Source organism: Elephas maximus, chromosome 8, assembly GCF_024166365.1.
Source record: "Elephas maximus indicus isolate mEleMax1 chromosome 8, mEleMax1 primary haplotype, whole genome shotgun sequence".
Classification (NCBI taxonomy): domain Eukaryota; kingdom Metazoa; phylum Chordata; class Mammalia; order Proboscidea; family Elephantidae; genus Elephas; species Elephas maximus.
The window spans coordinates 50,279,466-50,519,776 of NC_064826.1; the positions used below are offsets into that span (position 1 = coordinate 50,279,466).

Consider the following 240,311-nt stretch of genomic DNA (forward strand, 5'->3'; position numbering starts at 1 on the left):
AGGATCCATCTCTATAAATTGAGCTTTCATCGCCTATGAGAAAGTCAATCCATCAACATTAATTGAGGGCCCACTTGGTGTAGACCCTGAATTCTGTTCAATTTAAGCAGTGCATTAACTCTTCGGGGCCATTAAGTAACAGCTGCCGTGCTGGAAGGACTTTTATTGATTTGGCACCAAGGGAATAAAAAGCAATGTTCTTTGAAACAGTGGGTAATTTGGTTCTTCCTAAAAAGTACTAGTAAATACCTCTAAATATGTTCTATACCTTTTAAATACCCCATTAAAGATCATGTAGTTCTTGAAGATCTGCAGGCTTGAGGACAGAGATTTTGTTGTAATTTTTTAAAATTATTTTTATGAAGCATAAAATAGTAGGAATTCAATCAATATTTTCCTTATAAACAGAGTTGTTTACCTGTGGCAGCAGGCGAATCTTTCAATGTGCATTTTGGGATTTGTGAATCTATTCAACCAGGAAATTGTAGAATACAGAGTCAGCCCATCAGTCTGTATGTGCTGTTCTTGTGGGATCATGTGTGAAGTTTGAACAGGTGGGTTTTTGCATATTCATATAGCAGGAAAATAGTCTTCCAGGTTAACTACATATTCCTGCTTTGTTTACTTTTTCACATAAAAATATTAGGCTGCAGATACATAAGCACAGTCAAAACTTTCTGGGTTTCATCTCTCCAAAGCTATGCTATGATGGTATAAGGATGCCAAAGGTGAGTATGCAAGGATTTGTGCAAATTGTGTGGTATTGCTTTTACAATGCAAAGGGCCTGTCACAAAGAAATGAGCCTTCCACTGCCTAGTATAGTTATACTCACCCATGAACACAGTCAACCCTGAAAGCAACATGAAAGAGAACACTGTTAAAATAAATCTCGGTTTGGCTATTGCTTTCGTATAGAAATCAAATATACATAGTACACGGATTAGTCAAGTTTCTTGTGTGTTCCATAGCAACAATGGACCAATAGGACACTGAATATAATTTACATTCAAGCAAATACACCCTATAGCTTTGGGGTAGGAACATACCCTGGCTTTGAAAGGGTATGCATTTTACTAAGAGTTGCTAAGTGGGTTACTGACCAGAACAGACCAATGCTATAGGGGGTAGAAGTATACAGTGTCTGCGTTGTGTACAAATTATAAACTTCCACTGGTCTGTGTAACCCAGAATGTTAAGTCCTCAACTTTATAAGATTTTGTAATTGTTTTTCTTTAGTGACTAAAGTCTTCTTGACATGAAATTCATAATGTATCTGTGCGTAGGGGAGGGAGATAGGGGAAAGCTAGGGAGAAGAGAAAGGCTCCTTAGTTCTCTCCCCTGGGTGCCTCGGGCACAGCATCTCTAATGAGCTGGGGTTGTTAATACTGCTATTAGTCCATGTTGCTTCACTTAGGACTATAGCTTTCTGGACTTAAGAAAATAATGAAAATCAAAATAGTAAATTCTGCTAGAGTAGGGACAATACCTTACTATTTTGAGTGTCCTCCACTGTATTTGACACACTGCTAGTCGTAGGAAATAAGTCAGTAAATGCTTTCTTTCTGGTAAATTCATAGAGACCTGCAACACTTTTCTTTCTTGTGCTCTGCTGAGGTGGACAGTATGCTTAGGCTTTCTTTCCAAGGTTCATTGTCATGGCAATCTATTTCAGCACAATGGAAATTTTAGAGTGGATTGAACAAGCAATGAAAAGCCCAGTTTTCTGTGAAATAATGTCAATACATACAATTGCAACTGTTCAACATTTACACTCCTTTTCTCAGTCTTAAAAATCATACCAGCACATTACCTTTCTGTTGTTGAACTTTGCTCCACAGTGAGGGAAAACTGATGGAAGATGACAAGGAAATGAATTTAGAAGCTTTTTTTTGAGAGAAAAATATGGCCATGATTTTTGTTAGTTCTGTAAAACAAGAATCATAAAGCTTTGCAATCAACACCAACATCATGTTAGAGTTCTATATACTGGCCTGCTAAGAGAGACAGAATGCCCCGTGCACACACACGCAGAAACATGTGTGCACATGCCCACACGCATACACAGGAAGTAAGAGAGATTGTGTTAGAGCACTGTGGTCTTTTAGAACAACTCAACTGAGAATGACTTTTTAAGAACTTTTTTTTTTTTTTTTTTTAATGCATCACAGCATTTGACAGAATGGGATTTTGGGGGGGGCGGTGGGGGGTGGAGATTGGCCTGTGCAAGAAAGAAAATGAATTTGGAGTCAAATATAGGGAGTAAGCCCTCACCTCTGAAAGTCACTGAACAAGCCTGAAGGATGTGAATAAGGTTTCCTCTTGCTATTTTTGGCCTGGGTTTCTGTGAAATCTGCAGAAGGGGTCATTACCCTTCAAAAGGTTGGACTAATCACTATCTTAAACATGTATAATTCAATAACATATAGCTTGAGGTGATGCTATTATTTGCCACCTGCTTTAACTACAGAGTTTTTGACCTACTTTTTTGGAAATGTCCTTTTTGCCAGCATTATGTGGACTTCTGCAGTCATAGAGCTGAATTTCCCCGGGGATGTTACACGTGGCTGGCTTCAGTGAATGACTTCGGTATGGTGGAAGTTATCAACACAGACTGCTATCAGCATTATTCTTTATTTTGTTTGCATATCTTATAGGAGGTGTTGACTTTGGGCATTGGGTCCCTGGGTAGTTTAAGTCCTGGCCACCTTAGCAATGACCTTTATCCTTGTATATTCCCAAGAAATTTGAGGCAAGTCATCCCTTCTTTGCTAATCGTACTCAAATTTGCACTTCTGGGAGGCCTGAGTGTGGTATTTCCTCCAGAGAGTTCATACCTTTTGGGGCTCTTTTTTTTAAGAGCAGTCTTTTGATCTTGAGGGAGTGGAAAAACTTGCTGTTTCAAGTTAGTACATTCAGATGGTGCAATAGGTTTACATTGCCAGCATTTAGCAACTTTTTTTTTTTTTTTTTTATACCTTAAGAGCTGGTACAAATACGTATTTTTATTCATTGGTGTTGATTTCTACCTTTAGTGACTCTGCATACTCTTCTTTATGGATTAGGGTATACCAATGTATAATGATTATTTGAAATAAAAAAATGTGTTAAAATCCTAATGGACAGATTAAGAGTCACAACGTTTCCCCAGATGGCATCTTCCTGTCCCAAATTTTCAGTTTCTTTTGACATTTTTAAAATACCTTTAAAACTATATTTCCATTGGTAAATCCCTTAAACTTTTTCCTTAATAACTTCAGTCCAGATTGTTGCAACAGCCTCTTACTTAGGTTTCCTTATACTAGGCTCTACCTTGTCCCAGTTCTACCTGTATAATTATGCCATGCTAAACTCTCCCAAACACAAATTTCATCACTATGCCCTACTTCCTGGAAAAACAAATAGCTCCGTGTTTGTTACTGCCTCCTATCCAGATATCCCTGATACCATGCATTTAGTAATCTAGTTGGTACTACGCAACTATCCAGATATCCCTGACACCATGCATTTAGTAATCTAGTTGGTACTACGCAACTATCCAGATATATATTCCACTACTTTTCCTAACACACTGGGCTTATTTTCCTAATCAGGCATCATTGCTTAGCTTTCATTCATGCTTATTTTTCTCATTAGGAACGTCTTGTTTCCCCCTAGCTGACTTTTCCTGCAGTTCTCATTCTTTAAGAAGGAGCCTAAACCTTGTTTCCTATTTTGCTTCACATCTGCTATTACCCATTGAGTGATTCTTTACTTTCCAAAATCCTGCGAGGAATTTGTTGCTACTCAGTTTGTCCTGCCTTATCAACTAGACAAGAACTTTGCAGTGACCATGTCCTATAGTTCTTTTCTGCTTGTAGGCTCTAAACTGAGATTATATAGAGGAAAATATTGTTTATTGAAATAATTGGTGCATAGTGGTGATTAATAGATCTATGGATTTTGACAGTTCTTTTGCTCTACCTTGGAATTGCATTTTTCTCCTTCCCAAATTATTGCAGGTGTGAAATATTAACTGTAGAATTGCAGGAATTCATTTATTCAATAGTTGGTCTATTAGGTATCATACGTAGAAGACTCAGCAGTAAACAAAATAGTCAAAAACACCTGCCCTCATAGATTTTAATTCTAGTGAGTGTGTAGGGTCTAACAATCAATAAGATAAAAATCTAAAACACATAGAATTATAGATGTAACAAGTACTAAGGGGGGAAAAACAAGGGAGGTAAGGAGTTTGGGGGCGGGCTGTGGATGGAAGATTAGCATTTATATAACACGTCCTTGGAAGACCTTCACTGAAAAGGTAATTTTTAAAAAAATCAATTTACCTGGAAACTGACTTTGATATGGAAAACTGCATACAGGAAGATTATTGGAAAGTGCTTTTTGGAACAATCTGTGCAAGGAAGTGAGGGAAGCAATATCAGGCAGAGGGAGAGGTTGGATTGCCATGCAGTTTCAACAGAGAACTCAGCCAATTCTATGGGTAGCTCTGGAGCTGAGAACGACCCTTCAGATTTACACTGAAATGAGCCAAGTATACTGGACCTTTGTATCCCACCGCCCCTGGGGAGGGGGGCATATTTGGATGAGGATGATCACTTTGGCTGAGGATTATTTCTGGACAGGGACTCTTGACCTTAAATGGGTCATCTGGATAGTGCGCCACAGCTTTCACTGCAGTCCACCCCTTGTACCACTTAGATACACTCGCTCGATTTAGTACACATCTGAGATATCTCAGGGTTGGGTTACTCTTTTTCCTGCAGCAACTTAGAAGAATAAGCATAATGGAACAAACAACAGCCCCTGACAGTACTGGTCTGAAGACTGCAGCTGCTACTCATCATCATCCTACTTGACTACCCATTCTAGATTTCCCTCAACCTGGACTAGCACCTGCAGTTATCAGCTGTCAAGGGTTTCCTATGATGGAGGGAATTGCTGGGATATGGGACTTTCAATTATGAAATAGGGACAGCTCTGGGCAAACTGTCCCAGTTTTCCTTGCACTAAGGAGTTGCTCAGAGTGTGGGATTCAGTGCTAAAGCTCGAAAAGTCCTGAGAAAACTGGGAAGAGTTGGTCACCAAACTAATACTTCTGCTTGTGTAGGCGACTTATCTGTTGTTGTGACCCAGACTGTTACCAGTGAATTTCATAAACCTCTGGTCATCACACCCTTCTCGGGCTGTAACTGCCTTCCAGACCCAAACCAAACCAAACCCACAGCTGACAAGTCAATTCTGACTCACAGCAACCCAATAGGACAGAGCAGAACTGCCCCATGGGGTTTCCAAGGCTGTAAATCTTTTTGGAAGCAGACTGCCACAACTTTCTTCCTCGGAGTGGCTGGTGGGTTTGAACACTGAACTTTTGGTTAGCAGCTGAGCACTTTACTACACCACCAGGGCTCCTTTCCTTCTGGACAGGGATGAAAAAGCTATCTTCACTGAATCAGTGGCCACATGCCATATACTGTGATACTGTATTAATTTGCTCTATCAAAGATACCGCAATGGACAGAGCAACTGCACCTGGGGCTATTACTTAGCTCAGTTTGCACTCAGTATACTGCCATCTGCCAGGATCCATCTGGTTTGTAGGGCTGTTGTTGTTGTTAGGTGCCATCTAGTCCATTCTGACTCACAGCGATCCTATGTATAACAGAACAAAACACCACCTGGTTCTGCACCATCCTCACAATAGTTGTTATGATTGAGCCCATTGTTACAGCCACTGTGTCAATCCATCTCATTGAGGATCTTCCTCTTTTTCACTGACCCTCTACTTTATCAAGCATGATGTCCTTCTCCAAGCACTGATCCCTCCTGATAACATGCCCAAAGTATGTGAGATATAGTCTTGCCATCCTTGCATCTAGGGAACATTCTGGCTGTGCTTCTTCCGAGACAGTTTTGCTTGCTCTTTTAGCAGTCCATGGTATGTTCAATATTCTTTGCCAACACTATTATTCAAAGGTGTCAATTCTTCTTCAGCCTTCCTTATTCATTGTTCGGCTTTTGCATGCATATGAGGTAATTGAAAACACCATGGCTTGAGTCAGGCCACCTTTAGTCTTCAAGGTGACATCTTTGCTTTTTAACACTTTAAAGAAGTCTTTTGCATCACATTTGCCCAATGCAGTGCGTGTTTGATTTCTGGACCACTGCTTCTGTGGGTGTTGATTGTGGATCCAAGTAAAGTGAAATCCTTGACAACTTCAGTCTTTTCTCTGTTTATCATGATGTTGCTTATTGGTCCAGTTGTAAGGATTTTTGTTTCTTTATGTTGAGGTGTAATCCATACTGAAGGCTGTAGTGTTTGATCTTCATCAGTAAATGCTTCAAGTCCTCTTCACTTTCAGCAAGCAAGATTATGTCATCTGCATATGGCAGGCTGTTAATGAGTCTTCCTCCAATCCTGATGCTAGTCTCTTAAATTAAATAGAATATGATAGGGTAGACTCTCCCTAAATTCTCTCTATATTTAATCATGAAAACAATTTCTACTGTTCTCCCTAGAATGTAATATTGGCTTTGGTTTGTTTTGTTGGATGGGGACTGGCAGTAGTAGAACTTTTATTACTTGTATTTCCTATTTTTCTTGCTCTAAGAACACTGTGTTCTGTTAGCCAGGCTCTCCTGGCTGTCCCTCTGACCTTGCCTCTCATTATATTACATTTACCTTACTTCTCATAATTAGTTGCTGGCACCTGGCCTCTATCATTTTAAGATTTTATCCTGGTTGCTTTAAGGAAGCCTACGTCTATATTTCCTACGGTCATCCCTGGCCTATGAACAACAGTGCACTCCCTTTAGTGCATTTTCCATTGTTTTAGTAAAGGGAAAACTATTTGGACACTTCAAGAAATCTGATGGGGTTTCCCACCTTATGTATTCTTCATTCTAGCTTGCCCACTTCTCTGAGACTTTTGGGCTCTTCTGCCACTTGCTATGGACCAGCCTTTTTCCAAGCTTCCAAAAGCCATTCTAGAAAATATGTTAACACCATCTCCCAGGACACAAGAAAGTGCTTCCACCTCTCCTTTATCCAACTTTATGTCATACCCCTTGTTATGGATTGAATTGTCTCACTCCAAAATGTGTGTCAACTTGGCTAGGCCAGGATTCCCAGTATTGTGTGATTGTCCACTATTTTGTCATCTGATGTGATTTTCCTATGTGTTGTAAACGCTGCCACTTTGATGTTAATAAGGCACAAATTAGAGACAGTTATGTTAATGAGGCAGGACAGAATCTACAAGATTAGGTTGTATTTTAAGTCAGTCTCTTTTGAGATATAAAAGAAGTGAACAGAGAGGGAGACCTCATACCACCAAGAAACTAGTACCAGGAGCAGAATGTGTCCTTTGACTTGGGGTCACTAGGCTGAGAAACTCCTAGACCTAGGATGATTGATGACAAGACCTTCTCCCACAGCCAACAGAAAGTCTTCCTCAAAGCAGGAACTCTTAATTAGGACTTCTAGCCTCCTAGACTGTGAGAGAATAAAATCTTCTTTGTTAAAGCCATTCACTTGTGGTATTTCTCTTATAGCAACACGAGATAACTAAGACATCCCCCTCGATCCAGCACCCTCAGAATTAAATCATATATGCATACTCCCCTGGATCCTGCAAATACGTGTTGGCTAGATTCTCCAGTACTTTCAATTTATAATCTCTTTCTTCCCATAATAGATCTAGAACTTCACTGGCCAGGGTTGAATGCTACCTTGTAAAATAAAGGCCTCTGCATTATTTTCATGCATGGGAGTGGGGAGTACTAGCCTTTAAAATGCAATAATGCACCATTTTTGCCTAGAGGGCTCAATGAAGTTTAAGAATTCAAGACTTTCAGATGTTTGAACCCAGACATCACTATTCCAAGTTTCAGGGTCCTACTCCTTTCCAATGAAGGAGGGCTTTGACCTGGGCGTAGTAGACTTGTAAAGGTTGAAAATTCAACTTTCTCCGGAATGCTCTTGTTATTGTTTTGTGTGGTTGAGTTGATTCCAACTCACGATGGCCCTATATAACAGAGTAGAATTGCCCCATAGTGTTTCCTAGGCTGTAATCTTTACAGGAGTAGATCACCAGGTCTTTTCTCCTGCAGAGCAGCTGTGTGTTCCAACCCCTGACCTTTCAGTTAGCAGCCAAGAGCTTAACCATTGCACCACCAGGGCTCCTTATCTCTGGAACTCTGCTATCCTTATAATTAAAGTCCTGGGCCTAATTCAATTTTTCTATCCCCATCTGCACTGCAGGTGATGAAAGTCTCTTTTTATACAGTCAGGAAAGCCCTTTGGCTTTTATACTTTGCCTTAAATTTGTGGTTAATCACCTTCCACCTTTCATTGTCTTTTTCCAGTGCATCAATAGCCCCCCTCCGCAATCATGTCCTCCCACTCCCACCCCCAGCAACAGGCATCAATTTTGGAAGGGAACCTGCATTTCCAGAATACAGAAAGTGCAGGAAAAGTAGTAGAAGAGGAAAGCAGAGCGTAATAGTGAGTGGTGATGAGTCCAGATTGTTGACAGTCTCGTAGGTTAGATCAAGGTTTTTTGCTTTTCCTCGCTCAAGATTGAAAGGCAATTGCAAGGTTTTGAGTACTAGAATAAACTGCTGTGACCAACATGTTAACAGGGTTATTCTGGATAATTTGTTGAAAATAGGCTGAGGAGATGCAGAAGTAAGAGAATAAATTTGGAAAGTTTTGCAATAATCCAGGTGAGAAGCAACATGGATTGAGCTAGTATATAGCCATGGTGACAAGTGGTTGAATTTTGGGTACATTTTACAGGTAGAGCTGGCAGGGATTATTGAGTAGTCTGATGTGGGGTTTGAGAGAAAGAGAGGAGCCTGAGTAATTGTAAAAGTAGAGTTGAGATGGGAAAGATTATGGATGGAGTAGATTTGGAGGAGAAAGAACAGAAGTGCAATGTTGAATATTTTACATTTGAAATATTTATTAGACATTAAAATTAAGTGTTCATGCAGGCCGTTGCATATATGAGAATAGAGTTCATAATGCTGGCTAGATTCTAATTTGGGAATCATTGGCAGATGAGGGCTTTCAGGAGTAAAATGTAGAAGAGGTAATCAAGGGAATATGAGAGAAAAAAGAAGAGTCCAAGTACTATATCCAAGATCATTCAAAGGAGCCTGAGAAGTTGCTGCTAATATGGCAGTAGAAAAATCAGGAGAATATATTGTTCTGGGAGCCAGATGAAGAAACAGTTTTAAAAGAAGGAAGTGATTCACCTTTTCAAACACTGCTGATTGATCCAATAAAAAATATACCGAGAATTAATCATTGGACTCAGCCAGGCCTACATTTGCAGGGCCAGGGTATTATACTATATTTCAAAATATTTAAATTATAAATCAAGTTAACGAACTTTTAATAGAATACGCTCTTTTCTGTTACTTAAAAAGAAAAAAAAAAGTAACTTTCCGATACTATGAAAGAAAAGACTAGGTTCAAATTTAGAACTTTGATCCTTTAGAGTTTCACACTGAAATAAATGCAAGGGTTTTTGACCCCTTCGCTTCCCACTATCAACCCTGTCTTTTGCCATGAGGGAATGCTTACGCATGCAAGCTCTACTGAAGCTCTGTTAAAACCCCCTACAAACAGCAGCTTTTTGGCAATCTCTTTGGACAAGGGATAAGTACTTCAGCAGTGTGACCTTCTCTGGAGAGATCAGACCCAGGAAGAGGCCCTTGAAGAATCTGAAGTAGATTCAAGTGATTTGAGATAGAAATTAAGGGGTTCTGGTTACCTCCTGAAAGAGAGGCATGTGTGCACATGCCCTTGGCCTCATGAACTTCACCTCGTGAATTTGCCAGTAAAGAGTCAGAGGATGGATTTCTAAGTTGTGGAGCCCAGAAAAGGGCCTCAGCCTGAGTCTAGAGGTGATACAGCATTTGGAAATTTTAATTTAATCTATGACCTTGATAACAATGGTGTCAGGGCAGTGTGGAGGGTGTAGAACTGGGAGGAGAGGAATCGGAGACTGCAAGTGGGCAATGCTTTCAAGGAGAGAACTGGTATGGTAACTAGTAGGGGAAGTTGATCAAAGAGGATGGTTTTATGTATACTGATGACAAAGATACCATAGAGAGAGAAAAAATGGTAAAACTCGATAACGTGTGATAAAGAGGGGACTATTGCTGAAGGGATATAGTGCTTAACTAGATGGCTTTTTTTTTTAGTAGAAGACTGGATTGTTCATCTACAGTAAGAGGAGAGAAGAAAAAGTAAATGGGCTTAGAAGCAGGTAGCTGTTAGTTGTCATGGTGGAAAAGTTTAAATGTCTCTTCTGATTGCATATATCTTCTCAGTGAAGTAAGAAAGTAAGAACAGCAACTAAGTGAAAATAGGAGGTCTCAGGATAGAAGAGAAAGAATGAAATAGTTATGCTTGAACAAACTAGGGAATATAGTATGATTGTCGGGCAGCAAGAAAGACCCACTTGAGATTAATAATCATGCATTTAACATGAAGCCAGTTAGCAGAACTTGGTCACTCTCACCAAGCACATTCCACTGGAAGGAGCTGACACAGGAAGGAGGAAAGGCTAGATTTAATGAGGGTTATGGACTTCCGCTAATGGAGGCATGGATCTACTGAGGAGTGGTCTCACTCTGAAAGTACGGGCTCTTTCTTAAAGAGGAAAAGTCTTATAGGATGTCCACAATTATCAATTCACATTTATTGTTTACCAAACATATTAAAAGTACTACGAAACAGTCTGAATTCTGTTTCTTAACTACTTCTTTATCAACTGCTACCTAAATAACCCCTTATATCAGGTATCTAACCTCACACACCCAACTCTACTGAAAATTTCCCAGAAGTTGTCTGTATTCTCTGAATCACCAAATCCTTTGCTTTTTCCTTAATAAGCATCCTTCTTGAATTATTTTCAAATTTAGGGATTGCTAACCATGACTCCTCTGAAGGCTGTCTTTCCCATGGGCTTTCATGCTATGGCTGTTATCCTCTTTCTCATACCTTTTCTTCTGTCTTTGCTAAGTTCTTTTCCTGTTACTCTTTAAAGGCAGATTCTTCCAAGTTTCTCTCTTTAAATCCTACCCTCCTTCCCAGGCAACCTTATTTCCTCTTTAGGGAATCAGCTATCATGAGAAGAAGCTGTAAATGTTTATTTACCTTCACCTAGACTTTGCTCCCCCTACGTGTCTGAAGGAAGAAGTCCAAGCTTCTCTGAAGGCAATAGGTGAAAAACAAGGCTCCAGGAATTGATGGAATATCAATTGAGATGTTTCAACAAATAGGTGCACCACTGGAGGTACTCATTCATCTATACCAAGAAACATGGAAAACAGCTTCCTGGCCAACTGACAGGAGGAGATCCGTATTTATGTCTATTCCCAAGAAAGGTGATCCAACTGAATGTGGAAATTATAGAACAATATCATTAATATCACACGCAAGCAAAATTTTGCTGAAGATCATTCAAAAATGGCTGCAGCAGTATATTGACAGGGAACTGCCAGAAATTCAGGCCGGTTTCAGAAGAGGACATGGAACCAGGGATTTTCATTGCTGATATCAGATGGATCCTGGCTGAAAGCAAAGAATACCAGAAGTGTGTTTACCTGTACTTTATTGACTATGCAAAGGCATTCGACTGTGTGGATCGTAACAAATTATGGATAACATTGTGAAGAATGGGAATTCCAAAACACTTAATTGTGCTCATGAGGAACCTTTACGTAGATCAAGAGGCAGTTGTTCAGACAGAACAAGGGGATACTGATTGGTTTAAAGTCAGGAAAGGTGTGCGTCAGGGTTCTATTCTTTTGCCATACCCCTGTATGCCAAGCAAATAATCTGAGAAGCTGGCCTATATGAAGAAGAACGGGGCATCAGGATTGGAGGAAGACTCATTAACAACCTGTGTTTTGCGGATGACACAACCTTGCTTGCTGAAAGTGAAGAAGACTTGAAGCACTTACTGGTGAAGATCAAAGACCTTCAGTATGAATTGCACCTCAACATAAAGAAAACAGAAATCCTCACAACTGGACCAGTGAGCAACATCATGATAAATGGAGAAAAGATTGAAATTGTCAAGGATTTCATTTTACTTGGATACACAATCAACAGCCATGGAAGTAGCAGTCAAGAAATCAAAAGACACATCGCATTGGATAAATCTGCTGCAAAGGACCTCTTTAAAGTGTTGAAGAGCAAAGAAGTCACCTTGAAGACTAAGGTGCTCCTGACCCAAGCCATGGTATTTTCAGTTGCATCATGTGCATGTGAAAGCTGGACAATGAATAAGGAAGACAGAAGAAGAATTGACGCCTTTTAATTGTGGTGTTGGCGAAGAATATTGAATATACCATGGACTGCAAGAAGAACAAACAAATCTGTCTTAGAAGAAGTACAGCCAGAATGCTCCTTAGAAGCAAGGATGGCGAGACTGCGTCTTACATACTTTGCACATGTTGTCAGGAGGGATCAGTCCCTGGAGAAGGACATAATGCTTGGCAGAGTACAGGGTCAGCGGAACAGAGGAAGACCCTTAAAGAGGTGGATTGACACAGTGGCTGCAACAATGAGCTCAAGCATAACAACGATTGTAAGGATGGCTCAGGACCAGGCAGTGTTTTGTTCTGTTGTGCATAGGGTTGCTATGAGTTGGAACCGACTCAACAACAACAAGAATACTTTGCTCTTTATAATGACATGTGCAAAGATCCGGAGTTAGAAAACCAAAAGGGAAGAACATGCTCAGCATTTCTCAAGCTGAAAGAACTGAAGGAAAAATTCAATTCTCGAGTTGCAATTTTGAAGGGTTCTACAGGGAAAATATTAATGCAGGAAGCATCAAAAGAAAATGAATGCAATACACAGAATCACTGTACCAAAAAGAATTGATCACCATTCATCCATTTCAGGACATAGCATATGATCAGGGAACCTATGGTACTGAAGGAAGAGGTCCATGCTGCACTGAAGGCATTGTTGAAAAACAAGGCTCCAGGAATTGACAGAATATCAATTGAGATGTTTCAACAAACAGATGCAGCGCTCGAAGTGCTCACTGGCCTATGCCAAGAAATTTGGAAAACAACTACCAACTAGAAGAGATCCATATTTATACATATTCCAAAGGAAGGTGATCCAACTGAATGTGGAAATTATTGAACAATATCATTAATATCACATGCAAATAGAATTTTGCTGAAGATCATTCAGAAGCAGTTGCAGCAGTGCATCAACAAGGAACTGCGAGAAATTCATGCTGGATTTAGAAGAGGACATGGAAGGAGTAATATCATTCCTGATGTCAGATGGATCCTGGCTGAAAGCAGAGAATACCAGAAAGATGTTTACCTGTGTTTTATTGACTATACAAAGGCATTCAACTGTGTGGATCATGACAAATTATGCATAAAATTTCAAAGAATGGAAATTCTAGAACATTAATTGTGCTCATGAGGAACCTATACATAGATCAAGAGGCAGTTGTTTGAACAGAACAAGGGGACACTGGGTTGTTTAAAGTCAGGATAGGTGTGTGTTAGGCTTGTATCCTTTCACCATACTTATTCAATCTGTATGCTGAGCAAATAATATGAGAAGCTAGACCACAGAAGAAGAATGGGGCATCAGGATTGGAGGAAGACTCATTAACAACCTGCCATATGCAGATGACACTATCTTTCTTGGAGAATGTGAAGAAGACTTTAAGCACTTACTGATGAAAATCAAAGACTTTACAGCCTTCAGTATGGATTACACCTCAACATAAAGAGAACAAAAATCCTCACAACTGGGCCAATCAGCAACATCATGATAAGCAGGGAAAAGATTGAAGTTGTCAAGGATTTCATTTTACTTGGATTCACAATCAACACCTATGGAAACAGCAGTCAAGAAATCAAAAGATACACTGCATTGAACAAATCTGCCACAAAAGACCTCTTTAAAGTGTTAAAAAGCAAAGATGTCACCTTGAAGACTAAGGTGCACCTGACCCAATGCCTCACAGGCATGTGAAAGCTGGACAATGAATAAGGAAGGCCAAAGAAGAATTGACACCTTTGAATCATGGTGTTGGTGAAGAATATTGAATATACCGTAGACTGCCAAAAGAACGAAGAATATTAGTCTTGGAAGAAGTATAGCCAGAATGCTCCTTAGAAGCGAGGATGGGGAGACTTTGTCTTACATACTTTGGACATGTTATCAGGAAGGATCAGTCCCTGGAGAAGGACATCACGCTTACTGAAATAGAGTGTCGCGAAAAAGACGAAGACCCTCAATGAGATGAATTGACACAGTGGCTTCAACAATGGGCTCAAGCATAACAATGATTGTGAGAATGCCGTAGGACCAAGCAGTGTTTAGTTCTGTTGTACACAGAGTCGCTATGAGTCAGAACCAACTCACTGGCCCCTGACAACAACAACAACAGAGCACTGGCGGTACAGTGGTTTAAGTGTTTGGCTGCTAACGAAAAGGTTGGCAGTTCAAATCCACCAGCTGCTCCTTGGAAACCCTATGGTACAGTTCGACCCTGTTCTAAAGGGTCACTATTAGTCTGAATCAACTTGATGGCAATGGATTTGGTTTTTGTGTTTTTTAGACTTTGCTCCATTTTTGGTCAGTCCTATAGCATTTCAAAATTAAATGTACAAACCTGAACTCTTCATTTTTTTTATATGAACCCTCTGCTTTCTCTTCTGCAAAGCATAATTCTCCTCATTCCTTTGACCTCAAGTCTGAGTTATTTCTGATTCTTCCTTTTTCCCTGGATTTAATACAACACAAATTACTGTAGGTTCTACATTAAAAATGCCTTTCATATCCTTTTCAACCTTTCTGTTTATGTTGCCACCTAAGCTGTAGTCACAAATGGCAATGGTAAATTTCCACTTATGTGCACCTATGTGAACAAAATAAAGTTTATAATTGGATGTTTAAGAATATTTAGATATCTGAGCTCCTGCTATTAATTTTTTCTGTCTTTTTTATTTATGATTGCTTGCTCTAAAAGAGCGATGATTTACTTTTGTCCAATGTCCAGTAGTGTTCCAGAATAAATCTCCATGAAAGGAAGTTTTCTTTTTAGATACATGAATTAATGAGACTGTAAAACTTTCTCACAGCATACTTTAGTGACAGTTTCTGAATTGTTTGCAAGTTAATAGTTTTCCGGTTTTATGTTTTCGATTAATTCTAATCAAATTCCAAGACCATTATTTTTATTTATTTTTTTCATTTGGATTTTAGAAATTATTTCAGTTCCTTGGGAGAATTGTTGTTTTCCTAACTAATGTGCTAATATTCTTTAGCTTATTTCTCACAAATGCAGAGAATATCTTACTTTCAGATTGTGGTACTTTGTTACGTGATATATACCACCTCCTACTATTGCCCAATTTTATTCTAGCTTATGTGACCAGTTTTCTCCATCATTAGGCAACTTTCTCAAGATAGGACCAATGCTGCTCATGAGCAGAATAGATAGACTGATTAATGTATGACACACTTTGAAACATGTCATATTTCCCTGCAAACTAATTTGAGTGCCTTACTTACCTTCCCACATTATCCACACTTTTTAATAGTTTCTATTTTGTATTTAATAGTTCTATTTAATAGTTGCTGTTTTGTACTATTAAGTCATCTTTCATCATTCCCTTGCGGTACTATCTCTATTGCGCCTTAGTAAAATTTCTATCTCGTATACTTTTTGGTAAGTAAATGTTTTAATTTAATATAGTGTGAGAGTTGTATGTAAAATTGGTAGGTCTAGATTTAGTTCAAAGTGGTCATTATGAATGAGGTCTTCTAGGTGTAAGCCAGATGCTTTCTGTTAAGCTACACTTTGAGTTACCCAAAGCCCTGATGGTGCAGTGGTTAAGAGCTACAGCTGCTAACCAAAATGTTGGCAGTTCGAATCCCCCAGCAACTCCTTGCAAACCCTATGGAGCAGTTCTACTCTGTCCTATGGAGTAACTATGAGTTGGAATTGATTCGACAGCAACAGATTTTTTTGATTTTGAACCTTTATAAAGCTAACTCGTTAAACAAATTAGTTTATCTTTTTAATGTTATAGTCCTGTATTCATATTTTATTTCTCAGTTTAAAAAAAGTCCAATTGTTGAATTATTTTAGACATATCAGTAAAGAAGAAAGGTGAGAGAGGCTGTAGTCACAGGCCAGAAGCTATTACCAAAAACCAAACCAAACCCATTGTGGACCAGTCAACTCGGACTCAGGGACCCTATAGAACAGAGTAGAACAGCCCCCTAGGGTTTCCAAGGAGCAACTGGTGGATTCAAACTGCCAACCTTTTGGTTAGCAACTGGGCTTTTAAACACTGTGCCACCAGGGCTCCCAGAGCTATTAACCCATAAAAACCCATTGCCATTGAGTCAATTCTGATTCATAGCGACCCTATAGGACAGAGTAGAATTGCCCCATAGGGTTTCCAAGAAGTGCCTGGTGGATTCAAACTGCTGACCTTTTGGTTAGCAGCTGTAGCACTTAATGACTATGCCACCAGGGTTTCCAGAAGCTATTAGTACAGTCCAAATCATTCCATTCCCTCCTTGTTCTATAAGCATTAATAATCAAGGGGAGATAAAATAGGACCAAGGAAAGCAATCCTTTTTTTTTTTTTTTTTTCCCCATGTCTTAGGAATGCATCTTCTCTCATATGAAGTAGGGAAGATACACACACACACTTTATTTTTATGCAAATAACATGCACCTGTATATAAACACACTGAATTTTATGCAAATAATGTGCACCTTCTATGTTTGTTTGTCAACCACTCCCTCCCTCTGCAAGGTATTTTCATAAGTGCCTCTATGCCAGTTATTTTTACATGTTGCTATAAAAAAATTAACATAGTGCACTTAAAAAAATACCTTGTGGGAGAAGGAAGCAGTTAGCAAACAAATGGAGAAAGCACATGTTATTTGAGTAAAAACGCAGTTTTGACTCATAGCAGCCCTATGTACAACACATCGAAACACTGGTCCTGCACCATCCTCACAATCATTGTTATAACTTGAGCCCATTGTTGCAGCCAGTGTGTTGGTCCATCTCACTGAGGGTCTTCCTCTTTTTTGCTGACCCTGTACCAAGCATGGTGTCCTTCTCCAGGAACTGGTCCCTTGATAACTTCTCCAAAGTATATGACATGAAGTTTCACCATACTTGCTTCTAAGGAGCATTCTGGGTGTACTTCTTGCAAGACAGATTTGTTAGTTCTTTTGGCAGTCTATTGTATATTCAATATTCTTCACCAACACCATAATTCGAAGGTGTCAATTCTTCTTCGGTCTTCCTTATTCATTGTCCAGCCTTCACACACATATGCGGCAACTGAAAATGCCATGGCTTGGGTCAGACACACCTTAGTCCTCAAATTGACATTTTGCTTATGAACACTTTAAAGAGGTCTTTTCCAGCAGATTTGCCCAGTTCAACACATTGATTTCCTGACCTCTGCTCCTACGGGCATCAATTGTGGATCCAAGTAAAATGAAATCCTTGACAATTTCAGTCTTTTCTCCGCGTATCATGATGTTGCTTATTGGTCCAGTTGTGGAGATTTTTGTTTTCTTTATATTGAGGTGTAATCCACACTGAAGGCTCTGGTCTTTGGTCTTCATCACTCAGTAAGTGCTTCAAGTCTTCTTCACTTTAAGCAAGCAAGGTTGTGTCATCTGCATAACGCAGGTTGTTAATGGGTCTTTCTCCAATTCTGATGCCCTGTTCTTCTTCCTATAGTCTAGCTTCTCTCACTATTTGCTCAGCATACAGATTGAATAGGCATGATGAAAGGATACAACCCTGACACACACCTTTCCTGACCTTAAATGACACAGTGTCCTCTTGTTTTGTTCGCACAACTGCCTCTTGTCTATGCACAGGTTCCTCATGAGGACAATTAAGTGTTCCGGAATTCCCCTTCTTTGCAATTTTATGTATAATTTGTCATGATCCACACAGTTATAAGCATTTGCATAGTCCATGTTGTTATTGCTTGCCGTGGAGTCTATTCCGACTCATAATGACCCTATACAACAGAGTAGAACTGCCCCATAGGATTTCCCAGGCTGTAATTTTTACAGGAGCAAATCATCAGGTCTTTTCTCCCATGGAGCCTCTGGTGGATTCGAACCACCAACCTTTTGGTTAGTAGCCAAGTGCCTCCAGGGCTCCATATATGTGTTCTTAATACTCATTTCATTCACTTATTTCAAAATCTTCCTATATGTCATCTCTCTAAATCGAAAGGGAAATGTAGTGGAAGCCACCTAATTCTAATTATTGCCACATTGGTTGAATAAGATTATGTCTCTTGAATAGAGCTGAAAAACTTCCTGAGTGGAGTGATTCTAATTAAAAAAAAAAAAAAAAATGTATTACCTGGCATATCAAGGCCCTCAATAAATTTTACAAGAGAAATTAATGAATAAATTAGGAAACCTGTAAAGATTCAACTACTGAAGAGATTTCTTAGAAAAAAAAAAAAAGAGCCTAGAAAATCTTTTTTTAAGTAGGTTTAAAACATATTTAAAATTAGTTTCCCAACCCTGGTGGTATAGTGGTTAAGAGCTACATCTGCTAACCAAAAGGTTGGCAGTTCAAATCCACCAGGCACTCCTTGGAAACTCTATGGGACAGGTCTACTCTATCCTATAGGTTCGCTATGAATTGGAATCGACTCAAGAACAATGGGTTTGGTTTGGTTTTTGGTATATGGTTCAAAATTTTCAGGTGAATTCACAAGATTATTGTGAGTAATAAAGTAATTTAGGTCACATATTCCTCTGTGTAAAGATATGTAAATGAGCTGCCATTAAAACATCGATGATGCATTTTCCAAGGTCCTTTAAACAAGCAACCATGATATATCACCTGTTAAGGACATACAGCCTGCCGACCAATTTCACCATGCAAACGTATCCTTATCAATCCAAGTAGGCAATGATTGGCACACCAAATATCTCATTTGAGGATATTAATTTAACTGTTTAGGGGAAGCTCTTGTGGGTGAAGATTAATTTGGTGGCCAACTGTTTGAAGAGACTTTATAATAGCCTCAGAGTCTCATGACTAGTTGCCTCTCCACTGAATACACATTGGATCTACTTTTTTTTAAAGTGTGGCTATAGTTCAGTTCCTTGTTTAATATGATTTTTTTTCTAGTATTATGTGGCCTGAACTCATTAGCTGTGGTAACATTAAACATTGAAGAAATTATCTTTGTAAATAAATGCAAAGAATATTTATGAACATACTCTTCAAGCTTTCTTCAAAAGAATTAAAAACACGCACCATGAAGACTAGTATCATACCTATACAAGAGAAATATAAAGGAATTGTGAAAGAGAATGTTAAGTTAAATTTTTAGAATTCTGATTTAGGAAATCAAAGGATTTCAAAAAGCTTAGGCTAATTCATCTTCAATTGGCTATTCAGTCATTATGTAAATTTTTATACGCAGATGTATATTAGAATGTTTCTATTTTTTATCTGTCACTTGTATGTTTTGCTCTTTAAAATACCAACTTTGAAAGCTTTGCAAAGAAATTCTAAGTTGTCATGTTTATCCTATAGACTATGCCTTGAAGTAATAAATATTCTTTCATTTTACTATCATATTAGGCAATTAAAGTGCAGAGGAGGACAGTTCACTGGCACCTGACTGATAAGAATCTCTGAAATAGTTTTTTCCTTTCTTGACTACATTTGCAATTTGCCTATGGCCTAATTTCTTTAAGGCTTTCTACTACCCATTGACTCATCCTGATAACCAGCCAAAAGGAATTTCAGGAGTGACCCAAAGTGAAAAGGCATATTTGGCTTTTTCTGCATTCCTGGGAAACCCTGAGTACAAAGTTATTCTTGATTTCTTTTAGCTAAAGTTCTTGCCTAGAAAAATTCGTGGAGTGGAAACACAGGAGGTTTGAATTTTGTCTTTTTTTAACCCATTGTGTGTTCCTCAGGCTCTAATCCCTGTTAGAATTTTCTCTTCCATAAACCCCAGTGGTGTAGTGGTTAAGTGCTATAGCTGCTATCCAAAAATTCAGCAGTTCAAATCCACCAGGTGTTCCTTTGAAACTCTATGGGGCAATTCTACTCTATCTTATAGGGTTGCTAAGAGTCAGAATCGACTCTAGGGCAGCAGGTTTTTTTTTTTTTTTTGGTTGCTCTCTTTTATTCCTATGGCCACCTCTTCTGACCAGAACAAGCTGCGGAACTAGGTGAACTTAACTGGAAGGGCCTTCTGAGCAGGGAACATGTTTTATCGTTTTATCTTTGTCTCCTCTAGAGGCCCCGAGGCATGGAAGGCCCTTAAAATATTTATTAACTTTCCAACTACCTTACTAACTTAGTGACCACATGGATGAAAGAATAAATGAATAAATAAGCATATTTATTTTTCCAGATACTTGCATGCCTTACCCACCTTGTATTCTTTCAAGTTAGTTTAAGAGGACATTCACTATAATTAGCCATTTGTTTGCTCTTCATTGTATTTTGAATTTTTTGAAATAATTCTTAACATTTTGGCTTAATGTACTTATACTTGTCATTTTAAACCTTAAATTTAAGATTAAAAAAATAAATTAAATGAGTGTGCCCTTATAAATGGAAGTCCATGGGTGTTGCAAATGGTTAAAGTGCTTGTCTGCTAATTAAAATGTTGGAGGTCGCATCTGCTTAGAGGAGCCCTGGAAGAAAGGCCTCGTGATCTACTTCTGAAAAGTCAGCCATTGAAAGCCCTGTGGGGCACAGTTCTATTTTGACACACGTGGAGTCACCAGGAGTTGGAATTTACTGGAGGGGAACTAGTTACTGGTTGTCCTTATCAATATTTGGCACTAACATAGTTTTCTGTTTCTTTCTTTCATTTTTTTTTTTTTCCCTCTCCTCTCTCTTGTGTTTTGAAAATACTAAGCCTAAAGAACACACAATTTGTTCAGGCCAAGAAAGTATTTTTAGAGTGAAAAGAGTCTTCTTTCTTGTGATTCTTCATACTTACCTTAAGGTTGTCAATAAGTAACATCCAGAACCTGTCACCCTTAAGGATAATTAAGCAATGTTCTCTTTTTTCCTGCTGTCTAGAGAAACTAACCAATTCTATACCTTCTGTGGATAATAAGATATAAAAGAAGAAAAATATGTCTGTTAGAGGTGCAAATAAAAAGAAAATGAAAAGAAAATGGAATTCATTTTTTAGTAGTTAAGCTAAACTGTTTGGTTGTAAGAAGACTTCAGGGGGTATTTTTGGTTTAAGTGTTAAAAATTATCTCAGGACAATATTTTTAGGTGTAAAAAAAAAAAAAATTTTTTTTTCATCTAGCCCCCTTGGCTCCAGAAAATCTGGAGACCATGAGAATTTGAAATTTGGTTCTTCATTTTTCCCCTTTTGATCAGGATTTTTCTGTAGCATCTTTGATCAAAATGTTCAGTGATGGAAGCTGGGCAAAATGTCTGCCTTGAGCCTTATGCTCTTTTAAGAGCTATCTGTGTGGGATCAGAGTGACAACAGCAGCTGGAAAAATTAGATGAGAACCTTAAGAGACAGTGATTGTATGCTAACGGGGGAGCAACAACTTAGAAAATGAGGGTGAGAATGGTTGCACAACTTAAAGAACGTAGTCAATGTCACTGAATCGTACATGTGGAAATGGTTGGATTGGTGTATGTTTTGCCATGTATATGCTCATTAACAACAAAATTTAAAAAAAAGAACGTGGAACTCTTACTGAAGAGAATGAACAAAATGTTACTGAGGAGTTTTGTGAAGTATAATATTAATAAATTATTGGTATTAAAAATCTGAAAAAGCATGGAAGTTTATGAAAAATGCAGAAAACACAAGCATGGAATTTTTTGGGTAGGTGGTATTTAGAGATTACAGAATAAAAAGATTTTATGCCATAGATAATAGGCATGGATTTTTTTTTTTTTTTCTCAAAGTAAATCAGGTAGTTCAGGGCCAAGGAAAAATTAGAATCTAGTTTTTCCCTCTCTACTTAAGCCTTCTTGTAGAGTGACTTTTTAAAAAACAGTTTATTTGTTTAATATAACCTCTCTGAGGGCAAGGATTTTGTCTTCATCATTGTGTTATCTCTAGATACTAGGTGATAGCTAACCATCTTGGGCATTTAACTAATATTTGCGGGATACATGAATATGTGTTGAATATATTGATTCATGAAGACCTTATTTATGAAGAGTTTGTGACAAGCCCCTGTCTTGGTCAGGGATCCCTAGAGAATTATAACTAATAAGATAGTAAGACATATCTGTATCTTATCTATATATCTATAACTATCTATATATATGCACATGCACCCATACTTCATCAGAATGTTCCTTGCAAGTGAGTATGGCGAAACTTCATCTCACATACTTTGGACTTGTTATCAAGAGAGACTAGTCCCTGGAGAAGGACATCATGTTTGGTAGAGTAGAGGATCAGTGAAAAAGAGGAAGACCCTCAACAAAATGGATTGATACACTGGCTGCAACAATGGTCTCAAACATGGCAATGATTGTGAGGATGGCACCAAACCAGGCAGTGTTTCGTTCTGTTGTGCATAAGGTCACTATGAGTCAGAACTGACTGGATGGCACCTAACTGCAACAAGCACAGCACCTAGATATGTATATGAAGAGAGAGAGAGAGATCGATTTCAAGGAATTATTTCATGAGATTGTAGGGGCTGACAAGTCCAAAATTCATGTATCAGGTGAATGTTGAAAATTCTGGCAGTTTCATGTCCAAAAGCCGTAGGTCAGGTGACAAGCTGGAAATTCCTGTTGTGTCTAATTTGCTGTAGTGTAAAACTGTTGTCACAGTGGTTAAAGTAATGGACTGCTAACTGAAAGATCGAGGTTCGAAACCACCAGTGGCTCTGTGGGAAAAGATGTGGTAGTCTGCTTCTGTAGAAAGCTCAATTTTATCTTAATCGGTAGTTGTGTCTTTTTTTTTTTTCTATTAGTATTTTTTTTCTTTTTAAATTTAATTGTTTATTGTTGTTGAAAATATACACAGCAAAACATTTACCAATTATTACATTCTTCAAGTTGTGCAACCATTCTCACCCTCCTTTTCTAAATTGTTCCTCCCGCATTAAAATAAACTCACTGCTCTCTAAGTGTCCTGTCTAATCATTGAGTTGTGTTGTCATATAGACATATAAAAAAAAAAAGTTGCTGTTGTCATATAGATAGATAGCTATTTAAAAAAAACGTGATGCTCAAGGCAAAAAAAAAAAAAGCAGACATTCTTTATTAATTAAACTAACCTATTGTTTGGAGTCAACGGTAATAGGTTATTGTTTGGTTTAAAGAACAGTTAAAGGATATTTTTGGTTTAAGGTTTAAAGATTGTCTCAGGGCAATAGTTTTGGGGGTTCATCTAGCCTAAATGGCCCCAGAAAGTCAGGATTTTATGAGAATTTGAAATTCTGTTCCAAATTTTCCCCTTTTTGATCAAGATTCCTCTATAGACTCTTTGATCAAAACATTTAGCAATTCTTCTGATCTCATGTCAAAGGAGGCATTTGCTCATAGAGGCAATTAGACATGCATTCTATTTCCTCCTATTTCTGACACTCCTTCTTCCTCTGTTGTTCTAGGTGAGTTGAAACCAATTGTTGTACCTTGGATAGCTGCTTGCAAGCTTTTTCTTTATTTCCTTTCCTTTCCTTTCCTTTCCTTTCCTTTCCTTTCCTTTCCTTTCCTTTCCTTTCCTTTCCTTTCCTTTCCTTTCCTTTCCTTTCCTTTCCTTTCCTTTCCTTTCCTTTCCTTTCCTTTCCTTTCCTTTCCTTTCCTTTCCTTTCCTTTCCTTTCCTTTCCTTTCCTTTCCTTTCCTTTCCTTTCCTTTCCTTTCCTTTCCTTTCCTTTCCTTTCCTTTCCTTTCCTTTCCTTTCCTTTCCTTTCCTTTCCTTTCCTTTCCTTTCCTTTCCTTTCCTTTCCTTTCCTTTCCTTTCCCTTTTCTTTTTCCTTCCTTCCTTCCTTCCTTCCTTCCTTCCTTCCTTCCTTCCTTCCTTCCTTCCTTCCTTCCTTCCTTCCTTCCTTCCTTCCTTCCTTCCTTCCTTCCTTCCTTCCTTCCTTCCTTCCTTCCTTCCTTCCTTCCTTCCTTCCTTCCTTCCTTCCTTCCTTTTTCCTTTTTTTTTTTAATTGTGCTTTAGGTAAAAGTTTACAGAGCAAATTAGTTTCTCATTAAATGGTTGATGCACAAATTGTTTTGTGACATTGGTTGCCAGCTCTGCAATGTGTCAACATTCTCCCCTTCTCCACCCCAGGTCTCTGCTACCATTTGTCCAGTTTTCTCTCCCTTTCTGTCCTATTGTCCTTGCTTTTGGGCCAGTGGGCCCATTTAGTTTTGTATACATGATTGAACTACAAAGCGTGTTCCTCACTTGTGTTGTTTCCCGCATAGACCTGTCTAAACTTTGGCCAAAGTGTGATCCTCGAGAGTGACTTCAGTACTTAGTTCAAAAGGTGTCTAGGGGCCATACTCTTGGAGTTTCTCTAGTCTCTGTCTGACCAGCAAACCTGGCCTTTTTTTTTTTGGAATTTAAATTTTGTTCCACATTTTTTTCCCATGCTGTCCAGCACTCTTTGTTGTGATACCTGTCAGAGCAGTTGTTGGTGGTAGCCGGGGACCATCTAGTTGTTCTGGGCTCTGTCTGGTGGAGGTTGTAGCAGTTGTGGTCATTAGTCCTTTGGACTAATCTTTCCCCTGTGTCTTTGATTTTCTTTATTCTACTTTGCTCCAGCTGGGATGGGACCAGTAAATACATCTTAGATGGCTGCCCAAAAGCTTTTAAGACCCCAGAGACTACTGACCACAGTTGGATGTAGAATATTTTCTTTATAAACTATGTTATGCCAGTTGAGTTAGATGTGCTCCTAGACTATGGTTCCCAGCCATCAGGCCAGTAACTTGGTCCCTAAGGGAGTGTGGATGTGTCTGTGAAAATTCCATGGTGCCTGCAAGCTTTTAAGACCCCAGGCACTACGCAATGAACTAGGAAGTAGGACAGAAGCACTAAAAAAGATTTTAGGCCAATTAACAGATGTCCCATGAAACCATGACCCTAACCCTCCAATCAAGAAACCAAATCCCACAAGGTGTTTGGCTGTGGATAAGCAGCCTCAGCAGCTGCTCTCTCTATTTTTTAATAAAAATATATATCATATATTTGCCAATTCAACTTTTTAGAGGTGTACAACTTATTGACATCAATTTTATTAATCAGCTGTGCAACCATTACCCTCGATGTGAATTTTTCATCACCATAAACAGAAGCTCAGTGCTCCATAAGCAATAACTCACCTTCTCCCCTTCTTTCCTGCCCTGGTAATAACTAAGAAACTTTGGTCTCTATATATTTGCCTGTTCTTGTCTTTTTATATAAGTGAGGCCGTACAATATTTATTCTTTTATGACTGACTTATTTCGTTCAACATAATGTCTTCAAGTTCCATCCATGTTGTAGCATGTATCAGGACTTCATTTTTCTTTCTGGCTGAGCAGTATTCCATTATATATATGTAACATATTTTGTTTACCCATTCATTTGTTGATGGGCATTTAGGTTGTTTCTACCTTTTCTGTTTTGAATAGTGCTGCAATGAACATTGGTATACATATGTCTGTTTGCATAACTGCTTTCAAGTCCCTTGGGCTTATGCCTATCAATGGGATTGCTGGGTCATATGGTACTTCTATTTTTAGTTTTTTGAGGAACCCCCACACTGTTTTCCACAATGGCTGTACCATTTTGCATTACCATCAGCAATGGATAAAGGTTTCAATTTCCCCACTACCTCTCCAACATTTGTTGTTCTCTGTTTGTTATTTCATTTTTTTGTATCTTAGCCATCCTAGTGGGAGTGAAAATGTATCCCATTTTGGCTTTGGTTTGCATCTGTCTGCGACTAAGAACAATGAGCATCTTTTCATGTGTTTGTTGCCCATTTGAATATCCTTTTTGGCGAAGTGTCTGTTCATTTCCTTTGCCCATTTTTTGACTGTGTTATGTCTTTCTGTTGTTAAGTTGTATATGTATTTTAGAAATTAGACCTTATTAATTCTATTATTCTCGATGATTTTTTCCCACTCTGTAGGTTGTCTTTTTATTGTTTTCATAAAGTCCTTTAATGAACATAAGTATTTAATTTTTATGAGGTCCCAATTATCTATTTTGTAAACCCTGGTGGTGTAGTGGTTAGAGCTATGGCTGCTAACTAAAAGGTTGGCAGTTCGAATCTACCAGGTGCTCCTTGGAAACTCTATGGGGCAGTTCTACTCTGTCCGATAGGGTTGCTATGAGTTGGAATAGACTTGATGGCGACGGGTTTGGTTTGTCTGCTTTTTTGAATTATCTATTTTAATTTCTATGAAGTTCTAATCACCTATTCTGCTTATGAATTTGTCGATGTGCTTGATAATCTATCATTGAAAAATATTAGGTTTCATAGCTTCGCTGCTATATTTTTTCCCAAGAACTTTATGCTTTTAGATTTAATGTATAGGTCCTTGGTCCATTTTGAATCAGTTTTTATATATGGTATAAGATAGGGATCTCACTTCATTGTTCTGCACATAGAAATCTAATTTTTCCAGCACTATTTGTTGAAGAGACTGTCCCTTCCCCATTGAATGGACTTACCACCCTTGTTGAAAATTAGTTGACCATACTAAAACAAATCAAACCCATTGCTGTTGAGTGGATTCTGACTCATAGCATCCCTATAGATGTATGGATTTTCAATTCTATTCCATAGGTCTATGTGTCTATCAGAAACTCTGATGGCATAGTGGTTAAGAGTTATGGCTACTGTCCGAAAAGTTAGCAGTTCAAATCCACCAGGCGCTCCTTGGTAACTCTATGGGGCAGTTCTACCCTGTCCTATAGGGTCCCTGTGAGTTGGAATCGGCTCGACAGCAACGAGTTATGTGTCTGTCATTAAGCCAGTATCAGGCTGTTTTGATCACTGTAACTGTGTAATATGTTTTGAAGTTGAGAAGTATGACACCTCCTACTTTCTTGCTCTTCCTCAAAATCACTTTGATATTCGAGGACTCCTGCTCTTCCATGTAAAGTAGATGAGTAGTCTTCCCATTTTTGTAAAAATTGTTGTTGGAATTTTGATCAAGATTGTGTTGTGTCTTTTGTTTGCTTATTTTTTTTAATATAAGTAGTTTACTGTAATGGTAAGAAGCCCTGGTGGCACAATGGTTAAGTGCTCGTCTGCTAACTGAAAGGTCAGCGGTTCCAACCCACCAGCCACTCCGTGGGAGAAAGATCTGCTGATCTGCTCCAATAAAGATTACAGCCTAGGATACCCTATGGGGCAGCTCTACTCTGTCCTGCAGGGTTGCTATGACAGGACAACAGCTGTAATGGTTTAAAATGAGTGTTCTTCCCTTTCATGGTTATTCCTATCAATTCTCTATAATTCTCATGGTATTTGTGCTCAGTGTAAAAGGGAGTTGGCCTTTGGAAGCATTCCAAACCTTTGACCTGCAATTTACAACATTTAATTGCTGTTACAGAAAGAAAATAACAAAAGAACATTTTTGAATATCCCCAGAGATTTTCTCCATTAACATCTAATTTTAGATTTTTTCAGTTCCTGCTTTTCTTGGTCCTTGGGAGTTGTCCCTTCACATGAAGATTTCAAATTTTACAAGAAAGCAATGAGAACATATGGGACCAAAGTTCTGTTTTTCATATTCTGCATTTTAACCTTTACCTTTAAAATTTAATCAGCAAGAGAGGAAATAAACATTTTTTGTCTCCATTGTACAATGGGAGTGATATCCTCTTCCATTTCCCCAATGTTCCAGATGGCTGTCCAAACTGCAAATTTTAAATCAGGTTGGCTTCTAAGAGCAACTTAGCAAGTATTTTTACCCAGTGGAGGACAAAGGTTTCTAAGATGGACCCCAAGGGCCAAATACTACCCCAAGACTATTCATGCATCACAAATTAGGAGTTAAATTGCTTGTGTCAAAGAACTTTTTGGCACTTCACCTGAGATATAACCCCGAGGGAAAAATAAGTATGTGAGGAGGATTTAAGTTGCATGGAACATTATGTAACTGTCAAAGGCTGGGATTTGTGCTTCAGAATATCTTCTAAACAGTTAACAAGATATGAAGTGAGAAAGGGAAATAGAATTATTAAAGCCCACGTCCTCTCCGAGCTGTTTCTTTTGCTCTCTGAAAACAAAGAGAAAGAAGAACTTGTGAAAATCTTGAGGTGTTTACACATTTTGTTTGCTTAAAAAAGAATTATTAAATATCAGTTGCTCCATCCTGATTATATATGAAATGGAAGTGGCTAGATATATGTTACTCTCTATAATGTTCACACTTCATGATTCTACAATTAATGACGTCGAAACAAAACAAAAACACCTCTTATTCTTAAAATTTAGGTGGAAAATATTCCCAATCTAAGGGAAGTTTTTCCTTTTGATGATTCTACTATTTATCAATAACTGAATTGCATTTTCTACAAATTTATGTCAATTCCTAGTTTAATGAAAGTCTTAAGGCAGAAGTAATTATGGTTTTCCTTAATAATTTGTGGTATTTTCTATCTCTTCAAATGTTTTTGTCACTGACTGTACTCTCTTTTCAGATATTTTCAGCAATTAAATCATGCTACATTTAAGAAACAGTGTCTTTTTTTCTCTCACAATATGAAATACATGAACCACATTTTAAATAACAATGTGTCTTGTTTATCAAGTTCTACTTGTGTGTGAGAATCTGTGATAAGAATTTTGCACACATGATCTCCAACTTAAGAATTTTTTCATGTATAAAAGGGAGTAATAATGGCACTCTTTTAGGCTGTTGTATGGAATAAATGATTGGTAAAAGCACTTAGAACAGTACTGGCCATATAGTAATATCTGTATACGTTATTCATAAAGTTTTCACTAGCTAATGCTTTTCAGAAGTAAACTGCTCGGTCCTTCTTCCTAGTCTGTCTTAGTCTGGAAGCTCAGCTGAAACCTGTCTTCCATGGGTGACCCTGCTGGTATCTGAATACTGTTGGCATAGCTTCCAGCATCACAGCAACACACAAGCCCCCACAGTACGACAAACTGACAGGGAAAATATTAAATGACACAGGAAGCATCAAAAGAAGATGGAAGGAATACACAGAGCCATTACACCCAAAACAATTAGTCGATATTCAACCATTTCAAGAGGTGGCATATGATCAGGAACCGATGGTACTGAAGGAAGAAGTCCAAGCTGCTCTGAAGGCATTGGTGAAAAACAAGGCTCCAGGAATTGATGAAATATCAATTGAGATGTTTCAACAAATAGATGCACTGCTGGAGGTGCTCACTCGTGTATGCCAAGAAACATGGAAAACAGCTTCCTGGCCAACTGACTGGAAGAGATCCATATTTATGCCTATTCCCAAGAAGGGTGATCTAACTGAATGTGGAAATTATAGAACAATATCATTAATATCACACACAAGCAAAATTTTGCTGAAGATCATTCAAAAATGGCTGCAGCAGTATATCGACAGGGAACTGCCAGAAATTCAGGCCGGTTTCAGAAGAGAACGTGGAACCAGGGATTTTCATTGCTGATGTCAGATGGATCCTGGCTGAAAGCAGAGAATACCAGAAGGATGTTTACCTGTGTTTTATTGACTATGCAAAGGCATTCGACTGTGTGGATTATAACAAACTATGGGTAACACTGTGAAGAATGGGAATTCCGGAACACTTAATTGTGCTCATGAGGAACCTTTATATGGATCAAGAGGGAGTTATTCAGGCATAGCAAGGGGATATTGATTGGTTTAAAGTCAGGAAAGGTGTGCATCAGGGTTGTATTCTTTCACCATACCTATTTAATCTGTATGCTGAACAAATAACCCGAAAAGCTGGCCTATATGAAGAAGAACAGGGCATCAGGATTGGAGGAAGACTCATTAACAACCTGCGTTATGCAGATGACACAACCTTGCTTGCAGAAAGTGAAGAGGACTTGAAGCACTTACTAATGAAGATCAAAGACCACAGCCTTCAATATGGATTACGCCTCAACATAGAGAAAACAAAAATCCTTACAGCTGGACCAATGAGCAACATCATGATAAATGGAGAAAAGGTTGAAGTTGTTAATGATTTCGTTTTATTTGGATCCACAATCAACAGCCATGGAAGCAGCAGTCAAGAAATCAAAAGACGCATTGCATTGGGCAAATCAGCTGCAAAGGACCTCTTCAAAGTGTTGAAGAGCAAAGATGTCACCCTGAAGACTAAGGTGTGCCTGACCCAAGCCATGGTATTTTCAATCGCACTACATGCATGTGAAAGCTGGACAATGAATAAGGAAGACTGAAGAAGAGTTGACGCCTTTGAATTGTGGTGTTGGCGAAGAATATTGAATATACCGTGGACTGCCAAAAGAATGAACAAATCTGTCTTGGAAGAAGTGTGGCCAGAATGCTACTTAGAGGCAAGGATGGCGAGACTGCGTCTTACATACTTTGGACATGTTGTCAGGAGGGATTGGTCCCTGGAGAAGGAAGTCATGCTTAGCAGAGTACACGGTCCATGGAAAAGAGGAAGACCCTCTTGTTTTCAAGATTCATCCATGTTGTAGCATGTATCAAGACTTCATTTCTCTTTACGGCTGAGTAATATTCTATTGTATAGATATACCACAATTCGTTTATCCATTCACCTGTTGATGACACTTAACTTGTGTTCACCTGTTGGCTATTGAGAACAGTGCTGCAATGAACATTGGTATACACAGTGGCTGCAACAATGAGCTCAAGCATAACAACGATTGTAAGGATGGCGCAGGACTGGGCAGTGTTTCGTTCTGTTGTGCACAGGGTCGCTATGAGTCAGAACTGACTCGACGGCACCTAACAACAGCAACAAGTATATGTTCAGTATTACTAAAATAGTATTTAATACATTACCTAATGAAGTAGGTGATTTTTAACATTTGAAAGTTGATAAATTGAAGCTTAGGAATTTAAGTAACTTTCCCAAATTTTACAAACGTGGTAAGTATGTAAACCAACACAAAACCTGTTGCCATCAACCCGATTCTGACTCATGATGACCCCATGTGTTACAAAGTAGAATTGCTCCTTGGTGTTTTCTTGGCTGTAATCTTTGTGGAAGCAGAGCCCCAGGCCTTTCTTCCGTGGTGCCACTCGGTGGGTTCAACCCACCAACCTTTAGGTTAGTAGTTGAGTGCAAACTGTGCCATCCTATTGTCCCAGGATACCACTCCTCCCAGGCTGTCTTGCCAGTGTGTACAACATAAATGTGATGGAGGCACTGCACCTTAACACGTATGCTCAGTTATGTGGATGCTTCTCATGCTTATAGGAGAAGCACTTACCTGAACTATGCTCTAAAATCTTTCATTCCCTTCTGTATTTACTGGTCGTTACTCCTGTCATGCTTGGTAGAGGGTCAATGAAAAAGAGGAAGATGCTCAATCAGATAATTAACACAGTGTCTATATCAATGGGCTCAAACATAACAATGATTGTGAGGAGGGTGCAAAACTGGATAACATTTCATTCTGTTGTACACTGGGTTGCTATGAGTTGGAAGTGACCTGATGGCACCTAACAACAACATCAACACTTCTGTTTTTAAGTCCTATTTCTGTTTTTGGTTTGTTGCTTTTTGGCTTTTCTTCCCTATTCTTCCTATTCCACCTTTCTTTTCTGAGGTAGAAGAAAGAAGGTTACTCTGGTTTAAAATAAATTCATCCAATTTCTCACTGTGCAACCAGAAAGTTTTTCTTCTACAGCTTCTCTGTAGTCAGTAGGCATGGCATAATTAGTCCAAAAGCCTTTCTTAATTTTAGTTTGCAATCTTTAAGGATAGTTAAGAGGGGCTCCACAGGAGAAAGACCTGGCGATCTGCTCCTGTAAAAATTACAGCCTGGAAAACCCTATGGGGCAGCTGTACTCTGTCATACGGGGTCACTATAAGTCAAAAATCAGCTCGGTGGCACCTAACAACTACAATAACAACAAGGAATACATCAAGCGACCCTTAAAAGTTTAAGTTAGACTTGTACACCAATGTTCATTGCAGCACTGTTCAAAATAGCCAACAGGTGAACACAACTTAAGTGTCATCAACATATGAATGGATAAACAAAATGTGGTGTATCTATGTAATAGAATATTACTCAACCATAAAGAGAAATGAAGTCTTGATACATGCTACAACGTGGATGAATATTGAAAACATTATGTTGTATGAAATAAGTCAGTCACAAAATGACAAATATAAAATCCCACTTACATGAAACAGGCACATGTATAGAGACGAAAATTCATTAGTGGTTATCACTGGTGAGGCGGGGGAGAAGGGAAAGTCTTTGATGAGAGGTCACTGTAGTAGAATACCTTGGAAAAGGATAGTGGTAATAGTTGCATGACATGGTGAATGTGACCGGTGTCACTGAATTGTACATGTAAAAATTTTTGAATTGGCAAATGTTTTGTTATATATATATTTACCACAATAAAACAATTTTTAAAAGTTGAAGCTAGGCTCGCTTAAGCTACTGTGTAAATTTAGGTTGAAGACGTAAAACACAAAAGCATTCTTAGCGAGTATGGAACTCAGAATCAAGAAACACACGAGTGTTGTGAGGAGGAAGGCTCATCCTTCCACAAAAAGGCTGATAGGAAAGTAGTTCATTTCAATTCTTGATGCTTCATATGAACTTTGAAAAAGTAAAATCAGACAGAAAGAAGCTTTTTTTTTTTTTTAAAGGCAAGAATTCACAAATCGTGGAGAAGTTTTTGAGAAAACTTCCTTTTAGTATTAATTTTCATCTTTCATAGCAGAGATAAACCTGCCTTCTTCGTCAAGAGATCATTCTAGACCTTTAACAGCTTGTAAACATGTAATTACTGGAAGAAACATCTAGGGGAAAAGTTATCCTGCTACTTCCTGCCTTTCAGTCAGGAATATAGGCAGACCTTCTGTCACTATTTCTGTTACTATTTCTGTTTCCTCAGCCTTAGCCTTTACCCTACTGGCCCAGAGATAACCTTTCCCGAGAATAAATCAAACAATTTTCTTATGCAAAGACTAAATTTTTGTGGAAATAGGGGCTACCTACATTGACATTTCTCAAGATACTACTCTAAAATGATTACTTTCTATAGTTTCATTCTTTACATATTCTAAGTAATCTATCAGGACATACTTTTATAATGTTTAAGGTATCTGTAAATTAATACATTTCCATAATATGGTAAGGTTTCTGCTTTTCTTATTTTATTTATTTATTTCCCTACCCTGAGCCACAATCCTTGAATGAATTAATCAGGTTAGTTTGACCTGGCATGGATAGCTTGAGAATGTTTTAAAGAGCCGGAATTATTTACTTACGGTGACTGAACACTTCGTGTGAAATAAGAATGTTATAAAATTAACTTAGGAATAATTTTTATGTGTACTAAAAAACCATAAAGAAGGTTTGAACTCAACTTTCATGTTCTTATTTTTCAATTATTACTTTTATTTATGGGACCCAAAATATTCTTATATACTTAGTAATTCACCTGAATATTTTTTCTATGCATTCCTGTCTCTTCTGTTCAGCCAATTCCCACATGCCTAATAAACATTTTTTATTTTGCTCAATTTACCAAATTTTATGACCTTCAGTTCTCCTTTCATGACTCCAAGTCCTATGACCTGCACATGTTTGAGCATGTGATATGTGTGGCCAGGGAGGCTGGGGATAAATGAGTGTTGATTCCACTTGGCTGAAATCTCAGATTTAAGTGTCAATAGATATTTTTTGGTTGTAAGAAATAATCTGGTAGGAGATGATGCTAACTTCCAAAATTTCTCCAGTTCTCTAGAAAAGTGTCAATTATGAGAGATTTTTATTTTCATATTCAAATTTTCCACTGGTTTTTTATGTTGGAAATTATTTTGTTAATGGTGTTTTATTTTTAGTTTTATTGTCTATTTCTGTTTTACTTTTCTTCACTAATTTTTTATAAGCCAGTTTCATTCACAGATAGCATGTTCTAAATAAGTACCTCTGTTTTTTAAATTCTGTTAAATATGCAACACAAGTTATTAAGGCTTATTATCTAAGGGCCTTTTTGAGTTGTTAGTACTGGAGGCATAGATGAGTGAGGTATGTACTTGACCCACATAGAGTTTATAATTTAGTAAGCAGAAATTATTACATGTACACTGATGGCTACCAATAAAAAACTAAGGGTGAGTCTAGGAGCCCGTTGGTGCAAAGATTAAGTGCTCAGCTGTTAACCAAAAGGTTGGTAGTTCGAATCCATCCAGAGACTCTATGGGAAGAAGACTTGGCATTCTGCTCCTATAAAGAATCCTAGAAAACCTTCTGGGTAGTTCTGCTCTGTCAAGTGCGGTTCTTATGAGTTGTAATCAACTCCATGAAGCCTAACAACAACAATAACAACAACAGAGACTACCATGTATCTGACATAGAACTTCTCTTCAGGATATTCAAAAAATACCTATAAAACAGCAACAAAAAATTAAGGGGTGGTATGAGAGAGCCATATCCTACCTTCTATGTGAAAAAAAAGAATAAGGAGAAATAAATATTTCCAATTTGAGGAGTTGCTTTGACCTTTGAGGAACAAATTGGATTCTTTTTTAAATGTCAAATTTTTAACATTTTATTGTTAAAATTTCAGAAAATCAGAAAGAGCAGTACAAGGAACATCCATACCTACCGCTTATATTCATTATTATTAACATTTTGTCATATTTGCTTCAAATAAGTTAGATTTCAATGTTGGAAAATTTGGAATGACATTCCAGTAAAAAGAAACATTATAAACAAAGGCATTGGTATGAGGACATGCAGGTGTTGTTTAGGAACAAGAAATTTAGGAGGGTAGTAGATAAAGGGGAACCAAGGTTATAGCTAGTATCTGGATCATATGAACACGAAGCTCAGGAATGTGTATACATAAAGGGATGATGGGCACAGAAGAAATCTATAACCTATTTTGTGTGTTTTTTTTTTTTTTTTTTTACTATGCTTACACGTTCTCATCTATGCGATTGTATATAAAATGTTCTGAACTTTTCTGTAGGCAATAGAGTTCTTTATCATCGGAGTTGCTCTTCGGAGAGAATTTCTTGCATGTTGGGCAGAGTGACTTTTGGGTAAGAAAGGATTAGAGCATGGAGACCAGTTTAGGGGGCTAGTACAGTAGCTACATGAGTGCTAGTGAAATAAAGGTATGCATGCAGAACAAGAAAGTGTGAGTACTTTTTATGTTAACTTTCAAGAATGTGGCAACAGATTTGGTATGGATCCTGAGGAGAAAGAAGAGGCAATATGAGAAGGGAATAAGCTAATATTTACTAAATGCTGAGTGCCAAGAACTATGTTAAATACATTATTTTGTGTGAAATTTTTTAGCATCCAAAGTCAAATACCATTACTTTTCTATGTTAAAAATAAGGAAACTAAGGCAGAAAGGGGTTAGAGAACTTATCAATACAAAGAACTTGCAAGCAGAAGAACTACATGGCAAGTCAGTCCTGTTTGATTCCATAATCTCTAATCATTCTACATTACTTCCCTAAAAAGGAGATTTTGAGTCTTAGTGAAGGAAAAAATTATGATGCTATTAATAGTGACAAAAGGAAAAGCTGGCCATGGAGAATGATAATAAGTTTGGACATTATATCAAAAACTCTGGTTGCCGTTCAGTATCCATTTTTCTCTTTTTCCATAGTAAATTATCTTGCAGTTTTAAACTATCTAGACAAAAAAAGTTTAAACAAAAAAAGTGTGTTTTCTTGCTTCCTTTGCAAATATTGTTGACACATTAAAGTTTCAGACAATGGGAAATAGATAAAATTTTAAGTGCAGTTTCCAGAGCGTGTCCTTAAACAAAAAAAGGCGTGTTTTTCTTCCGCACCCCTCCCTGATCGCTGGAAGGCAGAGTTCATGAGCAAAGCTTCAACAGCAATACTAGCCCATGAAAGCCATATCAGAGACAATCGCATAGAAGTAGTTTGAATTCCTGCCACTGTGAAATGAGAGAGAGAATGAACTTGTTCAAATCACAATTATATTGGAATTTCTGCCACATGAAGCATCATCTCATCCTAGCGGATGTAAACATACTGATTTTGATTTCTCCTATGTTGCTTCTTCAGTCTTTCTTCCTATTGTCCAATTGTATCATTATGCAAAATTTGAAATTAGAATTATTTATATCTCCATTTCTTTTACTGGTTGGGAGTCATAGATTTGACTTTCAGACAAGTCTTTATTCTTTGAAACTGTCAGCAAGTTTCATAGTTCTTTCTCTGTACCTCCCTCAAGTTTTCTCTTGTTCTGGAGCCTACTCAAAACTGGCAGTTTTCTGAGTCATTTTATCAATTAGCTGGGGAAGTATTCTCAAGCGTAGTATACTGCTTCCAAAATCTAAATATGCTCACCAACTCTTGTGTCTCTTTTTTTAGAGGTAGCAGGTGCAAGATGCAATAACTCATTCTTTACCTTAAGTGGGTTGACCCGAAAATCAGCACGCCATCTGACTCCTAAAACCTCCTCTGATGTAACCAAACCCTGAATCTTTGAAGGTTTTTCTTTAACTCTCTAATTCAAATGTGTATAACTAAGCCATCCAAAGTACTTGCCCTTCCTGCTCACCAGGTCCAATGAGCATAATGTAATATTCCTTATAAATACTGAACAGAATGGCCTTGTGTGGAATATGAAGATATCGAGCAACTTGTGTACTATATTTGACAGTGACAGAGAACAAGCAATTTAATTTAATATAGCCTTGGACTATGACTGTGAATGCTTACTGGTATCCTTTCCACATAAAGCAAACTGATTTTGATCCTCTTTATGGATGGGGATCTGGTATATTCACCAGATCGAAAGATACATATTAAGTGTCAAGTGTTATAAGTAGCCCTCCTGGTGCTGTGATTAGGCGCTCTGCTGCCAACTGAAAGGTCTGTGGTTCAAAGCCACCAGCCACTCCGTGGGAGAAAGATGTGACAGTCTGCTTCCATAAAGATTTACAGCCTTGGAAACCCTATGGGGCAGTTCTACTCTGTCCTACAGGGTTGCTAGGAGTAGGAACTGACTCCACGGCAGAGGGTTTTTGGCTTTTTTGGTCAAGTGTTTTGTTGATGTCTTCAAATAAAATAGCACATCCAACATAGCCACTACAATTGGGGCTACTGGTTATGTTTATTGGAGCCTATCATCATCCATGGAAACCCTGGTGGCGTAGTGGTTAAGTGCTATGGCTGCTAACCCAAGGGTCAGCAGTTTGAATCCACCAGGCACTCCTTGGAAGCTCTATGGGGCAGTTCTACTCTGCCCTATAGAGTCGCTATGAGTCGGAATTGACTCGACGGCACTGGGTTTGGTTTTTTTTTTGGTATCATCATCCATAAAGGTTTTGTTGAAGCCATGCAGATGAATTGAATATCATGGAAACCACTATGCTTGTACCCTTAAATCTTGGAGCACTAATCTCTGAAACTCTACCTGTGATGTGGTTTTGTTTTGTTTCTGAAATTACCATAATGGGGAGTGTCAAGGGTTTTCACTTGATTCCTTTTATAGTACCATAGCGGCTATCACTCCAGAGAGGAGGGAACAAACGTAAGGGTTTTGGCATCTGCAAAGTACCATCCCAATTAGGCACTTGGGGATTAAGGAAATGACCCTGAAATGAATTTTTTGGAGTTGGGACCGGAAATCCTTTTATTGTCAGGCCCCCATTAGCTCACACTGTAACTGGGAAGACGTTTGCTTTTTTTGTGCGCTAATATTGGTGTCAGATTAGATCTTAGGGCACTGAAAAAGTCTGAGTATTCTCCTTTCCCCTGTGTACAGTTATTTTGGTAAATAGTTTCAAGTCCTTCAGGGAAATGTTGGTGGAATACTACATTGTAGGTACTTGCTATGCTATTGGAGAATCTTCTCCACATACAATCATTTCTGTGACACCTGTCAGTAAGTCTAGCCCCCACACTCAAGGGAAGGAGAATTAAGTTCCATGTCTTCAAGTGAGGACATATTTAAAACCATCACAACATCTGATAGTACAGATATTGCATTCTTTAATGTGTATTCCTTTTATTCTCTTTGTTGCTTTATTTTTCTTAGAATTAATGGGAACAACAAAAAACAAAGTGAATTCCTCAACTCAATTTATCCTTATCCTTTTTTGGCTTGCTATTACTTTTTTTTTTTTTGTAATGTTTAGGATAGCTTATTTCCAGCTGAATCACCAGATTATTTAAGATGGAAAAGAATCTATCCTAAACATAGATATTCTATTAGTTAGGTCAGTGTTTTTTATTTTGGCTGTGGAGGATATAATATTTTGTTGTTGTTTTTGTTTTGTGCCAGTTTATCTGCCCTTCACAAGAAGGATCATTAATTACTGGTTCTGGTTTTAAAATGGACTTCTTTCTGAATTCTGTTCTCAGAATCTAAGTGTGTTGGGGAAAAGTGAAAAATCTTACTGAGGATTTGGATTTTATTGACTCTGTGATTTTTATGTCATGGCTGTTTCGGCCTGGTAAGATGTATCTCAATCACTCAGTATCATTCAGCAGTATTAGTATCCTGGGGATTTTTATTTTATTTTACTTTTAAGTAGTATTTGCAAATATTTAAAAAATAAGATAATAGAGAACATCTCAAAAGAAAAGGTACAATCCATTTCCCATCTCTGCCTACCACCAGTCCTATCTCTATGAAACACCCTCTTTATCTTAGGCTGGGTTCTCTAGAGAAGTAAAGCCAGTAAAGTGTACAAATACGTATATCCAAAAATCCAAATCCAAATCCTCTGCCATCAAGTCAGTCCTGACTCATGGCATCGCTATAGGGCAGAGTAGAACTGCTCCAAAGGATTTCCAAGGAGCAGCTGGTGGATTCGAACTGCCGACCTTTTGATTAGCAGCCTGAGTTCTTAACCACTTCACTGCCAGGGCTCCCATAAATGTATATACATATATATATATAGAGAGAGATTTACATCAAAGAAATGGCTCACGTGGTTATAGAGGCTGGGATGTCCCAAGCCCATGGGTCAGGATAGAGCCACCTCCTTATTCACGTGACTGCAGGGGCTGGTGAACCCAAGATTGGCAGGTCAGAGAACAGGGCTCTTGCTCACAGGCTGCAAAGATCAATGAATCCCAAGATTGGCAGGCAAGACCGCAGGTAAGTTGCTAGCTCAAGTCCCAAGAACCAGAAGTCAGACGAACAGGAGCCAGCACAGGATCCAACGTGAGCAAAAAGCCCAGGAGCCTTGCAGAATGCCCACTTATATTCGATGCAGGCCATAGGCCCAAGGAAACTCCCTTTCAACTGATTGGTTACTCACAGAAGATCCTATCATGGAGGTGATCACATCTTATGACTGTCAAACCACTGAGAATCATGGTCCAGCCAAGTAAACACACAAGTTTAACCATCATACTCTTTTAACTATTTCCAGTTTTTTCCTCATTGTAGTTATTGCCACATTTATACATACGTTTAGCATAATATAGTGGCTAAATGTATGGAGTCTAGAACAAGATTATTGGGCCAAACCCTGGCTTCACCACTTATTAGCTGGGTGACCTTGGGTTTCACCTTCTGTGCTTCAGTTTCCTCATCTATAAAGTAGAGATGAAAGTACAACTTTATAAATTGTAATGCATAAAAGTACCTTAGAATAGTGTTCACATGCACAACATGTAGAACAAGTATTAGTTATTATTAATACCTCCAAATTTCTAAATAATAGATGTACCCTGGTAGCATAGTGGTTAAGTGTTACAGTTGCTGACCAAAGGGTTGGCAGTTCAGATCTACCAGGTGCTCCTTGGAAACTGTGTGAGGCAGTTCTACCCTGTCCTGTAGGGTCGCTATGATTCAGACTCGACTTGACAGCAACGAGTTTTTTTTTTTTTTTTTTTTTGGGTTTATAGCTGTACCATCACTTTTTTGAATCATCAACTTTAAATATTCTCTATTGATAAGATAAAGATTTAACTCACTTTGACAAGGTTGCCTGCCTGTTCCATAGCAACTATTGTTGTGCATATTTTAGGTCATGATTTCCTTGTTTCTATTTCTATTTCTTTATCCAGTAATTTTCTATCCACTTACTCTTTTCCAGAAATGTGTTGAAATCTCCTGCACACAGATGTGTACTAAGTATTTTACTATTATTTGAGTGGAGTCTTGGATGTAATAAGATACATAATATGAGCTTAGTTTATCATATTGAAATATTAGCCAGAATTTGAATTTTAAAACAATATACATATATTCTTAGTAAATCTAGAGTGAGATAAAAGAAGGGCAAATGATATGCATTTTTATGTGACTAAGGAAGATACAGGAAACCCTGGTGGTGTAGTGGTTAAGAGCTACAGCTGCTAATCAAAAGGCCTGCAGTTTCAATCCACCAGGTGTTCCTTGGAAACTGTATGGGACAGTTCTACTTTTAGGGAAGATACAGTAACCTAAGCAAAATTACACATAATAGGCACTTAGTGAATATTTTTACAGTAGACCCCCCCTTATCCATGAATTCACTTTCCACAGTTTCAGTTATCCGTGGTCAACCGTGGTCCACTGTGCTTGAGTTCAAATAACCCTTAATTTACTTAATAATGGCCCCAAAGCTCAAGAGTAGTGATCCTGGCAATTCAGATATGCCAAAGAGAAGCCGTAAAGTGCTTCTATTTTATTATTAGTTATTGTTACTCATCTCTTACTGCATCAAATTTATAAATTAAACTTTATCATAGGATGTATGTATAGGAAAAATATAGTATGTATGTATAGGGTTTGGTATTATCTGCAGTTTCAAGCATCCACTAGGGGGTCTTGGAACATATCCTCATCAGATAAGTGGGGGCTACTCTACATTGAATTCTAATTGTTTAATTGCTTTTAATCCCCAATAGTCTATAAGAAATTACAGACAGGGACCATGCCTACCCTATGAATGTTTTCTCCTCAGTGCTCACTAGAGTGCTTGGCAAAAATAACTCTGTGCTAAAGAAAAAGACTGAAGGATTAAAAGTTCTGAATTCTATGATAATCCTATTTGGAAACTACTTCTTATGACATTTATGCTACACATTTTATAAACTATAATAAATCATTGACTTATGGCACTTCTGGGCTGAATGCTCTTTGAATAATTTTAAAACTATGATCAATTTTATTTATTCAAAATGTAGTCAAATTTTATTTATGGTAGTCAAATTTGTAAGTATTCGTGTGTGTGCGTTTTACTCATTACGCCTAAGCACCTTGAATCTATCAATGTCCTGCTATAAATTATTTACACTGTGTTAGAAATTAGGAGACCCCCTATTCTGCTATTCTCTAACCTTATGAACTCGGCCACTTACTGAATCCCAGTGTATTTCATCTTCTTCATCTCTAAACTGAAAGGAATGATGTCGATGATCTCCAAAATTCAGTGTCCTTGTCATTCCATATGTCATTACATTGTGAAAATATTAAGAATATTGGCTTTCCATAAACGAGCCAATGAGTAAATATCAATCACATAGTCATTCTTGAGCATTATTTGCAGATGGGTAGCTCCTGAATAACTGTTTCAGGAACACTTTTTTGATGTGTGGGCAATACTCAAGTAGTAGAACGTCCTTCCATGAGCTATGTTCATTAGCCCTTGTGTTGTCTGTATGAAAAACGCAAGCAGAGGCTCTTCAGCTTAGGCAAGGTTACTGACTGTTTTGACTTTACTTGCCTGCTGGGTTGTGATGATTTATTAAGAGAGATGCATTTCTTTGGATTAAGAAAATAGTCTTAGGAAAATTCTAAAAACTACAATTGTTTCTTTATAGTATTGTTTACTAATACTTGTAGACTAAAAAGAAAATCTACTTGTTCTTTAGATAAACAAATCATATATTAAGTGATGATCACCCCTCAATTATATTCTCTTACTTATGATATGTGTCTTAGCTCTTTATTTCATCTATGTTTCTACTTTCCTAAATACCACTTTCAGCTAGCTAATCATAGTTCTTTCTCTTGGACTACTCTAACTCCTTCAAATCTCATTTAATTTGGAACCCAAATTGCAAAAGCATGGCTACACGAATATGGTTAAAAGTGGCCATAAAGGATTTTCTTTACAAGACATTAATTGTCTGCTCATTAACATTTCAATATCATCCTATTTTTTTTTAGAAATAACAAAATATTGGTGACATACATTCAGTCCGAGCTTTACTGGGAGCTTATTAGTAGGCAGAAATAGATGTGATAGGCTACATGTTATGATTAGAGGGATGCACTTTGCCTTCAAACAAATAAAACAAGAAAAAAATAAAAGAACAACTAACACCCATGATGCCATAAGAGATCGCTATCTATCTTGAAAACGTTTTTGTTTTACAGAGACATCTATTAAGTCGAAACTATCTCCAGATTACATCAAGTAAGAAGCAGTAGCAGTATATCAGGACGAGTGAGTACTCAGCGGTTTTTTGAAAGTTTGGAGGAGAAATCAGGCATTATACTGAAGGTTGATATCAAGGAGATCAGGCTGGGTGAAGAGCACAGCTGTAGAAAAGCCTGGAAAAATTGTGAGTCAGAATTACAGCGTACTAGAGTTTATTGGGCTATTATTCAATCTCCATTATCGTGCAGGTTCTCTTCCTCTGTGCCAAGATCATGGATTAATTCTGTTGGCTTTGTCTGCACGAAAGCCCCAGAATACTTGTTTCCTGTTTTCCCTAATTATCACTAAAATTTCCAATGGCTAAGTTTGCACGATGCTGAGTTCATGGACGTTTTAGCTTTTGTATTACGCTTTAGGTTAAACAAAACAAAACAAAACAAAAAAACCCTTGTGGAAGCTAGGAGGCCGGATGCTTCCCCAGGCTCAGCCCACAGCCACTGAGCTCCAGCCTTTTCACCTGGGGTATTGCTATGAGGCTAGAGGCAAGTCTTCATTTTTATCTTTTGGAATCCTGCCCCTCTACCCATTCCAAAGTCATCCCCCCTTTCCATGATACAAAGCATAAGCTCTTCAAAAAATTTGAACACTCACAAAAAGTCCCAAAGTGGAATTACTTTCAAGTGACTTTGATTTTCTACCCTACAAAAATCTTTGAGGTAACAGCATTCAAATGGCCTAGCAACATGCTTAAGAATAAGGGAGGGAAAAATAAAGAGACATCATAAATACATAACACAATAACTTATCCAGTCATTTTCCCCTACTAGTATTTTTTAGTAAACATTTCTGTTCCCTTGATTCTCACCCTTAAAATACTCCATCCTTTCCCTCCAAAATACTCGACTCTTTTCCCATTTTTCTTCAAGTCACTACCGTAACTTCTTCAGTGAGCTTTAGGTTTTACGAAAGGCAACAGAAGCAGATGGCATTGAGCAGCTTTTGTTTTGCCCCATAAAAATAAACATTTGTGACAAGAAAATACAAAGGGCCTCAGTACCAACTTGGAAGAGGGATGGGAAGAGACACAGAGCAAACAAATACAAATAAATAACTCAGCAAAATATTATGCCATAGAATTTGGAACTTCGTATAGTCAAGAAAAGGGAAGAATGTCTTATTCCCTGCCCCGATGGGAGGCCAGGCCAGGCACGGTCCCAGCTTCTCGGGTCTGTGAGGACAGTGCAGAGTTATAAGAGTGTCTCTTACACCACCACACCTGGTGCCAGAGGGCAAATATCAGAGAATTAGAAAAGATGATTTCCAAAGCCAAATGATTATGGTGTGTCTGAGTCTAAAGATTAAAGCTGGTGCTCTAAAGATGAGAATTTGGAGTTGAGGATCCAAGTCAAACAAAGAGCAGACTATTGGCAGCATGACATAGTGGCGTGGAGCAGGGAAATTCCAGAGATGTAGATCACTGGTCAAGGCTGGATTACGTACTTTCAGATTTGGGCAATAATCCTCCTTCCTTCCTTTTTTTCCCTCTCTCTCCCTCTCTCTGTTGCTTCCTCCCTCCTTTACTCCTCCCTTCTTCTTTTTCAGATAATAGCCCAAGAAGAAGAGAAGTAGAGAGTGCATTTGTGTCTTGATTTCATAGAGCTCAGAAAAGCAAGTGAGTCCATTGGTCAGAATGTAGGACCCCAGCCAGCACGAAGTATGTCTTGCAGTTGTTCTTAAATATAGGGTAGGTCCTCTGCTTCTGATAAGTTTCATGCTTCTGTGAAACCCCACAAACAGAATGGGTTGAATATGCTGATGAAGTGGGGAATCACAATGGGTCTACTCAGGTCTGATGACATAATTCTAAAGTGAAATAGAAGGTGTAAGACATCTAGCTGTTAACAGAGTTTTGAGTTCCTAGTTGGGGCATATCAAAGTGTGTAGGAGATCTGACAAGTGGGTATCAGTCCCTAGGCTTGCTCTATTGTGTATGGGTCTGGCCCTCACCACCAACTGGCCACAAGAAGCACTCACTGGGCTTTGAATGGCATTTGCTGGATTAAATCAAATAATCTAAATGAGGTGGTCAGTATAAACACCTTCATGTCTGGCACAAATAGATAATCAATATTCTTATACTAGGCACAAGCATGTATTAGGGGCAACCCCATGCACAAGTTCAGACCATTGTGATCCATACTTTTTGTTATTTATTTATTTTTTTATTGTGCTTTAAGTGAAAGTGTACAACTCAAGTTAGTTTCTCATACAAAAATTTATACACACATTGTTATGTGACCCTAGTTGCTCTCCCTACAATGTGACAGGATACTCGTTTTTACCCCGGATTTCCTGTGTTATTCAATCGGCTCCTGTCCCTTTCTGCCTTCTCATCTCACCTTTGGACAGGAGCTGTCCCTTTAATCTCATGTATCTACTTGAGCTAAAAAGCACACTCTTCACAAGTATCATTTTATGTCTTATAGTGCAGTCTAATCTTTGTCTGAAGAGTTGGCTTTGGGAATGGTTTTAGTTTTGGGCTAACAGAGAGTCTGGGGCTATGTCTTAATTTTATTTTATTTGATGGAAATATACATAGCAAAGGATACACATTCATTGGCTGAGTTTTCAGAAACAGATCACCAGGCCCTTCTCCCTGGCCTGTCTGTCTGGAAGCTCCACTGAAACATGTTCTAGCAACACTCAAGCCTCTGCTGACAGACAGGTGTGGCTGCACTTGAGCTACATTAGCTGGGAATGGAACCTGGGTCTCCTCTATGGAAGGGGAAAATTCTACCACTGAATACCACTAGTCATCACAAGTCACAGGCCGACTCAAAGGCAGCTAACAAACAACTACTTATATTAGGGGATTGCACAGCAGCTGCTCAAGACCCAATTAGGAGAAAATGAGTTCAGTGACCTTAGTTCATTCAAAAGGATTTTTGTGGTAAATAGTATAATCTCCACAAGGATTGATGAAGACAAAATTTTGAGTAACCCAGATGTCAGAGGACCATGGTGAGAGCACATCAGCAGCAAGGCCTACTTTATAGCCAGGGAGCTGCCAGATCTAGAACATGCGACAACCCCAATGACCTGGGGGTGTGAACCTAGTCCAGTGTCCTGGAAGGGGCTGAGTTCTGGTGAGGTAAGCGGCCCCACCTACCAATGCTAGGGAACATTGCATCTGAGAACCAAGGGGACAAACATTGTCATATACAGTTACCCCAAAGAGATTGGAGTATTTACAGTGTTGAGATGACAATTTAAAAATAGATTTGTCCTACACTAAACATGTCTGGATTCCAAAAGAAATGTGATTTTACTTCTAATCAGAAAAATCTGGCAGTAAAGAGAAATGCACACACACATTCACACAAAGCAACAGTTATATTACAGACAATAAACTTCTTAAAACATTTTGTGTCCCTATCGAAATAGGAACTTCATAACATTACTCTTCAAACATAGAACCATCATGCTTCAACACCCATATTCACAGCATCAACAAAGAAAGCTGCTTGTATCTTTCTTTTTGTAGTAATTGGAACTTGGAGTTTTTATATAAAGGCTCACCATAATTCCAAGAGTGGTCTCATCCTGTGTCATTACATTCAGGTCAGCTCTTTCTTGGAATTTGTTATTTTTACTAAATTTATGGTATTCATACATGTATCACCTATCTGTTTTTACAATATTTTTTGTTGACATTTTTGAAGGGGTGCGTTTTGTCTTTTTTGCTCTTTCCTCTCTAATGTGAGGATTTTGGGGAAGGAATGACTCACCATTCAGAATAGCTTTCTACAGAGTATGATTTACAGTGAGAATTTTGAAGAAGACAACTGTATTAGTAAATAGGAGAGAGAAGACTGTTTCCAAAAATATGGAAAAATACTACTGATCCTGAAGCCAAAAGAAAGACCACACAGGGAAAAAGAGAAGGTGAAAACACAGGGTCACACAAGAAGAATGACTGAGATGGGGTTTATAGAACAAGGAACATGAAGTAGGGAAGGTAAATTTAAGTTGCTTTGAAGAATACATGCATTTCATTGATTCTTCTGCTATTTTCTTTATAGTGTTAAATATTCTGTAATTCTGTTGTTGTTGTTAGGTGCTGTCGAGTCAGTTCTGACTCGTAGCGACCCTATGCACAACAGAACGAAACACTGCCCAGTCCTGGCCATCCTTACAATCGTTGTTATGCTTGAGCCCATTGTTGCAGCCACTGTGTCAATCCACCTCATTGAGGGTCTTCCTCTTTTCCGTTGGCCCTGTACTATGCCAAGCATGATGTCCTTCTCCAGGGACTGAACCCTCCTGACAACACGTCCAAAGTATGTAAGACGCAGTCTCGCCATCCTTGCTTCCAAGGAGCATTCTGGTTGTAATTCTTCCAAGACAGCTTTATTTGTTCTTCTGGCAGTCCATGGTACATTCAATATTCTTCACCAACACGACAATTCAAAGGCATCAATTCTTCTTCTGTTGCCGGGGGCCAGCCTCAGCAGTGAACAGGGTTACCAGAGGAGGGGTAGAGTTCGGCGAAAAAAGAATGAGCGGTAGAGTGTCTTATATTTTCATTCTGCAGAAAAAAAAGGCTCTGCTCTTTATTTTTTACATGGTCTTTTATATCATAAGCTTACAAAAGCATAACATCGCATGATCAATAAAGGGGCAGTACAAGATATAATCATAAACATTATTTCCCAGAGACAGAACAGGGTTACCAGAGGAGGGGTAGAGTTCGGCGAAAAAAGAATGAGCGGTAGAGTGTCTTATATTTTCATTCTGCAGAAAAAAAAGGCTCTGCTCTTTATTTTTTACATGGTCTTTTATATCATAAGCTTACAAAAGCATAACATCGCATGATCAATAAAGGGGCAGTACAAGATATAATCATAAACATTATTTCCCAGAGACATAATTTTCCAAGTGACACATAGTACAGTTCCGCATACATACACAAGTACAATGAGTTTTTTGTTTAATTGAAGAGAATATTTTGTTGATATATTTTTACACAAAATAATAATTGACTTCATATTGCTTTACACTTATGCTTAATCTTGCAATACCTTCCACAGTTTTTATAACAATTAATCTTTTTGCAAAATCATTGTTACATAGGCTTTGTCCATCTTGTCCAGGGTGGTCAAGTTCCTGAAGCCCAGCCACTTTGGGTTACGTCATATTGTCCACGATTATGCCAAGGACAATTAGCCCAATCTCTATACCCAAAGACCAGTCAAGCGCAGCAGTGAGCGGGGTGGACGAGAAAGTTGACCTGTAATTGGCTGAGAGATTGGCTGAGAGAACTCACTGCCTTTTGTTTTTCCACTTTTATGGGGTCATGTGTGGGTGGTGGTTTAATCACAAAAAAGGGCCTTGGTAAATACCAGGATTTCACCATCCTATTCTTGTTTTCCATAGTCGAGCTATTTGTTTTTCCCCTAAGACAACTTCATGTTGATCCCCAAGTAACACACGGGCTGTCCCTACCCGAGATTTCACCAGGGGATTATGAGTAGGACGCCCCCCGTCCAAAGGTCCCTAAATCTATAATGGAATTTTATGCTTATACATTCTGCTATATATAGGCTGAAAATGAAATAGAAACATAACACAGATGACAGAGATATTCCTGACTTTTCAGGAATTCTTCGATGTTTATGCTGGGGGCAGTGGGTGCAGAGAGGCTGCCCTTGCAGCCTGGCTCTTCCTGACTTTTCAGGAATTCTTCAATGTTTATGCTGGGGGCAGTGGGTGCAGAGAGGCTGCCCTTGCAGCCTGGCTCCTCCTGACTTTTCAGGGATTCTTCGATGTTTATGCTGGGGGCAGTGGGTGCAGAGGGGCCGCCCTTGCAGTCTGGCTCCCAGCATTCTGTCTTCCTTATTCATTGTCCAGCTTTCACGTGCATATAATGCTATTGAAAATACCATGGCTTGGGTCAGGCACACCTTAGCCTTCAAGGTGACATCTTTCCTCTTCAACACTTTAAAGAGGTCCTTTGCAGCAGATTTGCCCAATGCAATGCATCATTCGATTTCTTGACTGCTGCTTCCATGGGTGTTGATTGTGGATCCAAGTCAAATGAAATCCTTGACAACTTCAATCTTTTCTCTGTTTATCATGATGTTGCTCACTGGCCCAGTTGTGAGGATTTTTGTTTTTTCTATGTTGAGGTGCAATCCATACTGAAGGCTGTGGTCTGTCAGTTTGTCATACTGTGGGGGCTTGTGTGTTACTGTGATGCTGGAAGCTATGCCACCAATATTCAGATACCAGCAGGGTCACCCATGGAGGACAGGTTTCAACTGAGTTTCCAGACTAAGACAGACTAGGAAGAAGGACCCGGCAGTCTACTCTGGAAAAGTATTAGCCAGTGAAAACCTTATGAATAGCAGTGGAACATTGTCTGATATAGTGCTGGAAGATGAGCCCCCCAAGTTGGAAGGCACTCAAAAGATGACTGGGGAAGAGCTGCCTCCTCAAAGTAGAGTCGACCTTAATGATGTGGATGGACTAAAGCTTTTGGGACCTTTGTTTGCTGATGTGGCATGAGTCAAAATGAGAAGAAAGAGCTGTAAACATCCATTAATAATCAGAACCTGAAATGTACAAAGTATGAATCTTGGAGAATTAGAAATCATCAAAAATGAAATGGAACGCATAAACATCAATATCCTAGGCATTAGTGAACTGAAATGGACTAGTATTGGCCATTTTGAATCAGACAATTATATAGTCTCCTATGCTGGGAATGACAACTTGAAGAGGAATGGTGTTGCATTCATCGTCAAAAAAAACATTTCAAGATCTATCCTGAAGTACAATGCTGTCAGTGATAGGATAATATCCATACGCCTACAAGGAAAACCAGTTAATATGACCGTTATTCAAATATACGCACCAACCACTAGGGCCAAAGATGAAGAAATAGAAAATTTTTATCAGCTGCTGCAGTCTCAAATTGATTGAACATGCAATTGCGATGCATTGATAATTACTGGTGATTTTAATGTGAAAGTTGGAAACAAAGAAGGAGGATTGGTAGTTGGAAAATATGGCCTTGGTGATAGAAACAATACTGGAGATCGAATGATAGAATTTTGCAAGACCAATGACTTCTTCATTGCACATACCTTCTTTCACCAACATAAATGGTGACTATACACATGGACCTCTCCAGATGAAACACACAGAATTCAAATTGACTACATCTGTGGAAAGAGATGATGGAAAAGCTCAATATCATCAGTCAGAGCAAGGCCAGGGGCCGACTGTGGAACAGACCATCAATTGCTCATATGCAAGTACAAGCTGAAACTGAAGAAAATCAGAGCAAGTCCACGAGAGCCAAAATATGACCTTGAGTATATCCCACCTGAATTTAGAGACCATCTGAAGAATAGATTTGATGCATTGAACACTGGTGACCGAAGACTGGACAAGTTGTGGAATGACATCAAGGACATCATCCATGAAGAAAGCAAGAGGTCATTGAAAAGACAGGAAAGAAAGAAAAGACCAAGATGCATGTCAGAGGAGACTCTGAAACTTGCTCTCAAACGTCAAGCAGCTAAAGCAAAAGGAAGAATTGATGAAGTAAAAGAGCTGAACGGGAGATTTCAAAGGGCATCTCAAGAAGACAAAGTGAAGTATTATAATGACATGTGCAAAGGGCTGGAAGTGGAAAACCAAAAGGGAAGAACACCCTCAGTATTTCTCAAGCTTCAAGAACTGAAGAAAAAATTCAAGCCTCGAGTTGCAATAGTGAAGGATTCCATGGGGAAAATATTAAATGACACAGGAAGCATCAAAAGAAGATGGAAGGAATACACAGAGTCATTAGACCCAAAACAATTAGTCAACGCTCAACCATTTCAAGAGGTAGCATATGATCAGGAACCAATGGTACTGAAGGAAGAAGTCCAAGCTGCTCTGAAGGCATTGGTGAAAAACAAGGCTCCAGGAATTGATGGAATATCAATTGAGATGTTTCAACAAACAGATGCAGCCCTGGAGGTGCTCACTCATCTCTGCCAAGAAATATGGAAGACAGCTTCCTGGCCAACTGGCTGGAAGAGATTGAAATTTATACCTATTCCCAAGAAAGGTAATCCAACCAAATGTGGAAATTATAGAATAATATCATTAATATCACACAGAAGCAAAATTTTGCTGAAGATCATTCAAAAACGGCTGCAGCAGAGTATCAATGGGGAACTGCCAGAAATTCAGGCCGGTTTCAGAAGAGGACGTGGAACCAGGGATATCGTTGCCGATGTCAGATGGATCCTGGCTGAAAGCAGAGAATACCAGAAGGGGGTTTACCTGTGTTTTATTGACTATGCAAAGGCATTCGACTGTGTGGATCATAACAAATTATGGACAACATTGTGAAGAATGGGAATTCCAGAACACTTAATTGTGCTCGTGAGGAACCCTTACATAGATCAAGAGGCAGTTGTTCGGACAGAAGAAGGGGATGCTGACTGGTTTAAAGTCAGGAAAGGTGTGCGTCAGGGTTGTATTCTTTCACCATACCTATTCAATCTGTACACTGAGCAAATAATCCAAGAAGCTGGACTATATGAAGAATGGGGCATCAGGATTAGAGGAAGACTCATTAACAACCTGTGTTATGCAGATGACACAACCTTGCTTGCTGAAAGTGAAGAGGACTTGAAGCACTTACTAATGAAGATCAAAGACCACGACCTTCAATAATTCTGTTAAGTATGTTTTATGACTACTTGCGACCAGGAGTCGGAATCGACTCGACGGCACTGGGTTTGGTTTTGGTTTTTGACTAAGTTTTCTTAATGGATCAAGCTCTTAGAGACCCTTCTGTTTTCCAAGGAGTCATTTATATGTTTAACAATCCTAATATAGAACAAATAAACCATTATTTGGCATAATTTATTGTACATAATGACCATCAATAAATACTTGCTGTATGAAGAGAATTGAGCTAAATGTTAATTTGAAAAAACAGTATGTTTGCTATTTTGCCACTCTCTACTTCTACTGGGTTTTTCTACAAGGAATTCTTTGGTGTGCAAAGGAGTCTTTAATTTTCTGAATTTCAGCTCTAGCTATCCTTTTGGATTCAGCTCAAGTATTACTTTCTAGTAGAAGTCTACCTGAGTTCCCTAAAACAGGGTTATCACAGTCCTTAATGCTCCCCGTGCTTATTTCTTTCCCTGTGCTTACCATGTCGTTTTGTGTTAATGCTCATCTTTCTCTACTCCAGTCTTCCTTACCAGGCTGCATATTTCTTAAGAGCCAGGAATATGTATTATAATTGTTGCATCCTGCATGCCTGGAACATAAAATGTGCTGAATACATGTTTCTAGAATAAACACATAACTGGAGATGCTGTCTATTGTGCCAAATTATTGTGCCACATGGCTATATATGTTGTCACATCTCCGTGAGAGAGCAGATGTATCTGTGGGAGTTAAAATGCTCCACAAACATGAGGTCGTTGCTTCCCAATTTTAACGTAGTCATCTATGAGCACCCTAATGTTTCTATTAGACAGCTTTTGTAGAGAATACGTTTATGTGATGCAACTGTCCAGGGAGATAATTTGTAAGAATTTGAAATTCTTGGAGTATAATTTTTTTTTGAGAATTTACAGTCCTATTGACTTATTGACTTAGTTAACTACCTTTAAATCTTCAGTTTAAAAGCTTATGCAATGTAATGGAGGTGACAACTTAATACAACATGATCTAAAGGACTTTGAAAGAGCCTCATTGAATAGTAATGTTAAAGTTATTAAGATGGCTTTGCTAAACAAAATAAACCTAGAGGTAAAAATAAAATTATTTTCCATTTCTTCTCAAATAAATAGCAGAACATTCCAGCCATCTGTGAAAAATATCTGATTTCTTAAAACAATTAAATTCCATTAAAATGGAAGGCATTCTGAATGTTTGGCCATTGGATAAAAACAAAAAACCAAACCCATTGCAGTTGAGTTGATTCTGACTCATAGTGACCCTATAGTACAGAGTAGAACTGTCCCATAGGATTTCCAAGGAGCACCTGGTGGATTCGAATGGCTGACCTTTTTGTTAGCAGCTGTAGCTCTTAACCACTGCATCACCAGGTTTTCTGACCACTGGATAAAAAAAAAAAAAATTGGATAGTAGGGGCTAAAATAATTTAAATTATGAGTGATATGTGAAACTCAAATGATGACTGGTTCCCTTGGTTAATGGAAATTAGAATCAAATTTAAACAACACAAAATTAATTTTATCCCCTGCAAATCAAAGGCACAAAACTTGAGATATGCTATTAAAAACTGTGAGGCAAATATATGATTTTATGCTACTACTCCTGCCCTCCCCCGCCCCCCGCCCCGGCCCTGCACTTGTTCTTCATTCAGGAAAACCATTCACCATGGAGTCAGTTTTGACTCATGGCAACCCCATGTGTATCAAAGTAGAACTGTGCTCCCCAGGACTTTCAAAGGGTGATTTCTCAGAAGTAGACTGCCAGGATTTTCTTCTGAGGTGCCTCTGGGTGGATTCAGAACTCCAGTGTTTTGGTTACCATTTGAGAGCGTTAACCATTTGCAGCAACCAGGGCCTATAGCTTACTCATACAGACATAAAATAGTTTACTGAATTTGGCCCTGGAGAGGATCAGGTTCAAATTGGTAATATTCTTAAGTGTTGCCTATATTAAATACTAAATAAGTGATGTAAGTGTATCTTTTCAAAAGAGGAAACAGATGGAAATAATACAAAAGCAAGGAATTTCTCAAGAGGCAGAGACTAGGGTATCAAAATAAATCATCTGCTTGCTTCACATTTTTGACTCAGAAGGAGCCCTGAGAGCTTTACTCTTCCAGAGGGTTATTCTGTGTGTTCACAGCAATATTGTGCTCCTGCTTGGTGCCAGGCATTGGGCTCTGCCACATTAAACAACAAAACTGCAAGAATGGCCTGGTAAATATTTTTATTCCCATTTAACAGACGAGAAGACAGGCCCAGAGAGTTTGTCTGAGTTACTTTCTTGAGATTCCTGGCCATGGTCATGGCAGAACTTCATCGAGAATCCAGGTTTCCTCATTGCTCTTTGTGGACCATAACTACAGTAAGGACTTTAGGCATATAATAATAATAAAACATTGTCATATTCTCTTGTTTCCTTACCCATTTTTCTTCCTTTATACTTATTGCAATATTGTCCTCCCCCATTTTTCTCTGTCTTTTCCTCTATTTCCCAAGCCACTTTTCACACTTTGGCCTTGATATTGTATGTGTTGCTCCATCATTTCAAATAGACTCTGTCAGAGATTTGCATCATAATCTCCGCCCTAAGCATGTAGGCCAAAGTGCAAGGAATGCAGGAGACATGCCAGCACATTGCGTAAGTGGCTCAAATTGCGCAATCAGATACTGTGGCACAGGACAGAGTGAGTGGAGGGAGCCAAAGAAATAAAGCAGAGTAAACGGGAAACAGAGCAAACCACAGAGCTGCTACCCCAATGCGCTAGAAGCAGAATAGGCTGCTTGGTTCGCCTGCAATCATACTGTTACAGGGTTTACTAGTAGAAAGAGGTTTGAATACAAGTCTGAATCTAATTATGTGAAAAGATATTAGGCCACTTGATCCATGATCAAAGGCAAGAAATCACTTTTTTTTTTTTTTTGCAATATAGAGCATGTACCCTGCACTAAGATCTCCCTTAGAAGAGCCTGGGTACACAAAGCTGCAGCGGGGACCTGATTAACTCGCTGATATTGTTCGCACCTCCCTTTTCTCTGAAATTTGTTGCAGGTTTTGTTCCAAAAGATCACAGGAGAATTGGGAAAAGCCTCTGAAATATCCTTTCAGGTGAGCTCCTGAAAGGATTTTTTTGTTTTCAAAATTTGAAAGGAAAAGGGTTTCACTTCTATTGGATTTTTCACTTTATATTGTTTTTTTTTTTTTCTATTTTAGGCAGCATTGTTCTCTGTTCACCCTCCAAAACATTTTTCAGTTTTCTTTGCATATTTGGCAAAAAAAGTGAGTGATCAGTACACTAATTTTTTTTTTTTTTTTTAATACAGGAATGGTTAAAAAAATGATTGCAAAGGGTGTTTGGGAAGGCACTAACGACTCTACTTGTACATTGGAATAGGGCTTCAATATTATGACATTTTTTCAGATCACCTTGTTCAACTCCTCCCACCAGAGACCTTACCATGCCCACTTTTCTGTGTGCGAGATTTTCTAAATAGCTTTAGTTTTATAAAAACTAAAAGTGGGTACCTATGAAATATCTGATTGTTGGAGAATTTAGGATATGAGCTCATTCTGTTTATTTACAGCTCGATTTCTCTAGGGAGGAAATACATTCCCTTTTCATTCACAGAGTTTCCCAGGTGGAAGACAATTGTTCTTAAGTCATTCTGCTTGCTCTTTCAATCAAGTTCTTAGGCTTGAAAACTGGTTTTCCTTCAATGCTGTATAAAAACCTATAAATCTCAGAATTGGCAGACATTTCTGGAGAAAGGAGGAAAAAAAAGGGCAAAGACCCTGAAGGCAATAACTTGACGTGCTATTTCTTGTAAGTCCTTAAGAAATCTTCAATTGTGTGCCCACCTCCCTTCATACTGAAAGAATATTCATTAAATTGAATTAATACTCATCAAGTAGCTAAAAAATAATAGAAAAAGTATTGTTTGTGAGACAATGTCTGTTCTATTTATTATATTTATGTAAGTAAATATACATTTATATTCTTATTTCTTATACTCTTTCAGAAGCTAAGAATATAACTATATTTCTTGCAGGTAACCTAAAGTGATATTTCCTTTAAAATATACTAAACCATACCTTTCTTGTCATATTTTATTTTTTAAAAATAAAATTTATTTTTTTCTTCTGTACAAGGATATGCATTCTTTGTATAAAATTAAGGAAAAACTTAAAAATGAAAAACTTATATATGTAATTTATTCCACTATCTAAAGATGACCACTGTACAGATTTTGTATCTTTCCTTCCAGTGAAAATGGTATTTCTTATTGCTTAAGTGAACCACCTAATGAAGATTAGCTATTGCATAATTACAATGAAATTAAATGTGTAAGTAACATTGGAACGGGATCAATTATTATAGTGCATTTTGACCACCATTCCTAGATATTATAAAGGCAAATATGTACAGAGCATAGTAAAAACCATTGAATCTAATTTCAGGCCCTTTCTGGATCTCAATTTCAAATGTAAGTAGCGATAAGTCCAAGGCCATGTTTGTTGTTAGGTGCCTTCAAATCAGTTCTGACTCATAGCGACCCTATGCACAACAGAATGGAACACTGCCAGGTCCTGTGCAATCCCTACAATCGTTGCTATGCTTGAGCCCATTGTTGCAGCCACTGTGTCAATCCATCTCATTGAGGGTCTTCCTCTTTTCCACTGACCCTGTACTCTGCCAAGCATTATGTCCTTCTCCAGGGACTGAACCCTCCTGACAACATATCCAAAGTATGTAAGACACAGTCTCGCCATCCTTGCTTCTAAGAAGCATTCTGGTTGTACTTCTTCCAAGACAGATTTGTTCCTTCTTTTGACAGTCCATTGCATATTCAATATTCTTCGCCAACACCACAATTCATAGGCATCAATTCTTCTGTCTTCCTTATTCATTGTCCAGCTTTCACATGCATATGATGCTATTGAAAATACCATGGCTTGGGTCAGGCGCATCTGAGTCTTCAAGGTGACATTTTTGCTTTTCAACACTTTAAGGAGGTCCTTTGCAGCAGATTTGCCCAACGCAATGTGTCTTTTAATTTCTTGACTGCTGCTTCCATGGGTGTTGATTGTGGGTGCAAGTAAAATGAAATCCTTGACAGCTTGAATCTTTTCTCCCTTTATCATGATGTTGCTTATTGGCCCACTTATGAGGATTTTTGTTTTCTTTATGTTGAGATGCAATCCATACTGAAGACTGTGGTCTTTGATCTTCATCAGAAAGTGCTTCAAGTTCTCTTCACTTTCAGCAAGCAATGTTGAGCCATCGGTGTAACGCAGGTTGTTCTTCTTCATACAGTTCAGCTTCTCAGATTATTTGCTCAGCATACAGATTGCATAGGTATGGTGAAAGGATACAACCCTGATGCACACCTTTCCTGACTTTAAACCACTCAATATCCCCTTGTTCTGTCCGAACAACTGCCTCTTGATCTATGTACAGGTTTCTCATGAGCACAATTAGGAGTTCTGGAATTCCCCATTCTTCGAAATGTTATCCATAATTTGTTATGATCCACACAGTCGAATGCCTTTGCACAGTCAATAAAACACAGGTAAACATCCTTCTGGTATTCTCTGCTTTCAGCCGGGATCCATCTGACATCAGCAATGATATCCCTGGTTCCACGTCCTCTTCTGAATTCACCCTGAATCCCTGGCAGTTCCCCGTCGATATACTGTTGCAGCCACTTTTGAATGATCTTCAGCATAATTTTGCTTGCATGTAATATTATGATATTGTTCGACAATTTCTGCATTTGATGGGATTACCTTTCTTAGGAATAGGCATAATATGATCTTCCAGTAGATTGGCCAGGCAGTTGTCTTTCAAATTTCTTGGCATAGACAACAACTGAGCATTTCTAGCACTGCATCTGTTTGTTGAAACATCTCAATTAATATTCCATCAATTCCTGAAGACTTGTTTTTTGCCAGTACCTTCAGTGCAGCTTGGACTTCTTACTTCAGTACCATTGGTTCCTGATCATATGCTACCTCTTGAAATGGTTGAATGTTGACTAATTCTTTTTGGTATAATGACTTTGTGTATTCCTTTCATCTTCTTTTGATGCTTCCTGTGTCGTTTTAATATTTTCCCCAAAGAATCCTTCACTATTGCAACTCGAGGCTTGAATTTTTTCTTCAGTTCTTGAAGCTTGAGAAATGCTGAATGTGTTCTTCCTTTTTGGTTTCCTATCTCCTGCTCTTTGCACATGTCATTATAATACTTTACTTTGTCTTCTTGAGCTGCCCTTTGAAATCTTCGGTTCTTTTACTTCATCAATTCTTCCTTTTGCTTTAGCTGCTTGATGTTAGACAGCAAGTTTCAGAGTCTCCTCTGACATCCATCTTGGTCTTTTCTTTCTTTCCTGTCTTTTCAATGACCTCTTGCTTTCTTCATGTATGACATCCTTGATGTCATTCCACAACTTGCCTGGTCTTCAGTCATTAACATTCAACACGTCAAATCTATTCTTGAGACAGTCTCTAAATTCAGGTGGGGTATACTCAAGGTCGTATTTTGGCTCTCGTAGACTTGCTCTGATTTTCTTCAGTTTCAGCTTGAACTTACATATGAGCAATTGATATTCTGTTCCACAGTCAGACCCTGGCCTTGTTTTGACTGATGATATCGAGCTTTTCCATCATCTCTTTCCACAGCTGTAGTAGATTTGATTCCTGTGTGTTCCATCTGGCGAGGTCCATGTGTATAAAAAAAAAAAAAATAGTTGCCGTTTATGTTGGTGAAAAAAGATGTTTGCAATGAAGAAGTCATTGGTCTTTCAAAATTCTATCATTCGATCTCTGGCATTATTTCTATGACCGAGGCAATATTTTCCTACCAATCCTTCTTCTTTGTTTCCAGCTTTCACATTCCAATCACCAGTAATTATCAATGCATCTTGATTGAATGTTCAATCAATTTGAGACTGCAGCAGCTGATAAAAATCTTCTATTTTTTCATCTTTGGCCTTAGTTGTCGGTGGGTAAATTTGAATAATAGTCATATTAACTGATCTTCCTTGTAGGCATATGGATATTATCCTATCACTGACAGTGTTGTACTTCAGGATAGATCTTAAAATGTTCTTTTTGACGATGAATCCAACACCATTCCTCTTCAAGTTGTGATTCCTGGCATAGTAGACTATATGATTGTCTGATTCAAAATGGCCAAACCAGTCCATTTCAGCTTGTTAATGCCTAGGATATCAATGTTTATGTATTCCATTTCATTTTTTGATGATTTCCAGTTTTTCTGGATTCATACTTTGCACATTCCAGGTTCTGATTATTAATGGATGTTTGCAGCTGTTTCTTCTCATTTTGAGTCATGCCACATCAGCAAATGAAGGTCCTGAAAGCTTTACTCCATCCACATCATTAAGGTCGGCTCTGCTTTGAGGAATCAGCTCTTCCCCAGTCATCTTTCGAGTGCCTTCCAACCTGGGGGGCTCATCTTCTGGCACTATATTAGACAATGTTCCACTGTTCTGCGTATGTTTTCACTGGCTGATTCTTTTCAGGAGTAGACTACTGGGTCCTTCTTCCTCGTCTGTCTTAGTCTGGAAGCTCAGCTGAAACCTGTCCTCCATGGGTGACCCTGGTGGTATCTGAATACTGGTGGCATAGCTTCCAGCATCACAGCAACACGCAGGCCTCCACAGTATGACAAACTGACAGACACATGGGGGATGTCATGTTTAGAATCCGTATAACCGACAGTCTGAATTTCAAGAGCCCACAGTTCTGACATCTCTTATGCATAACTGAGAAAATGTGGTGTGAGTCTTAAAAAGGCTAGCTGAGGCAGTTGAATGTTGAGAAGTCATTTGGGAAAATACAGACTGAAGTATGATCCATCAGACATTCATTTCACACTCAGAGTAATAGTTGTAAAGATAAAAAAATTAGCAGTAACAATAACAAAAACTAGCTAAAAGGATACGGAAGAGTGTTATGCTCATAATCAGACTAAATTTGGACACTTGGCAACTAGCTTTTCTAGGAGTATGAGTAAAGAATAATGCCTGGCTGATAAATAGGATGGCTTCCTCATCCACTGGATTATCTGCCTTATAGTGTTCTTTATATGAGAGACTTAATGAGGCTTAAATGAGATGGTTAATATGTTAGTTCACTGATTGCTTACTAACTTAGGTGTGGTGGGAGTGATAATATTAGCAGTGTTCAAAAGTAGATATAAACTGCACAATGAGGGTATGTAAGCCCTATATTAGGCTTCAGAGATGTAAGCTCAGTGTAGCACAAAGGTGAGGAGACTAGTGCAGTCAGCCACTCATAGCTGTGGAACCCTGAGCAAGTCATTTAACTTTTCTCATCTGCCATATGTGTGGCTTAAGGTAGCTCTATTAATTTGAATTCACTCTGAATTAATCACTTTATGTGCCAGTCAGCCTGCTTTTTTTTTTTTTTTACAGTCACAAGTCATCAGAAGAATTTTTCTCAACAGTCAGCCTTACTGTATGTAGAGAACTCAAACCCAAGACGTCACAAAAAGTGGCTTGACATCGAAGAGAATGCTGAGTTCTAAGGAGAAAGATAGTCTAGCTCGATTTTAAAGTCATTTCTAAAAATGAGGCAGAAATTATTTGTTGAATCAATATGACGTCTGTAAGAACTGGTGGTACAATGGTTAAACACTCAGCTTCTAACTAAAAGGTCAGTGGTTCAAACCTACCAGCTGCTCCATAAAAGAAAAAACCTGGTGATCTGCTCCTATAAAGATTACAGCCTAGGAAATCCTATGGGGCAGTTCTACTCTGTAACGTAAGGTTACTATGAGTCAAAATTGACTGTACAGCACAATAACAATGACATGACCTCTGTATTGATCTTTATCTTAGTCCAATAGGGTAAGCCAAAACATTTGGAGAATTACCACAGGGAGTCCTTGTACATGAGGGAGACTCGTTCTTCATGGCTCTGATAGAGAGTCAGGATTCAATAAAACTATTGATTAGTGATTGATTATTCCATCAAAATATTGATTAATCCATGTATTCAAAAATGATATTGAGCACCCACTATGTACCAGACACACAGAATGGTATCTGCTAAGCCACATCTCTTCCCTCCAGTGGCTTGTAATCTAGTGGATATTTACTTTGTGGTTATGTATTAATAATACAAGATAACATTTGGTAATTCCAGATGAGTGGTACTGTCAGTAAGTTCTTCAGGAATTCATGAGAAGAGATTATCTCTAAATGGAGGGGTTCCTCAAGTCTCCATGCTCCCTAACAATCAGTTTTCTAGTTTTCATGTTAATGTTCAATAAATGCAAGTTACACCTCAAGGAGAATCAGCTGTTGTTTGTGTTAGGATTCCTTTGGCTCAGTTCTTGCCATAAGTAACTTATTAATTATTTCCATTTTATAACATGGCTGGGAACATAAAAAAAGGAGGGGGGACTCTAGCAATGTTGTTTTCTGAACATATTTTCTTCATGCCTTTTAATAACATACATATGTATTTTTTAAATATTATTCAGTTTTAGGTGAAAGTTTATAGCACAAATTAGTTTCTCACTCAAAAATTTATGCACAAATTGTTTTGTGACATTAGTTGCAATCCTGGCAATGTGTCAGCACTCTTCCCCCTTTCTCTTTCCACCCAAGGTTCCCTGTGTCCATTCATCTAGTTTTCCTGTCCCTTCCTGCCTTCTTGTCTGCTTTGGGCCAGGTGTTGCCCATTTGGTTTCGTATGTTTGAATGAACTAGGAGGCATGTTCCTCATGTGTGTTATTGTTTGTTTTATAGGTCTATCTAGTCTTTGGCTGAAAGGTTGACTTCGGGAGTGGCTTCAGTTCTGAGTTAGCAGGTTGTCTGGGGGCCATAGTCTTGAGAGTACCTCCAATCTCTGTCAGACCAGTAAGTCTGGTCTTTTTTTGTAAATTTGAGTTTTGTTCTACATTTTTCTCCCATTCTGTCTGGAACACTTTATTGTGATCCCTATCAGAGCGATTGGTGATGGTAGACAGGCACCACCTAGTTCTGGGCTCAGGCTGGTGGAAGCTGTGGTTCATTAGTCCTTTGAGGTAATATTTTCCTTGAGTTTTGATTTTCTTCATTCTCCTTTGCTTTGCACAGGACGGGACAAATAGATGTATTTTAGATGGCCGCTCACAAAATTTTAAGACCCCAGACACTACTCACCAAAGAGGGTTGTAGAACATTTTCTTTATCAACTATTTTTATGCCAGTTGATCTAGATGTCCTCTAAGACTTTGGTCCCCATCCCTCAGCCCCAGAAACTTGGTCCCTCAAGGCGTTTGGATGTGTCTGTGAAGCTTCTGTGACTTTGCCTTGGTCAAGGTGTGCTGACTTTCCCTATTTGTGTGTTCTCTTTCCCTTCACTAATGTTAACACTTGTCTTCTATCTAGTTAGTGATTTCACCTCCTCACCCCTCCCCTCCCTTGTAACTATCAAAGATTTTTTTTTTTCCTGTGTGTAAACCTTTTCTTTGATTTTTATGATAGTGGTCTCATACAATATTTATCCTTTTATGATTGGCTTGTTTCACTCAGCGTAATGCCCTCCATATTATGAGATGTTTCACAGATCCATCATTGTTCTTTATCTTTGCATAGTATTCCATTGTGAGTATGTATCATAATTTGTTTATGATTCATCTGTTGATGGGCACTTAGGTTTACTATTGTGAATAATGCTGCAATAAACATGGGTGTGTGTACGTCTATTCACGTGACAGCTCTTATTTCTCTAGGATATATTCCTAGGAGTGGGATTGCGGGATTGTATGGTATTTCTATTTCTAGACTTTGAAGAAGGCGGCATGTCATTTTCCATAGTGGTTACACCATTTTACATTCCCACTGGCAGTACATAAGAGTTCCAATCTTCCTGCAATCTCTCCACCATTTGTTATTTTCTGTTTTTTTGGTCAGAGTTAGTAATGTCATGGTGAGATGTTATCTCATTGTAGTTTTGATTTGCATTCCTCAAATGGCTAATGATCACAGCATTTCCTCAGGTGTCTGTTAGCCATCTAAATGTCTTCCTTGTCCCTGACAACACAGGAGAAAAGTGGGGTGCAGAACTGAAATTCTAGTGAAAAGACCACACTTAATGGTCTGACTGAGACTGGAGCAACCCCAGAAGACATGCTTCCAGACTCTTTGTTAACCCAGAACTAAGACCATTCCTGAAGACAACTCTTCAAACAAAGAATAGACTGGATTATAAGACATAAAATGCTAACTGTGAAGAGTGTGTTTCTTAGTTCAAGTAGATAAATGATACTAAATGAACAGCTAGTGTCTGGAGGTGGGATGAGAAGGCAGAAAGGGAAAGGAGCTGGTTGAATGGACATGGGAAACCAGTGGTAGAAAGGAGGAATGTGTGGTCACATTATAGGGATAGCATGTAGGGTCACATAACAATGTGTGTATAAATGTTTGTACGAGAAACCAACTTGAGCTGTAAAGCTTCACCTAAAGCACAATTAAAAAAAAAAAAAAAAAGTCTTCTTTGGTGAAGTGTCTGTTTATATCCTGTGCCCATTTTTGAGTGGATTATTTGTCTTTATTAAGGTGTTTAAGTATCCTATAGATTTTAGAGATTAGATCCTTGTCAGATATGTTGTAGCCAAAAATTTTTTTCCAGTCTATAGGTTCTCTTTTTACTCTTTTGGTGAAATCTTTTGATGAGCAAAAGTGTTCAGTTTTTAGGAACTCCCAATTACCTAGTTTATCTTCTGGTGTTTGTGCATTGTTAGTTATGGTTTGTATTCTGTTTTTGCCATATTTTAGGGCCCCAGCCTTGTCCCTATTTTTTCTTCCATGGTCTTTATTGTTTTAGGTTTTATGTTTAGGCCTTTGGTCCATCTTGAGTTAGTTTTTGTATATGATGTGAGGTATGGGTCTTGTTTCTTTCTTTCTTTTTTTTTTTTTTACAGATGGTCATTCAGTTTTGCCATCACCATTTGTTAAAAAGACTGTCTTTTCCCCTTTTAATGGACTTCGGCCCTTTGTCAAAGGTCAGCAGACCATAGGTAGATGGATTTATGTCTGGGTTCTTGATTCGGTTCCATTGGTCTATGTGTCTACTATACTGATACCAGGCTGTTTTCACTACCATGGCTGAATAGTAGGGTCTGAGATCAGGTAGTATGAGGCCTCCTACTTTATTCTTTTCCTTTGATAATGTTTTGCTTATTCAGGCCCTAAAAACATATTTTTGAAGACATGCCAAAAAACTATTAGAGGTTTCAGTGACATGACTGTAAAGATGACAAAACTTTCTCAAAAAGAAAAATTCTAAGACTTATAAGAAGAATAAAAACATAGCAATCCCACTGATAAACTAAATCAACTAAAGGTTTATCTAGGAACCAGAGTTTAGGTGAACGAAAGGGGAAGTTGCTTAGATAATGTGTTTTGATTCAGTCTATTGCACTGCAGTTGTATAAATAAAGTCAAAATTTTACTAAGCCACCAAAATATTTAGCCTAACTGCCTGTTACTGAGGAAAACCATGAAAGAAAAGTACATGTGGCATGTTCTTTGTCAAGTAGCTCTTCAAAGGACTGCAAAAGAAAGCTCGTAAACTAATAAATTATCAATGGAAAGTTAAGTCACTGAAGCACTTCTCATTTAACACTAAAACAATTTAAATGCACACACTGAGACCAGTTACATTATGTAGGGATGTAAATGACTCTTTTCTGATTATTACGCACCCTATCTAAATGCATCTTTTAGATTCTAGAGAATGCTTAGAGATGCTCTTAGTGTTGCTCAGTGATTTCAGACAAATGAGATAACTATGGAGACTGTCTTCACTTATTTTCAAGTGTTTACAGGTCAGATTACTGCACAAGTTAAATAACTACAGATTTTTTTCCTATAAGTTGGAAGTGAAATTCTCAGCCTGACCACAAGGTGTGAAGGGATCTGGTCATCATTTTTAGTTGTTTAGTATGAAAATGGTTTTGAAGATGTGGGGAAGGGAAGCTGGGTTTTGATAGGAAGAAAAAGAGTGTCATGGATTGAATTGTGTCCCCCCAAAATATGTGTCAACTTGGTTAGGCCATGATTCCCAGTACTGTGTGGTTGTCCTCCATTTTATGGCTTTCCTAAGAGTTATGAATCATAATCTCTGCCTGTGGCTAAAGAGGATTAGGGTTGGATGTAACACCCTTGCTCAGGTCACATCCCTGATCCAATGTAAGGGGAGTTTCCCTGGTGTGTGGCCTGCACCACCTTTTATCTTACAAGAGATAAAAGGAAAGGGAAGCAAGCAGAGAGTTGGGGACCTCATACCACCAAGAAAGCAGTAACAGGAGCAGAGCGTGCCCCTTGGACCTGGGGTTCCTATGCAGAGAAACTCCCAGTCCTGGGGAAGATTGATGACAAGGACATTCCTCCAGATCCCACAGAGAGAGAAAGCCTTCCCTGGAGCTGATGCCCTGAATTTGGACTTCTAGCCTACTAAACTGTGAGAAAATAAATTTCTCTTTATTAAAGCCGTCTACTTGTGGTATTTCTGTTATAGTAGCACTAGGTGACTAAGACAAGAAGGATAAAGAGTCATTGGCCACATACACCTTTGATTTTAGGGCCTCCTTGATGCTTAGTAGGTCCCTAGGTGGTGCAAATGGTTTGCACTCAACTCCTAACCTAAAAGTTGGTGGTTCGAAACCACCCAGAGATGCCACAGAAGAAAGGCCTGGTGACCTGCTTCCATAAAGATTACAGCCAAGAAAACCCTATGGGGATGTTCTACTCCTGTAACACATGTGGTCACCATGAGTTGGAATACACTCAATGACAAAGGTTTGTGTGTGTGTGTGTGTGTTGTGTGTTTTGCTGCTCATTGTTGTGAGGAAAGGAGATTTGCTCTTGTCACTGAGTAAGCTAAATTAGTTCCTTCATGTCTCTCAGAGCTGACGTGGCTCAAAAGTACGAAGTGGTGACTTTTGTCCTCAGAGCATCACTAGCCTTCCCTTTAATCATTACTTGTTACGTCAGTGGCACACTTACCTCTCAGTTGCCTTCGCTGGTAGCCAAAAACACTTTTCTGTTTTCAACTCTTACAAACAGTTTGTCTAACCTGTTTTATGAAAGAATTCAATGTGCTGAGCAAGGGTAAACTCCCTCACACTGGGTTGTGACTAAGCTGTCACTCCAAGGATATTTATATTGCAATGTTACAAAGCCCCTATTTGACATTAAGGCAATTCTTACTTGAGGTATCATCAAGAAAAGTAGAGGTGACTTTTTTTTTTGACTCCGTGGTTTGTATTATCTCTTTCATCCCACAGCTTTCTTAGCACTATGCATAGCATAATATAGCTAAATAAATTCAATCATCAGTCTCTTTTGGGTGTGGGAATTGGTATGCATGCAAAATGAACAAAAAATTTAGTGAGTTTTTTTTTTCTCCTAGTGACTACTGATCTTGGTCTTTGTGATTCTAATTTAATCTCTGATTTAACTCGATGGCAGTGGATGGTTTAACTTCTAGTATTGTTATCCTTTTTTTTTTTTTAATGTGTCCTCCATGGTTCCCTTTATATTCATCAAGAACTTTTGGGCTGGATATGTAAAAGTGATTTGGACAAGATGGACAAAGCGATTTGGACAAAATGTTGATAACCCTAATGCTGGGAGATGGTCAGATAAGGTCTCATTATACCATCATTTCTACTTTTGAAAATTTCCATATTACAAAGACAAAGATAACCATAATAAAAGTCATTTGCAGTTATTATTCTTGTAAGCAAGATGAGTACGAAGTTGACTTTTAAGCTTACAGGAAGAGAAAAGTCTATAGGAAGTCTCAGCAAATATAAACTGTGCTTCCTTGGTTCTATGAAAGAGAATTACCCATTACAAAACTCAAGTATTTGTTGCTTTAACACTTTTGCATGCAACTAAGTCATTATATGAAAGATAGTTTCTAAGTTCCGTAGAATGGTTGGTGTCATGTAAATTTTGATGAAGGCTTAGATCTTGAAATCTTAACTGCTAAATTTACCCTTTTCTACATTGTGGTCATGGTTGTTAACTAAATTTCAAATTCCAGGAGTCAGTGTGGTTTTTTTTTTTAGCATATCACTAATGCTAGGGACCAGATGTTTCCTTTAGACTAGGATAGAGCTTCTTTATTGTTTCCCTTTTTACTCTTTATATTTACCATTACCTTCCTTGTGATTGTATGAGGGACATTACAGTGTACAGACCTTGAGCTGAAATCCTGGATTAATGTCTCAGGGACAAGGGAGGAAGACCTAGCAAAAATTGTGGAAAGGAAAAAAAATAAAGAAGTGGGAACAAACACAATGTATGAATCTTCCAGATGAGGTTAAGGGGGAAAAAAAAAATATACATATATATATATATATATATGTACACACACATATACATATACACACACACACGGAAACCCTAGTGGCATAGTGGTTAAGTGCTATGGCTGCTAACCAAAAGGTCTGCAGTTCAAATCTACCAGGTACTCCTTGGAAACTCTATGGGGCAGTTCTACTCTGTCCTATAGAGTCTCTATGAGTCAGAATTGACAACAATGGGTTTTATACATGTATACATACATGCATACACACACACACACACAGAGGCAGTATTCTCTGACTTGCTTTACTCTGATCATAATATAGACAAAAAAAATGTTCTATAGGGAAAGAGTTCCAATTTGCATGGTAAGTATGGTTTACTTTAATATCCTTATAAACTTTTAAGAATTGTCTTTTAGAATATGGTCCAGGGAATGTAAAATGTACAACCACTGTGGAAAATGATACAGTGCTTCCTTTAAAAATCTAGAAATAGAAATACTATAAAATCCCACAAACCCATTCCTAGGAGTATATCCTAGGGAAATAAGAGCCGTCACATGAATAGACACATGCACATCTAGGTTCATTTGCAACATTATTCACAATAGCAAAAAAGATGGAAACAATGTAAGTGCTCATCAACAGATGAATGGATTAACAAACTGTGGTACGTACACACAATGGAATACTACTCCATGATAAAGAACAATGATGAATCTGAAAAATACCTCACAACATGGATTAATTTGGAGGACATTATGCTCAGCGAAATAAGTCAACCACAAAAGGACAAATATTGTATGAGATTACTATTATAAAGAAACAAGAAAAAGTTTACACACAGAAAAAAAAAAGTATACTTTGATGGTTACCAGGGATGGAAGTGGGAGAGAGGGAAAGTTACCAAATAGTTAAAAGACATGTGATAATATTGGTAAAGAGAAAGGCAATACACAGTATGGGGGAAGTCAGCAAAGCATGACAAAAGCACGGGAGGACACTGGGAGGAACATAAGAACAAAGGGCAATAACGGTAATTACGATAGTATAGACAATCCTGCAACAGTAGTATTACCAAAAAAAAAAAATGTTGAGTCAATTCTGACTCATAGTGACCCTATAGGACAGAGTAGAACTGCCCCACAGAGCTCCCAAGGAGCGTCTGGCGAATTCAAACTGTCGATCCTTTGGTTAGCAGCCGTAGCACTTAACCACTACACCACCAGGGTTTCCAACAATAGTATTAACAAACACTAATTTACAAATGGATACATAGGTAGATAGGTATGCTAAGAGGTGTAGGAGAGTGTAAGGGAACATGCTCATCTGCAGATATAGGTTGGTGGTGGATATTTTTATATACATAACTATAGTTGCTGCTTACATATTAGTACAGACAATAGAGCACACAAGTGTCACAGTCAGGGCAAATTTTTAGACCAGACACGTCGAGGGACGAAGTTCCTAGGCTCAAAGTTGAACTACAGTAGACTCGGAGAACATGTACATTAGTTGGCACAACATAGCTCATAAAGACAAAGTTTTCCAATTTACTTTGGTGAGTAGAATCTAGGGCATTAAAAGTTTGTGAGTGGCCATCTAAGATGCAACTATTGGTCTCTTCCATTTGGAGCAAAGGAGAGTGAAGAGTATCAAAGACTCGAGGGAGCAATTAGTCCAAAGTTCTAATGGACCACATGAACCACGTCCTACATGACCCCTAGACCAGGACTACATGGTACCTAGCTACCACTACAAACCACTCTGACTGGGATAAAAACAGAGGGTCCTGGACAGAGCAGGAGAAAAATTGTAGAACCAAAAATCAAATTTACAAAAAGACCAGACTTACTAATCTGACAGAGCCTGGAGGAACCTCTGAGACTATGATCCTAAGACATCTTTCTGAACTAGAACAGAAGCCATTCCCAGAGACCACCTTTCAGCCAAACCATAGACAGGCCCATAAAAATAAATAAATAATGACACCTGAGAGGAAAGTGCTGCTTAGAGTAATCAATTATACAAGATCAAAAGAGCAACATTTGCCCAAAGCAAAGATGAGAAGGCAGGAAGGGGTAGACAATCAGGATGAAAGGTAACGGGGAACCTAGGAAGAAAATGGGAAGAGTGCTGATGCATTGTGGGGAATGAAACCAATGTCATGGAATACTTTATGTACAAACTATCGAGTGGGAAACTAATATGTTCTGTAAACTTTCACCTAATGCACAATAAAAAATTTTTTTTAAAGAATTGTTTAAGTATTTTCTTGGTTTAATGTTCTCATTTTATAATTAAATTTTCTCTTATGTATAATTTTTTAAATAAGAAAAAACAAACTTGTTGCCATGGAGTCAATTCCAACTCATAGCAACCTCATAAGACAGGGTAGAATTGTCCCATAGGATTTCCAAGGAGCAGATGTTGGATTCAAACCACTGATCTTTTGTTTAGCATCTAAGCTTTTAACCACTGAGCTGCCAGGGCTCCAGGTACTATGAAAATGAAGCTAACCAGGTCTTATTAATTTGCCATCTTTCTGCTGCATTTTACAAATGAAAAAATTAAAGTTTAGATAATTTAATTGGTCTCCCTATGATCACATACCTTATAAGTGAGAGAATCAGCACTTAACCTAAATCTCCAGATTCCAAATTGTCTTATTTTCAAGTGCCCCCGTTTACATAAAAAGAACATTTTCCCTTGACAATAAAAGAAATGTAGATTTTGTTTTTTACGTATTCTGATATCTTCCTTTTTTTTTTTTTTTTTTAGTTTTTCGAAAGTCTTCTACACAAAATTTACATAAATCTCAATCAGGGCGCCATTTAATTTTCAAACATATTGAATTGCTGGGAGTTCTGTATTTCATCTAAAATTCATTGCAAGTAGTTATATAATGTTTTTGTCTGAAAAACTAAACTATTTCTCAGAGTCTCATAGTTTTATAACTAGCACATTTCCAAAGGAAAAAATAAGACATCTTTTTTTTTTCCCCCAAAGCCAATGCTGTATTTTAGGGATAAAGGCTAATATTTTGAAGTATCACCAAAACTACGATTTTATTCAAGTGACTATATCTATATACATACAATATATAAATAAATTCTTACAATACCTTTAAACACTCAGTGGGATCTTTTAAAATGCATTTTTAATAGATGTTAAATGAATGCGAGAGGATTAAGTAGAATTTCCAAACCCAGAAGTATTACACACAAGCAGGCCACCTCAGGTACCATCTGAGTGGCCAAGGGAAAAGATTGATTTTTCCAACCTTTGAGACCTCAGTGAAAGTTTCCTCTTCAGGAAATTAAGAAACTCCAATTTCAGAAGAATGAGCCTTAGTGAAGATCACAAGGTAAAGCAGAGATCCAAAATCCAGGTAGAGAACCCATAAACACGTAGCCCAATGATGACACTGGTGGCTAAAATCAGAGAAGTGCTCCAAGCTAGGTGAGAGAGTCAGGAATGTCATGAGCACAGATTAGAAATGACCAAGTGGATTTGAGTTTCACAGGCTGTCTGAGTTGAGCAGCACACTTCAGAGGCCAGCGGATGCAGGCCAATTTCTTACATACTCTTAATAAAAATCTGTGCCAGTAATTAGATAAAATGACCTAGAAAAGAAAGTTCTGTTTCCTTCTGTTTGGTTTTTTTTCATCAGCAATAATAACCTATGCTCTCAATGTGATACCCCCCCACCCCCACCCCACACACATCCCAGGCTATTTGAACTGGAATTAAAAGCAAAGAAATTATAAGATTGTATGTTCAATGATTTCTTGGAATCTGCCTGCTCGCAGGCTTCTGGCACCTCCACCAAGCATATCACATAACATTTACATCTTTGCAGTCTTCCTTCACTAAAAAATGCATAGTAGGCCCCCAACCAAAGTATTGCCTCTGCTTTGGCAGCTTTTGAAATATTTGAGGGAACATAAAATACTTGAGGAAAAAAATGTCCTCAAGTGCCACAATCAAGTGTCTCAGAATAAAACTTTACCCAAGGATACATTGCAGGGACCCAGGGTTAAAACCATACCCATGACTCACATCAAAGGTACTGTTGAATGAGCAGTCCTAGAAGTGAAAACATTAACAAAACTGGTGGGACCTGTAAAAAGAATGTTTTCCACAATTCCATGCCTAGGGTGGAACCATCAGTTTTCAGACTTTTGAACTTTGATCAAATGATGACCTAGCTAATCAACTAAGCATTGGTCTTTATATTTTATCTGACTCTCTTGGGCTACTTACATATAGTAAATCTACAAACTTTCCTTAAAATTTTTCATGTATAGTCACTGTACTTTCAAATAGGATTTCAGGTAGCCTATATTGAGTCAGAAATATCACTCTTTCACATATCCCATTTTAAGCACCGTCAGGAATAATAGACAACAATGTCCTTTGAAAACTGCATATAATTTAGTCAACCTTCTTATTTGTGCCTGGAAGAGCAAAACAAAAGAAAACACATAACTTCTGGGAAAAAATAAGGAAACTAAAAATATCAGTAAAATCCCCAAGACAAATTCTGGAGCTTTTAGAATGCTTAAAAGTGACTTCTGTAAATGTACAAGATGTTAAAAAAATTATGAATCAATTAAAGAAGATAACTAACCTAAATTAAAACCAAGTTTATAGACTAATTTTGGTTAGAAAAACTCTACTCACAGGTAAAAATTCTGACATGAAATAAAGAATGAAAAGTTACTGTTGATTTCATTTATCCTGGGAGACATCACATCACTGAAAGAAAAAACAAAGGTTCTTATCACTGAACTTAGCTCACATCTTTCAGGAGACTATGACTATAGCATCTAAATTAGAAAACAAATAAAACAAATATGACCAGCAGACTTTTTTTTGAAAAAACTATAGTGATGAGTTATGAAGTTATTAAATAATTATTTGAAGTATATCTCACATACAAATGTAAAAACATCTTGCTACATAACTATATAGTACTGTTATATAATATTATTTATATTATATATTTATAATATTTTATTATTGAGTCTATGGCTTTATATTTTGGCTTTATGCCCAAAATGTTTCAATTTTGAGAGACTCAAAATCTCAACTGTACTCTAGTATTTATGACTGATTTCTGGCTATATGTTGAGTCACAAGTTGACCATCACCATGACAACAGATTATGATCTGAACACAGTAATGAGGTACGTGGACTTGACATGCCTATCCCTTATCTTCCTCTAGTTATAAATTATTATAACCAATATAAAAATGTTCACTAAAGTTAAAGCATTCCTTATAGGAATACAGATGATCCCCAGAGAATGGTGTAGCAAAGAATATTCAATTTATAAACTTAGAGTTCCAAGGTAAAGTACAGAAATCTGGTAATTTAATGCTAATTTTTGGCTAAGAAAGTCAATGATCATGTGTTGATATTGTCTTCTGTCTCTGGAACATTCAGGAATTACAGCCTTTGTTTATTGATTGTAGATTGTTTTGTCCTGCTTTTTTGTCTTTTTTGGCTATGTTTCTGGGTAGGTGGGCTGGGCATGTTTTGTTGCTTTCTCACCACTGTGCATGATAATTCTCACCACCTTGTTCAGGTGGACAGAGCCGATCACTCAGCTATGGTACAGCGGGGTGGGTCCAGTGGAGGTGGCAAGGCAGAGATAGGTAGTTTACAGCATGAACTGGAAAGCTTCAGAGGCCATATAGAGGGAAGAAGTGTTGGGGGTGGAGAAGTGTGTATCCCTGGTTACTGGGTGCTCTGTCTACCTGTTGGGAGCTCCTTAACGCATTAAAAATAAAAGGACAGGAAGCCTCCAGAAAACAACCAAAATAAAACACCAGATAACCTTCCAGTAGAAAAAAAAGCACTGGAACTAACTGATGGGGAATTCAAAACTCTATTATTCAGGTTTCTTCAAGAGATGAAGGAAAATGGAGAGAAAAATAAGGAAAAAATAGACAAAATCATGGAAAGCACAGACAAAGCAATATAAGAATTCAGAAAAATAATACAGGAAAAAATGTCAAAATAAATAAACAACTAGAAATCATATAAAATAGCAATTAGAAATTCAAAAGACAAACAAGATTTCAGAAAAGGACAGTGCAATAGAAGGTTTTAGGAGCAAATTTGAAACAATGGAAGATAGGATCAGCTAAATTGAAGACAAATCCATGGATACCACTTTGAGGAGCTCCCAACAGGAAACAAAGCACCTGGTAACCATGATTTTCCACCCCTCACCCTTCTTCCCTCTACGTGACCTCCACTTCTTTCCAAAACTCAGAGAAAATAAAATGAAGAAATTCTGAGAACGATGTGGGATACAATCAAAAGCAAAAATTTGTGTATTAAGAGTTCCAGAATGTGGAGGAAACAGAAAGTACAGAGAGGATCATTGAAGATTTGCTGACAGAAAACTTCCCTAGTATCATGAAAGATGAAGAGCCAACCATCCAAGGAGTTCAGCGATCCCCCTATAGGATAGATTCCAAAAGAAAAACACCAAGACATATCATAATCACATTCAATAAAACTAAGACAAAGAGAGTCCTGAGAGCAGCTTGAGAAAACTGAAAAGTCACATACAAAGGGAAAACAATAAGACTAAACTCTGATTACTTGGCAGAAACAATGCAGGCAAGAAGGCAATGGGATGACATATATAAAACCCTGTAAGAAAAAAAGAACTGCCAACCAAAAATAATGCATCCTGTAAAACTCTCACTCAAATATGATGGTGAAATTAGGACATTTCCAGATAAACAGAAATTGAGGGAATGTGTAAAAACCAAACCAAACTTCCAATAATTATTAAAGGGAATCCTTACATTAGAGAATCAACACCAGACACCAGCCTGAATCTAGGACACAAGACAGCATCAGCCAGATACCAACTTAGGTAATGAACTCTTGATGATAAAACAAAACTAAAAGATTTACAACAGGGAATCAGAGAGGCCTATCTATAAATGATAACAACGTCAGAGCAATAAAGAGGGAATAAATGGTGTGGGTATAGAACTTTCAAACGGGGAGTAAGTCAAGGAGGTATCAAGTAATAAAAGACTGGTTTAAACTTAGGAAGATAGGAGTAAATTTCAAGGTAACCACTATGAAAGTTAACAAACCTCTTAAAACAAAGAAGAAAAACATGAAGTCTCAGTAAACAGAAAATGTACAAAAATGAAAGAAACAAAAATTCACAAACAGAAGTTATTCAGCACAGAAGAGTAAGAGGAACACAGAAAACATCAGCATCACACACACACAAAAAAAAACACTAAAAAATGACAGCAATAAAGTCACACCTCTCAATAATCACACTGAACATAAATGGCTTAAATGCACCCATATAGAGACAGAGAATGACAGAATTGATAAAAAAAAATTGGATCCATCAATATGCTGCCTATAAGAACACACCTTAGAAACAAAGACATAAAGATATTCAAAATCAAAGGACAGAAAAAATATATCAAGCAAACAGCAACCAAAAAATAGCAGAAGTGGCAATACTAATCTCAGATAATAGAATTTAATGCAAAATCCACCATAAAAGACAAGGAAGGACACTATATAATGGTTAAAGGGACAATCCACCATGACATAATCATAATAAATATCTACATACCCGATGACAGGGCTCCAAAATAAATAAACAAACTCTAACAGCACTGAAAAGAGAAATTGACAGTTCCACAATAATCGTAGGAGACTTCAACATACCACACTTGGTAAAGAACAGACATCTAGAAAGAAACTCAAAAAAGATACAGAAGATCTAAAGGCCACAATTAACCAAGTTGACCTCACAGACGTATATAGAACACTCCACCCAACAGATGCAAAGTACACATTCTTTTCCAATGCACATGGAAGGTTCTACAGAATACACCACATCTTAGGCCACAGAGCAACCCTCAAAAAAATCCAAAACATTGAGATAATACAAAGCACCTTCTCTGATCACGCCATAAAAGTAGAAATTAATAACAGGAAGAGCAAAAAAAAAAAAAAAAAAATCAAATATATGGAAACTGAATGACACCTTGCTTAAAAACCACTGGGCAATAAAATAAATCAAAGATGGAATAAAAAAAATCCTAGAATCAAAAAAAAAAAAAAAAGAATCAAACAAGAATGAAAACACATCATACCAAAACCTTTGGGACAGAGAGGTCAATTTACAGCAATAGCAATAGATGCACACATCAAAAAAGAATAACAATAGATGCACACATCAAAAAAGAAGAAAGGGACAAAATCAAAATATTAGCTATACAACTCAAACAGAAAGAAAACAGTAAAAGAATCCACAGCCACCAGAAGAAAGGAAATATTAAAGATCAGAGCATAAATGAATGAAATAGAGAATAGAAAAAAAATAGAATCAACAAAACCAAATGTTGGTTCTTTGAACAGATCAACAAAATCAACAAACCGCTGGCCAAATTGACAAAAGAAAAACAGGAGAGGACAAAAACAACCCAAATAAGAAATGAAGTGAGAGACATTACAACAGACCCAACTGAAAAAAAAAAGATCATAACAGTGTACTATGAAAAACTCTACTCCAACAAATTTGAAAACTTAGAGAAAATGGACAAATTTCTAGAAGAATACTACCTACCTACACTAACACAAACTGAGGTTGAAAATCTGAATAGACCCATAACAAGAGAAGAGATTAAAAAGGTAATTTAAAAAATTCCCTACAAAAAAGTCCTGGCCATATAGCTTCACCGGAGAATTCTATCAAACATTCAGAGAAGAGCCTGTGCTTATAGTACTCAAAGTATTTCAGAACATAGAAAAGGAAGGGATACTTCCAAATTCATTCTATGAAGCCACCATAACCCTGATACCAAAACCAGGCAGAGACACCACAAAAAAAGAAAATTACAGGCCAATATCTCTCATGAATATAGATGCAAAAATTCTCAACAAAATTCTAGCCAATAAAATTCAGCATTATATAAAAAATAATAATAATACACCACGACCACATGGGATTAATATTAGGTATGCAAGGATGGTTCAACGTTAGCAAATCAATCCACATATTCCACCACATAAATAAAAGAATCACATGATCATCTCAATCGATGCAGAAAAGGCATTTGATAAAGCCCAACACCCATTTCTGATAAAAATTCTCAATAAAATAGGTATAGAAGGGACATTCCTCAACATAATAAAGGGCATCTATTTTATAGAAAACCAACAGCCAACATCATTCTTAATGGACAGAGGCTGAAAACATTCCCCCTGAGAACCGGAAGAAGTCAAGGATACCCTTTATCACCACTCCTATCTAACATTGTGCTGGAAGTCCTAGCTAGAGCAATAAAAAACAAAAAGAAATGAAGGGCACCCAAAATGGTAAGGAAGAAGTAAAACTATTTCTATTTGTGAATGATATGATACTGTACGTAGAGAACCCAAAGGACTCCACTGGAACTAATAGAGGGATTTAACAGAGTAGCAGCATACAAGATAAACATACAAAATTCAGTTGGATTCCTGTACATCAATAAAGAAAACTATGAAAAGGAAATAAGGAAAGAAATACCATTTATAATGTCCCTAAAAAATAAAATACTTAGGAATAAATCTAAGCAGGGATGTAAAAGACCTATACAAAGAAAACTACAAAACACTACTGCAAGAAACCACACGAGGCATACATAAATCGGAAAACATACTGTGCTCATGGATAGGTAGACTGAACACTGTGAAAATGTCAATTCTACCCAAAGCAGTCTACACATACAATGCAATCCCTATTTAAATATCAACAGGATTATTTAAAGAAATGGAAAAACTAATCATTAATTTTATACGAAAAGGAAAGAGGCCCCAGATATGTAAAGCACTATTGGAGAAGAATAAAGGCTGAGGCTACCTGACCTCAGAGCCTACTATACAGCTACGGTAGTCAAAACAGCCTGGTACTGGTACAGGACAGACACATTTACCAATGGAATGAAATTGAGAACCTAGATGTAAATCCATCCACCTCTGGTCACCTGATCTTCAACAAAGGCCCAAAGTCCATTAACGGGAAAAGACAGTCTTTTTAACAAATGGTGATGGCAAAACTGGATGTCTACCTGTAAAAAAATGAGGCAGGAACCATACCTCACACCATACGCAAAACTTATTCAAAATGGATCAAAGACCCAAATATAAAACCAAAAACTATAAAGAGCATGGAGGAAAAAATAGGGTCAATGCTAGAGGTCCTGATACATGGCATAAATAGGATACAAACCGTAACTAACAATACACGAACACCAGAAGATAAGCTAGATAACTAGAAACTTCTAAAAATTAAAGACTTCACCAAATGAGTAAAAAGAGAACTTATAGACTGGGAAAAGCTTTTGGCTATGACAAATCTGACAAATATCTAATCTCTAAAATCTATAGGAATATCCAACACCCCTACAACAAAAAAGACAAATAATCCAATTAAAAAATGGGCAAAAGATATGAACAGATACTTCACCAAAGAAGACATTCAGGCAGCTAACAGATACATGAGGAAATGCTCGCGATCACTAGCCATTAGAGAAATGCAAATCAAAACCACAATGAGATACCATCTCACCTGACATTACTGGCACGAATCAAAAAAACAGAAAATAACAAATGATGGAGAGCCTGTGGGAAGCTTGGAATTCTTATATACTCCTGGTGGAAATTTAAAATGGTACAATGATTTTGGAAAATGATATGGTGCTTCCTTAAAGAATTGGTTGACATTCAGCCATTTCAGGGGGTAGCATATGATCAAGAACTGATGGTACTAAAGGAAAACGTCCAAGCTGTACTGAAGGCATTGGCAAAAAACAAGGCTCCGTGAATTGACAAAATACCAATTGAGATATTTAAACAAATGGCTACAGCACTAGAAGCACTTAGTCATCTATGCCAGGAAATTTGGAAGACAGCTACCTGGTCAACCGACTGGAAGAGATCAATATTTGTACCCATTCCAAAGAAAGGAGATACAACAGATTGCAGAAATTATTTAACAAGATCATTAATATTACACACAAGTAAAATTTTGCTGAAGATCATTAAAAAGCAGTTGCATCAGTACATCTACAGGGAACTGCTAGAAATTCAAGCTGGATTCAGAAGAGGACAAGAATGAGGGCTATCATTGCTGTTGTCAGATGGATCATGGCTGAAAACAGATAATACCAGAAAGACGTTTACATGTGTTTTATTAACTATGCAAAGGCATTAGACTGTGTGGATCACAACAAATTATGAATAATGTTGCCAAGAATAGGAATTCCAGAACGACTTAATTGTGTTCATGGTAAATCTATACTTTGGCCAAGAGGGAGTTGTGCAAATAGAATGAGGGGATACTGCATGGTTTAAAGTTAGCAAGACATGCATGAGAGCTGTATCCTTGCATTGAGCGAATTTCCATGCAAAAGATGTCTTTAAAGTATTAAAAAGTATAGTGTCCCATTAAGGACTAAGTTGCGCCTGACCCAAGCCATGGGTTTTCAGTCACCTCATAGGCATGTGAAACCTGGACAATGAATAAGGAAGACCGAAGAATTGATGTCTTTGAATTATGGTGTTGTTGAAGAATATTGAATATACTACGGACTGCCAGAAGAACCAACAAATCTGTCTTGGAAGAAGTATAGCCAAAATGCTCATTAGAAGCAAGGATGGCGAGACTTTGTCTCACAAAGTTTGGACATGTTATCAGGAGGGACCAGTCCCTGGAGAAAGACACCATGCTTGGTAGAGTAGAGGGTCAGCAATAAAGAAGAAGTCCCTCAATGAGATGGGCTGACACAGTAGCTGCACAATGGACTCAAACATAGCAACAATTTTGAGGATGTACTTAGGGTTGCTATTATTCGGAATCAACAACAGACAACAGATAAGTGGTAACTTTGGTGAAAGGTAAGACAGTATACAATACTGTGCAAATCAGGACAACTTGACCAAAGCCAGGTCATGGAAGCTTCATAGACACATCCAAACTCCCTGAGGGCCCGAATTACTGGGTGAGGGCTAGAGACCCCGGTCTTGGGGCACATCTAGCTCCATTGACATAGCATAGTTTATAAAGAAAATGTTTTACATCCTACTTCAATGAGTAGCGTCTGGGGTCTTAAATGCTTATGAATAGCCATCTAAGATACTCCACTGATCTCACCCTGTCTAGAGCAAGGGAAAATGAAGTAAATCAGAGACACAAGGGAAAGATAATTCCAAAGGACTAATGGACTGCAACTACTACAACCTCCACTAGACTGAGTCCAACACAACTAGATGATGCCCAGCTACCACTACCGACTCCTCTGACAGGGATCACAATAAAGGATTCCAGACAGAGCTGGAGAAAAACATAGAACACAATTCTAACTCACAATAAAAGACCAGACTTACTGGTCTGACAGAGACTGGAGAAACCCCAAGAGTGTGGCCCCCAGACACTCTTTTAACTCAGTACTGAAATCACTCCTGAAGTTCACCCTTCAGCCAAAGATTAGACAGGCTCATAAAACAAAAAGAGACTAAATAAGCACATCAGCCCAGAGGCAAGGTTGAGAAAGCAGGAGAGGACAGGAAAGCTAGGAACAGGGAAACCAAGGTTGAGAAGGGGAGAATGTTGACATGTTGTGGTGCTGGTAACCAATGTCACAAAACAATGCGTATATTGATTGTTTAATGAGAAACTAATTTGCTCTGTAAACCTCCATCTAAAGTATAAATAAATACACTTCAATTAAAAAAAAAAAAAACTTCAGCAATGGTAGCCAGGCACCATCCAGTTGGTCCTGTCCCATAGCAAACGAGGCAGCTGTTCATGGAGGCAATTAGCCACACATTCCATATCCTCCTCCTATTCCTAACTGTCCTTCTTCTGTTGTTCCAGACAAATAGAGACCAACTGTTGTGCCTTGGATGGCTGCTTGAAAGCTTTTAAAAGCCCAGACACTATGCATCAAACTAGGTAAACAAAGGCACTAAACATGTTATTAGGGCAATTACTGGGATGTCGCATGAGACCATGACCCTAAACCTCCAGACCAAGAAACCAAATCCCATGAGGTGTTTGGTTGTACGTAAGCAGTCTAAGCAGCTAGTTTTTGTTTTGTCATTGTTGTAAATATATCTATCACACAACTTTTGCTAGTTCAACTTTTTGCAGGTATACAACTTATTGACAGTGATTACAATAACCAAGGGTAGGGTTGCACAGCTAATGTTTTTTCTCACAACTGTGAAAAATTTATAATTTTCATGTAAAACAGGGAAAGTTGAAAATGATGAAAAGGAAAATTCTGAGGCAAGATAAGTTAAATGTAAAGAGAATAAATTGTACAACCTCTTTTGTAAATCCTTAATATCTCCCCAATCCCTATGTAATGGGCACCTTAACCAAGCATCAACTTACTAAAAAACTATTTTATAAATTATTAAAGATATTGAGAAACCTGAGGATATTGAAAACCTCTATGTAGGTATCTCACCAGGCCTTTCTTCTGTGGTGCCTCTGGGTGGAGTCCAACCTCCCATCTTTTCATTAACTGAGCTCATTAACCATTGGCACCAACCAAGGGTTATCTCTCTTTCTTTCTGTATATATATATGAAAATTTGCACCAACACTGTCTTTAGCATATTTGAAAATTGCGTTAAGTTGATTAGAAATCCAATAAAGCAGAGCTGTCTCTAGCAATCCTAAACAATGATAAAAAGAGCAAGTATTGTAGTGTGAGCATATTTAATCTAATTTTTTCTATTTATTGGGTATGAAAAGCAAATCATACCCTAATAGTGTCATTTATGGAAGCATATTTTCATAAAGCTGCCTAGACATCTTTTCTTACCTCATAATTAAGAAATTAAATACTAGAATTACAAAAAATAATGTGTATACATTTTAACAGTGTGAAATGTGCAAATTTAAATATCAATTAATAAAATAAGTTTTTGTATTATTTAATGAGAGAAAAGGTAGTTTAAGTTCCAGCTTACTTTTCACTATGTATTTTGTACTGAAACACACTACTATATATTAATCACTTTAATAATAAAAAGATAATAAAATTATGCTTTTTATTATAAAATTATTTGAGGTTAAAACTTCCTTGTTAGTAGGAAAATTCAAATTTCCTTCTCTAATATGGTTATTATTAAAGAATACACAATTTTTAACAGTGCACTACTCTATTTTTTTAACTATCCAGTTTTTTATCATATGAATAATAGCTTTTAAACCCTGGAAGATTTATATATAACTACAAAAATGGGCCATAGTTCAGAAAATATTTGGCAATGTTAGCTGATTTAATATAATAATTTAAAATTGAATTTAATAAATTAATATTTTACATTCACTTAGAAATTTGGTGTATAAATTAATAAACGGGTGAGTAAATACATGAATTAGAAGGAAGAGGGGATAGCCAGATTTGGGGGGAAAGGAATTTATTGTAAGAAGCCCTGGTGTCCCAGTAGTCACTTGGCTGCTAACCAAAAGGTTGGCAGTTTCAACCCACTGTGGGAGAAAGATGTGGCAGTCTGCTTCTATAAAGACTTACATCCTGGAAACCCTATGAGGCAGTTCTACTCTGTTCTATAGGGCTACTATGACTCAGAATGGACTTGACAGCAAATAGGTTTGGGTTTTTGGTTTAATTGACTGTAAACCAGACAGACAGGGTAGGAATCCTGACATTGTTGCTAATTAGCTGTAGAATCTTAAGACATTTAGCCACATAAGCCTTAGTCTTAGAGCACAGGATAACTATAAAAATAATATCTCTTATATACTTACCTATGCAGTAGTCCCTGTGCAAAGGTTTTATCTTTCTCATATGTTCTACTTTAAATAGTCTGTATGTGGTACACATGTGGCTTCAGCCTGCTTTGGGGAGGGAAAAACAAAATCTGGAAGTCTGTACTTCTTCCAAATTTGCTCTGTGTAATCTTCATTTATCCAAATTCAATTGTACTTTTCTCCACTGTAGTTAGACATGATTTTCATCCACTACCTTCCCAGGTGAGATGGGAGACTAAAGATTTAATCTTCCATTGCTTCTATTTATTTCGCAATACATTCTACCATATTAAAAAAGAAGAAAAAATCTTTATAAAATGTAATCTAATAAACTATCAATAAATATGTATTAGTCTGACTAATGGAGAAAGTTATATAATCATTACCACAAGCTCAGATCTTCTTCATTTTCTCATTTCTAAATCCCAAAGTCACTGGCATCTTCCAGTTTCTTGTATCGTACTTGGCCAGGCCCACCTATGGATTGGCTAAGAGGTTACAGAGTTTGCACTTCATTGCGTGCTTTTCCGCTACAGACGCTCCCTGGTTGTACACGTCCGACTTAGGTACAGCCTGTAGTTAGGAACCAAGTTCCTTAAAGCCTATTATATTAAAAATTCGAGGTACACACAGTGGTTCGTAATAACAAACGCCAATACTTTGCAACATGCCTCAAAACTGTTATTTTTATTACTGTATTATTATGTTAAAGACATTTTAGTGTATCTGGAAGTGTTTCTTCAATTTTTTTTTTGTGCATAGAAAAGTACACTGTATACTATATACTAAGACAAACATTTGACTCACTGATGTTAGGTATAAAATTTATCTAACTGTTCTGACTTAAAATGCGAATTTGACTTAAAGACACATTTAGGAACGGAACTCGTTCGTAATCTGAGGACTGCCTGTATTTCCCAAAAACTTGTCTGAGAATGCTATTCTGAAAAGAGGAAATGTGCTGGAAGTGCATTTAGATACTGACCATTAGACAATAAAACATATATATAGTGACACTGGAATTTTAGAATCAGAAGTTCCATTAGAATAAGAACACATATCTTAAGGTAGATTTCCTGCCAAGGAGAAGAGATTTGCATTGCATGATTTCTGTTATAGAAGTCTCTGATAAGCATCTATCTATTTCATATATAAGGATAACTCCCAAATACATTGGTTTCTGTAATTAGTAACAAGTAAATTTTCTAATATTCATGGCTAGCATTATTTATATTTCTGTTTCTAAATTTAAATCAAATAATCAGCTTAAGATGGATAAAACAAGCACAATAATTTTTCAATCTCGAGAATGATAGACATTGAAATTTAAATAACACTCTTCTTCTGTTTAGAGTGTCCCAAGTCTGGCCACTTAGAGTAGTGTGACAGTGAAGTAAACTACTTAACTTCAAGTGTCCTTTTTAATCTGCACAATAGGAACTATTTGTACTACCTCCGACAGTTTTAAAAAACAATGACACGAGATAATACAAACACTGTATTAGTTTATAGAAAATGCTATTTTTAATGTTAGGGTAGAATTAAAAGTAAAGAATAGGCTTGGGAATTAACTCTGCAGAGGTGCATAATTAAGTCAGGAGAGTACTATACATTGTCAAAGAAGAGATGTTAGGAAGAAAAGAGAAAAAGGGGAGGGCCAGACCTTGGTAGATGTCTACTTTTAGAATGCAGGCGAAGCAAGTGGAACCCAAAAAGTGGACAGGGAAAGGGCCACCAAGAAGATGGTGTCCGATCTATATATGGAAAAATATACAGAAACAGAGTAATCATATCTGAAATATGATCTAAAAGTTGGACGTCTCAGTTCTAGAGCTTTGCTACTAAACTCTTTGACTGACTTCACAACTGCTGTAATTAATCTTCCCACGTTCCTCTTGAACAAAAGAGGTTGGAGCTATGGTTCACTAGACACTGCTTTGCACATACCCTCACCAAGAAAGTTCATAAGAATTGTCTGATTATTAGCTGATTATTATCTGGTAACATCACAATGAAACTTATAAACATAAAGTACTAAATCATGGAAGTAATAATTACAGCAAACCAAGGCTACGTGTCTGATTTAAAAACCAGTGGGACATTGCTTGGCTGCTACTGTAATTGGCTACCAGCCTGTTGTTTTGTTGTGCTGGAAGAAGGACTTTATGTCCTGTGGATATTATTTGCTCTTGGTCCAGGGGGACCCAAGTTTCCATTAGATTACAAGCTCTATACACATAGCCAGATGTGTGTAAGACTCTTGCACAATTTCTGTAAGTTATGCTTAACTTTTTTTCCTTTTAGTATTGGGTTGTTTCAGTTTCCTTTGGTCCTTGCTCTGTGAGAATCAAGTATTTCCCTGTACTCCCAGTCTCTAAGGTGTCACTTGGTGTGTTGTGACTCTCCCTGCGTTGTGAAAACTTTCTACAATGCCTCGAATTACACAGATATGTTGTTATTGCAGTATAAATTTATTCTCTCAGGTTGACATTGGGTTCACTTTCATTCAGTCACTAAGTCATGTATTTATTCATTCTCTCATTCAAGAGAGAGCCCTGGTGGTCCAGTGTTTAAGAGCACGGCTGCTAACCAAAAGGTTGGCAGTTCGAAACCACCAGCAGCTCCTTGGAAACCCTATAGGGCAGTTCTACTCTGTCCTATAGAGTCAATATGAGTCCGAATTGACTCGATGGCAACATTTTTTGTTTTCATTCAAGAAATTTTTTTTTTTTTTTTTTGTGCATCGGCTATGTGCCAGTCACTGAGTTATGTGAGGAATGAGTGTTCACTTGAAGGTGCAGAATGATTTCCAGCCTGGACTCATGTTCAAACCTAAATCAATTATTTTTCTTCCCATTTCTTCATACAGAACCACTGCCACCAACACCTGCTGATTTTACCTTCTAAATATTTCCTTCACTCATGTTTTGCTATTTACTTCTCCTGCATGTATTTTAGTCTAAATCACCATCAAAGATAGCAATAGTTGCTTTCCTGGTTTCCTACATTCATTTTTTACCTTTCTTTAATCCATTAATCACATTGCATTCACTTTGTTTTCTAGGTGAAATTCGGATTGAATCGTGTATCTGTCCTGATTAAGACACTTCAATGGCTTCCCATTGTTCCTAGGTTAAATTCCTCCAAATCCCTATGACATCTGGCCCCACCTCAGTTGTCCAGCATCATCTGTTATTCCTCTTTCCTCTCCTCTGTCTTCCAGCTATTTTGGGCTTCTGCTTTCAGTTACTTGAACCTACCATGCTCTTTTCTGCTCATACAGGGTCCTTGCAATTGCAGACCCCTTATTTCTTTGCCTGTTAAAACCTACTCATATTTAGATATTAGTTCAAATCTATTTATCTACCTACTTATCATTTTTTTAATCAAAGAAGCCTCTGTGACCTCTCAGCTTATCACAGTATAACTTTCCTTCACACTTTATCCCAGTTTATGATACTTTACATCTTAAATAATGCTTTTTTCACTTCGCTAAACATTAAGTTACTTGATAACACAAGCTCAAGCTCTTTTATTTACCTTTTTTCCTAAGAACTAGCACAATGCCATACACATATCTTTCTATTGAATGAATAAATGATTAAATGATTACTCATTCATTTTAAAGTGGAAAAAATACCATTTTAGGCCTATAATATTCCTTACAAATCTTTTACAACTTATGAAGAGGATGTTGGCGGGAAGAAAGGAATAAAGATATGAAATTTAGTGACAATTTTAGGCTTGAAAGACTTAGGAGCACTACTTCATTCAATTATTTTTAATAACCCAGTCCAGTGCCATCGAGTCAATTCCAACTCATAGCAACCCTATAGGACAGAGTAGAACTGCCTCATAGAGTTTCCAAGGAGCACCTGGCAGATTCGAACTGCCGACCTTTTGGTTAGCAGCCGTAGCACTTAACCGCTATGCCACCAGGGTTTCCATTATTTTTAATAGTATAGATTTTCATCAATTCTCATTATTTTTGAATAGCAAATACATTGCAAGTACTCTACCGTACAGTTAGTTCTGAAAGGAAACGGTAATAGAAGCTTCACCGTAGCTGATGATTAGGATAGGGGACATTCCACACTTGTACAGATTTGAGGACAGTAAGTTAAACAGGGAAGATTAATATTAATTGTTGCAACACTTCTAATGGTTAAGAATGTCTTTGAGTGAAATTTTTTCTTCCATGCTTACATGGGAAACGACAGATTAAAAAAATAATAAACAAAAAAATTTCTTGTGAGAAGACTGTACTAATGAAATGAGCTATAAGTTAGCCAAAAATGCCTTTCAGTTCCTGAACGCACACTTTAAGCAAGCTGATAATTATCCAAGGGTGTTTTCTAGAAGTGTTTTTTTCTAAAAACAAGATAGCAAGGTCAATGTGTTTATTTGGTGACTATTACTCATTGTTTTCAAGTGTATGGAGAGGTCTATGCCAATTTTTTTCTGGAAGGCCACAAAATGTTCTTTCCCTGCTATGTGACAGAGTCACGGGTTCAAGAACAACTTGCTGTTAACTCTTACAAAGTGGACAGAAATATACAAATAAAGAGCAAGTTTTTAATTCAAAATTTGGATTTCTTTGAAAGAATTTCTAAAACATTTTATTATTAATTTAAAAATCCTAAACCTGTTTATATAGTTGATGAAGCACACTTGCTGGTACTGGTTAAAGGGAGAAGAATGATATCTGGAAGAGGGATAGCAGCCAGAAGGCATCAGAGAAACTGGATGTATGAGATGTCAGGGAGAAGAGAGGAGTTCCTGGATGGAGCAACCTGTAAAGCACTTGACTACTAACTGAAAGTTTGCCTTTTTTGAACCTACCCAGAAGCAACTCCAAAGAAAGGCATGGCGATCTGCTTCTGGAAGGTCACAGCCTTAAAAACCTTATGGAGTGCAGTTCTACCTGGAACACATAGAGTCTCCATCAGTTGGAACTCAATTGTTTTGTTTCGTGTTGTTTTGGTTTTAGGGAGGAGAGAAAAATACTGCTACTGTATTGATGTTTTACATATGTACAGATGAATTTAATTCCTTGTTTAGAAAAAGATTTTCCATAAAATGGGAAATTCCACAATAAAGTCTTCCGAGGAACATTCTATCAACAGCTGGCAACAGCTGCTATTAGCAGCAGGGTTGTTGGTTCAACATTAATGGCTAAAGTTATGCCACTCATGTGCAGCAAAGGTCAGCAAGGTTTTGGTTTTGCCTAGTTTAAAACTTTAAGTTTATAAACGTTTGAGAGTTAACCAATTTTAAAAAAAAGACTTAGGCATATCAAATTGTATTCTGTGACGAAATGTTTAAATCTGAAGAGAGTTGGTAAAGGAAATTTCCTGTGATTCCCTGGATGAAGGGGGTCAGTTGTCCTGTCCTAGTTAGTTAGCCCTTGAGCTGTAGCCTTTTAGTTGAATCTATCACTAACCTCCTCTTGCCCCTCTCCCTCAACACACGTCACACAAGCTGATTCTCAGCAGCGAGTAAACAATTTAATGATAATGCATATATTCACTGAAAGGAAATTCGAGACTTCTTATTCATATTTGTAAGACAAAATTCATAGTATGATGTGATGGCACTTTAAAATGTCTGAGGCATTCTATATTGTTCATTGTGGTTCATAGGATGTATTTGTATTTGTGCTTACTGAATGTTTAAAATTTGTCTTATTTACATTGCTTTGATAAAACATTTGGTTTAACAAGTTCCTAACAAGTGATAGAAACACTTTTTATATACCTGGAGCACTTTTTTTTTAATCCCCCCCATAATGGAAAAGGCCACATTCTTTGATATTTAGGACTATGTGGTGCTCTTTTTCATGCAATGACCTCCCTGGTAATGTCCACCTGACCTGACCACCTGATGCCTTGTCACCTGAACATCCTTCCCCTAGGTCACTTTGCAGGCCTGCATATGCCAGACACGGTGTTATGGCTGAGAAAAGGTGGACATCACTACTAGACTTCCAGGTATTGGCAGGTCAAACTGCTTGTACAAACTGGCAAGGAGAAGTTGAAAAGTGTCAATACAAGAGATGAAAAACACTTCTGGCTAGAGTTGTGGCTGATAGCTCTTCTATCTTCTTCTTGTGTTAGTGACATAATGCTTCTGGGGATTTTCTGGTATCATAGCAATACTCCCTAGGGATGATGTCTGTACGTTCCCTAACTTTGTTTTAAAAAAACAAAAGCCTTGGAATTGCTCATAGGATGACTAATCTGATACAGATAAAGGGTGGATGGAAACTCCTTTTTCTCCTGTAAGTATATTGTGGAATGGGGGCAAAAAAACATGGCTTCAAGTCAAAATTGTGTGGGTCTGACTCTCAAATGAGCCACTCGTTAGCCACCTGTCCATTGTCCATACTTACCCTTTTGAGCTTCAGTTTTCCATAAAGTGGGACCTAAAAAGATTGTTTAAATTGATTTGAAAGGCTATTTTGGGATTAGGAAAATGAAATGGGATTATGATATCTAGCATAGTGTCAGGCACAGGGACAGTGCTGCATATATAGGCTCTATTATTAAAATAAGAAGCCCTTGTGGTGCAGTGGTTAAAGCACTTGGCTGCTAACCAAAAGGTTAGTAGTTCCAGCTCAGCCTAGGAAACCCTATGGGGCAGTTCTACTCTGTCCTATAGGGTCACCACAAGTCAGAATCAGCTCAGTGGCAATGGGGTGGGATTATTAAAATATTAAGAAAATACGAGCTTTGGATATTTGACAAAACAGCCAATCTTTTTTTCTGGGATGGTGATAACTGCTGTTTACAGGTCTCTTTCACATCAGAAGTGGTAACTCCAAAGCCCATGATTTTTCTTTAATACCATATTGTAAGAGATACTTTTAACTAAAAACATTTTATCTCCTAAAAGCTCAGGAAAGCAGTATCTCTTTTCTAGTTTCTCTGTTCTCTTTAAGATAGAATTAACCCATTGCTGTCGAGTCAATTCCGACTCATAGCAACCCTATGGGACAGAGTAGAATTGCCCCATAGGGTTTCCAAGGAGCACCTGGTGGATGTGAACTGCCGACCTTCAGGTTAGCAACTGTAGCTCAACCACTACACCATCAAGACAGAAAGTCTTAATAAATGAATCCTACAGAGCGATTCATTGTTAGAAATCTTGCCCTTTTATCTTCCCAGGAATAACTTCAATTACAAGGTCTACTCATACTGATGGTAGAGCCTTATTCATATGTTTACCAGTAGTACTAGGCAATAGTTAATCTAAATCAACTATATTGTATAACTATACCAAAAGTGGAAACACTAACTTTAAACCCCAGCACCCTGGCTATGCATGGCACTTTCTGCCCCGTTCATTGAGGTAGACAAAAAATATACCCAAATCACTGCTGAAAACATACAGAAAAAAATACTAAGAAATTTTACCAGATATTCATATTTCAAAGACTCACCTGCAAAATTACTGAAACAAAAAACCTGTTTGTTGACTTTAATTAAAGTTCACTATTCAATATTTGCAGTACTTTTACTTAATCATGAAAGGGAAGCTTGATTCTGTCTCTAATACTATCATAGCAAATGTTAATCATAGAGAGAAGCACACTGAAGATCAAATTACATAGGTACGCCGTCAGTATCTGACTATATAATTCCCAAGTTTCGTAAGCACAGAAGCTATTTGTTAAGGAGCATTACAGGTTTTAGAAGGAAATGGATTAAGAGTTTTTATTTTCCCCAACTGAGGCACAAAACGAGTGAGATTTTTCAAGTTAACTTTCATTTTCTCCTGGCTCAGGTGTCAGAGATCTATATTTATCTTGAGTTAGGCATGTGTCTGAAGTGCTGGAACGCTTAGGATGTCAATGACTTTCAGATGTCAGGCTAAACTTGAAGATAGGCAGTCGAGACCCTGTGCCTCATTTCTGAGTTCTCAGCTGCTGTGCTGTGGAAATCATGTGTTTACTTCTGTGTCTCCTCCTGTAACAGTCTCTCTGAAGCCAGTGTTGAGATCTTACTTCTGGCCAAGCAGGCTCCTCTAGAAGCTGGTGAGCAGAATTCTTTTTTTGTTTAGGGGTGTGGCTATAAACGTCTTTGTAGCTGATATATGATCATCTAATAATTAATAATTATCATTATTTTTGAACTTTCTAAGAAGATAAATACTACCAGGCATAATAATTTAGTCTAACAGGTTTGTAAGCTTTCAACCAGATCGATGAAGAAAATAGACTTTTAACATTTCAGTTTTACATTTTCAGAAGTTTCTGAATTCATCCTATGAAATTTCCATTTGCACACTTTCATATCTTGTATTTAGAAAATATCAGGAAATGTCAACCTCTCTTAATTTAATTTCTGAAAGTATAATTTTAGTTAAAATCTTTATTCCTTCAGATTCTGTAAGTCATTCTTGCAGCTCTTAACCTAGATGAATTTCTTCATTTAAATTTCTGTTTATCTTATTATATAGGCTCTTTTGAATGTTACTTTTTTGAAAAAGATACTCTTAAATTTGGCCAAGTAGATTTTCTCTTCCAAGCTGGAAAAGCCTTTTTTTTTTTTTTAAAGAAGACTAAAAAGTTGAATGACCTTCATTCATGGGACTCAGAAAACATGTTTTGGCTTGTTGTCAAGACTGACAAATATATTTAAGGACTAATCTAAAAGAGCCAGTCCTGTCTTATTAGCTTGACTCCTAGAAACAAAGAAGAAAACAAAAATATTTCCGTACATAAGACTTATTAATCATTAGTGATCATAGAAATCATATTGGCTGTGGATATCAGATAGCTATTATTTTGAGGAAGGAGGATTTTGTTATACAGCAGAATTTTTGCTGCATGGTGCTTCATAGTATAGCTATGTAAGACCAAGAAAACTGCAAAGAATGATAGAGTTGTGACTTATACAGAATGTCAGTGTAATAGCATACTTATTTAGAGAGAAAATTAAATGCTGATACAAACAGGCAGTTCCCTTCGACTCTCACTGATGTCCTCCCAAGCCTAGGAATGAATTGGATAGGCATCTTTACCTTTAAAAGAAGGACACTTCTGTGTATTCTTTGGAAAATACTTGATTTGAGCCATGTTGTATTCTGGGGAAAGGATTCTGGGCTGATGCATATAAAAGTGTTAATTTCTTGTACACTGCCTGTGAGAAAACTCGGAACTCAGGTCAGATCGGGATCAGATGAAGAGAAATAGGCAACTTATTCCTGTCTCTTGGAATGACTGAGTTACTTTTATAAACATTTAATAGCTTTGTATTACTTTGTGAACTCTGCTATAGGTATACCTGACTAAATAATAAAAGTGGGATTTGTGGAGCAATATATGAGACTCCTGTAATCCTAACAAGGGGAAAGGAGAAATATTTTCAAATGATGTACAACACAAGCACTATGTGGAATCAGATCCTTCTGTAAAGGACAATGTCAACTTTGTAATTAATTGTTCTGAGAGTTTAAGAAAGCAAACACCTGGGGATAATAAAATAATTTTCACCTGGGAAAAAAAGATAAGCTCTTGAATTCAGAAGAATCATTGCGAGGCCAAAAAAAAGGAAAAAGAAAAATCTTTAAAGTGCTGATAAATCAGTGATAAACACTGTTTAAGACTGCAGAGTGGGCAATTAAATGGAAGAAAATGTTTTTCTTAGAGAAAGAAATACATAATATGGCTGATTTGACTATGGCCAATTTGATATTTGGCATAAATTTCTGGTACCTGATTAAAATTACTACTTGAGGAATTTAATCCGATATTCTTAGTATTTGTAAGTTCAGCTTCACAGTTAAATTATTGGGAAAAATCCCCAAAATTTTAAATTAAAAAGAAAGACCAGAAAATGATGGAAAGCAGAAATGTTTGTATTAACTGTCAATGAGTTTTTTTAAAGATCACATGGTGCTTATTGGAAGAAAATTGAAAATTGTGTCACCACTTTACTGAAACCTTAAAGGAGTGACCTGGGATGAGGAGCAGGGATGCTATAGACAAGGAGGAGCAATGAGCTGGTCGTAGTGGCTATATTTCTACATCAGATGATGGGAATCCTAAGTAAAGCCCAATCCAAAGTGATTCCCTCAATCACAAACGAGGACCTGTCCATCAGAAACAATAGAGTCTAAAACTAGTATAAGTCCACAAGGAATACAAAAAGGATATAGTTTGGTAAATAATTGCTTTCACTGTTTTGTGTGTGATATGTCAAAGTACAGAAACTGGTGAAACTGCTGGAAATTTTTTTTTTTTCCTTTACAAAAGAAAATCCGCATGTCATTGATTCCACAATGAGCTTTCTAGCATTTGTTTGTGAAGGACGGTAGGGTGAATTCTGTTTTATGTCTTCTGCCAAATTAAGTCAAGTGAAGAATAAGTAACACTTTTAGGTGGGTGATGGGTGGTACACTGCTAAATAGTTTAACAAGTTTTGAAATACATCCAGAGACCTTTATCACGCAAACACTATCATCTGGAGAAGAAAAATGACAGAAAATTGGCAACTATTTCGGAGGGAATGCAGGAGACAGCCTGGCTACGTTCACAAAGGACTCAGAGTGTGCTCCAGTGGAAAAACATTGTTCACCCTTCAGTGCTCACGAAGTTTAAAAGTGAAATAAGGAGAGGTTTTTAAAAATTGTTATTATTGGTTTCATCTCTTAATTGTTATTGCTTCTCATTAAGCTTCCCAATGTAAATCTGCCATTTCTCTACTTTTTACTTTCAAGAGATCGGAAAGATTATGAGTAGTCTTGTCATAGTTGTAAAAATTAAGATGACTTTTGCCTAAGTGAAATTCATTTGGTGGCTCATTTTTGTTCTATCTTGGAACTTCATTATTACTCTATATGAAATGCAGCAGATGCTACTATAACGTGTCCTTCTTATGTCTCATTCTGGGGTGTTTCAGAAATGAAGGAATAAAATTTGTCCATGAGAGTGATTCCATTGCATGGAATACTTTTTTAGAGCAAACACATATTTAGTAAGCAAGCTGCATCTTTTCAACAAGTGTTCTTAAGACCAATTCTGAAATACCAAAACCTATTTTGGTTAAATGCATGATGGTGTTGTTATCTTTCAGATTCATTTACTTACTGACACATTTATTTGAAAAATAGTTATTGAGCACCTACTGTGTGTCAGACACAGTCGTAGGCTCTAGTGAACGCTATCAGAAGCACTGCTGTGCTGGACGTTTATAAGAATCCAGGATCTTTGTACAGCTCTTTAGTTGTGTCCTTGCTGGACATGATCTGGTATATTTTGTTCTCGATTTTGTTTATATGGTATGAAACCTTTTTACGGAAGTAAAAAAAAAGTCATTTATTTAATAAATGATAAAAACGTAGGCTGTATTTTGTGGGCATTTTCCCCAGCACTATACACGGACAACAACAATGACACAGACACCTTAAGGAACCAACTGTCAGTCTCCTGAAAAAAAAAATTTGCCAAACAAGGTGACAGTTGTAGTTACAGGAGTAGAAGGAAGGTACTGGACAAAATTACTTCCTTTGCCTATTCTTAGCTTCTTTTCTTTCCTTTTCAAATGCATGATTTCCTCTTAAAATGCTGAGCAACTGACACGCAACATGTGGAAACCCCTCAAAAATGAAAACAAACAAACAAAAAACGCCTAACAGTGCTCACTGTAAGCCTTAGGTCTGATAACTTCCTAAATTTATTTCTTGCTGAACTAGTTTGTCTAAATGTAAAACAACCACTAGTCAAAATTTTTGCCTGGTCCCTTGGTGGGGTGGGGGCCATTTCTAGTTTCCATGAGCCCTGTCATGTTAAGAGCTGCTTAGACAAAATTTCCGTCTAAGCAGTCACGTGGACAGGCAATTACTTCGCAGTAGGTTGGAAGCTGTAATAAGGGAAGCTGTAATAAACTCCATGAAGGCAGGGGTCATTTAAAACTTCCCATCTTGGTGTCAGCTGTGCCATAATGCCTGGTACATCTTAAGCACTCAGTACCAAAATCCAATCCCACTGCTGTGGAGTAGATTCTGACTCATAGCATCCCTGTAGGACAGAGTAGAACTGCACCATAGAGTTTCCAAGGAGCGCCTGGTGGATTCGAACTGCCGACCTCTTGGTTAACAGCTGTAGCACTTAACCACTACGCCACCAGGGTTTCTAAGTACTCAGTAGATACATTTTATTCATTTATTTGAAAATATTATGTCTAAATCATTGCTGATCTAAAATGCCCTCCTTTTACCAAGGATGTGACTAAAAGTTTAAGAGATTTTAAGCATTTAAACCATTTAAAAAATCTGTTTTTTTCTGTCTCTTATGCTTTGCACTTTTTATTTAAAATATCCAAATTTGCATAAATCATTACCGTATGCAACACATTGATCTATGAATTTTGGAAGGTAAATTGACAGGTAGGTTTTTGAAATGTTACCACTGCCAGCACTGCTGCCACTCTTCCCAGCAGGTCAGGGATTTTTGCCACATACGACAAATCTTCTTGCCCTAAATTTAATTCAGATATTTAATAGAGAGAAAATAGTTGGTAATTCACATGACACTAAGTATGTAGACCCATGGAAATAGCACTTGAATTTCTCAGACACATCAGGCAATAAAGCCCACTCATTTTACCCACCACCACTGGTATCTTGGTCCTTTACCCAAACTGGCATAAAAAACTTAGATATTCTTGCTTCTGTGTTGAGTCTCTCAGCAGGTGGCTTCACTGCACGTAGTGAGTTTTGGATAAAGCTAGGGAAAAAAAAAAAGCAACTCTCAGCTCAGTCAGTTCTACTCTGCTTTCAATGGTCATCTTTGAGATTTGCTAACCTTGTATCCAGGTGTGAGTTGTGCTTTCTCACTTTAGGGGAAGCTACGACACACACATAGTAGCTGTCTTTTATCTGCTTAGTCACATGTATCACCATACTCCTCTCTTGGGGTTCGATGTGGTGGGAGGCTGGGGTAGTGCTGCACTCATCATCCTTTTTTCTTTCTCCATGCCTTGGTCAGAGTTCCTTTGTGACTTCACTGAAACCTCCGAAAATTTCTTACCCTTCATTCTTCCAAACGTTTTTATATTGTATCACTTTACTGCAGTTCAGTTACCAAGTTCAACAAAACTCTCTGTTTTACCAGAGGAAGTTGGGAAGGCAAGTTTAGGTAAGGGAAAAAGCAAATCATCATATTAAAAGACAAGCTGGAAGCTTAATATAAGGATTCCCATTATTTTCTCTACCCCATTAATATTCCTCTTGAGTATTCAAGATGCCGCATTGTTTTCTTTCTGAGATCTCCCATACAGAGCTTCTGTACATAGTAACAGCTAGAGCATTTCTGAAGCTGAAATTCTGTAGAATAAATAAAAGAAATGGAAACAACCTGAATGGTCTTTTGTGAAAAAGAAAAGTACTTAACAGTTATTTACCATGGCAAAGTGACAGTTATGGAGCTTGGCTTTTTTTCTTTTTTTCTGGGGCTTAGCTGAGCTGGACGTGTACTTTCAGCTGCTTTCCCGATGTTTATTTTTGCCCACCGCAAAAACGGCAAACATTAGAAGTGGGAATGGTTCCTAGCACACACTTCAACCAAGACCTGCTATGTTTTACACAGGAGGACTCTGAGATTCATAGAAGCCAAGTGAAGCTTGATATCCCTGCCTAGCTATTAGATTGCCATACCCCAGGTTTCGGTTTTTGCAGTTTTTCTAGACTCCCCCCGACCCCCCAATTCCTGAATGATCTTATCCATTGTCATGGCTTCACCGATAATCTATATGTTAAAGAGGGCCAAATCTATACCTCCCTTGCTATTCAGACCCATTTATCTGTGTGTCTACGTGTTAAGTTCATTGTGTGGATGTTCCACGTGTATCTTGCATTGGAAGTATCTAAGCTCTTTCTCACCTAACAACCTTGTCACTGTCCTCTGACTCATTGCGTAAATTTTTATTGCAAACAACCCCAAGGTGGGTGAGTGTCTTACTATACTTTGAATCTTAGTGTTCAGTAAAATGTAGGCACATAATGTGTCCTCTATTTTAAATAAACGAATGAGTGAAATTATAACATTTGTTTATCACCTACTAGATGCCTGATGCCTGCATAGTACCCTGATAATAATTATGCTAAGTGCCTAGTATTTAATGAGATGCATTATAAATTAACAGTAATGCACACACTCTATAGTCACTCTATAGGTTTGGATCTTCACACCATCATTTCCCAGCTCTGTGACCTTGGGCAAATTAATAAACTTCTGTGTCTCTGTTTCCTTGTCTGTAAAATAGAGATAATAAAAGTACTGACCTCATAGAGTAGTGCAAAATAAGCCAGTTAATATGTGAAATACTTAGACAAGTGCCTTGAACATGGTAAGTGCTATGGAAGGGTTAACTATCAGTATTTAATTTGCACAATAATTTTACAGTAGGTAGTGTTATCTCCATTTTATAAGTGAGTAACCAGATTGAGATTAAGAAACTAGTCCAGGATCTGGAGCTACCTAGTGACAATGCCCATATTATGCCCAGCTCTAACTAACACCCTGACATGCACACATATCCCAAATCTAGTCCTCTTATTTCCTCTTCAAGTTAATAATACTTTTTTCATCTTGTTGCTCAAGCCTGAAACATGAGACTCATCCTTGATTCCCCCCTCCCCAATCAAGCTAATTACTCACCAATACCTAGATATACATGCGACCTTCTAAACATCTCCCCATCTCCATTAAATATTTCTGAACTACTTCCCTACTTCTCCTTCCCAACAGCCACTGCCTTAATTCAGGCCATATAATTTCCTGTCTAGGTTATTTCAGCAGGCTTTATTTGGCCTTTCTTATAATCTATTGTCAACATTAATGTCAGATCCTTCTTTCAAAACCCCAATTTTATCATGAACTCCATGAACTCCTTCCCTAAAATCCTGGAGTATTTTTCTACTGCATTTATAATAAAGTCCTGAGAGAATGAATTCCTAGGTATTTAAGGTGCACATCTCAGCCTGGTATATTATGTTATATTAGGACTTCATGATATCACTGGTGCATACCCTCCCAGTGTTTTGTGTTGTTCTTCTAAAACTCATACCTAAATCTCAAAGCCCAACCTAAATAACTATACTTCTCCAGTTTTATGTTTTCTTATGCATCTGTATTTTAGGGGAGTACTTTGATCTGCTAAATGGTTTCCCACTCACTTTACCTGGATCTATATTCTACAAACTTCAAATAAGGTATCACTTCCTCCACCACCCTTCTCCCACCCACTATTCACTCTCAACTGGTTGTAGGTATCACAATGTGTTATAATTGTTGTGTTTACTCATCTGCCTTCTTAGCCATGCTGTGAACAACTAGAAGGGAGGAATCTGATTTTCTCTGTACTTTTCTGGCACCTAGTGCAGTGTCTGGAGCATAGTAGATACTTGTCTGTATGAATGAAACAATGAATGAATGAAGTGACTTACCTAAGGTCACTCCACAACTCAGTGACTGAGCCAAGTCTGGAATCCAGATCATTCAACACCTTTGTCCCCTATCATCATCTTCTCTGCTTTTTAGTCCATTTACTGTCACCAATGTTTTTGTCTTAGAAATTAGTATTCTTTTCATGTACTGAGTAAAACGAGAAAAAGCTTTAATCTGAATTCTTCGGATTTTTAAAACCTGTATTAACTCACTAATGATATTAAGTAAATTTAGTCGAAAATAAGTAGGCACAAGCTGGAGAACTTGAGTTTTAAGCCGAGCAAGTTTGAATTCAGCAACTGTGTATGCCTAAATAGTTTTATTCGTATACTTTGCAAGAAGTTTATAAATATTTTTATGCCTGTAAAATGCAGTAAAAATATTAAACATTCTAAAGGCAGTCTTTAACATGTCCCTGTTTAGATAAATCACTTAGGGCACAATCTAGTCAGAGGTATTTCTGCATGTTCAGACTAGATTAACACATTTGAAAAATTTATCTGCCAAGCTAAAAATAATAAGAGGTATAACAATTATTATGCCGTGACTGTCAGTATTTTGCTAAATGTCATAAGAATTATTTCATTTTACCTTCTGGGCAATCCTGAGGTAAACACTGTTATCTTGATTAGTAGATGAGGAAACGAATGTTTAGAGAAACTAATTACTCAAGGTCACACAACTACTAAGTGGCAAAGCCAAAACTAATACTCTGGCTGTCTAACTCATGGTCATTTCATATAAAATCTAAGCTACCTTGATTTTTTAAAGCTTATTATTTTATTAAACAAAGCAAGCATCAGTCTGTGAGAAAGCAGACTGACTGGTTTGTGAATTCCACACACGCTCTATGAGAAAATATAAAAATTATAAATGATAAGGTCATTAAAGAGGGATAACTAAATTTTAAATAACTGAACAAAAGGGAATATAAAGTGGCCTTTAATTTAGCAGCTACTGGGTGCCTAAGTAATTTTATGCTATAAAACTTCAGAATGCCTTAAATGTATGTTATCCCAAACCCCATTGCTGTCAAGTGGATTCCTACTCATAGTGACCTTATAGGACAGAATAGAACTGTCCACTGGGTTTCCAAGGAGACATTGGTGGATTGGAATTGCCCACCTTTTGGTTGGCAGCTGAGCTCTTAACCATTGTACTACCAGGGCTCCATAACCAAACCCATTGTATGTATCATAGTTTGCATAATTAATTGTGCTTTCTCTCTGTCTATGTATGTATACATGCATATACATACACATACACACATACATATAAATATATTTAGATTATTTTCATAATATTGTTATAAAACTATCACTAACATATATACACATGTATACACATGTTTATACATGCATATTTAAACATGTACACATATACACCTGTATATACATATATATACATTCAAGTACAAATGTGTGTGTACGTATCCTTACTCTAAAGATTTAGGAGAAGTGTAAGCTGGACTTGGCAAAGGCAAAGGTGAAACAGATTACACAGGGCTTTGCCAAATGTTATACAGACATTGGCTAATAGTTTCCATGAAATGGGGAACAAAGGAAGGTTTTAAGCAAAGAGAGGGCATAATTTGTTTTATGTTTTAAAAAGATGACTCTAGATGCTCTTTTGATTATGTATTATAGGGAGGCAAAGATGGAAGCAGGGAAACCTGTTAGGAAGTTATTATAATAATATAGGTGAGGGGTGACAGTAGATCAGATCAAGGAGGGAGAATTGGTTGGATTCAGGATATACTTGAAATTAAACCTACCAGAAATACTTTATGTATTAGATATGAGGTAAAGAAATGTGTCGAGGATTGGTCCCAGGATTTGTACATTGGGAGGTTGGAGTTGCCATTGATTGAGCTGGCCAAAACTAGAGATAGAACAGGTTTTGAGGAAAAGAAGAGGGTATCAGTTGTGAATGTATTTGGTTATAAATTCTATTAGGTACTCTATAAAAGGAGAAGAGAAAAAGTAGAGAGGACTGGAAAGATAGCAGAAAAAGAGATGGGAGAAGAGAGAATTATAAAATACATAGCCATTTAAATAAAGAACTGTCATACACGAATGTAAAACAGAAAATAAAATGATTTATGAATTCCTCATAAGACAAAACTTTACAAAAATAGGAATCTCCAGAAATATTTGTCTTTCCCTTCAAGGAGGTAAGAAAAATGAATGGGAATGTATTTTCTACTTTCCTGAAGGGACAGCTGCTTACTTTGGTACTAGTGTGTAAGTTCATTAGCTTGTGAACTAATAATGTATATATTTTTGCATTTATCTACTTTCTAATTTTACAATGACAGCAAGAATCTGTCATCCTTTACTATTGTTAACTCTACCTGAGTTCTTTAGCTTTAATGCTTTCCTCTATTCTTGTTGCAAAAAACAAACAAAGCTGTTGCCATGAGTCGATTCTGACTCATAGTGACCCTATAGGATAGAGTAGAACTGCCACAGAGAGTTTCCAAGGAACGCCTCGTGGATTTGAACTGCTGACGTTTTGGTTAACAGATGTAGATCTTAACCACTATGCCACCAGGGTGTCCATTCTTGTTCCATTATCTGTAATTCTCTTTCCTTTTAATTATTTTTTTATCAAACATTCATTTCTACAGTGGGCCACCTTGCTAGTCAATGAACATCCCAAACTCATTTGTTTGTAGTAAGGATGCGGTAGGGACCTTAGACATATATGCTGCTCAATGAATCTTTCCTTAACTGGGAGGATGGTCATAATCTTTTTCCTTCTTATCAGAAGTAAAGGTTTTGTGTAGAGAAGCTCAGTGATGACTAAGGAAAATTTCAGTGTGCTGGGTCATCAATTAGGGCAAATACTTCTCCATCTTCTTTTGCATGGCTCCTTGCTCGTCATGAACGAACAGTATATAGATCTTCTAGGTGACTCCAAGATTCCTGATCAAGTTAATTAGAATTTTTATTATTAAATGTTATTTTGAAATTTTTCTTTTCACTATGAAAATGATTAAAGGGGGCTAAGTGATTTTCTTTAATTTCCATGTATAAGTTTTATCTATGCCTTAAGTTTCGGATACCAAGTATTCTGTATATTTTACAGTAATGTATTACTTCCAAAACAGCTGAACATTTTGGGGGAAAAAAAAAAAAAAAAACCCTGAGTATGAGGTTCACTACATATAGGACCTCAGTTTTGCTTAACCAGTTTTGTTATTTATTCCTATCTGAGAGGTTTGGATAGAAAGAGCTTGTGTTGTTGTTCAACGCCGTCCATTCGATTTCTACTCATATTGACCTCATCTGACATTGTAGAACTGCCCCACAGAGTTTTCTAGGCTGTAATCTTTACGGAAGCAGAAAACCAGGTTTTTATTCTGTGGAGCCTCTGGGTAGGTGGGTTCCAACAACCAACGTTTCTGTTAACAGCCTGACACTTAACCCTTGTACCACAGGGATCCTAGAAAGAGCGTAGGGGATGGAATTGAAGGGATCTATATTCAGATATTGATCGTGTGGCCTCAGATAGCTTATTCGAATCCTCAGTGCTTCAGTTTTTAATTACCACTACTTCACAAATAAGTATTTACATCTACCCCCACAGTGTTATATGAGAATTTAATAAGCTAATACACTTAAGGCACCTGGTACTATGCCTGGTATTAAAAAGATACACTGAAAGTGGAGGTGGCAGGGATGAGTAAAATGAAAAGCTATCCCAAGTCTTTCTTCTTTTCTTTTCACATCTTTCATCTTGCCAGCCTCTCTATGCAGATGGCTTTGCCTCCTCCTCCTGCACTGATGGTATAAAAAACATATGACATGAAGGTTCACATTCATACCTCCTAAAATTTATTTTTCACAGTAGCCAGAATGAACTTTTTAAAATGTGCAGTATGTTATGGCGGTTCTCTGTTTATTTTCAGTGGCTTTCCTTTGTTCTTCATAATAAAATCCAAATCCTTAGCCATGGCATGCAAAGCATGATCTGGGTCCTGTGTAACTTCCAGTCTCATTATTCCTGCTCGCCCTTGCTCATCTTGCTCTAGCCTGGTGAGCTGGCCTCCTTTCTGCTCTTCAGTCAAGCCGAGCTTTTCCCCACCACAGAAAGCTTACCATTACTCTTCCTTTGGGGGAGCTGTCTTTTGCCATCTTTTCAGTTTTGTATCAAATGTTACTTCCATAAAAAGGGCCTTTTTTAGTCCACTCTTCCAAACATGGCACTTGCTTCATACACACATGCACACACACACACACACACACACACACACACACACACACAGAGTATTATTCTTCACTGCATCATCATCACTCATCAAACTCTGTAAATTATATGTATATGTTTTAACTTGTTTATTTTCTAATTCCATTGGAATTAAAATCCTTTGAGGGCAGAGGGACAAGAGTTTCTTATGCCTTCTCCCCAGGTGCCTGACACTTAGCCATATACTCAGCAAAGGGTAGGTGTGGATTTAAATTTGTTATTTTTCCACACTACAGAATTTCTCTTCTGTTATCTGGAGACCAGCCTAGGAGATACACGTGTCACTACTACTTCCTCTCACTAAAAGCTTCACGTGTTTGTTTTCCTTAATATTAAATTTTTTATTCTAAATTGAATTATGGTCCTGGTAACAGTATTTTGCAACCACAAATTGAGATATGTCTTCTGACAAGGATGTAAGTGTACACACGCATAGAAACAATGAAATAGAAATTGGTACTGTCCTAGACATTTTACCATAATGTCATGGAAATCTAAGTTGTGCTGTTAGTTATTTACAACTGCTTCCTCCTCAAAGCAACAACAACAATAGTAATAACAACAGCAAACACTTGTATAGTATTTACTATATGCCAGGAAACCCTGGTGGCATAGTGGTTTAGAGCTATGGCTGCTAACCAAAAGGTTGGGAGTTCAAATCTACCAGGCATTCCTTGGAACACTATGGGGCAGTTCTGCTCTGTCCTAAAGGGTCATTATGAGTTGGAATCGACTCGACGCCAATGAATTTTTTTTTTTTTTATGCCAAGCACTGTTTTAAATATTTCTGTGTATTTTCTCATTTCATCCTCCTACATGAGGCAGGTACCATTTTATCCCTCATATTCCACATAGGGAGACTGAGACACAGAAAGGTTATATAACTGGTCAAAGGTTTTATGGCTGGGAAGAATCAGTGCTGGGTTGCAAACTCAGGCAGTCTGACTTTCTAGTCTGTTTTCTTATGATTATGTTATCTCTAGTGGGCCTTGATTATCTTCAGGCTTTATACAGTACTTTGTCCATTACCAAAACCAAACCATACCCATTGTTGTTGAATCCACTCCAACTCATAGCGACTGTACAGGACAGAGTAGAGCTGCCCCATAGGGATTCCAGGGAGTGGCTGGTGGATTCAAACTGCTCACCTTTTGGTTAGCAGCTGAGCTCTTAATAACTGCACCACCAGGGTTCCTTGTCCATCCTAGGCCCTTGATAAATGCATTTTTGTTTTGTCCTGTTTTTGCTTAAAGAGCAAGATGATAAATGATAAATGGTTGTGTTGTGGACATACATTTATATCTCAAAGCTATACTTTCCCATTGAAAATATTCAAAAGAATTAGATTTTATTCCAGGCAATGAGCAAGTTGTGTGGTAGTCCTTATCTCATCTCACATAGCAAAGCTGTGTTTTTTTAATTACCCATTTATTGACCAAGGACAATTTTTTTTTTTTTTTGTATAATGTCCTTAAATCGTCTTATTTGTTAATTTATTGTGCTTTAGATGTAAGTTTACAGAGCAAATTAGTTTCTCATTAAATAATTAATACACATTTTTTTTGTGACATTTGTTGCCAACCCCGTGACATGTCAACATTCTCACCTTCTCAACTCTGGTTCCCCATTTCCATTCATCCAGCTTTCTTGACTCCTCCTGCCTTCTCGTCCTTGCCCCTGGGCTGGTGTGCCCATTTGGTCTCATTTTGTTTTATGGGCTTGTCTAATCTTTGGCTGAAGGGTGAAACTCAGAAGTGACTTCAGTACTGAGTTAACAAGGGTGTCCAGGGGCCATACTCTTGGGGTTTCTCCAGTTACTGTCAGACCAGTAAGTCTGGTCTTTTTCAAAAGGCAAAATATTTAGTATCTGAAAATTATTGGCAGAATCCGTCATCTTTCCCATCTTTTAATTTTGGCATATAAGTTTGTGTTGTGGACATACATTTATGGCACATGATACTCATCACATAGTTTTTAAAAATCAAATAGGCAAAGATAGTTAACTAGCCATGAAGGATTCTTATTTTGTTTGTGTTACTGACATTTAGCTACAAACTACAACTAATTTGTTGCTAACTGGAATACACTCAAGGGTTCATACACGATACTTTACATGAAGGTTGATTCCCTCAGGGTGGAGATATAAGGAAAGCACTTTATTCAAACTTCTAGTAATCTTCAGATTATGTTATTGTTGTTAGATGCCATCGAGTCAGTTCTGACTCATAGTGACCCTACATTTAACAGAATGAGATACTGCTCAGTCCTGTGCCATCCTCACAATCTTTGCAAGATTACTGTTAGAAAATATGCTTTTCTCAAAGATGCTTATTGAGAGCTTACCTTATCAAGTGATGAAAAAGCAAAAGTAATCTCTTTATAAGAGTACACATGAACATATCCAGCATTCTTCAAAAATGAAATACCATCCTGTTGCCATGGAGTCGATTCTGACCTCAATACCATAGACAAATTAACTTTAGATGGTTCATTAACCTAAATGTAAAAGCTAAAACCCTAAAACTTTTTAGAGGAAAACAGGCATATCTTCATGACTTGGAGGTAGGCAAACTTTTCTTATGCTATGGAAAACAATAACCAGAAAAGAAAATAAAAAAAAGATGAACTAGAATTTATCAGAATTAAAATCTCCTGCTCCTCACATTGAGACACCATTTAAGGAAATGAATCCAAGTCATAGCCTGGGAGAAAATATTTGGTGGTACCTGGACTAGAGGAACTGACCTGGCTATGGAACTGTGACTCTTGAAAGAAAGGGAGAGTGTTGACCAAGAGGCTAAACTACACTGTCTAAACTAAGACTGGATCCAGGACAGTATGCTGGAACTGGCTCTGTATGAGCTCTCCAGGGCCCAAAAGTCATCTCTTCCCAAATCTGTTCAATAACTACATTGGGAGCTTGGAATTCATCACACTGGGTGTATTTACACCACGAACAATGGACATCATCAAACCAAGGACTTTAAAATGAAACTTTTAAATATATTGGTTTGAAAGCTACTAGGCTTAAGGGACAAGAATCTATCTATCAAATGCTAAGGAAAAAATAAGTATGTGTGTGTATGCGTGCATGTGTGTTGGGGGTGGGTGGTGAGTAAGTAGAACTAGCGAAAGTTAAGTAGATGTAGCACAAATACATGAGAAAGACGTCTTGAACTAAATGACTCTAATTTTTCTAAATATCTGTACCAATTCCCTAGATTTCTCTCTGCCTTTAACCTCCACCAGATCTAATATTACACAGAAGTGAGAAAGCAAAGGCATGTTTGTTGTGTAATTTCAAAGGTAAAATAATCCTGCCCTCTCACTTCCAATATATTACTCCTTAGTGACTTATAATTTCACAGGGTTTTACTCCTTTAGCTTAATATAGTTAACTCTGATTCAGTAGTTCTACTTTAACTATTCAGTTATTTGAAACATCATGAGAATTATGTTATCTGAAAGTTTCTTGAATCCTTTTTGATGTAGGACAGGTTTTAAGAGTGTAAATACCAAGGATATATGAGGGGGCAAACCAGAACAAGGGAAAGAGAAACATTGGCTATTGAAAAGAATAGCCACAATTCTGACCTGAGTTGGCCCTATATGCTGACCCCACAGTTGTGCTCTGAGCTGGCCCTACATCTCTCACTTCATCCATAGACAAATATGCAGGTTTTGATTAATTTAATCTCTTCTTTAGATTTTGAATTCATGACATTTTCTTTCTTGTAACACTATGTCTCCAGCCTCTCTTTTCTCCAGTCCTTAAATAATAAACATCATCTTCCTCAATGTCCAGGTAAGCAAAATCTATGTGCTTAGAAAGTCTATAACCTATATTTTGCTAGATAGCTTCCTGATTAGTAGAGAAAGTGATGCCATTAAAATAGCTTTAGACAAAAACATTAAAGTCAGAAAATTCTTGAAACTTACAGCACGCTAGGGGAAATGTCACAAAAATTTGGATCCTGAGCGAGAAGCTAAAATTGCATTGATCATTACCAGCATCACATCAGGTTTTTGTTTTGTTGATTCTCACATTTGATCTAAATAAAAATTCAAGAGTAAGAATGCATAAGGAGTTTATTTTATTTTACCTTTGCAAGGGCTGAAAATCAATGAAACATTTTTCAATGTTACTGGAGGGAATAAAATGGGGCAATGAAGTCATGTTATAAATAAATGAAAAACAGAACTAGTGATTGAAACAATGATAGGAAAATAACTTCAAAATTTAATCTGAAAATTTCAAGAATGAAGAAGAGTTTGATAGAAGACATGATCCAGTGTTAGAATCAGAAAAAATGAAAAGGCTGGAGCAACAATTTGCATATTTTCATAGTGACCTGCTGATAAAGGGAGCCAGATCAGAACTGGGTTCAGGTTGCAGGTGTGACTGACCATCAGGTGCTTGCTATGTAGGCAAAGGGTTGAGGGCAAGATAAGATCAGGGAAGGACAAGCACTATGAAGGGTGAGCCAAGCTCAGTCTGATCTAGTTTTAAATCCTCCCTTCTCCTGGAAAACAAGGACTGGCAAGTGAGTACTGGAAACTGGAGAGTGAGAAGTATTATCTCACGGCCACCCAGCTCAATTTTAACAGCTGTTTAAATCAGGTTAGGCTTAGCACAGTAGTTCTCAAAAGTTAGTATGCATGAGAATAACCAAAAATGCTTAGCTCAGTACTCACAATGCCTGCTTTTAGGAAAGGCTCTGTTGTTACATTGTTGTAATCATCATCACCATCACCCTTATTGTTTCCTAACCTGTATTTATACCCTGTACTTCACACTTTGCTGATTATCTATGACTTTAATCTCTTCTAAATACACACTTTCTTCAGATCCCTTCTAAGGAGTTATTTAAAAATCATCCACTAATACCCTGGTAGATAACTTACTGGGAGAGTCATTAGTTCTTTAATTATGCTATTGTTGTGTCTTCTTTTGAGGAGATAAGATTGGTATAAATATCTTCAATCTAGTGTCTGAGACTTCTTCCCCTTAATAAAGTTTTAGAGATACAGTCTTGAAATTCTCCACTCACTTCCTTTAAAACAGAATTATAATAAAGCTCTTGGGGTGTTTCAAGGCCCTTAACAAGATGAAGTACCGTCTCCTAAGCCATGCAGTGCTCCTCACCTGGGCCTGATATTTTTTCTCCATACTTGACACAGCTTGTCTAACCTCAAAGTCTTTGTCCAATGTCATTTTGCATACCAGTGATAACCTCCCCCATTCTTTGTCACTATAGCATCTTCTAATTTTCCTTCTTTGAAGTTCTCATTAGTCTTCAAAAATAATAAAGTTCTGCCTTACCCAAAATTGTTCCTTAGACACATCCAAACTCCCTGAAAGACCAAATTACTGGAATGAGGACTATGGGGACCATGGTCTTGGGGAACATCTAGGTCAATTGGCATAACATAGTTTATAAAGAAAATATTCTACATTCTACTTTGGTGAGTAATACCTGGGGTCTTAAAAGCTCGTGAGCAGCCATCTAAGATATTCCACTGGTCTCACCCCATCTGAGCAAGGGAGAATGAAGAAAATCAAAGATAAAAGGGAAAGAAGAGTCCAAAGGACTAATGGGCCACAACTACCACAGTCTCTACCAGACTGAGTCCAGCACAACTAGATGGTGCCTGGCTACCAGCAGTGACTGCTCTGACAGGGATCACAATAGATGGTCCAGACAGAGCTGGAGAAAAATATACAACGAAATTCTAATTCACACACACACAAAAAAAGACCAGACTTACTGGTCTGACAGAAACTGGAGAAATCTCAAAAGTATGGCCCCAAGACACCCTTATAGCTCAGTAATGAAGTCACTCTTGAGGTTCACCCTTCAGCCAAAGATTAGACAGACCCATAAAACAAAATGAGATAAAATGGGCATACCAGCCCAGGGGCAAGGACGAGATGGCAGAAGGGTAAGCAAAAGCTGGTAATGGGGAACCCAAGTTCGAAAAGGGGAGAGTGTAGACATGTCATGGGGATGGCAGCCAATGTCACAAAACAATATGTGTATTAATTATTTAATGAAAAACTAGTTTTCTATGTAAACTTTCATCTAAAGTACAATTAAAAAAAAACATGAAAAAAAAATGAGGGAGTTCGTTTGACCCAATATATCAGAGCCTCTTGATAACACCGGCATTAGAAGCCATGTTTTTTAAAGGTGCCTTTTTACTGTCTATATCCTTTAGCCAAATACCACCAGGAACACATCTGCAGTTGGACAAGTTGGGTCATTATTCATTGAGGACAGGGAGAAGTGTACCACAATATAACAATGGATGACTCAGTAAGAGGGTATTAGAACATATAGAATTTGGACTTTGGTTGGGTGATTTTGGGGAAGCATGGCTGCTTTCTGAAATGGATGTTGTCAAGGAGCAGTAATTTTCTGACACATATATCTTACTGGCACTGGGTATATCTTACTAAATAGGCGGGAAGAATAGACTGAGGCTAAAGCTATAATTGGTAAAGAAGCATCAGTTACTCATATCAGCTAGGAAAGGGTGTGGTATCTGTGGCTTGGACAATGTTCATAATTTGTATGTGTTTAGGCATGATTACAGAATTGTCTTATTTCTTTCTTGATCCATCATGATTACAGAGTGGCCTTATTTACACTTAATGTTCTGTGAAATTGTTTATGTTCAATAGCATAACACCAAGGCTTACGTCAAGACCTAACTGATGGTGCCAGGCCAGTTCCTGAATGTCCCGGGCTGCTTTTCTAGTTAAGTTCCTTTGTAATTCCCCCCCAGTCCCTATGGTTATGCTCAAAACATTAGAAACATTTAGTACAAAATTTTATTCCTGTTAGGTTAGCAATTTGATGATCAGTAAGAACCACGAGAAGAGATCAATCTGGGTATAACTTATACAAATTGTTTAGGGAATTGATTAGTTTTTTGTATTTACGCCATAAAAAATAATCTGTTAAGTAAATGAAACAACATATTCCATTGACAGATATGAAATAAAATGGACTAAATTTTTAATTTTAATCCACAAAAGTTTCTCATGAAGAAATTAAGGGGTCTTTCAATTTACTACATGGAGAAATTGCTAGGTAATCAGAGATTATAGAATCTCGGAGTTAGGAATTATCTTAAATCAATGTATTTCTGAAAATATGCATTTATTTTGTTTTTGTAATTGTGATTTAGGTGAAAGTTTACAGAGCAAATTAGTTTCTCATTGAACAGTTAATACACATATTGTTTTGTGATGTTGGTTGTTAACTTTGCTACATGTCAGCATTCTCCCCTTCTCCATCCCATATTTCCTGTTTCCACTCATGCAGTTTTCCTGTCCTGTCCTGCCTTCTCATCTTTGCTTCTGGGCTGGTGAACCCGTTAGTTTCATAGACATGATTAAACTACAAAGCACGTCCCTCACATGTGTTATTGTTGGTCCTATAAACCCATTGCCATAGAGTTGATTTCGATTCATAGCAACCCTATAGGACACAGTAGAACTGCCCCATTGGGTTTCCAAGGAGCAGCTGGTGAATTCAAACTGCCAAACTTTTGGCTAGCAGCCAAGCTCTTAAACACTACACAACCAGGGCTCCTGTTGGCCCTACACCAAAAAAAAAAAAAAAAAAAGCCTGTTGCCGTTGAGTCGATTCCAACTCATAGTGACCCTACAGGACAGAGTAGAACTGCTCCAGAGAGTTTCCAAGGAGCGCCTAGTAGATTTGAACTGCCCACCTTTTGGTTAGCAGCTGTACCACTTAACCACTATACCACTAGGGTTTCTATTGACCCTATAGGCCTGCCTAATCCTTGGCTGAAGGGTGAACCTCAGGAGTGACTTCAGTACTGAGTTAAGAGAAAGTCCGGGGGCCATGTTTTTCGGTTTTCTGTAGTCTCTGTCAGATCAGCAAGCCTAGTCTTTTTGTGAATTTAAATTTTGTTCTACATTTTTCTCCCACTCTGTCCTATGCATCTAATTTGAGCTATATAAGTTTGATTAAATATATATATATATGCTGCATTCTCTGTTTCGATAGTCTAGATACCTTCTAAAATAAAAGAATAATCTTACTTTGTCTCTTATACAACAATAGATTTTCGTTATCATAAGCTTTGTGTAAAGCAAAGAACATCTAGTAAGTGATTCGAGTTTATAATTGAATAATATTCAAAACGCTTCAGTAATGTATAGATTCAAAATGAGTGGAAGCATAGACAAATGTCTCATGCTGGTAATTTACTTTGTAACTTGTTATAAGCCTAAGAGGAAGTGTTGGGGGGGATGAGATAAGGTTATAAATAGAGAAACTTGATTCTGTAAGTCACATGTGGAAAACATATCTTTCCTTTATGGTAGTATATTAAAACCCAAACCTGTATTTAAAACATTTGTAATGTTGCTGAGCATGCCACTTTCTTCAATATATGCTTTGTATATATAAATTCATGGTTTCAGTCTCATATATAATAATAAATTCAAGGTTTCAGTCTAATATATAAGATTACACTTTGGCAGCCTTGGACACATTTCTAGTTGGTCTTAAAATATAACAAAGGCAATACAAAAGAAATAGTGATTCGTTTCCCACCTCCACTCTCTTTATCATAACATCTTGTTAGTAAAGAGACTCTATTTTGATTGAACTTTGCAGAGTTTCCTCTTCAGCTACCCTTGAAGATATGATCTACACAAAGAAAGACGCTCATTTTTCAATTTTCTTTTTTCCTTAAGGCTTATCCTTTGGCAGGATCCTGTTTTATCTTCCCTATTTTCAAGTGAAACATATAACTCTGCTTTATGTGAGCCAGAAATAAGAATGTACTGAACGGGAAACTGAAATTGGCCAGTAAAATTCCAGTTAGACATTTTAACTTTTAATCAAAAGCCAAAAAACCAAACCCATTGCTGTCAAGTCAATTCCGATTCTTAGTGACCCTGTAAACCCAAACCAAACCCATTGACATCGAGTCAGTTCTGACTCATAGCAGCCCTATAGGACAAGGTAAAACTGCTTCCCATGGGATTTCTAAGGAGTGGTCCGGTAGATTCAAACTGCCAATGTTTTGGGTAAGAGGCTTAAATATTTTCAAAGTTTAGACAGCCCTGTCATGGGGCTAGGTGACGTGTAGCACTTTTGATCCCTTAGGCTGAATGGTTCAAAGTTAAATTAAAGCAGGGCCCTGAAAACTGAAGTGGGTCCTCCTTAACAGTAAAAATTATGACAGTTATAGATAGATAGGCAGATATCCATTACTTACCTGGGAAATAAGGATATTACTTTTGAAGTATTTTCCTCTCTCTTTTATGCAGGGTCAAATTTGCATACAGTTAATATGCTTTGGTATCTGAATGTTTAATATTACCGTCTGGAGGTTACTACAGATAAACATTTATTACTGGCTTTTATGATAAAAAAAAAAATTTTTTTTTTTTTTTAATGATAGTCAGAAGAGTATTTTGTGTGCCCACGTTAGCAGCAGGTGCCTAATTGAAGTGAAAATGAATCAATTTTTTTACCTAAAATATTCTGTCACCCAGTAATTGTGTTTATGCAAGCTCTTTACACATCATAAATATTAAAATCATGATGTGAATTATGCCCAAATAAACAGTGCAGCATTCTCTCTGTTGCTAACATCGAGTCCTTGTTTCTCCTGAGCGTAACAGTGTTGAGGCAAACAATGTAGTTGTTTTTAATCGCAGAAAGCTACCCAGATTATTTCTTGTAGAGTCTCCTCTGTTTCCCACTGGGTTTAGACTTTGGTTCTCTTCCTCTCTTTATCATATATTTCTTTACATGGTCACAATACATTTATATTTCATATGCCCACCAGCCAACAAGTTAAAATACAAGTACGTTCACCAAAAAAGCAGGTTCACATAATCATTTTATTCCTCGATTCATCCTGACGAGGCCCTTCTCTCACTGAATCCAGTTCTTGACTCTAGTCTATGTAAATCAAATTATTGATCTCTCCTACCTATTGGCCTGTGGCCTTTTCCTGCAGGGTACCCTGCATCTTGGCTTTTGTTCCTCATTCCTACTCCTGTTATCTTCCCTCACACCACCGCTATGACACTGAGGTACTGCCCTGACTACACTACTTTAGGAGCCAAACCTGGGAGCCACACCTCACCTCAGGACACCGGCCTGTAAAGTGAACTGGGGAAATGGGAAATCAGGAGGTGAAATGCTTCCTGACAGGGGTTAAAGTCTGTGGGTGCCCTTGTTATTAAGTCTGCTTCTTGTTAGCTTTGTATTTGCCACTTCTACCTTTATTGTTTTATCTCGCTTTTTACCAAGATTGATCCTGATGTTTTTATCCAGTTTTCGTTACTTCTCCTCTTTCTATCCCAGCTGTTGTGCTCCATGGTGCCTTCAAAAAAGCTTAGGGAATGTATTTCTGCCACCCATGACACTTAGGGCTTGCTCTTCAATTTTATAGCCCTTTTTCACACAGATGCCACCATAAATGGCAATCACATTCCACACTAAAATGGGTTCAATTTGTTTTCATTAGACTGAATACAAGTTTTGGTTTTGTGTCTTATCTTTTCCCAGCATTATTATCATAGTTCTCTAGCTGATCTTCTCAACCTGATTTAGCTTTTCTATTGTGACCTTTGAAGAGTGCAAAGCCTTTTCCTGTCACTCCCCGTCCTCACAATTATTTAATGGTTATCAGTTGGAATGGACTCAATGGCAATGGGTTTTTTTTGTTTGTTTTAATTCTGCTTACATAATAAAGATTAAACTTCTTAGAATGCCATGCAAGGGTTTTCAAAGTCTGACATCCACCCATTTTCTTCACTTTTTACCTCTTTTCTAAGAACAATTTTTGTAGTTTTCCAAACATACCATTCCTTTCCTGCCTCTGAATTTATACATGCTGTTTTTTTTGTTCTTCTGCTTGTACTGTGTGATTAGAAAATAGCTATTCATTCATTGAAGTCCTTCAATTATTTTACAATCGGTCTCTTCTCCACAAAATCACAGTCCACTGAAAGCGTATATCATTCATCTTTGCATCCCAGTACCAAGCATAAACTTGGAGTACAGTCTATGATCAGTAAGTATTTGAGAGAATAAATGAGTTCCTTAACTCCTGGGAATCATCTTTTTGTGTACTGTTTGTCAACTTTATAATTTTTCCCCAAAAAAGTTTAGGGAGGAAACTTCATAAAAACTTTTGGAGTTTACCCAGGTAGTAGTTCTCAAGTATAAAAATTATAGGTTATATGATATGAGATAGCTTTGAGTTCAAGGGCTGGCTCTGCTACATATTTGTTTTGTGACTTTGAATAAATTATTTCACCTCCCAGTCTCTCAGTATCTCTCTTTGTAAAATGGCTACAAAATCATCATAAGGTCAAGATTTTAAAAGCCAAATTATGTATGAAAAATGTAGGACTCTGTTTTCTCATCTGAAAAAGAGATCATTTAGATTGAATAATCTTTAATATTCCTTTCGGATTTCAGAATCGGCAGATATGAACTTAGCCCATGTTCTCTTGCTGTCTGTGGCTTTGAGTTAATAAGTTCTAACATCATGTCTCAGCTTCTTAGTTTAATCGTTTATAAAATGAAGGTGTTACATCAGATCATCTGTAAAGAACCTCCCAGGTGCTAAGATTATTTGATTATGTATGATGTGAATCTATGAATTTGTCTTTATTTCTTTTTTTGCTGTATATACTACTACACTAAAGTCTCCCAAGCACGTTATTCAATTTCTTGAGAAATGACTTTTCACAAGGAAGATTCTCTAGATTTATAGGGTATGTCTTGGTCATCTAGCACTGCTATAACAGAAATACCACAAGTGGATGGCCTTAACAAAGAGAAATTTATTTTCTCACAGTCTAGTAGGCTAGAAGTCTACATTCAGGGTAACAGCTCCAAGGAAAGGCTTTCTCTCTCTGTTGGCTCTGGAGAAAGGCCCTTGTCATCAATCTTCCCCTGGACTAGGACCTTCTCCAAGTAGGAACCCTGCCTTCAAAGGACATGCTGTGTTCCTGGCACTGCTTTTGGGGTAGTATGAGGTCTCCACTCTCTGCTTGCTTTCCTTTTATCTCTTGTAAAATAAAAGATTTTGCAGGTCACACTCCAAAGAAGCTCTCTTTTAAGTTGGATCAGGGATGTGACCTTAGTAAGGATGTTACAATCCCACCCTAATCCTCTTTAGCATAAAATTACAATCATGAAATGGAGGAGAACCACGCAATACTGGGAACCATTGCCTAACCCAGTTGACACATATTTTGGGGGGACACAATTTAATCCATGACAGGGTATATGACTGGAAACCCTGGTGGTGTAGTGGTTAAGTGCTATGGCCGCTAATGAAAAGGTTGCCAGGAACTAGAGAGCAACAGGCTATGATATCTTGGTCCATTCCAAACATTTTTTGTGTGTTGGTTTTTTGATGTACAGTATTATATAACAACTGTTTGTAAAGACTTCAATAAAATTTTTACTTTTTCATAAATTCCAACTAATTTATTTTACATTAAGAACATTTTATATTATTCTAAAAGCATGTGAATATTACTGAAAGCAATGATGGTTGAAGGGCTATTAAAAGTACAGAATAAGAGATAAAATCTCGGAGATTACAAATAATCCTCTAGTTTACTGTAGTATTAATGTTGCCTGGTTGAAGCCCCAGGTTCTACTCAGCGCAACTTAGCCATTAAATGAGAGACTGAGGTGGGAGATCAGAAAAGTGTTTTTATTTCATTGTGCAAGAAAAGGAACAGTCGGGGCTGCTGCCTCCAAGGCTGCTCAGCGAGGGTGAGAGGGAAGGTTACTTTTATGGGGTTTCCAGGCAGGAAGTTCATAGAAGTTGCATCAGCAACATTCTTAATCATACTACACAGGCGTAATGGGGTTTACATATAACTTCGTGCATTGCAAGTTCAGAAAATGGTGGTTAAACTCTACCCAGAGGTAGGGAAGTTACTATGTTTGAGGTACTCAACTAAAAGGTTATCCAGAATGTCAACATGGCACCTAAAAGGGTTTCTGCCAATTTTCTCTAGCTTTTGGCAGCAGTTAAGGAAAAGGGAGCCAGGATGTTAATGTAAAGCTACAGGGCTTGTCAAGCAATATGCTTGAGGAAATAGAATTTTCCACAGCCTGGGATCCTCTGTCTTATTAATGTGAAAGTAATAAAGTCATAAGAGAAAAATTGACTCCAAGGCAACATTCAATCTTGTCCATTGTTAATTTTAGAAACATGAGATTAGGAATGCCACAGCCATTCAGGACATTGTTTCCCCTTTCTGATTCTAGAACCTAGCTGCGTTTTGTAAAGATTACAAAAGAATTGGCCATAACAAGAGACACTGATTCCTGCTCTTGGGTATATTACATTTACTCTATTTAAATTTATTTATATATTTACCCTATTCTGAGAGCGATAATTCTCATATTCTTTTTCTCTCCCAATTTTAGTTTCTAAGTGATTCTCTTTGAAGCCATTACACTTTTTAGAGTGCTTGGTTTAGTCATTCTTACTCTTCTCTTTTTGTGATTATTTTGAAAAAAAATTATTTTCTAGTGTATGGAAAGAATTTGCACTGGATTTTGCTATTAGAGAAAGTTAGGTAGTGGAAATGGAATTCTTACTGGCACTATAAAGCAAAATGAGAAAAAATACTCGTGAACGAGGGTATAGCATAATTTCATTATATCTAGATATTGAGACATGTATATTTCTTCTATAAACTTATTACAAAGAGAGCGGTGTTTGTACATGACTGTTCCCCAAATAGTATGTGTTAGTTATTTAGAGAACTCATTAATCAGGAAGGTAATCTGCTACTATTTGGAAATTAATCATTATTCTAAATATATATTTTAGGTATCTATTAATATTTTAAAATTTAAAAAATGAGTTTACCCCTCAATAGTATTTTACAACGTATCTTCAATTTTCTCATTTAGGGGACCTTTTTTTTCTTTATTAAATATGAAGGTGATTAAATGAGAAAATTAAACTTTTTTTTTCCTACAAACTGTCTGACCTACCCTCTAGGTTCCTGGTCACCAAGAGTCCCAGATTCTTATATTCCTAATAGAGAAGAATCCAGTGTCTTGCATCTTCATCCCAAGTTCACAGACCCTAGTAAAGGATGTAATTGGTCCAATTTGCTTCAGATGTTCATTCTTGGACTCATGAAATGTGACCCACAAGGAAAGTTTTATATCTATTGGCAAGAGCCCAGCCCAACACCAGTTACTATGCCCAGGAAGGTCAAAGCCACAACTAAAGGAATTAACCTCATAAAGATAGGGATATTCTTTCCTTAGAAATAGGATCTCAAAAAAAAAAGTGAGAAAGAGAGAGAGAAAAAACTGATTTATAGGGACATATTTGTACATGTGTTAAATCTATAAAGTGGTCTCCATCCTTTCAGTAAAAAAAAAAAAAAAAATGTTGTACCCTGAGACACGTTTCTAGGGAAATACTTAAGAAAACAAAGAAGCATGGAAGAAACACTAAAGTGAAGAGTCACAAGATAGGAAAAAGTAAAGGACTGGTAAACAGTTATAGAATGCAACTCAATTAAAATCTAATTGTGATTTTAAAAATGTGTTAGATTATCAAATGAATATTTGTTAATGAAAAAAGTCAAACAATATTTCAAAGCTAAAAGAAAAAAAAAGACAACTATCCTATTTTCTCCATCCTCTCTGTCTCAGGAGAAAACACTTTGGACTATTTCTAGATAATGTACTTTCAGTGCTATTCCTTGATTTTTAAAAAATTTTGTTTTGTTTTCTAACTAGTTTTTTATTTCCTTTTGTGGAAGAGAAGAATTTAACTCTGATAGTACTACACTTGATAACACACCCTCCCACCAGCTCCACGTGCATACTTCTCTTCTTCCTATCTGATCAGTATGGTTACTTTTTGACACTATTGACTGTGTACATTATTATTATACATTTTCTTTACAGCAAAGCTAAAACATATAATGATTGCTTTCTTTCCGGTATAATTTGTTTTTTTTCCTGATGATAATAATTGCCTCCTTACGTCTCCTGCCCTCCTGGTCCAATTATGACTGGTTTTTCTCTAGAACTGAGACTTCTGCCAGCCTCTTACTAGACGTTCTGTCTTTCCATGTCCAATCATCTGTTTTTCTCAATCCTCTGTCTTCTTATTTCTGGGTTTACTGCCTTCTTTTGGTGGAGTTTTTACTCTGGATGCTCCATGAAAAAGGGTTGAAGGGATGTAAGATTTGGGTCCTTGCATATATTAAAAAGTCTCTGGATTCCTGGTGGCACAGTGGCTAAGAGCTAGTTGCCTGTGCTCATTCTTGAAACTTTGGCTACACATAGACTAGCAGTTGGAAATAATTTTCCCTCAGACTTTTGAAATGATGGCTCAACTGACGTTTAATTCCTGATATTGCTAGCGGTCTTTCCGATCTGTATGTGACCTCACTCCCAACCCTACTAGGGCTTTCATGGTCTTTTCTGTTTTCTTGATACCCTGCAATAGTATACTCAGGTAGGCTATGGCACGTGGCCCTTTTAATCCATCGTGCTGGGGTTCAGTGACTTCTTGCTCTCTGGAGACTCCTGTCCGTCAATTTCAAAAATATTCTTGCATTCTGTCCTTACTTCCTACCTTTGTGTTTGTATTTTTTTTTTCTAGAGAAATGCTATTGTACTGATGTTGAATGTGCTCTACTACTCTCGTATTGCTCTAAATGCTCCTCTCCCACTCTAATACTCCTACTCTAATGTTCTAAATGCCCTACAAACTGTATTATTTCTGCAATTTTCTTAAATTTTCCATACTATTGACTTTTTTAATGTAGCAAATATATAGACATATGTGTAACAAAATATTTGCTATTTCAACATTTTTGACATGTACAATTCAGTGATATTAATTACATCCATCATGTTGTACAACCATTATCACTATCCATTTCCAGATTTTTCTATTACCTTTAACAGAAGTCCACTGTCCTTAAGCAGTGACTCTCTCTCCTACCCCGATGATAACTAATAAACTTTGGTCTCTATATGTTTACCTACTCTAGATATTTCATATAAGTAAAATCATACAATATATGTCCTTTTGTGACTGACTTATTTCACTCAGCATAATGTTTTAAAGGTTTGACCATGTTGTAGCACTTATTAGGACTTCATTTCTCTTTATGGCAGAGTAATATTCCACTGTACGTACATAAAATTAGTGAAGCTTGGAAAGAAACATGACCATAAAAACATTACATCTAGGTGATGCATCTGGGGTAGATTTTAAAATTAGTTATCTGGGATTACCAAAGACTTTTAAAGTAAAAGAAATAAAGGAGACTAAGGAAATTAGTAATTTTGAAACCAACTTCTATGACATAATGCTATAGGCTATCCGTATTTTTGTAATATTTTTGGTGAAAAATAGAACAAAGACACTTTAAAATATTTTTCTTCTTCTTTCAAGTGGAAATAAAATTTCCCTTTATTTACTTTTTTTTATATAAAACATATTGAGTTCCATCTTATTGTGAATTATTTATACAACCTTAGATTCCTTGTTTCTTTAGGCCTGAATATAAATATTTGTTTTTCTAACCTCCTAATTAGCAATAAGGTGGTATGCTTTTATCCATAGTAAGAGACATACAAATATGCTAAGATTTTTTTAATTTACATTACTCAAAAAAAAAGAAATCTGTAACTTCCATAAATAATTTACTTTTGATAGTTTTAATCTGAATACTTTTATATTTAAAAATTTTTAATTTATTCATGTATAGAAATATGTATATGTAAACTTTAGTATATATGCCTTTAAGAGGCATTATTTTCAAACTAAATTTGGTATTTTTTTTACACCATTCGAGATGTTTGCCCTCATTTTCTACTTTTAATGGGCTTTTCTTTATCCATAAAGACCTGACAAATAACAAAACAAAGATCTTGTAAATGCATCCAGTATGTTTTTCTTTTCTTTTCAGCACTAAATACATTTTTTGTGCTTTGAAATAGAATTTTCTAGTTTCTGTTTTGCTTCTTTTCACAAGCTAGAACTTTTGGTAGTTTAAGACGTATTTCTAAGGTGAAAACTATCTTCAGTAACAGTGACTAAATATAGTAGGTGCTCAATTAATTTGAGATGAACTTTCTCTAACCTTATTTATTTTGAAGTAATGAGATAACTTTTATATTTATATATATATATATATATATATACCAAAATACAAATAAACAAACCCATTACACTTGAGTTGATTCCAACTCATAACGACCATATAGGACAGAGCAGAACTTCCCCCCCATAGAGTTTCCAGGGAGTGGCTAGTGGAAGTGCAATGCTGACCTTTTGCTAAGCAGCCTTAATGTTTAACCACTGTGCCGTGAGGGCTCCATATATAATATATACATCTGTGTATTTCATATTGCTTAAAGTCACTGGGTTTTTGTAGAAATTGCTGAATCTTTCTACAGATGGTGGAATGTCTTCCGCCTCCACCCCTTCCTCTGTGTTTGTCAACATCTAGTAATTGGTCTTGACTCATCCTTGAAAACAAAGCTGGAGTATCATTCCCTCTTTACATTTCCTTCTAAAAATTCCCTTTTCGTGGGTCCCCACATTTCGTTATAGCACCTGTTGTACTATTTGGGAGTCCCTGAGTGGTGCAAATGGTTAACCTGCTTGACTGCTAACCAAAAGTTTGGAGGTTCGAGTCCATCCAGTGGTGCCCTGCAAGAAAAGCCTAACAATCTACATCTGAAAAATCAGTCATTAAAAAACCTATGGAGCAAATTACTACTCTGAAATGCCTGGGGTTGCCATGAGTCTAAATCGACTTGACGACAACTGGTTTGTACTATTTTATAACATTTCTTCTATGTCTGTCTAATCTTCATTCCATGAAGTCATTGTTAGGCGCCGTCGAGTTGGTTATGACTCCTAATGAACCTGTGTACAACAGAACAAAACACTCTCTAGTCATGTGCCATCCTCGCAAGTGTTACTATATTTGAGCCCGTTTTTGCTGCAACTACGTCAGTCCATCTTGTTGAGGGTCTTCCTCTTTTCCACTGACACTCTACTTTACCAAGCATGACGTCCTTCTCCAGGGACTGGTCCCTTCTGAGAACATGTTCAAAGTACATAAAACAACGTCCCACCATCCTGGCTTCTAAGGAGTATTCTGGCTGTGCTTCTTCCAAAACAGATTTTTTTCATTCTTCTGGCAGTCCATGGTATATTCATATTCTTCACCAACAACGTAATTCAAAGGCATCAATTCTTCTTCAGTCTTCCTTATTCATTTTCCTGCTTTCACATGCATGTGAGGCGATAGAAAAAAAATACCATGGCTTAGGTCAGACACACCTTCATCCTCAAGGTGACAATTTTGCTTTTTAACTCTTTAAAAGAGATCTTTTGCAGCAGATTTGCCCAGTGCAATGCATTGTTTGATTTCTTGACGGCTGCTTCTGTGGATGTTGGTTGTGGATCTAAGTAAAATGAAATCCTCGATAACTTCAATCTTTTCTCCATTTATCATGATATTGCTTATTGGTCCAGTCGTGAGGAGTTTTTTTTTTTTTTTTTTTACTTTATGTTGAGGTGTGATTCATACTTAAGGCTTTGATCTTCATCAGTAAGTGCTTCAACTCCTCTTCACTTTCAGCAAGCGAGGTTATGTCATCTTCATATCGTAGGTTGTTAATGAGTCTTCTTCCAATCCTGATACCCCATTCTTCTTCATATAGTCCAGCTTCTCAGATTATTTGCTTAGCATACAGATTGAATAAATATGGTGAAATGATACAACCTTGACACACAACTTTCCTAACTTTAAACTGTGCACTATTCCCTCATTCGGTTTGAATGACTGCCTTTAGGTCTACTTACAAGTTCCTCATAAACACAATTAAGTGTTCTGGAATTCCCATTATTCTCAATGTTATCCCTAATTTGTTATGATCCACACGGTTGAATGCCTTTGGATAGTCAGTAAAACACAGGTAAGTATCTTTCTGGTATCATCTGCTTTCACGCAAGATCCATCTCACGTCAGCAATGATATCCCCCCTTCCATACCCTCTTTTGAATCCAGCTTGAATTTCTTGCAGTCCCTGTCTATGTACTGCTGCAACCGATTTTTGAATTAACTTCAGCAAAATTTTACTTGCTTTTTTTATGATAGTAGTGATATTGTTGGATGATTTCTGCATTCCAGTGGACCACCTTTCTTTGGGATAGGCACGTATATGGATCTCTTCCAGTTGATTGGCCAGATAGCTGTCTTCCAAATTTCTTAGCATAGATGAATGAGCATCTCCAAAGTTGCATCCTTTTCTTGAAATATCTCAATTGGAATTCCATTAATTCCTGGAGCCTTGTTTTTTGCCGATGCCTTCAGGGCAGCTTGCACTTATTCCTTTAGTACTGTTGGTTCTTGATGGTATACTGCCTCCTGAAATCATTGAACCTTGACCAATTCTTTTTGGTAGTGATTCTGTGTATTCTTTCCATCTTCTTTTGATGCTTCCTGCGTTGTTCAGTATTTTCCCTGTAGATTTCTTCAGTGTTGCAACTCGAGCCTTGAATTTTTTCTTCAGCTCTTTCAGCTTGAGAAATGCCAAGTTTTGTCCCTCCCTTTTGGTTTCTAACTCCAGGTCTTTGCACATTTCATTATAATACTTTACTTTGTCTTCTTGAGCCACCCTTTGAAATCTTCTGTTCAGCTTTTTTACTTTATCATTTCTTCTGTTCATTTTAGCTACTCTACACTCAAAAACAAGCTTCAGAGTCTTTTCTGACATCCATTTTGATCTTTTCTTTGTTTCCTGTCTTTTTAATGACCTTTTATTTCTTCATGTATGATGTCCTTTATGTCTTCCCACAACTCCTCTTGTTTTCAGTCACTAGCGTCCAATTGGTCAAATCTATTCTTGAGACGGTCTCTAAATTCAGTTGTTGTTGTGGATTTAATTGTGTCTCAAAAAAATGTGTGTCAAATTGGCTAGGCCATGATTCCCACTATTGTGTGGTTGTCCACCATTTTGTGATCTGATGTGATTTTCCTATCTGTTGTAAATACTTCCTCTATGATGTTAAAGAGGCAGAATTAGGGGTAGTTGTGTTAATGAGGCAGAACTTAATGTACAATATTAGGTTGTGTTTTAAGCCATTGTCTTTTGAGATATAAAAGAGAGAAGCAAGCAGAGAGACACGGGGACCTCATACCACCAAAAAACAAGAGCCAGGAGAATAGCATGTTCTTTGGACTCGGGGTCCCAGTGGGGAGAAGCTCCTAGACCAGGGTAAGATTTATGACAAGGACTTTCCCCCAGAGCTGACAGAAAGGGAAAGCCTTCTCCTAGAGCTGGCACCCTGAATTTGGACTTTTAGCTTTCTGAAATGTGAAAGAATAAATTTCTCTTTGTTAAAGCCATCCACTTGTGGTATTTCTGTTAAAGCAGCACTAGGTAACTAAAGCAGATGGGATATGCTAAAGGTTGTATCTTGTCTCTTATGGATTTGTTTGGATTTCTTCAGCTTCAACTTGAACTTGCATTGGAGCAATTGACAATCTATTCCACAGTTGGCCTCCGGCCTTATTCTGACTCATGATATTGAGCTTCTCAAATGTCTCTTTGCATAGATGTAGTCAAGTTGATTCCTGTCTATTCTGGCACATTCCACATGTATAGTTACCATTCATGTTGTTGAAAAATGTATTTCCAATGTACAGGTTGTTGGTCTTGCAAAATTCTATCATGCAATCTTCCATGTCATTTCTCTCATCAAGACTGTATTTTCCAACTACTAATCCTACTTCTTTTTTTCCAGCTTTCACATTCCAATCACCAGTAATTATCAATGCACTTTCATTGCATGTTCGATCAATTTCAGATGGCAGAAGTTGGTAAAAATCTTCAATTTCTTCATCTTTGGCCTTAGTTATGGGTGTATAAATTTGAATAATAGTCATATTAACTGATTTTTATTTTAGGCTTATGGGTATTGTCTTATCATTGACAGTGTTGTACTTCAGGATAGATCTTAAAATGTGATGTGATACTGTTCCTCTTCAACTTGCCATAATATATTGTATGATTCTCCAATTCAGAATGGCCAATACCATTCCATTTCTGCTCACTAATGCCTAGGATATCGATCTTCAAGCATTCTGTTTCACTTTTGACAACTTCCACTTTTCCTGGGTTTATACTTTGTACGTTCTATATTCTAATTACTGATGGATGTTTGCAGCTGCTTATTCTCATTTTTGAGTCATGCCGTATCAGCAAACGAACATCCTGAAAGCTTTATTCCATCTATGTCATTGAGGTCACGCCTACTTTGAGGAGGCAGCTCTTCTCTAGTAGTATTTTGAATGCCTTCCAACCTAAGGGGCTCATTTTCCAGCACTAACAAACACCATGTTCTGCTGCTATTTATAAGGTTTTCAGTGGCCTTTTTGTTTTTAGAAGTAATTTGCCAAGTCCTTCTTCCTAGTCTGTCTTAATCTGGAAGCCCTGTAGAAACCTGTCATGGGTGACCCTGCTGGTATTTGAAATACCAGTGGCACAGCTTCCAGAATTACAGCAACATGCAAGCCACCGCAGTACAATGAACTGACAGATACATCTGCTGAGAGTTTTATATTGCCAAAAGGTAAGAATTTAGATATGACAAAAGAAAACTTATATTTAACTTGTATTTTTATGCTTTCTTCCTGGTCTTTGATACTATTTATCACCTGGATTCATAAACTCAGGGTCATCTATCTCATAGTAATTCTGAGCATATTTGATTTTATCTAATTTTCCTAAGTTTTCCCTTTACCAGGTTTTGTCATCTATAAAAAAAAGTGGCTAACAATACCCAATTTACAGCGATTTTTGAAGAATTAAATAATGACACATGTTATCATTTAGAAGACCTGTGGTAATACATGAACAAATATTTTGTCCCTCCTCTATCCTTTCCTAGAATTTTCAAGTTGACCTGCATGAGGGTAGAGAAATATGATATACTAATTAAAATAGAATTTTATTTAAAGTAAAATTTAAGAAAACCAAATTGCACTGGAACAGGAATATTTGTTTAAAAATTAACTTCACAGGAGTAACAGAGTACAGTGTATGGGAATTAAAAAGAGGTAAATTATTCCAGTTATTCAGAGGCTTAATACTAAGTTGACTAGCATTGCTGAAAAAGAAAGGAGAATAATGATGCACCCCTAAAATTAAAGTAATACTTTATAAAATATCAGGGCAAAACCTGGGAGAAAAGAGAGGTGAAAATATGGAAAATAGAAACATAAGGACAAAAATTAAGCAATTATTAGTTGAAGATTTTTAAATAACCATTAGAATGACTTAGAGCAAGGGAATCTAACTCCCAGAGTCCCTGAAACATCATTAAATGATCAGAGCTAGATGAGTCCTAAGATTCTCACGTCTTCTGCAATGTGAAGGTCATGACAGAGGAAAAAAATGTGTCATACACAGAAGTGGGTGAAAGGTCTTTGAATGAAGAATCACAGCTATTTATATCTGAATAAATGTGGATGTCCTATGAGTAAGAACTCTTTGTTGTCTTTGACAACAAATTCTCTGTATGTAGAATTTTCTTCTATGTGAGCTACATCTCTAGAATGTGAGCTCCTGGAATGTAAGTGTTCTAAACAATAGAAACCAATTGGACAAACATTATTATTGGGTTCTTTTGGTAAATATTGTTAAGCATCAATAAACAACAGTAGAGGACAGCTACAGATCCCTCCCTGGAAGAGTATAGCAAAAGCCCTCTCAGACTGGTTTCTGACTGAAGCAATTGCATAACAAGCAGGAATCCATCTGTACCATGTGCTTCATGAAGTCCCCAGTCTCAGCTCTTTTAGGCATCCCAACTGTTCTTGCAGGGAAGGTTAATCAGATGCACACACTCAACATTCTATGGATTCAGCTAACCTAACCATTCAGTCGTAGTCGGACAACTAAGAATGCTCTGAAATCAAATGTTAGAAAATGGATCATTTCTGAACTGCACTTTATGTAACTGAGCTTCCTGGATCTTTATACCCTTTTAGGTAAGATTATAAAATTAGCCCATAATATTTCTAGCCAATTCAATTAATTTCACCAGCGACAGCCCCATTATTTGCAAATCTCCAGTGTTTAGGCAATAAAGATAACTAGATTATGGACTTCAATTAAATGTTAAGTAACCAGCTCTAGAATAAATATTCTCAACTAAGGTAGATGCCCACTTGTAGGAGAAAGATTTAAATTGCCTACCAAGGAGCCAAGGTGGCAGATAGACAGACGCTTCTGGTGAGACCTCTTTACAACAAAGACCCGAAAAAACAAGTGAAACGAGTATATTTATGACAAGCTAGGAGCCCTGAGCATCAAAGGCAAGCTTAGAAAATGAACAGAGGGTCAGGGGGAGGAAGAGACAGTTCAGAAGTGGAGAGGAGTTACCGGACCTGAATTGCAGGGAGCCCTCAGGTACCATTTCTGGAGCAGTGGTGGGGGAAGAAGCCCAGCCACACAGGCTACTCACACCTCCAGAACCTGAGAAGAAGAGCACTCTCGGCAAAAGCTATGCACTTGTGTATATTTTACCATGCCCCCCGGATCCCCAAGCTGGCTTCAGTGGCTGAATTCTCTGGGCCTGAGATAGGCACTGTTGAGGGTCTACAGCCATCCTCCCAGCCTTGGAGAAGGAAAAAATTTGCAAATGGGGAGGAAGATAATTTTCCAGTTCCACTAACTGGGGGAGCTCAGGACAGAAACAGCTCCTGTCCAGGCATAAACGGTCTGTGGACTTTGAGCACCTTTCCCCTCTACATGGACCTGTGTGGACCTATTTCAGGAGAATAGGCCCTAGTTGGCAGACTCCAACCATTTCAGCTGTGCGGTGGAGAGGTGTGTGTTTGATGTTTGACATTGCTTCCCCTATTAAACAGGGTCCTCACCTACCCGCATCAGGCACCTAAGGACTGGTAGCTCCACTCAGGTCACCCAGCCACCCGCGACAAGGGTCCAAGGATAACTGGTACCTCCCAGTCCTTACAGCCAAAAACATTGGGTCCCCATGGTCCATCTGCAGAACCCACCCACCTGCATGCTCAAGAGAACAGGGACGTGCTTTCCTCAGAGACACTCGGGGCTCAGTTCTCAACCCCCTGCCTTGTTCAGAGCATGACCACCTGCTGCAATCAGATACCGGTGCATACGCCAATCATCCCTGCCCATCTAAGACTATAGGACAGAGCCTGTACCACATACTTGATGATCAGCTACCTGGAAACCTGAGCTGAATTCATACAAGAAAAGTGAATGGACTCCTAGACTGATATACCTGATAACAGCTCTAGCCATCTGGGGACAGGACATCAGAGCTCCAAAGGTGAAAATAATCACCTAGCTGACTCAAGCAACCCATTTGGGTATATCAAAACAAAACAAGGCAAGAATCTATGACACAGTAAGCTAGCATAAACTAATACAATAACTTATAGATAGCTCGGAGGCAACAGTCAATAACAAGTCACATAAAGAAAAAATCACGATCACCTCAACAAGCTCTCAAAAAAAAAAAAAAAAAAAACCCAGGGATCTTCTAGATGAAAGTGCCTTCCTGGAATTACCAGAGGCAGAATACAAAAGATTAATATACAGAACCCTTCAAGACATCAGGAAGGAAATGAGGCAATATGCAGAACAAGCCAAGGAACACAAAGATAAAGCAACTGAACAAATTAGAAAGATTATTCAGGAACATAATGAAAAATTTAATAACCTTGAAAAATCCATAGACAGTAATCAGAAATTGAGAAGATTAACAATAAAATTACAGAATTAGACAACTCAATAGAAAGTCAGAGGAGCGAAATTGAGCAAGTAGAAGCCAGAATTTCTGAACTTGAAGTTAAATCATTCGGAACTAACATATTTGAAGAAAAATCAGATAAAAGAATTTTAAAAAATGAAGAAAAATTAAGAATCATGTGGGACTCTATCAAGAGAAATAACCTACGAGTGACTTGAGTACCAGAACAGGGAGAGATAACAGAAAATACAGAGAGAATTGTTGAAGATTTGCTGGCAGAAAACTGCCCTGATATTGTGAAAGATGAGAAGATATCTATCCAAGATGCTCATCAAACTCCACATAAGGTAGATGTTAAAAAAAGTCACCAAGGTATATTATAATCAAACTTGCCAAAACCAAAGATAAAGGGAGAATTTTAAGAGCAGCTAGGGATAAAAGAAAAGTCACCTGCAAAGGAGAGCCAATAAGAATAAGGCCAGACTTCTTGGCAGAAACCATGCAGGCAAGAAGGCAATGGGATGACTTATTTAAAAAGATGAAGGAAAAAAAAATTGCCAGCCAAGAATCATATATCCAGCAAAACCATCTCTTAAATATGAAGGTGAAATTAGGACATTTCCAGATAAGCAGAAGTTTAGGAACTTTATAAAAATCAAACCAAAACTATAAGAAATACTAAAGGGAGTTTTTTGGTTAGAAAATCAATAATATTGGGTATCAACCCAAGACTAGAACATTGGACAGTACAGCCAGAAGTCAACCCAGACAGGGAGATCAAAAAATAAATCAAGATAAAAAAAATCCTCAAAATAGGGTAACAGAGATGTTATATGTAAAAGAAGACAACATTAAAACGATAAAGAGGGACTAAGAAATGTAGTCATAGATCATCCATACGGAGAGGAAGATAAGGTGATACAAAGAAATAAAAGTTAGGTGTAAATTTATCAAAATAGGGGTAAATAATAAGGTAACCACAAAGGAGACAAACTATCCTACACATCAAAATAAAAGAAAAGAAAAAAATAGGGACTCAGCAGAAACAAAATCAACAACAATGAATATGAGGAAAGGATAATATATAATCTACTCAGCACATAAAATTAAGTGGGAAAAAGAAACTTTCAACAACACACAAAAAAAGACATCAAAATGATACTGCTAAATTCGTACCTATCCATAATTACGCTGAATGTAAATGGACTAAATGCACCAATAAAGAGACAGAGAGTGGCAGAATGGATTAAAAAACATGATCTGTCTATATGCTGCCTACAAGAGACACACTTTAGACTTAGAGACACAAACAAAACTAAAACTCAAAGGATGGAAAAATATATCAAGCAAATAGCAATAAAAAAAAAAGCAGGAGTGGCAATACTAATTTCTGACAAAATAGACTTTAAAGTTAAATCCATCATAAAGGATAAGGAAGGATACTATATAATGATTAAAGGGACAATATACCAAGAAGATATAATCATATTAAATATTTATGCATCCCATGATAGGGCTGCAAGATACATAAAACAAACTCTAACAGCATTGAAAAGTGAGATAGACAGCTCCACAATAATAGTAGACTTCAACACACCACTTTTGGTGAAGGCAGGACATCCAGAAAGAAGCTCAATAAAGACACAAAAGATCTAAATGCCACCATCCACCAACTTGACCTCATAGACGTATAGAGAACACTCGACCCAACAGCAGCCAAGGATACTTTCTTTTCCAACACATATGGAACATTCTCTAGAATAGATCACATATTAGGTCATAAAGGAAGCCTTAGCAGAATCCAAAACATTGAAATATTACAAAGCATCTTCTCTGACCATAAGGCCATAAAAGTGGAGATCAATAACAGAAAAAGCAGGGAAAAGAAATCAAACACTTGGAAACTGAACAAAACCCTGCTCAAAAAAGATTGGGTTATAGAAGACATTAAGGAGGGAATAAAAAAATTCAGAGAATCCAATGAGAATGAAAACACTGCCTATTGGAACCTTAGGGACACAGCAAAAGCAGTGCTCAGAGGTCAATTTATATCAATAAATGCACACAACCAAAAAGAAGAAAGGGCTAAAATCAAAGAATTATCCAGACAACTTGAACAAATAGAGAGCAACAGAAGAAACCCTCAGGCACCAAAAGAAAACAATCAAAATTAGAGCTGAACTAACTGAAAGAGAAAACAGAAAAACAATTGAAAGAATAAGACCAAAAGCTGGTTTTTTGAAAAAATCAACAAAATTGATAAACCACTGGCTAAACTGAAAAAAGAAAAACAGGAGAGGAAGCAAATAACCCGAATAAGAAATGAGATGGGCGATATTATAGCAGACCCAACTGAAATTAAAAGAATCAAAGCAGATTACTATGAAAAATTGTACTCTAACGAATTTGAAAACCTAGAAGAAATGGATGAAGCCCTAGAAGCACACTACCTACCTAAACTAACACAAACAGAGGTAGAACAACTAAATAGACCCATAACAAAAGAAGAGATTGAAAAGGTAATCAAAAGACTCCCAACAAAAAAAAGCCCTGGTCCGAACGGCTTCACTGCAGAGTTCTACCAAACTTTCAGAGAAGAGTTGACATTACTACTAAAGGTATTTCAGAGCAAAGAAAAGGACGGAATACTACCAAACTCATTCTATGAAGTCACCATATCCCTGATGCCAAAACCAGTTAAAGACACCACAAAAAAAGAAACTTACAGACATATATCCCTCATGAACTTAGATGCAAAAGCCCTCAACAAAATTTTAGCCAATAGAATTCAACAACATATCAAAAAAATAATTCACCATGACCAAGTAGGATTCATACCAGCTATGCAGGGATGGTTTAACATTAGAAAAACAATTACTGTAATCCATCACATAAATGAAACAAAAGACAAGAATCACATGATTTTATCAATTAAGCAGAACAGGCATTTGACAAAGTTCAACACCCATTCATGATAAAAACTCTTAGCAAAATATGAATAGAAGGAAAACTCCTCAACATAATAAAGGGTGTTTATACAAAGCCAACTGCCAACATCATTCTAAATGGAGAGGGCCTGAAAGCTTTCCCCTTGAGATCAGGAACAAGACAAGGATGCCTTTTATCACCGCTCTTATTCAACATTGTGCTGGAGGTCCTAGCCAGAGCAACTAGGCTAGATAAAGAAATAAAGCACATCCAGATTGGCAAGGGAGAAGTAAAATTATCTCTATTTGTAGATGACATGATCTTATACACAGAAAACCCTTAGAAATCCTCAAGAAAACTAGCGAAACAAGGTAAACATACAAAAATCAGTTGGATTCCTCTACACCAACAAAAAGAACATGGAAGAGGAAATCACCAAATCAATACCATTTACAGTAGCCCCCAAGATGGTAAAACACTCAGGAATAAATCTTACCAGAGATGTAAAAGACTTATACAAAGAAAATTACAGTACACTTCTGCAGGAAACCAAAAGAGATCTACATAAGTGGAAAAACGTACCTTGCTCATGGATAGGAAGACTTAACATTATAAAAATGTCTATTCTACCAAAAGTGATCTATACATTTAAAGCAATTCCAATCCAAATTTCAACGACATTCTTTAATGAGATGGAGAAACAAATCACTAACTTCATATGGAAGGGAAAGAGGCCCCGGATAAGTATAGCATTACTGAAAAAGAAGAACAAAGTTAGAAGCCTTACTCTACCTGTTTTTAGAAACTATTATACCGCCACAGTAGTCAAAACAGCCTGGTGCTGGCACAACAACAGATACATAGACCAATGGAAGAGAATTGAGAATCAAGACATAAATCCATCCACATATGAGCAGTTGATATTTGACAAAGGCCCCAAAACAGTTAAATGGGGAAAAGAGTCTTTTTAACAAATGGTGCTGGCATAACTGGATATCCAACTGCAAAAAAAATGAAACAAGACCCATACCTCACTCCGGGTACAAAAATGAGCTCAAAATGGATCAAAGACCTAAATATAAAATCTAAAACGATAAAGATCATGGAAGAAAAAATAGGGACAAAGTTAGGAGCCCTAATACATGGCATAAACAGTATACAAAACATACTAACAATGTAGAAGAAAAACTAGATAACTGGGAAAAACTGGGAGCTCCTAAAAATCAAACTCCTATGATCATCCAAAGACTTCAACAAAAGAGTAAAAAGATTACCTACAAATTGGGAAAAAGTTTTTAGCTATGACTTTTCCAATCAGCACCTGATCTCTAAAATCTACATGATACTGTAAAAGCTCAATTACAAAGAGACAAATAACCCAATAAAAAATGGGCAAAAGATATGAACAGACACTTCACTAAAAACATTCAGGTAGCCAAGAGATACATGAGGAAATGCTCATGATCATTAGCGATTAGAGAAATGCAAATTAAAACTACAATGAGATTTCATTTCACTCCAACAAGGCTGGCATTAATCCAAAAAACACAAAACAATAAATGTTGGAGAGGCTGTGGAGAGATTGGAACACTTATACACTCACTGCTGGTGGGAATGTAAAATGGTAGAACCGCTTTTGAAATCGATTTGGCACTTCCTTAAAAAGCTAGAAATAGAACTACCATACAATCCAGCAATCCCACACCTTGGAATATATCCTAGAGAAATAAGAGCCTTTACACGAACAGATATATGTACACCCATGTTCACTGCAGCACTGTTTACAACAGCAAAAAGATGGAAGCACCCAAGGTGCCCATCAATGGATGAATGGATCAATAAATTATGGTATAGTCACACAATGGAATACTACGCATCGATAAAGAACAGTGATGAATCTGACAAACATTTCATAACATGGAGAAATCTGGAAGGCATTATGCTGAGTGAAATCAGTCAGTTGCAAAAGGACAAATATTGTACAAGACCACTAATATAAGAACTCAAGAAATAGTTTAAACAGAGAAGAAGATATTCTTTGATGGTTACGAGAGGGGGGAGGGAGGAAGGGTGGGAGAGGGGTATTCACTAATTAGATAGTAGATAAGAACTACTTTAGGTGAGGGGAAAGATAAGACATAACACAGGCAAGGTCAGTGCAACTGGACTACACCAAAAGCAAAGAAGTTTCCCGAATAAACTGAATGCTTCAAAGGCCAGTGTAGCAAGAATAGGGGTTTGGGGACCATGGTTTCAGGGGACATCTAAGTCAATTGGCATAATAAAATCTATTAAGAAAACATTCTGCATCCCACCTTGGAGAGAGATGTCTCGGGTCTTAAACGCTAGCAAGCAGCCATTTAAGATGCATTAGTTGGTCTCAGCCCACCTCGATCAAAGGGTAACGAAGAACACCAAGGACAGAAGGTAATTTACAAACCCAAGAGACAGAAATGGCCACATGAACCAGAGGCTACATCAGCCTGAGACCAGAAGAACTAGATGGTGCCCGGCTATAACCGATGACTGCCCTGACAGGGAACACAACAGAGAATGAGGGAGCAAGAGAGCAGTGGGATGCAGACCCCAAATTCTCCTGAAAAGACCAGACTTAATGGTCTGACTGAGACTAGAAGGACCCTGGTGGCCATGGCTCCCAGACCTTCTGCTGGCCCAGGACAGGAACCATTCTTAAAGCCAACTCTTCAGACATGGATTGGAGTGGACAATGGGATGGAGAGGGAAGCTGGTGAGGAGTGAGTTTCTTGGATCTGGTGGACACTTGAGACTATATTGGCATCTCCTCCCTGGAAGGGAGATGAGAGGGTAGAGGGGGTTAGAAGTTGGTGAAATGGACACGAATAGAGAGAATGGAGGGAGAGAGTGGGCTGTCTCATTACGGGGAGAGCAATTGGGAGTATGTAGCAAGGAGTATATACGGTTTTGTGTGAGATACTGACTTGATTTGTAACTTTCACTTAAAGCACAATAAAAATTAAAAAGAAAAAAAAAAATAAAGTGCCTACCAGCCACAGCCAAATTATAATTTATGTCAGTTTTGAAGTACATTACGGATAATCTCACAATAGGAATATTTTCTTCCTCCTCGTGGCCAAGTTCTGGGCACATAGTAGCTAAATACCCATTGAATACCTGTATATATGAAAATGCACGTCAGCAACATTAATCCCCAGAGAATTGTTTCCTTAGAAGATTTGAGGACAAAAAAACCATTTTTCCCCTTACTGATCATATACTGTAATAATTACTGTAATAATAATACATTAATGGCTCATACTTTTCAGGGTATTTAATTATTTTGATTTGGTTCTTATGAGTTGGCTACATATTAGTATATATATATAAAAAAAAAATAGTTGCCATCAAGTTGATTCTGACTCAATAGTGACCCACCAAATATTGCTATCTTAGTTCTTTCATGTGGCAAAGGGATGTCTTACTACTATAAACCTGAACTTGTTAGTTTTTGCAAGGTCCTGTCCAATGTTGCACCATCTCTAGTTTTCTACAAACCAGAAATATTCATTGATACTTTGTTTCTTTTCCCAAAGACCATGTTGTTATGAGGTTCCTAGGAGGACTATAAAGTCCTCTAACAAAGACACAGGATGGAAAGAGTCAAGGGAATTTCTATGAGAGAGTAAGTTGGAATATCCCTGGAGAGGGAGCTGCTTCTGTGTTCTTTTAAACGTCACAGAGTAATTGTTTTTTTTTTTTTTTTAAAGGAAAGAACCAGGGGGAAAGCAGCTCATTTTCAAGCTGGAGAAGTTGGCAAATACTAGTTTCAGTGTTTACTTTGGTTTAGGAATCCTACTGACTCACTTAAGTGTTAGTCGAAATTCCACAGCCATTCTTGGATACTTGGAGGTGGGACTGACAGAGGTACAGCAGTGATTTGACCGAGCACTTGGGACAAACACAACCAGAGGCATCATTGTTAATTCCATGGTCTTCCAACCAGCATTTGGAAAGTTCATTAACATTCGTGGCCTTGTACTCTTTCTTCGGACTTCTAACTGGTAATTATGTTTTTTGAGCGCTGCGAAGTTACCTAGCTTAGTGATGGTGGACTCTAGACTGACACCTGCAATACTCGAATCTCTTAACTTGGTTTGATTTTTGCTTTCTTCTCATTTGGTTTAAGTGGTATATGCATTTCTCTTATCCCTCAGGAAATTGGGTATATGGAATATTGTAGGAATTCAATCCCAAATCACCCAGTCCCAGGTGTTTAGATAAGCAGTTGCATCTAAAAGAAAGTGGAGGGAGTTTGTCACTTGTAGTAACTTTACTATGATCTTGTCAGTAATAATTACAGTACTAAGTGTGATAAGAGAGTATTAAAAAAAACTTAAAATTGCTTCCAAACACTCCAAAATTCACATGCTTATATACATGTAACAAAGAAGGAATATCTTAATAGAGCAACATACTAAAAGGACTAATTTATGAGCAGCTATATTTTATTCTTTAAAAATATATATGTTGCAGGGAGAATATTAAATGGTAGATGGTCACTTTTTATATAAACATGCAATTATAATGAGTATCATTATGAAAGATTTGAACTTTGTTATATTAAGAATGTAAGGCAGCATATTGATATTTGGACGGGTTGTCTTCCCTCTCTTGGAGAAATAGGAAAGAATCTATCTTCCCCTACTTCTGATGGTCAAAAGTCATAATTAGAGGCCACAAACAGTCTCTGCTGCTGGCATTCCTGGTGTGACTGTACTCAACAGGTGGCTGCTATGACTTGTTTGAGACATGATTTGCAACTTTATTTTACCCTCAGGTTAGAGACTTGTACTGAATACCTAGTTGCTGAAATCTGTTGAAGTGACAGCCAACTGGATGTAAGAAATAAAAAAAATAAATAAATTAATCATTAAACTAAAACCGCCTTTTGACTTACAAATCATTCCCAAAATGTTTTTCACAGTGAAAGTGAATTAGAATGATGGTGGGAGGTAGAGAAAACCAAGCAATTTTAGAAAACTTAAGCTAAATAAAATTTTACAGATCTCAAGCACAGTTGTTTTGTTGGTCACACGTACCCATTTCAGTTAATAGCATTTTATCTCTGCTTTCATTATACTACAGTGTTTTGTGGGAACGATCCACATTTGTATACCATAACTTCATTTCATTGTGATTACTTTAAACAGTTGCAAACTGAGCCTCATGGATTAAATGAGAATGCCAAGGCAACAGGCATTATGTGAAGATGGGAAACTGAACGTACTTAACAGAGACAGGGATTAGGCATGCTAATACAAGTTCATTATAGGCATGATTCATTATCTTGTTTATGTCTCAGACCAATGCAATTCTTTTTGGGCAGTTAATATGATCACTTCAGCATTTTGAGACAAGCCATAATTATTTCCAGACAAAATCCCAAGTAATTACTGATCTACAATTACTTAAGTTACCTAAATACACATACTAAATACTGACCACTTTCTGTACCTAATTTCATCCACTTGGCATTTTGAGTACTGAAATAATTTCCCAGTACAAGTGTTATTAATTAATAAATTAAAGGGATATCAATACAGAGGATATTTTATTTATAAGGATCACTGCTCTATTGGGTAATTAGCAGATCCTAGATTGAATTTAGAATCACAAGTTTATATGTTTCGACTCGATGGCAAGTGGTCTTTTTTGGGTCCTTGAAGATGATGAAAGATCAGTGGATTCCTAAGTATCTGCAGTCTATGGAGTCTCAGGTTGCTTAGAAACTCAGTGACTATGGGCTTGCTATGGCAACCAAATTTATCAGTGAATGCAGAACTAACTTAGCTGGCAGTGTGCCATCTCTCCATATTTTGCTGGTAAGAATATTCAGATTGGCTCTTCTATCATACTGATATTTTTATTATTTACATTTGAGCTAAATAGCATTATAATTTACCAAATTCTGAAAATTATAAATTATACTTTATAGTAAATGGCAATTACATGAGAATTAAGCTTAATTCTCTCTATATTTTTAGTTATTTCAGATTTATCATGCCTACTAGTTATTATCTCATTGGCTAAGTGTTATGTATGTGTGTATTTATATTTATGTAGTTATATACATTTTTATATATATATGATTTGCAATAAATTAAAAGCTTGAGAAAACAATACTAGTTCATTATATTATTTATATGCTAATAAAAAGGTTTTTCAAATTTGATTTTTAATAATCTTTCTACCCAATTAATCTATAAATCTATATATAAGTATACACAGTCCATTTTAATATTTTTATTTTATATTAATAACTCCTGATTTTCAGATCATATCAGTATAAGAGGTGTGTTGCAATGTTATTTTTCTTTAAAATCTTAGGACTTAAGTAATATGCCATGCAATCTGATGCATAAATGTATTAGAAATTTAATTCCTTTGTAAGGCACTTTTTTTTTTTTTTTGACAAAACTAGAAAAAACATTAGGGAACCTGCTCTTGTACGTAGGTTGAATATTTACTCCCTGCAGTACGTTTTCAACTGTTTTGCCCTTTATGAATTTAGGCATGTTTTCAGATTTTAATAACATTCTGTATTTTTACATATACCTGCTACATATAGACTGAAGTCTTCTATGTACTACTTCATAGGTGTGTTATTTTATTTATCTCCCTATTGATTCTAACGTTTGTATGTTTATCGCAAACGATAGCAGGGGTAGAGCCAGCAGTGTCTCCTGAGACAAGGCTGCTACAAGGTTCTATTTATTGCCTTTTCTCCTGGGTTTTGGCATTTATGCAGTTTGTTTTGATATTTAAGAGTTCATCTGTTAAGAGCTCTCTTGAGGATAAAAGAATCAGTCTGGCTCAGGTTTTCACGAGATAATGATATATTAGGTGATATTTTAAATTTTTCTTTGTATTTTATTGATTGCCACAGAATTCTGTAAGTGACCCATGTTCTTGAATCCTCAGTTTTATCAGTTCAGCTGGGGAATGCCCTTGTCAATGATAATGTGGCTCATCTCCCAAACGGAAACAAGTGCAAAGACAAAATTTAAGGCGTTTTTCTTGAATTAACTGCCATCTGAATAGAGAAGCCAATTCCCAGGGTTTTATTGTTTAAAACTCCAGTGATTAGGCCACACTGGCCCCCTCAGCAGAAGTGCATTTCATAGTTAAACTAAAGGCCCACTGATTTTTAACAAAATAAATGAGCAGTCCAGGACAAATCAACTGAATAAACCAAAGGAATCAAACTATTAGCAAGGTATCACAGACATCTTAGTCTCTGAGAAGACGTTGGCTTGACATGTAAGTTCAGGTGGTAGAGACTTAGGTCGGGAGACTTGGAGAAAATGTTTTAAAGGCAAAAACATCAATAACAACCACCTACTCATAATGATTTACATGTAATGTTTATCATGCTTTTTGTACAGTTGGGTAATTCCAATAAATTTTAGAAAACTTCATTTTAACCAATGTGTCTATTCCAGGCAAGAGGCATGTAAACAAACCCGGCAGGTAACCCTTGTTGTATAGGAATATGACTCTCATCCTTGTATTCCAGTTAATCAAAAATATTTGCAGAATGAAAGAATTAAAGCCCCCAATGCTGAGTGATCAGATTATTTATCTGTTTCATACATTCAGATCTTTGCCTAAGACAGACTACATCTGTTCTTTTTTCCGTTACATGCATGGCATCTATGAAACATAAAAAACGCAGGTCTGGAAGATTAACAGCACTTTTAAGCCTTGGCATCAGGTAACCTGGAAGTGCATAAGTACCTCCTCTCTTACCAAAGCATTTAATATACTCATGTCTGTTTTTAATCTATAATGTAATAACTATAGTATATTCCTCATATAGTCAATGAATATTTGAGCACCTGTTATAGGTCAGAGACTATTTTAAACCCTAGAATGTAATAATAAACACTACCAACATGGTTCCTAGTGATTACATTATAGAGAGTTTCATTGTGATTTATGAATACACAAATAAATAATGAATTGAACTTTTTTGGACCACTTTCTATAGATAGAACCCTGAAGTGTTCTAGAGATCTATACATGAATAAAATATAGTCACATGGTATTTTATATGTGCTGTATATTATAGTAATATCTATCTATATATCTGCAAGTATTGCATATAGTATAGAAAACCATATTGCAGGAATATTTCTCTCCTTTTTTTTTTTTTGGTAGCAATCTACTGGTTAAGCCATGTGTATTGACCACACTTAAAGAGCTAGAACGTTGGTTAGGTGATATATGTGTTTAAAGTATGTGTGATCTAAATAAGTCCATGTTTTACATAGAATCTCAGGGTATTAGTTTGGATGCTTTCAACTCAAATTAGGTAAATCAACACGAGGATTTGTTAGCTCACATAATTGAAAACTCCAGAGTTAGTCCTCTTCAGGCACACTTGGATCAAAGCACTGACTCTTCTTAGCTCTCCCTGCTCTTTTTTATTTAGGGTTGACTTTGTTCCAGGGTGTTTTTCCTCAAGATGTTAAGATGGTCCCCAGCAGTATGGCTGCATGTTTCCTTGTTCTCATACACAAGGGATTAGGATGGAGGAGAGAGGATAGAAGAAAGAGTATCGATTCCCACCAGTGTTGAACAGTTCCAAATCTACATAGCTAATACCATGTATCATTTCGAAAGGATTTTAGAAAGAAAGATAAAAATAAGATGTCAAATAGTCAACTAAAAGTGAACCAGAGATGATAAATGCAGGGTAACTGAGGAAGGAAAGAAGAAAAAATAAAAAGAGAAGCTTGTGAAAGAGAAGTGTATATTCAAATAGTATTAGAAAAACAGTATTTTGGGACATGTTTCTTTCTGACATGGAAAATATTCAATGATGTGAAATTTTCAATCATCTTGCAATGAAGCAGTTTCCAATTTTTATGAACTTATTTTACCTTAAAGGTGAAAATTCCCCTCTCTCTAGTTCTCTTCCTCCAACCTACTGTGATTACCCAATTTTCCCTGAGGAGCTGAAGAAAATGAGAGGAAAAACAAGCCTAGCAATTATCTTGGATCATGTCCAGAAAATGTTGTTAGGCCTTGGAATACACAGAGGTTGCTGCTCCAAGCCTTGTACATGCAGCTTGGGAAAACAATGATATTGTCAGCATATTCATTCTGAACGGGAAAGTCCTGTGTTGCTAACAAAGGAGCATTACAGAGTGTATTGAAACATACCCAGACAACGTATGCATCTCAATTCGCCTTTGTATCTTTACCCACGAACTGAAGGCTTTGTGGAATAGGAGAGTTTGTTTACCTAAATACCACAGAGATGTGAGACCTGGACTCCAAAAGCAAAGAAAGCTAAGCTGTGTCCTCCTAGTCTCGGAGGATCTTTATACTAATTGAGTAGTGTGAAAGTAGCAGGACTAGTAGAGTCGTTTGAGAATGACCTTCCATAGCAATTCAGTTTCCGTAACCTACTATTGATTACTTAAATCACAACCCCAAAACAAGAGAGAAGAGTGACATTCAGGAGCCTGAAAGGAAATGGCCACAATAAACATGTTCTGAGCACTTGGTCGCTTGTTGGAGAACGATGAGGATGATAGAAACTTGCAGAAAGTCTAGGTTGACGCTAACTAAACCTACCTAGTACAGAGAGAAGGCTGAAAAATTCCTTTCTACTTAACCACACTATGAATTACTTTAGTAAATCCATCATCATTACCCCATAGTGTGAAGAAGCCTTTAATACTGCTGCCAAATTTTCAAGGGTTAAATGAAGTTTAATAGGTAAGTCAAGTTTCTCTATCATTTAAAAGCTAAATGTGGTGATTCCAAGTGGAAGGCTTTACCCTATCCTCAACAAGTTTATAATTTCTTTCATTCCAGCAGATAAACAGCTATCAAAAAAAACACACATGCTGTGCAGTTGTGGGTTTTGTTATTTTAGAAATATTCTGAGTTTGTGAGATGTTTGTCTTATTCTTTATAGAATGGTAGCCTCCCTATTTTTATTCTGTCTTGATTCTAATGTTTATGATTTCTAGACTATATTCATGTAAACAAAGTGATTTAAGTAATTTAAGTGTTTTCTAGGACAAAAAGTGACTTCCAGAAGCTTTATTAGATTTTGTATTTTATAAGTATATATATATATATAATATTTTATAAATACAAAATAAGGCATATTTTATACTTATGTATATAAGGTGTTTTTTGGTTTGTTTTTAAAATAGTATTATATGAGGCTTTGTTCAAACTAAAAATACATTTGGGGTAAAATATTTCCACTTTGAATCCTATGGATTCTTGAAAATCTTAAGAATATATTTCAAGTTCTGCCAAGGGGTTCATTTGAGAAGTGGCACTCCAAACTACACTTGTTGGTCTCTTGGAAGAAAGAATGTGATCCTTCCCCTCATGTCCATTGCAAACCAAACTGGAAGATGGTCTTTTGATTTCATTACGGGATTTGATAGACTGATTTATATTCCTTTAAGACTTCTATCAAAAGCTGCTTTGTCACTCCAAATACCGGATGTGTGCCAAATGGTTCTTCAAAGCATCAGGGCAGAAGGATAAAACTTCTTCATTCGAACAGTACACGACGGAAAAGGAAAGCCATTAGAGATGTATTATTTCCTATGTGGTGACTATAGAAATTTTTGTTCTAAAGCATGCTTATTAGGACCATTCTTTTTCAGTTTTAAAAGAAAATCTAATTAGGCATTCTTCCACGGTCCCGGAACTGTATGCTTGTGTATGTGTATAGATGTATATCTATTTAAATATTCCAGGAAGCTGTTGGCCAAGTTTTGTGTATTCTTAAACTTAAGGTAACAGATGGTCAGATGGCATAGATGTCAATATAATTATGTTTTTTTAAAAGAGACTTGTCAGTGTGGTTTAGTATATTTCTTTATTTATTAAATGGAACAAAATCACTTTAATTCTCGTCCATCAGAATTCTTTACATAAGTCATTCTGTTTTTATATATTCATCATAATCTTCAACTATTTCATTGAGGCTTAAACAGAATAATTAAAAAAAAAAAAAAAAAAACCTGATAAGCATTTTAAAACATTTTGATCAAGCCAAGAGCCAGTGTAAATGTAAATTTATTTCCTTAACCCATCTTAAAACTCTTTTATTTCCTTCATTTTTAAGATCTTCCACATCACAGGCTATCTGAAGTCCAAGGCTATTACAACATTTCTCAACTCTAAAAGTTATTGTAGCCTCAATTACACTGAATGTTCTTTATTTCTCTCCTGGGAAATTTCAAATTGCTTGAATACTTTCTTTTTTCTCAACCCTTTTTTTAAATTTGGAAGTCATAAAATAATACTTGTTTTTATTATTGATTTTTTTTTCCTGCTATTTTACCATACCATGCTTTAAGACCTAGTTACTCTTTTACCTGAATATTTCAGTTTTTTTCCCCTACTTTATCAACAAAACTTACTCTAACAACTATGGTTAGTATAACATTTCCTTGGATTTCTTTACATCATTTAAATGTTGGCATTTTTTTCTCTCAGAGACTCAAGTTAGCTTTGCAAACTGTCCAAGCAATGATTAGTTCTGCCAGCATTTTGAGATGGCCTTGAAATTTACATATTGACTTGGCCCTGCCCACATGAGAACTACCCATATATACAGAAGTACTCTCTCCTTAGTCTCTCTTTTACACAGAGCTCCTAGCATGGCTTCTGTTAAACAGATAGGTAAGATTATTTTATATTTTTAATGTAGTATATTTGCTTTCATCTTGTCTTTTGATTCAAATACCCTGAGATTCTAAACTTCAGATTCTGCATTTTGTCTTTAATAATGCCCTCGAAATTTTCAAGATGATATTAGAATTCTCCATTTTCATCTCTCAGTCCTTCATTGGCATTAGATTACATTTTTGTGTCTTGTGCATTTAATATTCTTGTTTTCATAGTATATTACTTCAGAGCACTTAATTGTGCTCATGTGGAACCTGTACATAAATCAAATTTATATGTTTATATATGTGTGTGTATGTTTATATATGTGTGTGTATATATATATGCATACATAAAATCACTTATATACACATATATATGATTCCCAGTGCCATCGAGTCAATGTACATATATATCCATATATATTTGTGTCTGTACACCACATCCATGATTACTTATCCCCTAAAGATTAAAGCAAATTTTGCCATATAGTTTCACATTGATAACTAATATTTTCAGATAATTTACAGGTCTTTACAATGGATTTTTATCTGTTTTACTTATTCTCCAAATAATTGGTAAATGCCATTTGCAGAATATGTGCACTGTTCAATCCTTAAAAAAAAAAAAAAAAAAAATTTTTTTTTTTTTTCAATCCTTGTCTATCATGTTTAGACATCCTTTTCTTCTCAATGAAATACCAGGTTCTTTAAAAAATGTTATTAAGTTTATACAAACTTTCTGAAAATAATATGTAAAATTAAGTATTGATCTAGAACTTATCTATCATTTTTGTCAAAAAGAATTTTGGTTTACTGTACAGGCTCTAGAGTCAGTTTGTCTGGGTTTTATTCCTTGTTCTGCAACGTATTAGCTTTGTAACCTCAGGTAGATCTCTAAAGAGTATGGTAAGGTGGTATGACTGGTCCGTAGGTAATATACATAAAATACTTACTCTGTCACTTAGCAGACATTAAGTTCCTAGTATGTGTTAACTCCACTATTGTATCATCATCATCTTCATAATTTATAAGTCTTTACTTACCCACACAATCTGGAATGGAGATGTGTTTTATATTGCAAACACATCTTTTTTTTTTTTTGGGCTGAACTGTAAAAAACTCAATCATTTCAAATAAAAAAATAAATCTTATCTAATATCTTAAACTATCAATACTTTATATCTGCAAATGGCTTTAAACCTTTAAGTTTAAATCTGCCATCTGATTTGACCCTCATCTGGGGGGTATAGGTCTGCTCTGTCTCATTACCCTCTTTGACATTCCAGTTCACAAACCCTATCCTTAATAAAGCTGTGATCAGAACACCAGCCAGGTGAAACTGTCTAGCAGGCCCATAGTGGCTTTTACATATGTTGCAATATTTGTACTGAACATGTTGTACTCTTCCTCTTTTGCATAGTAAGCATTAAATTTCATTAATCAACTTATCATCTGAAAATACTATTCCAAAGGATTGAAAAAAAAAAAAAACCATATACAAAAAACCCATAGAAATATTAAAATAAAGCTTGTGTATTATTTTTCATATTCTTGAAGTGGAGAAAGCCTTTAAAAGCAATGATACAATTTCTTAAAAGGAAATGCTTTGAAAGTTATAATCATATAAAAACTGAAAAATTGTGTAATTGAACAATACAATAAATATAAAGTAAAAAACATGATAAATTTTAAAATTGGGAAACAAATGTCAGAAGACTGATTATTTTCTTAACCAGCTAATAAACAAACCTAGGTTTGGATTAGGGGGAAAAAGATGAACAAGGATATGATCACAAATCTATAGAAAAGACAAATTGTTAATAAATTTAATAAAAGGTTAAGCTTCACTCATAATTAAATATTTACAAATAAAAGCAATGCACTTGCTAAAAACAGTAAAGCCCAGTATGAGTGACGGGCACTCACACTCTTGTAAACATTGTTTACAAACATTCAGGAACAGAAGTTTGGCAAAACTGTCCCTACAAAATGAATGAATAAAAACACTTTTCACCCACTTCCTGCTGTTTACTGGTATTCTAGCACAGGTAAATAAAGCTGTGTGTATAAGAATGTTTAGCATTGTTTTTTAAGAGAAAAGAACTAGAAACAATAAAAACACCCACTAAATAGAGAACTGGTTATTTGAAAGATAAGACATCATTCACTATGCACTATTTTATAATATTGAAGCATTTCAAGACCTATTCTGAAATACAATGGTGTCAGTGATAGAAAAATATCCCTACACCTACAAGGAAGACCAGTTAATATGACTATTATTCAAATTTATGCATGAACCACTAGTGCCAAAGATGAAGAAATTGAAGATTTTTACCTACTTCTGCAGTCTGAAATTTATTAAATATGCAATCAAGATGCATTGATAATTACTGATGATTGGAATGTGAAAGTTGGAAATGAAGAAGGATCGCTAGTTGGAAAATATGGCCTTAGTAATAGAAATGACAAGGAAGAAAACATGAAAGAATTTTGCAAGACCAATGACCTATTCATTGGAAATACTTTTTTCAACAACATAAAATGGTGTCTATATAGGTGAACATTGCTGAATAGAATACACAGGAATCAAATCAACTACAATTGTGGAAAGAGACAATGGGGAAGCTTAGTATCATCAGTCAGATCAAAGCCAGGGGCCAACTGCAGAACAAACCATCAACTGCTCAACAATTGCTCATATGCAAGTTCAAACTGAGGAGTCCTGGTAGTGCAGTAGTTAAAGCTCTCGGCTGCTAACCAAAAGGTTAGCAGTTCTAACCCACCGGTAGCTCCTAGCTCCACAGAAGAAAGATGTGGCAGTCGGCTTCTGTAAAGTTTTCCAGCCTAGGAAACCCTATGGGCAGTTCTACCCTGTACTGTAGGGTCACTGTGAGTCTGAATCAACTTGAAGGCAGTAGGGGTAAAAGTTCACGTTGAAGCTGAAGAAAATTAAAACAAGTCCATGAAAGCCAGAGTATGACCTTCAGTATATTCCACCTGAATTTAGAGACCATCTCAAGAATAGATTAGACTCATTGAATATGTATGACCAAAGACCAGACAAGTTGTGGGATGACATTAAGGACATCATGCATGAAAAAAGCAAAAGGTCATTAAAAAGACAGAAAAAAAAAAGGATGAGAATGGATGTCAGAAGAGACCCTGAAACTTGTTATTCAATGTAGAGTAGCTAAAGTGAAAGGAAGAAATGATGATGTAAAAGGGCTGAACAGAAGATTTCAAAGGGTGACTTGAGAAGACAGAGTAAATATTACTATGACATGTGCAAAGACCTGGAGTTAGAAAACCAAAAGGGAAGAACATGCTCAGCATTTCTCAAGCTGAAAGAACTGAAGAAAAAAATCAAGCCTCAGGTTGCAATACTGAAGGATTCTACAGGGAAAATATTAAACGACGCAGGAAGCATCAAAAGATGAAAGAAGGAATACACAGAGTATCTGCATCAAAAAGAATTGGTGGACATTCAGTGATTTCAGGAGGTAGCATATGATTAAGAACTGATGGTACTGAAGGAAGAAGCTCAAGCTGCACTGAAGGTACTAGCGAAAAACAAGGCTCTAGGAATTAATGGATACCAGTTTGGATATTTCAATAGATGGTTGCTACTTTGGAAGCATTTACTTGTCTACACCAAGAAATTTGGAAGACAGATACCTGGCCAGCCAACTGGAAGAGATCCATATATGTGCCTACTCCAAAGAAAGTTGATCCAATAAAATGCAGACTTTATTAATGAATATCATTAATATCACATGCAAGTAAAATTTTGCTGCTGATAATTCAAAAAACGATCACAGCAGTAGATCAACAGAGAACTGCCAGAAATTCAAGCTGGATTCGGAAGAGAAAGTGGAGTGAAGGATTTCATTGCTGATGTCAGACGGATCATGGCTGAAAGCAGAGAATATCAGAAAGATGTTTACCTGTGTTTTATTGACTATGCAAAGGTATTTGACTGTGTGGATCATAACAAATTATGGATAACATTGATAAGAATGGTAATTCCAGAGTATTTAATTGTGCTCATGTGGAACTTGTACATAGATCAAGAGGCAGTTGTTCGAACAGAGCAGGGGGGATACTGCACGTTTTAAAACCAGGAAAGTTGTGTCAGTGTTGTATCCTTTCTCACTACCTATTCAGCCTGTATGCTGAGCAAATAATCTGAGAAGCTTGACTATAAGAAGAAGATTGGAGGAAGACTCATTAACTACCTGTGATATGCATATGATACAACCTTCCTTGCTGAAAGTGAAGAGGACTTGAAGCACTGCTGATGAAGATCAAAGACTACTGTCTTCAGTATGGGTTACACCTTGACATAACGAAAACAAAATGGTCACAACTGGACCAATAAGCAACATCACAATAAACAGAGAAATATTGGAGTTGTCAAGGTTTTTATTTTACTTGGATCCACAATCAACACTCATAGAAGCAGCAGTCAAGAAATCAAACCACATATTGCATTTGGCAAATCTGCTGCAAAATACCTCTTTAAAGTGTAAAAAAACAGACATCACCTTGAGGACTAAGGTGCACCTGAACCAAGCCATGGTATTTTCAATTGCCTCATATGCATGTGAAAGCTGGACAGTGAATAAGGAAGGCTGAAGAAGAACTGACACCTTTGAATTATGGTGTAGATGAAAAATATTGACTATACCATGAACTGCCAAAGAACGAACAAATCTGTCTTGCAAGAAGTACAGCCAGAATGCTCCTTAGAAGTGAGGATGGCAAAAGTCCATCTCATGTACTTGGACATGTTATCAGGAGGGACCAGTCCCTGGAGAAGGACATTATTCTTGGTAAAGAAAGGGTCAGTTAAAAAAAGGAAGACCTTCAACAAGATGAATTGACACAGCAACTGCAATGATGGGCTCGAAGACAGCAACAATCGTGAGTATGGCACAGTACCAGACAGTGCTTCCTTCCGTTGTGCACAGGGTCGTTATGAGTCGGAACCAACTTGGCAGCACCTAACAACAGAGTTTGCAATAATGGAAAACAGATTAGCTGTGTCCATGGTAAGGAAATATCTATGTAAAAGACAATATGAAAAGAGGCAAGTTTTAAGAAGTATGATTTGCTGTGTATTATCCCATATGCATAAATTTTATAAAATTACTTGAAGGGTATGTATAAATACCTCACACTGGTTACATGTGAAGAATAGAATTGGAGTTGAAAGAGACTTCTTATTTTATACCTTTCTATACTGTTTAATATTTTTTATTTTTCTGTATTACTTTAATAAATTTGTTTATACTGTTTAATATTTCTTTGCTGTATTACTTTAATAAATTTCCTAAAGATTTGCTTAATAGCCAATAATAATCATACAATTATTTATTAAACAAATACTATAAAAAATTTTTTTTTTTTTTCCCCCAGGCACTGTGCTAAATCCTTCGTATTATCACTCCTACTCCTTCCAACAATTCTGTGAAGGAGATATTATTCCCACTGTGGGTTAGAGGCATTAAACCATTAGCAAGAAGTCACACACTTGAGGAAGCGATGAATTCTAGATTCAAACCCTGGTTCATTCACTGTAATAGCAGATGGTCTGAACACTCTTCAGACCATTGCATATTTGTGTTATGAACAAGCAGCATAGTCATCTGATTTCCATTCATTCATACTACTTTCAAAATGTTATTATGGTTAAAATTATCTTTGTTTATTTCCATTCATTCGACCAATTACCAACTCTGAGATAAACATTTCTCTCCTTATGGACTCTCCATTCTAGTGGGTGCAGAGACAGTATCAAAACATAAGGCAAGTGTAGACTATGCCCCTTGGTGAAAAATGATCTACAGCAAGCAAAGCAGAAAAGGGGCAGAGGCTTGCAGAAGAGGTCCCACTGGGAATGGGAACATTGTTTGAGTGCCTAGTAATTATCAGAACATCAGCTAGGAGCTCTGCACAACTCACCTCATTTAGTCTTTATTAAAACAATTGCAGTGGAGTCCATTCCAACTCATAGTGACCCCATGTGTGTCAGAGTAGGACTGTGCTCCATAGCGTTTTCAATGCAGATTTTTTGGAAGTAGATTGCCTGGCCTTTCTTCCAAGGCACCTCTGGGTGAACTTGAACCTCCATCCAATCTCTTGGTTAGTATTGGAGCGCATTAGCCATTTGTACCACTCAGGGATTCCTAGTCCTCATTAAAAAAAAAAAAAAAAATTTACCACCCTCTTATTTCTTTTGTTTTGTTTTTCTCATTTTTTGATTAAGAAACTAAGTGAGTCATTTAACCAGCATGGAGATTCAAACTCATGTCTGTCTGATTCAAAACCCTAAAAAAAAAACTCCAAAGAATTATGTCTAAGCTGATATTAGTATATTGAAAAATTCTGTCATTCTAAGAAATTTATTTAGTGTGATAGTGGATTTATGTAAGGGAAAGTGTACCCTCACATAAAACAACCCTTCAAAATATGGTGGGTAGACACCTTTTGAAATTGAAAACCTTGATTTCTTTACTCTGAAATGAATATAGCATCTTGTTGCTTTATTGTTTAAGCTGTGTACTTTACCAAAAAGCCAAATACAGGATTGAAGATTTTACTTAGCTTTGCGCTTTTTGGGTCTTGTGTACTAAGCTACTCAGGAACTGTTGTCCATGGGATTGCACACTTAACAGCTGCCTCTGGGAGTGTAACTTTGATTCCTTGGACTGCTCCTGGGAGTGTGTGACATTTTGCTCTCCAGAGAGAGTCAGAGGATTTGGATGGCAATAGGCTACTGATTAAAATATGATCCAAGTAAGTTCAGGGTCAACTTAAGCATCTATTTTGCATGTATTTTTCTCCAAAATATATTTCTCTATTAGTGTTAATATTCTCATTATAATTTAACTGTCCTTTCTATATGTTTAAAATATTAACTTTAAAATAGATCCTATCTGAAGTCTTGTGTTGGCAAGCTATTCCTGAATTGCCATATTTGATTGTGTATGAGTGTGTGTGTGTATTAAGTTTGAGGAGAAAATATTTATATCAAAGCAGCATAAATATGGTAAAAAAAAAAGATATTCCTAATCAAAATATGAATTAAATGAGCCTTTATATTCTCTCTTAAATGATGCAGCAAAAATAAGAGGTCATAGTTACAAGGAAATGGCTTTTTACCTGAAATCCCTGGAAGTCATTCTTTCAAAATGAAAAGTATAAATCATAATGAGATTTGCACAAGGCTATTTCTATTTTATATTAATGAAGTGGTCTGCAATTTGAAATAAAAACATTCCAATAAATATACCTAAAGTATTTTATGACTTATCATTAATTTTAAAATACATATGTCAGCAAAAATACCCTAGAAAAAGAAAGCAATGCTTGAGAAAAGAGTACTGGAGGTTCCTTTCCGGTTCAACGGCACTGCTTACGAATGACAGGATTCATTGTCTTCCCCGCATGTTCAGGAGAGACAGCACAAGCAATCCCAATGATAAGGACTGGTTTAAATACGATCTAATGAACTAAATATAATTCTGCCCATTATTGTTAAAAAAAGTTGCTTTATTTCAAGGTTGAGTTGAAAGCATGTATCCAGCTGGCCTGTCTGAGAGAAGACAGTTAAACCATCTAAAGATTTTGCCTCTGTGGGTCTGAGAATATTTTTGTGAGAATGGCGTCTTAACATTGAGGGCCTTTCTTTCCAAAAGGCACAAAGTCTCCTATTTTGTATTATTATAGAAATATTGATTTTTAAGTGACTTAGTTTTTTTTTTTTTTTTTTTAAGTATATACTTTCTTTACAGTAAATGGCCTTCTTAAGTAGTAACTATTTAAACGTCATTTATGTTGAAGAAGTTTAAGCGTTTTGGTTTTTTGGTATAGGGATTTTTCTGTGCTCATACAACTTTTGTACAACTAACAAAATGATAGTTAAGAACTTCCTGTTAGAACAATAGGCTACTTCCTTTTTTAAGGTCTGTTTGTCATCCTTGTTGATTGACAGGGTCTCCAACTGTTTTAAAAATTGTCTTTAAGCACGTCACATTAATCCTATATAGAAAAGTGCATTTCGTTTACTTTGAGATGAGTTTTGTAAGCTAAAACATAATAGGGAAGTGAGAATATGACTATTTTCCCCCAACTTACCCTTTTCCCCTTAGGCCCAGTTCCGCATCTGGAATAATGATTGTGAGTAAAAAAGAATATATTAGTGGCAGCTCAGTAAGTCAGTGCCTTTGACTCTCTGGCTTCTGATTCACTTGGATGGGGAAATAACCTCCGTCACCCACCCCGCCCCCGAAAAAAAAGTGCAGCTGAGAACTTCAGATATAGGTAATGGGTCCTTACCAGACCAAAAAATAGACTTTTAGGAGCTTTACTAGTAGTCTGTGTGGGTTTCTTCTCTTTCTTCTTCTTTTTCCTTCTTCCTTTGGCAACAAACTACATACTGGGATTTGACGTTATTTTTTTAAAAGCATGTTTAAACTCTCACACACTTTATGTAATTGAGGGTTGCAGTGTAGGATTTTTCTGCAAGATACCACTTGATCCTACTAAGAATTTTCTGCTTAAATGTTGGAGCACTTGACTGAAAAATCCTTCTTGTCCTTTTTAAAGGTAAGTCCTATGATTTTTTTTAATATAAAAAAAGACCAAGGGATTTTTCATCTCCCAAATGGTGACAGATGACACTACTATAGAAGTACTCTGAGAAATTATACAAAAACTAAACTATTAACTGTTTTCTTAAGTCAGTAAGCTTTATTTAAAAATCAGATTTATGGCGTTTTCCAAGTTATCAGTCTTCCTATATAAAATATTAAAATCTTGTCCAATGGCCAATGACATTTCAATTCTTGATGTTTAAAATCTTATGTTTATTTTTAAACATTTATTGGTTAATGTTTAAAAGAATTTACAATCCAATTTAGATCTTGTAAAACTTTCATTGTATACTTAGGCTATTTATGATTTTTAATTTACAGTATAAATGAAGATCATTATAAACGAAGATCAATATAGTAAGATTTAGTTTTCATAGATGACCTGCCAGACTTGTGTTGGCATGTTTTCTAGTATGCAATTGCTAACCACTTATTACTGTACAGAATCATTAGCTTATTTAATTTTAATCTGAACTGCATAATTTTTGGTGAGACTGACTTTGCCTACATGGTCAGTGCAATGTATATTTTGGAAATGTTTTTCTTCTTTTTTTTTTTTAAACTCAACAAAAATATTATAACTGCTACTGGGAATGGTTCAACAAACATAAAAACTTGTTGCCTTCGAGTAGATTCCAACTCATAGTTACCCAGTAGGACAGGGTAGAACTGCCCCACAGGGTTTCCAAAGAGCAGCTGGTAGATTCAAACTGCCGACCCCTTGGTTAGTAGCTGAGTTCTTAACCACTACATCACTGGGAATGGTAGATTATATTAATTCTAAATAATAATCCTGGATCTAATTAATTAGTGTAAACTAGTATAAAATTTGGTATCAGAATAAAAATAAAACAAAATTAATGTTTTGGGATATTTAAGAAGCTTATTAATGATTTGGGGGTGTTTAAGGTTATTACAAATATGAGTAATTCTTTTCTTAAATGATGCTACTGAGTTTAAATAAAGGATAAATAGTTCTGGAGAAATTAACTGAAAGGCTCAATTAAATTTTAGTAGGTGAATTTGTAAATAATGTAAATGGCATAAATTATCTAAATTTCAAACTGTGTCTAGAATTATCAAGTAACATAAGATTGTTTATAAAGATTTTTAACACACTTTTCAATCCTTTCTATGTGGTTCTAGGTCGGTAGTATCTTTTGAATCAAAAAGAAAACATTGGTTTAAATATTGGTTCATACGGTAACCAAAATGAAATATTTAAAAAATTTTTTTATGTACACAGATCAGTAGGCCATTGGACTATGTGAGCAGAAAATGTATAGAATTTTTTTCATTCACTGGAAGAGTTATTTTGCCAAAACAATAAATCAAATACACAACTATCATAACAGGATAGCTCATAAAGAATATCATAATTACATTTGGGAGATACTTGGACAGAGTGTACTCAAATTCCTGGAATTTACCTCAGAAGGTATAGTTGTCACCCTTATTTTTAGTGGAAGTTCTTGACCTTGCATTTTTGTTTGTTATTTTTCTCTTTGAGGAACTCACTATGTAACAGTTTTCTGGTTAATTCTGAAATGTTTTAGTTCATTGTCCCGATATATGGCTAAAACTTTCAAGGAACATTGTTCTATGCTAATAGCTGCATTTCTGTTTGCCTGATATTCTAAGGTTCTAGAAAATCTCTTCAGATTTTTTTGTATTCTAAATGTTCTGCAAATAATTATCCTTATTTACGTAAAATGTGCACATTTACTGCATTTTTTGAAATAACACTTTATTTAACTACTGTGAAATACCATTTTACTGTTATGTTATGGTTTGATTTTCATAGCAAGATTTTATAATTTACCCTTTCCTTCTTGGCCCCAGTTCAGCATCTGGAATAATGATTGTGAGTAAAACAGAATATATTAGGAGCAGGTCAATAAGTAAATTCCCTTTGTCTCTCTAGCCCCTGACTAACTTGGATGGGAAAATAACTTAAAAAAGAAAAGTACTGGTGCAGTATTTCAGATATAGGTAATAGGTCCTTAGCAGACCATAGTTAAATTTTATTTAACACTCATAACCTTATTTTATGTGTAATGTACTCATGTCAGAGAAAACTATAAGAAGATGGAGAATTGAACCTAGATTACCTTGACTTTAAAGCCCAGACCTTAACCACTGCAAAACTTACATATCTTTCTGTTTATAATAGAATTCTGGGTGGAAAAAAAAAATTGTAACATTCTTGTCTAAGATTCATTGATAATCCTATTTAACCAATATGACTCTAAGAGAATCATTTCAAAATTATAGTAATCCTCGATTCATAAACCTCCAGAAGATAAGCTTATTTCTAGAAGGATTTATGGTATAAGAGCTGGAAATGCACATACAAGTAAATCAAAGGATTGTGGTAACTTCAATAAGATAAGATGTTGGAGATCTCCCAGTTCAATGTTTTTGAAACTTCTCTGCATAGACTTTGGATTCTGTTGGGATAACTCACAGCTCAAGTGAGGTGTGACTAAAAGGCGGAAGGGGCAATTTTTGTCCCTTTCTTTTACCAGCATAGCTTTCCTTTAAATAGTCTTTAGATATTGGGATTGTGTGTAAAATTTCATTTGAAAGGAGAATTCCATCCCTAAAGAGGCGTCTATGATGCAGGAGTCTAATGACCTTCTGTTTCCCGATGATGAAATAATCAGATTTAAATGATTGATTTGTACCCATTTAGCCTAGCATGGATTCAGATCCACATCTTTTTAATGCCTAGGTCACCATGACTTTGTGAACACACATGGATATGGTGTAGGGTGAGAGTATGAAGAGAAATTTAATTTAAAATTTGAAAGCTAACATCTATCACTCATTTTCAACCAGTTGTTGACGGCGCCACAAATTGGGTTGTTGGGCAGATGCAGTATTTCTTAGGTGAGGAACGCTTTTGTGTTCCCACCCTGAATATGACTATTTGTTCACAGTATAGAAAACACCAGAGTGATAGCCTGTATTTAGCAGTTATAGTGGCTGTTTAAGAAAAGTATGTCGCAATAACATTTTAAGGTGCTTTACAGTTACATTTTGCAAAAGAATGACAGTGTGTGGAATGGAAAATAGAGGCCTATAACCTCGCTTTCTTTCCTGAGGGCAAGCAGAAGGAAAGCTTATGGATAAAATAGAAATTTTAGATATCTGGTTATTAGTTAGAAAATATCAGCCAAGTCATGACACTTGTTTATGGTACAAGTACCCTGGAAATCTGAAACTATTTCAAGTTTCATAGTTCACATCCCAGGAAATTTTACCTCTGGGCCATGCCTTTTCTGGGTGGAGTTTCCCTGGGAACACACCTTTATCCACACATGAGAATAATTATAGGTTCTCTGGGAATTCGCTCTGATGTCCTGGCCTATTGGGCAGGCTTCTTATAGCTCAGCCTACCTTAAAAAAAAAAACCTTAGGCTTGGTTAAAAGAAAAAAACAAACAAAAAAACACCTCAATCTCTCAGTTTCTGCCAGATTCCCAACATATTGGAACGGTATAATGCTCAAAGGGTCATACTAGAATCACCCTGTGGATTTGACAGCAAAGGAAGAGAAAAAGTTCTATTCTTCCTCCTCCTTTCAAAGACAGCCCAAGGGAATAGAAGCCACTCACAAATTCTACTGAAGAAGTAAGATTTATAATCTATAAAGTGGATAGAAAACAGCTACCTATATGATCAAGAAAGTTATGTGATTAGTGCCACTTTTAAACATGTTTTTTATTTTCCCTTCCTTTTTTGTACAAGTCTCAATAATTGGTTTTCTTTCCTGTACCTGTGATTGCTCTTTGCCTTCTAAGTTTAAGTACTTTAAACAGGCAGTAAATTATTACACATATCAATGTCTTAGCAATTTCTTATAAAGGACAAATAACAATTTGTAAAGAATAAAATTTTTCACAAAGTTAGCAAGGAAAATATATTACCTATTTTAATATGTAAGGATCTGTGTTATATAGGAAATCCAATACATAAATTTTGCATGCTCTAAGAAGCTAAATTAAAGGGAAGGGTAGAGACCAACTATACTTGGTGGCAACATGGTGGAAGAGTTGTTGAGTAGAATGTGCTGTGTAACCTGAACTTTTCTCTAAGGCACTCTGTGAATGTCTCACACAATGTGTTTGGCCCCCCTTTACCTCAGTATGAAGCTAATTATAATTTTGTAGTATGTAACATAAGGATAAATTATGATTATAATAGCAATACTTAATTACTCATAGTGACAAAGCGTTGAAAGATAATAAATGAACCTAAGTAATACCCATAATCCGGCCTCATCTTAGCAAAATATATTAGAATTTTACATCAAGATAATAAAAGTAAATCAACCAGTTGTAAATTTAAACAAGGAGACAAGCTCGATATCTATTTCAAAAAATATCAGACCATGGATGGAGTAATATTAGATTAGTACTTGTAACTTTGCTTATATATAAAATGTAGACCAATATTAGACTAGTAACTTTCCAATCATATGCTTCAATGGAATAAATTACTCAACACTTGTACTTTCTGATGAATTTGACTTTGATTCAACAGCAGTAGGATGTGTACACTATCTTACTTCAGTATTAAGTTCAAAGCAGAGACTAGGGAGTACCCAGGGCTCTTCATTGCTCAACAGCTCTGGGAACAGAGTCCACAGATGTCATTATAATGTGCTTTCAGGTTAGAGAGGGGGGCATTGGAGAATATGTGCTACTTCCATGGTTCTCCAGTGCACATTCACAGGACTGTCTGCCTCTTTCCTGTAGTGTAGAGCTGCTTAAATAAATGACACAAATTCTGGAAAAGGTCAGATAAATTCACCACTAGGTTGTGACAGGTAGAGCCCTGGCTGCCCAGTGCTTAAGTGCTATGGCAGCTAACCAAAAGGTCAGCAGTTCGAATCTACCAGCTGCTCCGTGGAAGTGAATGGGGAAGTTCTACTCTGTCCTACGAGGTCGCTATGAGTTGGAATCAACAACTGGTTTGGTTTTGGTTTAGGTTGTAACATAGAATCTGGAAAGAGGCCAATATATACACATATAGCTATTTTTAAAGCAATAGAGTTATCATTTTTATATCATTTTATGTCTTATCTGTCTGTTAGAGTGGCAGATGACATTAATATTGACTTTTTATTGAGGATTATATAGAATATAAAATTAACTTTCCAAAAGAGATCAGAATTAATCTTTGAGTTGTATTTTTCTTTTCATGGATTCATGGAAAGACTGAAATTTGACATTGGGTACAAGCTGCCTCATTTTTTAAAGGGCTCACCAAATCATAGGTTTCTGAAAGAGATTCTCCACGAGCATCCTAATAGTGGAAAAGAAGAATGCCAGGAAGTAGTGGGGAAGCTGTTGTTAGGTGCCATCGAGTTAGTTCCAACACATAGTGACCTTGTGCACAACAGAACAAAACACTGCCCAGTCCTGCTCTAGTCCTCACAATCATTGCTGTATTTGAGCCCATTGCTGCATCCACTGTGTCAATCTATCTCATTGTGGATCTTCCTTTTTTTTTGGTGACCCTGTATTTACCAAGCATTATGTTCTTCTCCAGGAACTAGTCCCTCCTGATAGCAGGTCCAAAGTAAGTGGGACAAAGTCTCACTACCCTTGCTTCTAAAGAACATTTTGGCTGTACTTCTTCCAAGATAGATTTGTTCGTTCTTCTGGCAGTCCATGGTATATTCAAATTTTTTTGCCAACACCGTAATTGAAAGGCATCAATTCTTCTGTCTTCCTTACTCATTGTCCAGCTTTGGCATGCATATGAGGTGATTGAAAATACCATGGCTTGGGTCAGGTGCACCTTAGTCCTCAAAGTGACATCTTTGGTTTTTAACAGTTTAAAGAGATCTTTTGCAGCAGATTTGCCCAATGCAATACCAAAAAAAAAAAAAAAAAACCCATAGCCGTTGAGTCGACTTCAACTGATAGAGACCCTATAGGACAGAGTAGAACTGCCCTGTAGGGCTTCCAAGGAACACCTGGTGGATTTGAACTGCCGGCCTTTTGGTTAACAGTCGTAGCTCTTAACTACTACACCACTAGGGTTTCCACCCAATGCAATAAGTTGTTTAATTTCCTGACTGCTGCTTCCCTGAGCGTTGATTATGAATTCAAGTAAAATCTTTGACAACTACAATATTTTCTTCATTTATCTGATGTCACTTACTGGATTAGTTGTGAGGATGGTTGTTTTCTTTATGTTCAGGTATAATCCATATTGAAGGCTATAGCCTTTGATTTTCATATGTAAGTGCTTCAAGTCCTCTTTACTTTCGTCTGCATATTGCAGGTTGTTAATTAGTCTTCCTCCAATCCTGATGCCCCATTCTTCTTCATATAGTTCAGCTTCTCTGATTATTTGCTCAGCATACAGATTGAATAGGTGTAGTGAAAGGATACATCCCTGATGCACATCTCTCCTGACTTTAAAACATGCAGTATTCCCTTTTTCTGTTCGAACAACTGCCTCTTGATCTATGTACAGGTTCCTTGTGAGCACAATTAAGTGTTCTGGAATTTCCATTCTTGGCAATGTAATCCATAATTTGTTATGATCCACAGAGTCGAATGCCTTTGCATAGTCAATAAAACACAGGTAAACATCTTTCGGGTATTCTCTGCTCTCAGCCAAGATCCTTCTAACATTATCTATGATATTCCTTATTCTACCCCCTCTTCTGAATCTAACTTGAATTTCTGGTTGTTCCCTGTCGATATACTGCTGCAATCACTTTTGAAAGATCTTCAGCAAAATTTTACTTGCATGTGATATTAATGGTATTGTTGTATAATTTCCGTATTTGGTTGGATCACCTTTCTTTGGAATAGGCATAAATAACCCTGGTGGTGTAGTGGTTAAGTACTACAGCTGCTAACCCAAGGGTCGACAGTTCAAATCTGCCAGGCACTCTTTGGAAACTCTTTGGGGCAGTTCTACTCTGTCCTATAGGGTTGCTATGAGTCAGAATTGACTCGACGGCACTGGGTCTGGGATGGATCTCTTCCAGTCGGTTGCCCAGTTAGCTGTCTTCCAAATTTCTTGGCATAGATGTGTGAGCACTTCCAGCATTGTATTCATTTGTTAGAACATCTCAGTTGGTATTCCACCATTTCCTGGAGCCTTGTTTTTTTGCCAATGCCTCCAGTGCAGCTTGGGCTTCTTCTTTCATCCCATCAGTTCTTGATCATATGCTACCTCCTGAAATGGTTGAATGTTGACTAATTCTTTTTGATATGGTGAGTCTGTGTATTTCTTCCATCTTCTTTTGTTGCTTCCTGCGTCATTCAATTTTTTGCCCATAGAATCCTTCAGTATCGCAACTTGAGGCTTGAATATTTTCTTTATTTCTTTCAGCTTGAGAAATGCCAAGCACGTTCTTCCCTTTTGGTTTTCTAACTCCAGGTTTTTGCAGATTTCATTATAATATTTAACATTGTCTTCTCAAGTCAACCTTTGAAACCTTCAGCTTTTTTACTTCTTCTTCTGTTCGCTTTAGCTGTTCTTCTTTCAAGGTTTTAGTCTCCTCTGACATCCAATTTGGTCTTTCTTTTTTTTCTTATCTTTTTAATGACCTTTTGCTTTTTCCTGTATGATGTCCTTGATGTCATCCCAAGACTCATCTGATCTTCTGTCATTAGTGTTCAGTGAATCAAATCTATTCTTGAGATGGTGTCTAAATTCAGGTGGGATATACTCAAGGTCATACTTTGGCTCTCATGGACTTGTTTTAATTTTCTTTAGCATCAGCTTGAACTGTCTGATGATGTTGAGCTTCTCCATCATCTTTTTCCACAAATGTAGTTGATTTGATTCCCTGTGTATTCCATCAGACAAGGTCCGCGTGTATAGTTGCCATTTATGTTGTTGAAAAAGATGTTTGCAGTGAATAAGTTGTTGGTCTTACAAAATTTTATCATGCTATCACCAGGATAATTTCTATCACCAAGACCATCTTTTTCAGCTACCAATCCTTCTTTGTTTGTAGTGTTAACTTTCCAATCACCAGAGTATCAGTGCATCTTGATTGCATGTTTGATTAATTTCAGACTGCAGAAGTTGGTAAAAGACTTCAGTTTCTTTACTTGGGCATTAATGGTTCATGCTGTAATCATAGTTGTTCTGCATTCTATGTAAAGTCTTGTATGTAAGAACTTGAATGAATAACCAATTCAGTTACTTGAATTAAAAACTACCGAGGTCGAATTCAAATTCATGTAAAAAGACCAGACTTAATGGTCTGATAGAAGTTGGAGGAACCCGCAAAACTATGGCCTGCCAGTTGCTGTGTTAACCCAGAACTGAAACCATTCCCGAAGCGCACTCTTTAGACAAAGATTAGACAGGACTATAAAATAAAAGAACAATACACTCAAGGAAATTGATTATTAGTTCATTCAGATATTCAAGACTAAATGGGCAACTCCTGTCCAAAAGCAGGATGAAGAGACAAGAAGGGACAGGAACTTGTCAAATGGACACAGGGAACCCGAGGTGGAAGGGGGAATGTGCTGTCACATTGTGGGGATTGCAACCAATGTCATAAAATAATACGTGTATAAATTTTTGAATGAAAAATTAACTTGAGCTGTAAACCTTCACCTAAAGCACAATAATAATAATTAAAAAAAAACTATTGATGTCATCTTAGCATTCCATTTTACAATGAGGAAATTGAGGTATAGAGAGGTTAAGTGACTTGCGCATGGTCACATAGTAAGAGAGTGGCAAATAAGTCTTTAGTTCGGTCTCATATGTGGATTACAATTGGTTGGATCCCACATTTTTATGGTTATCTGAAGTATAGGTTTAAGATCAGGGTGTGGGAGTCTATGAAACGGACATTCATTAAAATATTACTTAATAAACTACACTGAACATGACTATTGGTTCACGATATATAGAGCGCTAGAATGATATTCTCTCTTTACCAATAGTAGTGGTTGTTTAAAAGTGTATGTTGCAAGAAAATATTAAGGTCCTTTACAATTACATCTTGCAAAGGGAATTCTATTTGATGATATCCAGTCCTTTAGCTGCTTTGTCAGCCTAAAGGAACTTCTTCACTGCAGTGTGGCACTCCTGACCAAAGCCATAGAAGGTGGCATATGTTAGATGATCTCAGAGGATAGGGAAAGCTATTCTTCCCACTCTGCCCCCAAACAATTAATGAAAAGCCAATCCCACTTGCCCAGTGATACATAAAAGTCCATAGGAAAAACAAATAGTTTGTTTAGGTTTATGTTTTCCTTTTACATTAAAAAAATAAGACTAATGAAATAAGTTTGTCACCCGGACCTCAGTGTAAATGAGTTTCCTGCATCCTGTATTTTATAGTGGAAGTATCCTAGATATAAGGGAGTGGGTAAATAGAAATCCCAATGGGTGAGAAAGCATACAAAAAAATAAGTAAAATTGCTGAGGTTAAATGTTATAACATTCATTTTTCTCCATTTGGAGAAAGATTCTTATTTTTTATATTACCATTATTTTCTTAGCTGTGTGTAATACTTTTGAAAAACTAGATGGCTCTTCAATTATAAATAAACTCATTAGAGTCATACTTCTGTTGTAACAAAACTAGAAGGGAAAAGTGTATTTTGGATACCATGTCAAAATATATTTTATATTATTACCCTTACAGTTTTGACAGAAATATTTGGGCATGCCTCTTTTTTCCCCATACCATTCATTCTCTTGTCATCTATGCTTTCCTTGGCTGTGGACATTTTGAAGTAGTGAATACTTGTTTATAAGCTATAAAGCACCTTATGACCATTTACCAATGTCAGGTCAACCCCATTTGTAAAACAATGTTACAACCAAAGTAGTTCAAATGAGAGTGTACTTTCAAGTGTTGGTCGGAAGTAATAGATTCTAACCAATTTTATTACAGCAGGAACCACTCATTTTGCAAATTGTTTTCTTTTTGCAGTAGACACACACTCTATAAAGATACCAAGCATGAAGACTGGCTAGGTGAAACACATATATTAGTACAAACAAGTTCATTTTGGCAATTGTCATGAAGCAACTGCACATGTCAAAATGAACAATGCTGTATCACAGTTTAAATATTTAAACAAAAGCCTGTAACACTAGTAAGAAAAGAGTGCCTAGCATTAAAACTGTGCATTCTCTACATTGTACATTTTCTTCAAATGCTCTACACCTATGGAATATCCAAAATCAGGTATTAACCATGAAACTGCCTTTAAAGCACAGTTTTTAAAAATAGTTCATTGTTCTGAACTACAAGACATAGGTACAATTTGGACATGAACTTGGTATTCACAATAAGGAGATTTTCTTTTGCCAGTGATTATAATTAGGTTAATAATAGAGAGAATACTAGTGTTAATGTTGTGATAGTGCATTTCTGCAATTCACCCCTGCTTTTTCTTTTAACAGCTATTTTACAAATGATTAGAAGAATTGATTTTTTCTGAGAATCATAGTCTGTGAAATCCATATCTTGGTGTTTATTCCTAAAGAAGGTATAGTAAACACCTGTTACCATACTTGCTTAGCATTTAGATTGAGAAGACATCAGTCAGTCCACCCACATTTGATTTGCAGAAAACCTCCAGGCAGAGTGTGGTGGGCTGCAGTTGGGTGGAGAGCCAGGTAGAGGGTGAAGATGCAGCTAGCGGGCTAAGGCTGCGGGTAAGTGATATGAGGGTGAGAGTGAGTACAAGCATTTGTGGCCCTACTTAGATAAGGTTTCAACATGTTAATCACCCATAGAAAGAAAATTCAGAAAAGGAGGATTTTAAAGAGACACTCTATATGGCAATATTTATTATTTGTGCCACTGCTACATAATTACAAGTAAGAAAAGGGAGAAGGATCTAGAAAGTCACTTGCTAAAACAAAAAGGAAAGCATTTGTTTGTTTATAACTGGCAAAATAATCTGTTTCAGTTGGGTGTTTTCTTTGTACTTTGATCTTTTTGTACTGATATTCAAGCTTGTTTTATAATCTCTTTCTCTTTCTAGTGATAGAACCAGACCTCTTAGAAGCCAGTTTAATCAGACCTGAGCATTTGAAAGAAGCACGTGCTGAACCTTAATTTGTCCCCTGAACAAGCAAAATGGGCTGTAATCGAAACCGTGGGCTCATTGCTGGGTCTGTCATTGGTGCAGTCCTGGCTGTGTTTGGAGGTATCCTAATGCCAGTTGGAGACATGCTTATTGAGAAGACAATTAAAAAGGTACAAGTTGCCTAAAGGATATTCCTTATCACTCTTAATCATTCTACTGTCTCTTTTTTACTTTTAGCCCCTACTTTGCATTTCATGATAATTTGTACTTTTGTATCAACCACTGTAAGTCTACACGGTAAAGAAGTGAGCACCCATGAAATGTTATACGTCGAATGTACATTTAACAAGAATACTTTGATATCCTAAGAATAAATATCTAAATTCTGGGGGAGGAAAAAAAAAAAACTAGCTATAGGTATGTATGGTAGTAGAAATAATAGCTTTTTATTATGTCCAAGGAGTATATTTATGTCCTTTTGAATGAAAAGTATTTTGTGAGGGTACGTTTATAAAATTGGTAGTAGTTTGGCTAATAGTGAAGAAAACTAAAATCCTATTTAATACGTATATAAAATTTAAGCATCATTGACATGTTTACTATTGGTAAAACTGGTAAACTTTTGTTGTTTGGTAAAAACTCCTTTTTATTATGTTTATAATAATCTATGATTGTCTTGTGAATGTTTCCTATTTAGGGAGCTTTATATTTGTCCCTTAGAAAATAAGTTATTAGGCTATATCCCAGTAATATGCTACAAACTGACTATAGTTTTAAATTAAATTAGATTGATTCAGGATACATGTTTTGCATAACAAACAGGAGCTCATCTCCTACCCTAGTTCCTGATTAGCTTCACATTCTCTCACCAGTAATTTTTATTGATGAGGAGAGAGAAGAATAGCTTAAGGGGAAGCAGATTTGTTAAAGTCCTAAACCAAGGATGACAAATTCAAATGGCTTCAGGAGTTTTGCAGGCAGCATATTAAAAAAAAAAAGAAAAAAAAGTGAAGCTTCTGCGAACAAGGCAAAAGGAAGAACAGGGACTATGGTGAACTTCAGAGCATGCACCCTGCCCAAAGGCACATAGGTTCATTTTTTAAAGCACAATGCCGGCCAGATAAAGCATATCTGAGTGCTAGATTCAGCTCTCAGCCTGGTTAGGATATCAGTGGCCTAGACAAAGAGTTAGTAAGCACTCTCCCTAAGAATTAACTTGTAAAATGGGTTCTGTCTCCTCCATTCAGCTATGCTTGACGTCTCGCTCTTACTAGGAATATAAACATATATCATTTTATTTCGTGTGGGTCAGCGTTGTATTCTTTCACCATACCTATTCAATCTGTATGCTGAGCAAATAATCAGAGAAGCTGGACTATATGAAGAAAAATGCGGCATCAGGTTTGGAGGAAGACTCATTAAAAACCTGAGTTATGCAGATGATACAACCTTGCTTGCTGAAAGTGAAGAGGACTCGAAGCACTTACTAGTGAAGATCAAAGACCACAGCCTTCAGTATGGATTGCACCTCGACATAAAGAAAACAAAAATCCTCACAACTGGACCAATGAGCAACATCATGATAAATGGAGAAAAGACTGAAGTTGTCAAGGATTTCATTTTACTTGGATACACAATCAACACCCACGGAAGCAGCAGTCAAGAAATCAAGAGACGCATTGCACTGGGCAAATCTGCTGCAAAGGATCTTTTTCAAGTGTTGAAGAGCAAAGACGTCACCTTGAAGGCTAAGGTAGGTCTGACCCAAGCCATGGTATTTTCAATTACATCATATGCATGTGAAATCTGGACAGTGAATAAGGGAGACCGAAGAAGAGTTGACGCCTTGGAATTGTGGTGTTGGTGAAGAATATTGAATATACCATGGACTGCCAAAAGAACGAACAAATCTGTCTTGGAAGAAGTGCGGCCAGAATGCTTCTTAGAGGCAAGGATGGCGAGACTGCATCTTACACACTTTGGACATGTTGTCAGGAGGGATCAGTCCCTGGGGAAGGACATCATGCTTGGCAGAGTACAGGGTCAGCGGAAAAGAGGAAGACCCTCAATGAGGTGGATTGACACAGTGGCTGCAACAATGAGCTTAAGCATAACAACGATTGTAAGGATGGCTCAGGACCAGGGCAGTGTTTTGTTCTGTTGTGCATAGGGTCTCTAAGAGTGGGAACCAACTCGACAGCACCTAACAACAACAACAACATTTCATTTCACTGGAACACTTACTTAGTTGACAAATTGATTTAAAGAACCATTTTTCACATTCTTAGATGGTTACGAGGGTAGAGAAGATGGGAGAGGGGAATTCACTAACTAGATAGTAGACAAGAATTATCTTAAGTGAAGGGAAGGACAATACACAATATAGGGGAAGTCAGCACCACTGGGGCAGACCAAAAGCTAAGAAGTTTCCTAAACACAACCAAACACTTCAAGGGACAGAGTAGCAGGGGCGGGGGTCTGGGGACCATAGTTTCAGGGGACGTCTAGGTCAATTGGCATAACAAAGTTTATTAAGAAAATTTTCTGCATCCCACTTTGTTGAGTGGTGTCTGGGATCTTAAAAGCTTATGAGTGGCCATCTAAGATCCATCAATTGGTCCCAACCCACCTGGAGCAAAGGAGAATGAAGAACACCGAAGACACAAGGAAAATATTAGCCCAAGAGTCAAAAGGGTCACATAAACCAGAGACTCCATCAACCTGAGACCAGAACTAGATGGTGCCTGGCTACCACCAATGACCGCCCTGACAGGGAACACAACATTGAGTCACTGGTGGAGCAGGAGAAAAGTAGACGCAGAACTCAAATTCATGTAAGAAGATCAGACTTAATGGTCTGAATGAAACTAGAGGAACCCCCAAAGACATGACACTCGAACTCTCTGTTAACCCAGAAATAAAACTATTCCCGAAGCCAACTCTTCAGACAAAGATTAGAGTGGGCTGTAAACATAAAATAATACTTAGTTCAAGCAGATATATGAATGTAAATGGGCAGCTACTCACTAGAGGTGGGATGAGAAGGCAGAAAGGAACAGTAGCTGATTAAATGGACATGGGGAAACCTGGGGTGGAAAGGGAGGGTGTGTTGTCAGATCATAGGGATTGCAGCTAGGGTCACATAACAATACGTGTATAAATTTTTGTATGAGAAATTAACTTGATCTGTAAACTTTCACCTTAAGCACAATAAATTAAAAAAAAAATCAATTTCAAATCTAGTTACTCATGACAAGAAGTTACTACTTTCTGATGTTTCTTTCCTTAGCTAAAAATGGCAAAGTTTTTAAAATTAAAAGAAAATCCTCACACTGCTGTATCATAGCTTTTGTCTTAGGGTATGCGAAAGTAATAATTCCTATGCTTGTATGCTATATTTGTTCAATAATAATATAGTCATTGCCATCTCTTCTGTTGCTAACAGATCATCGGTCTCATGTGTTTACCTGAGAAAAATATTATTATAAATTGAATGGCATCCCTGCCTCGGGATTTCCAATTTTCTTGATATTAACTTTTGATATAAGTCAATAGAGATAGGTGGTGGTGAGGCTGGGCTTATCTAACAGCGTGAGATGAAACCACAGTTGCTCCAACATCCTTCTGGCTCTATAAATGTGATTTGCATCTGGATCTTCTACAGAGAGCAAACAGCCTCAGTGTCACTGTTAACCCACATGCTATGATTATTTGTTAGGAAAGCACCTTGAATAGAAGAGCAACAATAGAAAAGTACAAAATTTTAGACTATTTTTTTCTGATATATAACCAATGATCAATAGCTGAGTATTGATCATTGAACTTTTCCTTCCTCTTCAACAAGATTACTAAGTACAGACTCTCTGTTAGGTGGCATGCTAGATGCTAGAATTTGTTGTAATTGTTTAATATTTCCCTCTTAGTTTATAATACTTCATAATGAGAAAATAAGAGTTTTGTGACATTAAAATGTAATTTTATATAGATATTGAAAGAGAGAAAAATGAATTTTTTATCTCAGTAAGTGTAAAATTTAACTGGGGATTAAAGAGATCATAAAAAATATAGAGATGTGAAATTTTAGAATTGTAGAGTATATAATACGGAAAAATAAATGCTATTTAGAAAAAGAACTGCTGCATAGCACTCAAGAAACTCCAGAAAGAAGAAGAGACCTGAATTGGACTTTGAAGAAGTGTAAAATTTTTGAAAGGCCAAAGAAAATTTTAGTAAAAGCATCAAATAGTTGACTAATTGTAGGAAAAAATGTTGTGGAAATGGGATTAAATGCTGTGAAGAGGGAAGAAAGAAGATAGAGAATGTGGCAAGAATACTGGATTAATAGGAGAGATGATCTTTCTAGAAAAGTAATGTGGGGCTAGATTTAGGAAACTTTGAACATCAGGCAGAAGAAACTTTAATTGATGATGATAGGCAATGGTAACTAGCATATGTTTTTTAGTAGGTATTAGCCATAGCAAAACCACATTTACAGATTGATATCATCAAATAACTGCCATTTACTTAGTGCTTACTAACAGCTTCATATATACTAATTCATTTAATCATCACAAACTGTATGAGTATCATTAATTTACCCATTTTATAAGCACAAAATGTTAAATCAACTTGTGACTCACCTAGCCAGTAGGAGAGGGAATGATTTCCAAAATTAGGCAATCTGAAGGCAGAGACTTGATGATACAGAGCCTCGTACACTATGCTTCTCTAATACAAAGAGTTGGAAAGTGAAAAGATCAAATGGAGGAAAACTAGAAAAACTATGAGGCATATGACTACATTCAGTGAAGATTTAAGACCCCCTTACAAAATGATCTTTGCATAATCTGCACATTATATAACAAGAGGCAATCCTGACTAACATGATGCAGTGGGGAGAAAGCAAGAAAGCAAGCACACGGAGGAAGAGCTGCTGGATGGTGAGGTACGACGGAAGTTTGGATAGAGGAACTAAAGAAGAGAGATAAGAGTAAAAATAACTGACTGTAGGAAGTTGTGTTAGTGATAGAAATGTTTACCCCAGCAGAGTGAAAGACCTAGGGGTTTTTTAAGTAGGTTAATGTGAACGTCAGTCTGCATTTCAAAGGTCGAGCTCAAATAGATTTGATCATTGCTACAGAGATGGCAGATAAAACTAAATGGTAGGTTGTTTATTGCGGAGTTTGAATGTAGAGAAAAAAGAGCAGAGGGTTATGGTAGGATTTATTCATAATTCAGATGGTAGAAAGGCAAAGGCAAGAAAAAAAGAAACAATTTTACCGGAAGAAATAAAAACAAAAGTATAATTGCTTAGAATTTAATAGGAAGCCATCACTCAAAGAAATAGGGAATGAAATATTCTCAAACAGATGCAGGTTTTTTCATTTATGAAATACAGAGCTAGAATCCTGTGGTATTTTCCGGTTCTAAAAGATGGTATGAAAAAACTATTGTTGGAAATGGTCTAAAACAGCCTAGAAATATTTATTTTTAACTTTTTTTTTTTTGCTTTTTATTTCCAAGAGATGAATTCTATGGGCTTCATAATTTTCATGGATTATAGCTGAAATCTTTCTTGCCAGTATTTTTGACCATGATTCCTAATAGATTTGTGTAAAGCCAGTAGGCTGATGCAACAATCTTGTTAGACTAAAAATCAATGGCCTGAGGTGTCACTAATGTAGCAGCTGCCAAAGCAGTTTTAATAAAGGTCAAAGTTCTGCCACCATTTACAAAAGTTAGCTTATTATGAGACATTGGTGACACCACTTGAGTAAAATTTTTCGTGAATAACAGCGGTGATTTTAAACAGATTTTAATTTGACTTTCCTATGATATTAACTATAAACACCAAAAAGGGAATTAGTTTCTTTTTTTTCCTGTTAATAGACTAGACTTCTTGAAAAGAATGGTCCTGTAGTAATTTCTAAGACATGTTTTCAGGTAAAATAAAGTAAATTGAAATAATATTTATTTTTATTAAAATGATGATTTTTGAATCAATAATTAAGAATATGCTTATATTATTTCTAGGTCTGATAAAGTAATTTGTACTTTTTATAGTATATAAAGAGCTCAAAAAGTAGTGCCTGAAGTATTATTTATTAAAGGTGGTAGAATTTGCTTATATTGAAAGGCATGAGATGAAAACATGAAACGATTGAAAACAATATGGAATTAAAATAGCAGTAAAAATTGATGAAACATTACAAATATTTGCATTTAACTGCAATAATGTATGTCTCTTTAAAACAATGTTTCAAGAAATAGCACCTTCACATATATAATTTTCTCCCTCCAGCCCAATTTAATATAAGCATAGTTTATCTTTCACACAAAATACAAAATCTCCCATTTTAGGTTTTTATATAGATCCTTGGAGTCTAATTTCCTGGGTATCAGAAGCATATTGAAGATTACTACTCCAGTCTGTTTTATTCTGGTTTTTAATTGATGACTTGGTAATCTGAGACTGAAGTTAGTCTTCTGCCTCTTAGAACAACATTAAAAAAATTTTTTTTATTAAACTTTAGATGACGGTTTACAGAACAAACTAGTTTCTCATCAAACAGTACACACGTTGTTGTATGACATGTCAACACTCTACCTACTCAACCCTGGGTTTCCTGTTACCAGCTGTCCTGTTCCTTCCTACCTTCCAGTCCCTGTCCCAGGCTGGTGAATCCCTTTAGTTTTGTTTTGTTCCATGGGCCCGTTCAATTTTTGTCTGAAGGGTGAACCTCAGGAGTGGCCTCATTACTGAGCTGAAAGGGTGTCTGGGGGCCATACCCTCAGGGTTTCTTCAGTCTCTGTCAGGCCAGCAAGTCTCTCAGAATAGCTATTGCTAATGTACTAATTCATTCTCTCTCTTTCAGTCTCTCTTATTCTCATTCACTTAGAACATGCACATATAAACACATGAGAAAAATTTTGAACATGGCAAAATTTTTGTTTAGAACCAGTTCTAAGCAAATTGTATGAAGGAATGGAGGCAATTTTCAGTATATTGTCAGAACTTTATGGTTCTGCTTTTTAAGGAAGTTTTCATTTTTCTGGAGCAAAAATAAGTATAAAAATGACTGATTAGCAGAAAAAGAAGTGTCATATGATATTGCACTAGTATTTGCCATATGACTGGTTTAAACAGTAAATAGTATGAGCCAAGCAGTTAGAGATCTGGGGAGCAATGACAATAGAATTTTCCCTTAAAGAATAAATAGTATTTGTATAGCAACAGTACCTAACATTTGTTGAATACCTACTATGTGCTAACACTGTTCTAAGTGTTCACATTTATTAATCACATAACAACCTATGAGACTATATTTGTTAAACCATATAAAACTGCCAATATTCAACACTTTTTGACTTTCAAAAATATTAATTTCATACGGTTCAACCTAATGCTATTATTTTATCCCCATTTTAAGACAAGAAAACTGAGGCACAAAGAAATTAAATAATTTTCCTAAGTACACATGGTTAGCAAGTAACAGAACTGGGGCTCAAACTCATAGCATCCAGTTTGTTTTTTAACCGCTTAACCCTGTGCTCTAGGGAAGAAGCCACTGCACTTGCTTAGGGAAGGGGTAGGGTAAGGGACTAGAACTCACAGATTAAAATGTGCCGCACATGATTCTGTCTCATGTACTTTATAATGTCCTTGAGAATTGGGGCAATATCGTGTCAGCACTTGTACTCTCTGTATCCCACACATTTCAATAATTGCAAGTCATGTAGATGAACACTGTTTTCATGCCCCAGCAATAACCACGTGAGCATGTGACTATGCAGAAGCTATTACTGTCCCAAACATCTGCTTTCAGATGAAGTTAGGAGAAGTTTCAAAGTCAATGGCTTGAGATCATACTATGTGAAAGTCAGCAGGTTAGAATCCAGCTGCTGCTGGGATTGTGTAGTCAGGAACAGATACTGATACACACAGCAGACAACAGAGAGGATCTTAAATTATATTACTTTCTCTATGCACATAACTATTAGCCTTGTACTCCAAATTTAGTGAAAGATTTGCAAAACAGGCTACATAGTCCAAATCTAAATGAAAATCAAGCCCTTTGAAACTAGCAAAAGACATAAAATCTCTTTTACATTTTAAAATTAGAGGAACTTGTGATGTATTTAGTCATGGTGCTGAAGGAGTGGCTACAAAATTTTCTAGTACGTATAGTGGTATCAGCATCAGAAAAATTGCATTTCTATTTTGACCACATTTTTCTTCCTGTCCCTGAGAAAATCATGGTGCCATGGAAACAATCCAAGATGGCAGTCAAAAGACCTACCTTCTCCATTTAAAAAAAAACCAGAAGTGAAAAATTGTTGCCGTGGAGTCAACTCTGACTCATAGTGACCCTGTAGGACAGAGTAGAATTGCCCTGTAGGGTTTCCAAGGCTGTAATCTTTATGGAAGCAGACTGTCACATCTTTCTCCTGTGACACAGCTGGTGGTCTTGAACTTCTGACCTTTTGGTTAGCAGCTGAGCACTTTAACCTCTGCACTACTAGGGCTCCTGACTTCTCCATATCAGCTATAAATTGTCATGTAACATTGAATCAGACATTATTTTCTTTAACCCAGACCCAAAAAGGACCCATTCTTACCTCTGGGGGGGGGGAATGAATGAGATTAAATGGTCCTAACTCTGTAACAGTTGATAATTTTAATTCGATACATTCATTTCAGTATTTTTATATTTCAACTTTCCCATTTGTTAAAATGTCTCCAGATAAAAAAATAAGTCGAAGTGATTCTCCGTCTTAAAAAAAAAAGGCACGATCTATTTACCTTGTCTTTAGATATCTAGATGCACACACATTAGAGTTATTAGGTATTCTGTCCTGCCAAGCACAAACTGCTACGGTCCCTTTTTAATTTTGTAAGAAGTTATTGAGTTCCTTTTATTAAGAACTAATACATGTGCCTTGAGAGGTACAAAAAAAAAAAAAAAAAAAACACCCAGTGTCGTCGAGTCGATTCCGACTCATAGCGACCCTATAGGACAGAGTAGAACTGCCCCCATAGAGTTTCCAAGGATCGCCTGGTGGATTTGAACTGCCTGACCCTTTGGTTAGCAGCCGTAGCATTTAACCACTACGCCACCAGGGTTTCCCTTGAGAGGTGCATACCTGATAAATAATAGAGGGCTTTTAACATTTTTTTTTTTCAGAGTACTATTGTGTGGTTTGTGTGTATACTCATGTGTATTTTCCCTCTATAAAGTCTCTTGCTTTCAGCTTCAACAAGCTCATTAAAAAAGGGGATAGAAGGGAATTTTACATTTAGAAGAATAGTCATAATACTTTAATTATCTAAATGGAACTTTGCCTTAATATTGGGCTTGTTAATGTGGGAATAAGCATTTTGGGAGCAAATAAAAAATTGTTCAATGACAGTTATAAAAAAGCAATAGACATTGTATTATCACTTTAGCAACCCCAATGTACTCAGTGTAAATGGATTACAACAGCACAGGCTTTCATTATTGCATTATAACTTGGCAGCCAGATCTTCTGGAAAGAATTCCCTTAAACTCTGCATTAAGCAGTAAGTGAAATAGCATGAAGATACGAAATTTAATTTGACTTCTGCCAACAAAATGCAGGGGTGAAGGAGGGTAACAGGAAAGAAAAGGCAGTAGTAGTATATGGTGTAAAATGGTATGAGTCTATAAGGGTCAAAGACTAGATTCTCATGATGACTCTGCTACTGTTTGCTGGAGTTACCCCTGACCTAGCCTCCTGGTTTCTCAGAGCCTCAGTGTCTTATACTAGAAAGTGTGGTAATGTCCAGCGTTCTTTCCTGATCCATCATTCTATGAATTGATGCTTCCAGGTGAAGGAAACAAAGAGTTCAGATTGTGTTTGTATTCATGGGTCACTTTAGGTTCATTTTTCTGTGAAATAGTTTACTTCCTCTTCCCTCTAGCACTCTAAGTTGGAACTCTCCATCTTGGGCATTCTTCCCAAGGTACTTAGTAGGAAATAATGCCTGGTACAATATCATCTTTGTTTGCACTAGTTACTATAACTTCATAGACCCACAATTCAGAGAATAAAGCAGTAGAAGGAAACTGAGAGAACATCTGTGGTAACTCTCTCATATCATCATTAATGAAATCGACCCTGAGGAGTTTAGTGACTTTGTACTTTGTCCCATAGCTCCTAAAGCTAGGAACCAGTTTTCTGACTCTTCCACTGATTTTTTTTTTTTTTTTTTTTTTCTGCCTGTCTTTTTGATGGCAGTGGGTTTTTGTTTTGGACCTGTCTAAAAAAAAAAAAAAAAATTATTTTTTTTTTTAGTACAATGGCATCACTGATTTTTAGTGGATTCCACAAATTGATAATATGACAATTTTCCTCATCTTGTCTTTCTCTTAAAAATAGTAATACAATGTCATAGAATTAGGATGTTGTAATTTTTGAAAACATGTATTATTAGGTTGCTGCAAATAACTTGAGGGGTATGGAAGCCATATTAGCAAGATTTTAAAGGGAAAAAGTCAAAACTGTATTTTTCATGCACAAGAGTTTATCTTCTTAATTTAATGAATGTAAGACAACATCCTGTGAATTGTCCAACCTTTGAAGAAAAGGAAAAAGCTTCCAATATGCTAGATTCTTCTGTTTTTCTGCCTTGCCTCATCATTCCAACTCACTTAGGAACAGAAAAGAAGTTAATATTCAACCTGATAAAAGTTTTTTTGGAACAGCTTTAATAAAATTTACTTAATAAATGTTGTTACCAACTGTTGCAATATTGTCACAGGGCCACTCTAAAGCTTGCTAATGGTTTGTCTTAAAATCAGCAGACATCTCTGTGATGTTACACACTGTTTCTCTTTGTAAAAGGTTAACTAAAATACATTGCTACAATGATTTGTTGAAAACATTTCTGTCCCAAGTATGTGGCAAGGTTGCAAAGGTTTTTGTGAACAAGGTACTTTTATTTTGGCCCACTAAAGGTTATAAGGAAACCCAGGTGGCATGGTGGTTAAATGCTACGGCTGTTAACCAAGAGGTCAGCAGTTTGAATCTGCCAGGCGCTCCTTGGAAACTCTACAGGGCAGTTCTACTCTGTCCTGTAGGGTCGCTATGAGTCGGAATCGACTCAACAGCAGTAGGTTTGGTTTGGGTTTTGGAAAGGTTATAAACAAACTCTCAAAAGTGCTTGTATTTACTACAAAGAAATAACCCAGACTTCGTTTTCTTTTTCATAGGAAGCTGTCCTTGAAGAAGGTACAATTGCTTTTAAGAATTGGGTTAAAACAGGCACTGAAGTTTACAGACAGTTTTGGATCTTTGAAGTGCAAAATCCAGAAGAAGTGGTAGTTAACAGCAGCAACATTAAGGTTAAGCAAAGAGGTCCTTACACATACAGGTGAGTAAGTCCCCACAGCTAAGAGGCACTCTTTTCTTGACCATATGTATTTCTGCAAATGCTTCCATTTGATGACTAGCATTTTATTGAAATGTACTTGCCATTATATTGCCTATAATATTTATCAAGGAGCTCTGGTGGCACAGTGATTAAGAGCTCAGCTTCTCTCCAAAAGGCCAGCAGTTTGAATCCGCTGGCTGCTCCTTAATAACCCTGTGGAGCAGTTCTGCGTTCTCCTATAGAGTCGCTATCAATCGGAATCAACTTGATGGCAAGGGTTTTTTTTTTTTTTTTCCCTTCTTTTATATGTATATTATATATATGCATGTATATATGTGTGTGTATGAATCTATGAATCTACGAGTTAATTATCCAAATATTCATTATTAGTGGATACTGTATAGAAAAGGAATATTACTAGCATAAAGCAACTGTCCTGCATTTAAAAGTAACTGTTTTTTTCATTTGTGGCATATGTTGCCAAATATCCATGACTTTGCTAAAGAAGGCTTGGTATTCACTGTTACATAAAAAATCATACCTTGGCAATTATTTTAATTTTTTCATGTTTCTTAAGTTATTAGCAAAGTCTATGTGAATATCTTGTTCCAAAAGAATATTTGCAGCTATGATCTGTACCTATGAAAACCTAGAATTCATGTGATAGACTAAGCATAATTGTTCAAAAATCATAACCTGAGACAACTGAATAATTAGAAAGAAAGAGAATGTTTATTCAGATTGGGAAACTCACCTTTTGTTCTTTGTTTGTTTAGAGAGGGTTTATGTATTTCACTTCTAAGGACATTATTTGTGAGATGGGGAAATATATGTATCAAAAAAAAAAGAAAAAAACTGTTGAGTGGATTCCGACTCATAGCAACCCTGTAGGACAGAATACAACTGCCCCATAGAATGTCCAGGGAGGAGCAACTAGTGGATTCGAACTGCCCCCTGGTGGTGCAGTGGTTAAGAGCTGGGCTGCTAACCAAAAAGATCAGGAGTTTGAATCAACCAGCAGTTATTTGAAAACCCACCCTATGGGGCAATTCTACTCTGTCTCGTAGGGTCGCTATGAGTTGGAATTGACTCAAAAGCAATGGATTTGGTTTTGTTTTTTGGTATATGTGTATAAATTTATGTACATAAAATTATTGGTATCAAAGGAAGACTATATATGTGTCATTGTTGGACCTAGTTCTCCCCGATACCAATAATTTTCATACACAAGATCCAAAACCAAACCAAACCCGTCGCCATAGAGTTGATTCCGACTCATACGCAAGATAAAGATAAAAAATAGCTGGTAGCAAATAGAAATTATATGCTTAGGGCCTTTAGAGTCTTTAAATATATCTCTCTGAGGGACAAAAAATATGGAATGGAATGCAGATAATACTTGACTTGCTTGGAGAGGCTATCAGGGGTGTTGAGAAAAAGAGTTGGGTTTACAGCTAAAATGTTTAACAGTTGCCTCCTGTTTATCTAACAATTGCTAAAGGGCTTTCTGATCCACAAAAGGTCATTTTGTCCCATGATGTAACCAAAATGGAGTCTGTCTCTGCCTGAATACCTTAAGTAAGGAGAAAACAAACAACTGGTTACCTTTTAGAAAAAAGTTAATAGCTTGAGAGTCTTCCATGTATTGAGCTGAAACTGCTTCCCCATAAATTAAACCCTGAATCAAATTGAAAATGAAAATGTAGGAGGATTTCCCTCCTCAAACACCACCTCAGGTTTATTTGGCCCATGGCTGCTAATTTGAGCTCAACGAAACTTCGATTGACAAAGTAGTGACTTGAATCAAAGCATAAAATTGCCTAGATTGAGATTGTGATTATATTCCAGCCAACTTCATCTCTATGAAGAGTCTTTTTCTTTGGAATATTCTCATAGCTAACATAAATCAAATTTTTAAGTAGCTTTGTTTTGGCAGGAATAAAAAGAAAGCCATCTTAGGCAAAATCTAGGGCAAATTCCTTCCCATGTCCCTATCAACTGACCTTTTCCCAAACTTGTATACAATCTTTTTTTTTTTTAATGTAAGTAATTATGTTGTTTTTAAAAGTTCATTCTAAACAGAAGCCTGTTTCAAGAATTTTCTGTTAGTGAGTGCCATCTACTGATACAATATTGTAAGTGCAATCTAAATAAGACTTAGAATTTGGAACACAATTATTTTGCTCTGGTTTCAAGTGCTACATATACATAAATTTCCCTGAAAATTAAAGTACCCCTATTTGAAATGCCAATAGTATCTAATCTGATTTTAACATTCAGTTATTTGACAGAAAAAGCATTACTGGTAACTCATTACCCTGTGTGCTGTTTCAGTGAAGTTTTTATGTTTGTATTTCTCTAGGACTCCAGGCAGAATAAATAATAAAAGGTTTGATGGAATTATATTAAAAATAAAATATCTTTCTAGCTGATGGGGAATTCTTATCTTTTTTTTTTTAAGAATGTGAGCCATTTATTAATTAATTTATTCATTCAAAATATTTATTAAGAACTTACTCTTTACCAGATACTGTGTTTGGAGATACAAAGCATTCATTATCCTTACCCTACAGAAATGTACACTTTTATGACCGTTGAGTGAAATGTACATTTTTCAGTTTCAGTCCTGTTTTCCCCCCAGTTTTTACACCTAGTTATCTGTTCACCTCACATCCTAGACATTCAAATACATAATAGCAAAACGATACCTTGTTTAGCCTCAATGAGTATTCCATACTTGCAAAATAATTTCCTTCATATCAGTCACATTCTACCACATTCCTAAAATATAGTTGATACTCTGCAGCTTAGAGATGTTAGACCCAGGAACTAATAAGTATTTTGCTTGACATATGGGGGAAGAATTTATATTTATATTCCATTAAAAACAAAACAACCCATTGCCATCAAGTCCATTCGACTCATAGCAACCCTATAGGACAGAGTGGAACTGCCCTGTAGGGTTTCCAAGGAGTGGCTGGTGGATTCAAACTGCAGACCTTTTGGTTAGCAGCCAAACACTTAACCATATCTTTAATTCACATTAAGGTCCTTTAAAAGAAGGAAAAGCCAGTACTAGACAGGCAGTCGGGTATTTGCATGTTCTTTCTGAATAAGAAATTGTGCTCTTTAATATTCCCCTACGTAAACCTCTCAACTGTCCCCTTACTCTCAGCATAAAGTCTAAACAGACAATTAAGGGATGCAACCCTTTTATGTTTGAGATGCTGCTTTTACCAAGGGCTTTCCACATTCCCTAGTCTCACTGTGTGATACAGCCAAACTTAACCATTTGCATTTCTCAAAATACATCATGTTCTTTTTCACTTCTTTTTTTATCTTGTGGATGGTGCTCCTTATCCTACTTCACCTGTCATTCACTTCTGTGGAATTTCTACCCAAATGTGTCTTGACTCTCATCCCTAACATGACCACCCCAAGCCTAGACTTGTATGTATTCTGTGTTTACCCATGGAGTCTGTGCAAACTCCCAGCATAACACATATTACTTCCCTGCTATTCCAATTTCCTGCTTGCAACTTTAAGACCTCCACTGATTAATTTGGTGGAGACCCAGCACTGGTTTATCATTTTAACACTATTTTTAGCATAATTTATTGCATATTCTATGACTCAGTGGCAATGGGTATGGGTTTATGTACTAAAATAGTTGATTTATGGAATGAATGAATGGCTTTGTGACTTAATAATCGCTTGAGGCTATTTTTTTAAAAATAATTATTTATTTCTGCTTTTCAGAGTTCGTTATCTAGCCAAGGATAATATAACTCAGGACCCTGAAAGCCACACAGTCTCATTTGTACAACCCAATGGGGCCATCTTTGAACCTTCACTATCAGCTGGAACAGAGAATGACACTTTCACAGTTCTCAATCTGGCTGTTGCAGTGAGTCGACAAACAGAAAAATTATTTGTTTTAAAATACTCTAGAACCTGAAATAATTATCATTAGAATGATGGATTTTATTTTGCCATTTTTTATGAAATGGGTTTTTATGTAGTTATTGTGAATGGGTTTATGATCATTTGGAAAGATGGCAAAATCATTTAATAATCAACTGAATTAAGAGGCTGCAAAAAGTGTACCATTTAAAAAACGGGGGGGAGGGTGAACTAACTTGGTGTGTTTTCTTCATGTGGCTGACTCTTAGGTAGAGAAATGTAATTATCTATGGATTAGATCAATTACACTTTTAGTCTTAGCCAGATTTGGCAGCATTTTTAAGGACACAAAAGAATTCCTTATTAAACTCAATTCTAATATTTAGTCTATTTATTTGGTAAAGTCTGATATTGCATTGGTGTCTTAAACCGTGAATTTTTTTTTTTTTTTTTTGTAGGCCCTACCCCACCTCTATCCAAATGCATTTGTTCAGGTAGTACTCAATTCAATTATTAAAAAGTCAAAATCTTCTATGTTTCAAACCAGAACTGTGAAAGAATTCTTGTGGGGCTACAAGGATCCATTCTTGAGTTTGGTTCCATATCCTGTTCCCACTACAGTAGGTGTATTTTTTCCTGTAAGTACCAAATATGAATGGTAATATTGTTATGTTTTAATTGGATAAATACAGTAGTATTGGCAAAGCATGGTTTTCTAATTTAGTGTATTAACCCTTTTGCTGATCTGGGAATGTATTTCTTAATTAAAAAAAAAAAGTCCTCATATCACATGACTTCAACTTTCCTAGTTAGGAAAATTTCCTTACATGAATTTAAATGTCAAATTTAAATTAACAAACTGAGATTTAAACAGGTTCTGCTCTGCCTTTTATAAATACGAAACTTGTTTAAAATTAACTTATAAAATATTTTTGCTTTGATTTCCCTTCTCATAAAATCGAGTTCAACACCAGCTTTTAATGTATTGATGTATTCTCACTATAATTCTTCTTTCTCTAGATCTCATAATTTTTTTTTAATTTGAATTAAAAAGTTAGCCTAAATTTGCATATCTCAATCAGATTTTTAAGTCAGCCTGCCATATTTTAATAGTGTTTGTGAATAAGAACTTCAAGTGGTCCCCGAATGCCATGAAATGGCAATTTGGGGATAAAAGAAAGTGTGAATTGGTGGTGTATTTAGTTATTAATTAATGTTTCAAATTAAAAATAGAATAAGCTGGCAATTGAGTTGGAATTTTGACTCTGATTTCATTTGACACCACAGGTGTTGTTATATGCTACTGTTCATTGCCAGCATTTTACTTTTAGACAATCCTTGGGATTGCAAGGTTATATATTAATTAAAATATGAATTTAGAAATTCTTAAGGGATCAGAGATTTAGTTATTATTATTTTAGCTTAAATGCTCATTAACTCTTTCCCTGACTTGGCAAATTCTGTTTTTAACTTTGTATACCTCATCTTTTTCCTACCTATACATCTTTGTATACCCACTTATTAAAGATCATCACGTTTAGAATACCTCTAGAAATCATTGTCCCCATAGGTTTTGTTCGATGTCCTTTCACCTCAGTATAATAGGGGTAATGATCAAAATTCCCTCACTGGCTTAATTATGACAAAGAATACTGGAGTTTGATCATGTCGACTTCCGGCGTTTTATTGTCTTCCTTTGTCTTAGCATCTAGCATTTGTTTCTAGGCACCTTTTACAGTCTATTCTTTAAATTTTAAAAAGACTAATAAGTTTAAAACCTTAATTACGTATATATTTCAAATCATACAAGAATAACTAGTGTTTGAAAAAAGTGAAAGTGAGGTACAGATTTTATGACTTGGAAATATGACTTGTCCTAGAAATAATTTTTCTTGTTCTTTTCAGTACAACAATACTGTAGATGGAGTTTATAAAGTTTTTAATGGAAAAGATGACATAAACAAAGTTGCCATAATTGACACTTACAAAGGTAAAAAGTAAGTATCCATGTAAACACTGTGTGTGTGTGTGTTAGCTACTGAGGTTCTCTAAGGCAAGAGTGATATTCATTTATCTACTGTTAAGACACAGGCACCAACCTATGGAACAGACCTGGCTCTGTCTCAGCCTCCTGGAATTGTCTATGGTGCCAGGTGTTAACACTTATTTTTGACAACTAGAAGGGCCACATCAGTGCGTAGCTGCTGAGTATCGGTCTTACTTTAGGGTTTGCTTCACTTTTTCTTACATAAAGAAATTCAAAGGAATCATTCCCAATTCCACTCATGTCCAGCACATACATATCACCCATACCAGTATATAAACACAAATGAAAAGGAAGATAATCAATACAACAACTAATTGTTTAGCATTAGGTAGAAAAATATGTTACTGTGTTTTTTAATTTACTTTTTTAAAAATTGAGCATATGAAATAAACATTGTGCATTCCAGTGTCATGGCCTAAATGTCTCTAAAAATGAAGTTCATTGAACCTATGCAATTCTTCTCATGACCTTTCCCCTGCAAAACTATATTGAAATATTTTTGTATATTAATAACTCAGCTTTTTTTTTAACTTTTATCAGTGCAAAAATGCAATTAGTACTTCAATACAGTTCTAAAACTTACATATTAAACCTAAAAATGAAAAGCATACATCCTTTGAAGTGGTAAAAGAATAAGCTATCTTTGTATAGCCATGCTTTCCATTCTTTTCATAGCTTCTGCCTGTTCATCTGAGGATGCATAACTTAGGATGTGAGTAAAATAAAGAGAACTACAGTAGGGAATGACATCTTTTCTTCTCCTCACAATTAAAACCCCACTTGTCTGTCAGTTTGTTGTACTGTGGTGGCTTGTGTGTTCCTATGATAGGAAGCTATGCCAGTAGAATTTCAAATACCAGCCAGAGTCACCCATGGTGGGCAGGTTTCAGTGGCACTTCCATACTATGACAGACTAGGAAGAAGGACCTGGTAATCTACTTCTGAAAAAATTGGCAAGTAAAAACCTTATGAATACCAGCAGAACCAGGGTCTGATATAGTGCCAGAAGATGAGCCCCTCAGGAAGAGATTTACCTCACTGAACACTAATGACCAAAGACCAGACAAGTTGTGCAATGACATCAAGGACAATTGTACATCAAGAAAGCAACATGTCATTAAAAATACAGGAAAGAAAGAAAAGACCAAAATGAATGTCAAAAGAGACTCTAAAACTTGCTACTTAATGTAGAGTAGCCAAAGCCAATGAAATAAATGATGAAGTAAAAGAGCTGAACAGAAGATTTGAAAGGGTGGCTTGAGAAGACAAAGCAAACTATTATAATGAAATGTGCAAAGACCTGGAGTTAGAAAATTAAAAGGGAAGAAAACATGCTCAGCATTTCTCAAGGTGAAAGAACTGAAGAAAAAATTTAAACCTCCAGTTGCAATATTGAAGGATTCTACAGGGAAAATATTGAATAACACAGGAAGCATCAAATAAAGATGGAAGGAATACACAGAGTCACTCTAGCAAAAAGAATTGGTTGATGCTCAGTAATTTCAGGAGGTAGCATGTGATCAAGAACTGATGGTACTGATGGAAGAAGTCCAAGCTGCACTGAAGGCATTGGAGAAAAACAAGGCTCCAGGAATTGATGGAATACCAACCGAGATGTTTCAACAAAGAGTGCAGCACTGGGGGTGCTCGGATGTCTATGCCAAGAAATTTGGAAGACAGCTACCTCACTGAGTGACTGAAAGAGATACATATTTCTGCCCGTTCCAAAGAAAGGATAACTTTGTAGAAATTATTGAACAATATCATTACCATCACACACAAGTAAAATTTTGTTGAAGATTATTCAAAAGTGGTTGCAGCTGTACATCAACAGAAAACTGCCAGAAATTCAAGCCAGACTCAAAAGAAGATGTGGAATGAGGGATATCATTGCTGATGTAAGATGGATCTTGGCTGAAAGCAGAGAATACCAGAAAGATGTTTACCTGTGTTTTCTTGACTACGCAAAGGTATTTGACTGTGGATCTTAACAAATTATAGATAATGTTGTGAAGGATGAGAATCCCAGAACACTTAATTGTGCTCATGAAGAACCTGTACATAGACCAAGAGGCAGTTATTTGGACAGAACAAGGGGATACTGCATGGTTTAAAATCAGGAGAGGTAAGTGCCAGGGTTATATTCTATCACCACACTTATTCACTCCGTATGCTAAGCAAATAATCCAAGAAGCTGTACCATATGAAGAAGAACGGGGCATCAGAATTGGAGGAAGACTCATTAACAACCTGTGATATGCAGATAACACAACCTTGCTTGTTGAAAGTGAAGAGAACTTGAAGCATTTATTGATGAAGATCAAAAAATATATAGCCTTCAGTATGGATTACACCTCAACATAAAGAAAACAAAAATCCTCACAGCTAGACCAATAAGCAACATCATGATAAATGGAGAAAATATTGAAGTTGTCAAGGATTTCATTTTACTTCAATCCACAGTCTACACCCAGGGAAGCAGAAGTCAAGAAATCAAATGATGTTTTGGTATTTGGCAAATCTGCTGCAAAAGACCTCTTGAGGGTGTTAAAAAGCAAAGATGTCACTTTGAGGACTAAGGTTTGCCAGACCCAAGCCATGGTATATTCAATTGCCTCATATGCATCTGAAAGCTGGACAATGAATAAGAAAGACCAAAGAAGAATTGACGCTTCTAAATTATGGTGTTGGTGAAAAATATTGACTATACCATGGACACCCAGAAGAAAAAAACAAATCTGTCTTAGAAGAAGTACAGTCAGAATGCTTTTTAGAATGGAGGATGGTGAGACTTTGCCCCACATACTTTGCACATGTTATCAGAAGGGACCAGTCCCTGGAGAAGGACATCATGCTTGGTAGAGGGTCTGTGAAAAAGAGGAAGACCTTCAACGAGATGGATTGACGCAATGGCTGCAACAATGGGCTCAAGCATAATGACAACTGTGAGGATGGCACTGGATAAGGCAGTTTCCATTCTGTTGTGCATAGGGTTCCTATGAGTCAGAACCAACTCAAGGACACCTAACAAAAACAACTCATTAAGTATGTTTTAGACTAGTTATTTCCTGAAAAAGAATAAAGTAATAAAAACTTACAGAGATTAAATAAATAAAAATGGAAAGAGATGTTTTATTAATATCAATAATCATTGCCTCATAATGAGCCATTATCTAAAAATTATGCATTTTGTATCAGTGAAATATTTGCTAATATAGAACTTTTTATTCTTAAGATCCCGTAGTTACATGTTTATTTACAGAAACATTTAAGGGAAAAAAAGAGACACTTCTAAATGTTCATTTTGGTGGAAATCACATCCATATTTGGTTTATTAAGGAGCATTTCACTGTTTCCATATTATAAAGAAGTTTTGAGGAGAGTGGCTAAGAGGTCCTAATTGGAGTCAGAGTTTCACATCCGTTTAAGGTTACGATAATCTTGATTTTACTGATTACTGCAAGGTGGAGCCTGATCAACATTTTATTTTCTGTTTAAAAAAAGCAGCAGCAACAGAAACACCCTGGGTTGACATCTAACTGGATGCTAAGAGTGGGAGAAAAAGTTTTTACATCACTAAAAAGTGGTGAAGCTACAGGGAAATTATTACTCAATTTTTTTATTATTTCTGGTTGTGTATGGCTGATTTAGGTACCAGAACATAAGTTAATAAAATCTGTCCTACTTTAATGCCAGCTCATGAAAGAACTAAAAAAAAAAAAAAACTAGTCTCATGAAAGAACTAGAAGGGCAAAAAAGTATAAATTGTTTGTCTAAATGTTTCTAATCTCTATTCATCTAAACACCTGCTTCTTTTAATCCCCTCCTCCCCACTCCCCTCTTCTACCTCATACTAGACTTCTATCAGTTACTCCCTTAATAAATACTTCCCTTCTATTCAGTGCAGACACTTAAACCTACTACCAAATAGTTTATTTCTCCTATTGGGGGTGGGGGGGGAATCTCCCTTTAGTAGATATCTAAGTTTCTTATAAATGTTTCTCAATTTTCTTCTTTCAGAACTGTGTTGCTTCTAACTAGCTTAGAGTTTTGCAATTTTTCTTTTATAATCGGCCTGTTTAGAGGAATCAGTCACTTAATTCAGCTTAACAAGATGAAACCTTCAAACATGGACCAAATGAATTGGGACATTTCTTAAACTTAAGAAATGTCACACTTAATCTTCATTATATTAGCCGAAGTATTAAATGACACACACAAAAAAAAGTACTGTGAGAAAGAAAGGTACTCTTGAAATTAGAATGCTCTATTAATTTTCTTTCTTTTTTCATCCTAAGGAATCTCTCCTATTGGACAAGTTATTGTGACATGATTAATGGCACAGGTAAGGACACCTTGTTTTGTGTTAAGAATCCAATGAAATCTCCTCACCCTCTCCCACAAATTCACCATGATGTCTACTGTGTTCTCAAAGATGAGGGTATGAGTTTATTTGTCTTTATATCCCCACAGCATGAAAGGTCTCTATTTTAACATAGGCTTAATAAATGTCTGTTTTTATTAATGTGACAAGCTTCCCAAAGATTAACCACAGAGGATTTGCTCTTATTGCATTACTAGGGAAAAGTTTCCTTTGTAAAAACTTTACTTCACAGTCTCCCATGCTAGAAGCACAAATAAGGGTTTTAAAAAATCCTAGGATAGTTACTGTTCACTTCCTTGTTAACACTGTTCAGCTAACAACTTAGAATTGAAAGAATAAAAAAATTAAGATAATTTCAAAAGAAAAAACAAAAAAAGTGAGGTTTAAAGCTGAGGTAGAATCAGTGATGGTACAAGACAGACCGATCTATTTTGGAAAAGATGGTCAGGAATGAGAAAGAAAAGAAAACACAGCAAGACTAAGGTTGGAGAGGTGGGGCCACAATGGCAAAATAAACAGACACTTCTGGCAAGCCCCCTTACAACAAAGACCCCAAAAAACAAGTGAAACAAGTATATTTATGACAAGCTAGGAGCCCTGAACATCAAAGGTAAGGTTAGAAAACATAAAATAAACTAATACAATAACTTATAGATGGCTTGGAGACAACAGTCAATATTAAATCACATAAAGAAACAGAGCATGATTGCCTCAACAAGCCCTCAAGACAAAGAATCAAGGGATCTTCTAGATGACAGTGCCTTCCTGGAATTACCAGAGACAGAATACAAAAGATTAATATACAGAACCCTTTAAGACATCAGGAAGGAAATGAGGCAATACACAGAAGAAGCCAAAGAACACACAGATAAAGCAGTTGAAGAAATTAAAAAAGGTTATCCAGGAACATAATGAAAAATTTAATAAACTGGAAAAATCCATAGACAACGATCAGAAATACAGAAGATTAACAATAAAATTACAGAATTAGACAACTCAATAGAAAGTTAGAGGAGCAGAATTGAGCAAGTGAAAGGTAGAATTTGTGAACTTGAAGATAAAGCACTTGGCACCAATATATTTGAAGAAAAATCAGATAAAAGAATTTTTTGAAAACTTATGAATCATGTGGGACTCTATCAAGAGAAATAACCTATGAGTGATTGGAGTACCAGAACAGGGAGGGCTAACAGAAAATACAGAGGGAATTGTTGAAGATTGTTGGCAGAAAACTTCCCTGATATCGTGAAAGATGAGAAGATGTCCATCAAAGATGCTCATCGAACTCCATGTAAGGTAGCTTTTAAAGAAAGTCACAAAGACATATTATAATCAAACTTGCCCAAACCAAAGATAAAGCGAGAATTTTAAGAGCAGCTAGGGATAAACAAAAAGTCACCCATAAAGGAGAGTCAATAAGAATAAGCTCAGACTACTCGGCAGAAACCATGCAGGCAAGAAGGCAATGGGATAACTTATATAAACGCATTCAAGGAAAAAAATTGCCAGCCAAGAATAATATCCAGCAAAACTGTCTCTCAAAGATGAAGGTGAAATTAGGACATTTCCAGATAAGCAGAAGTTTAGGGAATTCGTAAAAGCCAAATCAAAACTACAAGAAATACTAAAGGGAGTTCTTTGGTTAGAAAATCAATAATATTAGGTATCAACCCAAGACTAGAACACTGGGCAGAGCAATCAGAAGTCGACCCAGGCAGGGAGATCAAAAAAATAAATCCAGATTAAAAAAATGCTCAAAACAGTGAAACAGTGATGTTATTATATAAAAGAACATTAAAACAATAAAGAGGGACTAAGAAATGTAGGCATAGATCTTTCATATGGAGAGGAAGACAAGGTGATACAAAGAAATAAAAGTTAGGTTTAAATTTATCAACGTAGGGGTAAATAATAAGGTAACCACAAAGGAGACAAACTATCCTGCACATCAAAATAAAATACAAGAAAAAAAATAGAGACTCAGCAGAAACAAAATCAACAACAAATATGAGGAAAAGACAATGTATAAAGATAATCTACTCAGCACAAAAAAATTAAGTGCAAAAAAGGAACTGTGAACAACACACAAAAAAAGACTTCAAAATGATAGCACTAAATTCATACCTAGCCATAATTATGCTGAATGTAAATGGACTAAATGCCCAATAAAGACACAGAGAGTGGCAGAATGGATTTAAAAACACGATCCATCTATATGCTGCCTACAAGAGACACACCTTAGACTTAGAGACACAAACAAACTAAAACTCAAAGGATGGAAAGAAATATATCAAGCAAACAACAATCAAAACAGAGCAGGAGTGGCAATATTAAGTTTTGACAAAATAGACTTTAAAGTTAAATCCATCATAAAGGATAAGGGAGGACACTATATAATGATTAAAGGCACAATGCACCAGGAGGATATAACCATATTAAGTATTTATGTACCCAGTGAGAGGGCTGCAGGATACATAAAACAAACTCTATCAGTATTGAAAAGTGAGATAGACAGCTCCACAATAATAGTAGGAGACTTCAACACACCCCTTTCAGTGAAGGACTGGAATTCAGAAAGAAGCTCAATAAAGACATGGAAGATCTAAATGCCACAATCAACCAACTTGACCTCATAGACGTATAGAGAACACTCCACCCAACGGCAGCCAAGGATACTTTCTTTTCCAGCGCACATGGAACAGTCTCTAGAATAGACCACATATTAGGTCATAAAGCAAGCTTTAGCAGAATTCAAAACATTGAAATATTACAAAGCATCTTCTCTGACCATAGGCCATAGTATAGAAATCAGTGACAGAAAAAGCAGGGAAAAGAAATCAAACACTTGGAAACTGAACAATATCCTGCTCAAAAAAGACTGGGTTATAGAAGACATTAAGGAGGAAATAAAGAAATTCAGAGAATCCAGTGAGAATGAAAACACTTCCTATCAGAACCTTTGGGACACAGCAAAGCAGTGCTCAGAGGTCAATTTATATTGATAAATGCACACAACCAAAAAGAAGAAAGGGCCAAAAATCAAAGAATTATCCCGACAACTTGAACAAATAGAAAGAGAGCAACAAAAGAAACCCTCAGGCACCAGAAGAAGAGAAATAATAAAAATTAGAGCAGAACTAAATGAAATAAAAAAAAAAAAAAAATTGAAAGAATTAACAAGACCAAAAGCTGGTTCTTTGGAAAAAATCAACAAAATTGATAAAACATTGGCCAAACTGACAAAAGAAAAACAGGAGAGGAGGCAAAAAACCTGAATAAGAAATGAGGTGGGCGATATTATAACAGACCCAACTGAAATTAAAAGAATCATATCAGATTACTATGAAAAATTGTACTCTAATGAATTTGAAAACCTAGAAGAAATGGATGAATTCTTAGAAACACACTACCTACCTGAACTAACACAAACAGAGGTAGAACAACTAAATAGACCTATAACAAGAGTAAAGGTTAAAAAGTACTCAAAAAACTCCCAACAAAAAAAAAATCCCAGCCCAGACGGCTTCAGTGCAGAGTTCTACCAAAGGTTCACAGAAGAGTTAACACTATTACTACTAAAGGTATTTCAGAGTATGGAAAAGGATGGAATACTCTTATGCTCATTTTATGAAGCCAGCATATCCCTGACAACAAAATCAAGTAAAGACACCACACAAAAAAGAAAATTACAGGCCTATATCCCTCATGAACTTAGATGCCAAAATCCTCAACAAAATTCTAGCCAATAGAATTTATGCCCAAGTGGGATTCATACGAGGTATGCAGGGATGGTTCAACATTAGAAAAACAATTAATGTAATCCATCTTATAAATAAAACAAAAGATAAGAATCACATGATTTTATCGATGCAGAAAAGGCTTTTGACAAAGTTCAACACCCATTCATGATAAAAACCCTCAGCAAAATAGGAATAGAAGCAAAATTATTCAACATAGTAAAGAGCATTTATACAAAGCCAATAGCCAACATTATCCTAAAGGGAGAGAGCCTGAAAGCATTCCCCTTGATATCAGGAACCAGACAAGGTTGCCTTTTATCACCTCTCTTATTCAACATTGTGCCAGAGGTCCTAACCAGAAAATTAGGCTACATGAAGAAAGAAAGGGCATCCAGATTGGCAAGGAAGAAGTAAAAGTATCTCTATTTGCAGATGACATGATCTTATACACAGAAAACCCTAAGAAATCATCAAGAAAACTACTGAAAGAAATAGAAGAGTTCAGCAGAGTATCAGTATACCAGATAAACATAAAAAAAATCAGTTGGATTCCTCTACACCAACAAAAAGAGCATTGAGGAGGAAATCACCAAATCAATACCATTTACAGTAGCCCCCAAGAAGATAAAATACTTAGGAATAAATCTTACCAGAGATGTAAAAGACTTATACAAAGAAAACTTCAAAACACTTCTGCAAGAAAGCAAAAGAGACCTACATAAGTAGAAAAACATACCTTGCTCATGGATAGGAAGGCTCAACATCATAAAAATGTCTATTCTACCTAAAGTGATGTATAGATTTAATGCAATTCTGATCCAAATTCCAACGGCATTCTTTAATGAGATGGAGAAATATATCACCAACTTCATATGGACAGGAAAGAGCCCCCAGATAAGTAAAGCATTACCGAAAAAGAACAGTGTGGGAGGCCTCATTCTACCTGATTTTAGAACCTATTGTACTGCCACGGTAGTCAAAACAGATACATAGACCAATGGAACAGAATTGAGAATCCAGACATAAATCCATCCACATATGAGCAGCTGATATTTGACAAAGCCCCCAAAACAGTTAAATGGGGAAAAGACAGTCTTTTTAACAAATGGTGCTGGCATAACTGGATATCCATCTGCAAAAAAATGAAAGAAGACCCATACCTCACACCATGCACAAAAACAAACTCAAAATGGATCAAAGACCTAAATATAAAATCTAAAACGATAAAGATCATGGAAGAAAAAATAGGGACAACGTTAGGAGCCCTTATACGTGGCATAAACAGTATACAAAACATTACTAACAATGCAGAAGAGAAACTAGATAACTGGGAGCTCCTAAAAATCAAACACCTATGCTCATCCAGAGACTTCACCAAAAGAGTAGAAAGATTACCTACAGACTGGGAAAAAGTTTTTAGCTATAACTTTTCTGATCAGTGCCTGTTCTCTAAAATCTACTTGACACTGCAAAAACTCAACTACAAAAAGGCAAATAACCCATTTAAAAAATGGGCAAAGGATATGAGCAGATACTTCACTAAAGAAGATATCCAGGTAGCTAACAGATACATGAGGAAATGCTCATGATAATTAGCAATTAGAGAAATGCAAATCAAAACTACCATGAGATTCCATCTCACTCCAACAAGGCTGGCATTAGTCCAAAAAACACAAAATAATTAATGTTGGAGAGGTTGTGGAGAAACTGGAACACTTATACACTGCTGATGGCAATGTAAAATGGTCCAATCACTTTGGAAATCAATTTGGTGCTTCTTTAAAAAGCTAGAAATAGAAGTACCATAGGATCCAGCAATCCCACTCCTTGGAATATATCCTAGAGAAATAAGAGCCTTTACACAAACGATATATGCACAACCATGTTTATTGCAGCACTGTTTACAATAGCAAAAAGATGGAAGCAACCAAGGTGCCCATCAACGGATGAATGGATAAATAAATTATGGTATATTCATACAATGGAATACTACACATCGATAAAGAACAGTGATGAATCTGAGAAACATTTCATAACATGGAGGAATCTGGAAGGCATTATGCTGAGTGAAATTAGTCAGTTGCAAAAGGACAAATATTGTATGAGACCACTATTATAAGATCTTGAGAAATAGTTTAAACAGAGTAGAAAATATTCTTTGATGGTTACGAGAGGGGGGAGGGAGAGGAGTACTCACTAATTAGACAGTGGATAAGAACTACTTTAGGTGAAGGGAAAGACAACACATAATACAGGCGAGGTCCGTACAACTGGACTACACCAAAAGCAAAGAAGTTTCCTGAATAAACTGAATGCTTCAAAGGCCAGTGTAGCAGGAGCGGGGGTTTGGGGACCATGGTTTCAGGGGACATCTAAGTCAATTGGCATAATAAAATCTATTAACAAAACATTCTGCATCCCACTTTGGAGAGTGGCATGTGGGGTCTTAAACGCTAGTAAGCAGCCATCTGAGATGCATCAATTGGTCTCAACCCACCTGGACCAAAGGAGAATGACGAACAGCAAGGACATGAGGTAATTATGATCCCAAGAGACAGAAAGGGCCACATAAACCAGAGACCACATCAGCCTGATACAAGAAGAACTAGATGGTGCCTGGCTACAACCGATGACTGCCCTGACAGGGAACACAACAGAGAACCCCTGAGGGAGCAGGAGAGCAGTGGGATGCAGACCCCAAATTCTCATAAGACCAGACTTAATGGTCTGACTGAGATTAGAAGGACCGCAGTGGTCATGGCCCCCAGACCTTCTGTTGGCCCAGGACAGGAACCATTCCCAAAGCCAACTCTTCAGACAGGGTTTGGACTGGAAAATGGGATAGAAAAAGATATTGGTGAAGAATGAGCTTCTTGGATCAAGTAGACACATGAGATTATGTTGGCATCTCCTATATGCAGGGGAGATGAGAGGACAGAGGGGGTTAGAAGCTGGCAGAATGGACACGAAAAGGGAAGGAGCAAGCTGTCTCATTAGGGGGAGAGCAATTAGGAGTAAAAAGCAAGGTGTATATAAATTTTTGTATGAGAGACTGACTTGATTTTTAAACTTTCACTTAAAGCACAATAAAAATTAAAAAAACTAAGGTTAGATATCTCAAAACCATGGAAAAGATGAAAAATTGAGAACTCTGAATTAGAACTGGGAGAAAAGTAAGTGCTACGAATTTGAGGTATGGTTAGCTCTGGTGTATTATTCACTTGAAGAAAAAGCAAAGTAGAAATATGCCTATTAGCTTAAGTACAAAGACTTTTAAAAGCTATGGGAATCTAATTCCGTGAGGCGATTAATGTCAGAGGTGAACTTTGAACTACTGAGAAGCAGAAGCGTGGTGTTTAGAAAATTAGTGAGGCAGTACCCTATAGAAAAAGATATAAAATTATGAACAAAGTTAAATGAAAAATTACATAAAAATACAGGGAATTCTTACTTTTTCAAAGGTATGGTTCAGTTTTGCCTGCTTATTTAATTTTGTTATCCCTTGCTTGTAGAAAAAAAGCAACAACCGGTTGATTCACTTTGTGAGTTTTTGAGCTGTGGGGGGAGATGAAGACATTCCTTCCTGAATAAAGCATTTTTGCAAATAAAGCATCAGTGTTCAAGGAGTACTAACTGTGGTGGTTGTGTAAGCATAAAACTTCAGTCCTTAGATACAGAAATACGCTGTGCTCCTCCTAATTAGGGAAGATGTCTTTATGCACTTAAGAAAAAATAAAATCATTGAACAGTGCTGTTCAAAGCTGAGAAGTAGTTGTTTTTAACAAGAGGAGGTAGAAGGTTAATTAATGACAATAGTATAAATCCATGAGCCTCAGGCATGAAATGAAAAGAAGCTAGAAGTAAAACAAACTAGGAGCAGAGAGAGATGGAAGAAGGCAGTGGACGAAGATGCCATCCCTGTGAGAGAGAATCTTGGTTACGGCGCTGGGAAAAAGAGACGAATGAAACAAAAATTTCTGATGTGTTTTCATCATGATTTTGAAGTGCTTCCTTTACCTCTTTCAGTAAGTTTGAAGAAACTTAAAAAGAAATTGTTGATGTACGTTTAGAATGTTTCTTTCTAAAATAACAACAATAAAACCCTGCTAGTAAACCCTGGTGGTGTAGTGGTTAAGAGCTATGGCTGCTAACCAATACGTTGGCAGTTCGAATCCACCATGCTCTTCCTGGAAACTGTATGGGGCAGTTCTGCTCTGTCCTGTAGGGTTGCTATGGGTCAGATCAACTGGATAGCAATGGGTTTGGTTTTGGTTTTGGTTTAGTATCAGCTATCTTGCGGTTATTGCCCATGGTAATTGCTGGATATAATTAGGATAAAATCAGTGAAATTTCAGATAATGATTTCTAAAGCTTTTAAATGTATTCTTTTCGTTTAATTGTTAAGGCACGGGGAAAGGCAGTTGTAGGTAATAGCCATATAGGGACCTATATGGGAAATTTAAGCTGGAGGTTAATTTCCAATTCTTTCAAGTGCCGGGATCAGGCAGTGATCACAAAAGGACTAAAGGTGAAATTATAACAAGGTCACAAGTTTGGAATACTTGCCAAAGAAAGAACCTAATTGTAAACAGGTGCATTGAACAATGGCAAATTCTGGTGATACGAATTTGAGAAACAAATGGAGATGTTATCTGGTTATTTCCTCATATATCTAGTGTGTGCCATAGGATCATAACCATAATAGAAATTTAATAAACTCAATAAATGCACGGTTTAATTTGGTATATTTTCATGCCATTGGCAGGAAATCTAAATGAAAGGAGTTTAATAAATAATTTTTAAAATATTCAACAGCCACTCATTAAACCTGTTTCCGTTGAGTCGATTCTGACTTATGGAGACCCTATAGGCCAGAATAGAACTTCCCCATGGGGTTTCCAAGGAGCGGCTGGTAGATTCGAACCGCTGGACTTCTGGTTAGCAGCTGAGCTCTTAACCACTGTGCCACCAGGGCTCCATAAATAAATAAATCATTATCAAAAATAAGAACAACACAAATATCATAAACATTCTACATGAACTTCATGGTAAGAAAATACCACTCTAATGATGAAGTGGGGGATGGGGTTTCAAAACACAATCACAGTTTCAACAATCAGTGATTTCACCATTCTTTCTTAAATGTTTGTTTTATTTTATGAGAAAATTTACTTTAATATGCAATTGAATACCAGTGAATGTGTATAGTATATAGCTGCATTGTCCAATATGGTAGCTACTAGCCACATGTAGCTGCTAAACACTTGAAATGTGACTAGAACAAACTGAAATGTACTGTAAGGGTAAAATACACACTGGATTTTGAGATTTTGATAATATAAACTATTTTATTAGTAAGTTTATGTTGATTTCATCTGGAAATTATAATATTTGGAATATATCGAGTTAAATAAAATATACACTTTCTTTTTTACTTTTTAAAATGTTTAATAGAAAATTCAAAATTACATGTGTGGTTTGCATTATATTTCCATTGGACCACACTGGAATAGAGATTTCCAGATTTTTCTACAGCACACATTCAATCTAATATCACTTGCTTGATTTCTAAACAGATGCAGCCTCATTTCCCCCTTTTGTTGAGAAGACCCGAGTGTTGCAGTTCTTTTCTTCTGACATATGCAGGTAAAACTGAGACACCAATGCATTTGTGTGAGTCAGAAGTTTTTTTTTTTTTTTTCCCCCAAGTGACAAGACACAAACCAAGAATGTCATTTGGAGAAAAAAAAAAAAAAATCATTTAGAGAATTTTTTTTTCTTGATTTTTAAAAAATAAATACAATTTGGAATTCCTAATGGGTCTATTAGTGTCTATTATCTCTTTAAAACTTGAAGGGTGGTAGTAGGGTATTACGCATAATACGAAAGATTTTTCTCTTTTTCATTTCTGTCGAAGCAAGAACTGTTTCTTTCGTTAAACTAGTACTATATATTGTTGTTATACTTAATAACAATCCAGTCCAGAAGAGCATGCACAATCTTTCTCCAGATTTTTAGAGATGATGACGAAACTATTCCAGAGCTATGTTAATTAATCTGCTGGACCACTGCTGTGGCATGTTTTCAGATGGGTGAGGCCCAGTCAACACAACACAGGCATTGGAGCCCATGCCATTATTGAATCCCAACCAGTCCATAAAGACTGCATGGTTGTGGGGAAGCATTTAACATCTCTGACTCTTGTTTTCCTTGTCTGTAAAACTGAAGAGAACAGTGCTTCTTCACACAGGGTTACCTAAGGGATTAGAAGGATGAGTATTGAGCCCTAGGCCTTGGTGGACACTTGGTAAAGGTTGGAGGTGAATGAGATCTCTATCGAGCATTCACAGGCACCTACCCAAGTGACAGAAGGGCCTTTCTTTCCAGGATTAAATTTTGAAAGACAGAAGCTTTATTTTTTATTTCATTTGAACTGGGTACAATTAAGGGATTTGAAGGAATTCATATAAATATTTAATATATACAGAAAATTAACTCGGAGAACTGTCTTTAGTATCAGTGCTCCATGGTAGCTCACAAGCATAGCCTGCTCTGAGAAGCTTTTCAGAACAAGGGTAAGAATAGTTCATACTCAGGTATCAAGTTTTGATATGTCTTAAAATTTCACAAGAATTATTTTCCTAAGATTAAACAAGAACTTAAAATTCTAACAGAAGTATTGTATTTTCTTAATTTGAAGCAGGAATATAAAACTAAAAAATACCTCCGGGATATATATCAGGTTCCTGAAATGAAGCTCTCTCTCTCTCTTTAACCTATGTTTAGGTCAATCTATGCTGTGTTTGGATCTGAAGTTAATCTGAAAGGAATTCCTGTGTATAGATTTGTCCTTCCATCCAGAGCCTTCGCATCTCCACTTGAAAATCCAGACAATCATTGTTTCTGCACAGAACGAATAATCTCAAAGAACTGCACATCATATGGTGTGCTAGACATTGGCAAATGCAAAGACGGTGAGTAAATATTTTCAGTATCATGGTCCATGGCATAATTTCCAGATTCTTTGAAATGTGGCATTTACCCTAACTAAATTTCCACATGAAGTCCTAAAATTAAAGTAATAAAACATAAGGGCAAAATGGCAATGGTGGTGCCAGCAAATTTTTGGTGTTGATTTTCTGCTGTTTTTGAGGTCCCAATTGTGTTGCAAAGCTTAGTTATCATTAGGTGATTAGGTGAACACTACTTATATTTCCTCGTGCTAATTTTGGATTTGGGTAAGATAAGAATAATCTCCAGAGTACTCTGAGTGTCCCAAGTTATCTAGTTAACATTTTTTCTACCTTTTTCGATCCTTCTTGTTGTGTGCCGTTGAGTCGATTTTGACTCATAGTGACCCTATAGGGCAGAGTACAACTGCCCCACAGGGTTTCTAAGGAGTGGCTGGTGGATTTGAACTACCAACCCTTTTGATTAGCAGCCTGAGGTCTTATAGTAAATATAAGTAAACATACTTTCAATATGTCTCTGAAACAAGAATTGACTTAAACACAAAGTTTGAAGTCCGTCTTATCTTGTTCACTTTCATCATAGTGGAATGTGATGGAGAAAAAAAAAAAGCTACTCTTAAAGTAAAGATATTAATTCTTAGTCAATGGAGGTATTTTTGAAACATCAACATGTATGGTTGAAACTTTGTGTTAAGAGGCTAACCTTGCACGTTGAACATTTACAGCTTAAGTATGACCAACAGACGTTAACTGAGGAACAGTAGGAAGATACAGAATTTTATATTTTATTTTGTTCAATAGTGATGTGATGTTAAAATTCTCCATCATCCTCATTCTTACCCCCCACCCCCAATTCAGGATTCAAAACCAACTATGTACTTGTCATGAATTGAATTGTGTCCCCCCGAAATATGTGTCAACTTGGTTAGGTCATGATTCCCAGTATTGTGTGATTGTCCTCCATTTTGTGATTTTCTTATGTGTTATAAATCATAGTCTCTGCCTGTGATTAAAGAGGATTAGGGTGGGATATAACACCAGGTCACATCCTTGATCCAATGTAAAAGGAGTTTCTCTGAGGTGTGGCCTGTACCACCTTTTATCTGAAAAGAGATAAAAGGAAAAGGAATCAAGCAGACAGTTGGAGAGCTCTTACCACCAAGAAAGCAGCACTGGGAGCAGAGCACGTCCTTGGGACCTGGGGTTCCTGAACGGAAAAGCTCCTACTCCAGGGGAAGATTGACAAGAAGGACCTTCCTTCCTCCAGAGTCAACAGAGAGAGAAAGCCTTCCCCTGGAGCTGATGCCCTGAATTTGGACTTCTAGCCTACTAGATGTCTAAGACAACATTTTTTCTTTTTTTTATTTTAAAAGGCTTTATTTTAAATGAAATCTTTTCTGAGTGGTACTTGAAATGAGGAAAATCATTAATTCCCAATTCTCTCAAAACTTGTTTTCAGGAAAACCTGTGTACATTTCCCTTCCCCATTTTCTACATGCAAGTCCAGATATTATGGAATCTGTTGAAGGCTTACATCCAAATGAAGAAGAACATAGGACATATTTGGATGTTGAACCTGTAAGCAAATATATTATTGATCTGATTTTGTTAACATTAGTTTTTAAAAATTAAAATGAAAGAAAAAATAAATACTCTCCTTCCTGTCAACTACAATTTATTGATCAGATTACTACTTTCTTGATAAATTACTGAAACTTTCATTTCAGTGAAACTTATATTGGTTTCTTCCTATCGTTGCATACAAAATGTTGATAGTCATTGTTAGTTTTCTAGTGTATGAACTTTATAAATCTTTTTAGTAGTTTACGGGGTCAGAAGTACCAATAATGGAAATGTTTCTAATTGACTTTAAACAATTTGATATAAATTACTCTTCTATGCTTATTTTAAACTTGTTAAGAGAGTTTTTATTCTCCTTTTAGATAACTGGATTTACTTTACAATTTGCAAAACGGCTGCAGGTCAATATGTTGGTCAAGCCAGCAAAAAAAATTGAGTGAGTGTCTTGAACAAGGTTATCATATGATTGTTATTATTTTCTTGTAAGAATGTGAATGAATCTATGAAAGTTAGTAGAAAGAATATCAAATATCAACTTCTCTTTAGCTTAATGTCATTAAACATTCTGTATTAAATGCTTATAATTATAATTTAGAATCATATCTAGTGTTTATTGAAATTGTATTTATACATATTTTATAATGTTTTCTACTTGAGTATTTGGTGACATCTTTCATTTTGCTAGATGTCCAAATATTTCTATGACAATAATTTCCAGAATTCATATTTTACCTTCAAGAGTAGAATTTTTTGAAAGGGAAAATCTGAGTTTGAGAGTCAATCTAATGGGAAGAATTATAAGAGTGGAAAAATCTGAGAAACAGCTATATTAAAATTTAAATGATCCATTATGGGGAAAAAAAAAGTCAAGAAATTCAAGCAATTTTCAAGGGCAACTGATTTCTGAACATTTGTTTAAAGTAATAATTACTAAAATCTCTGTTATATATGGAGCCCTGGTGGTACATTGATTAAGGCCTACGGCTGCTAACCAAAAGGTCAGCAGCTTGAATCCACCAGCCGCTCCTTGGAAACCCTATGGAACAGCTCTACTCTGTACTATAAGGTCGCTATGAGTCAGAATCGACTGGATGGCAATGGTTTGTTTGTTTGCTTTGGGTTCTGTTATATATGTATACATTTGTTAGCATATGTTTCCATCGTTATTTTCAATGTCTATTACAGGGCATTAAAGGGTCTGAAGAGGAACTATATTGTACCTATCCTTTGGCTTAATGAGGTTAGTATATTAATCTATTAGCTATTAAGGCGGTAAACGTCTTCGTACATAAAAATACTCTTGATATTTCCAAATAGGATATGCATGTATAGTATTTGAAATTGTATGCTTTTTTTTTTTTGCCCATAATAAAATACTGATCAGTTTATAAATTATTGATTACACCTGCTTGAGAAAACCGAATCACACGGGAATATCATGTTTGTGTTAGTTTTCGGTTTTATCTTTAGGAAAACAAGGCACTTCCTGTCATTTAAGATTATTTTTCAAAATGTATCTATTAAACACTTCTTCCTGGCTTAGTGATTTTCTTAGGAAAGAGGCATGCATACATGTAACTCCAAATAAATTAAAACCCAGCAAATATTATAGCTCTAATAAAAGCCTACTGGTGGCGCATTGGTTCAGCACTTACCTGCTAACCAAAATGTTGGAGGTTCAAACTTGCCAAGCGGCTCTGCAAAAGAAAGACTGCCATCTGCTTCCTAAGCCAAACATATCCGCTGAAGTCTTCTTTAAAGCAAACAATACCTGATGCTGTCAAGTTGGTTGTGGCTCATAGCGACCCTGTAGGACAAGAGTAGAGCTGCCTCACAGGGTTTCCAAGGCTGTAAATCTTCACAGAAGCAGACTGCCACATCTTTCTCCAGCAGAGCAGCTGATGGATTCAAATCACTGACCTTTTGGTTAGCAGCTCAGCACTTAACCACGGCGCCACCAGGGCTCCTAACCAAACAGTATGTTAACTTAATAAAGAATGTCTGCCTTAAATATTGTGCTCTTTCAAAGAACTAGCTATATGGGATCAAACTGACAATATTAACTTCAAAGAATAGATAGGAAGCTTAGGGGGCAGTGAGTTTATGTTAATGACAGAGGGAAGATTCAGAAATGGAGGGTGAGAGTGATTACACAACTTGAAGAATGTAATCAATGTCACTGAAATGTAGATATAGAAACTGTTGAATTGCTATATATTTTTTACTGTGTATATTTTCAACAACAACAACAAAAAAGATTACAGCCAAGAAAACCCTACGGGGGAGTTCTACGCTGTCACATAGGGTCACTATGAATCAGAATCAACTTGATGGCATCTGACAACAACAACAATAAAAGCCGTGGTGTAGTGGTTAAGAGCTATGGCCGCTAACCGAAGGGTTGGCAGTTCAAATCCACCAGGTGCTCCTTGGAAGCCCTATGGGGCAGCTCTACTCTGTCCTATAGGGTTGCTATGCGTTGGAATCGACTCGACAACAACAGGTTTTTATGCTTGTAAAGACCAGGCTAGAGTAGGCACAGGTACTCTATTCTATTGCCTGGCAAGATATTTTTAGGGGAAACCACTGAGGTGATTATCCACAGACTTAGGAAATGCATTGCATAGACTTTAAAGGGATTGAAACTATTGACTCTTGACATTTCCCTCTATTACTGAAAAATATCTCTTAGAAAATTGTGAAATATTTCAGAGAGATGATTTTGAAGATCGAGTGAGGCCTAATACATCGAAGACTGCTGTAAAATATGTTTAATAAGAAGGGGATTATATTTTACTTTTAAATACTCTCCATCTTGGCATTTACTTCCTTCTTCGGCAATCAAGGGGAATTCCACTGGTTTGTTTTATAAATGCAGGTGTCTAACGCATATACAGGTGTTTGGAGGCAAGGGTGATATATAACTGGAAGATGTGAGTGTTTTTCTTCACTAATCTACCCACTTGATAATAAAATAAAATTTTTTTTTTTTTTTTTTACCCACTTGATGCTAATTATTAATTTGGTTACAGACTGGTACCATTGGTGATGAAAAAGCAGAACTATTCAGAAATCGAGTGACTGGAAAAATAAGCCTCCTTGGCCTGGTTGAAATGGTCTTGCTCAGTGTTGGTGTGGTGATGTTTGTTGCTTTTATGATTTCGTACTGTGCATGCAGATTAAAGAAAGTAAAATGAGTAAGTACAGGCAAAAAATCTATTACTGCGTAGCATTCCTTTATGTATTACTTGTTTTCATTTTGTCAAAGAGGCGTTAAAAATTAAATCTTAAATATTTCTGGACACGCCTAACGAACTGTCATTTTTAATACATCAGCAAGTTTTTCAAGTGTTTAATTTAAGACGCAAATGAAGACATCCTTAATTCTGGGAGAAATAGGATAAAAGATGTAATTGTCATCTTTGTGAAGTGAGTACAAATAACTCTTTTATCCAAAATTCTCGACTTATTCATTTCTCTATTATTTATAACCAGTTAATTATTCAAGAAATCACAAATACTTAATTTAGTATACTTGTCACTAGGAAGAGTTAAAAAAAATGGTGGATATTTGAGGAGATCAAAATTTACAAAATTGTATTAAGGAAAAGTAAAGAAAAAGAAAAATTAAGTCAATATATCAATTAAATATCAATTAATCTATAATGGAAAATAATAAGAACTAAATACAACAAGAAAAGCTATAGATACACTATGCTATTCTAAAAATAAAAGCTGAGGTAAGTGAAGCAAAAGAGAAAGTATTAATATAAAAACAGGGTTGCAACATGTAGACTTGCTGGCCATGTGCTATTCAACTCCAGGTATGCACCCTAAATATGCAATGCAGAAGCCCTGATGGATGACTGAAACTCATGAGCTAAAACCTGAACATAACAGTAAAAGAGAGTAGGGAGAAATAGTTTTCAACACAGTAAAACCAAATCACTCAGAGTTTAGAGGAAGAACCACTTAAATGTGGACAAGATCTAAGAGTTTGTGGCAGAGTTGTAGAGGTGGTTCTGTCCTCTGTGCTTTCAAGTGGCCGACTCATAGCAACCCTATAGGACAGAGTAGCATTGCCCCATAGAGTTTCCAAGGAGCACCTGGCGGATTCGAACTGCTGACCCTTTGGTTAGCAGCCATAAGCACTTAGCCACTACACCACCAGGGTTTCCTTTAGAGTGGCATGTCACCTTATACACAAACAGGAACGACTGGCTGTGTTTAGGGAGGCAACTCGATCTTTTGTTCTGACCTTTACTGCCACTGTTGTTTAATTACTGAAAATGAGACTGCACAATTCACCTACGATCAATTGGGACAGAATGTATTCAAAATGCTAACCTAAAGTAGTCATATTATAATAAACAAAGGAAATATTGCATCACTTTTAGCACTTGTCTTTAGCCCAGTAACAAGTAATTTATGATTAAACAAAGATGTTCATATGACAATTTATATAGTAGACAGCAAAGATCATCCACTGAAAAGAAAAACAAAACAACAAAAGCTTGTTCTAGTGGAAAAACTTACCTTCAAAAGGAAATAGAGATAGTTACAAAATGTTTTGTAAGTGTTCTGCATTCAAATTATATTATAAATTTTATCAGTATCTAATAAGCCCTGAATTTCAGATTCCTTGGTCCATATATGGCTAAATTATGGTAAAGAATTGAAAGCTTTCCCAACTGTCTTTGTCAGCATATATATTAGTTTTGCTAATGTATTTGATGGTTATAAGGAAAAGTGACTGCCCTTTTTGAGGATATGTCTTTGGTTACTTTACAAGTACAGAAAAGCATTTCTTTGATTATTGGAAGAATCACTGGAGATATAGATTTCCTTAATCAAGCCTCAATGTTGAATGTTCTAAAAATTATGTCTTTGGGCAGATTTGTGATCATTGAAAAAAGTAAGGAGATGGGTGCACAAAAGCAATTAAAGTATAGGATGGTGGAGCAGAAGTGTAGTTATTGAGTGGATCACAGAGAATAAACCAACGGTCTTTATGAAAGTAGTAGTACACTACACTCTATACAAACAACTCTAAAGGAAAGATGGTCTGAAGGGAGAACAAAAAGTGTGGAAACGCTTGTCTGGAGCAGATCTAGTTGACTGTCATCATTCCCCTTCTGGTTATGTGTTGCCTCTGGAAGTTGGGGAAGAGCCTTACCACACATCTTTCATGACTAGACACGTGAACTGCTTTATCCATGAGCTCCCTCAGAGAATTTTTCTCTGTAGCTTGAAAAATTGAGCTGAATAATAGAAACTGTGACATCTTGGATGCTTAGAATTTTAGTATTACCAGTTTCATAATTCCACTGCTTTCTGAGAAGTAGTAACATTTCTTCTACTTTACAGGCAGCAAATGGAGCCTTTGCACTTATGCACCAGCTACATCAGAATGTTTGGTAACATTGGTCTACAGAATGAAGATTTAATATATAAAACATAACTTACCTTTTAGTTGAAGAAAGACAGAGCTCTTTTTTCGCCCTAACCAGCAGCACATTTCTAAAGGATTTTTAAGATGCCATTTAAATCTATACTTTGAACCAAACACCATGTACCTTCTAAAAGTCATCACTTTCAAGATCGATTTGATTTCACTTTCTACAGAACTGACTCAAGCATGAACTAGTTTGGTACTGATTTGACTAATTGGTCCCCTGGTGGCAAATTCAGCAGAGGAGTGGACATTGTAAACAAATCCTTGATCCCAGACTCCTGTCCTTCCTCATCATCCTCATCAGTGACCCTGTCCCTGTTTGGTTGCAACAGGCAGATCCCAGGACTGTTGATAGTACATCACACTTTATGAGCATCAAATATTTTGAAAGACATTTAATATTGAAAAAGAAATGACTGGTTTATCGGTTTATCAGCCATTTATTATCCATTACTTCAGCTTCTTTCTCTATGGAACTTTTGTACAGCAGCAGTAGGTATCATAACAATTTTTCTTACTTTTAACAATATGTGTTGATATATTTTTTGTCACTGATCATGCAAATGGATATTCTTTTTAGGACATTTTAGCTCTGTATGTTTAAGGACTTTGTCACTTTCCAAGTTCTGCAACTGTTCTGGAAAGTCTGAGTAGACTTTGACCTTTCTACTCAACTGCAACTTATGCTTGGCAACCTGAGAATAAAAATAGTGTGCTAATATTAAAGGAGGAAAATGATAATAAAGAAATTATTGTATGGAAGATTACAAAGAGTAGAAAGTGCATTAATAGTTGGTTCTAGTATGTCTCGCTTTCACAGAGACCTCAGAAAGACTGGTTTCAACCATTAAAAGATCTCTGTTTTGGTGCTTTGCCTAGTTCCTGTGGTGTCACGAAAATTTTGCCCTGATTTTCTGTCTGAAGTATTCTTTCTCAATCTATATATCTTTATGAATTCATATTTCTTTCTGAAATATTCTTTTCTTAATCTATTTTTTTACCACTTTTGGCTAGGCAATTTTTAAGCCAGTTGGAGGAAAATATAAAAAAAAAGAAAGATAATTTGATTTTATCTTTTACAGCAGCTGGAATTGAGGTCTAGTTTTTTCTGTGAAGTTGTCTCCTTTTTCTTAGCAGACACACTGATAGGTAACCCTGCTTTCTTCAGCAAAGCTTCACTGGCTGCCAAAAATACTAATCCTCCAAAAGCTCCAGCGTAGAAGGGGAATCCAGCCAAATTCTGTCTTGTGTTTTACACACAGAGGAATACAGGATGAAGAAGTAGGAACTGGCTTGTTGGGAAACTGAAATTAAGAATATCTTGGCCTCCTTATAAAAGATGCCAGGGTAAATGCTGAAGAATCCTACTGAAAACCCAAAAGTAAGGCACCATAGATTTGGAGGGATTTGAAAAATCCCTAGATACTCAAAACATGCTGATAGAGTTCCTTACCATTTAATTGGAGGAAAAAAAGTATTAGTCTAAGATATTGATAGGCAAGATGATATTCTAGACCTCCGCCCTGATAATCAAAATAAAAGCATTCTGTCTTTATATGACTGTATTTGGGGATATGTTAATCTAAAAGAAATAAAAAGGAAATTTCTTTAATTCTTGAGATATGTAGGGCTATACTATGTAAAATGGAAACTGTGCAAAAGAATGGGGTGACACTTCACATAAGGTCTATCATCCAATCAATGGCTCAGGTCTTAAAATCTTCTTACAGAAATGGTTTCCACCTCATGGCGTTTAGGTATCTGGGAAAACATTTTGACTTCTGTGCCCTTAGTATTGTTGAACTAAATACATATATATCCTGGTCTTGTTATCATTCCTCAGCATTTCTGTTCTCTAAAGTCTTTTTTTTTTTTTTAAGTCTATAAAATGTGTATAAGAGGAAAAAAAATCCATATACAAAGATAAGGGGATTATACTAAAGACATTCAGTAGGAAAAATTATACTTTCTTTAAATAATGAGAGGTCAACTTTTTGATAAGAAAAACTAGAGTTTAGGTTTGTGTGCTGTGTTTTGGGGTGGGGAGCATTTTTGCATGTATATTAAACGTGTGACTCTTTGTTTTAGCCTAGTGAAAGTGTATGGTTTTCAGTGAGGGGAAATGTTTGACTGTTGATTGTTGTATATGGATGAAATTGTATGCTTATTCCATAGAAAGATTGCACCATTTTGTGGGTACACACTTTTTCATTCCAGACTATGTTTATAAACCCGCAAAACTGGTTGTTGTTCATAACTTAATTTTGAAAATCTATAGCATCTGCAAATGGGTTAATGCTTCTTGTTACTTACAAGTACATTAAGAAAGGGGACAGCTGTCTTTGTAGCTCTCAGTTTTCAAGAAAAAAAGGAAAAGGTGGGATCATTTCAGGGAAAATCAAGCTATGGATAAACTGATTATCGGCAAAAATTCACCCTGTAAAAGTGCTGAATGTTTGTATTAAGATTTCTACAAGTGCAATAACCCACCAATCTCTTAACCCATTATGAATGTCTGAGCAACACCATAAATATCTTTCTAGCTGGAGTTTTATTGTGGTGTGTTTCAATCAATAGTTCAGTTTTTTTGTTTGAAGTCCATTGAATAAGTGACACTGTGGCCACTCCTTCTGCATCTGACTCTCTTGGTGTACCGACCAGTTTAAGTAGATTTTGCACTCTCTTTAAATAACCACCGTCCATTATTATTTTCTTCAGATACCAACAGAATTGCCTATGAGCGATTTTCCCTGACTATATTTGCAGTGAGCTGAACTAATGAACTAAGAAAAAAGTTAGTGTTTTATGTTTGTATGAAATAGATACTCAAAGAGTCTGCTCTTTTATTTTGTGGCTCAAAGGTAGCTGAAATTTTAAATATTTGTGAAAATAAATACTTCTCTTATTAAAAAATGTTTGGTTTTTTTAGTGTATCTGACTCCTGGGCTGTTTAATACTGCTACTATAATTTTATACTTTGTATTGTCTATTCATGAGTTATTTACATATCATGCCTATTTTCCATTACCTTCTATTCTCAGATGTTGTTGTTGTCGTTGCCATTGAGTTGGCCACTGACTCATGGTGACCCATGTATTACTGAGTAGAACTGCTCCGTAGGGTTTTCTTGGCTGTAATCTTTATGGAAGAAGATCACCAGGCCTTTTTTCCCTGGTGCCACTGAGTGGGTTTGAACCACCAACCTTTCAGTTAGCAGCCAATTGCAAACTGCTTGTACTACCCATCTTCTTAGTTGTTTATATCTATATATTTCAGCAATACTCCATTGTACATGTTCATGAAGGAGAACTGTGATATAACTAGGACAAACTGAAATGTTTTAAACTCCTGCTACTTGAAGTGTGTGAAACATGAACCAACAGCCTCAACATTACCCAGGAAGTTTTTATAAATGCACAATCTTGGTCTCTGAATCTGAATCTCAGATCTGGAATCAGAATTTTCATTTTAACAAGAGCCCCAAGTGATTCGTACACACATAAAAGTTTGAAAATCCTTGATTGAAGTCATATTGGAGTTGAACTAAGTGTAATAACTTTCATTTTATTGACTTGTTGTGGCATTAATTTGATTTACTAGCACAAGGCCTTATGTGATCAAAACTACCCAAGCTTACTAGATGAGAGGAAGCTCATCAGGCTTGAAAACGTTGCCACAAATATTTCACTAAGTATTGTCATTTGTCCTGTTGAGCCTGTAAATTATATTTCAGACAGTGATAAAGGTAATCAATATGGCAGTTAGAAAAAGATGTGGTGATAGTAACTATATTATCTGGATTTGCTGGAATGTGTTATTTGATCTGCTTGACATTATCTTCGTAATATTCATATTTACTGCTTTTAAATTAGGGGATAGTTTGGGGCCTGGTAAGAGAGATTGAATCTGGAGATATTCCTTAGAATTTATCTGCTATGGAACTCTTCAGGATCCAGTTATTTTATATATTGTATAAATCATAATAAATGAATAATAGCTACAGAACTTTAGTATGAGCAGAATACTGGGGTAGATTGCTTGATTTCTGGATAGCTGGGATTGGGCACAGAGCTGAAGCAAGGGAGGACTTAAAGGGAAGAAGAATACAAATACGAGTGCTTGTTCGTGGCAGAGAATATCTACACAATTATGTAAGTGTGACTAAAGGCCAGAGTGGAAGATAGAGCTGAGCTCGGAACTGTCTGGGCTCAAAGTGCCAAGTTGACAATGGTTCTGCCCTAATCCAATCTATCTTCAGTGTGCACAGCTGAAGACTTTGGCCCTTATGTAGGGATGGCTCTTATGACTGAGAGAAGAGTAGAAATTAAGTGGTACTATGTTTTTTTATGGAAATCATAGTGGTTAAGTGCTATAGATGCTAGCTGCTAACCAAAGGGTCAGCAGTTAGAATCTGCCAGGCGCTCCTTGGAAACTCTATGGGGCGGTTCTATTCTGTGCTATAGGGTTGCTATGAGTTGGAATCGACTTGATGGCACTGGGTTTTATTATTATTATTATTTTATTTTCTTATATGCTACCTCTTAAGAATTAAAGAAGAAAAATTAGTCATTTGAGACTTCAATGGAACCATCTTAGAATGGAACTACAGATTCTCAGAAAGTCTTAAATATTTCCTCTTTTGATATAGACTAGGAAGTAGGACTCTGAAAAGTTTCTCTTTTCTGGAACCTATTTGAAATATCGATGGATGTTAATGTTGCATATTTCTCCATGTTATTGATGTTAGTTGCCATTAAGTTGATTCCAACTCATGGCAACCTCATGTGGACAGAGTAGAACTGTTCCATAGGGTTTTCGAGGCTGTGACCTTTTGGAAGCAGATTGCCAGGCCTGTCTCTTGAGGAGCCTCTGGGTGGGTTCAAACTGCCAACCTTTTGGCTAGTAGTTGAGCACTTAACTATTTGGGTCTTCCAGGGACTTGTATATTTCCTTAGAGTTTCACAAACTCATAGGACCACTACTTTAAATTGATTATTCAGATATCTCTGAGTAATTATTTAAGAGCAATGGTCCTATGAGTTTGTGAAACTATATATTGGCTACTAAGTTATTTCCCTTTACCCAACCACCCCTTCCCTTCCATCCTAGCCCTGCTACCAGCACACATACAGCGTGTTTAGTAGAAGACATTCAAATGTCTTAGGCTTGTTTCTCTAGAGAAGCAAAACCAGTAAAGCATATAAATATATAAAGAGATTTATATTAAGGAAATGGCTCATGTGGTTGTAGAGCTGAAATGTGGGTCAGGTTGGGTGCTTCTCTTGATTCACATAGGTGCAGGGGCTCATGAACCCAAGATCTGCAAGTCAGACAGCAAGGATCTAGCTCAGAGAATGCAAAGACTGACAAATCCAAAGATTGGCAGGCAAGATGGCAGGTGCTACGAGCTCGAGTCACAAGAACTGGAGGTCAGACTAACAGGAGCCAGCTGCAGGATACAGTGTGAGCAAAAGTCCATGAGCCTTGCCAGAAAGTCCATTTATATTGGATGCAGGTCATACCCCCAAGGAAACTCCCTTTTCACTGATTGGCTACTCACTGAAGGTTCCACCGTGGAAGTGATCACGTTATATCAAATCTCATCATGGGGGTGATCACATCACCGTATGACTACCAAACTACATCATAACTGTCAAACCACTGAGAATCATGGCCCAGCCAAGTTGAAACACAACCTTAATGGTCACATCAAGTAAACCATGGGAACATCAGTAGAGTGACCAAATAAACTAAAGTCCCTTGAGGAGTCCCTAAGTGGAGTAAAATATTAAGTGCTCAGCTACTAACCAAAAGGTTGGCAGTTCCAATCCACCCAGGGGTGCCTTGGAAGAAAGGCCTAGCGATCTACTTCTGAAAGGTCACAGCCATTAAAAACCCTATGGAGCGCAGTTCTACTCTGAAACACACTGGGTTGCAATGAGTTATAATCAACTAGATGGCAACTGGTTGGTTGGTTAGGGTTCCTTGGATGCAGAGATTTCTCCAGCAAAGAATTTTTATTGGAATGTGTTATTTCATTGTATTATTTAAAAATATTCAGCTTGGCTAATAAGAAAAGTAAATAAGCAAGATCCAAAAAAACCAAACCCACTGCCATTGAGTCAATTCCGACATATAGTGACCCTATAGGACACAGTAGAACTGCCCCATAGTTTCCAAGGAGCTCCTGGCAGATTCGAGCTGCCAACCTTTTGGTTAGCAGCCATAGCACTTAACTACTATGCAACCAGGGTTTCCAATAAGCAAGATAGATATATGGAATTAAGTAGCTAGCGTGACTGGTTAGATATAACATAGAGCATTTGCCTTTGAACATATGAAGGAATGGAATAATCAAGTAGGCATTCATTATACATGGGCCTCTAAATGTACGTAATGCGCTATATTTATATGAGCCATAGGGGTGTCTTAATTGTTCCTTGCCTGAGGCATACAGAAAAAAAAACAAATCATGGCTCTTCAGCAGGTCTCTCTCTCTAGTTATGCCCAGTCATAATTGCCCTTGTGATTCCAGTGTAACAAGGTGAGATTTTGGCTGAAGGCACTTTATGTTCTTTGGACCTCCCCTTATTCTCACCTCAATTCTGATATATTTTCAGCATCAGCAAGGAAGGCTGATGCAACAGGAGAGACAGTACATATGAATACTGGGTACCCCAGGATTCAGGTATAATGGGATCCTACCCTAAATGTGTAAACCTACCCCATCTTCGCCCCTAGCTTCTCACTGTGTGTTTTAAATTGATTAGTAACTTGTGTTATTTATGCTTCTTAAGTTGGTCTCTGAACTTTTCCGTCCCAAGACCTCTGGGATAGCTTGCATTGTGGTATACTTGGAATATACCATTGCATCAAGGTGATTTCCTACTTAACACTACAGTTCTTATATTGGATTAAAAACAACACTTTTCTGTTTGTTTAAAGCAAGTCAGCATGCAACATATGAAGATTTTAATGAGTTTATTAAATAAATAATTAACTACAAATATCATGTACAGTATAAGGCCCAGGTAGCAAATGAGTTTCTTCTATAAACTGTTTGATAGTAATTGCCTGAAATAATTTGGTTGATAAAATTTTGAAGATGGATTTAAGATCTGTGTGGACAAAACACCCTAAGAAGTTATAAGTTCTATCATAGTAAATGTTACAAGAATTTTGGAGTCCCTAGAAGAGGGTCTCCTAAAAAGAACTGCATGAAATGGGCAATTTAATGTGTGGGCTTAAGCTTTGGCATCATTAGATGGGATAAACATTTATGCCCAACTAGCTCAGTTAATTGCCACATTGTAGAAATATTTACAAACAAAAACTCTCAAAGTTTATCTAATATTTAGAAGGCTTTGCTGCTAAACATTAAAGTTACATGTTTGATTTAATTTCATAGACAGGCCAAATAAAATATTTATCATTGATTAAAATGTGCTACTAAGATAGGAAGGAATCAACTAACTTTTTCTGCAAAGGATCAGATAGTAAATATTTTAGGATTTGGAGGTCATACAGAGTCTTGCAACTACTCAGTGCTGCCATCCAAGCACGATAGCAGCCATGGGCAATATCAACAGATGGCTGTATTCCGATAAAACTTTATTTACAAAAAGAGGGGTGGGCTGCATTTGGCTCATGGGCCAGTTTATCAGAAGGTACTTAAACTTTGTAGATTATAGTACTATGGATAATTAGTTTGAGTGGCTTGGTTAACCTGAAAGTTTCCTATAACACTAAGATTGCACTATCCTATCACAGCTGTATATAGCATATGTCATCCAGAATTTGAGCTATATAGAATAGATTTTTTTTTTAACTGCTAGAATTGCTCTGTTTTTTTTGCAGTATTTCTGCAGAAACTTATTATTTTTTATAAAAATATCCCTGTAGTTATAACAACAAAAACACTTCTCGTAAGCCCAGCTTACATGTATGAATTTACGTACAAGGCTAAGACTCTACGCTAATTTACTTTTTGAACCTTCTAATGCCCTCTGGTCAAAGCTGTCATTATTACCCAATTACAGTGACGCTTTAAATTACAAGGTTTCGTCTGCACGAGCTACAAGCGTGTGTTGTTATTTTCTTTGCTGCTGGTGTTTTTATGGTTGTTGATGTTGACAAATTTTTTGGTGTTTTTGCTACAATATCGTGGTAATTAGTATTTGTGAGCCTATATCAATAGATTTTTTGAGAATGAAGTAGTAATTAAATGAAAAGAAGGAGTGATATGTGGGAGTTGTGATTTACATGTAACGTTCGTTCTAAAAACATTACCAAGGATTCTGTATGGTCTGGTACCCAAGGAGGCCCATGGGAGGGGAGGTGGTGATGCCACTGGACCGCTCTGCTTGATATGTAAACGATCAAGTAAGAATTATTGTCTTATGTTGAATTGGTGGTTCAAAACTACTCATTTGCTTTCTTCCCTAATATTCTTTGTTTTTGTTGGAAATTAAAATTTTTCTTTTCTTTTTTTTAATGGAAAGACATTTGCGGATTTAGGTCTTTCATATTTTAAAAAAATGTTTCTTCAATTACGTCTTTTATTACTTCTTTTGTTACAATTGTTCTGGTTTCTGCTATGGCTAAATCTGAAATTCCTAAATAGTGTCTCCTTTCTCTTGGTGTGATAGATGGGAATTTGCATTCTGGTGCCTAGGCTTGAATTCTAGGCCCATCACTTATTATATTACTTTGTGAAAGTTAATTAACTCCTCTGTGCTTTAGTTTCCCCCTCTGTAAAATGAAGAAAATAGTACTTCCACCATGGAATGGCTTTGAGGATTAAATGAGTTAACACATGTAAAGTGCTTTCCACAGTGTATGAAACAGTAAACACTCAAATGTTAACTAAGGCCATGAAACGTTGATAGAGGATAGTAACTATAAGTTGATTGTTTAATAACTCATGCTTCTCCTCCATCAAATAAAAGTAGTATTCCTGGAAAATCTCTCACATTAATCAACTTAAATAAAGAGCTGTAAGTATGCTGTTGCCATTTTTGTACTGCTGGGTCCTGCTGGCACAACAGTTATGTGCTTGGCTGCTAACCAAAAGGTTGGCAGTTTGAACCCACCTCGTGGCTCCATGGGAGAACCTGGCGATCTGCTCCAGTAAAGATTACTGAAAAACCCACTGCCATCGAGTCGATCCTGACTCATAGCGACCCTATAGGACAGAGTAGAACTGCCCAATAGAGTTTCCAAGGAGCACCTGGTAGATTCGAACTGCCAACCTCTTAGTTAGCAGCCATAGCAAAAATTAACAACTATGCCACCAGGGTTTCCACCTAGAAAGCCCCGTGGGGCAGTTCTACTCCGTCACATGGGATTGCCTTGAGTCGAAATCGACTGGATGGTACCTAACCACAAAAACTGTTGGCTCTAGGATTTAAATTTACACAAATTACAAGCTCATAAACTAGCCTATGCCGTTTCACGAATGTTGGCCAAAGGCATGTAATACTACAGGGCCAGAGACAAAGGACTGTGTACTTACAGCACAGAAAAAAAGCATCCTCAGCATCAGCATATTTGCTTTTAGTTCCCCTGACTCAGAGTTTCAAGTGTTGATGTTGTTGGATACCATCAAGCTGGTTCCAACTCATAGCAATCCTAGGTTTAACCAAAAATCACTGCCCGAGCCTGTGTTATCCTCACAGTTGTTACTATGTTTGAGCCCATCGTTGCACCCACTATGTCAATTCATCTGGTTGAGGGCCTTCCCCTTTTTCACTGACCCTCTACTTTACTGAGCGAGATGGCTTTCTCCAGGGACTGGTCCCTCCTGATCACATGTCCAAAGTAAATGAGAGAAGTCTTGCCATCCTCCCTTCTAAGGAGCAGTCTGGCTATACCTTCAAGACAGATTTGTTTCTTCCTCTAGCAGTGTAACATGGCCCAGATGGATGCCATGCACACAGTGGGTTTACATCAGTGGCATCACTTGGGGTTGGTGTCACCCAGTGCGGTAACTCACCGTGTCACCCTTGCCAATTCCCACCCCTACAGGATGGACTGCCAATGGCAGAGCGCCCCACCTGCCACAAGCCAGCACAGGGCCAAGCACAGCACAGTGTGGCCCTGCCCATCCTGGTCCCACCCCCGTGGCTCCCCACAGCTCCTCCCCTCTTCCTTTGGCTAGGCCGAGACTTTCCTCTCTGCCTACAGCCTACCGGCAGCACCATGGCCCAGCTTCCCCGGCTGTGACTGACTGACGGCAGGTCTTGGTGGCACTTTCCCCGACAGTGCCGGCTCACTCCCCGCTGCTGCTGCTGCAGCCAAGGACCCTGGGATCATTATGGTGTTAGTGACACCACTGGTTTACATAACAGATGAGGAGAATTGAGTTTGGGAAACCCATCACTTTTAAAGCAAGCAGAAAAAAAGTCTGCTTTTTATCATTGGTGCAGGGGGAAGCATTACCTCATCCCTCCTGGTTGCCGGCTTATAAAACATAAATCCAAGAAATGGCCCAGGTAAAGAGACTTTCTTTCTTGGCACACCCAGTAAGACATGGAGGAGCCTAAGAGGCCCAGGGAGAACGGCCTCTTCCAATAGCGCTGAACACAGAACAGTTTGTTCAGATAAAAAGTTTTGACCCTTTCTAGCTGTATGTCAAAACTTTGGTAAATGTGGATAAACACCATTATACTGATTTCTTCTTGGAAGAGTTTCTCAGAGCCTTTAATATGCTGATGTTTGTAATAAATCTCCAAGAGGAAAAATTAGTGTTTAGTGTCCCAATGTTATATGACCATGGATTGCTTTTACTTAAGAATAATTACTTAGGAATGTAGAAAGCATTTTAAAAAACACTGTTGGCTATAGCTATTTTGCTTGTTTCACATAAATTTTGGGGCACTTCCTTTTTTAAGCTCACCATGAGCTAGCCAGACATTTAATCTACGCACAGGTATGAAGTACAGAGACAAGGGTTTGATTACCGGCCAATGATTCTCATGTGCACCCACTGCCCGTCTGTCAGTGGAGACTGGTGTGTTGCTGTGATCTGAACAGGTTTCAGTGTTGCTTCCAGATTAAGATGAACCATGAAGACAGGTCGTTACGAGTCAGAACCGACTCGATGGCACCTGACAACAACAACATGAAGACAGGCCTGGAGACCTGCTTCTAAAAATTAGCAAATCAAAAGCCTATGGAGCACAATGGTCTGATTAGCAAGTGATCAAGGCAAGGGTGCAGGATCTGCCAGTGTTTCATTCTGTTGTGCACGGGGTTGCCATGAGTTGGGGGCCAACCTGATGGCAGCTAACTATAACAGCAACAGGACAGGAAAAGGCACACACAAAAAAGTGTTCAGTATTTGAAAGGTTAGTTGTTTTCCCTGTCCTACGGATTTCACTGACATGTTTTTACCTTAATCATCTGACCCTTGTAGTCAATGCGTTGTTTTGTTCATTTTCTGATTCACGTGACACACTCCTGGTCTACATAGCTACCATTTTAAGCTATCTGCTGAACAGCTCCTTAGCTGCCTGCCATTTCTTTCTGAAATTCTTCTCTCACTCTTATACGTTAAATATCTTACTAATTATTTAACCATTTTTATGCTCATACTTCATTTTGGGGTAAACATTATTTACCATATTGTTGCCATAGAAACATCCTGATTGTATTTCCAAAGTAATCTGATTGAGATTGTTCAACGCATTTTAATATTTTGAATATCTGATGAGATTTGATTAATCAGAAATTCATCCTCTCACTTGAGAGAATATTTTTCCAGATTTAAAATTGTGTTCAGATTCAAAATGATCCAAATAGTTCTCAAACGCTACACAAAACATTAACTTTTAAAATACCTTGGAAAGGCGTCTTGATCTGGACGTGGTTCTCAGGCTAGACTAGGGCTTTTTAAGATTTAACGGATATCAAATCACCTGGAGATCTTGTCAACATTCATATTCTGATTCTGTAGGGCTGGGATGAGCCCAGGAGTCTGCGTTTCTCACAAGCTCCGAGGGGATGCTGATGCCGGTGGTCTGCAGGCAGAAGCACAGACTAAACAAAAAAACCAAACCCACCGCCATCGAGTCAATTCAGCTCAAAGCGATCTTATACTGTAGACTACAAGAGAGAATTCTTGAATTTAACTGTTTTTTATCATTGCCTGACTTTGTGACATTGGTCAAGGTATTCAATGTTTCTGTTGCTCTGCACATGAAAGATCTTAAACAGAGCAAGAGGTGGAGATGACAGGTTTTGATTAAATTTCCGGAACAGATGGGGCAATAGAATGCGTGGAAAGACTTCTTAGATTTCTCAAAATTCCACTAGATGGCAGTAAAAACTCAATGTTAAATATATTGGGCCCAAAGGGAAAAAACGGAAAAGCAAGTCATTTCGTTATTGAAAGGCTCAGTTTCTGACTTTGACATATTTATTCAATTCGTTAGTATCACTACCATCACTGATTTAATAAACGGAGATAGGCTTTGTATGAAACACTTTTTATGCATTAGTTTCTTTAAAATTGAACCAATGTCATGGCCATGCATACCCTGAGCTGTCAAGTCTGTTCTGATTCATGGTGATTCCATGTGCTACAGAATAGAACTGCTCCACAGGGTTTTCTTGGCTGTGATCTTTATGGAAGCAAATCGCCAGGACTTTCTTCCACATCACCTCTGGGTGGGTTTGAACCACCAACTTTTAGTTTAGTAGTTGAGGGCAAACTGTGGTTAAGAGCTCAGCAGCTAACCAAAAGTTCAGCAGTTTGAATCCACCAGCTGCTCCTTGGAAACCCCACAGGGCAGCTCTACTCTGTCCTATAGGGTCGCTATGAATTGGAGTTGTCTTGATGGCAATGGGTTTTAGGGACCAATGTGGCTATACATACAATGGTGGAAGTTATTTGGGACGCTGAAAGGAGCATAAAAAACAAGTTTTTTGGGGTACAAGTCACAGTTTTGACACTAATTAAGGAAGTGATCTTGAGTAGGTCATCTAACCTCTCAGAACATTATCTTCTCCCTCATAAAAATGGAGTTAATAAATAATATCCTACTAATTTGGGGGATTACTCTTGGGATTGTTTAGAAAATTGTTTTGTAAACTATAAATTACTACACAAGTGTCAATTACTGTTATTATTACAGTGTTTTTCCCTGCGTTGCTTAATGGAGATGGTGGTGCCAAGGACCTCCAGTCATATGGGCCTTCCTAACAAATCCCCACCAGGTGTCTGTCACTTTGTCGCACTGTGGGGGCTTGTGTGTTGCTGTGATGCTGGAAGTTATGCCACCGGTATTCAGATACCAGTAGGGTCACCCATGGAGGACAGGTTTCAGCTGAGTTTCCGGACTAAGAAAGACTAGGAAGAAGGACCCAGCAGTCTACTTCTGAAAAGCATTAGCCAGTGAAAAGCTTATGAATAGCTGTGGAACATAGTCTGATATAATGTTGGAAGATGAGCCCCCGGGTTGGAAGGCACTCAAAAGATGACTGGGGAAGAGCTGCCTCCTCAAAGTAGAAAAAAGCAAAGTAGAGTCGACCTTAATGACTTGGAAGGAGTAAAGCTTTCAGGACCTTCATTTGCTGATGTGGCATGACTCAAAATGAGAAGAAACAGCTGCAAACATCCATTAATAATTGGAACCTGGAATGTACAAAGTATGAATCTAGGAAAATTGGAAATTGTCAAAAATGAAATGGAATGCATAAACATCGATATTCTAGGCATTAGTGAGCTGAAATGGACTGGTATTGGCCATTTTGAATTGGACAATCACATAGTCTACTATGCTGGGAATGACAACTCAAAGGGGAATGGTGTTGCATTCATTGTCAAAAAGAACGTTTCAAGATCTATCCTGAACTACAACGCTGTCAGTGATAGGATAATATCCATACTACAAGGAAGACCAGTAAATAAGACTATTATTCAAATTTACGCACCAACCACTAGGGCCAAAGATGAAGAAATAGAAGATTTTTATCAGCTGCTGCAGTCTCAAATTGATCGAACATGCAATCAAGATGCATCGATAATTACTGGTGATTGGAATGTGAAAGTTGGAAACAAAGAAGAAGGATCAGTAGTTGGAAAATATGGCCTTGGTGATAGAAACAATGCTGCAGATCAAATGATAGAATTTTGCAAGACCAACGACTTCTTCATTGCAAATACCTACTTTCACCAACATAAACAGTGACTATACACATGGACCTTACCAGATGGAACACACAGAAGTCAAATTGACTACATCTGTGGAAAGAGACTAGAGAAAAGCTCAATATCATCAGTCAGAGCAAGGCCAGGGGCTGAAGAGACCATTAATTGCTCATATGCAAGTTCAAGCTGAAACTGAAGAAAATCAGAGCAAGTCCACGAGAGCCAAAATATAACCTTGAGTGTATCTCACCTGAATTTAGAGACCATCTGAAGAATAGATTTGACGCATTGAACACTAGTGACCGAAGACCAGATGAGTTGTGGAATGACATGAAGGATATCATCCATGAAGAAAGCAAGAGGTCACCAAAAAGACATGAAAGAAAGAAAAGACCAAGACGGATGTCAGAGAAGACTCTGAAACTTGCTCTTGAGCGTCGAGCAGCTAAAGCAAAAGGAAGAATTGATGAAGTGAAAGAACTGAACAGAAGATTTCAAAGGGCCTCTCGAGAAGACAAAGTATTATAATGACATGTGCAAAGAGCTGGAGATGGAAAACCAAAAGGGAAGAACACACTCAGCGTTTCCCAAGCTGAAAGAACTAAGGAAAACATTCAAGCCTCAAGTTGCAAGAGTGAAGGATTCCATGGGGAAAATATTAAACGACGCAGGAAGTATCAAAAGAAGATGGAAGGAATACACAGAGTCATTATACCAAAAAGAATTAGTGGATATTCAACCATTTCAAGAGGTGGCATATGATCAGGAACCGATGGTACTGAAGGAAGAAGTCCGAGCTGCTCTGAAGGCATTGGTGAAAAACAAGGCTCCAGGAATTGATGGAATATCAATTGAGATGTTTCGACAAACAGATGAAGTGCTGGAGGTGCTCGCTCGTCTATGCCAAGAAATATGAAAGACAGCTTCCTGGCCAACTGACTGGAAGAGATCCATATTTATGCCTATTCCCAAGAAAGGTGATCCAACCGAATGTGGAAATTATAGAACAATATCATTAATATCACATGCAAGCAAAATTTTGCTGAAGATCATTCAAAAACGGCTGCAGCAGTATAGTAACAGGGAACTGCCAGAAATTCAGGCCAGTTTCAGAAGAGGACGTGGAACCAGGGTTATCATTGCTGATATCAGATGGATTTGGGCTGAAAGCAGAGAACACCAGAAGGGTGTTTAAAAAACTATGCAAAGGCATTCAACTGTGTGGATCATAACAAACTATGGATAACACTGCAAAGAATGGGAATTCCAGAACACTTAATTGTGCTCATGAGGAACCTTTACATAGATCAAGAGGCAGTTGTTCAGACAGAACAAGGGGATACTGATTGGTTTAAAGTCAGGAAAGGTGTGCCTCAGGGTTGTAGTCTTTCATCATACCTATTTAATCTGTATGCTGAACAATAATATGAGAAGCTAGACTATATGAAGAAGAATGGTGCATTGGGATTGAAGGAAGACTTATTATGCAGATGACACAAGAAAGTGAAGAGGACTTGAAGCACTTACTAATGAAGATCAAAGACCAGATCCTTCAGTATGGATTACGCCTCAACATAAAGAAAACAAAAATCTTCACAACTGAACGAATGAGCAACATCATGATAAAGAAAAGATTGAAGTTGTCGAGGATTTCATTTTATTGGATCCACAATCAATAGCCATGGAAGCAGCAGTCAAGAAATCAAAAGACACATTTCTTTGGGCAAATATGCTGCAAAGGACCTCTTCAAAGTGTTGAAGAGCAAAGATGTCACCCTGAAGAATAAGGTGCGCCTGAGCCAAGCCATGGTATTTTCAATCACATCATATGCATGTGAAAGCTGGACAATGAATAAGGAAGGCTGAAGAAGAGTTGATGCCTTTGAACTGTGGTGTTGGCAAAGAATATTGAGTATACCATGGACTGCCAACAGAACAAACAAATCTGTCTCGGAGGAAGTGCGGCCAGAATGTTCCTTAGAGGCAAGGAAGGCGGGACTGCGTCTTACACACTTTGAACATGTTGTCAGGAGGGATCAGTCCCTGGGGAAGGACATCATGCTTGGCAGAGTACAGGGTCAGCGGAAAAGAGGAAGACCCTCAATGAGGTGGATTGACACAGTGGCTGCAGCAATGAGCTCAAGCATAACAACGATTGTAAGGATGGCAGAGGACCAGGCAGTGTTTCGTTCTGTTGTGCATAGGGTCGGTATGAGTCGGAACCAACTCAACGACACCTAACAACAACAACCAATCCCCGCACTCTGTTAAGGCCTTTCAGTGCCCTCAAGTTCCAGGACCCAAAGCTTCCACTGATTCCTGACAGTGTCTGTGTTTCGCTCCCAGACTCCTTTGGACATTTCCATGTTTCTCTAGGCAAGACAGTCTGCTCATTCTATTAGTGTGTATCACAAAGATTCCTCTCCTTCTGAGAGTTAAAGCCCTCCCTTGGCTGTCTTATGAGAGAAAAATAGGAAACTTCTTCACAGTCACTTTCTTGGAGTCACGTAATTTTCAAATGTATGTGACAGAAACCTGATAGTTTCATACTTGTAGTCCCCTCTCACTTCCCTGCCCCATTTTGGGATCTTTTTGCAGAGGTTATATAAACTTCCTCCCGGAACTGTTTAAACCTCCAGTAACTCAGAGACTCAGCAATAGCCCCAACGTTCTCTTTATATCCACAAGAAGGGCATAGGTTCACAAGTTCCAACACATCCCAGCAAAATGCTTCGTTTAAGACATAAATTATTACAGTTTAAGAGTACATCAAACTTCTACCTGTAGTAGGCACTACTTGATGACCATCCGTGTTATTCCACATGTGGAAGGGAAAGAGAACGCAGCTTGTCAGAGCTGTAACTAGTTAGCAGAATGGGTTGAAGAATATCCCCAACAAAGGTTGCAACTGAACTGGCTACACTGTATTCAGTGATAATATTAGCGAGTCTGGTTCAAGTGCATTAGCCAGAGGGTGATACCGCCATTCCATTTAGAAACACTGGGAGTATTTGAACAATCTCAAAAGCTTTCAAATAATAAACCCTAAGTTCCAAAATAACATTTCTCTGCTATGTACAGGCTATGAGAAATATGCGTTCTGTCATAGGAGCTGTTCCTCTGATCTTTTTGTTAATTTTTCACGATGAAACCTAAGTTCCTCAACTGTTAATATTGTCAAGACACACTTGCCCTCTTTAGGGGAGGAGGTGAAGTTGATCCACTATGATTTCTTTCTGGTAACATGTCGCTACCAATTTCCCAGTAGTGTACCTGCATTTGAGCTTTGCTGTTTTTCCTACCCATTAAATCTTACTTACCAGATTTATACTTACACTGAAGCATAAATGCCAATGAGTTCTCAATAAATTACTCTCTCCAAAGTTTTTGACATTTCAGAGGGATCAGAACAAGATAAAACAAGAAGAATGGTGGATAACTTAACTGGTTTCTAAGGCCCCTAAAAATCTTCACACAAGACCAAGGTCCCCCGGTATCTTTTACATATCTATTATTAAATTTCTGTCCTTTTGTTACCAAGAGGAGACAAATGACCAGAGAGAATGACAACAAACTTGATGACTACGATTGGAATGATTTGACTAGAGGCTATTGTGAGTACATACAATTGACTTTAAATGGCCCCATGAATAATCCTCAAAGATAAAAATTGTCAACCTCCAGAGCAGATGCAACTGGGATAGAAACAAAGGCCCACGTGACTTCCAATGGGACACGGTATCTAGGATATCTTAAACAGAAAAATCAAACAGTACTTTTAATTGAAATTTGCCCTAATTTGAAAGCAGCAAACCAAAAAAAAAAAAAAAAAAAAACCAAACCCATTGCTGTCAAGTCAATTCCGACTCATAGTGACCCTATAGGACAGAGTAGAACTGCCCCACAGAGGTCTACTCTGTGACACATGGGGTTGCCATCAGTTGGAATCGGCTTGATAGCAACAGGTTTGATTTTTAACGTGTTCTTTAGCGGCTTTTCACTTGAGCAACTTCAGAATCTATGGCAATAGAATTTCTACATAGAGCAACATGAAAGAGGCCAGCTAGTAAATATATGTGAATTATATACTAATAACCTTGTCTATTACAATGCTAATATCAACCTCAGGTTAAGGAAACCTGCAGGAATACTAGTGAGTATCCACAGCAGAGTCCAAAGCAGTGTATAACGAGGCTTCAGAGTAAGTTGCCAGCCTTTGCGTATTCTGATCACATCCCTTACAAGTGTTGGTTGGAGATTGAGGGACAGGTCTCATCCCATTTTGTCCTGCTCAGACAGCCCATATCTTCACCCTCTAACTCACAGAGCAAACAGGCCACAGTGTTGGACATTTCTCATTGATTTTTAGTCACCAAAAACCAAAACCAAACCTGTTGCAATCGAGTTGATTCCAACTAATAATGACCCTACAGGACAGAGTAGAACTGTTCCATAGTGTCTCCAAGGAGCAGCTGGTAGATTCGAACTGCTGACTTTTTGGTTAGCAGCCGAACACTTAACCTCTGAGCCACCAGGACTTCTTTTAGTCACCAGAATTCTTATATTTATTTCAGCCAACTAAATCTCTTCATTTTTCTGTCAGTGCAAGACGTATTCCCTTTTTTTATCTAAGGATAATCCTTCCATTTAAGTATATAAGCAAAAAAAAAAAAAAAAAAAAAACACATTGCCATGGAGTCAATTCTGACTCTTTGAGACCCCATAGGACAGAATAGAACTGCTCCATAGGATTCCAAGGAGCAGCTGGGGGATTCGAACTGCCGACCTTTTGGTTAACAGCCATAGCTCTTAACCACTGTGCTAAAATCTTTCCTCTTTTTAATAAAACTTAAGCAAGCACACAAAAATCCCTCTGCTTGTGTTATTCTAGGCAAGTGGTTTAAGCTACCTTATCTTTCCTAACTTGTCTCTCTCCTTCCATCCTTGCCACCCCCCTCACCCCCCAGCTTCCAGTCTATTCTCGACCCAGCAGAGTTTCCTGACCAACGTTGGTCCCTGTGACTCCACTGCCAAAAACCCTCACTCCATCTATAAGCTGGAGTTCATGAAGTAACCCTCAAGGGTGCCGGTGAACTGTCCACCCTCCACCTTTAACACTCTGACCTTTCTTCTATTCCTTTCCACCTACATCATTTCGTTCTAGCCTCACTGACCTCCTTGCCTGTCTCTGCATGTGCCAGGCACACTCCCACAGCAAGGTCTTCCGTTTGCTGCTCCCACTGCCTGAGGGAAAAGATCTACATCTCCAAATGTTCTCACGGCTCACTCCCTCATCCAGGCAACTTAATTGCTTAAAAATAACCTTCCCACAAGGTCTTACCTAATTGCCCTACTTAAGTTTTACCCACCCCCCATTCTTCCTATTCCTGCTTTATTTTCTCCTTAGCTACACTTATCTCTTATGATGTGATATATACATGTGTGTGCAAAAGCTGGACAATGAATAAGGAAGACCGAAGAAGAAATGACACATTTGAAATACTGTGTTGGTGAAGAAATTGAATATACCATGGAAGAATAAACAAACCTGTCTTGGAAGAAGTACAGCCAGAATGCTCCTTAGAAATAAGTTTGAACATGTTATCAGACAGAAATAGTCCCTGGAGAAGGACATCATGCTTGGTAAAGTAGAGGGTCAGTGAAGGAAAGACCCTCAGTGAGATGGATTGACACAGTGGCTGCAGCAATGGGCTCAGGCACAGCAATGATTCAGAGGATGGCGCAGGACCCGACACCGTTTTGTTCCATTACATGGGATTGCCATGAGTCAGAACAGACTTGAGGGCATTTAACAATATCAACCATTCAATTCCAACTCATGGCGACCCACTATGCAGCAGAGGAGAGCTTGCTCCATAGGGTTTTCGATGATTGATTTTTCAGAAGTAGATCACCAAGCCTTTCTTCCAAGGTACCTCCGGGTGGGCTCGAACCTCCAACCTTTCATATGTGTATGTATGTGTGTTTATTGTCTACTCCCCCTTCCCCCATGGAATTGTAAGCTCAAAGAAAACAGGAATTTTTCTCTCTTTTGTTTACTAATGTATCCTCATCTCCTAGAACAGTGCTAGGCATATAGTAGGTGGTCTGGAAATATATGTTGAGTGAAAGAAATGGCGATATTGGCATGGTAGTAGGGATGGACAGGAGTGGATAAATGTGAGTGATGTGTAGGAGATAGAAATGTCAGGATTTGGTCAGTGGCTCATGTGGCATGTTAGAGAAGAGGTGATTGAGTTGTCAAAGGTGACTGAGAAAAGTAAACAGAGAAAAGCCAGGAAAGTGGGGGCATACTTAGAGCCAAAGGATGGACTCATCCTGGGGGGTGGGGGAATATTATCAAAGCAAGATAAACTGATAGAAATTCCATTGGACATGGTGGCATGAAGAACATTGTGAGAGTACAGTTGATATTGCTCTACAAATATTCCATGAGCACTCTCCCACCATGCTCCTTCTCTCCAGATTAGCTGCCTTTTTCCTCCCTTCTTTCTACCAGCACACATACAAATGCACACAGATACTTCTTCACTGGGTGTGGTGGTCATAAAACATATCTATAAATTTGTTGATACTTCTGCCAAAACGTGAGTCAAATTCTCCTCTCCCTGAATATGGGTTGGCTTTATGACTCACTTCTAACCAATAGAATATGGCAGAAATGACACTGCATGGTTGCCAAGGCTAAGTCATAAAAGGAGAAAAGGATTCTTTCTGGCTCTGGCTCTGGCTCTGTCTCTTTACTGAGACATGTACTTTTAGAGTACTGGGACACTATGTAATAAGCTTTGCTTTCCTGAAGCCACCATGCTGGAGAAATCAGGTGGAGAGACAACACACATGTTGCTGTCGAATCGATTCCAACTCATGGTGACCCTGTATGTTGCATAGTAGAACTGCTTCATAGAATTTTCTTAACTGTAACCTTCATGTAAGTAGGTCGACAAGTCTTTCTTTCAGGGAGCCACTGATTGGGTTAAAACCGCCAACCTTTAGGTTAGTAGTCGAGTGCAAACTGTGCTACCCAAGGACCTTGCAAGATCACACAGAAAAAGAGAAATCTCCACACAGCTCCAAATTTTCCAGTCTCCAGCTCTTGCAGTCTTTCCAGATTTTTCCAACATGTGAGTGAAGAAGCTTTTGACATGACTCCAACCTCAGCCACCATCTGATTATAACATAAATAGAGATCTTGAGCTGGAATGCCAAGCTGAGCCCAATCAACACCAGAACCTGGAGAAACAATAATAATAAATGATTGTTGTTATTTTATGCCACTAAATTTAGGACAGTTTGATATATTGGCATAGAAAACCAGAACACTGAATGGTTTCTACTAATCTTTCAGCCTTCCACCAGCTATTTTTGCAGAGAATTTCCTGACCTGTCCTTACCCACTTCATCCACCCCGGTATAAAGCAGTTGCTCCTCCTATGTGCTCTGAAAAAAATCCTTTGTTTCCCTTTAGTAGAGTATTTATCACAAATGAGTATAATTGTCTGTTTCCCCCATGCAATTCTTTGAAAGAAGACAATGCAGAAGGAATAAAAAATGTTTGTTGAAAAGAAATATTTGAAACCTACACATATGTGATATCTCTGAGGAGTAAACTTGTGGGTACTGAAGAATTAGGTACAGCACCATATATGAAAAAAATGTATATATGAAGAAGCAGTATATTATGCCTAAAGAAAAAAAAAATCAGTTTTACGCTTTGTCTTAGTTTCTTGGTGCTGCTGTAAAAGAAATACCACAAGTGGTGGCTTTAAGAAACAGAAATTTATTTTCTCCCAGCTCAGGAGGCTGGAAGTCCAAATACAGTGCACGGACCCTAGGGGAAGGCTTTTTCTGTCTTCTCTGGGGGATAGTCTTTGTCTCTTTCAAGTTCTCTTTCTCAGTTCCTTGGTGACCTCCATGTGGTATCAGTCTTTCCCATTTGTGCTTCTTTACTTCTGTGACTAATTTGCTCTTTTCTACACTGATATGGTCTTGTTAACATAACAAAGAAAACTGTATTCCTAAATGGAATCACACATCTACATGTATACCCCTAGCCATCAAGTCGATTCCAACTCATAGCAACCCTATAGGACAGAGTAGAACTGCCCCATAGAATTTCCAAGGCTGTAATCTTTACAGAAACGGATTGCCACATCTTTCTCCCATGGAGCAGCTGGTGGGTTTGAACTGCAGACCTTTCTGTTAGCAGCTGAGCACTTAACCACTGTACCACCAAGGTTCCTTCCCCATATGTATAGGGGTTAGGATTCCAATACATATTTTTAGGGGAAACAATTCAACCCATAACAGCCTCCGGCTTCAATCCTCCAATAATTGTGTGCGCTTGTATGTGTGGGAGTGTCTTAGCTGACTTACAAGTCTGGATGAATTTTAAGTAGTCACTGACCTGGAGGAGACCATCCTCAGGGAGCACATGTTTGGTTTTGATGTAATTATGTAGCAATGATTCAATGGATGTACAGATGGTGATTAACACTGTAAACATTAAGCAGAAGAATGACTCCAAATGTACTCAATTAATCAAAGCATATTTATTGAATATCTGCTGTGTGCCTCGAATTATACTATTTGTTATGGGGAAAATGGAAGAATTATAAGCTCAGGTCTCTGCCTTCAAGGAAGTAATTATCTAGTTAGTGAGATAAGACATAAACACAAAATAAATTTAATAATATACCAGATAAAAGGCGTAATTGAGCATGTCAAGATCTAATATCACCCAACAGGAAATAATTCGTGTAAATAAGTATACAATGTTCTGTCCATAAATATATTTTTAAATTTGTAGCATTTAATAGTAATATGAGCTAAGTGAGCTCTAGTGGTGCAAGAGTTAAGCACTCAGCTGCTAATTGAAATGTTGTCGGCTCAAACTCATCAGCAGCTCTGCAGGAGAAAGACCTGGGGGTCTGCTCCATAAAGATTACAGTCTAGAAAGAGAAGGAGCCAACATGGTGCTCTAGACAGATGCATCATATCATTCCTCTGCAGGGAAGACCTGTAAAACGGGTATGAACATCAATCCTGGAACCCTAAGCATCAAATGAAGGGATAAAGAACTAGAGCAAACACTGAATGGAAAAAGAACCTGACAGAAAACAGAGAATGAGGAGAAATAATCAACAATATTGAACAACAACCTGAGTCTAGGACACAGGACAGCCATTTATCTCCTATGTAATTAAATTTATTTTCAGTTTATGCTTTATCTCACTAACTAGATAATTACTCCTTGATGGCAGAGAGCTAATTCCAACTTAGGTAAAGAACTCTCAATAATAAAACAAAGCTAAAATATTTAAAAGAGGGAAACAGAGATGTCGATCCACAAATGACGACAACATCAAAACAGTAAAAAGAAGAATAAACAGTGTAGGTACAAAACTTTCAACTGGAGAGGAAGTCAAGGTGATATCAAGTACTAAAAGACTGCTTCAAACTTGGGACGGTAAGGGTAAATTTCAAGATAACCACAAAGCAAGTTAACAAACCCACTCATCGGAATAAAAAAGAAGAAAAAACGTAAAGTCTCGGTAAACACAAAATCTATAATAAAAGAAAGAGAAGAAAAGAAAATCCACAAACTAAAGGGGTTCAGCAAAGGAAAATAAAAGGAACAAAGAAAATATCACCACCACACACACACACAAAAACACAACAATATGACAGCAATAAACTCATACCTATTGATAATAACACTGATAGTAATGGGTTAAATGCACCTATAAAGAGACAGAGATAGCAAAATAAATTAAAAAAAAAATGACCAATCAATATGCTCTCTACAAGTGAAACACCTTAGACACAAAGACATAAATATATTAAAAATCAAAGGATGGAAAAAAAAATGTCAAGCAAACAGTAACCAAAAAAGAGCAGGAGTAGCAATACTAATCTCAGATAAAATAGACTTTAAGGCGAAACCAACCATAAAAGATAAGTAAAGACATTATATAATGATTAAAAAGATAATCAACCAAAAAGACATAACCCTAATAAATGTATACTCACCCAATGACAGGGCTCTAAAATACATACAATAAACTCTAAGAGCACTGAAAAGAGAAATAGACAGCTCTACAATTGTAATAGGAGATGTCAATACATCACTGTCAGTAGAGGACAGATCTAGAAAGAAACTCAGCAAAGATAGAGAAGATCTAAAGGTCACAATCAACCAAGTTAACCTTACAGAAACATTAGGACATTCCACCCAACAGCAGAAAAGTATACATTCTTTTCCAACACACATGGAACATTCCCCAGAACAGACCATATTTTAGGCCACAAAGCAACTCTCAATAAAATCCAAAACATCAAAAGAATACAAAGCATTCTCTCTGATCAGAACGCTATAAAAGTAGAAATCAGTAACAGGAAGAGCAAGGATAAAAAACAAAATGCATGGAAACTTAATAGCATCTTGCTTAAAAACAACTGAGTAATAGAAGAGATCAAAAAGGAAATAAAAAAATTCCTAGAATCAATAAATGCACACATCAGAAAAGAAGAACCAGCCAAAATGAAGACATTAGCCTTACAACTTGAACAAACAGAACAGCAAAGAAGCCCATAGTCACAAGAAGAAAGGAAATAACAAAAATTAGACATGAAATAGAGAACAGAAAAACCATAGAAAGACACAAGACCTAAAGTCGATTCTTCGAAAAGATCAACAAAACTGACAAACCATTAGCCAAACTGACAAAAGAAAAACAGAAGAGAAAGCAAATAACCCAAATATGAATTGAGATGGGTGTATTACAAACAGAAAGAGTCGGAGCCAACCTGATGGCACCTAAAAACAACAACTGAGATAAAAAGGATCATAGCAGAATACTAGAAATAAATTGTACTCCAACAAGTTTGAGAACTTAGAGGACGTGGACAAATTTTTAGAAACACACTATTTACGTAAACTAACAGAAACTGAGTTAGAAAATCTGAACAGAACCATAACAAGAGAAAAGGTAAAAACAAAAAAACTCCCAACAATACCAAAGCCCTGGACAGGACAACTTCACTAAAGAATTCTACCAGACATTCAAAGAAGAGCTCACACTAGTACTACTCAAAATATTTTAGAACATAGAAAAGGAAGGAATACTCCTGAATTCATTCTATGGAGGCAGCATAACCCTGACATTAAATCCAAGCAGACATCATAAAATAAATAAGTAAAAGAAAAAGAAAACTACAGACCAGTATTTCTCAGGAATATAGATGCAAAAATTCTTAGCAAAATTCTAGCCAATAGAATTCATCATCATATCAAAAAAATACACCACAACCAAATAGGATTCATACCAGGTATGCAAGGATGGTCCAACACTAGAAAACCAATCAATGTAACCCACCATATATATAGAACAAAAGAAAAGAATCACATGACCATCTCAATTGACATGGAAAAGGCATTAGATAAAATCCAACATCCGTTCCTGATAAAAACTCTCAATAAATAGGAATAGAAGGGAAATTCCTCAGCATAAAAAAGGGCATCTATACAAAACCAACAGCCAACATCATTCTCAATGGAGAAAGGTTAAAAGAACTCCCTCTGAAGAATGCCCTCTACCACCATTCCTATTTGACAGTGTGCTGAAAGTCCTAACTAGAGTAATAATGCAAGAAAAACAAATAAAAGGTATTCAAATTAGAAAGGAAGCAGTGAAACTATCCCTATTTAGAGATGATATGATACTATACATAGAGAATCCCAAAGATTCCATAAGAAAACTACAGGAACTAATAGAAAGATTCAGCAGAGTAACAGGATACAAGCTCAACATACCAAAATCAGTTGGATTCCTATACATCAACAAAGAGAACTACGAAAAAGACATCAGAAAAACAATACCATTTATAATAGTCCCTAAAAAGATAAAATACTTAGGAATAAATTTAACTAGGGAAGTAAAAGACCTAGACAAAGAAAACTACAAAACACTACTGCAAGAAACCGAAAAAGACCTACATAAATGGAAAAATATACCATGCTATTAGATGTTGCTGGGTGCCATTGAGTAGCTTCCAACTCATAGTGACCCTATGTACCACAGAATGACTTGTCCTGTCCCACCCTCACAATCGTGGTTATGCTTGAGCCCACTGTTGCAGCCACTGTGTCAATCCATCTCGTTGAGGGTCTTCCTCTCTTTCACTAACCCTCTGCTTTTCCAAGCACGATGTCCTTCTCCAGGAACTGGTCCCTCCTAATAACATGTTCAAAGTACATAAGACAAAGTCTCACCATCCTTGCTTATAAAGAGCATTCTGGCTGTACTTTTTTCAAGACAGATTATGCTCATGGATAGGATTGTGAAAATGCCAATTTTACCCAAAGTGATCTACAGATATAATGCAATCCCAATCCAAATACCAATGGCATTCTTTAAAGAGATGGAAAAACTAATCACCAACTTTATATAGAAAGAAAAGAGGCCCAAATACGGAAGAAAAAGAACAAAGTAGGAGGCCTCATACTACCTGATCTCAGAACCTGCTATACAGCCCCAGTAGTCAAAACAGCCTGGTACTGGTACAATCATAGATACATTAACCAATGGAACAGAATCGAGAACCCAGACATAAATCCATCCACCTAGAGTCAGCTGATACTTAACGAAGGACCAAAGTCCACTAAATGGGAAAAAGGCAGGCAGCCTTTTGAACAAACGGTGTTGGCAAAACTGGATGTCCAGCAGTAAGAAAATGAAAGTGGACCCAAGCTTCACATCATACACAAAAACTAATTTAAAATGGATCAAAGACCTAAATATAAAAACAAACAATAAAAATCATGGGAAAAAAATAGGGACAAAGCTAGGGGTCTAATACATGGCATAAAGAGAATACAAATTATAACTAACAATGCACAAACACCAGAAGATAAACTAGATAACTGGGAACACCTAAAAATTAAACACTTATGTTCCCCAAAGACTTCACCAAAAGAGTAAAAAGATTATCTACAAACTGGGAAAAAAAAATTGGCGACAACATATCCAACAAGGGTCTAACTTCTAAAAACCATTGAATACTTCGACACCTCAGCAACAAAAAGACAAATAATTAAAAAATGGGCAAAGGATATGAACAGACACCTCGCCAAAGAAGACAGGTAGCTAACACACACATGAGGAAATGCTCATGATCATTAGCCATTAGAGAAAAGTAAATCAAAACTACAATGAGATACCATCTCACCAGACATTACTGACACTAATCAAAAAAAAAAAAAAAACAGAAAATAACAAATGTTGGAGAGGCTGCAGGGAGATTGGCACTCTCACGCACTGCTGGTGGGAATGTAAAATGATACAACCACTATAGAAAATGATACGGTTCCTCCTTAAAAAGCTAGAAATAGAAATACCATATGGTCTAGCAATCCTACTCCCAAGAATATATCTTAGAGAAATAAGAGCTGTCACGTGAATAGACATACGCACACATGAGTCCATTGCAGCATTATTCACAGTAGTAAAAGATGTAAACAACATAAATGCCCATGAGCAGATGAATGGATAAACAAATTATGGCATATACACATAATGAAATACTGTGCAATGGTATAGAACAATGATTTATCTGCAAAACATCTCACAACATGGATGAATCTGGATGGTATTATGCTGAGTGAAATAAGTCAGTCACAAAAGGACAACTACTATATGACACCGTTGTTAAAAAAAATCAAGAAAAGGTTTACACAGAAGAAAAAAACAATCTTTGATGGTTATGAGGGAGGGCTGGGGAGAGGAAATCACTAACTAGATACTCGGGAAGAATTAACTTTGGTGAAGGGAAAGACAACACACTATATAGGGCAAGTCAGCAAACGCAACCAAGGCAAAGTCACAGAAGCTTCCTAGACACATCTAATCACTGTGAGGGACCAAGTTACTGGGGCTGAGGGCTAGGGACCATGCCGTCGGGAGACATCTAGGTCAATTGGCATGACATTGTTCACAAAGAAATTGTTCTACATCTGACTGTGGTGAGTCAGATAAGTCAGGTGAGTCTGGGGTTTCAAAAGCTTCTGAGCGGCCATCTAAGATACATCTATTGGTCCAATCACATTCAGAGCAAAGAAGAACAAAAGAAAGACACAAATAAAATATTAGTTAGAAGGCCTAATGGACCACATGAACCACAGCCTCCACCAGCCTGAGCATAGAATTAGTTGGTGCCCAGCTACCACCACGAACTGCTCCAACATGGATCACGATAGAAGGTCCCAGACAGAGTGGGAGAAAAATGTAGAACAAAATTCAGTTTCACAAAAAAGAAGACCAGGTTTACTGTTCTGACAGAGACTGGAGAAACCCTTGAGACTATGGCCCCCAGAGACCCTGCTAACGAAGAGCTAAAGGCACTCCTGAAGTCCAGCTTTCAGCCAAGATTAGATGCACCTATAAAACAAACCGTCAGGGTTGTATCCTTTCACCATACCTATTCAATCTGTATGCTGCACAAATAATCCAAGACGCTGGACTATATGAAGAAAAACAGGGCATCAGGATTGGAGGAAGACTCCTTAACAATCTGCATTATGGAGATGACAAAACCTTGCTTGCTGAAAGTGAAGAGGACTTGAAACACTTACTGATGAAGATTAAAGACCACGGCTTTCAGTATGGATTACACCTCAACATAAAGAAAACAAAAATCCTCACGACTGGACCAATAAGCAACATCATGATAAACGAAGAAAAGATTGAAGTTGTCAAGGATTTCATTTTACTTGGATCCACAATCAACAGCCATGGAAGCAGCAGTCAGGAAATCAAAAGACTCATTGCATTGGGTAAATGTGCTGCAAAGGACCTCTTTAAAGTGAAGAAGAGCAAAGACGTCACCTTGAAGACTAAGGTGCACCTGACCCAAGCCATGGTGTTTTCAATCGCATCGTATGCATGTGAAAGCTGGATGATGAATAAGGAAGACTGAAGAAGAATTTATGCATTTGAATTATGGTATTGGCAAAAAATATTGAATATACCGTGGACTGCTAAAAGAACGAACAAATCTGTCTTGGAAGAAGTACAACCAGAATGCTCCTTAGAAGCAAGAATGGCGAGGCTATTTCTCACATACTTCGATAATATTATCAGGAAGGACCAGTCCCTGGAGAAGGACATCATGCTTGGTAAAGTAGGGTGTCAGTGAAAAAGAGGAAGACCCTAAACGACATGGATTGACACAGTGGCTGAAACAATGGGCTTAAGCATAACAAAGATTGTGACGATGGCGCAGAACTCAGCAGTGTTTTGTTCTGTTGTACATAGTGTCGCTATGAGTTGGAATCGATTCGACGGCACCTAACAGCAGCAATAAAACAAACAATAACAAGGAACTCGTTTCTTAGTTCAGTCAAGTGTACATGAATGAATGGGCGAACATCCACCCAAAAGCAAAGACGAGCAAGGCAGGAGGGACAGGAAAACTGGGTGAATGGATATGGGGATCCCAGCGGGAAAAGGGAAGGGGGAGAATGCTGACACAATGTGGGGACTGTAATCAATGTTACAAAATAATTTGTGTATAAATTTTTAAATGAAGATACTAATTTGTGCTGTAAACTTTCACCTAAAGCACAGTAAAATAAAAAAGATTGAAATGACAGATACATGATTAAAGACATTAATTATAACAACAAATAAATAGATTAAACCCTTCTGTTCAAAGACAAATATTCACAAAATGGTAAAAATAAAAATTAAAAATCCTACATCGAAAGTAAATAAAGATTATAGTCTAGAAAACCCTATGAGGAAGTTATACTCTGTTACTTGGGGTCGCTCTGAGTCAAAATCAACTAGAAGGTACCTAACAACAACAATATGAGCTATACTAAGCTGAAACATAAGGGGCGTGCGGATATTTATACATTTTATAAATATCACAATTAAAAAAAATCAAGATATCCCAAAATCAAAACTCTCTATTTTATTTTCTCATTAAAATGACGACAAAAACAGAAATAGTCTCCTCTGGGATCTCACAATAAGGACACTTGATTGTTCATATCCCTCACTCAACTTTATTTTAGATTTCTCTCTGGTGGTTTTTAAGGCCCCAACACTTTCAAAATTTTCATGTGACCTATGGAAAACCACTATGTAAAATTTGATTCAAGTCATCAAGCAAAAGTTGAACATTTCTTACTGTTCTTCTCACTGAAATTCTTAACTCCTATTCCAAACAGTTGTTCCTTATTATTTTGTAGGTTTTGAGGCTTAATCCGATAATTTTGCTTAATAAAAATTGTACTGTTTTTGGTTTTGTATAAGGATAAAAACCAGAAACCAAACCCATTGATGTTGAGTCAATTCTGGCTTATATCGATTCTATAGGACAGAGTAGAACTGCCCCATAGGATTTCCAAGGAGTGCCTGGTGAATTTGAACTGCCCACCTTTTGGCTAGCAGCTGTAGCTCTTAACCACTATGCCACCAAGGCTTCCTGTATAAGGAGAAGTTACTGAAAAAGCAGAAGCCGGAAAAGATACATTGGATACACAACAGAGAATTTTGTGAAAGCAGATAGAGATGTATTAAACTAATACCTTTCCCCCATTCTGTCTTTTCCTCTATTCCTTACATTAGTAAATGGCTCTGTCATCTACCCAGCTGTGAACAAGATCAACTTACATAGCTTTCAATCTAGTGGGAATAAATACAAGTAAATGGGAAATTGGAATGCATTGTTAGCTGCTATGGTCAGCCCAGAATAGAAGGCTACCGAAACACTCAGATGGAAAAAAGGTAGGGAGTACTGATACTTATTACTTCATTAGTTGTTAATGAAATCAAATCAAGGTGAGTTCTAACTAGAATTAAGGTCATTTGAAAAGATTTAGTGGAGGAACAAAAACAAGTTTAGTATGGCTGAAGGCTGAAGTACAAGTTGGTGATGGGCAAGAGTTGAGGCTGAAGAGATAAACGGTGGAAAAACAAAAAAGAATTCTCTAAGGAAGCTTAAAGCGTACTGGATTTATTGAGGAAAAATGTGGAGACGCCAGGAGGTAAGTGATGCTTCTTGTATTTAGGTACATCAAATTGGATATGACTCATAGCTACCCTATGAACAACAGAATGAAACACTGCCCAGTCCTGCACCATCATCACAATTCTTGCTATGTTTGAGCCCATTGTTGCAGCCACTGTGTAATAAATCTCATTGAGTGTCTTTCCTTCTTTTGCTGACCATCTACTTTACCAAACATGATGTCCTTCTCCAGGGACTGTTCCTGATAGCATGTTCCAAGTATGTGAGACAAAGTTTTGCCATCCTCGCTTCTGAGGAACATTCTGGCTGTACTTCTCCAAGACAGATTTGTTCGTTCTTCTGGCAGTCCATGGTATAGTCAATATTCTCTGTCAACGCTGTAATTCAAATGCACGAATTCTTCTTCGGTCTTTCTCATTCATTGTCCAGCTTTCACAAGCATATGAGGCCATTGAAAATATCACAGCTTGGGTCAGGTGTATCTTAGTCTTCAAAGTGACATCTTTGCTTTTCAACATTTTAAAGAGGTCTTTTGCAGCAGATTTGCCCAGTGCAACATGTCTTTTGATTTCCTGATTGCTGCTTCCATGGCTGTTGATTGTGGATCCAAGTAAAATGAAATCCTTGGCAGTTTCAGTCTTTTCTTCATTTATCATGGTATTGCTTATTGGCCCAGTTGTGAGGATTTTTGTTTTCTTTATGTTGACGTGTAATCCATACTGAAGGCTGGGGTCTTTGATTTTTACCAGTAAGTGCCTCAAGTCCTCTTTGCTTTCAGCAGGCAAGGTTATGTCATCTGCATGTTGCAGGTTGTTAATGAGTCTTCCTCCAATCCTGATGCTACATTCCTCTTTATATAGTCCAGCTTCTGGGATTATTTGCTCAGCATAGAGGTTGAATAAATACGGTGAAAGAATACAACCCTGATGCACACCTTTCCTGATTTTAAACCATGCAGTACCCCCTTGTTCTGTTCAAACTACTGCCTCTTGGTCTATGTACAGGTTCCTCATGAGCACAATCAAGTGTTCTGGGATTTCCATTCTTCACGTTATCCATAATTTATGATGCACAGACTCAAATGCCTTTGCATAGTCAGTAAAACACAGGTAAACATCTTTCTGATATTCTCTGCTTTCAGCCAAGATCCATCTGATGTCAGCAGTGATATCCCTGGTTCCACATTCTCTTCTGAATCTGGCTTGAATTTCTGACAGTTCCCTGTCATACTGCTGCAACAACTTTTGGTTTATCTTCAAAAAAATTTTACTTGCATGTGTTATTAATGATATTGTTTGATAATTTCTGCATTTGGTTGGATCATTTTTCTTTGGAATATGCATTATTATGGAACTCTTCCACTTGGTTGGCCTTATAGCTATCTTACAAATTTCTTGGCATAGGTGAGTAAGCACTCCAGTGCTGCCTCCATATGTTGAAATGTCTCAACTGGTATTACTTCAACTCCTGGAGCCTTGTTTTTTGCCAATGCCTTCAGTGCAGCTTGGACTTCTTTCAGTACCATCAGTTCTTGATCTTATGCTACCTCCTGAAATGAATGAACCTTGATTGATTCTTTTTAGTACAGTGACTCTGTATATTCCTTCCACCTTCTTTTGATGCTTCTTGCATTATCCAATATTTTGCCCATAAAAAAAAAAAATAGAACCCTTCAATATTGTGACTCGAGTTTTGAATTTTTAATTCAGTTCTTTCAGCTTGGGAAATGCCTAGCATGTTCTTCCCTTTTTAATTTCTAACTCCAAATCTTTGCAGGACATCACTCCAGAGTGATGCTAGTGAGTAATATTTTAGAAAGATCATCCTGGCTGCTGTGTAGAGTATGTATTGGGGACATTATAACAATATCAGCAAAAGATGTCAGTAATCCAAAGTTAGATAGCTGCAATTTTGAGTGAAGCAATGTTGATGGGATTCAAGAAACATCAAAAGGTTTGTACTGAAAGGGCCTGTTGATTAATTTGCAGGACATAAGAGAATTTTTATTTGGGTGGTTGGGAAGCTTGATGAATGGATGTACCAATCACCGACACAGGCAACACAGAAGTGGAAATGGTTTTGGTTGAGTAGAGTGATGTTCTTAGCCTTAGAAGTGCTATCTGGTAACAGCGGTCATTTCTGATCAGAATTGTAAATTTCATGCTAATAGTAAGCATTTACAGGTGGTGAAAGTGTGATGAATACTGCTGGCATGTCTCTAATAGGTTTATATTTGTCATTACGAAGCAGCTCCAGCCAACATTTGAATTCTTCTCATGACCCAATTGTCTTCTTCTTGTGCATGTGATTGACCCAGCTGGGCTCTTAGGAGTTCTGGGCCCTCTCTGGGTCTCTATTCACACATGGTCCCTCTGTGGTGTATTCAGCACATCACACATCTCATTGTAGGCACACCCTCCTGGATTCTTTCTCCTCCAGGCTTCCATGTGATGCTGTCAACCTCTTCATTTTCTTGAGTTCCTACTCTCCTGTGGTCTTGCATCTGGCTGAGGGACTTTGGGAGTCAGGCTCAGAATTCCTGGATATCTGTTATTGCCAAATGGGATTAATATTTGGGTTGAACTAACCATGCTTTCAGCTTTTCTAAACTGAGGAGAGTAGTGTCCCTAAGAGCATCCAGCAATGAAGGCTGACCAAATCTTAAATCCTCAAGCCAAAGAATGAGCCTTCTTCAGCACACAGCCAGGAGTTAGAATTTCTAATTTTTATCCCTCATTCTGTTGTATAAGGACACTCCCTTTATTTTAACTGTTGTAAAATGGGGATAATAAAATTTAATGTGATTTAAGGAGCTTAACCATGTCAGAGGATTGAAAAGTCTAGATAAAATAGGTAAAAAAGTGCCTTAAAATTTTAAGGCAATAAAAAAGCTTTCTAACTTGGCTAGACTATTTTTATTTTTCTTAAGTTTTAAATTGTTAAGAGCAATGTTTTCCAACATGTGATACTGAAAAACTATTTCCGGGAAATGTTAATAGTATTTACTAAAAGAAAAAGAAAGTAGAGAGGCAGGCTATGTGAATAACTGAACAAATCTGGATGGAGTACCTGACGTTAAATAGGTTGGCTCATTGCAGAATTCTTCTGTCATTAGTAAACAACAGGGCAGTGTGAATATTAAGAAGACAGGAATGTGGTATGCAATATTTCTTGCTGGAGTGTCTCAGAGCACATCTTTGATGCGGTGAAACTCATGGGAAGTTGTTCACTAGATTAGCAAGTAAGCACAAGTAAGCCCGTGATTACCTTGTTTACTGGGTCTTCCATCCCTGTTAGGGATCATAAATTTGAAAAGAGGCTTTGATTCTGTAAGAAGGTGCTGTGGGGTTGGGAGAGAGACAGACGCCAGCCATACCTAGAAGCAGAATCTTTGATGTGGCAGAAAAATGTGAAATCTTCACTACAGGTGATCTGGTAAGCAAGGTAAGCACTGTGCTTACCTTTTATATTGGATAATCTGCCCATTTTAGGGAATTAGTGTTCCATAGAACACGGTTTGAAAAATTCTGCTCCAAGGGCTTTCCAGTCCAAACCAAACCCACTGCTCTCAAGTCGATTCTGACTCGTAGTGACCTATAGGGCAGAGTAGAACTGCCCCATAGGGTTTCCCAGGCTGTAATCTTTATGGAAGCAGTCTGCCACATCTTTCTCCCATGGAACAGCTGGTGGGTTCAAACCACCTACCTTTCGGTTAGCAGCCGAGTGCTTAACCACTGTGCAACCAAGGCTCATTTCTAAGGGCATTACCATTGATGAATCACACAGTCATGTGTATGCACGGGCTTTCAAAATTACTGATTGTCTTGATTGGCTACAGCTCCAAGATCAGGATTCTCTGGTGTTCTCATCGACTCTGGTGGAATAGAATAAGTAGTTGATTGATTGCATTAGGCCGTGGGTACCATAGGCATCAATCAACTAAACATGCTGAACACCAATTTCTGCTTTCAATTCACGTTGAAAGCAGAGCAAAATTAAAAATCTCATTGGCCCTACCCAGCACTTTAGCTAGTTAGCCTTTCAGCTCAGCAGCCCATATAAGTAGGAAATTTGAAAAAGAAAGATACGGCAGAAAGGAAACATTTCAGCAAGTCGAAACAGGTAAAATATTCTTAGAAAATAAAAAGGTGATACTGCTCACCCAGTGCCCAGATTTTCTGTATGCATTTCCAGAACCAGCTGATACATTAGGAACGTTGAAAGCATGGAATGATTATCATGATGAATTTTCTCCTTTCAGTAGTATAACTCAGAATGATTCATCTTGTGAAGCCAAAAAAGTGAAAAGATCCTTCCATCATTCTTTCAGTAAGTGGGTGAGAGCCAAGGCAGAGAAGAAGAGGGAAGAATCTTCTCCCAGTGCTGTATCGTGTCCTGAAAGAGAACATCAAGTCTTCTTATCAACCTGTGAAGGAATTTTCAATTCTTGGAAAGAATGGCATGACATTTGCCTAGGGCTTTCAGAGATGGTTTTGAGAGTGTTCTGTTCATCTCATGTTTGAGGAACAGTGTTGCTTCTGCACCTGTGGGTACTGCTGTTTCAGGGTCTGTGTGCTGGTTGTTTACTGTCTTACAACAGCACATTTTGCTGCAAACTGACAAAAAGGCATCAACAATTCCTTAAAGCCCAGCAAGCAAAGAGCTCCATTTTCTCCTTCAAAATTTAGAGGGCATATTTTTTTTTAAGAAGTGAAAGCTCTCAGCCTCAGTGATTTCATTTTCCAGAAAATAGGCTGAAGGACATGAGTACCACAAGCTATCAGAACATACTAAATATTAATCTATTTTGAGAGAAATTTTATATAGTGCACAAAATGTAAATAATATACATATATCATGTATTTATTATGTTATATAAATTTTTAGTATATTTATCAATATTTATGATACAAATTTTTAATCAAATATAAATTTATTGAAATATGAAATTTAAACATGCTTTTTAATATAAATACTTAGGTAATGAGGTTAATTCATATGTTTTTTTTTCAGTTTTGGGGGATTTTTTTTAGTTTCAAATATGTTTTGCAACTTGTATTCATCTTGTGTGTGTGTGTGTGTGCTTTTGTGAAGTCTAATGAAGAACTATGTGTATCAGTGTCTGTCATGTTGAAATCCTGCAGAAGTCACAAATCTGAATTAGAGGGTTTATTTCTTTTCCTTAGATTGGGAATGGCAAGTAACTCAATACAGTAGCCTGTTGGGTCCTTGCATGGCACAAAAAGTTTGATCTCTGCTACTAACCAAAAGGTTGGCTGTTTGAATCCACCCAGCAGCACCTTAGAAAAAAGACCTGGTAATCTATTTCTATAAGGTTTACTGATGTTGTTGGTTGCCCTCTAGTCAACTGTGACCCATGGTGAACAGATGGGGCTTAATGGTTTGTGCCACCCAGGGACTCCTTCCATAAGGTTAGAACCAACAGCCATTGAAAACCTTACAGAATGCAGTTCTACTCTGAAACATGAGCCAAAAGGTGATGGGTTTACTTTTGTTTTAAGATTTGCACACGTGCAGATCTGCCTGGGTTTGCAGGCTGTGGATGGTGTGGCGTTAAGAAGTAAAAAACAGAGTAAGAGACTCTTTGCTTATGGGTCAGATTTCCGAATTCCCAAACAACAAAACTATCTTTAGCTTAGTACTGTCTTTTTAAATAATAATTTTTAAAATAATAAAAAATGATTTTTCCCGATACCAGTCGTTACTACAAACAGGACTGTACTGGGAGACTCCCTAGTGTCTCCCCAGGTAAGAGGTCATCCGGATGACCACCTGAGGACTCTGGAGCTGGTGGCTCTGCTGATCGCATGTCCAGTGCAGCCTGGGTTCTTCCCATCACCTTCTGGATCTCTGCAACCTTTTCCCAGAGTGCCTCGAAACTCTCTGCTCCTCTGGGACCAGGAGACCTCCCTCCCTGCCCAGCCTGTGAAAACCCTTCTACCTCTTCCATCCTCCCAGCCATTGCTCTCTTCTGCCTCCCCAGTATAATTCTCTGAAAGACTTCAGGCACCAGAAAACAAAAGCCCAGAATCAAATTTTCCTAAATAATTTAACCAAGCTACACACATCTCCCTTGGGGCAAAGGACTACCTTGACTGGTTAATGGCTTAGAAGAAGTATTGGGTGGGGAGGGGACTGGCAGAAAAATCCAGGGAGAGCAAAATACTTTGTCTCAGTAATGTGTCCTGCCATATTTGAAAACACATACATATACACACACTTTTTAACAGTTCACTCCCAGTCAGAGGTGGATTAACCAGGAAGCAAGGTGCATGGGTTTACATTAAGCAAGGTATGTACGGGTTTACTGTGGTGAAACCCATGTGAACTTGTGCACTACTGAACAGCAAGTAAGCACAAGTAAACCAGTACGTACCTTGCTTATTGGGTAATCTGTCTGTGCTCCCGGTACTTCTGTAGTTACAAAGGACAAATTTAGTCAACCAATTTGCCGCTGATTGAACTTTCACATTCCTGTGACCACGGTAGTCAGCAGTGGTGATCGCTTCACACTGGTCAATTTGCAGCACTTGCCATTGAGCCTGTGCCAATGCATGCTGTACCCACTCCCCACTGGCCTCGCATTATGCTCTGATCAGTCTCTGCCAGGCCATGATGCCTTCCCTTAGTCAAGCTTCCCCTCCACATGACACATTTCCCTACCTCTGTCTCACTCTGAATATTTTCTGCTCCTCTCTCACAAAGCCTTTGCACTGCCCTGGGTTACTCTCATTTCTTTGATTTTTAGACTCCACTATGGTTAACGAGGAAACCCTGGTGATGTAGTGGTTAAGTGCTACAGCTGCTAACCAAAAGGTCAGCAGTTCGAGTCTACCAGGTGCTCTTTGGGCACTCTATAGGGCAGTTCTACTCTGTCCTATAGGGTCGCTATGAGTTGGAATCGACTCTACGGCAATTTTTTTTTTTTTTTTTTTTATGTTTAATGATTAGGATGACAACATATTTTTGTAATTCTAGCATGGTATTTCGAACCCTTATTTTGTTGTGGTTATCACACAAATTCTGGAAATACAGGACTGAAGATTAGGTTAATAAACTATTTTGGTTAAAATGGGCTTCTTATTTCTGTGGCACATTTGCAGCTGTAGTGAGGGGCGTGTGAGTGTGTATGACTGTATGTGTGTAGTGGAAGCAGAGAATGACAGAAAGATTTGAGACTTCTTAGTTCGGCAGAGAAGTTAAAATGCTACCAGCTGTCAAATAGATACTTTAAAACCCTAAAAAGCCTGAATTAAATACTCAGGATTAGCTCACCTTGCTGTGAAATGGTACACTCAAATTCCTGCTTGATTTAAAGTACATAGGTAAGTTTGCTTTTTAAAGAAGTGTTTCCCCCTTAAACGTTTGATTGATTGAGAGGAAAAAAAGTTTCTAAATCAAAACCACTAATTTAAAAGACCTAGATGGAAAATCAACTTCTTTAAATAATTGAATAGCCCACCACTGAACTAAGATAGCCCAGTCATTGTATTAGTGATTCAAAACAGTCTGATGCCTTTGTCTCTGCATACATACATAAAAAATAAAATTAAATATATAGCAATAAGCCCCAATGTCGTTAAAAAAAAAAAAAAAAACACTGCAGTCGAATCAATTCCAACTCATAGCGACCCCATAGGACAGAGTAGAACTGCCTCATACAGCTTCCAAGGAATGCCTGGTGGGTTCAAACTGCTGACTTTTTGGTTAGCAGCCATAGCTCTTAACCACTACGCCACCAGGGTTTCCTAATGTCATAAGGGAACCCATTTTTCAGATAAATGCTACGAACACTAATCGCTTTCAGTTGAACATTGAGAGAAATCAGAAGTCAGTACGGACAATTCTTCAGCAGACCATTTCATTTATTTGCTTCAGCAGGCTATCTAGAACTGGGAGATGTTTTAAAAAAGAGAGGTACCATAAAAGGACTAGGAGAGTGGGAATAAATGCAGAGGAAAGGGAAAGGAAGAAGCAGAAGTGAAAGGAGGAGAAGTGAATATAAAAGCAAGAGAGAGAATGTCACCAATAAGTGCCCTACTGCTGAGTGGCACCTATGCCACAGAACTCAGGATGCCCTCTGGAATGGACGACTATGTGAAAACTAGGATAGAAGTCAAGTTCATAATGTATGCTTCAACCTCATTTTTCTTTTCAGTAAGAGGATGTTCTAACTGTGATGCCCACCAAGATTCCTTTTGGCTATAAAATTAGTAAATTATATGAAAGGTCACACTCCAAGCCAGGTGGCAGCTGGGCAATTCAAGTATGTATTTACATTCCAGACATATTCCGAAAGTACCCTATAGAGTCTGAAAAGGCTCTTGCATTTGTTCCTAAGAAAATCTTAAATATGAGCTGCTCTTTGGACTTTGCTAAAGTGTTCTCTTCTTTTGTAAGAGATCTATGTCTAAAAAAGCCATCTGGGAAATATTTACCTCAAGTTCTCTAGTCGACTAGAAACACTGCTGCACAGTGACAGCCTTGAATGAGTACAAATCTACCCAATGGTCACTAATTGCCATCAAATGCTAAATCACTTTCAGCTTCGAGGAGACATATGTGTTGGGATGGGTCCCACTCAATTAGTCAGTTTTAGTTGAACTTTAGGATGAATTAGGGATGAAGCCAACTCTTCATAAATACAGCAGATTTTAGCATCTGGAGGGAAGCTGATCCAAAACAAATTATATGATCCACATAGTGTGTAGCTCTGGTGTGGTCATCCGATGCCTGAGCAGTGACCATACTCTGCATGTGTAGGACGAACTTTTAACCCAGCAAATGACAATTTAGCAAACAACAGCTGCATAGTCCTTTCACCAGTGAAGCTATAAAAACTCAAATAAAATGAACTGTGTTTACGGTGGCATTAGTACTTTAAAATGGCGATTTCTTTTAGCCTGCAGAAAACAAGAAAACCTGCAGCAATCACAGGAGTCAGCTCCCCCTAAAGAGATAAACCATGTCTTAGAAGGGCAGAAAAGATTAACACCTGTTCTTCCGCTGCTCAACTGGAGATTGACTTTCATCTTTAGCTCTTTTTCAAATCTTTCTTAAGGAAAAGGAGAATCTGTCTTGAAGGGTTTAGTTAGCAATGTGGCTTAGTCTATGTTTCATGACTAATTAAAACGGGCTGAAAGCGACACGGTGTCACAAATTAAGATGCTCCCATTTGGGCCCTTGTTGCTTGACTCAGCCTGTTGTGGCCTAATCCTGCCACCTGTGACACTTTTAGATCGTTATTGATTCAGTTAC

The 240,311-nt window shown here is 37.1% G+C and overlaps 1 protein-coding gene across 10 annotated transcripts; it reads left to right on the forward strand.

Annotated features, from left to right (window-relative positions):
- The first annotated feature begins 89,178 nt into the window (after positions 1–89,178).
- CD36 (CD36 molecule) lies at positions 89,179–202,537 on the forward strand. 10 transcript variants are annotated; one of them, XM_049893588.1, is made up of 16 exons: positions 122,689–122,847; positions 132,690–132,983; positions 159,715–159,800; positions 160,302–160,516; positions 171,581–171,741; positions 175,501–175,648; positions 176,103–176,282; positions 177,550–177,641; positions 181,990–182,036; positions 191,392–191,461; positions 192,602–192,789; positions 194,246–194,364; positions 194,730–194,803; positions 195,553–195,607; positions 197,400–197,564; positions 199,735–202,537. In XM_049893588.1, exons 4-15 carry the CDS (start codon positions 160,397–160,399, stop codon positions 197,562–197,564), a joined length of 1,419 nt encoding a protein of 472 aa, XP_049749545.1. In that variant the 5' UTR covers positions 122,689–122,847; positions 132,690–132,983; positions 159,715–159,800; positions 160,302–160,396; the 3' UTR covers positions 199,735–202,537. The 10 variants fall into 10 exon arrangements, with proteins under 10 accessions (XP_049749547.1, XP_049749550.1, XP_049749545.1 ...); XM_049893591.1 differs by lacking the exons at positions 122,689–122,847; positions 132,690–132,983 and adding exons at positions 147,107–147,437; positions 148,793–149,249; XM_049893590.1 differs by lacking the exons at positions 122,689–122,847; positions 132,690–132,983 and adding an exon at positions 89,179–89,505.
- Positions 202,538–240,311: the final 37,774 nt, after the last annotated feature.

Excerpts from the sequence above, each read along its gene's own strand:
- CD36 (XM_049893590.1), top strand. The coding sequence starts at position 160,397 with ATGGGCTGTAATCGAAACCGTGGGCTCATTGCTGGGTCTGTCATTGGT. Across the intron at positions 171,742-175,500 it reads AGAGGTCCTTACACATACAG|AGTTCGTTATCTAGCCAAGG; the intron begins GTGAGTAAGTCC and ends TCTGCTTTTCAG. Across the intron at positions 192,790-194,245 it reads CATTGGCAAATGCAAAGACG|GAAAACCTGTGTACATTTCC; the intron begins GTGAGTAAATAT and ends ACTTGTTTTCAG.